We start from the raw sequence: 243793 nt of genomic DNA, 5'->3' as shown, positions 1-243793 counted from the left end.
AGGCAACTCAAAACCCATATCTATAGAAAAAATATATATATTCAACTTTTTTCCCCCATGATTCCACAATTGTTTGATTAGCATAATTGAAACAGACAGCCTTAGCCATTTAGGATCTACTGTATCACACGGATACCCTGATTGCACACGTCTCGGAGACGTCATTTGATGTGCGTGTTTACGTCTGGAAGACGTATTATTTAGGGTGTTTGCTCATCTGGAATACATCTATAGGACGTATCCTGTCAGATGTCAAATAGACGTTTAGAAGACGTTTTTAAGATGTTTATGATTTAGAATGTATGTAAAACTGACATCTTAAAGACGTCTATTAGATGTTTGTAAACAGCAGATGCTTTCCAGATGAAGTGATCTTTAACAGACGTCTTGCAGACGTACGTGTGCTATCTGGGTATAATATAATGTTACACATCAGATTTTTTTCATCCCAACAGTTAACCAAACGTTCCTGTCACGTTCCCTGTGTTGTCTTGTGTTTTGTAGGACTTTTATGTTGAAGTGTAATCTTAGTTTTCTTTGTTTCAATCTTTATTTCCTGTGTTTTGGTTCCTGTTTTGCCTTGTACCTTGTATGTCATTATAGTTACCCTCATTAGTTACCATGACATCATACCAACAACACCTGTCCCTTATCAGCCCATTGTTAACGTGTCTATTTAAATGTTGTTGTTTGTTGGTCGTTGCTCTCTGCTGTGTATGGATTACTCCTGGTTATGGATTACCCCTTATGTTATTAAACGTTGGTGCTTTCATTTGGATTCTCACTCTGTTTCATGCCTGCGTAGTCGTAACAGTTCCCTTAACTTAAGACATAACAGATAATGTTTGCTTGAATAATTGCCAAGACAGATTTTTGAAATCCTGTATTCCTGTGTGTTATGTATCGTGCTCGCACGCTTTCTGAGGCGTCTTTGTGTTCAAACTTCTCAGTCAGTCAGCGCGATTTAAAATCGTTTTGTTTACATCAGCATGAATTTGAATGAGTTTTCATTGGTTCATACTCATGCCATCGAGCATTCGCTATGAATATTCATAAAGTTGGAATGCTGTGCTTTACAACGACAGCAAACTTGTGCTGAGAGGAAAGCGCCATTCGCCCAGAAGCGAGCAGAGAAAGACGCCATTTTTCATGGTCAAAGGAAAGGTACTCCTCTCAGTAACGTACACATAAAGATCATTTTTAGATGTTTAATTACTATTTCCGCATTGGGATCGCTAGACGAGGGCTTAATGAACTCAAATGAATTCAGAAAAACCTCAATTTTGACAAAAGTTGACATTTTCCCTTCTTTTGCCTGTAGCTCAAAATTAGCCTGTGCACATTCCGACTCAGCACAGGTCACATAAATAGTTTACTCTTTATTATATACAGAAATTGACCATGGTGAACATATTTAGACAGTTTGCGAACTATTGTTTTGTTTTCGGACAGTTTAATATAACTTTCAAAAAAAGTCAAGTACTGTTACTGCCACTCGTCAACGGCAGCATACAGTTGCTAGGCAACAAGAACAATCCTCCGTAGGCTAGACTGTCGCATTTAACAACACTCATTCCAATCTTCGCGGCTTTCGAAGGATGCAGCCTCTGAATTGACCCTTTGCTAAGACGGACACTGTCAACAGACAAGACAGCAGGTTATTTATGATATATACAAACAAAGTCCCAGCTTTCAAATTGTGTAATTAAGAAATTCGAACAATAAAAAACGTTTTTTGGCTCTTTATTGTATCGTGACAGATCGCTGTAGCGTCTCAGCTCAAGCGGCTTGTGAACCGATCATCTCGCCCTACTAGTTCATTTATATTTAGACGTCACACCATTTTTCAAGTGCTTCATGGTTGCAATTCCACCGAGGTTAATCTTCTAACTCCTGACTGAAATGGCGGATTTGGCGTTATGATTGGTTAGATTGCCTGTCAATCAAACTCCCTGCGAAGGGTCAGGACGCAGCTTTTGAAAGTCAAAAAAAGGAAAATCTGACAGCAAGGAAAACTTACAAAATATTTTATTTTTTGACTTAAACATAAAAAAAAGATTTGAAACAAGCACAATTTATTATTAGATCATGATCATCATCATTTAAATATTATTATCATTATTGTTTTTTTGAATACAACTTTAAAATTCCAATTTTAAAAAAGCACCACAAGTTATCAATAATTGTAAACACAAGCAGTGAAAATGTCCTTTTCATATTTTAAAATTTATTTCATTTCAAAAAATACAAACCCACCCATTCACTTTTCCCCCAAATTAAGGCCACTTCATAAGACATACATTATTGCCTGTCCAGCAGGACATTTTTAATGACAATTGTTAAAATCAAAAAAACACATTCTTGACATGGAGAACAATAACAATAGTAATAATCATAATGATAACGACATCATCATTATCAATAATGGTAATTATTTAAAATACAGTACAATAAAAAGCCATACTACTGAAGGACACAGACAGACAGCACAGCTTTGCAGGCATTGTTAGTGGGATAAGTATCAATTATCTTTGGAATGGCACATGACTTTGGATTCTTAACCTGAGTTGGGAGTTACATGGGGTGGGAAACAGACCCTGTGTTGGTTTAGTTAAAAGAATGACCTTTCATGAGCCAATGCAGATAATGTTTCATGATATCTGGTGCCTATGGAAGCACTATGGTGGTCCCATGGTTCATGCACTATGGTGTTTATATGGTACTACAGCACTTTTTTGACTGACTTTTCTAGTTCATGCATCCTGGAAGAAATTTACAAACAGAAATTACATCAATTTCTGACTATATTTTATAATATTTTTAAAACTAGATTTACATTTTTCCTAGTGATATTTTACAATTAATAATTTTAAAAAATGTTATTTTTTCCAGGTTTCCCATCACTGTGAGGACCCTTTACCATGGTACCACATCCAAAAACCACGGTTGTACCTGGCAGCGGTACTTTTCTGTTATTATGGTTGCATGGAATGCAAAATGTAATAAGCATCGGCTGCAACCTGAGATAAGTACAAAGTCTTCTGATTGGGGCAAACGCTGTTTTCGACAGTGGGTAAGAATTCACAATGAGTCAGACATACAACAACAATCACAACTTTTAAAAAATGACATTTACAAACGGCTAAACAAACAGCGATGAGCTGGCGTCATGTTCTACACCAGAAGGGAAAGAAGAGAAAGACATTGAGAGAAGAGGCGAGAGATGAAGTGAAAGTGACACGGGGGGAAAAACAAGTACCGTATGCCTTTGTACGGCGCGCAGGAAGAGCTCGGCACAGGTGTGAAAGCAAAACGTTCAAGTCCACTAATTACAAAATATAAAAATGCAGAGATTTGTCTGAGTGGCATCATTTCTAAAGTAAACAACAAAGGGTCCCTTTTTGACCAAAACCATTTTTTTAGACTTCTCATTTTGGTTTTGCTTTGCTAGTAAGTCCCCTTCTTCCATATTCTCAATTCTCTCCTCTCCTCCCCTTCCCTTTCTTCCATTATCCCTTCTTAAACGTTTAAACCTTGTCCAGTAGGGAGCGCTGGCAGTAGAGCAAGCGTCTCGGTGTGCCGTACCTGCGGAAGAAGAGAAGTGCTCCGAGCGTAAGGATCACGCAGAACAGCAACATTAGCGGCACCACGACGGCAGCTGCTCCTGCCCCACTGCTGGGTGCGTCTTCAACCTCGATTATGATCACCTCTGTCTCCTCCTTTTTGCCCTCTTCCTCAGTCTTGTCTTCCTCGTGTGTGCGGTCACGCTCCCGTTCACGCTCCCGTTCACGCTCCCTTTCACGCTCCCTTTCACGCTCTCTTTCACGTTCGCGTTCCCTTTCACGCTCACGATCACGGTCACTTCCTCCTCCTCCTCCACCGCCACCTGTATTGGAGTCCTCGTTAGGGCAGCCCATCCAGTCTTTAAGTGCAGACTTGGGGTATCCGGGCTCCACTCTTAATAACTGGTTGTTAAACTTCCAGTACTTATTGGCTTTGTAGAAGTAGGTGTAACCTGTGAATTTAAGAGAGAAAAGGTCAGGATAGTACAATAGTAGTAATCTTTGGCCCAAAGCCCTACATCCTAACTAATTCAATAAACTACAGTCATTATTTCTTCTCTTATATTAAACAGGATAGTGGATGCATGAAAATACTGGGAAAGAGGAAGGAATGGGAGTCAGGAAATGACATAGGCCACTTTGTCAGACCTGTGTCCTAACAAGGCACAATGAGATGAGAGATACATTTTTTAAAAACTTTTCCTGTTTTTAATTAATCTTTTATTTATCATCTTGCATTTATTTGATCAAAAATACAGAAAATGCAGCAATACTGTGAAATATACTGTGAAAAAAAAAGGCTTTCTATTTTAATATACTTTAAAATATAATTTATTTTTGTTATGAAAAGCTGAATTTTCAGCATCATTACTCCAGTCTTCAGTCACATGATCCTTCAGAAATCATTCTCATATGATGATTTATTATAAGTGTTGGAAACCGTTGTGTTGCTTAATATTATTTTATAACCTGCGATACTTTTTCAGGATTCACTGATTAATAAAAAGTTCAAAAGAACAGCATTTATTCAAAATGGAAATCTTTTCTAGGAATATAAGTCTTTGCTATCACTTTTTTATCAATTTAACACATTTTTTCTGAATAAAAGTATTATTTATTTATTTATTTATTTATTTTTAAATACTGACCCCAATCTTTCAATTTTAAATAAATGCTGTTATTATTTTTATTAAATATGAATGTGAAAAAAATATCACAGGTTATAAAAAAACTTAACTGTTTTTATATATATATTTTTTTTTTATAATAAATCATCAAATTAAAATGATTTCTGAGGGATCATGTGACACTGCAGACGAGTAATGATGCTAAAAATTCAGCTTTGATCACAGAAATAAATTATATTTTAATGTATATTAAAATAGAAAACCATTATTTTAAATTGTAATAATATTTCACAATATTACTGTTATCTATATCTTAGATCAAATAATTGCAGGCTTGATGAGCATAAAAGGCTTATTTCAAAAACATAGTAATGTGTTCAAAAAGTATATACTGTATCTTTTTGTAAATCTATTATAAAATCGAATTTATTCCTTTGATAGCAAAGATGAATTTTCAGCAGTCACAACGTCAATATGCTGATTTGGTGCTCAAGAAATATTTCTTATTATTGTCAATACTGCCACAAAAATATTTAGCTGCACGACTGTTTTTAATGTTTCTTCTTAGGGTGCGTTCATGACAAGAAAAACCGACATGCGTGAGGATTCTGTCCTTTTTAGGGTCTTGTCTTCCTGTTTTTGGTTTGTTTACATGTCTTTGTTCCGTGTTGCGTTCATATATCATTCGAACCGCACCAGAGTTCGTTTGGAAATGGACCCATCTTTTCAGCGGTCTCGGTTCGCTTGTTTGGTGCGCACCAGGGTTAAACTCAAGTGAACCACACTAACCGAGCAATCGCACCAGGGTTCGTTTTAATCTAACCAAACATGACAAGTGTGAACGTACCCTTAGATTAATAGAAAGTTCAAAAGTACAACATTTATTTGAAATAGAAATCTCATTATTCAAATCTGTGATAACAGTTGACTGGCTATTTTATTATAATATGCAGTATTTTTGCTTTCTGTATGGATAGACAAATTGCATAAAGCCAATGGAAATGTGCTGTGTATGTTTAAGACACAGTAAGAGGTTACGAGCAGTGTTTTCTTGAGTTAGTGCCTGTGTCTGATTGACAGCATACTCATATAAAGAACAAACATGTCTGAGGCTTATAAATCAAATTACTTTGTGAAGTGGAAGCTAGAACAGTTCAAGCGCACAGACTAGAGGTTGATTAAAAAAAGCAGAAGGCGGCAAAGCACTTACTTTGATCTCGACTCATGAAGGCAGCCTTTATGTTGTCTGGGACGCCTTGCCATTTACTTATAGGCTTGGGGTAATCTGGATCCACTGACTGCGTGTCTTCATTGTAACGATAATATCTGATTGAAGATAAGAAATAGTTTCAGATCTAAGCTCCCTTTGTGCTCATGCTTTACATTATGGGATATCAAAGCTACTGACTTGTTTCCTCTAAAGAAGTAGGTGTAGCCAGTGGGCGTGTAGAGGAGGGCTGCGTCCAGTTTGTCCTTCGGAAGACCCGTACCCATTTCTCTCAGAGTCTTCGGGTAACCTGACTCCAAATTCGACTCGGTGAACACCCAATGCCTATCCCCTGCAACCCAGAGATGATGAAAAATATTACTTTGGCTTATTAAAGCCAAAGCCCTTTTTTCCCCCATGGAAATCATGTGATGGGAGACTACAAGTACCTTTAAAGAAAACAAATTTCCCATCTTCTCTTTCATAGGCAGCATTGATATCTGTAGGCAGACCTCTCCAGAAATGTCCAATTGGCATGGGGTAATTTTCCATAACCCGATTATTACGAACGCGCCAGAACCACTTATCCTAAAACACAGGGACAGGAATCGTGACAAAAACACATACTGCATGATCTCCAACCTGATATGTGCGCAAATATTCTTTTAGTACCTTGAACACAAACATTTCTCCTCTGAAAATGCCAATGGTGTCAAAATTGCCCTCGCAGATGTCAGGACCAAAGCTAGGTCCCCCGGGCCTGTATGGTGTGGGATACGGAGTGTGATGAGGGGTCTGAGGGGTGACGGGTGGTCGAGGGCGTCCTCCCGTGTTTGGTCCTGCAGAGAAAATTCAGCTTAGTGATTTAGGTCAATATTTATATGTTCATCACTATATTTAGATTTCATGGTAACACTTAAGTATAAGGAACACATATTCACATTTATCTACAACTTTTGCCTCAATTAACTCCTAATTTACTGCATATTAATAGTTAGTAAAGTAGTTTGTGTAGCGCTTAAATGTAGAATTAAGGGATGGAGAATAAGGTCATGCAGAATAAGGCATTACTTGCTTTATAAGTACTAAGCATCTCTCACAAATGTCTCCATGGTTGCAAGGCACGCTCTTTGATTATTACGCCGGAATGAGTATCGGCCTAGAAAAACGCAACTTTTCATTTTCTGTCGGTCTTAGTACACAATGTAACTACAGAAGAGTCAAGTTTTAAATATAGGAAACATATCAAAACTTTTTGGTCATTTTTGAGCGAGATGCTAACGGTCTAATCAGATTCAATGAACTATGCTAAGCTATGCTAAAAATGGGTATCGCCAGACCCGGAGATCGGCTGAATGGATTCGAAAACGAAACTGTTTAACTCTAGGGCAGTTAGAAAATTAGCCTATTTTCAAAAAAAGTGGAGTGTTCCTTTAAATGTAGGTATGGAGTACAATTAAGGGATGTAGAATAAGGTCATGCAAAATAAAGTAAGGCATTACTATGTGCTTTATAAGTACTAATAAACAACCAATATACTAGTAATATGCAAGCTAATAAGCAACTAGTTAAAAGTGAGAAGTAAACCATAAAATAAAGTGTTACCGATTTCATTATATATTGTATAATGTTCAATTTGATGATTAATCAGCTTACTTGCATTTGCATGTGTTATTTTAGCTTTTATCCAAAACGAATAAGCTTTGGAAAGCAAAGCAGCATAATTTGCTAATGCTGGTTTAGTTTTGTTTTTGTAAGTGATCTGATTGCAGAATTAAATGGTATGATAATGACAGTTGATTTATATAGATATTGTCCTCTTAAATAGCTATATACAGTTAGCTAATTTGTGTAATGTAGCCACCTATTTTTGTTTGTAAAACTTTAAATTATGATTATCAACATTTTCATAGTTTCTTTAACACTGAATTAAGTGAGAAAGAGTAACTATCTATACCATTAAACCCATGTTGTTGTTTTTTTAGTATTTTTTAATATTCTATCATAGTTTTTATTCACTTTGAATTAGCTTTTGTTTTTATATTTTCAGTTTTCATTTCAATTTGTTACAATTTTAATAATTTTATGTGCTATTGTCATTTTATTAGTGTATTATAATTTTATTTTTGTTTGTTTTAAATATTACAATTTAGGTTTGATTTATTTTTATTTCTGTTGTAGTTTTAGTTCATTTTTAGGTATTTCTTTATTTACAGTTATTAATTTCAGTGATTTAACTGAGGGGCTGTTTACACACACAAAAACAAACGTATGCGTTTTGGCTGTTTTTGGCTGTTCATTTACACAATAACGTGTTTTGGTGGCCTGAAAATGCGAACTTCTGAAAACTGGCTTCAAAGTGCTAGTTTTTTCTGAAAAAGATACCGTAAACTACAAAAAAGCAAATTTGTGAAAACGGTGACATCCTGCGCATGCATATTACGTGTTCAAAGTGACATCGCCAACTACTGGCCTGTCATGAATACAACAGTGTTTTTTGTCGTTTTTGCGGATCTGTGTGAATGGGAATCATTTTGACAATGTTGTCGTTTGTACGTGAAAAACACAAAGTAAAAACGTTTCCACATCATTGTCGTGTAAACAAACCCTGAATCTTATTTCAGTTAATTGCCATGGTAACATTTCTAATTTTCCATTGGCTTATGTTTTTCAATGAAAACTCATATTTTATATTATTTTAGCTTTATTTCATAGATATTTTTCTTACAAAAATGCATCACTTCATTTCAGGAGGCCTTTATTAACCCCCTGGAGTCGTGTGGATTACGTTTATGATCAATGGATGCACTTCAAAATCTCGAGCACCATTCACTACCATTACTTGGAAGATCATTTTTTTAAATATAACTCCAATTGTGTTTGACTGAAAGAAGAAAGTCATATACACTTAGGATGGCTTAAGGGTGAGTAAATTATGGGATAATTTTCATTTTTGGGTGAACTATCCCTTTAACATACATGTTTTTAACAATAGTTTTAGTTAATGATGATAACCCTGCCTTGAACAGAACTTTGGTGTGGTTTAACAATTACATTTGTGATGATATTAACTGTTTTACCATAAAGCTGCTGAATCCCTTTACGATCGTCTTCGGGAAGCTCGAAGTTCTCCGTGTCCATCCACTGGTAGAAGGGAGCCATGATGGCGGATGGGTCGTTTGAATGCTCCATTCCCAGGGCGTGACCCAGTTCATGCACAGCCACCAGGAACACATCATTACCTGAATGAAAGTAAGCGAGAACCATGTCAGCACAGGACAGATTTGGCTAACCTTTGTATAATTGAGCAGTGCACATTAATAACAACAATTCTGAGACGCTAAGAATAGATAGCACAGAATAACTGCTGAGAGTTATTATTCTTTTTCTCTCAGATCTTGTTTTGAGGCATTCGGTCCACAGCAGGGAAACATCAAAGAATGAATAAAGCTTTTCCGATACAGACATTCCAAACATTCTCATGAAAAGGTAAGGCTGATTCAACGCAATTCATTAAAAAAAACACTTGCTTGGACTTGCCTTCCTCTTTCTTATACTCAAATATTCAAACCAAGCAGATTTAAGATAATTAGAGCTAATTTATTCATGTCTAAACAAGAACCGCCATCCATACTGACACAAACAAGCGAGAACCCAGGGAGGCATTCCCTAACTTCTGGTGGTTGTGCTCCTTACCCAACAAGTCGCGGTTGCCGATGGTCCAAGGTTCTGCTGCATCGAAGTGCGTGTCTCCTCCTATGCCATTGCCTGGGAAGTAAGCATGGGCCAAGAAGCCTCCTTCACCGTCAAACGGACTGGCGTCTCCATGGAAGCCGTCGGCGAAGAAGAGCATGATGTCTGCAAAGTTTTCAACCTTATCTCTGATGTCACTGTAAGGGATCTCTCGGAATCTCAAAGGAGTGACGCTTTCCCACACTTTGAAGGCTTTTCTGATGGCCTCAAACGTCTCGTATTCCCCAACTTTAGGCGTGTAGTTCTGTATGCTGAGAAAGAGATAAGAAAGGGTGGATTGGAGAGGCAATCAGAGAAAAGTAGGCCATAGGAAAAAGAGGAATATAGAAAGGAGAGGGGGAGAGAAAGTGATTTACATTACAGACAAGTCACACAGGAATTTTGGCCCCGGCTGCAGTGGAGCAGAATCGTACAGTAAGGCCAAAGATGACTTTTCCATAAGTGTAGTGCGTATTTACTAAAGCATAGCCACAGCCATATCTAAACGTTTATGACAGCAAACCTCAATTAATTGGTAATGGTTTGGACGAGAGTTAAAATGCACTTCTCCTTTATTGATCCAGCAGAGTAGGGTTAAGCTTGTCTCTTACCAGAATGTGATCTCATTTTTATCCCATTTCAGTCCCTGGATTGCATAGCGCTTCTTTCTCAGGTTGCTTTTCAGTTCAGCTCCAAACTTGTCTGGGACGCCACAGCGGGGCCTCTTCATTGCCCTGGCAATCAAAGTCCAATACATTAGATCATTCACCGCACAACAGATTTAATTTCAGTGATTTTGGACAGGATGGCCGTTAATTTCTGTCCTCATATATTCTACATCTTCCGTGCCTCATTGCACACCAGTGGAGGACTGCTGACACAATGCTCTAGTTTTCCATTCTCTCCTTCCATGACTAACAACCGCATAACTGATGGGCCAAAATAATTCCACAGAGATATCTATAAGCTCTTGAATCTCCTGAACTAGCCACAGGTGTTCAGAAAATGCGGGATGGATCACATGGAGGAAATAACGTATCATCTAGACTTATTTTTTGTCATTAACATACATATTTATTTGAATGAAATGCAATCCTCCACATGGCAGCACTAATTACACTACACGGTAATATACTGTTGCTGTCTCTTCAAGCATGTGGGTAGTTGACTTACTCTAGAGTAGCGGGATCCATGTTGCCAGTGACTGTCAGGCCATAGAAGCTCTGCATGGCAGCGATGGCAGAGGAGACGGAGTGAGGAGAGCGGGCCGTATGTGTGCGGAGATCACCAGGTGGCAAATAACCGTATTGCTGTAGCCATGCCTAGAACGGGACGGAAAGAGAGACAAAAAAAATTCATTACTGAACTTAATTTTACAACTATATGAATAGATATTAAAGTGATGTTTTCCTTTTTTTATGTTGAGGTGCATGAGGACATACTGCCATGCATATCTGTTGTATGGCTGCAATATTAAAATCAGTTGCTAAAGTGTCCCCTTTTACCTAATTCGTTTTTTTAGAGGTATCTGCAAAAAATATTTTCTTAATCCTTAATTTGTCTTTTTTTTTTTCAGTAAATTGTAAACCAAATTGTTAAATTTGAGAAGTAAAAAAGAATTGACTTGTTTTTAATGAACACACTAGCTTTCAAAAGTAAGGGTTTGGGGCCAGAAAGTTGGTCAATCGCTATAAAAAATGCTGGGTTAAAAACAACCCAATTTGGGTTGAAAATGGACAGATCCAGCAACTGGGTTGTTTTTACCCAGCGGTTGGGATAAATTTTTTCCCAACCTGTTGGGTAGTTTTATTTAACTCAACAATTGTTTAAAAATTATTGCATTGCTTGCTTAAAATGAACCTAAAGTATGTTGGAAATTAACATTTAGTAATATGTTTAATAAATTAGCATTTATGAATAAGTTTAATGAATAATAATTAAACAAACATTAAATTGCTTATTAATAAATAAGCAGCCTTTTCATTATTATTTTTGTCTCTACTAGTAACTATGTGTCTGATTTTAGTTTCCAACCTATTTTGGGTTCATTTTAAGCTAGATATATAGTAATTTTTAAACAATAGTTAAATGAAACTGCCCAGCACGTCGGCAAACATTTAACCCAACATCTGGGTTAAAACAACCCAATCACTGGGTTATTTTTAACCCAACATTTTTTAAAGTGAGAGTGATGGTAAAGACTGTTACAAAAATTGCTGTTTCAAATATTCAACATTGATAATAATCAGAAATGTTTCTTGAGCAGCAAATCATATCAGAATGATTTCTGGAGGATCATGTGACACTGAGAGACTGGAGTAATGATGCTGAAAATTCAGCTTTGCCATCATATACTTTAAAATATGTTGAAATAGAAAACCATTCTTTTTAGTTTTAATAACATTTTTTGATCAAATAAATGCCGTCTTGTTGAGCATTTTAAAAAAAAAGTCTTACCGACCCCAAACTTTTATTTAATTTCTCTTACCCCATTTCAACAATGTATTCATTATGAAACAAGAAAAACGCAATTTGCCAATAAGTAAAAATAAACTTAATTTGCAATATATTCTATTTTTTATTATTTTATGCAATTTTAATTCTTAAAGGATTACTTCACCCAAAAATGAAATTTTTGTCATTAATTAAGACCTTTGTTCATCTTTGATATTTGGTTACACTTTATTTTACAGTGCAGTAGTTACATTGTAATTACTCAAATAAGTACTGAGTACTACATGTAACTACTACATAAACTACATGTACTTACTATAGAGTTACAGTTAGGGTTAGTTACTTGTAATTATGCATAATTTACTGTTATTACTATAGTAAGAGCATGTAGTAACGTGTAACTATGACACTATAAAATAAAATGTTACCAGATATTTTGATGAAATCCGAGAGATTTTTTTATCCTCCATTGAAAGCAACGAAATTACCACATTCATTGTTAAAGTCCATGTGACTACAGTGGTTCGACCTTAATGTTACGAAGCGACGAGAATAATTTTTGTGCGCAAAAATAACGACTTTATTCAACATTCATCTCTCAGTATCAGCTAGTATAGGACAAAAAACCTCTCGGATTTCATCAAAATATCTTAATTTGTGTTCCAAAGATGAACAAAGATCTTACAGGTGTGGAACGACATGAGGGTGAGTAATTCAATTTCATTTTTGGGTGAACTAAGCCTTTAATCAAATGTTAACTTCTTTTAAGGACGTTTAGCTTTTCTTTTACTGAACAACCAGACAAAATACTGATTAAGAAAATGATTTTTCGTATAAAGATATGGTATATACAGCACATAGCTTAGCAGTTGCACTGAATCAATAGCTTTGTAACGAGGGCGAGGTTCTTTACCACAGTTCAAGAAACACAAGCGCACTGTAACAGTGCCTCTATTCAAAATTCACTTAAAAGAAATGCATATAAACAAATCTATATATCAAGTATGTGTCCAGACTGATTTATGACCCTGCTTTCCTTTGAGGCTCAAGAAAGAAGCTACATTATCTCTGTCTTGAAACTGCACCAGTGACGACACAAATGCATTTCTTCTGTTTGAAGCAATATAGGATGATAGATGAGATAATGAAAGGTGAAATGTTATCTGTCTGTGACTCCCTCAGGGAGACGAGATACTGTCTCCAGTTAAACCAAACTGTCAGTCAGTAATTTCCCAGGGAATTTCTGGTTAATACCATTGAAACCTCAGAGACAGAGCCTTTATCCCGTAATCCCCCGTTCCCTACCTCCTCCACCACTGTGTCTCACATGCAACTTCAGGAATGAAGGGCAACAATGCAGACACACCCTGTGGGGCCTCAGTACACCCTCGTTCAGCTGAGAAAAACATGTGGATCATATGATTTGGCTGTCGTAGCTTGTGTGGTCTTTGTGAGTAAAGTGTCAACAGAAAGACTCCTCAGCATGATCAGCATGTTTTATGTCTATAATGGTGCTCTCTGGCTGAATGTGTTTTTGAGAGTGTGTTTTGGCCGCTGATGTGATTACGTCCACAGTCAGATGCTTCAGAGCATGTATTCCAAGTTGATGTAATCCTGGAAATTTATTTTTTTGTAAGAAGTTCCTGTTTTTCTCGTACTCTTTATTCCTCTTTATTCATCTATTTATTTAGTTCCTGCAGCCTATTTTTTCAGCAGCCTGTATTTCCCTAACGTCCTCACAATGCTTCTCCATTCCTTACTATCATCAGACAGTGAATAGTGCAGTTTCTCTGGCTGCCTGTGACTCACTCGCAATCCTCCACAGCACAAACAAAGCTTCAGTGTGTTATATCCATATGAGGGAAAGAAGGCTGTTCATGGGATATGGATTGGTGGGGGGATGGTGGAGATTGTAATGGATGAAATTAACTGGAACAGGACAAACATCATGCATGATTTCTTTGCTGTTGCACAACTTTTCTCGCATCTCTCAAAAACAAGTTCGAAATTGGAACTCAACCCCATCCTGGCAGAGTCTCCATCTGTTTGCAAGTACTTGCTGTCTTCCTCATAGAGGAAGTCATTTCTGTGAAAAGTAATCTTTAACTTTTCACAGAAAAGTTAACTCATTCTTCCGCTGAGTTATAAATACAATTTGGAGACATGAGATTTGCATGAATTACTGGCTGTGCCATCCTTGACTTCTGTGGTATGCTAAAGTGGTGGTGCCAGTTTTACAAGATGACTGGTTTATGATTATGTCATTATGCTAAGAATCAAGACAAAGTACTCGGGAATACTTACACTGGCAAATATCTATGTTGGGTTTGTACCTGTAAGTACCCAAAAATAGCAAATGTTTTATCATTTGAAATAACTGTGATGTCCCTTGTATTTGTAATTCTATGAGGTGATCCACACTTATTTCAATGACCAATTTCTATATTTTTTGTAGATTTTTCTAGTCACTTCATTTAAGCCTTTAGTTGACTAATTGCACATTTATATTAATTTGATTACTTAAATATATACTGAGGATAATACTAAACCATAACTGACCCTTCGCCGGGAGTTTGATTGACAGGTGATCTAACCAATCATAACACCGAATCCGTCATTTTGTCTGACAAAGCAGTCAGGAGTTAGATTAACCTCGTGGACTTGAATTTGAAAAATGGTGTGACGTCTTTCTGCGTTTGAAACAACATACCTTCTGATGTTCATTCATGTATATTTGATGCTATAAATGAACTAGTAGGGCGAGATGATCTGTTCACGAGCCGCTTGAGCTGAGGCGCTACAGCGATCTGTCACGACACATTAAAGAGCCACAAAACGGTTTTTATTTTTCGAATTTCTCAATTTGAAAGCTGGGACTTTGTTTAATATCATAAGTAACCTGCTCTGTCTTGTCTGTCGGCGTGTTGTCAGTTTCTTCTATGCTCTGCGATGTATTTTTCACTCTGTGTGGCGTGACAGCGCCACGGCTTATCGGACAAAGCAACAGTAACTAAGGGGGGCAGGTCTTTGAGAAGGGTCAATTGATTGATTAAAATGTATGTAGGCGTAATATAGCAAAGCACCAGCAAAAGTAATGATTGAGTGTTGGGGGGGGATAGCAAGGAGACATTTTAATTATTTATTAATAAACTAGTGTTTTCTGAGTCAGCTTCGGCTGCGAAGATGAAGTTGACGATGCTGACTCGCCATCTCCGCAGTATGGTGGGCGCGCCTATAGAGAGAAATGCACCCTTCATGCTGATTACATAAGAGTATTTCTTTTCAGTTTGAATTGGTTCATTTAAAAGTAGACATTTCAAGCTTTCTATTGATATATTTCTCATGGCTGTGAGGCATGTAGCCTATATGTTCATTTTTGTGACACGCTTCAATTCAGGGAGGCCGAGACGGCAGAAAGCGCATCCTGTTTGCTTTCTTCATTTTACAAAGACACATTTTCTTGTTATTGTGAGTTTACACAAATAAAAAAAGTACAGTTTTGAATTATGTATTACTCTTATCTGTATGACCAAAAATTGAGTATTTTAAGTTGTTTCCGCTATTGTCAGAAAAAAAGTATATGTGCCTAATAATAGCGCACATTTATCTAGGTTAACGTTAGAGCAAGCAGCCATGTTTCAAATGACAAGCCATATATGAGGTCAATGGATGATAGGCGAATGTTTGGATTTCCTACCCGACATACTGTAATTACCACAAAGACCCGCCTGTCCCTCATGGACTGCGTGACTTTGCCACAAGGTTTTTTTTCTCTGCGACTAACAGACTAATAAAATATTGGTCGACTAATGCAGAGTTCACACTGCACGATTTTAGCCCCGATTTTCACTCGCGAAACCGCTGACAAATGCCCGAAATCTGAGGCAAATCGGTGCTTGTCAATCACGCAGTGTGAATTATCAAAGATGCATTCTGAGAGAATCGGCGATGCATCGCCGACGCCTGTGAGATATTTGGCATGCTAAATAGCAAAAGCAGCTTCTTGTGGGCTACCATTTTTAATAACAATTCCAGTCTCGCGCGGTCTCACTTGTGACCTTGCGTTATTTCCTTATCACTTCTCGCATGTGTTTGGTTGTGAAACGTAGTTTGCGTAGTGTCGCGATTCTCATGTCGCCGATCCATCATGCAATGTGCACACAGCAGCGACTGAATGCTACCCCAGATAGTCGTGCAGTATGAAAAGAACAGTGATCTGACCACTTTGAAAATCATGCAATGTGAATTCATTGACCCATTTCTATATTTTTATTATAAAGAAAAAAATCACCTCCCCTTACACACCAGGGTGGTTTCAGGTGGGTGTAATAAATCACTTCCAATGCAATGGAAACAAACAAACAGCTTGCTTGACACATGCCTGAAAAGGTACGACAGCATGCAATACCTTTTCTGATGTAAGAAAAGGAGCAATAGGCACCATTTTGTGTTTGTGCGCATATGCACGGTAAAATCAGAGAGACTTGAGAGAAAGACATGCAATTTTAAGGGAAAATGAGTCACAACTTCCATTTACCCTGGGCCAATGGAATAACACAGAATCTGGGTGAGCATGTGGTGAATCCAAATCCAGTGAAGCCAAATCATAAAAATGCAGTTCAGCTGCTCAGGTTACGTTAATGAACCTCAACAGCTGGCTAAATGTATCAAGAGAGAGATGGTCAAAGAAAAATGCTTAATGTCACTGGACTGGAGTTTGTTTCACGAGAAAAAAAAAAATGTACTATGCAGATTCATGCACCTAAATTCCTTGCATATCATTTCAATGGAAATAAATGATTTTCTTCTGTGGTTCTGTGGTCTTTATGGTTTTATTTTCAATGATTATTTTTTATGAATACTGTTGAATGGAAAAATCTGAAGATATAACAGTTATAATCATCTTTCCAGCCAATGTATTTTATGGATCAACTGGTCAAATTTTTACACCTGGAGCACTTGGCTGTTTGATGATGGGAAAAATAATATTTTTAAATGGAAAGTGCATAATAGGAACATTAGGGGATCTTGGATATATAGGAAAGGCAGTTGGAAACTATCTTTTTCTTACTGCAATAGTCTGTGGGTTGTTTGGCCTGAAGCGACACAGGAACTGGACAATTTGTAGTCCAATTCAGCCTTTCATTTCTCTGTTATTCTATCGTTTCTGAAATGACATCATTTTTCAGCCTACAGTAACTTCTATTCTTTATGCAGACTTGCATCATTCACACCCCACCACATTTCCTGCCAGAAAAGATCAATCCCATTTTTTTCCCATCTCTTTGTGTCTCTTTTCTGTAACATGCCACCCCCTTCAACATCCCACTTCCTTCCTTACACTTTGACACTACATCACTAACTGTTGGCATCATCTCACGTCTGTTCTAAAGCCGTGTGGTCAAGGCCGTACGGAAAATCCCTTGGCCATTTCCTCTGCTTCTGTCCTAAAAAAGAATGTGACTAGCTATATTTGTGGCCAAATACACATCCCAATAAAGTACTCTGATGCAAAACTCCCTGGAAGTTCTTAATAAATGTAGTAGCACTCATCTGGTGACTTATCCATGACCGCTGTCTGCTGCTGTCAATGACGAGAAGTGCATTAAGAGGTTCGTGTGGGAGTATTTAACCATAGTCTGGCTTTCACAACACAAAGAGGTGTGGATATAAACACTAATATTGTTCAAAACCACAGATGTGGATGAGTCTATAGCGCAAGGATATCCTTAAGAAATCAGGAAAACTTCCTGCAGGATTGTGATGACTTCCTGTTAGCCAAAGAGAGGAACAAAAGAGTCCATATGGAGTTTTCTACCTCCTCATTTTTGACCATAACTAAGGACAGATGTCATCCATTACATCCCGCAGCTTATAGGAGCAGAAAAAAACCTCCCCCCAAACTCATCCTCAGCATAACCATCCACCCTCTGACCACCACATTACAGTCATGACTTTCCTTCCTGTTTTCTTGTGGTAATTGGTCGTTCTTTTTTGCATCCTCAGCATCTTTCAATCTCTGCGGTGTCTCACTTGACCTTAATTCAGAATCCTCCACTCCTCTCCTATTTTCTGAGTGTTTACTTTGATCACTGAGCAGAGAGATCAGAGGTACTAAAAGCTAAACATCTGTGAATGCTGCTGACTGTCAGCTGATAAAGGCTTTCCCATATAAAGAGTTGATTTCAGAACCTCGCCATGTTAATAACATCCACACTGTAATATAATCCTTTCTGGTTTTCACTCTTCTTTTCAGAGTTAAAAAGGGAATGATGAGTTATAAAGAGATCTAGAAATTAAACCTTTTCCATTTCAAATGTTCAACTGGGTAAATCTCTTGAAAACATTTCACATTATATTTTATGAAGCACTATTGAGTTGTTTTGCATCATGACATTATTTTGTTTCTCACAAGATTCTCAAAATGACTGATTATTGATTTAATCAGCAGCATAAATTAAAGATGAAGGGTGAAATAAGATCTAGACATAAAATGTATTTATTTATTAGAGATGCGCAGATTAATATCTGCCGATACCGATAATTTGGTGGTTCTGCCTTTAATACCTTCTTTTAAATGAATGATTGTTTCATTAAAATTATTAATTAACCATTATATTTTTAATTCTTATATTTTGAAAGAAATGCAAACAAAAACTTTATTCTCTCCATTTCATCAACTTGTTTCAGAGTAACTGGTATCAGTAATAAACATAAACATTACTCAAATTAATATTAACACATATTAACTATGTTATTAATTCATATAATTACTATTAATATTGAATATCATACTAATTTCTTAGTGTTTTCTTTACACAAAGCACAAATTCAGTGCATATTCCTTCCCTCTTTTGATTAACATGATATATCGGCCCTGAATATCGGCTGTTTTTAAACTATCGACCGATGGAGTAAAAACTTGCTTTTATTGGCCGATATATTGGTGCATCTCTAATATATATATATATATATATATTAGAGATGCACAAATATATCGGCCAATAAAAGCAAATTTTAACATTTATTTAAACACACAAATATATACAAATCTTTAATGTGAATGAGATTTTATTGTGCTTCTAAATGAAAATTGGAGATGCTTAATGCCACAATGCGAAAAAAAAGTTTCTCTTTCTTCATGCCAAATATAATTTTGTGTTTCCTGATTTCCTTATTTCTTAATCTCCCTACATCTTTGAGCATGAATCTTATCTCATACAATCTTTTTTTATATCAAGCACTGACCTACTTCAATGCAGGTCAAGCGTATCCATGCATGTATTATACTAGTGATGAATAGTAACTATTGCCAAAGAAAGTTTTATCTACTTTGAGGTATGTTTGCTTTTGACATTTGTTAGACTATGTTATTTATATGGATTTCTGTACAGCTTCTAATATGCATTGTGATCTCCAAACACAAGATAAAACATCTGTTATCAGTGATAAACATCGTCTCGACAATAATGCATGATACTCACCTCAGGTTTCGTGTCTTGTTTTGAGGACGATCTGTGCGCGCACACAAATAATAGGAGCAACAGCTCCGTCAACCCGCTCCAACTCATTCTTCAGTCCTTTGTTGAAAACACGATAATTACTCTTTATAAAGTTTGGCTGCTCTTTGTAACTGTCAAAACATAACCACGCTTTTTAAAAGACTAGCGACTACCACTTTTGTGGTACGAAATCGACGCGAACTTTGATTTCTCCAGGAGAAAGGGAGAATACTGAAGTTTTTCAAAATGTAAACAATTCTACTGCTATAGATTGAATCGCATTGACTGGAACTCTATAGTCATAAACTCATATTGTTTTATGCATTACGCGCTGAAATGTTGCATGAAGAGAACGCGGTGTAAATATAAACAGTTGTCCTTGGAAAATATCTCTTGTCTTAATTCTCTTTCATTGCGATAGTTGATTCAAATCTTCTGTTTCATATGCACAGCAGCCCCTTTCTCCGGGCTGTAGACGTGGTCGCTCGATAGGTGTTGCCAAAAACTGATCCTGAAAAGCCAAAGCCCTCCCTCGTCAACATTAGCCCATCCCGCTGCCGTCCACTGCTCGAACCTGATGGCCTTGCTGCTGACTATCTTCAACCGCTTTGGTTGGCTCGACCTTGTGGACAGAGAAAATACTGCCACAGCTTTTTCCCCCACCCTGACTATCCTATTGTTTAGCTTTTGCAATTTTAATTCATGGTTTTGCTTGACATTCGTTTGGTGTTTTGTGGTACTTGCATGACAGGTCAAAACACTGTTAAAGAAAACAAGCATGACAAAATGATAAATTTTATCTGACTGAATGGAAAAATATGTGCATAATGCCAGGGCTTTGTTATTGTGACAGTCTTAGAATTAAGTATGAGTGTGTATGGAAGTCATTTGAAAGTCCCTACCATTATAGAAAAACATGTCTTCATTTCTTTTGACTCAGGCTTACAGGAAGCAAATTTTTAGATTGGGAGCATTTTAATTAGGATATCGTAGTTCACCCAAAAATGAAAATTGTCATCATCGTCACCCTTATGTTGTTCCAAACCTGTATGAATTTCTTTCTTCTGTTGAACACAAAGGAAGAATGTTGGTAACCAAACGGTTGTGGGGCACCATTGACTTCCATATGGGAAAAAATACTATGGAAGTCAATGGTGCCCATTAAAGGGTTAATTCACCCATGTCATTAATTACTCACCCTCATGTCGTTCCACACCCGTAAGACTTTCGTTCATCTTCAGAACACAAATTAAGATATTTTTGATGAAATCCAAGAGTTGTTTTTTTTAATCCTTCACTGAAAGCAACATAATTACCACATTCAATGTCTAGAAAAGTAGTAAAAACATTTTTAAAATAGTCACCGTGACTACAGTGGTTCAACCTTAAAGGGTTAGTTCACCCAAAAATGAAAATTTCTGTAATTTATTACTCGCCCTCATGTCGTTCCACACCCGTAAGACCTTCGTTAATCTTCAGAACACAAATTAAGATATTTTAGTTGAAATCCGATGGCTCAGTGAGGCCTGCATTCACAGCAATGACATTTCCTCTTTCAAGATCCATTAATGTACTAAAACATATTTAAATCAGTTCATGTGAGTACAGTGGTTCAGTATTAATATTATAAAGCGACGAGAATATTTTTGGTGTGCCAAAAAAAACAAAATAACGACTTATTTAGTGATGACTGATTTCAAAACACTCCTTCAGGAAGCATCGGAGCGTTATGAATCTTTTGTGTCGAAACATGATTCAGATCGCGTGTCAAACCGCCAAACTGCTGAAATCACGTGACTTTGGCACTCTGAACAGATGATTCGACACGCTGATTCATTATGCTCCGAAGCTTCCTGAAGCAGTGTTTTGAAATCGGCCATCACTAAATAAGTCGTTACTTTGTATTTTTGGCGCACCAAAAATATTCTCGTCACTTTATAATATTAATATTGAGCTACTGTACTCACATGAACTGATTTAAATATGTTTTTAGTACATTAATGGATCTTGTGAGAGGAAATGTCATTGCTGGCTATGAAGGCCTCACTGAACCATCGGATTTCATCAAAAATATCTCAATTTGTAATCTGAAGATTAACGAAGGTCTTACGGGTGTGGAACGACATGAGGGTGAGTAATTAATGGGTGAACTAACCCTTTAATGTTATGAAGCGACGAGAATACTTTTTGTGCACAAAAACAAAACAAAAATAATGATTTTATTCAACCATTTTTCCTCTTCTCTGTCAGTCTCCTATGCAGCTGATGCAGTGAACGCAGTTCAGTGCTTCCATGTTTACGTCTGAACGCTGGCTTCCTGCATCAGCATCACACACATGCTGCTCACATGACCAGGCGTCGACCAATACTGAGCCGCCGTTCGTACGTAGAACCTGGAAGCGAATGACACGGAAGAGACAAATTTGTTGTTTTGTTTTTGCGCACAAAAAGTATTCTCGTCACTTCATAACATTAAGGTTGAACCACTGCAGTCACGTCGACTATTTTAACAATGTCTTTGCAACTTTTCTGGACCTTGAATGTGGAAATTTCGTTGCTAAAAATATAATTATCTTAATTTTTGTGAAGATGAACGGGTGTGGAATGACATGAGGGTGAGTAATTAATGACAGAAATTTAATTTTTGGGTGAACTAACCCTTTAACTGTTTGGTTACCCATATTCTTCAAAATATCTTCCTTCGTGTTCAACAGAAGAAAGACATTCATACAGGTTTGGAACAACTTGAGGGTGAGTAAATGATGACAGAATTTTTATTTTTGTCTTTTAGTTGCCATCTGACACACAGTTATACCGATTTTATGCCTTCAGTCTTGAGCTAAGGTTCAACACTGCCATCCACTGGTGGGATTCTGACATTGCATGTTGTATATATTGATAAAGAGAAAAACATAAATATATTTAATATCAAGCGAGGAGCCTATCTTTTACTTTTAGAAGAGCTTCATTCTTTATTGCTGGGCTGCCCTGAACGATTTGTGAAAACGTACTTCTATCAAAAGGCTAAATTCTCAAGGTATGTTGACTGCAGATGACATTTTGAAACCATCCTGGTGTTTCTGAAACGTTATGTATATCATTATCACTTATCTTGTGTTGCACACATCGATAAAAATTGACTTTCTCTAATAGTAAATCCATTCAGTAGGTAACAAAGTGAAAGATGATTTATTAAGCCATATAAGTTTTTCCATTGCTCAAGTCCAAGATTTTGCGACTTGGTGCATTGGCCTTGGATACAAGCAGTTTTCAAATGTCACTACGGCCATAAAGCCCAGCTTTGTGAAGTTTACGAATAGTGATCTTACTGACTCACTTTGCATTTAACTGTAATTCTGTAGCTTTTTTTTATACAGAACAATTTATACAGTTTTAGTACCCATACATACTAAATGTTAACATCCCAATATACACATACCCCTGCACACAAACACGTAGACTAAACACTTTTTCCCCCCTCTGTCCTCTTTATGTGCCTCTGCATGGTTGTCATGGTGCAAGAGATTAGAGGCCAGTGCTCAGACAGATTGTCAACGCTTCCTCCAGTTTCTCCCTCACTGCGCTTGATGTGGCACACACAGAAGCAGTGCAGAGGAGTTTGATTGTGTTAGGGAGTGAGCGGATTAGGGATGCCTGTATGTGAAGAAAACTGTTTCCCTCAGACCACCAAGGAAGAGTAACATCACTGTAAACGAGATTTATAAAAGAAAGCAACAACAACAGAGTGTGTGCAATTAAAAGAATGGCAAATTCTGGATCTTGTCATGTATACACGTTTTTTTATTTCCATTTTTATCTTTTAGCTGTACCATGAAATTACAACTCACAGTCAAACTCATACACCCAATTCATTTCTATGGAAGATACATGTAAAAGTATCCAGACAAAGAACAAACATCACCATAGAAACAAACATTTCCACCAAGAAATATAGAAAGGGTTATCTTTTAAGCTAGATAGTGGTTCATCTCAGAATCAGTCAAATTCTACCTTTTTCAATAGCTACACTGACAATATTAAAGTAACAAGAGCTTACACTGACTAACATACAGGCATGTTAAACAATCTTACCCCACTCTTTAAACTAGTTGGTGTTAAGAGCAGTATATTGTCTAGTACTGTACAGCTGGACAGGACAAACATGGACACAATGGACATAGGTTGACAGGCCATATTTACAGTCTGGTGTTTTGGTGCTTTTCAGCTGTTAAAAGTAAAGAATATATCATGTGAATTTATCTAATGTAAAGTGTTTTAAATATCAGCTTGTCAAAAGCACTGGTTCACACTTGGTTGGATCTAGGAAAACAATTGTATATGTATTTCATCTGGGCTCCAGCTGTACTATCTGTGCTAAGCTTTTTAAAACATTTGAGCTTATTAAGAAAACTGATAAGAGCTTGAATTTTTGGCCAAAGGTTAATAACATTGTCCACTTTGTGCATGACCGCCCTTCAAAACATAATGGGACAAGGTAGTCTAACAAGATCTTTTACCAAATAAAAACTTTCTTAGAATCTGTTTTTAGTACATTTGAAATGATTAATCAGTATTCTTCTTAATATGAAACGCACTCCCTACACATTTTACCATCATTAATAAAGAAATAGTACACCAATACAATAACTTTTAGCGAGGATCAGTCAATTGTCTTCATTGGCTTTTGAAATTTTGCTCTGTTTCTCACCCAAAGCTATTGTTCACATCCTTAGCTACCTTCAGATCTTAACTTTGGAAGAGTAAATAAAAACCATCATGACAACCTTGCACAGACAAAATAATTTACATTCATCAAAAAGAACATCACATAATATTCAAGGAAGTACTATAAGATATATTTAGACATTATTACATATATTAAAATACACAATGCAGGTATTTTAATATAAAAGATCAGGAACATTTTTTTTAAACCAAGTTAAGACCCTTTATGATGTGATTACTTTCTGTACAAACAGTATTGTGTGTGGTGTTGTTTGTTTGTTTTTTGGTGAACAGTTTAGAATTATGGTCCATAATTATCCTTCATAAGTTCCTTCTTCTTGTCAGCTATTAGATTGATCTCAACACTGTCTCTGATTTCTTTAACAGATCCTTGTGGAGAGCTCTCTGATGCTTGCTGAAGTTTTTGGAGGGCTTGGTTTAAAAAACTCATTGATGCCCCGGTGGCAGGAAGTTTGCAAGGTGGTGAGTTTGTGAGCGCTCATGATGCGACACTCTCTCTGGGCCCTTGGTCCTTGCAGGAGCTCGAGGTGCCTTGACAACTCCTCCATGGTGCTTCATATGTCCCTAGAAGTGATTAGATGTTATTTTATTTTCATGCATCTCTCAAATTGCATCAAGACATTGTACCATCTTAAACTGTATATTCACATTGAATGGACAAAATTGTTTAAGGCCACTCACCTTGAGTCCACTGCGACTTGCATACTCTTTTCCACATTCAGAACAGTGGTAGATTTTTTTCTCTGGCATGGGAGGTGGAAGACTGGGAGTCAGGGATATGCATACAGTTGAGTCTGTTTTGTCCGTTTCAGTTCCTGTTGTATCTTTAAGGTCCACTTTATCCTTTGCGTTTGAACTAGAGTGAGTTTCCTTTATGATCTTCTGCACATGTAAGTCAGGCTCCTCAGTCTCAGCTGCATCCTCATTTGTCTTGTCTACAGTATCTGACACCATATCCGCATTAATACTCAAATCTGGAGTTGCCCTTTGACCATTCTTTGGTGTTTTATGTATTTTATCATCTGTCTTTTCTTCCTCTTGGGGGATTGATTTGGATGTTTGGACAAGGCTTTGGTCAGGCTCCTCTAGGCGTACTGTATGAGAAGACACACTCTCAGATCTCAGCGCAAGAAGAGAAGGTGGTGTTGATGTTTGATGTGTCCGAGGAACCCTGGATGCATTTTGAGCTTGTATACCAAGAAGATCCTCCAGATTTGATCTGGATCCAGAGCAAGAAATAGGTGAGAGAGATGTATTTTCACTGAGTTCACAGTCATCTCTTTGTGGACTGGCTTTCATTAGAGCAGAAATCTTTTTATCTTCCAAGGAGGCAGTGTTACTGGAAAGTTCAAAAGATAGTTCATTATTTGCAGAAGGACCAGTTGTTGCTGATGCTGACTGGGTGGCAGGAGGGACAAGGGATGCAGCAGATTCTACTGGAGAAGATACACTGAGAGAGAGCTCAGGGGGATCAGGTCTGAATGTTGGAGGTGAATGGGGGGTTGGATTCAAAGAGGGGTCAGGGCTTAGGTCGAAAGATGGTATACGACCTGAGCTAAATGAAGCCGGTAGGCTGGAGGTTACGGGACATACCGTGGGAGCAGTGCTCACAGTGAGGGATTCGGTATATCTAGAATCTGAAACTGATTGTAGATCATCATGTAGTAACTGAACATCCGTGCTAGGGCTTATCTCTGAAGCAGAGAGCTCAATAGACTGGGAATGGGTCAAAGTATCACATTCTGTTGAAGTATCCGGCATGTCCTCTGGTGGTAGCTGTCCTCCTAAATGCATGCGGATATGATGTTGCAGCACAAGGGCATTGGTAAACTTCCGTTGGCATAAGGGGCAAGAATTCTGGGCACGAATGTTTGGTGGGCGGGCTCGATGGGTGGCAAGGTGTGCTCGAAGGCTTCCTTTAGTTGAGAAGGAACGACCACATAGCTTGCAGGGGAATGGTCGCTCACCTAAATGAGTAGCCTGGTGCAAACGCAACGCCCTTGGGCAGCTTAACACCCGCAGGCACACACTACACTGATTTGGGGCAAGTGTCCCAGCAGAGTTCATAAGTCCCAGGTAAGGTGACTCCTTGCTGAAGAGGGATGATGGTATTTGGATTGTAGATGATGGAAGTGAGGTGACCACATTTGTACTGAATGTGCTTGTGCTCATTAAACCACTGCTGCTATAGCTTAATGCACCTGTTACACTGTGGCTGCTGGTAGAAGTCTCCCCAGTGGATGAAACCCAGTGTGAATGACTATGTGGTTCTTTCTCTAACTTTTCCACCAGTCTCTGCAGCTTTGATGTGTCCGAGGTTGGGGTCGAGATGGAGGGGGCAGTGGATGACGCTGTGAATGGGAACGGGATATGTTGTTGAGGGGATGGCAGGAATGACCCGGTTGGAGTTGTCTGCCTGAGAAACCCATGGCCTGGAAGATGGTGAGTGGAAGATGCTGGGAAGAAGATTTTGGGTAAGTTGGCAAGCTGTGAGTAAGCAGAATGGGGGAGCAGAGTAGGTATAGGTGGGGTGTTCTCATCAAAGCACTGTTGTTTCACTCCTTTATATACCCCAGCAATGGAGGAGGTGGATGAGGAAGGAGATGAAAGAAGGGTGGAGGCCAGAGAGGATGATGATGAAGATGTTATTGAGGAGGTAGTGGATGTGGACGCTGCAGCAGCCGCAGCAGCAGCAGCACGGTTGAGTTGAAGGAGAGAGTGTGCAGTGGTCAGCAGAGCCAAATCAATACTAGGAGGCAGAGATGAGGTTGTGGCACGTGTTGAGGCAGTAGTGCCCTCAAGACTGTCACCACACAGATCATCCTCTTGCTGTTTCTGATGCTTCTGAATAGCATTTGTATTTGTGGAGGTGATCGTTTGTTTTTGTGCTGATCCTCCCATTGATCCCCCAGTTACAGATGCAAAAAGCGAGCAGGGAAACAACGAAAACGAGAGTTCAGGGTTTTGCTCACGATGGCGCAAGAAGTGGACCTTGAGGTTCCCTCTTGTGGTGAATCGACTGAAACATACAGGGCACTGGTAAGGACGCTCCCCTGTGTGTGAACGCAAGTGTATTTGCAGGGATGAATCACTGCTGAAGAGTTTCCGGCAAAATCGGCATGCGTGCTGCATGCGTCCCGACGATAAGACAGATGTACTTCCTTGAGCAGAGAGTTTTGGATCCTGTGAGGGGGCAGAAGAGACAGCAGCTGCTGGGAGAGATTGGTTTGGGAAGGTAAGACTACTGTTTCCACTGGCTCCTGTGGTGTTAGAGGATTTTTGAGATGATAGGCCAAGGGAAAGAGTGAGTGGATAGTTTGAGGCAGCAGGTGTGGACATTGATGAGGATGTGGCAGCACTTGTATGATTGGTGAAGTTTGCTGGAGTTACTATCCCACTGTCATACTGTGCCTTATGGGGGCGTAAGACATTCAAGAGAGGGTGGGCATGTTTAGAGGATTTAGAAGTGGTCTGAGGGGGTAGCAGGGATGAGAAACAGGCCAAAAGAGGAGCCACAGAGGTAGGGGGAGGTGATGACTTTGGTCGGGAGGGTCTGGGGTTGTTATCAGAACTTTTTAAACAGAGCTGTGGCAGCGATGGTAGTATGAAAGGCTTTGAATCCACTTCACAAGATCCTCCTCCCAGTCTCAATACTTGCCTACAGATTTCCTCCGTCATCTGCATCTGATGGATTTGCCTCTGCTGCAGCACACGTAGCTCCTCCAAGATAAAAGCAATACTGACGGGTGCACATGCCGGGGCTGAAGGGACTGTGCTTGGGCTGGAAGAGGGTGTAACTGGACTTGGGGGACCCTGAGGCACAGAATTGGGGCTTCCAGGATATGGAGGCACACAGAGAGAGGCAGCAGTGGAGGAGGATGAAGAAGAGGTTGTGGTTGCTGACACGCCTAACTTTGGAGAAGCCATGGGTGAGTGAGTGTGGTTTTGGGTAGAGAGCACAGTTGGTGCAATGCTAGTGATAGGCTGATTAGTAGAATGGGATGGGATGTCAGGGATATGGGAAAGTTGAGACTCTGTTAGGTTTAAGGGAAATTGTATGGGATGGCAGGGGATGTGAAAGATAGGATGGTTTGGTCTGGTCAGAGAAGGAGTTGTGAGCCTCTCAATTGGTGGATTTGGGATTAAGGTTGATTGGCAGCTTTGAGTTGTTGAGTATGAGGAAGAGCAGGAAGAGTTCTTTGCAAGAGTAGAGTTGAGGGTCTTCACTGCCAACTGCTCCTCTAAGAAATCAGAGAGAAACTATTTATGCAACAATTTATGCCATACAGATACTAGTCTAGTCTAATGTTATAATACAAGTTCAATAGGTGCAAGAATAAAAAACTGTCAGGAAACTGATACTAAACAGATTTTATTTATTTATATATAGATTTATATTGTTAAAAATTTTAATTCCAAATCATGAAACTGATAAAGGTAGCCACTACATATACTATACTATACATACTATACTAATAAGTATAGTTCAGAACACAGAACTCATGTTTAATGTGACAGTTTCATCCTTACATCTACTATAAAACATTATGTTGTTAGTCCCGAGATTCTTCACATTAGTGAATAAATACATAGATCCACTTTTAATACTCATGAGTTCTAATGGTCTGGTGGTAGAACTTTTCTTAAGCGTGTCAGAGGTTCTTGCTTCTAATCTGCCCTCGTAGTTTTTTTCTCATTAAAGCAAAAGATGTTCATCAGTGATCAGGGACACGTTTCTGTGCATTTTGTTTTGTGATTTCAACAAAACGAGCAGAGAGATTGAAGCGCTCAGCATGATTTCAAAAACACACACATTCCAGAACCGGATCGCCTCTTAATCTCCAAGTCAACTAGAGATGTTTAATTTGTATTAGATACATGTGTACCGTGAGATCTTTCAAGAATTGTGGGGACAATATCGACCCTGGAAAAAAGTCCTACCTGTCCCACCAGCAAATTATGCCTATGGTTGTCAGTACAGTTTGATTAATTATTCTAATTGTATTATTTTAATTAATTTAATAAAATAATTTTATATTTTAATCAATCATTAGGCAATTGAGTAAAGAGAAAATAGATTATATAGTTTAGAGTTAGTCTTGTAATTTAATTCATTTTATCCTCTCTAGGTTCTTACATGTTCATTGTTTGTTGTGTGCTACATTTTTGTTCTTATTGCACATGTGAACCGACAAACCCAAATGCTTTTAGCCTTATAAACTTCTTAATCCGATTTCTAACCTTTAGTACTTTTATTTAGGTTGTTGTCGTCTTGATTGCTTTCCAATTGTTTTTACTCGCTTCTTACACAAGCATCACCAAGGAAACATAGCATATGAGGCTCACACATGTAGAGGATACCTCTGGCTGACCTGTAACACTCTTTTTCATTTAAATGCCAACCAAAGTGTAGTATTGCTGTTCTAACCAAGACTCCCCACCTTCTGTGCCATATGAACATGTCCCTCCCATTATCATAAATCTTTTTTTTTAACATTTAACTTTTAATATTAAAAATGTATCTGTTATCATATATCACAAAGCATGAAGAACATAATTTGTACTTTTCATTTTACCTCTTTTTAAAGTCAGTGTTGTACATGGCTGTCTTCTCCGCTCTCTTCCTATCCCCTCACTACCTCTGATCTGAAATCCCATCCCTTGACCAGCTTACAATGCTTTTAGCACTGCTAACAGCCAACTTTGTTTCCACAGCAACAATGAACATGGACAATGAACCTCGCCACAAAGTTCCCAAACCCCTTCACCAGCCCACCTACCCACCCTCTAGACTGAGTAAGTGAATATATGCTATTACATCCCATGTATATTTAAACAAACCTTCTGTCCTAACCTAGCAAAGCCTGAAAGGTCAGTGAGCCTAAGTGCAGTAGTCAACCACTAAAAACAGCCAAATTGCTTAAAATAAGTGACCTTTAGCATTAGAGCCATATCCAGAAACCAATATGAGGACATAACAGCATGAATATGAAATTAATTAGCGACCCATACACACTCATATACTAGCGAGAGATGCATAAAGAGTTTCCTGTACTTAAAGAACTCTAGAATTTAAGTCACAGATCAACACACTGTTATGCACGTACTTCCTGGCAGTTAATGCCTGACTGCACGACCACAAAGCCTCACAGAGACAATTAAGTCTCATGCCATTCCCGCTCAAGTGGCTCCTTCTTTCTCAATGTTGTCCACCTTTTTCCACAACCTTTTTCTAATCCCCTTTTCAAAATCCAGTTCAGCATATTACACATCTCTGTTCCCTTTAGGTTCGCTTTGCTATTTGGTCTTCTCTTTCTTTAAATCATTCTCACTAGCCGTTCATACAATATCGTGGGTGGTCTAAATTCTTAGCTTGGGTCAGAAAATGATGAAAAGTACTAATTGGACATTCAACGGAAGCTGCTGGGATGTATTTATATGTAAACAATATTACTGAATTTCCTTTTATTTGTTTTACTTTGCTTCATTTTTACTTTTCTTAAAACTAGAATCAGAGATATTGTAGACGTTTGAATCTGTTAATGTCACAGCAAACATCTCGAATGGCATTTGCAAGATGGCTCGCTGGCAGAAACAATGGAGATCTCTTACTAAACAGTAAAACATTTCTCACCATGTTGAAGTAGCCACGAAGTGTTGAGGATGGGGCTGAAAAAGTGCTGAGGTCTTTTTTGTTTCCGGCGTGACATGATGCAGGGGAAAGTCAATGGCTAAATGGCCCATGAGTGAAAATCTTTCTCTTTAAACTAAATTACAGCAAATCTCACGGCATCAGTTCTGAGAAACAATCAAAAATCCATGTTTCATTTATATAGAGAGCTACAAGGCCAAATGCCAAGTGCATACATGAGCAAGCAATGTCTCAAAAGTGAACTAAGCACTTGGCAAACTAAATCTATGTCTATTCAGTGTCTAACTAAAATCCAAAGACAACTCTCCACCTCTTTTTCCCCGTTTCTCTCTCAAACACAGCCTCGGCTTGTTCTCTCTGCATTTGCATTCAAATAACGCAGAACACCACCTACTCATGCATATACCCCTCCTTTCCCTTACACCCCCAAGTTTTAAGGCGTTCCCCTAAACCTTTTTTCTCAGTCTCAGTATTGAGTATTTAATAATTAGACACCAGGTAAGAGCATGCAAGACTGAGATACAGTATACAGTAAGCAGTGAATGACATTTTTGACATATTTCTTGGCGCCTGTTGCCAAAAATCTGGCAGAGGACCAAATGTTAGTTATCATATAGTGTTATATTGCTTTATAATATCATATTCTCAGTTATGTGATTGCCTTTTTAAGTTAATCTCAAACATGACTGCAAAATTTAGTGCATTCAACAGGCCTGCATTAAGTTTAATATGTCATTTTCATTTCAACGGCATCACTGTATTATTAAAATTTAGGCCAGAAAATAGAATCTTAATGAATATCTACAACATTTTGATTGTCTATAATACAGATGTGCCTCCTCAGTATGATGTATTTCATGATGTGCATGCTTTGTTCTTTTCTTTCTTTATGTTTTTAGCTTTCACAGCATTTGGTTAAGCATTATATTTTTTATAATATCATATTCTCAGTTATGTGACTGCCTTTTTAAGTTAATTTCAAACATGACTGCAAACTTTAGCTCCATAAAGTAATGCATTCAACAGGCCTACATTAAGTTTATTATGTCTTTCTCATGTCAATGGCATAACTGTATTATTAAAATGTAGGCCAGAAAATAGAATCTGAATGACTACCTACAACGTTTTGATTGTCTATAATACAGATGTGTCATGTTTTCAAGTGAGTGCATTTCAGTAGCATAATTTGTCATGGTATTTATTTTAGAAAACCATCCTTGTCCTCTTCAGTATGATGTATTTCATGATGTGCATGCTTTTTTTTCTTTTCGTTCTCTCTTTTTTGGCTTTCACAGCACAAATTCCTTACATATGTCATTTATATAATTATATTATTTGTATCAAAACTCTAGACTTTATTATTAAAAATGTTATAAATGCCAAAACACAATAAAGTGTTTAGCTAGCATTTGGATTCATGCTATAATACATCTCGTAAAATTCTTGCACAAATGTCATAATTACGTCAGCCAAATGCACGCGGAAACTACAGCTCTACTGTACGCGCGACCTGTTGCGTCCTCCGAGCGCGCGCTCTATGATCATAACCAATTATGATTCATATTTCTTATGACTACATGAAATACTTTGACGTTAACTGACATTTGGAGTGTGCGGATCGTAAATGGCATAAACACTTACCAGCAGACGACAATATTTCACGGCTGTTTGCAAGATTAGGATAGATTACGTCGTACAGTGTCTGGCTCGTCATATCATCATTGCTGTTCCGGCATTTTGCCACCGTGATGCGCAGTCGTCTTTGACAGCAGGCAGTTCGACATCTAAATTATTTATTTGCTGTACTGTCGTTAGAACACTGTATATTCTGTTGTAGTCGTGACTGGTCACTTCTCACCCATTGTTTAGTGTTTGGTTTAATGGCACATTGCGATTTCGTAAAGTGATATTTCGCTATTCCTGTCATTCCCATAGTCCTCCCCTCCCTCGTTGCTCTGCTTCCTTTGTATTTGGTAAAAATGGCCCTCTCCCCGGCCTGAGCCTTTGTTGAGCACACAGGCGCTGCAGCATCGACGGATGTCTGTCTGAGAGTCTGTCGGTCCAATCCGGACACTGTCTCTGCAGAGTAATTAACGAGCCATTACGAATCATGTTTGCTCTCATTTTAACTGCGTAAAGTGCGAAGCTTTTACTTTTGCTTTAGCTTTGTGACTAATTTTCTTTTAAGAGCATGTCATTTAAATTTTTATAGAAGATCATTTTATAGGTTATCATTCTTGGGCTGCTAGAAAAAATTGCATTTCTATGAGAATGGTGTAAATGTATCCCCTTGTTTTTTTTGCTTTGATTTCACATGCCATAATATTGGAGCTGTTACCATAGAGTTCAGTTGTTCAGTAACACTGAGTAGCTATGTTGCTAACAAGTTGCTAAAAAGGACTACAACTACCACAAGGATGTGAGTTTATGTACTTGATGAGTTGGATAATGGTTGTAGTCCATGAATAACATGTTAGAAACCTTTATGGCAGAGAGGGGCACAACCTAACACTTTTTGTCTTTGTTAATTTGTGTAAATCCACTTGGAGTATTTTCCCCCCACATTATTTTTGCACGTCTCTATAGTACAATTATTTGGTCTTAGTTCATTAATACAGTGTGTAGGCTATGCCTACTTTTATTTATTTACCCCAATAAAAATGGAAGGGAAATTAGACAACATTGTGTGAGCTATGACAGCTTCAGATGTTCTCTGATCTCATATATATATATATATATATATATATATATATATATATATATATATATATATATATATATATATATATATAGGACAATCTAAAATATAAAATATTTTGTCAATAAAATACAATTATTGAGTTTTTATATATATAAAATATATATATTTTCAAATAATTAAAAATAAAGTCATATTGGAATTTGGCAGTGGACACCATAAAACAGCTATATAGCATAATTCCTAACAATAATAATTAATTTCTGAACATTGACTCTGAGACTGTACTACTGTTCAAAAGGTTTGGGATTGGTAAGATTTTTTAAAAATGTTTTTAAACAAAAAAAGTCTCTTCTGCTCACCAAGGATGTGTTTATTTGATTAAAAAATACATCAAAAACAGTAATATTTTTAAATATTGTTACAATTTAAAAAGACTGTTTTCTATTTGAATATATTTTAAAATGTGATTTATTCCTGTGAATTTTCAGCATCATTACTCCAGTCTTCAGTGTCACATGATCCTTCAGAAATCATTCTAATATGCTGATTTGATGCTCAAGAAACATTTATTATTATTATCAATGTTGTAAACAATTGTGTACTTTTTTTCAGGATTATTTGATGAATAGAAAGTTCAAAATAACAGCATTTATCTGAATTAGAAAGCTTTTGTAACATTATACACTATACTGTTCAAAAGTTTGGGGTCAGTATGTTTTTTTAAAGACGTTTTACAATTCACAACAAATAGACAATTCAAATTCGAATACACAATTTATCATTATGTTTTCATTTCTTAGAGTTTCTTAGCCTACATGTGTGTGTGACAAAACAGTTCAAATTTTGCAGTGCATACTTTTTTCTATACAGTTTTATTAAAGCCTATATGATAGGGTGGAAGTATAACAGACTTCCAAGTCCAATGTCTATACACTGCTCTTTTGGGTTAATATTGTACACTGTTACAGTTTACTTTGTTTTTACATATGTCTGGCAGCCACTGGTGTCTTTGACTTTTGCCTTTGCTCCTCTTCAATTTGCTCAATCTCGGACAACTCCGTCATGGTCCCATAGTCTGATACAATATGCAAATCTTTCTGCCACTTTTCAATGAAGCTTTCGTCCACTATGAGGAGAAATGATACAATTAGGTTAAGTTGTTGTGTAAAAATATGTTTAGCTGACAAAAATACTACTTACATTTAGGCCGATCCTGCAAGAAGCTTCTGCACTCAACATGTTCTGTCTCCCATTTACAAGCTCGCTCATCATCACTGTCTTCCATCTTCTCCAGTGCTTCACCCACAGCTTTCGGGAGCACTGTGTTCATTCTGGCCATCATCTCCACTTTCTCCATCAACTCTCTGACCTGTTTCTCATCATCCTGCACCATGTTGTTTAATACATGATACCTGTTTCCACATTTATTAATCAGCCACTGCAGATCTTCTCCTTCACTCTCAATGTGCTCTTCAATCGTAGGCGTCCCCATCCAGTCGCCCCTGCTGAACACCACTATACAATATTTCCAGACATCTCGACCCAGGAGCTCCATGTGCTCCTTTACAGACCTTCTTTGTGCCTCAATGAAGGCGACGCCAGACTGAAGAACCAGCAGAACTGCATGAGGTCCTGGTGGACACATCGTAACACTTGACATGATCTCCTGCTTGACTGGCTCTGAAGTCTCCTTTACGGACGCGTACGGCCACCATCCAGGAGTGTCGATCAAAATCAATTTTCTCTCATCAACCTTTCCTTCACTCATCACACACTCTTTAGTCCTCCTGGCATATTGTGTATTTTTCAGGATGGTGTTCATCACTGAGGTCTTTCCAGAATTTTTTCCACCCATCAAGACAATCCTTAACTCTCTGCAGAAAAAAAGAGAGTTCATGAACAGTGCTAAGCATTCAGTTGGTTATATTGCCTACATAATTCTGTATCTTCTATTAATTGTAAAATTCTTTTGAGCATTTTTCTTCTGGAAATATTCACTATACCTGGTAAATGTTCTGTCAAGGTTTGCATCTTTGTTTTTGCTTCAATCTCTCTCTCCTCTGCTCGTTTCTTCACAGTTCTTCTCTTTTCCTCCATATCCTCAAGCAATTTGCTGTCCATTTTGAAGCCCTGTCCTTCATGCTCAGCTACCAAGCTCTCGATCTCATGAAACAGTTTTTCCACATGTTTCCCTCTTCTGACAGTATAATTGAAGACATGAACTCTGTTCCCACACTTCTTTATTACAATATCAAGCTCTTGTCCTGCTCTCTCAATGAGCTTCTTGTTATCTGCATGTCTCTGTGTTTTATCATTATACATGAGCAGAACGATGGTGTGATTCCAGATCTGCTCACCCAGAATCTCCATGTGTTCAACCACACTGTTCAGGTGCATTTCTGTGAATGTTTTGTGTAGATTGATGACTAGAAGGAAGGCATGTGGATCAGGACAGTTTTAAACTGTGCACAATCTCCATCTGTATGTATTTTGCACTCTCTGCCAGTGTGAAGCTCCTCCACCATCCTGGTGTCATTACCAACGTAACTGACCTGTTCTGATTCGTTCTTTGTTTTATCTCACTCTCGACTATCTCTTTTCCCACTATACATTCATTCTGACCAAGGATGGTATTTGCTGCATTGTATTTGTATTCACATTTACTACCTATTACAATGACCTTTATCCCTGGAAGAGCTGCAAAAGAAAATTAAGGAATCTTTAATTATAACAGCAAACATGAATTAACATTGATCGTCATATTTCAAATGTTTAGTTAAGTTTATAGATTGTGTATTTTCGTGTACATGTGGTTTGTAAGAAAGATCTTACCTCCCATTGAAAATAAATTTTTGGGGAATAAAATCTGATATGCCATCCATAAGGGGATGTTTGTAAAAAATAAAAATTCAGCCTTTGAACAGCAATGCACGTAGTGACGTTATATGTACATTTCTGTTCAAAGATATAATTATATTTTGAAGACTTTTGTGTCAACTACTTTCTAAAAGTATGTTAATTATATAAGAATTATATAAGGTTTGTTTCAAACTTTTAAATATTAAATGTACAACATTAAGAAAACTCACTTTCATTATGATCGGAGTCCTCTCCTGTCTCCATTGTGCACCACAAACTATCAGTTTGTAGTTCTTGAAGTTTGCTTCAAAGTCTTCTTTCTGCCACTCCTCTTTTCTTACTCTCAATGTCCTATTTTCTTAGTTTTCAGTCTTTCTCGGTTCTCTCGTTTCTATTCAAATAAAGAATCTTTAAGCATTTTCTGTCGGTTCTTCGCATTTACTCAATGTGTCTCTGTACTAAATAACTTGATGAACTGGTTTACCAACTAATAGCCTCACCCTCATGATTGTACAAGGATCATAGAGTCACATGCATTACTTCCCCTTTATTTTTTTCTAAATGCTAGTGACTTTATTTTGTACACTGTTACAAAAACCACAGACTGACATAAAAGCATGAGTGAAACTAGGGCTGGACGATTAATCCAAAAATAATCGAAACCGAAATTCAGAACCTCTAACCGACATAATTTTCCCATGTCGGTTATTTCGTTTTTTTAATCCTGTTAATACTTCCCCCTTAAAAACATACTACTGTGTATGAAGCCATGTGACTCCGCCCCATCCAGTCAGTGGCATAAAAGCAACACGGAGGTGAACGCCAAGTCAACACACACAGACAGTGCATGAGCAGTGAGCCTTGTGTCTTTTGTCAACCTTTGTCAGTTCTATGTGTTTTAAGATTTGCCTGTTTGGACATTCAAGTGATTAGACGACAAAACGTGAAGATCGCGCGCACAGAGAGGAACGCATAAACTAGTTGTCAGCGCTGTCCTGTGATTTATCACTAAAGTAGCTTAGAAACTCAAAACTTATTATAGCATATATTTTTCTACTTTTGAAGGAACTATTTACAACCCAGAGACGGTATGACTAATTCATACACGCAATCGCTCTCATTACTGTGCTAATTTATCTTTATCTGATTTACAACGAGCAGAAATCTGTAAGAAATGTTACAAACATAGATAAAATAACTGCTGTTGGTGAGCTATGAGGTCAGAGCACTCTTTCAATAGGAAAAAATATCCCACCTTTAATAGTCAATCATATTTACAGTACAAATCTTGTCAGTGAACTATGAGGGCAAAAAACAAACAAACAAAATAATTGTTCATTAATAGTAATCAAGGTAAAATATTCAATTAATCAAGGAATTTGATTTTAGGCCATAATCGTCCAACGCTAAGTGAAACTGCCCAACTACACGAAACACTAATCACCATAGTGGCAACCAAAATTTTCAATAAAACATCAACATCTAAACCTCTGTTATAATTCTCAGAAAGAACTCTTGAAGAATGACAGAATAAAATCAGTCTGGTTAGTAATGAGATAGATTTAATGTCTTTTCAGTTGATTTCATCTAAGGTGGTTATTGAAGTCAGTTGTAGTTCTTGTGTTTCTCTTTCCTTCAGTGATTCTGCTTGTTATCATCATGTGTCTTAAATGAGGTAAAAGAGTTCTTAATTCATCTTTGACGTCTATCTGTTATTCAGATATTTCTGTTTAAATTTTATGTAAATTTTACTCTTTTAAAATGGTTGGCTTTTAAGGAATTAATTTGATTAATTCTAACTCTAATTAATTAATTCTAATTAATTCTAACATGTATACAGGCGCCAATAGCCTTGTAGGCAGCGCCTCAACACATAGTGCGGTCGCGCCTCAGGGGACCTGGGTTTGAGTCCTAGCTCATGGACCTTTTTTAATCCCTTCCCCCTCTCTCTCTTTAAATTTGCTTCCTGGCAACTAACTGTCCTATCTCAATATAAAGGCAAAAACACCAAGTTGTTTACGTTCATTTTTATTGTAATCTTATGCTTTGAGACACAAGGTAGTTTAACGCCACTTTGTGGTGGCTAGATGAGTATGAGTATACATGAGTGTGTGTATATATATATATATATATATATATATATATATATATATATATATATATATATATATATATATATACAGAGTGCTATTTGCAATCCCTGCCCCTGCTAAATTATTTTTATCCTTGCATTCTTATTTATAAAATTTACCCCCATCCCACCCTCAACAGTGATAGATGCTACTTCACCAACGGTCCATATAAAATAAACATTTAAAAAAAAACAAAACAAAAAAAAAAGTATAACTAATTAAAACAATTCAACACGCATGTTTAAACAACATTAAAATCAGAAATGCACTTTCACTGTGAACACTCCCGCTCATTTGACGAGAGATGACACTGCATGTTTAAGTTACAATCCTCTATTTCAACATGAAAACTACAGCTAGCCAAATTAAAGAAAAGTGAAAAATGATTCAGAGCAGCATATATTCGTATTTTACAGGACCCTCACAAAAAAACCCTAGAAATATTACAACTGAGAATGGGACTGCATGCTAACTCAAGCGAAGTGAGGCATATTTGTCATTATGACTTGAAAAAAAGGGTCTCAATCAACCTGAATTCACCCTAGTCTATTTTTTTATGTTGACAGCATGTTGTGCTATAGCATTTTGTGATTATTTTGTGTGAAATATTGAAGTTTATAAGCATTTTGCCTCACCTGGCTGAGTGACGCTATGCTATGAAAAGCATTACACAATGTCAAAATGCTCATTTATATTTAATACAGTTAATAAAATCATCTTGTCATGTTAAAGACAACCTCCATTGTGTGTGTATGAAATGCTATATTAGAAAACACTCGAGAGTCATTTTCATTTGTTCTTGTGTATGTCATGAGGATGGTATAAATAGTAAAGCTGATTACAAAAGTCATATTTACATATTTACAATTTAAAACAAAACCTGCAAGTAAACAATTGCTGTAGTTGTACATGAGTATTAAAATTTATCGCATGCAGGGCTTGACATTAACTTTTTTGCTCACCAGCCACTGTGGCTAGTGGTTTTTCCAAAGTTACTATCCACTCAACCTTTTCACTGGCCACAATTTTAATGTTGGTAAATTACATTTTATATGATTAAAGTTGACTTTGTTATGCTTAAATTACTTTATTTTGAGTCATTTTACGTGATTTAGAAGATTTAAAACCCTTTCAAACTTTTAAATGCAGATTGACCACCCAAAAAATCAAGACTACATTGTATATCAGCTGGTATGTAGCCTACATGTGGGCAAGAGGTGGACAATATGAGCATGGGCTAATATGAGAAATTTGATAAGTTATTTGTGTTAGGCTATATAAAAGAACAAAGAAGCAAATTACAAAAACAATAGTAAATTAAAAATAATCTTTTTTCAGATACAGTAGGTTTATTTAACATATAGCTTAGCCTACATTCATTTAACATCTTTTGTTGTTTGATTAACATTAATGACATAAAGGTAGGCCTATTTAATTGGGCTGCTGAATGCATGGACGTAACTGACGCATATTCAGTTATTATCCAATTGTTTACGTCCACTTAAGCCATAACCCACTGTATTCACGTGAGATACTCCACACACGATGGACATTTAGACATCTGTGTGCACGTGTATTTGACTATTCAGGCGCGAGGAGAACTGATCGCGCGCGCAACAGAGAGAGAGAGCGCTTCTGTTGTGTGTCATTCAGCGCAATGGACCCTTCGCTAAGCCCCGCCCTCCTAGTTACTGTTGCTACGCCTGTCAAGCTTTCGCGTCTGGCAAGTCATTTACAGTATGTATGCACCGGTGTCAGACATTTTCAAGGAGATCATTTTTGGCGAACAGGTGAAATATCTGAGAGAGCAAGACAAAAGGGACTGCAGTATGCATTCGAGGGATATATCCACAATAATATGCAACTGATTAGAAAATAATTTGATCAAAATTGAAGCTAAAGCTCCCAGCGCGAGCAGCAGCCGCCTCATACGCTGACAATTCAAATGGGAAACACACAATTTATTGAGGAAAAGCTTTGTTCATCCACAGCAGGTTAAGTGAAATTTGTGAAAATAACCTAATAATAACCATAAGTCATGTGGAATAAACACAAGACGTTAGCCTGGCCACTTTGCAATGATAACATTCTCCCACTTATATTTTTAGCAGGCCAGGCTAACGTAACTCCGTCTTGCCTTTAATCATTTTATTTCACGTCCAAATATATGCATTATGAACAAAGAACCGTCATTCTTTCCAAGCAATGATGTGCTGAGTTAGCTAGCTAGCTAACCTACCCGTCAGATTGTCCTACCCGGACTTACTGCATAGGCTATGCATACATCAATATTACATCATTGTTGTCATGATAAATAACACAAAATTACTGTATTTGCATTATTGTAACGGGTAGGTTTAATGTTGGGGTAGGTGTATATGTTAATAAAGCCATAAACCATCACGCTGGAAGCACAATCTGATAGGTAACGTTAGCATTTTTCAGATTTTGCTAACGTTACCCACTGTTTCAATGGGAGGTAGCAAAATCTGACAGAGTAGCACAAATTGTCAGAACACCGGCATTTCTCCCCTTGGGTTTTAGGTTTCGGGAAGGGAAAAAATTCAACCACCCCGTCTAAACTGTTAGGATACCGGGTATCAGGTTAACAATCCATAAGCACAACGCTTCGGCATGTTCTCTCGCTCGAAAGCTTGACAGACCTCCCGCGCCTAGTAACGGTTGCTAAACCACGACTGACCTGTGGCGGTTTTCGGGCGTGGCTTAGCGAAGGGTCAATTCCGCCTGTTCCTCCTTCAATAACTGCACGTAAATAACGAATTGTGTGATTGGATTGTAATTTTGTGCTACGACGATCTTCGACGATCATTTGGCTGTAAACTGAAATTATATTTAACCCGCCAAAGTGGCTAGTGGGAGTGGCTGTCTTACCCGCCACAGCTGAAATCTTGGCGGGTGTTAATGTCAAGCCCTGAATTCGCATGCAATGCTAGTTTTCTTTATTTTTCTATTCCTGTTTTCTGTATTTTCATCTACAAGCCATCAGTGATTTTGATTATGTGTGACATCCTCTGAAATGTCTTCTGAAAACTTTGACGAGTCCCTGTAGTGTGACTCAATTTCCATGTTTTCAAGCCATTTTTTAACATGGTCTTCATGCACTAGAGGAAGAAATATAAAGATTAATACAACTTCGTATAAACATGTAGCCTACTGACTGACACTAATCAAATTATTGTTTTTTCAGGCGGTACTTACTCTCAGGTGGATACAGATTTAAGCTTCCTCTCTCAAACTTGTCTTGGTCTGACATAACAGATCCCCATCCACTGTCACTGTCCTCTTTTGCACCTTCCTTAGGCTTCAGGAGATCATTGTTCATTCTGGCCATCATCTCCACTTTCTCCATCAACTCTCTGACCTGTTTCCCATCATCCTGCTCCATGTAGTTAATTACATGATACCAGTTTCCACATTTGTTGATCAGCCACTGCAGATCTTCTCCTTCACTCTCAATGTGCTCTTCAATCGTAGGCGTCACTATCCAGTCACCCCTGCTGAACACCACTATACAATATTTCCAGACATTTCGACCCAGGAGCTCCATGTGCTCCTTTACAGACCTTCTTTGTGCCTCGGTGAAGGCGACGCCAGACTGAAGAACCAGCAAAACTGCATGAGGTCCTGGTGGACACATCGTAACACTTGACATGATCTCCTGCTTGACTGGCTCTGAAGTCTCCTTTACGGATGCGTACGGCCACCATCCAGGAGTGTCGATCAAAATGACTGTTTGTTTGTCAACCTCTCCTTCGCTCATCACACACTTTTTTGACATGTTCTTCTCTTGTTTAATTTTCAGGATGGTGTTCACCACGGAGGACTTTCCAACAATATTGCCACCCATCAAGACGATCCTTAACTCTGGGAAAGATTTCTCTGCCAGAAATAACATGAAAGTTCATGAACAGTGCTAACAATTCAGCTGGATTCATGTTGCACATAATACCACATTTTCTATTAATTCTACAATGTTTTTAAGCATTTTTAAACCAAAGATGCACTATACCTGTGAGACGTTCTTTCAAGGTTTGCATCTTTGTTTTTGCTTCGATCTCTCTCTCTTCAGCTCGTTTCTTCACAGTTCTTCTCTTTTCCTCCATATCCTCAAGCAATTTTCTGTCCATTTTGAAGCCCTGTCCTTCATGCTTAGCTACCAAGCTCTCGATCTCATGAAACAGTTTTTCCACATTTATCCCCTTGCTGACAGTATAATTGAAGACATGAACTCTGTTCCCACACTTCTTTATTAAAATATCAAGCTCTTGTCCTGCTCTCTCAATGAGCTTCTTGTTATCTGCATGTCTCTGTGTTTTATCATTATACATGAGCAGAACGATGGTGTGATTCCAGATCTGCTCACCCAGAATCTCCATGTGTTCAACCACACTGTTCAGGTGCATTTCTGTGAATGGTTTGTGTAGATTGATGACTAGAAGGAAGGCATGTGGATCAGGACACAGTTTTAAACTCGTCACGATCTCCATCTTTAAAGACTTTGCACTCTCTGCCAGTGTGAAGCTCCTCCACCATCCTGGTGTCATTACCAAAGTAACAGACCTGTCCTGAACCATCCTCTCTGTTTTCTCACTCTTTACTATCTCTTCTCTCATTTTACAGTCTTCCTGACCAAGAATGGTATTAGCTGCACTGCGTTTGTATTCTGCTTTACTACCTATTATAATGACCTTTATCCCTGGAAGAGCTGGACAATCTGCAAAAGAAAATGAAGGAATCTTTAAAGGGTAGGTAACACACACAGCATTAACCACCAATAATTGCAATAAGCTCTGTGTTTTGTTATTTTTGATAAGAACAAAGTGCCATCTTTCAAATTCTGTCCATTTTATCACAAAATTCAAACAATAAATGCCGTTTTGACGCTTTTTGATGTTGCATGACAGTCTGACAGAACATCCCTTCTTCTTCACTACTACAGAATGAACATGAATGAACATAAAGGTATGTTGAAAGATACAGTACAACTTACTGAAATGTATCATATCTCGTGTAATCGCTCAATCAGTGTTTCAACGGCGGAAAGATGTCAGTAAAACAGTTTGTAAACAATGTCAAGTCACCTTTATTTATATAGTGCTTTTTACAATGCAGATTGTGTCAAAGCAGCTTTACAGTGATAACTGGTACATTATTTTGGCTGCACAGCAGCTCTTAAAGAAAATGGTGTCAATGCAGGCAGATCAAAGCACTGTTGATTATCAAATGTTAAGTCAAATATCAAGTGTCCCCAACTAAGCAAGCCAAAAAGGTGACAGCGGCATGTCACATAGTATTACATTTACCTCAGAAAAGCCATTCAGTGTCAACAGCTTGTTAGTTCACTAGAGAAATGAACTGTTTCGTGCACTATATTAGCCTATATATTAATTATATTTTTCTTAACCTGTTAGTTAATGTAAGGCCTAAATAAATCCGTCATAAAAACAAGTTATGACAGCCACTGTGTAAATGATTATATTTCAACAACGAATTGGAGAAACAGAAGTTAATGCAAAAACTGCCTTATCGTGTAATTTACATGTTTACAATACATACAATTTTTAATATTATGTGAGTGTTGATGATTATATCTAAAAATAAATAGCAACTGAACTTAATAATTTGGGCTCTGTTGTTAATTGTAACCTTTTTTATAGTAATGTTCAAGTAAGGGCTCCCTAATAGTTTACAGCATTAGCAGAGAGAGATTTTTTTTATCCTTAAGAAAATTTTTATTATAATTGAATAAATTTAAAGACAGAGATGCAGGTTGTTCAGTAAAAGTTTAATAAAAAAAAGAGTTTTCTCACCCTGCTGTCCCGAACCCGTACCGAACAGTGACTTCAAAACCGAGATATGTACCAAGCTGTCATTTTTGTGTACCATTACACCCCTAGTGCCCATACAAGGAATTCTGCCCTTTATGATGTCATACAGGGCCATGCTTGAAAAAAACTTTCAGAATCTGGAAGGAGTGTATTTGGCACAGAAATACGTCCAACTCTTGTTTTGAAACTTTGAATCCAACATGAGAATCCAACTCTTTAACAGTGTAAATAAGTCAGAATGCATGAAATAGCATTAGACCCCTCCTCCCCTTTAATGATCACCTGTAGTATACAGTAAACATTAAGATTGATCATCATATTTCAAATGTTTAGTTGATTTGTGTATTAGTATTGTATTAGATATAGTTCATGCTGTAGTTTGCCTTGCATTGTTTTGAGTTTTCTATGACAAGGTTACAAATTTTCCCAGCTTAGAAGAGTGAAAATGGAAACTTGCACATAAAAATCTTAAACTCTGATATCTAAGGACACTAAAACTTGATGAAACCTTCTAGGTTTTACCTTCACTGTAACTACGAGTTATCTCGCATGTGTAGGAAGTAAAACATTTTGGCCTTACAATATTGTTTTGTACTTCTTAGGAATAAAATCTGTGATGTACCATCCTTAACACCATGATTATACATTTTTTTAGCCTTTGTACAACAGTTTCAAAGATATTTTGAAGACTTTTGTGTCAGATCATCAACTCACTAAAAATACATTATATAAGGTTCAAACTTTTTAACATTCATGTACAGCATGAGGAAAACTCACTGTAATGGTGATCCTCTCTTTCCTCCATTGTGCGTCATAGACTGTCCGTTTAAAGTTATTGAAGTTTGCTTCAGTATCTTCTTTCTGTCTTTCCTTTTTTCTCTTTCAAATACTTTGTCTTAGTTCAGATTTTCCTTTTTATACATTAAAAATAACAAATCTTCAAGCATTTTCTGTCTCTTCTTGTGAATATACTAAATGCGTTTCTGAACTTGATAAACTAGTTTATTAGCTTCCTGATGAGAAGTATAGCTCCACCCCCATGAGTGCTTTGCAAAAGGCAAGGATCTTGCCACAAGCATTCATTATCATGTAAATGTGTCTAAACTGAACTGCAAAAACTAAACAAAGTGGTTTTTTTTTAGGTCCATATATGTCTGTTTTTGTCTGTTGGCTTTGTTGGTATATTTGTGTGGGCCAAAAAATATTTAAGGCTTGTTACAAAAATGTATGTTAATATTATGTGACAAATGTAACAGAATAATTTAGCTGTGAAGAACAATTAAAAGGTCGAGCACAACAATAGCATGGATTTGTTTGGTCAGAGCACTCTGCTGAACTTAAGAGTAGTAGTTTAAATGTGGACATTTACCATTGTTTACATAATAACTTGATGAGTAGGGAGGTCACCAAATTCACATGCTGTTCACAGATCAATGTGGTACGTAAAAGTGAAAATAGAGAATATTTGATCAAAAAATACGTCCTGACACGCCTGTAACATGCAGTGCTTTTAATTTACAGTTTCCATGGTTTAAGTTCACTGTTAGTACTTTAATGTATTGCTTGTTTTGTGTCTTCAGTAGCTTATCCCTCATATTGCTTCTGTAAAGAACAGGTCATGTGATGGCTTAGCAGTTCTCTGTGTTGATTGGTCAGTCAGTCTGGTCTGCAGGATAAGCCAGCTGCCCCACACGCACATGTACATTTGGGCTGTGATTCTGTATGAAAACATCCTGCTTTCACAAAAGGCTGCAGAACATAGAAGGTAAGTCTAATTTACCCCCGTTATATAGTTATGTAATTGTAAGCAACTACATGAAATCAGGTCAGGAGGCCACTGAGAAGTTGATCTCTTGATTGGGGTCAGTGCTAAAATGTTAGGGTCAATTAGGGCAGATTTGTTAGAAATCAAAGGTGAAGTGTAATTACTGCATTTCTCTGCCCTCAGAGAAAGAAAAGAGAATTGAGAAAACGAATCACTGATTTCAAACAGTCTTCCATTGCTCATCAAACAGATCTCATCCCAATAGATGGGATACTCAAACAAACTGCAGTGCTCTGATAGTGCCAGTGTTTAAACTTTTTGAAGGAATAAACCTAAAGAGTGACTTAAAGTTGTCTCAGCCTATTAACATACATAGATATAATAGACAAAAAATAAAATATCACCTTTTTATATAATATCTTAATGACTTTAATAGAAATTCATGGGAGATTACCTCATTTATCTGGTAGTCAAATAGAACAGCTTTCTAAAAATAGTTGATTAGGAGACAGATTAACTAAATAGTAAGCTAATTAGTTTGTGCCAAATGGGTCTGTATTAATCCGTGTGCCATGATTTGACTTCTTATAAGTCACCAATCATTTCCTTGATTCTGCTTAAAGGGATAGTTCACCTAAAAATCAAACTTCTGTCATCATTTGCTGGCCCTCAAGTCGTTCCAAACCTGTATGAATTTCTTTCTTCTGTCAATGGCTACCGTCACCTGTTTGGTTATTAACATTCTTTGAAATATCTTTTTTTGTGTTCACCAGAAGAAAGAAATTCATACAGGTTTGGAACAACTTGAGGTGAGTAAATGATGACAGAATTTTCATTTTTTGGTGAACTATCCCTAGTGGACACTATTGAAATTAGATTATAATTCAGTTGTTATTAAAATTAATTGTTCACAATTTTACAGCTACTATGGGCTCCATGGAGGAAGAGCACACATGCCCCATGTGTCGTGACGTGTTTGGTCGAGCTCAACCCTTTCCCTGCGGCCACAGCTTCTGCCTGTCCTGTGCGCAAGAGGCCTGGAGCTCGAGTTCTGGCTGTGGTAAGCGAAGATTTGTATGCCCACAATGCCTGGAGGAGCAGGGGCTGGTTGTATGTGACTGTTGTCCGGAAGACAAGGTCCAAGCAGCAGTGAAGACCTGCCTGCGATGTGAGATCTCTCTGTGCGAGCAGCATCTGCAGCCACATCTGCAGCGCCCGGCTTACAGCACTCACCTGCTGGTGGAGCCGTTGATGGACGTATCCCGCCGCAGGTGCCCCACCCACCAGGAGGTATTCCGACATTACTGCATGGATGATAGAGTGTATGTGTGCCCAGACTGTATCCTGGAGGGACGGCATGCTCAACACCAGGTCAAAGGGGTGAGAAAGGTGGAGGAGGAATACAAAGTAAGTTATTAGATCTATTATATTGCTGTTTAAGATGATTTAAGTCCTGTTGTAGGATTTTTAATAAAGTCCTAGGACTGATTACACTGGGTTTATTGTCTTTGTAAAATCAGATATCCCACCCTGCAAAAACAGCGTGCACGCCAACAATAAAAAGAATAATGTAGGTCTAATACATTATATTATACAAACCCGATTCCAAAAAAGTTGGGACACTGTTCAAATTGTGAATAAAAAAGGAATGCAATAATTTACAAATCTCATAAACTTATATTTTATTCACAATAGAATATAGATAACATATCAAATGTTGAAAGTGAGACATTTTGAAATGTCATGCCAAATATTGTCTCATTTTGGATTTCATGAGAGCTACACATTTCAAAAAAGTTGGGACAGGTAGCAATAAGAGGCCGGAAAAGTTAAATGTACATATAAGGAGCTGGAGGACCAATTTGCAACTTATTCGGTCAATTGGCAACATGATTGGGTATAAATAGAGCCTCTCAGAGTGGCAGTGTCTCTCAGAATTTAAGATGGGCAGAGGATCACCAATTCCCCCAATGCTGCGGCGAAACATAGTGGAGCAATATCAGAAAGAGTTTCTCAGAGAAAAATTGCAAAGAGTTTGAAGTTATCATCATCTACAGTGCATAATATCATCCAAAGATTCAGAGAATCTGGAACAATCTCTGTGCGTAAGGATCAAAGCCGGAAAACCATACTGGATGCCCGTGATCTTCGGGCCCTTAGACGGCACTGCATCACATACAGGAATGCTACTGTAATGGAAATCACAACATGGGCTCAGGAATACTTCCAGAAAACATTGTCTGTGAACACAATCCACCGTGCCATTCGCCGTTGCCGGCTAAAACTCTATAGGTGAAAAAAGAAGCCATATCTAAACATGATCCAGAAGCGCAGGCGTTTTCTCTGGGCCGAGGCTCATTTAAAATGAACTGTGGCAAAGTGGAAAACTGTTCTGTGGTCAGACGAATCAAAATTTGAAGTTCTTTTTGGAAAAGTCAAGTCAAGTCAAGTCAAATTTATTTATATAGCGCTTTTACAATTGGTAATTGTTTCAAAGCAGCTTTACATATTAGAAGCACAGAAAAAAAAAAAAAAAAAAAAAAAAAAAAAGGGAAGTGGTTAAAACTGTACAAACAAGCGTGGTAATATGTAACATATACAAGATGGTGCTACATTAAGCCAATGTCGGCTGACTTCCAGGGGTGGAAAAAACCCCCTAGGAGAAAAACCCAGCGTGCTAGCACTGGGAAAAAAGTCCTAGGAGGGAAAAAACCCCTTGGAAGATATATATATATGTAAATGTATATGGAGATCAAAATCTGAATTGTACATTTTTATTATAGAGTTTAAAAATCGATTATATATAAATATATGTAAGCGGATACGGGGATCCTGGGCTACGTTGTAGTCAGGTCCAGACGCAGGTTCTCCATCTGACCTGGATACGGCCTGGATCCAGCACCCGGCAAACCTCAGGATAAGCAGAGAGACAGATATTAGCGTAGATGCCATTCTTGTTCTGATGTACAGGTATATCTAGTGTTATAGGAAATGTTCTCGGTTCCGGCCGACCTAATTATTGCAGCGTAACAATCCTTTAACGGATTTGAAAAATGTTAATGTATTGATAATGTGTTATGTGTATGCAAGAGCAAAGAGATGTGTTTTTAGTCTAGATTTAAACTGACAGAGTGTGTCTGCTTCCCGAACAATGCTAGGAAGATTGTTCCAGAGTTTAGGTGCTAAATAGGAAAATGATCTGCCGCCTTCAGTTGATTTTGATATTCTGGGTATTATCAACTGGCCTAAATTCTGAGATCGCAATAAACGTGAAGGACTATAATGCATTAAGAGCTCACTTAGGTACTGGGGAGCTAAACCATTTAGAGCTTTATAAGTAAGTAGCAAGATTTTAAAATCTATACGATGTTTAATAGGGAGCCAATGTAATGTTGACAGAACTGGGCTAATATGGTCATACTTTCTGGTTCTAGTAAGAACTCTAGCTGCCGCATTTTGAACCAACTGTAGTTTGTTTAAAAGCCGAGCAGAACAACCACCCAGTAGAGCGTTACAATAATCTAGTCTTGAGGTCATGAATGCATGAACCAACTGTTCCGCATTTGTCATTGAGAGCATATGTCGTAATTTAGATATATTTTTTAGATGGAAGAAGGCGGTTTTACATATACTAGAAACATGACTTTCAAATGAAAGATTGGTATCAAAGAGCACACCCAGGTTCCTAACTGAGGACGAAGGTTTAATGGAGCACCCGTCAAGTGTTAGAGAGTATTCAAGGTTTTTTCGTGAGGAAGTTTTTGGTCCAAAGATTAGGAAATCAGTTTTTTCTGAATTTAATAATAAGAAATTTCTTGTCATCCAGTTTTTAATGTCAGCTATGCATTCTGTTAGTTTTGTGAATTTGTAGGTTTCGTCAGGGCGCGAGGAAATATAGAGCTGAGTATCGTCAGCGTAGCAGTGAAAACTAACACCATGCTTCCTAATTATCTCTCCTAAGGGCAGCATGTACAGAGTGAAAAGCAACGGTCCTAATACTGAGCCTTGTGGTACCCCATATTTAACCTGTGATCGATACGACATCTCTTCATTAACTACCACAGACTGATAACGGTCAGATAAGTATGATTTGAACCATGCCAAAGCAATTCCACTAATGCCAATATAGTTTTCAAGTCTTTTTAAAAGAATGTTATGATCGATAGTGTCAAAAGCAGCACTGAGATCTAATAACACTAATAGAGAAATACAGCCACGATCGGATGATAGGAGTAGATCGTTTGTAACTCTAACGAGAGCAGTCTCAGTACTATGGTATGGTCTAAATCCTGACTGGAAATCCTCACAGATTCCATTTCTTTCTAAAAAGGAACACAGTTGTGTTGAAACTGTCTTTTCTAGTATCTTTGACAGAAAAGGTAGATTCGAGATTGGCCTGTAATTTACTAAATCTCTCGGATCTAGTTGAGGTTTTTTAATAAGAGGTTTGATAATAGCCTGCTTAAAGGTTTTTGGCACGTGTCCTAGTGTTAAAGATGAATTAATTATATCAAGAAGTGGACCTACGACCTCTGGAAGCATTTCTTTCAGTAGTTTAGTCGGCATTGGGTCTAACATACATGTCGTTGATTTTGATGATTTGATAAGTTTAGATAATTCTTCCTCTCCTATAGCGGCGAATGATTCTAGTTTTTTTACCTCAGGGACACTACAGTGCACTGTCTGAAGAGAAACTGTAGACGGATGCATGTTTATAATTTTCTCTCTAATATTATCAATCTTGCAAGTAAAGAAGTTCATAAAGTCATTACTGCTGTGCTCTATGGAAACGTCAGCAGTTGAATCTCTGTTTCTAGTTAATTTAGCCACTGTGTCAAATAAATACCTAGGATTATGTTTGTTTTCTATTAAGAGATTTGAAAAATAAGTAGATCTAGCATTTCTTATGGCTGTTCTGTACTCAATCATTTTTTTCTTTCCACGAAAGGCGAAAAACTTCTAGTTTTGTTTTCTTCCAACTACGTTCAGCTTTTCTAACAGTTCGTTTTAGAGCCCGAGTGTGCTCATCATACCACGGCGTTGGATTAGTTTCCTTAATCTTCTTTAGACGTAAAGGAGCGACCGCATCTAATGTGCTGGAAAAGAGAGAGCCAATAGTTTCTGTTGCAGCATCGAGTTCTTCTAAGTTGTCAGGTATACTAAGGCGATGAAACTGCTCGGGGAGATTATTTATAAAGCAATCTTTAGTGGCAGACGTGATTGTTCTACAATATTTATGGCTGGGTGGTGGTTTTGTAGCCTTGGCTAATTGTATTATACACGAGACTAAATAATGATCTGATATATCATCGCTCTGCTGTAGAATTTCAACAGCATCAATATCTATTCCATGCGACAGTATTAGATCTAGGGTATGATTACGACAATGAGTGGGTCCTGACACGTGTTGTTTAACTCCAATAGAGTTTAAAATATCTGCAAATGCCAATCCAAATGCGTCTTTATTATTATCTACATGGATATTAAAATCACCAACAACAAGGACTTTATCCGCAGCCAGTACTAACTCTGATAGAAACTCAGCAAATTCTTTGATAAAGTCAGTATGGTGCCCTGGTGGCCTGTATACAGTAGCCAGCACAAATGTCAACTTACATAATGTTACATAAAGCACCATCACTTCAAAGGAATTATATTTGAAATTCTTTTAAATGATTCTGAATATATTACTATAAATTACAGCAACACCTCCCCCTTTGCCTTTCTGTCGAGGATTGTGTCGATAATCATAACCTTGAGGACTAGATTCATTTAAAGTAATGTAATCGTCTGGTTTTAGCCAGGTTTCTGTCAAACACAGCAAGTCTAGTTTATTGTCTGTGATAATTTCATTTACAATAAGTGCTTTTGAAGAAATAGATCTAATATTCAGTAACCCAAGCTTTATCATTTGTTTATCTGATTTATCTGTGATTTTCATTTTTTGAACATCAATTAAATTTTTACCCTTAAAAGGTTTTGGAAGTTTTTTGTATTTATTAGTTCGAGGTACAGACACAGTCTCTATGTGATAATATCTAGGTGAAAGTGTTTCTATGTGCTGTGAATTATCTGAGTTCTGTGACGTGAGGCGGCTAGCAGACGGTCGGTTTAGCCAGTTTGTCTGCGTCCTGATCTGGGCCCTGGAAAACTGGGACGCCATGTCATCCGGACTAAAGAGGACAAGGACAACCCAAGTTGTTATCAGCGCTCAGTTCAGAAGCTGCATCTCTGATGGTATGGGGTTGCAAGAGTGCGTGTGGCATGGGCAGCTTACACATCTGGAAAGGCACCATCAATGCTGAAAGGTATATCCAAGTTCTAGAACAACATATGCTCCCATCCAGATGTCATCTCTTTCAGGGAAGACCTTGCATTTTCCAACATGACAATGCCAGACCACATACTGCATCAATTACAACATCATGGCTGTGTAGAAGAAGGATCCGGGTACTGAAATGGCCAGCCTGCAGTCCAGATCTTTCACCCATAGAAAACATTTGGCGCATCATAAAGAGGAAGATGCGACAAAGAAGACCTAAGACAGTTGAGCAACTAGAAGCCTGTATTAGACAAGAATGGGACAACATTCCTATTCCTAAACTTGAGCAACTTGTCTCCTCAGTCCCCAGACGTTTGCAGACTGTTATAAAAAGAAGAGGGGATGCCACACAGTGGTAAACATGGACTTGTCCCAACTTTTTTGAGATGTGCTGATGCCATTAAATTTGAAATCAACTTATTTTTCCCTTAAAATGATACATTTTCTCAGTTTAAACATTTGATATGTCATTCATGTTGTATTCTGAATAAAATATTGAAATTTGAAACTTCCACATCATTACATTCTGTTTTTATTCACAATTTGTACAGTGTCCCAACTTTTTTGGAATCGGGTTTGTATTATATTAGTAATTCATTTGCGTAAGCTGCATAACAGAAGTTCATTTGTGTGCCGAAAGTGATTTAGGCTAGTGTCACGAAGTAAGGCCCAGTTTCCACCTGGCATTAAAGGGTTAGTTCACCCAAAAATGAAAATTCTATCATTAATTACTCACTCTCATGTCGTTCCACACCCGTAAGACCTTCATTCATCTTCAGAACACAAATTAAGATATTTTTGATGAAATCTGATGGCTCAGTGAGGTCTGCATTGACAGCAATATAATTAACACTTTCAATGCCCAGAAAGCTACTAAAAACATATTTAAAACATGTGACTACAGTGGTTCAACCTTAATGTTATGAAGAGACGAGAATACTTTTTGTGTGCAAAAAAAACTAAACTTTATTCAACAATTTCTAGTGATGGACAATTTCAAATGTAATCAATGTATAAAATCAAATGTATCAAACTGCCAAAGTCGTAAATGAAATTTCAGTGGTCTGCAAGCAGGACAGGTGGGATGTCTATAAAATTGTGTTTTTAACCCCAGGGGAAGGGCCAGTCACACAAAATGTGATTTTGCTTTGAAATAGGAATAAACGCAGCATTGTTTTTAACTTATTTAAAAACATGTTTTTAAGAACAGCATGTCATGCATGAGAGGCTACAAAAGAAGTGAGGCAGCAGTCAAATGCGTCCGTCTAGCAAAACAATGTAAAAGCAGTGAGTGGATTGCAAAAAAACATGTGTTCTTTGTGAACGGCCCTTCATTTTTGTCATTTAGCACTTCTTTTAACCCTGTGTTATGAAACCAGGCCCCTCACAGAGTTTAGAATGTAAGAAACAGTTGTTTAGCTACAAACCAATCACAAACAGGGGTGCCATAATGGCACACTTCATATGCACTTACAGTCTTATTAACCAACAGTGGCCGTTGCATGATTGTGAAGTCCACGAGACAGTAGTGTGTCCCATTGTCATTTTAGGTTTCAGAAGGGTGCTCAAGAGCGCCCCCTATGCTGTTGATATGTGCCTTCGATGCACACTTTTGCCAAGCCGGTGCAGTGACAAATTGGGTCACCCCCTGAAATCGAGTCTCCATTAGGGCCTCACACGATCCGACTGGTTCAAATTGCTTTTAACACTCTACTTAGTGCCTGATTACAATTCCTACAAAATCATATTATAATAAATGCTGTTTCAACTACATTATAATGACCATTTATATCTGTTTTAGTTTGCATATATGTACTAACATAGCATACAGATACCAATTAGCCTGATAGGTTATTTTATACATGCATTTGCACTTACCCTACATGTATTTACAATCATCTTTAATATGATTGTGTTAAATTAAGTATTAAATGTCCGAATATTTCAGTTATGAATAAAACAAATGAATGATGTTCAATTATTCACTTAATAGGCTATTATATTATTTATTAAGTTAATCAGGTGTAAGAAATTAGATTAATTTGGTTTTATTATGCACTAATTTGTTTTCTTACGCATTACATATTAAGCTATGTGTATTTTAAATTAATATAATTCGTATATACGAGCTCCACTGGTGAAACAACCTGAATACCTAGGATTAGTTCTTATAACCCAAGGTATAACTGAAATATTGAACATTGTGAAACATATTAAAAGACCTGTTAACCCAGGGTTCAAATTTAAAAAGCCCTTCTTTAATATTTTACAGGTCAAATTACAGAGCCTGTTCGAGAAAGCAGAAGAGAAAGTAAAGCAAGGTGAAATTATGGTTCAGGAACATCAGAACGCTTGTCGCACCATCATAGTAAGTTCAAGCATATTTGGTGTCTCATTTCAAATAAACAAATTATTCCTAACCTGCAATATATTGATATTGACATAACTGAATACATGCATTGTGTGTGTTTCTTTTAGGAGGACTCCTCTGTGAGTGATGTTTCTCAGGTGTTACAGATGGGCTCAGCCCTGCAGACTCAGGTGGGCCGTCTAGTGTCGGCTGTAATAAACATCACTGAGCAGGAGAGACAGCAGGCCATGGAGAGGGTGCAGGAAGACTACAGCAGGGTGAGAGAAGATCTGAACCAATCTGAGAGCATCCACCGCTTCCTCAGCTCCCTGCTGGACGAGAGAGACCCCTTCCTGTTAATCTGGGTATGAGGACATACTTCATAATAAAGGTGATGCAGTGATGTGTAGAGAACTACTAAAACGAGGAGCCAAAGTGCTTTTTTTTATTCTATTTATTAAAATAAAGACGCATCAAAGTCTAATCAACTGTATGCATTTTTAATGCACTTTATTTTAAAAAATTTCTTTTATGTTAAAATAATGAATTGCATCCACAAGACTTAGTTATGACATTTTACTATACATTACAAAGGGTGGAACCCTTTATTTAGGGTCTTAATTCAAAATAAGAGACAAAAATGACAAACACGCATTCATAGTAGTGCTACTTTTTCACAGGCATACCAGACAGAGGATTCACAGTGAGTCTATTGATAAACCGTGATTGTTTCAGTGTGTCGTAGAAATATCTTGTGATTTGTGAGTGCAGTTATATGTTAGTATAGTGTGTATAGAATATGTTTTACAGTATTAGTCGCTCTCTTCTTCCGTGCAGGATGATGGCAGATCTCAACTCCCCTCTGTTCACACCACCACAGCCCAGCATGGATAAGAAACGTATCTTAGAGAATGTGGAAAATAAATACAGAGAGTTCATATCCGAGACCCTGCGCTGCCTAATTGAGCTCAAGAGAGACCTCTGTGCGTATTATCATCCATACAAGTCAATGAAGGGTGCTGATGCTATGAACATTTTGATGTTTTTTTTTTTTTAAGTTTTTAAATCTTACTATTGATTTCCAGCTAACATAAGCATGATCCTAATCAATATTTTCAGCATGTTGTAAAGTTTACTGTATACAGTTTTTGAGCGTTATTGCCTTGTGCAATAGTGCCATCTAGTGGCTACATTTCTAATGCCTGTTTCTCTTTGTTATTTAGTAAGCAGCCCGTTAACCTTGGACAAAAACTCAGCCCACCCACTCCTAAATATCTCTGAAGACCTACGGTCAGTGATGAGGGTAAAAAAACGTTTGTCTGTGCCTGAGCATCCTGACCGCTTCGACCACTGGTCTCAGGTGGTCTCCTGTCAGATATTTTCTTCAGGAACCCATTATTGGGAGCTGGAGGTGGAGGGTTTCTGGGATATAGCAGTGACTTACCACAGCATTGGGAGAAAAGCAAAAGAGGGCACGGCCTTTGGCTGCAATAAGGTAGATTGTGTATTAAAACACTATTACAGGGGTTTTCTAACTTTTTGATGCCACAGATTGCCAAATATGATGATCTCCTTCTTAAAATATTAAAGGATTAGTTCACTTTCAAATTAAAATTTCATGATAAATTACTCATGTCATCCAAGATGTTCATGTCTTTCTTTCTTCAGTCGAAAAGAAATGAAGGTTTTTGATGAAAACATTACAGGATTATTCTCCTTATAGTGGACTTCAATGGCCTCCAAACGGTTGAAGGTCAAAATTAGTTTCAGTGCAGCTTCAAAGAGCTTTAAACAATCCCAGACGAGAATAAGGGTCTTATCTAGTGAAACGATCACTCATTTTCTAAACATTTTTTTATATATATATATACGTTTTAACCATAAATGCTCATCTTGAACTAGAACATCTCTTCTTCTTCTTCTTCTTCTCTATTTGAATTCCAGCAGTGTAGACACTGCTAAGTGTATTACTGCCCTTCTCAGGTCAAAGTTTGAACTAAATTGTTATATACTTGCACTAGCATATTGTATATGACAATTTATTTTAAACTTTGACCTGTGGAGGGCAGTAATACACTTAGCAGCGTGTACACTCAAATAGAGAAGTAGAAGAAGAGAGCTAGTTCCAGATGAGCATTTATGGTTAACATGTATACAATTTTTAGAAAATGGCCGATTGTTTCATTAGATAAGACTCTTATTCCTCGTCTGGTATCGTTTAAAGCTCTTTGAAGCTGCACTGAAACTGTAATTTTGACCTTCAACCGCTCCATTGAAGTCCACTATATGGAGAATAATCCTGGAATGTTTTCATCAAAAACTTTAATTTCTTTTCGACTGAAGAAAGAAAGACATGAACATCTTGGATGACATGGGGGTGAGTAAAATATCAGGAAAATTTCATTTGAAAGTGCACTAATCCTTTAATATTTTTTTTTATTCATAATAATTGTGTGCAATTTTGTAATATCATTATTTATGACCAGTGTAACATGTAATGTCAGAAACCTAGCCCATTTAATATATTTAATCAATTATATCTTGTGCATTTCTGTAGTTGATTTTCTGCTATCTTGCTCAGATATCCTGGAGCCTGACACAGCAGCATGACAAGAAACTTGCTGCCTGGCATAACCGAAAGAAAACCCACCTCTCTGTGAAAATGTCAGGCAACCATTTGGCAATCGCTCTGGACTATGATTCTGGCTCCATCACCTTTTCAGAAGTAGGATCGTCCTCCACCCTGCTCCCGCTGCACAATTTCAGCACCAGCTTCACCCAGCCCATCTGCCTGGGCTTTGGCCTCTACAAACCAGAGCTGAACAGCAGGGTCACCATCCTCAAGAAAATATGACTGCATTTACCTTTCAGATTTAGGTAGAGATGGGAACTGTCATTGCAGTTAAAACTTTTAATTCATAAAGAGTTATATGTTTCATGATGGATTAATGATGTTCTGGCTGAAAAGCTAGACTTCATCGTTTCCAAATTTGTGACCCTGGGCCACAAAACCAGTCATTAGTCACACGGGTACATTTGTAGCAATAGCCAACAATACATTGTATGGGTCAAAATTATCGATTTTTCTTTTATGCCAAAAATCATTAGGATATTAAGTAAAGATCATCTTCCATGAAGACATTTTGAATCAAAATATCAATAATAAATCAAAAATTTATTTTTGTGAGTGGAAATGCATTGCTAAGGACTTCATTTGGACAACTTTAAAGGCAATTTTCTCAAAATTTAGATTTTTTTGCACCCTCAGATTCCAGATTTTCATATGTATTCAGCTTTCATATGATCTATAAATCTCACTTTCAAAAAACTGACCCTTATGACTGTGGTCCAGGGTCACATTTTAGTTTATTTTCTATTATAATTAAAGTCTTAACCCAGTCTAATCTTTCTAGGGGGTTTTCCACCATCATGTTTTCACTCAAATTTTAAGGGGAAGATCCAATGCATCTTTTACATTTGACGGCTATTAAAATGAGCAAAATATAACTCTCTAATATTTGCTTTTAGTTTAGTAGATATTTTGCCAGTAGCCAATTTATCTTTTAAAGACAGGGGGCAATTTCGAGCTATGCTGCTTGAAGACTTACTTGATCTTTGTGAAGAGGATGATGCAGCACATTCTGACCTAACCTCTAGGCCTTCTGGATCGATGCTTATAGAATTATCATTTGACATTTTTTGAGAGAAGCAATTGCTCGCATATCTCTACTTCACTTAGGATCTTGAAGTTTGATTTCTTACTTTACTGCCCTCCCTATGTGTAGGTATACATAGCTCCTCCAAAAAAGACTTGAGACAGAACTAAATCCAAGTGCAATTTAATGGAAGCGGTGTAAAACTGCAAAAGGCAACAACAGAAGCATAGATGAGCATAAGCAACTTCTAATACATCAATTTTCAATGATAAATAGCACAGCATACATAGCAATAGCACAAAGAACATTACAGGGCACACAACTTACATTTCCCTTAGTATGCAAATGTTCACACAAGCTTTAAAATACATAATTGAAAGACTCTTTACAATAAATACCAAGATAACAACATGAATCCAACAAGCTGAAGAGTACTTGATAGTCTATACACATGTACACTCATCTAACATATCCAAATACAACACCATGATCTATAACAAAACACCAAAAAACACTTACAGACAATGCCTTTTCCAAGTGTGGATGGAGATTGTGGCTGCGTCCGAAAACTGGAAAATGCTGCCTTCTAAGGATACATTTCAAGGTAGGAAGGCATCAAGGCACGTCCGAATCCAATGTTAGCTTCACTTCCTGTTTCATGAGATTCCTTCATCTGATCGATTTTTGAAGGAAGCATAGATGTATCCTTAGCTGCCTTTGATATCCCACAATCCTGTGCTTTCCATTATGTGACAGTTGAGCTAAAAAAATAAAGATGGCGTCCGAAAGTTGTGTTTGCTGCTCAGTTTGTGTGTAAATGTACGATTTTGACCAACATATTTAACATACAAGACAGCGAGGCAGCAGACAGCTACCTAGGTTTTCGGACGCAGCCTGTGTCTGTGTGCACTCTCAAACACCTCACACAAAATGGCTGAACAGGAAATGGTCTGATTAAATATAGGCGTGTCACCACTAGGGGTCGTAAAATTGCGAAACTGGAGCTGAGAACAGCATAGTGTGTTTATTAGTCATGTTTAATCAATCAAAGCGTTTCAATCTTCTGTTTATTCAGCTACCGCGATATGATGTGTGTTATCTTCTTCTGCGGCAGGGCATATTCTGAGTTTCTGCGCAAGAGCGCCCTCTGGCTTTCAGATGAAGAGGCATTTGCTACTGATCACAGAGCTGTACAGCTCTGACAAGCTGTGCATGAAATAATCGCAGCATTTGCAAAAACGTGAAAAATTGTGCAGCCCTATTTTTTACCATTCTAACAAATTGTTTTTATTTAAAAAAATGCCTACCCTACTTTTTTTGTGTAATACTATTTTTATTGCATTTTCTTGAACACTTGCACAACAATGTACATCACATATCTGTAACAACACATAATGTGCAAAAACAAAACAAACAAACACCGGGGCTCATTTTACATAAATAGTATAATAGCACAAACCATCATTGGGTAATACAATATATACTTTGGTCAGAGTTAACAATAGATTGCATATAATAACCAAAAATATAAGCAATAAAGTAGGGTTAGTATAGTCCATTAAAGTATATTTTCATATGAATAATAATACCTAATTATCAAGTGATTTGTTCCTCCTCCATTATATTGTTAATATCTCTGTGTTCAATAAATAGTAAAAACGGACTCCAGACACTCTTAAATTTGTCTTCTTTACCCTTAATAATATAGGTTATTTTTTCCATTGCAATGCATGAAGACATTTCTCTAACCCTACTTTTAAATGCATAACATTGACTAATATCTTTTATCCCAGTTTCTGCACCCTCTGGCTTTCAGATGAAGAAGCATTTGCTACTGATCACAGAGCTGTACAGCTCTGACAAGCTGTGCATGAAATAATCGCAGCATTTGCAAAATCGGGTGCGATTTAATCGCAATAAATTGTGCAGCCCTATTTTTTACCATTCTAACAAAATGTTTTTATTAAAAAAAATGCCTACCCTACTTTTAAATGCATAATATTGACTTATATCTTCTCTGTAGGAAGCCTTTCACTTCACAGTCACTTGTGAAGGGTTTTGTTTTGAAATTGTGTTCAGTGCCATCAGCCAATCAGCACTGTCAGATTTCATTTACGATTGGCTCAAAAAGTTCTCCCATCAGCAAAGATGACAGATGTTAAAACCTGAACTTCCAAGTTGTCCTGCGCCAGCTGATTAACTGCCATTGACATGAAAGGGAATGCTAACCTCTTAGCTTTCTCCCGATATTATAGACTTAACTAACTAAATTCAGAAATTCAACAGTGCATTTTTAAAATGCATGCACAATTTTACAAAATGTACGCATAATAGTCTTATTTTATTCATTGGTTTCATTTGTTGTGATGCATTTTCAAAAAATAAAAAAATAATTTATATAATTATGAAATCTGAAAGTTATGTTTTTTTTTTCCCCCAAAGATTTTATTTTATGATATTATCCTTTGTGCCCTTTGATGTTTGTGATCCATATGGATCAATCATGTTTTGCGGGACACTTGTTTTATGTTCTATATGCTGACTGTTGGCTATCACTGACAGCTACAAATGCCAGCTTGGCCATGCTGTTTACATCAAAAGAATAATTACATGGCTAGGATTATTGGAGAAAGTGAGAGAGGGAGGAAGAGAGGTGGAGTGGGTGGGAAGGGGAGGGTCTTGAAAGACAGGATGAGTAGGAAGATCTGTCAGATTCACTGTTTCTTTACAGAAGCTTTGACACCTCGCATCATTACACCTGGGAAACCGAGGAACAGCCCACTAAATCAGGTGATTTTGCTATTTTTTCCTATTACAAAAACGTATGAACTTAATTTAATCTTACTGTTACTTCCTAGGAAAGATGATTTAGTAAAATATTGTGTAGCGCGCACAAAAAAAAATAATTTTCTTGTGTATTTTGATTTGTTTTCCTGTTAAATAACCTGTTAGATTTATGCTTTAATAAATACAAATTATTTGACAAGAAGGGAAGAATTATATATATTTTTTAAAGTTTTATAATCTTTACACATTATAATTCTTACTTCTCAAGTAAACTTCTTTTTTTAAGGATATTTTTACATGAAAATAAGGCAAAAATGTTTTTTTTTTTAGTGTAAGGTGATTCAGAGTTTTAGATTAGTGTCCTAAAGGGAATACTAAAAAAAAAATATATATATTATAGATAATTTTGTTTAGAAAATAAAGCTGTGCAGAGCTGCACTGAGCAGAATTAGTTCTTACTGAAAGTGCACAAACACTGAGGTTTCACTCAAGACCAGACGCAAAGAAGGCTGACCTTTGTAAATGTCACTGCTTTATAAAGACTATAAACATGACTTGAATAGTAAATTAACGAGGTGAGCGCTGCCAATTAAGACCTGATATAGATGTACTATACCTTAAATATATTCCGAGATGTACATTCTTTAGTTTCGAGACTTGCATATTGTTGCCGCTGTTGCGTGCCAAAGCACCAAGGAGAGAGAGAGAGGGTTCGGCCAATACGCATGAGCAAAGGAGAGAGGGACAGAGGATCTGTGTAGGAGAGAGAGGTCCTGCATGTTGTGGAACGTCAGGAGGGAAGTGAGAGCGTGTTAAAGACAGATGGTCTCTCAGTGGAGTTGTTCTTTTTTCTCTCTCTTGTTCTCACTCTCTCCTGGATGCTGCTCCCCTCAGCTGAACGGGATCCAAAGTGTTACCTCATGATCTTCATCCTTCACTGCTCCTCTTCCTCCTCCCCCATACACACAACAAGAATACCTGTTGGCTTGCAGAGCTCCTCTGACTCCCTCTCTCTCTCTCTGTCTTCTCACAGGTTGGCTATGATGATGGATTTTTTTCGGGATGATGAGAAACCTCTAAGTGTCCTTGCCTTTGGTCCCCTGCAGGCAATTTAACAAGATAGCACAGAAGTAGATCTTCGTCAGGAAACTGTGACAGACAGGAGGGTGACAGCAAAATAGAGTGAGAGAGCGAGGGTGAAAGACAGCCAAGGATTTAAAGATCTATATCTTTTACAGTAGCTCATAACATCTCAGTTTTTCAGGATTGGTCACTCTCATTGGTCACCTGAGAGCATTTGCACCTAATTTCATCTGAGATATTGCAAGAGATAATAATAAGACAATGCTACCCAACTCTGGGCTGCCAATACTAGCTGTACTAATAATCGTCCCTCTAGTGGTCAGAGGGCAAAATGACACGGAGCCCATAGTACTGGAGGGAAAATGCCTGGTGGTCTGTGACTCAACACCATCGTCAGAGCCAGCAGGTAATGCGCTGGGGATGTCTGTGCGTTCAGGTACCGGCCGAGTGGCCTTTTCTGCCACACGCCAAACCAATCATGAGCCCACAGATATGAGCAACCGCACCATGATCATCTATTTTGACCAGGTAAGCAATCTTTCCACATTAAAAAATACATTTATGCAATTTTGCTCTGTTTAATCAGTCGGTCTTTGTCAGATCTTGGTGAACGTTGGCGGTCATTTTGACCAAGAAAGCAGTATTTTCCTTGCTCCGAGACGAGGGGTGTACAGCTTCAATTTCCACGTGGTGAAGGCGTACAACAGACAAACCATACAGGTACATACTTTCAATCTTAAAAATAAAGTTTCTTTATAGGCATATCATGAAGAACCTTTAAAATCCATGGAATTATTTAAAGGGTTAGTTCACCCAAAAAATGAAATTTCTGTCATTAATCACTCACCTTCATGTCGTTATACACCTGTAATACCTTCATTCATCTTCAGAACACAAATTAAGATATTTTTGATAAAATCCGATCGCTTTTAATTAATGCTTTCAATGCCCGGAAAGCTGCTAAAGACATATTTAAAACAGTTCATGTGACTACAGTGGTTCAACCTTAATGTTATGAAATGACGAGAATACTTTTTGTGCAGCAAAAAAACAAAATAATGACTTTATTCAACAATATCTAGTGATGGGCGATTTCAAAACACTGCTTCATGAAGCTTTACGAATCTTTTGTTTTGAATCAGTGGTTTGGAGCGTGAATCAAACTGCCAAAGTCACGCCCCCCAGTGGTGAACCATTAAAATTTACGTAATGAAGCCTCGTTTACTGAAATCATGTGACTTTGGCAGTTTGATACAAGCTCCGAACCACTGATTCGAAACAAAAGATTTGTAAAGCTTCGAAGCTTCATGAAGCAGTGTTTTGAAATCGCTAAATATTGTTGAATAAAGTCATTATTTTGTTTTTTTGGTGCACAAAAAGTATTCTCATCGCTTCATAACATTAAGGTTGAACCAATGTAGTCACATGAACTGTTTTAAATATGTCTTTAGTAGCTTTGAAAGTGTTCATTATCTTGCTGGCAATGCAGGCCTCACATCAGATTTCATCAAAAATATCTTAATTTGTGTTCTGAAGATGAATGAAGGTCTTACGGGTGTGGAACGACATGAGGGTGAGTAATTAATGACAGAAATTTCATTTTTGGGTGAACTAACCCTTTAAACTGTTTTTCACACTGAGAAAGAATGTTTTGTTTAAAAAGAAATACTCACTGAAAGGTTCTTTGGGGAGACAAAATGGTTCTTATGGCACCACTTTGGAAACTCCCTTTATTTTTCAGAGTGTATAGGCAGAGAGACACACATAACAACTGTAAATAATGAGTAATTAATGCAAAGCAGTGACAGTGTTTCCCATTCACAGGTGAGTTTGATGTTGAATGGATGGCCGATGATCTCAGCTTTTGCTGGAGACCAGGATGTGACACGGGAGGCGGCCACGAATGCAGGGCTTGTGATCATGGAGCGAGGCGACAAGGCTTACCTCAAGCTAGAAAGGGGCAACTTAATGGGAGGCTGGAAGTACTCTACTTTTTCAGGCTTCCTGGTCTTCCCCTTATAAAGACGGTGATGTGGGGAAGAGAAGAGCTGTGAGACGGGAAAGAGCGAGGATAAGGATTTATGTTAGGAAAATGAATGCCATAGAAAAGTTCATGTTTGTTCTTCCTCTCTTTTTAATGGGTGTCAGAACAGAGAAAATGCAGAAAATGGGAATATTATTTATATTTTATCATTTACATTATTTAGAAATACTGTCAAATATTATTATAATACAAATAATATTATAATTAAATTTTATGGTGAACAATATTTGAAGAAAAAAGTTTCTAAAATTAGTTTTAGTGTTTTTTTTTTTAGCAATGTATTTCAGATAATATGATCATAAAAAGTGCTGGGTTAAAAACAACCGAAGTTGGATTGAAAATGGACAAAGCCAGTGATTGGGTTGTTTTAACCCAGCAGATGGGTTAAATGTTTGACCAAACCTGCTGGGTAGTTTTATTTAACTCAACTATTGTTTAAAAATTTCTGTATTTCTTGCTTATAATGTTCCTACGGAAGACGATTAGGGCCAATCAATAATAAAAAAATAAAACCATCTCGAGATTAAAGTTGTTAAATTTCGAGAAAAAAATGGTTACATTTTTAGAAAAAGTCAAAATAAAATGTTGAGAATAAACTCGTTAAATTACGAGAAAAAACTTGTTAAATTTCGAGAAAAAAGTCAAAATAAAATGTTGAGAATAAATTCATTAAATTTTGAGAAAAAACTTGTTACATTTCAAGAAAAAGGTCGAGATAAAATGTTGAGAATAAAATCATTAAATTACGAGAAAAAACTTGTTACATTTCAAGAAAAAGGTCGAGATAAAATGTTGAGAATAAAGTCATTAAATTTCGAGAAAAACTCGTTAAATTTTGAGAAAAAAGTGTAAATAAAATGTTGAGAATAAAGTCAATAAATTTCGAGAATAAACTCGTTAAATTTCGAGAAAAAAGTCGAGATAAAATGTTGAGAATAAAGTCATTAAATTTCGAGAAAAAACTCGTTAAATTTCAAGAAAAAAGTCTAAATAAAATGTTGAGAATAAACTCATTAAATTACGAGAAAAAAATTGTAAAATTTTGAGAAAAAAGTCAAAATAAAATGTTGAGAATAAACTTGTTAAATTACGAGAAAAAACTTGTTAAATTTCGAGAAAAAAGTTGAGATAAAATGTTGAGAATAAACTCATTAAATTACGAGAAAAAAAGTTGTTACATTTCAAGAAAAAGGTCAAGATAAAATGTTGAGAATAAAGTCATTAAATTTCGAGAAAAACTCGTTAAATTTTGAGAAAAAAGTGTAAATAAAATGTTGAGAATAAAGTCAATAAATTTAGAGAATAAACTCGTTACATTTCGAGAAAAAAGTCGAGATAAAATGTTGAGAATAAAGTCATTGAATTTCGAGAAAAAACTTTTTAAATTTTGAGAAAAAAGTCTAAATAAAATGTTGAGAATAAACTCATTAAATTACGAGAAAAAAATCGTTAAATTACGAGAACAAATTCATTAAATTATGAGAAAAATGTCATTACATTTGAACGAATTTGTTCTCATAAACGAATTTGTTCTCATAATTTAACAACTTTTTTCTCGAGATGGTTTTATTTTTTATTATTGCTTGGCCCTAATCCTCTTCCGTATGTTCCTGAAGTATGTTGGAAATGAAAATTTATTAATATGTTTAATAAATGAACATTTAGTTAAGTTTAATGAATAATAATTTTGAACATTTTTAAATTGCTTATTAATAAATGTTCACCTTTTGATTATTATTGTTGCCTCTAGTAATTATGTGTCTGATTTTTAATTTCCAACCAATTTTGGGGTCATTTTAAGCCAGCCACATAGTAATTTTTAAACAATAGTTGAGTTAAATAAAACTACCCAGCATGTTGGGTCACATTTAACCCATCTGCTCAGTTTGTCCATTTTTAACCCAGCCTTTTTTAGAGTGTATGGTTAAACTTAAAAACTGACATTGATGGGACTGTAATAATATCTTTAAAAAATTATGTATTTAAATTTTTTGGCCAAAATTCAATTTCTGAAATCGCTTTTAATGAAACAAAAAATTAAAATATAGCTTATCTTTGTGAGTTTTCTGTTTCTCATGTCTACGTTTGCCTGCTTATGGAGCTGTGTGTGTATATTTCAAAGCTTTGTAAAGATAAATCTCATTAAATTGAGTCCCTTAACTAAAAACCCTCATTCTTCCTTCTTCTGTGTGAAATATGTAATATGACTTGTCCTCGACCTGTGTTCCCTCTCTGAATGAGGTGTTTTACCTGTAACAACAGCTGTTTGTAAATATAGCTCTCAGCATCAGAGCTGGCTTGGGTTACCAGGAATCATCACGGATAGCAGCATAGGCATAATGGATAACGGATACGAACTGCAGTGGCACTGGTCGAGCAAGGCAGATGGAGTTTTTGGCAAGCAGAAGTGCAAGTGCACGCTGGACTCCTATGGACTATGCGGGGTGGGCTGTCACAGTCGATAAGTTACGCTGCATTGGTTTAAAGACACACTTATTCACACATGCGAAACAAGGAGAGATAGAGAGCAGGCAAATGACGAGATGGAGAAAAGAAAGAATCACTGATGTTAAAGGTGCAATATGTAAGAATTTTGCAGTAAAATATCCAAAAACCACTAGGCTAGTGTTATATATTTTGTTCACTTGAGTACTTACAATATCCAAAATGTTTCCAACTATTTGTAAATCGTGAGAAAATTGCAATTTTAACCAAGGCTCCGGGACGTGTGAGGAGTCGTCTATCAATCGCGTCATACCTGCGTTACCCTCGGTTTCCGCTTTTATTTTGTAGAAACCATAGAAACACCAAAGACGCTTTAATATTTACATGCTTTAATAGACAAGGGAACAACTGTTTAGATATATTTATAGACAGAAAACTAATTGTTGTTATATAGCTCAACACGTTTATTCTTATTGTTTAAATCTAATTTTCTTGATTTTTTGCGAGTCTCATGCTTTACCATGCCTCAGAGAAAAACACTATTTTGTGAAGTAGCTAACATAGCATAATCAGATGCAGCTTTATTTTTAGTAACAGTAATACAGCATTTTCTCCATCATACAATACGTTTTAAAATGAATTGCATGCCATTTATCAACACAAGCCATCCAGCATTTAATATGATATACTAAAATCGATCTATCTTACTGCAGTGTGTAACAGTGTCTCACAGCAGCTGCCGAGCGAAAGCACAGAGTCAAGTCACCTTTATTTATATAGCGCTTTTTACAATGTAGATTGTGTCAAAGCAGTTTTACATTGATAACTGGTACATTATTTTGGCTGCACAGCAGCTCTTCAAGAATAATGTCAATGCAGGCAGATCAAAGCACTGTTGATTATCAAATATCAAATCAAATGTCAAGTGTCCCCAACTAAGCAAGCCAAAGGCGGCAGCGTCAAGGAACCCAAACTCCAACAGGTGAATTAGAGTAACGTTATAACACCATTTCCAACACACTCAAATGTATCTAATATGATAAACAGAGCTGCGTTACCTCATACTCATGACTGGAAAAGCGTAATCAGCGCCGGCGACTGTGTCATAATAAAAGTCCCGCAGCTCGTGAGGCGTGTGTTGATCAATCGCTCCAGCTCCTCGTTCAGCTCCACAACACTCGCTCCTGCTCTGCTTCATACTGCAGTAACGTTAATAATCGCATCCATGAACATGATTTCTTCCCGAGTCCAATCCCTATTCTTTTGCACCAGCCGTTGAGGTGAAGACCACATGTCCCAAGATTCCACGCTCAAACTTGCTGTCATCAAGCTACAACATCTAGCGACCTCTAGCGGACAGACATCTTACATACTGCACGTTTAATTCAATAGTAATTTATTTTTCTAACCTGTCTTTGAGCATTTATTATTGAATGGAAGGCCACATCATGACAAGAAATTAATTTATGTGAAAGTTTTTAATGATTAATTTGTCCTAACATGTGGAATATATATTTATTTTTCATATTAATTTTAGTTATAATCACTAGAATGAATAATTATTGAAAATGTTTTTAACATCATCCATGAAGTTTGCTGTTTGTAATTTAATCATTAATTTGTCCAAACACATGTAATTTAGTGCAGTTATGAAAAAATAATGCTTTATATATGTATTGTTTTTAATATACATTTTTGTTTACGAATAATGCAAGTATTATTGAAAGCGTTTTAATGTGTTTTGTGGTGCCATTTTAATTATATCTTTATTTTCACTATGTTTTTTAATATTAAAATCGATAGATATATCTTATAAAAACAGCACTAAATTTATGAATACCTTTGTATCCATCTATGACAAATTAATTAAATACTGTAGTACTATAAAATGCGATTCATTTAGCTTTAATATTTAGATACATTTGTAGAAATTACACGCTAATGTTTTCCCCTAAATAATATTAATAAAGAATTAAATCCACTGCCGTTTAAATTATACCAAGCGAGCATCTCAAACCCGGTGATAACAAGTAGGCCGCATTTACTGCAGCCTCAACCAAACTACCCGTACGACCGATACCCATTAATGTCTCCCGCCCTGTAATTCCGCACACCGGATTGACAGACAACCCATTCCACCAATGGAATGTTTACCTTTTGACAGCCACTCTGAGGACGGGCCAATCAGCGAACAGCAAATGAGAACGGGGGCTGCGCGTTCGACCTAGCTCTGGCAAGAAGTTAGTTCCTGCTCTACGCTGGCCGTTTCCTGTAATCGTACAGTGTTGTGAGACGGAGAAAGCCATGTGTGTCGATGCAAAGGTAAATTTAGCACCCCGAAATTATTGCGGGGAAAGTTGGGGCAGTGGATGGCAGCGTTATTAGGGTATATTTTAGTAGAAAATACGCCCTAGCTAAGTCGAAACAGCTTTGCGGCCTTGTCCATGTCTGTTCGTAGTCGGGCTATGGTTTTTGTAGCACGTTGCCTTTGGTTTGGTCCGGTTTGTTGATGAGAGAGATTGAAAGAGAGTCCGAACGAGAGCCTGTGAGATGTATTATGAATGATGGAGACTCACTGATACAGCTTAAATCGGCCGTCAGAGACAAACCAAATGGTCGAGCACATATTTAGCATTTATAGCAATAGGAATCGCCATTGTGAACATTGATGGGGTTTGTCGAGTGTCTGGTTTAGGACTGTTCCACATTGATGGCAAGGCAAGGAAGACCGTATTGATTTCGCTTATCTAAACATCCATTATATGATTTGGGGTTGACTTTAAAGAACAAGACATTAGAGATAATACAAACTTGCACTCTTTGACTTTTAAAAACTGCGTTGTGATACCTGTTAAGTGACATGCAGATCAATGCTATGTGAAGTGATCTGCCATTCAGTAAGATGTGGCAACTATTGAGTATTAACTACTTAATTAATGTGTTTTCCTATCCTATGCTTTTCTTGTTTTCTCCAGGGCATCAGTACACACATTTATTGATGGATCTCTTAGTGTTCAATCCAACCAGAGAAGCAAAAAGTAACTCCAGAGAGTAGGGGAGGAAGAGAGAGAGTGAAGGAGGGTGAACCGGTGGACTCTCTCTTTTCCTGTTCCTCACTCCCATTTCAGGTAAGCTTACCTGTTATGCAGTTGAATTCAATGCATATTAGGTATGATGTTTGCATTACTGATAGATTTGACAAGCTAGAAGTGTTGTGATCTATAAATATGAACTTGATAGTGATGTAGAGTATCTTGGACTTGATTAAGAAGCTTGCAAAAGGTACGTTTGCACAGATTTTAAAAAGTTTTCAGTCTTTTATATATAAAATAAAGGAAAAAAATATGTTTATATATTTGAAGAGTTTGATTCCAAAACGCTATAAATCCAATTTGACTAATTTGAGTAAGAATGTGTTTTCTTTACCAAGATTCAAACTTTCACATTGCATCTTTAGGTTATAAAAACATTAAAAATTCAAATCTAGATTTTGATTTTCAAAAGTTTATTATAAAAATGTATTATTCCCCCCACCCCAAAATGCATATTTTTTTTCAAAATGCAATTAATCCATCAATATAAAAGTTATTTTTCATATTGAAAATACACAACAAAGTAAGTTGATTCACATATATGACCATTTTTGTCAATACTAGTCTTATATACAGGCATTTGACTAAAAATACATTGTCGTCGCTCCCAAAATGAATTCAAGGGGTCATCTTGTTAATGTTATAAATTACTCGAGTGCCTCATCTTCTTAATCTCCTCACGTAAACCATTACATTTCGATGACTTGCGTTTCTTGCCCACCACAGAAACCACCACAGGTTCATCGATGACATCAAAATTATTAATTTTTCTGTTTTTGTTGATCACAAAGTATAAAGCAGATAAGGAAAACTAGGATGCCGGGTGTATTCAGAGCGCCACATCAAAGGGAGACTGTCTGGCATTTGTCGTGGTTTGGAAAGAAAGGGAGAAAACATGACAGAATAACACGACGGATATCGCATTTTGCGCAAAATTAATAAATGACTTGTTAGATACAATACTGATTTTGGCGGAAACTCAATTTGCGTTTTGGAACCAAACTCCTCTATAATTAATAAAAAAAAAAAATTAAAAAAAAAAAAAATATATATATATATATATATATATATATATATATATATATATATATATATATATATATATATATATATATGAAGAGTATACTATATATATGAAGAGTATACAATATGAAAAGTATTGTATACTTTTGATAATTAAGGTCAGTTATTCTTTGCAGCATAAATGTAAACTAGTAACTAATTAATTAAAACATATATTTAAAAAATCTTGATGAAGGTGCTTACATTTTTATCTCTGTCTCTCTTCCTTTCTTCAACAGCGTACCTACAGAATCTCTTCAGACTTGTTGGATGTTTTTGTACAGACACTGGATATCACACATTCTTTGCTTTTTTTCACAAACTCTTTAACAATATGGCAGACCCAATTATGGACCTGTTTGATGACACACCACTGTTCAATTTGGACTCCCTGCCGGAGGATGCGTTCTCCCAGGGCTCCTCAGACCCAGTCGAGGAGGCGCTGAAGTTGGCACTGGGCCAAGTGGACCCACCTACGGACGCCACGCCGGATCCTGGTGTCCCTGTGCTCAGTGACGTTGTCACAGATCCAGCTCTAATGCCAACACCTGTCGCAGCTCCTGTCTCCGTCCCACTGCAGACTCTTCCAGCACAGCAGGCCACCCAGATGTCGCATGAAGTCTCCGTTAACCCGGCTCAGATTTCCGTTCAGCCCTCTCTCTCGGTGGCCAGTAACAGCAGCGGGGCGGCAACGGTCCTTCTGAGCTCCCCTCTTGGAGTACCTGTGTCAGCGGCTCAAGTCGCCACCCAGCAGCTGCAGACTCAGCAAATCGCTGCTGTTACGCAACAGGCGGCAGGGCAGTCGGCTCCAAAAATTGTAATTTTGAAAGGCCCTCAGGGTCAGACTCAAGTGCTGCAGGGTGTCACAGGAGCCACAGGCTCTCCAGGCAAAGTCACCCTCGCTAGAGTTCTGACAGGGACCCCTCTTAGGCCAGGGATGGCGGTTGTTTCCGGGGGGACGGTATTAAATGCGACATCACCTGGGCAGGGGCAGGTCAAAGTGGGCACTGGAGTCCAAAGGCTAGTTCAAACTTCAAATGGCCCGATGAAGCAGGTGTTACTGACCTCGATGCCCCAGACCCAATCTCAAGTGCAGATACCTGCGCAGACGCAGCTGCAGTCACCATCACAGCCGGCACAGGTTCAAGCGCAGGTGCAGCCTCAGACGCAGATGGCATTACAAACCCCAGTACAAACACAGGCCCAAGCGCAGACTGTTACATCCTCTGGAACGACAGCAGCGGCCGTCCGACCTCAAGGTGTAACCCTTTCAGCAGTGCCACAGCAGGTCAGTCTCACGCCAGGGTTATCATAAAACTAAAACCAGAAAAATAACAGTTTGGTTGCTTGAAATAAAATATTTAATGTTTGTTTAGTTTAATTTGAAGTACTTAAAATAACTAAAACTAAAATAAACATTAAAGGCACAATATGTAAGATTTTTGGATTAAAATATCCAAAAATCACTAGAACAGTGTTACATCTTGTGTTCCCAAATGTTTCGTGAATGTTTAAATCCAGAGAAATTTGTGCACTGTGTCCGTGCGTCGCCTATCAGTGACATCGTACCTGCGTTATCCTCGATTTCCGATTCCCTCGGTTTTATTTTGTAGAAACCATGGAAACGCCAAAGACGCTTTAATAAGTTTTGTTTTATTAGACAGGTGAGCAGCTGTTTGGTTACATTTATAGACAGAAAACGAATCATTGTTATATAGCTCACCACAGTAAGTCTTATTGTTTGAATCTTGTTTTCTTGATTTTTTTTTTTTTTGCAAGTCTCATGCTTTACCATGCCTCGGAGAAAAACACTATTTTGTGAAGTAGATATCATAGCATAATCAGATGCAGCTTTATTTTTAGTAACAGTAATACAGCATTTTCTCCATCATACAATATGTTTTAAAATGAATTGCATGCCATTTATCAACACAAGCCATCCAGCATTTATTAATATGATATTGTAAAATGGATCTATCTTACTGCAGTGTGTAACAGTGTCTCACAGCAGCTGCCGAGCGAACGCACAGAGTAACGTTATAACATCATTTTCATCATACTCAAATGTATCTAATATGATAAACAGTGATGCGTTACCTCATACTCATGACACGAAAAGCAGAAGTGGCGACTGAGGCGTAATAAAAGCTCCACTGCTGTCAAGCCGTGTGTCGCGCTCGTCTCTCATTAGCAATCGCTCCAGCTCCTCGTTCATCTCCCACATCACTCACCCTGCTCTGCTTCATACTACAGTAATGTTAATAACCATATTATTTCTGCTAGAGTCCTGTCCGATTGTTGTCCACCGGCTGCGAGGCGAAGACCACATCTTCCATGTTTCCGTGCTCAATTTTGGCATCATTAAGCTACGCGTTTGTTTTGAATAGGCAACCTCTAGTGGCGATAATTACATATTGTGCCTTTAATAAAACTGAATACTGAAACTTATTAAATTTAAATGAAAATATAAAAAATAAAATGTTTCAAAGTATTAATAAAAAGGTTTTCATTTGTACTTCTGCGTCGTTGTCTGTGTCGACATGCAATTACACATGCAGGGAGAGGTTCCAGAAGACCAATCACAGCGCTTGTGGTCCACATAGAATTGACACGTTGTTACATTTTTGGAGAGGTGCACGTCAGGCTGCGCTTGCTACACACAGCCTGTGATGTAGTTTTGACGCAGAAGTATAAATCAGCCTTAATAGTTTATCAGTAAAACTATATTAACACTGTTCTCTGCGCTCTTTGTAGCTGTCTTTTTTTTGCTTTCAGAATCCTAATAGCCCCTCTTTCTCTATTCAGGGGGGGGAAGCAAAGAGGATCACTCTGGTGCTACAGCAGCCCTCGCAAGGTGGAGCTGGCCAGGCTGGGACGGTGACGATAGGGGGAACCTCAGCTGCAGGGGCGGGTCAGCAAGGCCAGCAGCACAGGCTGGTGTTGGGCTCTCTGCCAGGGAAGTTGGTCCTGCAGGGTGGCCAGCTGGCAGCTCTCGCCCAAGCTAAGGCGGGTCAAACGGGTGCACAGCCGAAAGTGCTCACCATTCAGCTGCAAGTTCAACAACAACCCAACCAACAGGGAGCCAAGGTGAGTGAAAGGACAAGTCGTGTGCGTTGGAAGATGTGCTTTTCCTTGTAACTTGGTGGTGACGGGAAGCTTTTTCTGTGTTTGCAACAGTTTCAGTTGGTTTCTGGGGCAGCTAATGTTGGTGGCAGCCCTCAGGTGGTGCAGATTTCTCAAGGCCAAGGAGGACAAAGACTAGCAGTGCCTCTTAAACTACTGCTGCAGCCACAGGTAGGACATTTCCTCACGTCTGTTTTATGGCTCTTTGGTGTGTTATAATCCTGAAAAAAAATAATAGAATTCATGCTATCATTTGTGTACCACTTGGAATACGAAGCATTGTTGTAAAGTTTCTAAAACGTTTGATATTATGTATAATTTAAGTACGCTTTGTCATATGGACAACCAGGCAGTAACTAGACAGATTTAAGTCTTACACTTAAAGGGATAGTTCACCCAAAAATGAAAATTATCCCATAATTTACTCACCCTCAAGCCATCCTAGGTGTATATGTCTTTCTTCTTACAGCCAAACACAATCAGAGTTATATTAAAAAATATCCTGGCTTTTCAAAGCTTTATAATGGAAGTGAAGAGTAACCAATATTTTGAAGCCCAAAAAAGCACATCCATCCATCATAAAAGTAATCCAGTGGGTTAATAAAGGTCTTCCAAATCGAAGCAATGCATCTACTCTCACCTAAGCTTATGCTTCTCCTATATCCTACGTCATACGCGAGAAGTCAGCTCTATCGTGAGCGCACTGAAGTTACCGGAGGCGAGTGATTATAGTCTATAAAGTTATAAATATGGATATTTTTCTTTCAAAAATGCATCGCTTTTCTTCAGAAGGCCTTTATTAACCCCCTGGAGTCGTATGGATTACTCTTATGATGGATGGATGTTTTTTTTTTGGGCTTCAAAATCTTTGTTACTATTCACTCCCATTATAAATCTTGAAAGAGCCAGGATATTTTTTAATACAACTCTGATTGTGTTTGACTGAAAGAAGAAAGTCATATACACCTAGAATGGCTCGAGGGTGAGGAAATTATAGGATAATTTTAATTTTTTGGTGAGCTATCCCTTTAAACTGTATGTTACTCATGGTCATTGTCTTATTAGAGTCATTTTAAAGAAAAAGGAACCAGTTCTGAATAAGAACTGGTTCTCTGTTTCCAACCATTTTGTTGACATGCTGACAAAGTATAGTGCTTGAAAATAAAATTTCACTTCTTCCCTGCAGTCAAACACGGTATCCAGTGCTGGTGGAGCCGTTTCTGTGGTTAAAGTTATCAATACCTCGGCTGCTGGCTCTGCGTCCAGCACCACCACTACAGCTGCGTCTTCCGGTGTGCGTTTGGCAAAGGCCCAGGAGCCCGTGCGGAGAGTAGAAACCCTGTGCAAGCAGGAGAAAGCAAATCGCATTGTTGCTGAGGCCATCGCACGAGCCAAAGCCAGGGGCGAAAGGAACATCCCCCGTGTGCTCAACCAGGACGAGCTGCCTGCCGGACAGACCTCAGCAGACCTAGAGGGCATTGCAGGGGCTGCTGGAGCAAAAAAGAAAGGAGGGGGTGGTGGTGGTGGTAGTGGAGGGAGCAAGAAGAAAAGCCCAAGTTTGGGAGGAGGGAAATTGGTGGTGGGAGGAGACAAGAAATCCAAGGCGAAGACTCCAGGACTGGTTGCTGGAGGTGGAGGCAGTAAAAGTAAATCCAAGATTAAGCTCAAGTAAGTTCTGATTTCTTATCCTTCCTAGAGGAGTTTGACTCATTGATGTATTTGCCTCTGCCTGTTTTTGTTCTTACTCTTTATACCCTCTCTCTATAGCACCATCACTCCAGTGGGTGGTAAGAAAAGGAAACGAAATCCATCCTCTGACCACTCAGATGTAGATCTAAGCCCTCCTGTTTCGCCCCGCACACTGGAGGAGGAAATGTCACAGGTATTACTTACACATTTACCTATTACTGACTCATAGGAGCCATATTAAGCCATTGAAACGTTGTGCATGTGGGCAGGCATGGAAAGAGCATTATGTGACGTAGAATTGAGTATATAGCATCAGAACAATGCCATAAACCGGATTAATTTCCGTTCTTCCAACAGAAGCGACGTTCTAACCGTCAGGTGAAGCGGAAGAAGTACACAGAGGATTTGGACATTAAAATCACGGATGATGAAGATGAAATGGACGCGGACGTTGATGTGACCACAACTCCTGTGTCCGCTGCAGGGCATGTCCAGTCCATGGGAGCAGAACTCCAGCAGGAGCTGGATGGGGATGGTCTTCCAAGCATGCAGTTTTTTGTGGTGCGTCAGCACACTAGTCATAGCGGGTTGAGCGTTTGTGGTTGTTACTGCCATTTGTTTCCTTTTTTATAACTGGTTTTGTCAGAATTTTTCAGCTGTTTACACTTGACACAATGCCACCAGTCATAAAAAAGAATGCGTATATGCTTGTAGCTTTGATAGGACTATTCTCTTTATCTTTATGTGTGTGTGATTCTGATTTGTGTTTCAGGAGAACCCAAGTGAGGAGGATGCTGCTATTGTCGATAAAATATTGTCTATGCGGGTGACCAAAAAGGAGGCAAGTATCTGCTTATGCTTCTCACTGTCAGTCACAAAAATCTTGTGACATCTCTGTTCTGACTGAGCCTTCATTTTCTCGTCCTGATGCAGGTGTCTCCAGGGCAGTATACTAATGTGGAGGAATTCTTTGTCAAATACAAAAATTAGTAAGTCATCAGATGTTTTCTCAACCCTCATTTGTGGAAATTAGGGCTGTCAATCGATTTAAAAATTTTAGTCTAATTAATTACATACTCTGTGATTAATTAATCTAAATTAATCACATACATAATTTTTGCTGTGAAAGTATTAAATATTTCAATTCAAATGAATCAATGCAGGGTTTTTCCTGGGTCAAAAATTGTCTTCGGTGGTGACAGACATGGTCATCCACACAAACAGTAAAAAGTGCCCTACCCACGTGATCTGCGAGCCCGATACTGACAATAAAGTACCCGTCACTCTCACTGTAATTGTCTTAACCCTATTTGCAAAAAAAAAAAAAAAAAGTGATTTTATAGCTTTGTAATTGAAGATGCTTTTTTTGCTAAACCTCAAAAGTATTAAAAAGTAGCTTTTAGAAGTTATATTAACTAATAATATAATTTTCTACCATATACAATTGATTACACCAGCTAACAACAACTTGCTTTGTTCTGGTTTCACCTCACTCCAGTCTAAACTAACTGATTTTATAGGTAGGCCTAATTTACTACACATTTGTTATTTAAATAACCTGAAAATATTGTGGATTATTAAGGCTAATTTTACTAACCACTCTTGCTAAATGGGGTAAGCACACTTATGTTCTCATTTCAGAGTTGTTCGAGTAAATGATTCATTATAGACCGTGTGGACAGATCAGTTGTTGTCATGATTCATTAAAATGAATCTGTTCAAATGAGTCATTAGGTTGAGAATCGGACATTAGCGGACGTTGATGCGTTGCGTATTTTTTTAGTTATTTTGACAGCCCTAGTGGAAATATAATTTTTATCTCCTTAAAATATTGCAATGTGTTTGTAGCTCGTACATGCACTGTGAATGGGCCAGTCTTGAGCAGCTGGAGAGGGACAAGAGGATCCATCAGAAGCTGAAAAGATTCAAGACAAAACAGGCACAAATGAGGAACATATTCCAAGAGGTGAGGCCCTATAAAGTTGAAATTGGGCAAATATTCCTTTGATAGGATGGTAGTTTAAATCATATGGCTTTGGAAAATCTTGCTAATTTTGAGGATGATTTATAAGTATATCTGGAACTCTTTCCTGTTTTTTAGGACGAGGAACCTTTCAATCCAGACTATGTGGAGGTTGATCGAATTTTGGATGAGTCACATAGTGTTGATAAAGACAATGGGGAGGTGAGGATTTATCAACCAATTTTCAAATGTCAAATGAGAAACTTGCTTATTCAAACCGATAATGTGCATGTGTGTGAGTCTGTTTGATTCATTTAGAAGAGTCATTTGTTCTTGAATCAGACTACACTGGTCTACTGTGTGTAGCTAGCAAGGACAGTGTGATTTAAAAAGATATTTTGTTTGTTTACTGTATTATTTTATTTATTTATTTTTTTTTTTTTTTTGGTACCTCATCATTTAATTCAATCTGCACACATACAACTGCCAAAAACACTGTTTTCTCTTTTTCCCAGCCGGTTGTGTACTACCTGGTGAAGTGGTGCTCCCTGCCCTATGAAGATGCTACTTGGGAGCTGAAGGAGGATGTTGATGAAGGCAAAGTGGAAGAATTCAGGAAGATTGAAAGTCGCCAGCCCAGACTCAAGAGAACTGTGAGAAACTGTCACGCTCTCAGTCATTGCATACCATTTTATGTGCCTCTTCCTCTCTCCTCTCGGTGCCTGGTCACCAGAGCATTTTCACCCTGTCGGTGTTCTTAGTTTTCATTAAGAAACAGACGAGACAGTGGTGAATTATTAACCAGACTTCCTCTTCCATCAGCCTCGACCTGCTGCAAGTGCCTGGAAGAAGCTTGATGAGTCCAGAGAGTATAAGAATGGAAACCAGCTCCGAGAGTACCAGCTGGAGGGAGTTAACTGGCTGCTCTTTAACTGGTACAACAGGTAAATACCCTGCTGATACACTAAGATGTGATGAAATTTGAAGCTTATCAATAAAACATTCAGATCTTTTAAAGGGGACCAATCATGCAAAATTCACATTTGTAAGGTGTTTGAACACAGATGTGTTTGTAAACAACCAGCTTATATTGGTAAAAATCCACCCACTCCTTTTTTATTTTTATTTTTATAATCCCCATAAATCATAAACAGTCTTTCCAAATGAGATTTCTCATGACTGGAAATGATCTGCTCTATCAGCATAGATACTGTCCTGAGTGAGCCGCAGCAGTCCGCCATTTCTGTTTCCTCGCAGTAGCAGCTGGAGGTATACAATGTCTGCTCCAAAAAAACTTATGTTCGTTGGATGCACCAACGAACATAAGTGTCAGACTGAGCCACAGCAACTACATAAATTTATCCACTAACCATTCAGAAACATCCTAAAAGTTGTAACTTCTTCCTGAGTCTCTCCATCAGTGTCGACTCTGGTTTGAACAATGTAAGGCTGAACACCGTTACTGACAATCCTCATTTTGGCTGCGTGAGATTCTCCTGCTTTGTTGTTGTTGAGCTGTTAAAGCTCCGCCCTCTTCTGGAAAGGGGGCCGGGAGCAGCAGCTCATTTGCATTTAAAAATGGTGTGTTTTTGCTCACACCTAAATAGGGACAAATTTGACAAGCCATAATAGATGATCTGTGGGGTATTTTGAGCTAAAACTTCAGACACATTCTGGGGACACCAGAGGTTTATTATATCTTGTAAAAAGGGGATAGTAGGTCCCCTTTAAAATGTTAAAGCATTTTAAAGAATCTTCCACACTGGTGAATGTTTAAAGATCACTTCAATTTTTAGTTTTGCTCTGAGGAATCTTTAGGCTTATGTACTCGTAGTGGACAAACACGTATTGCAAGGTTCTCTTCCAAGAAATTGAACCAAAAATATTGATGATTCATTCTCTGGTCAGGGCAGGGTGCATAAAAATGCTTTAGAGAATGAGATGGTTCCCTCCCCCTCAATTATAAAAACCACCTGCTACTGATCCAGTGCTACAGCAGTGAGCAGACAGTAGTTCGGAGATACAGAACCATAATTTGACAGCATACAATTTGGACACATCAACAGCCTCCCCATGATGATGATCTTTGGCATCCATATCAGAACACTCACCCTGGGATCCTTATTTGAATTATGGCCTTGCTCAAATTGCACATTTCTTTTTTTTATTACCATCTGATTCTGACAGGACTGCAGGCGTAGGTGAAGATGGTGCTGAGAAATGCATTACAATTGATTATGAGGTCTCTTAATTGATTTTGTGCATGGTACAATCTCTTGTCACCAAAATTGTATTCATCAAACAATTTCAAGGTCAATAATAGTTATTTCAGTGCTGAGATAGAATGGATTGGCAAAACGGTAGGCTACAACTGTTTTTATTATTTAATTTTTTTCTGAAGATAATATTGTTCCTCTTCTTTGTTCAATTCTTACACCCTCTGTTCTGTTTTCATTACTTCCCACACAGGCAAAACTGCATCCTGGCAGATGAGATGGGTCTGGGGAAGACCATTCAGTCCATAGCCCTGCTGTCAGAGGTGTTTGCTACGGGGGTCCAGGGGCCGTTCCTCATCATTGCCCCTCTGTCCACTATCACAAACTGGGAAAGAGAGTTTTCCACTTGGACTGATATGAATGCTATAGTTTATCACGGCAGTCTGGCCAGTAGACAGATGATCCAGCAGTATGAAATGTATTGCAAAGATGACAAGGTTGGTATAGATGCATTCTGTGTTTCTTTCTCATCAGTTTGATCATTACTGAGAAGGAGTGTTGTTAATATTGACTAAAATTAGTTTAAGTACTTAAATTGCTCGAATTGAAATAAAATAACAAAAACTAAACGATGAAATCACTCAATCCTAATAATATGAAAGCTAATTCAAAGCATTAAAGGGATAGTTCACCCAAAAATGAAAATTTGATGTTTATCTCCTTACCCCCAGTGCATCCAAGATGTAGGTGACTTTTTTTTTTCTTCAGTCGAACGCAAATTATGATTTCGTGTCTTAGGACATCAATGTGTCATCACGAGCCGCAGGGTTTAATTTGGATTTGTCTATGGAAGTTTTTTCGACTCTTATTGTTCAAGTTCCCAATCACTGCTATTATTTGACTGACAGACGGCAGCGGTTGCAGTTAAAAATCATAATTTGCGTTCGACTGAAGAAAAAAAGTCCCCTACATCTTGGATGCCCTGGGGGTAAGCAGACATCAAATTTTCATTTTTGGGTGAACTATCCCTTTAATAAATACAATAGTAATATATAAATTGTACTAAAACTGTTGAGCAGGAAGCTGGATTTTTTGGATGTTGAAAGTTAGGTTGTTTTATTAGGGGTGTAACGGCACACAGAAGTCATGGTTCGGTACGTACCTCGGTTTTGGGGTCACGGTTCGGTAAGATTTCAGTACAATAGGAAACATGGTCACACTTGAGTTCAGGGTTCCGCTCCGTTTCGCACACAGTTGAGTGCACGAGTCTTTCAAAGTATTGTCCTTGCATTCAGCATGTGCACACTATCTATTGGACTTTGTTTTCAAGTGCTCAAGTAGGGCTGCAGCTATCGATTCTTTTTGTAATCGATTAATCTAGCACTTAATCGGTCGATTAATCTGATAATTTTTTTGTGTGTGTTTTTAAACAACCAAAACAAATAATGCATAGCGAAAATGATGTGGCTGTAAAATGATCAAGCATTTGGCTTTTATTTCTAAAAAAAAAAAAACAGAGGAATTGATTCCAACTCCAACTGTGTGTGCACGCGTGCCGTGCGTGAGGAAGAGTGACGCCCCAGTCAGAGTTGCTTCATTGCAGTTTGGTACGGCAGAAATGCATACATTCATTTTCAATAGAACGCTGCATTTGGCTTGCATCACTTGCATTGCGGTGCATTTTAGGTGAAGCATCCGTTCGAAAACTCGCATCACAACATCACGTCGCGGTATATACAGTGAATGCATGCTGAAATTATTGTTGCGTAGCTACATAAGTTTAAGCATATGTGATGCATTGCCGCGATTGGTCTTGGGTGCGTGTGTGTGTGTGTGAAGGGATTCTTTTTTTTAGGCTATACTCTCTTGCCATTGAACGTGAATACGTTTACTACTTAAAAACATCAAAGCTAAACATCATATCTAGTCTAACCGCATCACAACATTGCTACAAATACAGTATGGGATTAAAATCAGCGAACATCAAACATTCTCTGCCGTTTATGGACATCTTTACTCTCCGCCATCGCGCCAACTAAATTCAAAATGTATCACATGCTATGGTGTGCTTCCTGAACACTGAACAACGGTCCGTGTAAATCAGATCCCTGTGCGTATAGTTCGCGTCATAGGAATTTAACGAGCCTTTGAGGCAGAGTTTTTGCCACGAGGAATTTTTGTAATCGAGCTAATCGAGTAACTCTGAATCGTTTCAACCCTATGCTCAAGTCATTCGCGTATGTGCTGTTCTTCTGCTCTTTTTCCTGTTTCGGTTAGTGAACAGTGTTGTAATACCATTATAATATCTGGATTGGAGTGTGGATTATCGCCCATGACTGACTGTATTCGTCCGAACCGAACTGTGACGTCCGTACCGTACAGTTCGGATAAATGCATGTACCGTTACACCCCTATTGATATTTTGTTAGCTCGATTCTAACTTCCTCTCTCCTTTGTGCACTTTTTTTGTAAACTTTAGGGACACTTGATACCAGGGGCCTATAAGTTTGAAGCTCTGATCACAACCTTTGAGATGATCTTATCAGACTGCCCAGAGCTGAGAGAGATTTCTTGGCGCTGTGTAGTAATTGATGAAGCTCACCGTTTGAAGAACAGAAACTGCAAACTCCTCGACAGCCTCAAGATGCTCGACCTTGTAAGAGATTAACGCCTTTTATTTTTTGCTTTCCTTAGAAACTGAATGTATTAATGTGTTAGTTACAAAAAAAAGAGATTAATTGTGGTTAATTAATTGACAGCTCTCTTTTTTCCCTTTTCAGGAGCATAAAGTGTTGTTGACAGGCACTCCACTTCAAAACACAGTAGAGGAGCTGTTCAGTCTGCTGCACTTTCTGGAACCAGCCCAGTTCCCCTCGGAGATAGAGTTTTTGCGGGAGTTTGGAGATCTTAAAACAGAGGAGCAGGTAGAGAAATGCAGCGATTTATTATTTTTTTTGGCAGGTAACATTTCCTCTGAAGAGCATCAGCAGTTCTCACCATTCTGTCACTGTCTGTGATTATCAGGTCCAGAAACTACAGTCAATTCTGAAGCCCATGATGCTGCGTAGACTGAAGGAAGATGTAGAAAAGAACCTCGCCCCAAAACAAGAAACCATTATTGAGGTATGATTGAGCAACAGGACTGTTTCTAGGTGATTCATTGTCTGTTTTTGTAAGTTCTGAATGCATAAATTTTTTTTTGGTCTCCAGGTGGAGTTGACTGATGTACAGAAGAAGTATTACCGTGCTATTTTAGAGCGCAACTTTAGCTTCCTTAGCATGGGAGCCACACACAACAGCAATGTACCCAATCTCCTCAATACAATGATGGAACTTCGAAAGTGCTGCAACCACCCTTACCTCATTACAGGTACAGAGTACTCTTCACTTGTAGTCCCTCCTGTTTGTTGAGGGCAATGCGTTTTACTTCACCTATGTGACAACTTTGGTCATGTAGCACATGAATAAAAACTCCTGCATATTGGTTAACCATACTGACTCGATCAGTTTATTTATTATCGCTTGTTCACTTTCCGCTTTTTGTCTCCCCTCTGTGCAGGTGCTGAGGAGAAGATAGTGTCTGAGCTGCGGGAGGTGTACGATCCTCTGGCTCCAGACTTTCATCTCCAAGCTCTGGTGCGCTCTGCAGGGAAACTGGTCTTGCTGGATAAGCTGCTTCCTCGCCTCAAGGCTGGCGGACACAAAGTACTCATCTTCTCCCAGATGGTGCGGTGCCTCGACATCCTTGAGGACTACCTCATACACAAGAGGTACTGCTTTAGAAATGTAAAATGTGTGATTTGAGAACAGAGTTGGGTATCGAGAAGCAGTTCCATTTTAGAACCGGTTCCAAATTTCCAAGAACCATGGATTCCATAAGACATGTTCATTTTGATTCCGCTTTGCGATTCCTATATTCGCATTTTAATGTGATTTTCAACTATTTAAGTGCAAGAAGATGTGAAGGAGAACTTGCGTGCCGCCCACAGTCGCACACATCTGAAGCGCGGCCACAGAGAGCCACTGTTCCAGAGCGTGTTCTCAGCCTGTGTCCGTTCTCGAACTGTTCCACACTAGGGCTTTTTAACAATTCCGATTTAATCGCATCCAAAATAAAAGTTCGCGTTTACATAATATGTGTGTACTGTGAATGTTTATTTTGTATTTATAAACACATGCATGTATATATTTTAAGATATATATTTACATGTATATATTTATATTTATATATAATTTAAATTATATAAATATTTATTGATTTTAATATTTTTGTTTTATTATTTTCTTAAATATATACATGTATATGTATTAGGGGTCTTGAAATTAATCGTTGCATTAATAGTAATAGACCTTTGCAGTAATAGACCGTAATCGATTATAGCCTATGACGTCATTCGCATATACGCGTGTCAGTCATGCGAGTTTAAAATGGCGGAAGGAAGCGAAACACAGACGCGAAGATTAAAAAATGCACCTACAAATTTTAAATCCGAGATCTGTGCACACTTACTACTAGTATTCATTTACTAGCGTATTTACTCTGTTCAGACTTACGTTTTATTTGAAGCAGATAAAATAAAAAGGGAGTTCATTTATCTGACAGCTTGTAGACTATTTACTGACGAAAATGTAGCCATGTGCAGGATTGAAAACCAGGGTTGCAAAGAATGCATCGTGAAATTGAATTGAATCGAATCGTTCACATGATAATCGTAATCGAATTGAATCGTGAAACCAGTGCCAATTCACACCCCTAATATGTATGTGCTTATAAATACAAAATAAATATACATAGAGTACACACATATAATATGTAAACACAAACTTTTATTCTGGATGCTATTAATCACGATTAATCGTTAATTAGCCCTATTTCGCACATTTCTACTGCAGAAAAGGTAGTTCAGGGCCAGGATTGATTTCCCTTTTGCATTCCCTTGTGCTTAAATGGACCAATATGCACACAATTACATCAAAATCCTCATAAACAGTGGGATTTGTCTTAAGTGAACCTAAACAGATGAGAAAGTAAACGCGTGTATCTGTGCTGAAATGTGTACAATAACATTATTTTGGATCCATGCGTTCAGTCTTAGGCCCAATCCCAATTCTATTTTATACCCCTTCCCCTCACCCCTACGCCTACCCCTTCCCCTTGCCCCTTGAAACAGAGTGTCAAGGGGTAGGGCTGAAAATATTCCCCTAAGAAATGGGACACCACTACTAGACCGTTACACGTCATCATAAGTCTTCGCTAGCTCCTACGTCATAGATGCGCCGATGTTTATCACACACTTCTAAAGGCCAATTCACACCGCACCGACAACACTAGTCTGTTGGAGTTTGTTGGATCGGTGTGATACCCCTGTTGGCATCTGTTGGAGTCGGTTTTCACCCGACTGAACATGTTTAATCGCGTTTGTCGGGTCGTGGAATGTCTGCGCGGTGTGAACAGTTTTCCAACAGACGGCAACAAACTCTGACGTAATCTGACCTGGCCACGAACCGTTGCCATGACGATGAGGCAAGTCCCCTGCAAAGACAGCTGTTTGATCGCACCCGTGCCTCACACACAACACAACAAAGCAGTGGAAATGTGACATCGCAGCTTGTTCATTATAAAAAATAAAATACTGTTAAAAAAAAATAAAATATACAAAAGGTACAATAGTCCATAGTGCAATCCGTGCCATTGAGCAAGAGCAGCTGCTCCACTTCACCAAAAGAGAGAGGTAACGTTAACCACTATGAGAGCAACGCAGTTTTACCTTCAGTTTCGTTTTTAATAATTCGTTTTGTCTTGTTTAGCTGCATGGTTGTATATGCTTATGGGTCTCGTTAATAAAAAGGGTCAGCTAAAAAAATGTTTGTTGGTGCGGTGTGAATTGGCCTTTTTAAGATGCCATCGATAGCTGTAGTGATCTCTGTTGCTTGGGTGACAGCTATTTTTTTTTGCATTTGTCTTCAGTTCTTCGCATAAGACAAAGGAGACGAACCTGCGTGTTTCCTCAGGAGTCCCTGGTTGATACAGAACATACAATACTGATGAATAAGCACGCAAACTGAATGCACTTTTTGTTTATGTAACGTACACGTATTTATGGACGTAACCACAACAAAACAATACATTAATCAGGCATGCGGCAAAAAGACAAGTTAGCTGCCACCGGATTTGAATTTATGTTGTCAAATCAACGCGGGTTTCAATAAAATATAAAAATATATGTTGTGGAACTATCATAAACTAAAAAACATTAGCGAACTGTTTTCATAGCGATTTTTACAAATCTTTTTTTCGGAGAACATAACCGTATACATGAACACAAGATTAAAGGCAACATAAAACAAGTGATTATTTATTACTAAAATACTGTTTACCGTAAGAAAATACTTATATTTATGGGTCTCTCTGCTCGCTCGGTCGGCCATGTTGGAAATTTATCATACCCCTTCGTCTGAAGTGTGGTCCCGAAAAATCTTCGTTTGAAGGGCTACCTGGCCTTTCCCCCTACCCCTTCCCCTCCAACCAAATGAGAATTGGGACACCCCTACCCCTTCACATGAACGCGCGAAACAAAGGAGAAGGGGGAAGGGGTAGAATTGGGATTGGGCCTTAAAGTGACGGCAGCCTAATAAACGTGTGCTGCCTGTAGGGCTGCCCCCCTAATAGTCGACTAACCGTTAGTCAACTTGAAGAGGCTTGGTCGACCAAGATTTTATTAATCGGTTAGTCGCAGAAAAAATCTCCACAGGAAGTGGCGAGGTCACGCAGTCCTAGAGGCACAGATCATTAACTGCAGGAAATCCAAACATTCACCTATCATTTATCGACCTCAAATAATATGGCTTATCACTTGAAACATGTAAGTCTCAACTTTTGTCCATTCTCTTTAATGTTTGCCTATAGATAAATGTGCGCAATTATTTGGCGCATATCCGAGTGTTTGTGTGGAGAGCGTGTTTACTGCATGACATGGAGGCGCCGGTGTGATCTCTGCACTTAAGGGTCTACTTTTATTTCTGTTAACTCACAATAACAGCAAAACGTTGTGCTTTTGTAAAACAATGAAAGCAATCAGGATGCGTTTTCTGATCTCTGTCTCGGTGAACTTGAGCTCGTAACAAGCATGAACCGAAACTCATCGTATAGGCTGCTTTCCTCACAGACACAAGAAATATATCTATAGCTTGGAATGTCTACTTTTAAACGAGCCAATTCAAATGGAAAATAAATATTCTCAGATTATGTAATCCATATGAAACTTGCATATAGGCGCGTCCACTGCTGCGGAGATGAGAGATGAGTCAGCATTGTTGTCTTAATCTCTGCAGCCGAAAACACAGAAAACATTATCAATAAATTATTAAAATGTTTAGACAGTCTCCTTGCTGGTTTTTCACGACACATTCATAATCGTTACGTTTGCCGGTGCACTGTGGCAAGCTTTATGCATGTGTTTAAGCACTGATTAGACTATGTATACATAAGATTAAAGGCTCATTATTATGATTTATGGCTTATTAATATAAATGCGCGATTAGTCGACTAATGGCTTAAATGAACGATTACTGGTTTGAATATCTTTTGTGACTTTTTAAGAATTCATTTATATTTTATTTTTGAAAAGAAAACTGTGGTGGTGTTTTACATTTGATTTGAATTTCTATACCTGAAATTTGTTCAGTTGTATTTATTTATGCTATTGCTAATTTATTTGTTGTCTTTAACCGTTTAATGTTTAAAATGTATATTAGCCTAGTTATTTTTGCTGTGGTATTTTTGTTAAAACCATAGGCAAAATTTCCTCTTATAGGCCTAAGTGTTTTGTAGGCTGCTAATTTTTTTTTGTTCGTGTTATTCAGCTGCAACAGAATGTTTTAGAATAAATGTTTGATATCTAAACGTTTGACATTCTACCATCTGGTTTGTAAGATAGGTCTAAAATGAGATGTTCTGTCTGATCAGATACCTGTATGAGCGCATTGACGGGCGGGTCAGAGGAAACCTGCGACAGGCAGCCATCGATCGGTTCAGTAAACCTGATTCAGACCGGTTTGTCTTCCTGCTTTGTACGCGGGCTGGAGGATTGGGCATTAATTTGACTGCTGCTGACACCTGTGTCATTTTCGACTCTGACTGGAACCCACAGAATGATCTTCAAGTGAGGATCTCATACCATCTTTTTCTTAGTGATTTTAATGCATTAAATTGTTTTTGTTTTCTGTCCCTGGTGTTCAGCTTCATAACTTGTCTTCTCTTCCATTCAGGCTCAGGCACGTTGTCACCGCATTGGTCAGTCTAAAGCGGTAAAGGTGTATCGTCTCATTACCAGAAACTCCTATGAGAGGGAGATGTTGGACAAAGCAAGTCTCAAACTGGGGCTTGATCGAGCCGTTTTGCAAAGCATGAGTGGAAACAAGGACAGCAGCGTTAATGGGGTAAGAATGACAGAAATCTCAGATTAAATTTCTGTATTAGAGGGTAGTTTGCCCAAAAATGAAAATCGTTCATAAAACTTATATATTTAGGTGAAGTGCTTCCCACAGGTTTGAAATATACTTGCGGTGGTAGCCGGACGAAAAATCCTCCTATTACCCACGGCACAAAATGGTCTACTAACAATGTGTGATTTTTAACAGTATTTTTATTTACTAAAAAATTATTTTAATTAAATAACAGATTACATTTAATTACATACTAATATTATGCATTATAAATTATGCTAAATTACAACATTTAAATGGTTCTCCTTTTCCTATGTTCTCCTTGCTGTCATATAGTGTCTCTCTCAGTGAATGAGACACAGATTTTACTAGTAAAATTTATAAAATGAATAATATGTGTCAAATAATGTTCTTAGTCTTTTCTTCCTGTGGGGGAGACTGTAAATTTAATTTGATTTCCATTTAATTCATAAATTAATTACAATTTATAGTGTTACCAAAATACCAATAATGCCCAAAAGAAAAAACTTAGCGTGTGACTTTTAATTATAAACAAGCCCGAAATACACAAGTACTCTTATTTTGAAATATCTGTACTATTGCAGGCTGATCCTTCAAGTTCTTACAATCGTCTATAAAACATTTTATATAAAGGCCATAAAGTAGACATTGTAATAATTCATCAACTTGAGTTCATTAGCAGTCGCTTGGCATAATTATGCGCTTTTCATTGATTGAGAATAACTTTGAAGCAGTCTGAAGCGCTGTTGCGCGAGCTTCTAGACAGTGCAACAGTGCCACCTTGTGACTTTTCAAAATGCAGCGCCCGTTTGAATGTCAGCGGAAGTACATAACGCACACATAACGAGCAGGTATGAAACGACTAGTTTATCGATCGCGGATGGTTTCATTATCTTGCGTGGATCTAAAAGTATAAGAGGATAAAAATAATAAAAGCAAAAATGTGTCTCCAAATATACTTGGGCGGCTGTTATTATACATGGGCGGCCCGCCCAAGTAAAGTCTATGTGTGGGAAGCACTGAGGTGAGTTATTACTTTAAATAAAACATGCAAGTTGAAGGCAGAAAGTTCATTTGTGGTGGATCGTTACTTAATGGTGTGCTTTAAACTTTCCTCAGATCCAGCAGTTCTCCAAGAAGGAGATAGAGGATTTGCTTCGTAAAGGTGCTTATGCCGCCATAATGGATGAGAATGACGAGGGCAGCCGTTTCTGTGAGGAGGACATCGATCAGATTCTTCAGAGAAGAGCAACTACCATCACTATAGAGAGTGAAGGCAAAGGATCCACCTTCTCCAAGGCCAGCTTCGTGGCGTCTGAGAATCGCACAGATATTGCTCTGGACGATCCCGAGTTCTGGCAGAAGTGGGCCAAGAAAGCAGACATAGACATGGATACTCTCAACAGGAAGGTACAGTGTAGTATCTTTAAAATTTGGTTGCTATATCTTTTATTCTCCGCCAGTTTTTCCTTTAATTTCTCTTTTTTTGTGAACTCTGCGCAGAACACTCTCGTGATCGACACACCGAGAGTGAGAAAGCAAACGCGTCAGTATTCCAGCCTGCGTGGAGAGGGTGGTGATCTGTCTGACTTGGACAGCGATGACGACTACCCACCCCATAATTCCCGTCAATCTCGGGCCTCTCGACGCTCAGACCGGCATTCTGGTGGAGGTTACGGGCGCACAGACTGCTTCAGAGTCGAGAAACACCTACTTGTTTATGGGTTTGTGAACTTGTTCTTCATGATCATATGTAGTTGTTCTTAAAGGGGCAGTAAGTGATTTTTGAGAAACGCTGTTGAAAGTGGATCAGCCCGAGCATCGAAACACACTTGTAGCCAATCAGCAGTAAGGGGCGTGTCCAAGCATGAAGGGGGAGGTGCCTGTGTTGCACAGCATGTTCATTAATTTGGGGGTGGGGCTAACATGATAGGGGTGTGATTCTTTTGGGTAGGGGTGTGTTTAAATATCAACAGCGTTTCTCAGAAATGGCTTACTACACCTTTTTAAGAAACTGATTTGAAACTTCATGGAATTATGATTTCATACATTTTAACATGACTTTCTCTCTACAGATGGGGCCGCTGGCGGGATATCCTGTCTCATGCTCGCTGTAAACGCCGTCTCAGTGAACGTGATGTGGAAACCATTTGCCGTGTCATCCTGGTTTTCTGTCTGATACATTACCGTGGAGATGAGAACATCAAGAGCTTCATCTGGGAACTAATCACCCCTCCAGAGAATGGACGAGAACCGCAGGCTCTGCTTAATCATTCTGGTATGACTTTCTCTCATTATAATCTTTAATTAACGCTCTTTGATATTACCAGCAAGGACCCTCACATAGTGGTAGAGGTCTTCAGATTTTCATGAGTCAGCATTTTCCCTTTAGCCGCCTTTCCACTGTCCCCGACATCTGCCTTTGATTGTTGCATTTCTCACTTTCAGATTGGTCACTAAGCAGCCATTACCTTCCAATTATTTGCCATGCTATAATGAATGAACAATGAATGTGTGAAAATATCCACACAAAATAATTGACCGCTAATATGTCTGAAAGAAAAGCATAGTTGGTTTTATAGGGCTAGTCATTGCTAATAATATGTAATAATTATAAAATAGTTAGTTCAGTTTATTCCTAACAGCTCATTTTACAGAAATAGTGTTTAAAAATTAGGGCTGTATAAAAAATAAAAATTTCTCGATTTCAATCTATTCTTATTTTTATAAACTGATATCAATTCTTAAATCCCAAGAAACAATTAGTCTAGTCTCTTTTCAGTTGATGAATGAACGGAACATCTTACTGTGCCTCCCATCCAATAAATCGCAATAATCTTTGTGCTTTTTTAGTTTTGATATGAAACAAAGTCTCAAATGTTTTCAAATGTTGTCCATTTAATTATGAAATTTAAAAAATGAATACCATTTTGTTGTTGTTCAATGTGTCGTGACAAATCGCTGTAGCGCGGCTCAGTCCAAGAGAAGCAGCAGCGCGACACACACTTGAACCGATTATCTCCTCCGCTTTAATACCAGTTACAGTGCAAAATAAACATGAATGAACATCTGACGGTATGTTAAAAAATGCAGTACAACTTACCGAAATCCATATCATGTCTTGTGTAATCGCTCAATCAGTGTTTCAGCCTCGGAAAGATGTTAATAAAACTTGTAAGCAAAATCACATAACGTCACATTTACCTCAGAAAAACCATATTCAGTGACTATAACCAAAGTCCCTTTAAGACAAGTCATTTCACTTGGCGGCCATCTTTGAAACGCATCTCAGGCATCGTGGGTTATCCATGCAGCTCCTATCTCTTTGAATGGGGAAACATCAAATTCTCCAAAGCTGTTTGCTAAGCTTCCGATTAAATTTCATATTTGAAATCACCAATGAAATCTGACAACAACTGTCTCATAATTTTTTTTTTTCCAAATGCTCGAATCATGACAAAAAAACTATTTTTTTAGGCTGGATCAAGCTCATGCGCAGACCTAAATGCGCGTCTCTTGTGCCTCATTTCGGAGGCGCGCGTCTGACTGTTTCTATAGAAACCAGTGCTTCTAACGACCGCTGCAGTGACGCGATGACTTTACCTGTCTGCGATTGGCTCTTATTTTGAAGGTGGGACTTATTCCGCCATATTGCGCGTTACACTTTCTCCCATTCAAAACAATACGAGTGACACGTCTTGTGTTATTCTATAGTCTTTGCTATAACTCGTTAGTCAGCTAGAAAAATTAACTCGAGTAGCATTCTGATAAATATATGCACCATATTACATACATAATATTTGTTTGAATAAATGGAGTAGAAATATGATTTCTAAAGATGAATTCTAAAGTTAGTAACTTTAACTTTATTTTATCATTATCCAAAATAATAATTTAATAAAAAAATAATTGAATCAGAATCCAATCAAAAGCTTGTGAATAGAAATTGAATCAAATTGTGAATTTTCAATACCCAGCCCTATTAAAAATGATCTTAGTGCAAAAATATTGGTAATTTTCACCTCACGCTTATGGTTTTGATTAAAATACATCATGTTCAGTCAGACACAATCTAGCCACAAAAATTTAAATATTTCAAAGCTTTCAAAGCTCAAACTGGGTCTGAAAATTCTGCATATGCATAATGCAGATGATCTGAACTCCATGCAGCTACTGTACTACTCTCCATTGGAAATGAATGACTTCCGCTCTGTCTTTTGTTGGAGATGATGCAAAAGAGCTTTAGAATTCAACAGCTTATGTAGGTTTTGAAACCCAGCATTAGTTTCATGCTAAGCAGTCTATACTCTTTTTATTAATGTCTATAATGCTTTTTCCTTTCCTTTAGGTCTGTCCATCCCTGTCCCTCGTGGCAGGAAGGGGAAACGAGTGAAGGCTCAGAGCTCTTTTGATGTGCAGAAAGTTGAGTGGATCCGCAAGTACAATCCTGATAGTCTACTGCTTGATGACAGTTACCGAAAACACCTCAAACACCAGTGCAACAAGTAAGTTAGACCCATCAGGGACACTCTTTGATTATGCTGAACTAAATATTAGCTTGAGTGTCTTAATTTTACTCTTTTTCAGAGTGTTGCTGAGAGTACGTATGCTGTATTACCTGAAGCAGGAGGTCATTGGAGAACATGCTGATTCTGTATTAAGAGGAGCTGATGCAAGGTATAGTCATCATCTGACTTCATTGCTTTGGATAAAAGTATTATAACTTTGTATTAGTGTTGTCAAAAATACATATATATTTCGATATGTATCAATACGATACGATTCCAATATTCATTTTCTGCAGTATCAATACACCAGCTGCCCAAAGTGACTTCTTTTTCATGGCTTATTGCACTTAAATGGTCAAATACATACAAAATTATGCCAAAAAAGCCCATCTTGCCGAGTATATGAATAGTTGAGAAATAAAACGCAAGTGTAACAGTATATTGGATCAGTGCATAAGCTCTTAAAGTGACAGCAGCCTAATAAACCTGCTGCTGTTAATCAAAAAACAAAAGACAGAAAATCACTCGCTGCTCTTGACTAAATAGCTTTTGTAACTTTAATTGTAAGCATTAATCTGTTTAATTTTTGCAATGAAAACAATCCAGTGTTATGTTACATTTGATTACTTTCCTTTCTATAGTATTTCTTACCTGAATACTACGGTTAGACCCACCTGAACAACTTAAAGCCATGTTTATTTAATTTGTCTTTTTGTTCTATTGTATTTATTTGTGCTATCGTTTGCAGTTTGTTCATTTGTTCTTATTTTATTACTGGCTGTTTACTTGTCTTTTTTTGTGAATCTAGTTCAATTATTCAAATAAAGTGAGTGCATTGTTCTGTATGTAAGCTATTGCATCCAAATTACCCAAATTATCAAACAGAGATAATAAGGAATTATCTGTAAGGCAGTATATATGGCAGCTTTCCCCGTGGTATTGATATTTTTCAAGGTATCGTATTGAAGTTGGAAATTCCAGTATCGCGACAACACCACTAATGTTCATCTGAATGCAGAAATTATCATTGCTTTCGATAGAAGCATCTGCTAAATGCATAAATGTAAATTTTCTTGAACAGCTGGTCATGTCACCAACAATACTGTAACAGTTTAGCTGTCACTAAATCTTACATTCTTTGATCTTTATGCCTACCAAGCTTAAATATTATGTTTTCTTTAATGCATTGATCGCAATTTTTCAACTTTAAATTAGAAAGTGTGTTTCCTTGCAGGGACATTGATATCTGGTTGCCTGAAATGGAGCAGCAAGATGTTCCGTCTGGCTGGTGGGACGCAGAAGCTGACAGATGTTTGCTTATTGGAGTCTATAAGCATGGTATGTGTAGGCTTTACTTACCTCGTCATTTAAGTCCAGTTATTTAAGAACTTCTTTATAGTTTTTCCCCCATGTTGCTTTTTTAAAACCAATGTTTTTAGTCATCTAACAACTAACAAATCATTTGGTCTTTAGTGAGGTGTATTGGAGATTTTATCTAGATTTAAGGCTGACAAGTCATTCTGAGACCCGCCAAAGACTTAAATACAGTGGCATGAAAAAGTATGTGAACCACTTGCAGAATCTGTGAAAATGTGAATAATTTTAATAAAATAAAATATTTTTTATTTAATACTGTCCTGAGTAAGATATTTTACATAAAAGATGTTTGCGTTCAAGCATTTTTGCATATTTGAACCCTTTCCAGCAGTGACTGTATGATTTTGAGATTCATCTTTTCACACTGAGGACATTTGAGGGACTCAAACTCAACTATTAAAAAAGGTTCAAACATTCACTGATGCTCCAGAAGGAAACACGATGCATTAAGAGCCGAGGGGTGAAAACTTTTGAATTCAAATATCAAGGTAAATTGTACTTAATTTTTCTGCCAGGAAACATGCAAGTATCTTCTGTTGCTTCAGAAGGGCAGTACTAAATGAAAAACAATGATATATAAATATAATAAGAAAAATTGTGACATCTTCATCCTGTTCAAAAGTTTTCACCCCCGACTCTTAATGCATCGTGTTTCCTTCTGGAGCATCAGTGAATGTTTGAACCTTTTTTAATAGTTGAGTTTGAGTCTCTCAGTTGTCCTCAGTGTGAAAAGACTGATCTCAAAATCACTGCTGGAAAGGGTTAAAATAGGCAAAAATGCTTGAAAACTGAAATTTCTGCAAGACCTGGAGGATTTTTCTGAAGAACAGAGCTCAGTTTAACTGCTCAGGACAAACAAGAGACTCATGAACAACCATCACAAAACACAAAATTAGTCATGAATCATCAGGTAACCACACACAGTATTAAGAATCAATGCTTCACATACTTATGAATGGGGTTATTTTAATAAGTTCAGCTATTGTTTTGTCTGAATGCAAACATCTTTTATGTAAAATACCTTACTCAGGACAGTACTAAACAAAAAATAACATGCATTTTGTATGATCTCACTTATTTTATTTAAATTATTCCCATTTTCACAGATTCTGCAAGTGGTTCACACACTTTTTCATGCCACTGTATGTAGTTTTGCAGATCCCTGATGTGTTTTTCACCTCTGTATCTTACCATTTCAGGATATGAAATGTACACCACCATGCGTGCTGACCCCTGCTTGTGTTTTGTTGAGCGATGTGGCCGTCCAAATGAGCAGGACATTAATGCGGAGCAGCAAGCGGCAGACCCGGAGCTCGGCGAGGGGTCGGTTTCAAATAGAGCTGATCTCTACACATTACAGCTTATATGATTGATTGGTATATTTAAGCTTCTTGATGAGTATCGTTGATTTTCTTGTAATTTTTGATTTTCTTTTTGTGTCTTTAGAGGAGACTATGACAAGTACTCTGAAGATCCAGAATTTAAACCTGCAACAAGACACACTAAGGAGGTATATGAGGAGGTAATTTTTGTTCCTGTGTATGTGTATTTCTGGCACATTTATCTTGTGGTGTTATTAGGAATTTAAATGTAATAATAAATGTGGCTCCTCAGGCTGATTCGGTGAATGCAGATGGTGAGATTTGTGTGGAGGATCGCTCTGCTCCTGTGCAGGTCGAGGGGCCATCTTCTGGATCATCAGATTTGTGTTATTGGCCGACGAGCTCATCGCTTACAGCCAGACTAAGGCGTCTTATCACAGCCTACCAACGCAGTTACAGGCGAGAGCAGCTTAAGATGGAGGCGGCAGAGAAGGGCGACCGTAGACGAAGACGCTGTGAACAAGCCACTAAACTCAAAGAGATAGCCCGACAAGAACGACAACAAAGGTACAATCCTCAAGAAACCTGTTACTGAAGCTTCCTTGCTATCCAGCATTCTCATAAGCGTCTCTGTTTCAGGTGGACTCGTAGGGAGGAGTGTGATTTTTACAGGGTGGTATCAACCTTTGGTGTCGAAAGGATAAAGAAAGAGGTAGAGGCTCAAGAAGGGGATGAGCATCATATGGACTGGAATCGTTTTCGCTCGTTTGCTCGACTTGATAAGAAAACGGATGAAAGCTTGACGCGTTACTTCAAGTGCTTCATGTCCATGTGTCGGAGAGTGTGTCACCTTCGGCCTGCACGTGGAGAAGGTATTGAATGAGAAACCTGTTTGGTGTTTAAGTTGGTTTAATTCAGTGGAAATTGGTTTGGATTAAGGATGCGGAATATATCTGTACCATAACATTAAAGTAATTATGAGGCTCCCAAAACAATTGTTTATGTGTTTTACACATAATTCTCTACTGTTCTCTCTTCTCCTCTATTAGAATCTCAAGATATGTCCCAATCCCTGGCCCCCATCACAGAAGAACGAGCCTCGCGCACACTCTACAGGGTCAGCTTGCTGTGTCGGCTACGTGAGCGTGTTCTTCCCCACCCGTCGTTAGAGGAGCGCCTCAGTCTGGCGCCACCCAGCTCCGACCTGCCCAACTGGTGGAGCATCCCACAGCACGACCACGAGCTGCTCTTAGCTGCCGCTAGACATGGCGTCAGCCGCACTGAACTCTCGATCTTCGCTGACCCACAGTACTCATTCAGTCAGGCCCGTCTCGACTACCTCCAGAATCAGCAAGCTCAGGCAGCTTCACAGATTCACGCGTTAAGTCAGTCACAGGATTCGACCGGTATCAAAGAGGAGAGCCTAGATGACGAGTCTCGGCTGTTGGGGGTGGAGACCCTCTGTCCGTCAGACTCCCCAGCCATGCTCCTCTCCCATTCTGAGGGGAAAGTTGGAGTTCAGGTTGGATGGGGCTGGAAGAAGAGCAAAAACAATGGGCCGGGTGAGAGAAAAGGAGGAGGAGAGAGAGGTGAAGGGCCTTCGGACTCAGATTCCGATTCAGACTCGGGCTCGTCTTCCTCCTCCCGTCATTCGGGCAGCTCGGATGATAGCGGAGACAGTGATGCAGAGAGAGAACAAGGTGAGGGGTTTTTGGTAACCTTGGTTATTTTAGTGTTTTAGCCTTTTGATGACAAAAAATAATGTCCTTTTTAGGAGGTTATTCCTCAAAAAAAAAAAAAAAAATGAAAAGATTGTCATTTTCCACAGAAATATTTAGCATTCAGGATTTTCAGTTCACATTTATTTGTATAGCACTTTTCGCAATACATATCATTTCAAAGCAGCCTGTTTCTACATTACAATTATGCAATTATATATATGCATTATATCAGAGGTGACTGTGTCAAAGTAATGTCCATATGTCAAATGTATTCAATTCAATTCACATTTATTTGTATAGCGCTTTTCACAATACATATCGTTTCAAAGCAGCTTTACAGAGAATGCATGTAAAAATGACAATATTAGAAGAATGCAGTTAGCAAATAATGTAATAATTTGTGCAATTCATTTACAAACAATGTTGGCATTTAATTTTAAGGTAGAAGCAATGAGCTCCTGGAAAAATGAAATACATCAACAATAATTAGGATATATAGAAATTTGGGAATGTGCATGTTCTAATGTACTGTTGTACTGTTCTAAGATCATTCAAATCATGCATTCACCTTCACAGGAATAAATTACATTTTCATATATATTAAAATAGAAAACTGTTATTTACATAACAAAATTGTTTTACTGTTTTTTTTTTTTTTTTGGTTTTTTTTTGATCAAACAAATGCCTTTGTAAGTATAAAAGATTGCTTTTAAAAACATTTTTTTAAAATCTTTTGAACTATACCATTTAAATCATTTGAATACATGAAAAATGCCAAGCAGGAGCTTTCTTAAATTGAGTGACTCAAATTGATTAATCATTTTTGAAACCATTTCAAGATTCATAGAAATAAATCAAAATAAAACTTGCCAGCTCAAAGATGGTTTGTTACTTAAGCTTAAACTTAGTTCACCCAAAAACATCTACATTTTCAAAAATAAAACACTCAAACTTGTATTACTTGTTGTCTGCCACTGAACATAAAAAGTAGGGCTGGGCGATATATCGCATGAGATTGTCACGCGCATTTCGTCAGTAAAGCCGGTTCCCTGATTACCGCTAAATCGCCATCACCTGCTTTCAAACGGAGCGGCATTTAATAGACAGAGCCGTAGATCACTGACAAGCCACGCAATATCGACGGCGACGGCTTTACTGACGAAATGCGCGTGACAAAAGCATTCAATATATCGCCCAGCCCTAATAAAAAGGAGAAAATTTGAAATTTAGAACGTTTAATTTCCCAATCATTCTAATCGACACTGTGTAAAATATTTACTTTTTCTTTGCCTAGCTGTAATGGTTAAAGGATTAGTTTACTTCAGAATTAAAATTTCCGGTCCCACTTTATATTAAGTGGCATTAACTACTATATACTTACATTTAAATTAATAATTTGCATGTAATTACATCTGTAATTAATTTCCTGTCATACATTTATAATTACACTGTTGACCCATCCCTTACACCTTACCCCTACCCTTAAACCTACCCATACCACCAAAGCTTTCCCTAACCTTACCCATATCCACCTCAATAGCTGCAAAAGTGTTTTGCAATTCAATATGAACACAATAAGTACACTGTACTTATTTTTTGATGCAAGTACATGGCAGTTAAGGCCACTTAATATAAAGTGGGACCAAATTTCCTAATAATTTACTCACCTCCACGTCATCCAAGATGCTTGCCTTTTTTTCTTCAGTCAAAAAGAAATTAAGGTTAATTAGGAAAAAATTCCAGGATTTTTTGTCCATGCAGTGGACTTCACTGGGGTTCAATGGGTTGAAGGTAAAAAACTGCAATTCAAGATCCCAGACGAGGAATAAGTGTCTTATCAAGCGAAACGATCAGTCATTTTAACCACAAATGCTCTGCTATGCGCTATGCATTATGTAATCATGTTGGAAACATGCGTGATGATGTAGGCGGAAGTACGATTCAGTGTTTACAAAGCGAACAAGCGATAAGACCCTTATTCCTCGTCTGGGATCATGTAGAGCTCTTTGAAGCTGCACTGAAACTGACATTTGGACCTTCAACCCGTTGAACCCCAGTGAAGTCCACTATATGGAGAAAAATCCTGGAATGATTTCATCAAAAAACATAATTTCTTTTCGACTGAAGAAAGACATAAACATCTCATAATATGAGGGTGAGTAAATTATCAGGAAATTTTAATTTAGAAGGGAACTAATCCTTTAATGAGTTAGTTTGGGTTGATTTGTCGGAGATTTGTGACTAAAATGACTCTGATCTCTCAGCAGCAGCTCTTAAGATGTGTGATGGGGATGAAGATAACAGCATCCTGTCATTCACACCATCTCAAGAAGGCACCCAACCTGAGTCCCTCACTGACCCTCTAAGAGTTGACTGGCCCAAAGACCGTGTGTTGATAAACCGAATAGACAACCTCTGTTCGCTGGTTATTATGGGGCACTGGCCGTCAGGTCGCCGCTACGTCTCTGATATTCAGTTCAGTGCTTTGTCTGAAGAGCGTGACCTCAGCGATGACCTGGGTTACCCCAGAGTGGCACGCAAAAGCAACAGTGCCCTATCTGCAGACGTTCTTGAAGGCCAAGAATCAGAGTTCACTGTAAAACTCCTGAAGGTGAGGTGGTGTTCAGACATTTAGGAACCGTTATGAACCTCAATGGTGTCTTTTTCTTCTGCTTTAACATTTGTTTCATTTTCTTTAGGAGGAGGGGCTGAAGCTAACGTTCTCTAAACAGGCTCTGATGCCAAACGGTGAAGGGAGTGCACGCAAAAAGCGAAGGGACCATGATGAGGTACAGAAATTTAGCCTCATGAAACTTGTCTAACGAAGTAACTATGGTTGGGTATCGAATTGATTCAAATTCTGGAATCGGATACTTGTTATAAAATTAAAATTTTATCGATTCCTTTTGTGTGCATTTTAATATGATTTTAAACCATTCAAGTGCAAGTAGACCTGCACATCCAAAACGTGCATGCAGAAAGCCGCCTCTCATACTGAAGTGTGCGATAGTGAACACTATCGATAGTGATAGCGATACTACAGGGAGTGCAGAATTATTAGGCAAGTTGATTTTCTGATCATATTTTTTTTCCAAGCACATTTTACCAATTCCAATCCACATCAATCTTAATAACTACTATTAATATTGTTTATAATCATTTATAAGTGATATATAATTGTTCATGAAGGCTGGAAATGAAAAATGCCCTATATTCAGGTGTGCAGAATTATTAGGCAGGTTTTCTTTTACAGATAAAATGAGCCAAAAGATTTAACTCAGACTGAAAAGTCAAAAATTATTAAATACTCAAATACGCAATACTAATGTAATACTAGAAATTGCAAAGTTAAAGCATGACCACTGGAAAGTGAAATGCTCATTGGGTCAGCGGGGTCATACAAAAACAGCTGGAGAAGAAAAGACACATGTTAACTGCAAAAGAATTAAGAATTAAGGTGAAGAATTAAGTGTGAAACCATCAGGAACCCTTTAGTCTCCAGCGCCACCATTTCCCAGTACTGAAACCTACCTGGAGTCTTCAGAAGTGTGAGGTGTCAGGATCTCAGAGACTTAGGTTAGGTGAAGAATCCTAAAAAGAGACCCGCTCTTAATAAGAATCACAAGCTGAAGTGTTATAAAGTACATGAAGACTGGGTTTTTATAGGCCTTATCGACAGACAGCTTGAGAGTGACTCCTGAAGGACCAGCACCACATCCTCTTGTACCACTGTTTGAAGAATTTATTTTCCAGAATCTGGCAGTAAGGTGTGGGAGTTCACTTTTAGTCCATCTCTTATCCTGAAATGTCCATCTTGCAGAGATGGACTAAATGATCTTCCAAAACTTACTGCCAGATTCTGGAAGATAAATTCTTCAAACAGTGGTACAAGAGGATGTGGTGCTGGTCCTTCGGGAGTCACTCTCAAGCTGTCTGTCGATAAGGCCTATAAAAACCCAGTCTTCATGTACTTTATAACACTTCAGCTTGTGATTCTTATTAAGAGCGGGTCTCTTTTTAGGATTCTTCACCTAACCTAAGTCTCTGAGATCCTGACACCTCACACTTCTGAAGACTCCAGGTAGGTTTCAGTACTGGGAAATGGTGGCGCTGGAGACTAAAGGGTTCCTGATGGTTTCACACTTAATTCTTCACCTTAATTCTTAATTATTTTGCAGTTAACGTGTCTTTTCTTCTCCAGCTGTTTTTGTATGACCCCGCTGACCCAATGAGCATTTCACTGTCCAATGGTCATGCTTTAACTTTGCAAATTCTAGTATTACATTAGTATTGCGTCCTTCTCATGAGTATTTAATAATTTTTGACTTTTCAGTCTGAGTTAAATCTCTTTTTTGGCTCATTTTATCTGTATAAGAAAACCTGCCTAATAATTCTGCACACCTGAATATAGGGCATTTTTCATTTCCAGCCTTCATGAACAATTATATATCACTTATAAATGATTAAAAACAATATTAATAGTAGTTATTAAGATTGATGTGGATTGGAATTGGTAAAATGTGCTTGGAAAAAAAATATGATCAGAAAATCAACTTGCCTAATAATTCTGCACTCCCTGTATTGATAGTGATTTTGTACTTAAATTGACACATACACAGAAAAAAGTCAAAATATCCTTGTGTAAACAGTCATTTATGTCTTAAGTGAACATAAACAGTTGAGAAATAAACGCATGTGTAACAGTATATTGAATCAGTGCAGCTCTTAAAGTGACAGCAGACTAATATTCCTGCTGCCGTCTCTAAAATAACGTTAAAACAACAGAAGACAGAGAATTTTTGTAACTATATTGGTAATGTATATTTTATTTATAAAGTGCAGTGTTATTTTACTTTGGATTACAGTTTCTGTACCTGAATACCTGAAAATCTTAAAACAGTGTATTAGCGATTGCTAATTTGTTTTTCTTTTTTAATTACTGTTTACTTGTCTAATGTTTATTAGTTAGGCTAATTGTTTTGCTATGGTGTTTTTAAACATTTTTTTTTTAACCTTATTGGAATCGAAATTAGGAAGTTAAACGATACCCAACCCTAGAAGTAACCTTTAAATGTACAATGTGTATAATGTGTTTTTTTTTTTTGTTTTTTTTGTTTTTTTTGTTTTTTGTTTTTTCCTTTAGCTGGTAGATGCCGAAGGGGTTCTTCATGCTCCCCGCAGGAGGGACCTTCCCAACTGGCTCAAAGAAAACCCAGATTATGAAGTAGAGGGAGACATGCTAGAGGTAAGTGCATAACTCAGATTGAGCTCTTGTTTTTGGACTGACACATCTGATAATGTTCCTCTCATTGATGCAGTTACTGGTGAACCGGACCAAAAGGAAGAGGAGGAGGAAGAGGGTTGAGAAAGGAGCAGCACTTACGGGCAGTGAGAGAATAAAGGTCATAGACATGAGGACGGGCAAGAAGGTAAGGGAGGACATTTGGGAGTTATCCCATAATTGAGACCAGATTTGAGGGGGATTTACACAGAAAATGTATACATATAATCAAATGTGGTTGTAAAATTCCTGTTTAATGTGCACTACCATTCAAAAGTCTTGGGAAGAAATTAATACTTTCACCAAGGATGCATTAAATTCATCAAACGTGACAAATCTTTTGTCACAGTATTAGGGCTGCCCCCTAATATTCAACTGTTAGTCGACGGGAAGAGGCTTAGTTGACCAAAATTGGTCAGTTAGTCACAGGAACAAAAAAACCTCTACAAGAAGTGGCGAAATCATGGTTTGCTTCTATTTATGTAAACTCACAATAACAAGAAAACAAACAGGATGCCCTTCCTGCCGTCTGTCTCAAGTGAATTTGAGGCATCACAAAAATTTACCGAAACTCTGCACATACTTGCCTCACAGACATGAGAAATATATCTATGGAAAGCTTGAAATATCTACTTTTAAATTAAAGGTGCAATATGTAAGATTTTTGCAGTAAAATATCCAAAGACCACTAGGCCAGTGTTATATATTTTGTTCACTTGAGTAGTTACAATATCCCAAATGTTTCCGACTATTTGTAAATCGTTAGAAAATCGTGATTTTTAACCAAGGCTCCGGGACGTGTGAGGAGTCGCCTGTCCTGCATTTTCTCCATCATACAATACGTTTTAAAATTAATTGCATGCCATTTATCAACACTCGTTCAGCTCCACAACACTCACTCCTGCTCTGCTTCATACTACAGTAATGTTAATAATCTCATCCATGAACATGATTTCTTCTCGAGTCCTATCCCGATTGTTTCCACTGGCTGTGATGTAAAGACCACATGTCCCAAGATTCTGTGCTCAAACTTGCCGTCATCAAGCTATGCCTTTTTGAATAGGCCTCTAGCGACCTCTAGCGGACATAAATTCTACATACTGCACCTTTTAACCAAATTTAAATCTAAAACAAATAACATAATCCATATGAAACGTGCATAAAGTCCCCTCCACCACTGCGGAGATGAAGGGAGTGCAGCCGAAAACACAAAACACTGTAAATCAATAAATTATTAAAATGTTCAGACAGTCTTCTGTTTGCCGGTACGCTGATGCAAGCTTTATTTGTACGCTTGAGCGCGGATTAGGCTATGTATTATATATAGGCGATTAAAAGCTCATTATTATTATTATTTATATGGTTTATTAACATAAACACATGAGTAGTCAACTAATTGTTTAAATGAACGACTATTAGTCAACTAGAATCTTTAGACGAGGGCAGCCCTTCACAGCATAAATGTCTTAACGACACTTAACGAAGTGCTGTTCTTTTTTAAATTTTATTTAAAGAAAAAATTCAAACATTAAAGGGATGGTTCACCCAAAAATGGAAATCCTGTCATCATTTACTCACCCTCAAGTTGTTCCAAACCTATATGAGTTTCTTTGTTGAACACAAAGATATTTTGAAGAATTGTCTGTAACCAAACAGTTGATGGACCCCATTGACTTCCATAGTATTTTTTTTTCCATACTATGAAAGTCAATACGGACCCATATTCTTCAAAATATATTCTTTTGTGTTCAACAGAACTATTCCTTTAAGCAACAACTATTTTCAACACTGATAATAACCTTTTGAACTGTAGTGTACATAGTTTGGGTATTCATGAAAAGTGCAAAAAATCTATGAAGCACTTAAGTACACCAGCCTAAAATGTGGTTTGTCTGGGACAATTATTGTTCTTGATGGATTTGTTGCGGTTCAGTCGGTCTCAATGATTTATACTCCCCTGCTTTTCAGTTTGGTGGAATATACGGGCCTGCACTACAGGACCTGAGAGAGCACCTGGAGGAGAATCCAGACCACGCTGTAGCACCGGAGTGGTCCGAGACTGTTCGCAATTCGGTTAGTGTCTATGATTATCACCCTCATTGTATAGGGTATTTTAGGCCAATCACACTCAGTGGTCAATTTTATAGAAATTAACGTGATCCTTCTCCACAATCTCAGGGCTTCCTGCCTGAGAGTTTATTCCACAGACTGTTGAGTCCCCACGCTTCAATCCCCAAAAAGAATCGACATTACCTCTCCACACCTTCGATCCCGATGGATGACCCTCTCCTCGGAGGCGGCGAAGGCGAGACGTTAGTTTCCGATGGCGCGTACATGATGGACGACGAGGAGCTGGAAGACGGCGGTCACCTCACGTCATCTCACCACTTCCTTACTCCAGCCTACGATGTGAAGATGGAGCCAAGCGCTCTCGATATGGACGGAGGTGACAGTTTGTCACAAGGTGGATATGATAGCTCAGACAGAGAGGCCATTTTGGATGATGTCATAATGGCACCGAAAAATTCAGACTCTTCCTCGAGCTCCGAGGATTGACCAAATCTCACGTTAGATGTAGTAGACCGAGATCATGACAGTCTTTTATTTTATTATATTCTGCCTTCATTATTTTTATAATTATTGTTGATGTTATTGCTTAAAATATGGAGTAACAGGTTTTTTTTTTTTTTCCTTGGGTTGGATTTGTACTTGACTGTTTTGCGTAGATTGAGGAAACATACAGGTTTTTGTTTTTTTGTTTTCACCTCATTCAGCACATTGTGCTTAATTCCAGATGAAATATGAATTTGTCTCACATACCCACAGTAAGCCCCTTTTGTCCTTTATTGGCTGGGAAAGGAGCCGTTCGTCTCGCCCTCAGGCTGAACTGTTCAACAGTGTGCTGGAGGATCCATTGTCATGCACTGAGCTGAGCCATCGTGGTGCCTCGGTCTGGTGAAGAACATGGAGTTTCTGTTGGATGTATATCATTTTTTGTGCGTGTGTGTCGGGGGGGTGGGGACGGGGTAGGATTTGGGGTATAGGTTTAGTTACTGAAACAATGTTAGACAGATGATGGCTGTATTGTACAAAGTAGAGTTGGTCCTATGCCTGCAATGATGCAAAAATTATGCGTTTATTCCCGTTTCAATAACTGACTCCAACTGTCTCTGTGATATAAATATGAATAGCAGTCTACAGTGGAAACTGATGTCTGTTGAATTCATTTCATCAAGTGTTTATTTATTTGAATGATGACCACTCAAGGCTCTTTTTATTGACTGCCTGGAATACATGCTGAGTAGAAAAACAAGTTTATTCTCGCTCTCTCATACTTTATGATATTTCTCCACATTGAAGTATAATCATTAACGATTGTTTTAATGAATTTCAAGCAATTTTGCTGTCTTGTAGCTTTAGTTGACATCATTTGATATTTAAATCACAAATTTAGAATAGCAATTCAAGTAAAATTGAAAGTAACACATTGAAAGAGACAAAAAAAAAATCACAGAAATTAACATTTCTTGACACCTGCTGGAGGTAAGTAAGGTTTGACAATTTAGCAGGGTTATTTGCCAGCAGTATATTAATTTTTGTCTTGGTAAAGCTCACACATCCTAAAAATTGCATATATAATGTGGCTTTTTACGTTTTAGAACAACTGAGCGATCAGTATTACTGTATTATGAGACGAATAGATTGCTATTATGTAGTGCCTTTTGAGCTCTCTAACTTAAAAAGGTAATATGCCTAATTATAAGTATTAAGTTGAGGATTAAATTAATCATATCCTATTTGGTCATTTTTGTGCATTGTTAAAAATGTCACTTTTGGCAGGATATTAAAAAAAGACTAGAATAACAAGTGTTAGGACACAGGAGAGAGCTGAAATTACCAATTAAAACATTTACAAAAATTTTTTTTTTGTTTGATATGTTTTCTAAGAGAAAATGGAAACCGCTCAAACCAGAATAGTAAAATGGTGCAGAAATCCGTCCATATATTCACTTTAAAAAGTAAAAAGAAACTAATTATTTAAAAAGTACGAGTTTAATTTCTGTTTAACCAATGCGAAGCATATTATGAAAGAGTTAAAGCTGCTCATTTTTGGCGCTCTAGCTGTAAAAGGGTTAGTTCACCCAAAAATGAAAATAATGTAATTTATTACTCACCCTCATGTCGTTCCACACCCGCAAGACCTTCGTTAATCTTCAAAACACAAATTAAGATATTTTAGTTGAAATCCGATGGCTCCGTGAGGCCTTCATAGCCAGCAATGATATTTCCTCTCTCAAGATCCATTAATGTACTAAAAACATATTTAAATCAGTTCATGTGAGTACAGTGGTTAATATAAAGCGACAAGAATATTTTTGGTGTGCCAAAAACACACAAAAAAAAATAGTTATATCGTGATGGACAATTTCAAAACACTGCTTCAGGAAGCTTCGGAGCGTTATGAATCAGCGTGTCTAATCAGCGGTTCGGAGCGCCAAAGTCACGTGATTTCAGTAGTTTGGCGGTTTGACACGCGATCCGAATCATGATTCGATACAAAAGATTCATAATGCTCTGAAGCTTCCTGAAGCAGTGTTTTGAAATTGGCCATCACTATATAAGTCGTTATTTTATTTTTTTGCTGCACCAAAAATATTCTCATCGCTTTATAATTTTAATATTGAACCATTGTACTCACATGAACTGATTTAAATATGGTTTTAGTACATTTATGGATCTTGAGAGAGGAAATGTCATTGCTCCATATGCAGGCCTCACTGAGACCCCGGGTTTTAACAAAACGATCTTAATTTGTGTTCAGAAGATTAAAGAAGGTCTTACGGGTGTGGAGTAATTACATTATTTAATTTTTGGGTGAACTAACCGTTTAATAAACGGAACTGCATGTGTCTTGTGGAAGAACATTGTACCGGACCTAGATACTGTGCTACTCCGCAGCGGTACGACCCGAACCAGTCGAAAATAGTCCAAATATAAACACTTATTATGGAGCTTTAAGTAAAAAATGAAGTGATTTTCCTCTAGGGGGCACATGTGACCTTATATTCTCTTTTGAGATGCATTCAACCTTATAACAAGACAATTTTTTGTCTTCTTGAAGACATTAGTACACTTGTGAGAATGGGCTCATGATGTAAAAAAGATTAAATAAGATTTTTCCCTTGCAATCATAAATGCCTGTGATTGGTCCAGCTTGACCTTCGCTGAATAAAGTAAAGACCGCCGTGTGACAATCAGCGGCGCTCTGGAAAGATCATTTGTGGTGGTTATCGCATTAGTAATAGGGAGTGAAGGGTCAAAACAGAGTTATTTAAACGTAAAGTGTATTACCAACTAGAGACAACGAGAATCGCGTTAAGTATTTCAAGGTTTCAAATGATTTGCTACGAATAAATCTACGATCGGAGAGCGATTAATGTGACTTGTGGATGCAAACAGACAAACGTAACAGAGCACCGACTGAATCGGTCCATTTTTAGCACTGGCAGCAACTGTCTTTCCTAGTGCAACTCTAATACAAATTTTGATCATTCCATTTGAATATATATATTAAGAATATACAGTTTACAGTGTTATTTAATGAGACGTTGCATATTACATACAACAAACAGCAGAAGTCTCTCTCCGCGAGGCCTGTGATATGAATGAAACCTCACGTTAGCATTAGCTGCTGCTAGCTGGCTCAGTTGGTAAGCCTCTTAATAATAAACGTTTTTTAACAAATCAGGTAATACTTGCACCGCGATCGTGTAATGAAGTTTTCTGGCATTATTCAGCCGAGCGACACATACCATATGCTGGACAAAACCGAGAACAAGATGTCGTGTTTCTTGCTTCTCTTCTTTTAGTGAATAGCATTTATTTTTGTTGTCTTAGATGACTTTGCTCTTTGACTTTTTTATTTGTTGCTCTTGGCTTGTTACAAGGTCAACCGCCTCTCTCATATCAAGAATCCCAAAAGACTTATCTATTTATTCAGTGTTAATATTATCCTCATGGATCTGAATTTTTACTCGGATCTCTCTGACGGGACTGGTCAACATGTTGATTCTGAGTTTATGGAAAACTCGTCTTATAATGGATATGATTCCGTGAACAAGGTAAATATTACTGCTTTGTGTAGTAAACATCTTTAGTTTGATATAAACCGGGTATTTTTATTTAAAATGGCAGCATGTCATGCAGTGTACCTTTGATCAAGATGTCTGCAGGTGAAGAATACACCTTTTAATCTCTGTTTATTAGTTTGCAGGTGCCAGTGAGTCATACCTGACCATCAGTGGACCTGCTCATCATTTTCTTGAGGTGGTGCTGCTACTTTTGGTCACAATTAGCTTAACTCTTGTGCACTCAGGGTCTTTGGGGTCTCCACACACCCCAGGCAACAAAATGTAACTTTGTAACAAAATACTTGTTTTTTTTTTAAAACAAGTGTAATTTTACTCTGTTTATTAATGTTTTTACTCCACATTTGGGCAGTTTTTGTATGATGTATCATATTTTTTAAATTTATATAAATAAATTATTTTTGTTTTTATACAAAAACAGCTTTTTATGTAAAATTCACTTTATAAAAGACCCACATTTCTAACTTTCATTCATGGGAATAACATTGATAATCTGACATGGTTTAGGTAAGATTTTTGCCCATATTTTGGAAAATGCAACTTTAAAAGTAAAAACATTATCACTTTTACCAGTAGATGGCTGCAGAGCTCCACTATTTGATATTTGACTGACTGAAAGACATCTTTTCACAAGTATTTTTCAATTTGATTCATATCTAAATATTATGAAATCACAATTATGACAATAAAATTTACTTTTTGTCAAAGTTTAATGTTTTTTGTACTGAAAAAAGTTTTTCAATATTGTTACATTATGAGACCCCACTTTGAAAATGGACAGAATTCATCCTCAAAATCAACATTTTTGAAAAACTTAATTTTTCAGTACAAAAAAATGTTAAACTTTGACAAAAAGTCAATTTTATTGTCATAATTGTGATTTCATAATATTTAGATTTAAATCCAAAAAAAAGAAAAATACTTGTGAAAAGATGTCTTTCAGTCAGTCAAATAGCAAATAGTGGAGCTCTGCAGCCATCTACTGGTTAAAGTGATAATTTTTTTACTTTTATTTTTTTACTTTGCATTTTTCAAAAGATGGGCAAAAATCTTACACTAAACCATGTCAAATTATCCGTGTTATCCCCATGAATGAAAGTTAGAAATGTGGGTCTTTTATAAAGTGAATTTTACATAAAAAGCTGTTTTTGTATAAAAACCTACTCAACAAAATATTTATTTATTTATTTATATTCAAAAGATATGATAAATCCTCCAAAAACTGCACATATGTGAAGTAAAAAACATTAACAAACAGAGTAAAATTACATTTATTTATTTTTTAAAACAATTATTTTGTTACAAAATTACATTTTGTTGCTCGGGGTCTCTGGAGACCCCAAAGACCCTGAGTGTGACTTTTTTTTTTTTAAGTTTCATGTCATTTTGTTTATTTATGCATTTATTTTTGATTGTAGAAAACATTCCATACACCCTGTTTGGGTGATGAAGAGTTTGAAATCCCAATCTCCTTGGATCCAGATTCCGCGCTCACCATAGAGGATGTGGAGGCCCATTTCGGAGAGCTGGCTGAACAGGCTGAGAGCTCAAGGGGTTCTGGAGTTGGAAATAGTCTTGCCAGTAATACTGTAGTAGGGGGGAATGATCCCTCTTTTGCCTCTGCTTTCATGAATCCATCTTCTCAGGGCATAGAGCACCTGAGTTTGGGTGTGATTAGCCAGCCGGGGGGAAGTGCACTACTGAGCTCAACTCTGGGTGTGGTAAGCTTTTGTCAGTGATTATTTATTTTCATGCTTTCAGCTTGTGAGAATTGCTGTTATGTAATAAGATCTTGAGTAAAGTGTAGATTGGCACATCGGATAATGAGTTTTTTAATTTTTTTATAGGATCTTGGACATTCTGTTGGCTCCCATTTTAATAGCTCCCCATCCATGACTATCGATGTTCCAATAAACGACATGAACCACAGTCTATTAGGACACAATCAGCTCACCACCATAGACCATTCAGATCTAAGTGCTCAGTTAGGGCTCAGCCTTGGTGGTGGAGCCAAGTCACCTGACCAACAGCTGTCAACCACACCATCTCCTGCTGGATCATTGCAGGATGAAGACATGGAGGACTTCAGACAAGTGAGTTTTTCAGTTATGAGCTTGATTTGTGGCACATTATCTTTCTTTTTCCATCTTGCAACCTATTCCCATTTCCTTTGCAGAAAACCATGCTGGTAGACTCCTTCTCGGCCTCTGCCACGATCATACCGCACATCCCCAACTTGACGGGCTCCACACAGCACTCTTCTGCTCCTCCAGCTGTGGTGAGGAGGGTGGGCGGTAAGCCGGCCATGGTGCCCGTGAACACAGTGGACACGGGAGCAACACTCGGAGGCAAAAAGGGAAAGAAGAAAAAAGATCCCAATGAACCACAGAAGCCAGTGTCAGCCTATGCTCTGTTCTTCAGAGACACCCAGGCAGCCATTAAAGGCCAGAACCCCAATGCCACATTCGGAGAGGTGTCCAAGATAGTGGCGTCCATGTGGGACAGCCTCGGAGAAGAGCAAAAACAGGTGGAGTATAGTTCTTTAAAGGCTGACAGTGTTTGCAAAAAGTGCAATGCAATTCAAATATGCACTACTAATCAAAGATTTAGTAAAGTTTTTTTATTTTTTTTATTAAAGAAATTTATACTTTTATTCAACAAAGATGCATTACAATCATCAAACTTGACAGTAAAGATATGTTTAAAGGGTTGTTTCACCCAAAAATTAAATTTGTCATTAATTACTCACCTTCATGTCGTTCCAAACCGGTAAGACCTTCGTTCCTCTTCGCAACACAAATTACGTTTTTTTTTTTTTTATGAAATCCGAGAGTTTCTGAAACACACATAGGCAGCAACATCAATGCAACTTTTGAGGTCCAGAAAGATAATAAGGTCAACATGACTACAGTGATTCAACCTCATGAAGCGATGAGAATACTATTTGTGCGCAAAAACAAAACAAAAAAAACTTTATTTGAACGATTTGAACAGTTGTCATACGGTGTTGATGTAGTAAACCGCGTGAACGGCGTCAACCAATACTGAGCCGGTGTTCGGATGTAAACATGGAAGCATTGAACTGCGTTCACTACGTCACCTGTGTATAACGAGTTCAAATTGTTCAATAAAGTTATTTTTGTTTTGTTTTTGCACACAAAAAGTATTCTTGTCGCTTCATAACATTAAGGTTGAACCACTGCAGTCACATGGACTATTTTAACGATGTTTTTAAAGGTGCCGTAGAATGGAAAATTGAATTTATCTTGGCATAGTTGAATAACAAAAGTTCAGTATGGAAATGACATACAGTGAGTCTCAAACGCCATTGTTTCCTCCTTCTTATATAAATCTCATTTGTTTAAAAGACCTCCGAAGAACAGGCGAATCTCAACATAACACCGACTGTTACGTAACAGTCGGGATCATTAATATGTACGCCCCAATATTTGCATATGCCAGCCCATGTTCCCAACATTATGAAAGGCATTAAACAAGGGCAGCCAATATTAACGTCTGGATGTGCACAGCTGAATCATCAGACTAGGTAAGCAAGCAAGGACAACAGCGAAAAATGGTAGATGGAGCAATAATAACTGACATGATCCATGATATCATGATATTTTTAGTGATATTTGTAAATTGTCTTTCTAAATGTTTCGTTAGCATGTTGCTAATGTACTGTTAAATGTGGTTAAAGTTACCATCGTTTATTACTGTATTCACGGAGACAAGAGCCGTCATTATTTTCATTATTAAACACTTGCAGTCTGTATAATTCATAAACACAACTTCATTCTTTATAAATCTCTCCAACAGTGTAGCATTAGCTGTTAGCCACAGATCACAGCCTCAAAATCATTCAGAATCAAATGTAAACATCCAAATAAATACTATATTTACACGATTAGACATGCTGCATGACGAACACTTTGTAAAGATCCATTTTGAGGGTTATATTAGCTGTGTGAACTTTATGCTGTTTAAGACAAGTGCGAGCCCGGGGCAGGGAGCACGAGAATTTAAAGGGGCCGCAGCCTGAATCACCGCATTTCTAATTATGCCCCAAAATAGGCAGTTAAAAAAATGAATTTAAAAAAAATCTATGGGGTATTTTGAGCTGAAACTTCACAGACACATTCAGGGGACACCTTAGACTTATATTACATCTTTTGAAAACGTGTTCTATGGCACCTTTAATACTTTTCTGAACTTCAAAAGGTGCAATGATATTGCTGTCTAAGTGTGCTTCAGAAACTCTTGGATTTCATCAAGATATCTTAATTTGTGTTCTGAAGATGAATGAAGGTCTTACGGGTTTGGGATGACATGAGGGTGACAGAAATTTCATTTTTAGGTGGATTAACCCTTAAATGTAACACAAGTTTTCTATTTATATACACAGCGTGTACATTCTGTTCTTTTGAAGTTTCTATTCATTAAACAATGAAAAAAGTATTGCGGTTTCTACATGTTCAGAATATTAAAAAAATATTAAGTAGCACAACTGTTTTCAGATTACCCCACCCCAAATTCACACCACAGGCTTATATATACTTAAGGCCAATTATTGAATTTGCAGTTTAAACGGACTGAAAAGTCATTAAAAAGTTTTGAATTCATAACATTTCATAATTTGACACTGGAATTGCATTTCATTTTTACAAATATTCTTTAGAAATATTAAAATAATTACTCAAACTGTTAAGGAACTAGATCCATAAATGATAAATTTAGCATTTCCGCCCTTATTACACATGCATTTTGCGTAATTTTGAATTTTTATGACCTTTTGCAGGTTTACAAGAGGAAAACAGAGGCAGCTAAGAAAGAGTATCTGAAAGCTTTAGCAGCTTACCGAGCAAATCAACTCTCAAAAGTGAGTAATTTTCTAGTTTCTCCTTTGAGAATATTTTTTTTTAATTATTACATGCTTTCTCAACTTTCTTCCTTTTTTTTTTTTTTTTTTCTTTTTTTTTTTTTTTTTCCTCATCCAGCCATCTACTGAGGTGGAGGATAGTGCTCCTCCCACCCCTCCCTTCGTTCCCTGTCCTGCACCCGTCGCCACCGCTCCTGCTGCCCCTGCCCGTCCACGCCTGACCCCCATCCCTGAGCAGAACACCATCACCAACATCTGCGCATCCAACATTATCCTCGACCTGCCTCAAGTCACCACACGTTCCCGCACGGGTTCTCTACCCCTGGCCATCGGCCAGCCCCCGACCCCTAACCCCACCCCGACACCCACCGTCACGAAAATCATCATCTCAAAGCAGATGCTGCAGGGAGGAGCTCAGCTCCACCAGATCCCCACATCCATGGTGACGGTGATTCCGGCCGGACTACGAGCCGTGCAGCCGGCTTCTGCGGGGCGACAGCCTCCACCACTGCAGCAGATGCAGGGCACCCCACCTCCGCCACGTCTGCAGCAGATGGTACAAACCCAAGCCCCGCCTCCGCTTCAGGCCAAGCCCCGTGGAGGGGCAGGAAGTGCCGTGGCTGTCACGGCTACGCCTCCACCGCCTCTTCAGATAAAGATTGTGCCCGCTTCTATACACTCTGACCTGTCCACACCAATTATTGTTACTACAGCAACAAGTGCCAATCCTGTTATTTCCTCATCCTCCATCTCAGCCTCAGCACATCCCGCCCCTGTTGAGGTGAAAGTTGAGGAGCCCAAAGAGGAGTTGGTCACTGGGACGGATGAGGCTTTGACGGAGGAACCCGAAGAGGTTTGTTTTTTCCATAATTAACATAAACGGCTGCTGTGGTTACAATTTATTTTAAGGTGTCTTTGTTACAGTGTAATTATACAATTAAGTACCAAGTAATATTATAAACTTGTATTTAACTAGTTAGGAACAGGATTAGGGTTTAGTATAGGGTTAGTTGCTAGGGTTATGCAAAAGTTATTACAACATTGACAAGGACAATGTAAACATATAGGATATAGTCAGATATATAAAGAGGCAGTTCTCCCAGAAAATGGGAGAATTATCCCATAATTTACTCACCCGCAAGCCATCCTAGGTGTATATGACTTTCTTCTTTCAGTCAAGCACAATCAGAGTTAAATTAAAAAATATTCTGGGTCTTCCAAGCTTTATAATGGGAGTGAATTTTTAACCGAGATTTTGAAGCTCAAAAAAGCACATCCATCCATCTTAAAATAATTCAGGGGGTTAATAAAGGTCTTCTGATGTGAAGAGATGCATTTTTCTAAATAAAAAAAAAAAATCCATATTTATAACTTTTTAGACTATAATCACTAGCTTCCGGTAACGTCCGTCCATGCATTCAAGAGAGAGTCGAGTTCCTGCATATGACGCAGGAGTAGCGCAAGCTCAGGTGGGAGTAGACGCCTCTCGCGGTTCAAACAAAAAGGGCTGAGCATCAAACTCAAGCTGCTACGGATCTGATCTGATGCTGATCTGCACCAAGAATACCAGCACACACACAGTTTCTTCAAGGTTGAAGTTGGCTGAGCTCTAACTCTAAACAGGATACTGAAAAGTTGTACTTTTCACACAGTAAGTTAGACAATATTCATCATTATTCTATAGTGTTGGAAGATGAGAAGTACAGAAAATGCTTTAAAGGCACAATATGTAAGATCTTTACATTAAAATATCCAAAAACCACTAGAAAAGCATTATATTTCTTATTAACTTGTGTACTCCCAAATGTTTCCAAGAATGTTTAAATCCAGAGAAATACGCAATTTTAAAAAGGACCATGTCCATGCGTCGCCAATCAACGACATCATACCCGTGTTACCCTCGATTTCTCATTTTATTATGTAGAAACTATGGCAACAGTAAAGACGCTTTAATATATTATGTGTTTTATTAGACAGGTGAGCGACTGTTTGGATACATTAATCCCCCAGTGACCTCGGTTGTCTTGAACAGCTAGAAGAGTAAATATATGTTGGGTGCCTCTCTCAACAACATACTCTGTTTACTGGAATGTGCTCTCTCTCTAAGTAAATCTCATAAGCTGAAGAAGTCATTAAAATCATTTAATATTTTGAAAAATAAATATGAACTCATTACATATACATTGAAGCAGCAGTTAGGGTTGCAAAATTCCATTAATTTTCAAAGCTGGAAATTTTCCATGGGAATTAACGGGAATATATGGGAATTAATGGGAATAAATAGGGAATTTGCAAGTTATTGCAGGTTAGCCTATAACAGGGTACATAAATGTAGTTGAAAAAAACATCTTGCAGCATAATTTTGGTTAAAACAACCAGATTTAATGCAATTCCAGTTGAATTTTTTACCTGACATTCACACAGCACTTTACTTAGTGAAGGGCTATTGAGGCCACACCCCCTGCATGCACTGTGCATTCCCCCAGCCCATAACATCCACATTTGATCAAAAATACAGAAAAAAACTGTAAAATTGTGAAATATAACTACAATTTAAAATAATGGTTTTCTATTTTAATATACATAAAATTATAATAATCTGTGATGCAAAGCTGAATTTTCAGCATCATTCCTCCAGTCTTCAGTGTCACATGATCCTTCAGAAATCATTCTGATATGATGATTTGATACTCAATTATCAATAGCATTTATTTCAAATAGAAATATTTTGTAACAATATACATTACCAGTCAGTATATGTTTTTTTTTTTTTTTTTTAAGAATGTAATACTTTTATTCAGCAAGGATGTGTGAAATTGATTAAAAAAAGTGATATTGTTAGAAAAGATTTCTATTTTGAATAAATGCTGTTCTTTTTAACGTTTTATTCATCAATGAATCCTGAAAAAAGTATCGCAGGTTCCAAAAAAATATTAACCAACACAACTTTTCCAACATTGATAATAACTGAGTATCAAATCAGCATATTAGAATGATTTCTGAAGGATCATGTGACTCTGAAATAAAGACATAACAATTGCTGCAATAAAAATATTTATTTTACATATTTACTAAATTAGAATTGAATGTAAAAAAATAAATAAATAAAAAATCATGTTAAGACCAAACAAAATCTTTATATTTATGTTTGTATATGATACATTTTATATAAATATTATACATTTATATAAATTTCCCAAAATTTCTAATTCCCGGAAATTCCTGTTAAGTTTCCAAATTGGAATATTTCCAAAATTCCCTAGGTTAAGTTCCCGTGGAAAGTTTCCGGAAACTTTCCACCCCTTTGCAACCCAAGCAGCAGTGGATTCCAGAATCCAACCCCTTCAGCTCGAGCAAATATCCACATCGCTACGATTAGATGCTTTCTTAACTGCTGTTTTCTCTCCGCTGTCATTTTTGTTGTATATTTTGTTGTTGAGAGGAAGTTTTACATATTCATCTACATTCACTGCCATTATACTGGTATTTTTAAAACTTCTTTTTACCACTAAGCAAAGAACAAAAAGAAATGCGCTGTGATTTATATCTGGGCCTTAAGAGATCAAACACTAGTCAAGCACACAGCAAAGTTATTCAGAGATGTTTTATCCTGCTTTTTCAGATGGAGATGGAGGTAAGTGTTGCTCCTGCTGTCTCCTCTTCTGCTTCTTCTGCGAATCTCTGTGTCCGTGCTGGATGTACAAACCCGGCTGTGGAGAGTCGAGACTGGGATAAGGAGTATTGCAGCAATGAATGTGTGGCCACACACTGCAGGTTTGTTTTTTTCTGTGAATGTGCATGTGTAAACTTTTTGTTTTGTTAGGTGTTTTACATACAGTCCGATTCCATTTACTAACTGTCCCTATTTTTTACTTTCTTAACAGGGATATTTTCATGGCCTGGTGTTCAATCAAGAGCCAGAACTCAGCCGCTGTCAAATAAACGAAATCCCCCTGTTTCTGGGTCTTTGCATGCCTGGACATGTATTTTATAATAACACAACAGAATTTTACTGGAACTACTAGTGAAGGTACAGTGTTTTTGGTGTAAATATCGAAGGCATGAAAAAAGCGGTAGAAAAAACACTCTGAGGACAAATTATGTCTGTTACAACTATTGATGAATATACTACAAACATCACATTTTGACTTTTATTTTCCCCATTGAAACACAGTGAATATTGTGGGGTTTTGTTTTTTGATCTTGTATTGTTTCCACTCAGTTTCGGTCCAGTGTTTGTTTGTTTTTGTATGTTACTAGCTAATGTGTCCAAGTGAGACAAATCTGATCCATTGTATTATTTTCAAATGCAGTAATTTTGATTGATGACAAATTTAAGCGTATTAGTGGACCTCAAACAGTAATGCAATCTGTCTGAAATTCTATTCTATTTTGTTTTCTCATGTGCTGACAGTGTCTTAGATCAGTGTTCACAAGTGCTCTCGTGTAAAATCTTTTTGCCTTAGTTATGGGGTTTTGCCAACTTTTTTTTTTAGATTGTGTTACAGAAATTACTCAAGTATTAATAAAAGGCAACCTAAATGGACTAAGTTTCTGAATTCATTGCAAACAACCATTTTTTTATTTTTAATGTGACATTAAGATGGTCAGTGCATTACAAAAACTGCTTTGCTCTGTAACTGCAACTAGAAAATGCAAGTATGGAGCCAATTTAGTTCAGTATTTTCAATCTAAAAAATATATGTAAAAGTGCTCTTTTCAGTTGCAAGTCTCTCAAGCTTTAAAGGGTTCAGCCAAAAATTAGAATTGTCATTACTCACCCTCATGTCATTCCACAGACCTTCGTTCATCTTCAGAACACAAATTAAGATATTTTTGATAAAATCCAATGGCTCAGTGAGGCCTCTATTGCCAGCAAGATAATTAACACTTGCCCAGAAAGCTACTAAAGACATATTTAAAACAGTTCATGTGACTACAGTGGGTCAACCTTAATGTTATGAAGTGACGAGAATACTTTTTGTGTGGCAAAAAAACAAAATAATGACTTTATTCAACAATATCTAGTGATAAACGATAGGGATGTGCATGATTAATCGACGATTGATCATTAAGAATTTCGTCAATCACATTAATTTGTTATCGATTAAACTAATGCATTTTTTTTTTTTATCTAATACAGGTTGCGTTGCGTAGTGTGAGTCTTGAAGCAATTATAAAATAAAAGTTAAAGAATTATAAAAGTTAAATAATTGACTTTATTATAAAAATGTTAATTGATAGTTGATAGTTGATTTTAACAAAGAAAATTTACTCAAATGCCCATCCCTAATAGACGATTTTAAATCACTGCTTCATGAAGCTTTACGAATCTTTTGTTTCGAATCAGTGGTTCGGATCGCGTATCAAACTGCCAAAGTCACGTGAATTTTTGAAATTTCAAAACGCTGATGACGCAATGAAGCCTCGTTTACTGAAATCATGTGACTTTGGCGCTCCAAACCACTGATTCAAAACAAAAGATTCGTAAAGCTTCATGAAGCAGTGTTTTGAAACCGCCCATCACTTCTTTCTGGGCATCTGAAAGTGTTAATTATCTTGCTGTCAATGCACGCCTCACTGAACCATCGGATTTAAACAAAAATATCTTAATTTGTGTTCTGAAGATGAATGACGGTCTAATGGAATAATGAATGACAGAAATAAAATGATGGGCGATGGCATAAACAGAGCGGCGTTTTTGAAAGCGTTACCTGATTTGCCCACATCAGAGTGTTTAGGGGTGGGGTCGGGTGAAAGGGATCATTTTCATTGCATGATATATAAACACCCACAAATACAAAAGCGCCCACTTTTGTAACGCAGAGACCTCATACTCCTAGTGAGACACCCCAGGTTGGCAGAAAACACTGTATTGCAGCAAACAAACTGGGTCAGAGATCACAGATGGCATCCATCTAAAATCTCTATGATTGAGAGCACATTAAAACTCAATTAAATAACTCTCCAATATTTTGAATTTGGACTGCAGTATCCATTTCAACCACTATGTCAATATTACACCTTTAACATGTCAATCATTTAACATGGTTCTCTGATGTTGGTTAATGCTAACATGATATGCAAGTAAACAAATATTTAATTTTTTTTAAGTAAGTTTCATTTTAATGCTTTTATTTTAAATATTGTAATGATTTAGTATTAGCTTTTCAACAACTCCCAAACCCCATACAGTCCTCCCAGAAACCTCAGTTTAGGAAACCCCAATATAGATCAGTTGTAGTGCAAGGTTATTTTGAATGAAGGCTGAAATGCATTTGCCACAAAGTGTGTAAAGAGGTCCTACAAAAGTATTTGTCGCTGACATGTTTGTACATTGAATTGCTCAAACCTGTTACTGGAATGTGGAATAGTTTGCCTTCAGTAAAGTTTCTCAATTGACTGCAGCTCTTGGAGATCAGTTCATACTAATCTTCCCATTGAGATATATTCTCCAACAGCAAGAAAATTATATATGCATGACCCTTTAAAAAACAGCACAGTAAACAAATATATGAGGTTATCGTTTATTCAAAAAGAAACTTTATAGCTTTGTCATAATGGCTGAGAAATGGTTAAAAAACTATGTATAGCAAAAGCTCAGTTTGAAAACATTTCTTTTGTTTGCTATAAACTCAAATTTTACTACAAATGTTACTACGTTTTTTTTTATTTCAAACTAAAATAATGTGATTGACAGCACAGATGTTTGTTTTTTAAAAGAAAGATAAAACAAAAAAGCATTTTTACAAAAAGCAACCATCTGAAAAATTAAAAATATTTAAAGAAAAATGCTTGGTCCGTACAAAGAGATCACATTAAATGTAAGAAGGTACATGTAAAAGACAATGAGAGCAATAGTGTTACTAACGGCATTTCTTTTTAGCTTTTTAAAATTAAGCTTAAAGTGAGCAAAGCGTGCTAAACAAGTAGTGAACAGGACTCTAAAGTATGTCGCTTTAAAAATGATTAAAAAGGACATATAAAGCCCTGCAGCATCCAAATATCTCCAGTGTTCAACCACACAAAAATCCTCTAGAATGAGTCCAGACAGGCATGTTAAAACAAATAAAAGAGTTTAAAAGCATCCTATAAGTATGACACTAGTATTTACAGCAAGCAATTAGTAGTCAAGTCTGTGTTGGACTGCATGACTGAACCCTCTAATGCCCTGGACGTTTTACATTTATTGGCATGAAACGGCAACAAAAAACCTTGTTTTTCAAAGCATATATATGATTAGTACAGAAGCACTCAAGGGAAAGACTACAAAAACAAACAAAAAACCAAGAAAACGGTCCACAAACGATCCTAATCAGCATGAGAAAAACAGTTACAACATGATATCAAGGCGAAACACATAAAACGAGTCACCTCAATGTTCTCATAACCTGCTTTATTTACCGGCTGGATCCAGTGGTTCTGATGCGAGGTAGAAATTTGGCGTTTGGTTTAGGTCACGCAAAACGTTTGTTCCGCTACTGAAGAGTTCGAAAGCTAACCGGCGCCGAGTGAGCGAGTCTGTGTTTCTCGAGGTTCTTGAGGATCCTAAAACCCTTCGAGCACAGGTTGCAAACGAAGGGCTTTTCCCCGGTGTGAAAGCGCAGGTGAGCCTTGAGATTGTTTTTGAGACGGAAGCCTTTCCTGCAGTGCGGGCAGACGTGAGGTCTCTCTCCCGTGTGGAAGCGCTCGTGCCTTCGCAAGCTTTTCCGCAGAGCGAATGTCTTTTTACACTTTCTGCACGAATACGGCTTCTCGCCCGTATGAAAGCGCTCGTGACGCTTTAGGATCTTCTTGCGCTTGAACTTCTTGCCGCAGATCTTGCAGACATGAGCATGCCCGTGCGAGAGGACGCCCTGCAGGCGCCAAATGCCGTTCCCGCACTCTTTAAAGCAGCACAGCCGACGTCCCGTATGGACGCGCTGATGTGCTCGCAGATCTTTGGGTGTAGAGAAGCATTTTTTGCTGGATCCATTCGCCCTTTGCTCACTTGACAGCATCAGGAGGTTCACGAGTTGCACAGAACACGGCCGTAACAGTTTGCAATCGAAAGGCGTTTGGCTCAGCTGGAAACGCACCTTTTTTGCATTCGCAGCACTGTTACCTGATGCCTGGCTGAGTTCAGTGGCCTCCGCTGGGGTTTTGCTGGATTGAGGAGACTCTGTGTGAGGTGACTTTTCAACGGACAGCGAAGAACTTACTTCCATAAGGCCGAGGTCCCATTGGTTTATACTGTCAGTGGAAAGGTCAACGCTGGGAATGTTATCTAGAACAGAGCTGAACGGGAGAGACTCTGGATCTACTATAGAGTGTGAAGAAGGTTCCTCAAGAGCGTCAAGTCCTTGAAGACCTAAAAGACATCAAAAAAAAAAAGAGAGAAATTTGTTTTCATCCTCTAGTAATCTCACATTAACTGTTTAAGTTTGTTTCATATTTTTGTAAATAAAACATTTACTTTTTTTAAGAATCAAGAGTTTATTTCTGGATAGATTAGAAAGAAAAAAATGCATTTTATATATTCAGCTTATGCATTTCAGGATAGTTGGTATGGTTTGTACAGTAAAATATAAAGGATTATGAATCTAGTTTCTTTATACCATTTTCCTGAATTGTCTCTGGTTTCTGTAAGTCTTCTGTCCATGGGGTTTCATGAATTATGCCGTCTCCTCTCCCCACACCAATCCCCTGAAAAACAGTAAACAATATATTACATACATATATATATATATATATTAGGGCTGTCAATCGATTAAAAATTTTAATCTAATTAATTACATACTCTGTGACTAATTAATCTAAATTAATCACATACATAATTTTTGCTGTGAAAGTATTAAATATTTCAATTCAAATGAATCAATGCAGGGTTATTCCTGGGTCAAAAATGGTCTTCGGACATGATCATCCACACAAACAGTAAAAAGTGCCCTACCCACGTGATCTGCGAGCCCGATACTGACAATAAAGTACCCGTCACTCTCACTGTAATTCTTTCTTGCCCTCTTTGCAAAAAAAAAGAAAAAAAAAAAGTGATTTTATAGCTTTGTAAGAGAAGATGCTTTTTTGCTAAACCTGAAAAGTATTAAAAAGTAGCTTTTAGAAGTTATATTAACTAATAATATAATTTTCTACCATATACAATTGATTACACCAGCTAACAACAACTTGCTTTGTTCTGGTTTCACCTCACTCCAGTCTAAACTAACTGATTTTATAGGTAGGCCTAATTTACTACACATTTGTTATTTAAATAACCTGAAAATATTGTGGATTATTAAGGCTAATTTTACTAACCACTCTTGCTAAATGGGGTAAGCACACTTATGTTCTCATTTCAGAGTTGTTCGAGTAAATGATTCATTATAGACCGTGTGGACAGATCAGTTGTTGTCATGATTCATTAAAATGAATCTGTTCAAATGAGTCATTAGGTCGCGAATCAGACATTAGCGGACGTTGATGCGTTGCGTGCGAATCACGACTGTTATTAGGATATCGTAAAAGATTTGTCAACACAGAAAACACTTCACCACTGGATAGGATTGTCTTTTTGTTTACTGAAAGTGTGGTTTATGTCAGCTGCACGTGCAGGGCGCCTGTCAGAGAAGATGAGGTGACGTTCTTTTGAGCACTATTCACACCCAACGGTTATTCAGGAAAAACATTCTCCGAATGCGCCTCGTGAAACATGGATTCGGTCTTACGAACGTTTAGCATTGTGTCAGTTGATTTAGATTATTATATGTGAGGTAGAGAGCGTGTGAAGACGATGCTTACTTTGAAAGAGCTTGCACGCACGAGAAGAGCTCCAGGTTCAAAGGTCAATACGGAATGGATTAATCTGCATTATTTTTTTAACACGTTATTTTTTCTCAGATTAATTAATTGAAATTAACGCGTTATTTTGACAGCCCTAATTATTATTATTATATATATATAAATATATGAATATATGACTTGGTCAATAAGGGAAAGAAATAGAATTGTTACAGAAAAAGAAATTGTTAGAATTGTTTTTCTTGGTGCAGCATATTTCTTCTTCTGCATTTAAATTCATATTAACAGGGTTCCTACACCGTTTTGCAAAAGTATGGAATTTGTTTTGAGTAAAGCAGAGTATGGAAAAATATTTGCATTTCCAGACTATTGTCTTTTTTTAGTTTTCTATAATAGAAAATTAAGAATTTGTGTTAAGAATTTGATGTTAAGTGATTGTCAAACACGACTGAATGAATTCAAGTTGCACTTTTTCATTATGCAAAAATGCAGGTTATAAGCATTTTGGGTTTCTTCTCACAATATTAGCACCATATTACAGAGCTTCTAGAAGGACGAGAACCCATTAAACACATATGTGGCCCTGAACCAAAAAACCATAAGGGCCAATTTTTGAAATTGAGATTATGCATCATCTTAAAGCTGAATAAATATGTTTTCCATTGATGTATGGTTTGTTTGGAAAGGACAATATTTGGTCGAGATGCAAAAAATTTAAATATTGAGAAAATCGCCTTTAAGTTGTCCAAATTAAGTCCTTAGCAATGCATATCCACTCACAAAAATACATTTTTGATATATTTACAGTAGGAAATTTACAAAATATCTTCATGTAACATGATCTTTACTTAATAGACTTAATGTGATTTACTTAATATTTACTTGATTTTGGTCATAAAAGAAAAATCGATCACTTTGACCCATTCAATGTATTGTTGGCTGTTGCTACAAATATACCCATGTGACTTATGACTGGTTTTGTGGTCCAGGGTCACACATAGGATATCAGCTATTGTGCCCATTTCCCATTTTGCGGTATGATTTTTTGGTACATGCATTAAAGCAAGCCTAAGGCCTAGAAATATGACTGCCCTGACTAAAGACAAATTTTGAACACTTTTTTTACAGTACCAGTCTTTTTTATAGACCCTTGAACTAAGCAAATAGTACAATGCACACAGCCGTATTGTGCCATCAGCCCATTTCGTGTCATGGTTTCTCCGCTGCCACAGAGGATGCATTAAATTGGACATTAGGCCTTGATATTAGAGGTACTACTCCTGAGGAAAGCCAAATTTTGAGCAAAAAGATCTCTATAAATTCATGTGCATCCATGCTCTCGTTTTCTTCATAGTAAGATGGCAGTGACGCACAAAGGAAACAGGTTATAGTATATATAAAATTAGAAATTGTAAAGCGTAAGCACACAAATTCCTTTGTACTTGTGCATATATTTATTTTTATCTGTTGTCACGTTGAGAAAATCAATGAATAAACCCCTCAGAAAATAATATTTACAGATGACTATTATATACCAAATATAAAGCTGAAAATAATGCTGTATGAAGCATTTGTGTTGAATATGGTCTGAAAAATCTACAGAGAGGTTTGGAAATTTGAGTCTGGAAAAGTATGGAATTTTGAAATGGAAAATGTGTGGGAACCCTGTATTAATATCCATTTGTTCTCTAGGGTTTCCCAAATGAGGGTTAGTCAGGGAACTGCAGGGGTAAAAAGCTAATAATTAATTATACAGTACCTGATATAAAATGAAAATAAATAAATGAGGTTGCAAGATAATTGCAACATAGGATTTGAATTGTTAAATAGCTTGAACTTTGAAAGTGACTACATATATATAACTTTATTTATAATTTTTATAACACATTAATAGGTAACACTTTATTTTACGTGACGTAGTTACACTTTACTACATTTACTTAGTATAGTCATAACAGTAAATTATGCATATTAGTTACTAACCCTAAACCAAACCATACACCTAACTGTAACTCTTTAGTAAGTACATGTAGTTAATTAATAATACTCAGTACTTATTTGATGTAACTACATCACCTTAAAATAAAGTCTAACCCATACATATTACTAGAGTAACTTGGTGTAAAAAAAAAAAAAATCCATTTACTTCACGGTACAATTGCAATTTACAACAGTACTATACTTCTGACTTCATTTTTAAAATGAAGTTAAAAATAACAATAATATTAAATTTAATTGTGTTCCCAAAACACTAGTGTGAATGTGGACTGAGACTGAAACAAATAACAAAGAGGTTTGTATCTACTTTAATGTAAAAAAAAAACACTTATTAAAAAAAGATCTTTAAAATGCCTAATGAACATTATTTCATTAAAATATCTAGTTGATAGAACTCTAAGTAGAGAAAGTTAAAATACAGCGCCACCTACAGTTTCTTTGAAGATTGTGCATGGAAGGTCAACCATGCATTGTAAATCCACTGCTTCTGGAGACTCCTTGCAGAGACTTTCAGAGGGAGAAAGCCCCTCCTCTCCTTGGGATTCCTGCAGATAAATCCCGTCTCTCTCAGTGGACGCACACAGATCTGAATGGGGTTTAGGGTGGGAGAGAATACAATATCACAGTTTAGAAACATGAGAAACCCAGTCTGTGTCAATTACAGTGCTGCTGGTTTTCTTAAAGCACATTATTTGGGATTTTATGAGCACATTGTCCTTTTGAAACTCATTTAAACTTTTAAGTTTGAAAGAACCAGCATTCATAAAATATTTTGATCAAACATGTCACATTCTGATTATTTGTTCTTATTTTATGACAAGTCAAATGCAAAACAAACTGCACTGCTTGCATGAAAACCAACCAATGTTCTGCAAAACTCAAACAACTGCAAAGGCGGACTTCAACCCTGAAATAGTCAACACTACTGCTGCAACAACTCTTCAAAGTATGGCAAACCATTTTAACATTTAATCTTTAAAACCAACTAGTATTTATTTGTTTTTTACTTGTAATTTTTTAACCAATTCAATAATAAATATTACCTTTTCAGTACTATTCATTAGATAGTAGTACTTATTTATTGATTTCACCATTTCCAGGGCTACATAGGAAAACTGCAAGAGAGATATGTTTGGCTTGAATTAACACTATGACAAATCAAAATGCATTTACTCTCTCTTTATAGCCATATGTTGCTAATATTAAGCATATCACTAGAAATATTACTGAAAATGTATCATGTACAGTTCAAGTACAGTTGGTTAAGTTGTGGTGTAAACCACTATTAGTAATTAGGTTCTAGTACAAGCCTAGTAAAATTTAAAGGGATGTATATGAATATCTTCTTTCAGATGATCACAATCAGAGATATATTTAAAGAATATCCTTAGACATCCAAGGTTTATAATGGTTGTGAACGGCTGCCAAAATTTTGAAGACAAAAAAAAAAAAAAAAATCATCCATCCATGAAAAAAAAAAAAAAAATGTATATGACTCCAGGAGGTTAACAAAGGCCTTCTGAAACAAATCGATGCATTTGTGTTAGACAAATATCCTTATTTAAAACTTTATGAAGTAAAATAACAAGCTTCCGGCATGACAGCCATACGCATTCGACGTAGGTCCAAAAAGCTCAATGACACACAATGACATGACGTACTAAGCGTTATAGCGTACGACATAGTGTACAGCGTCATGACATTGTGTAACTGCATTACTGAACTTAATGCTTTTTGGACGTACGTTAAAAGCGTATGGCTGCCGGAAGCTCGTTATTTTACTATATTAAGAGTATAAATAGCAAACACATCGATTCACTTCAGAAGACCTTTATTAAAGATGCAATATGTGATATTTTCTGTCCGCTAGAGGTCGCTAGAGGCCTATTCAAAACAAGGGCATAGCTTAATGCCAAGTTTGAGCGTGGAATCTTGGGACATGTGGTCTTCACATCACAGCCAGTGGAAATAATCGGGATTGGACTCGGGAAGAAATCATGTTCATGGATGTGATTATTAACGTTACTGTAGTATGAAGCAGAGCAGGAGCGAGTGTTGTGGAGCTGAATGAGGAGCTGGAACGATTGGTCAACACACGCCTCACGAGCAGCGGGACTTTTATTATGACACAGTCGCCGGCGCTGCTTCCGCTTTTCCGGTCATGAGTATGAGGTAACGCAGCGCTGTTTATCATATTAGATACATTTGAGTGTGTTGAAAATGATGTTATAACGTTACTCTGAGCGTTCACTCGCCGGCTGCTGTGAGACACTGTTACAGACTGCAGTAAGATAGATCCATTTTACAATATCAGATTAAATGCTGGATGGCTTGTGCTGATAAATGGCATGCAATTAATTTTAAAACGTATTGTATGATGGAGAAAATGCTGTATTACTGTTAGTAACAATAAAGCTGCATCTGATTATGCTATGATATCTACTTGACAAAATAGTGTTTTTCTCTGAGGCATGGTAAAGCATGAGACTCGCAAAAAAATCAAGAAAATTAGATTTAAACAATAAGACTAAATGTGTTGAGCTATATAACAATTAGTTTTCTGTCTATAAATATATCGAAACAGTTGTTCGCTTGTCTATTAAAACATGTAAATATATTAAAGCGTCTTTGGTGTTTCATGGTTTCTACAAAATAAAACCGGAAACCGAGGGTAACACGGGTATGACGCGATTGATAGACGATGGCTCACACTATTTACAAATAGTCAGAAACATTCGGGATATTTTAAGTACTCAAGTGAACAAAATATATAACACTGGCCTAGTGGTTTTAGGATATTTTACTGCATAAATTCTGACATATTGCACCTTTAACACCCTGGAGTAGTATGGGTTTTGTTTTTTTTTTGTTTTTTTATGGATGTATGCATTTTTTTTTTTTTTTTTTTGGTCTTCAAAATCTTGGCAGCCATTCACAACCATCATAAACCTTGGAGGACTAAGGATATTTTTAAATATATCTCCGATTGTGTTCGTCTGAAAGAAGATAAGCATATTCACCTAGGATGGCTTAAGGGTGAATAAATCATGGGATAATTTTTGGATGAACTATCCCTTTAACTAAATACTAAACACTGGAATAGAGACTAATAGCAAAGGAAGATGAACAGTACATGACTTTAATTAACATTAAATAGAAAAAGAGCCACAATATACTAGTAACTTTAAGCATAAAACGCTAGTTATTTTAAGCAATGTATATTAAAATGGCTTGCCATATACAATAGAGCCTTCTTCCGGTTTACTCCTGTTGAATTCAACAAATGTGGAAGTAAAGCTACATGCACAGCTAGAGAAGTGGCTGTTGTTTACACAAACACATACCCTGATGGTTGGACAGCAGTGTCTCTCCCACTTGCACACCGACGCTACAAACCATCTTGTTCGAGAGATTAGTCAATGCACTTTCCATATGAGCCCTGATGTCAGGGAGATCTTCTGTGATCCGAGCTTCTCTGTCGACCGTGCAGCCATGGGATTCCAGTGCGCGTCCTTCGAAAACTTTCGTAATCTCCACGACGGCCACCTTCAGTAACACCTCCATGACGGCCGCCACCTCTGCTTGAAACCTGGACACGGACTGCGACATTTTGCTCTCGGTCTGAGCATGCACAATATTGTTATGATACATAAACAAGCGGATCGGTCGTGCAGTCGTTTGTGGTCATAGCCACATGGCTAAGATGGAAGTGATGGGCGTGTCTGCTGACATTCCACGATGACGTATGCACGTACTAAACACTGGTGGCGGCAAATCCAGACGTCGCTTTTATGTGGGAATATTGCAAACGAAAATGTTTTGTTGAAATGCATGTTGAAACTACATTTTGGTCCACTGGATACTATGATGTGCTGGGAAAATTACCTGTAGAAAATTACCTGACGAATTACCTGTAGAAAATAGCCTGTAGCCTCTATGAAAAACACTGGAAAGCACCGGGTTTTCTGCTCAGAAAGTACCAAACAGAAATTTATTCAGTGTAAAGAACAACAACAAGCTGTGGAAGCACCAAAAGGACTATTAAAAATGTTTTTTTTTTTTTTTTAATAGAATGGTTGGGGATCCGCCACCATTATAAATAAAAATAAGGAGGATTCATGAACAAAGGTGGAGCTAAAAGAAAAAGATAGCTAGAGGAATCCCTATCATTGGATCTGTAATGATAAGAAACACATATAGGCCTAAAACATGCTGTTTCGCGCTGTATAGATCAGATGTGGAGCTGGTATCTCACTTTGTTGCCTGGCAATAAAGATTATCTTCTGAAGACTGCCGGAACTTCTGAGAGCTTTCTTTAAAGGATTAGTTCACTTTCAAATTAAAATTTCCTGATAATTTACTCACCCCCATGTCATCCAAGATGTTCATGTCTTTCTTTCTTCAGTCGAAAAGAACGAAGGTTTTGAGGAAAACATTCCAGGATTATTCTCCTTAAAGTGGACTTCACTGGAGCCCAAACGGATGAAGGTCAAAATTACACAGGTCAAAGTTTGAACTAAATTGTCATATACAATATGCTAGTGCAAGTATATAACATTTAGTTCAAACTTTGACCTGAGGAGGGCAGTAATACACTTAGCAGCGTCTACACTGCTGGAATTCTAATAGAGAAGAAGAAGAAGAGAGCTAGTTCAAGATGAGCATTTATTGTTAAAACATATATATTATTATTTTTTTAGAAAATGACCAATCGTTTTGCTAGATAAGACCCTTATTCCTCGTCTGGTATTGTTTAAAGCCCTGCACTGAAACTGTAATTTTGACCTTCAACCGTTTGGGCTCCATTGAAGTCCACTATAAGGAGAATAATCCTGGAATGTTTTCATTAAAAACCTTCATTTCTTTTCGACTGAAGAAAGAAAGACATGAACATCTTGGATGACATGGGGGTGAGTAAATTATCAGGAAATTTTAATTTGAAAGTGAACTAATCCTTTAAGAAGACATCAGAAACAATTTAGGACACTGCAGACTGGCCACCACAGTTGCCAGAATGATAATAAACAAGCCAATTAATTAAGCCTCTATCATTTGAGTTTAGTTTAGTTTAAATAAATGGCACATTTCATGGACCTTTTGATGTCATGTTAATAATTAAAAACCATTAGAGCCACATTTCTCATGTTTTTGTTGTAAGACCTATTATAAAGTTTTGATAAACAGGTATATTTCATTATATATAGATAAAACTAAACACATTAAATGTGTGTACACCATATCAGAGGTGTTGATCTTCCAGACTATCCACCAATTAAAGTCATACAGCGACATCATTATTTTATATGCAAAGCAGATACATAAAATTTATACAAAACAATATGTTGATTTGATATTCAGTGAAACTAAATTAACTTATTTAATTACAAAATTAATATTTTAATTGCATATTTTGTCTTTTTTTTAATGTTTATATAAAAATGGCAAAATTGCATGAATCAGGGATTTAATATTGCGATGAAACAGAATCAGCAACATGTTTTCTTTGTGATGTATATATAAATGTGTAATGGACTATTTAAAAAGGAAAAATTAAGGGATGCTATTGGATTTTAAAGGGAATTGCACCTATGGAGGCAGATAAACGCAAGCTTGCAGAGGTGGGGTTTAAGCGGACTAAATGATTGGAGAAGTCCTGCATATGTCAAGTTTTCACCTGAAGATCCAGTTATGACATTTAGTTTAAACATTACAAGGGCAGAAAAAAAAACACACTGATCAGGCATAACATTATGATCACTGAGAGGTGAAGTAAATAACACTGATTATCTCTTCATCACGGCACCTGTTAGTGGGTGGGATATATATGGATTGGTAAGGATTTGAGTGAGACAAGGGCCAGATTGTGATGACTAGACGACTGGGTCAGAGCATCTCCAAAACTGCAGCTCTTGTGGGGTGTTCCTGGTCTACAGTGGTCAGTATCTATCAAAAGTGCTCCAAGGAAGGAACAGTAGTGAACCGGCGACAGGGTCATGAGTGGCCGAGGCTCATTGATGCATGTGGGGAGCGAAGGCTGGCCCGTGTGGTCTGATCCAACAGAGGAGCTACTGTAGCTCAAACTGCTCAAGAAGTTAATGCTGGTTCTGATAGAAAGGTGTCAGAATACACAGTGCATCAGTTTGTTGTGTATGGAGCTGCATAGCTGCAGACCAGTCAGGGTGCCCATGCTGACCCCTGTCCACCTCCGAAAGAGCCAACAGTGAGCATCAGAACTGGACCACGGAGCAATGGAAGAAGGTGGCCTGGTCTGATGAATCACGTTTTCTTTCACATCACGTGGATGGCCGGGTGCATGTGCCTCATTTACCTGGGGAACACATGGCACCAGGATGCACTATGGGAAGTAGGCAAGCCAGGGAGTTGGTGGATGTTCTGCTGGGAAACCTTGGGTCCTGCCATCCATGTGGATGTTACTTTGACACGTACCACCTACCTAAGCATTGTTGCAGATCATGTACACTCTTTAATGGAAAGGGTATTCCCTGGTGGATGTGACCTCTTTCAGCAGGATAATGCTCCTGACACAAAGCAAAAATGGTTCAGGAATGGTTTGAGGAGCACAACAACGAGTTTGAGGTGTTGACTTGGCCTCCAAATCCCCCAGATCTCAATCCAATCGAGCATCTGTGGGATTTGCTGAACAAACAAGTCCGATCCATGGAGGCTCAACCGCGCAACTTACAGGACTTGAAGGATCTGCTGCTAACATCTTGGTGCAGATACCGCAGCACACCTTCAGGGGGACCAACACAATATTAGGAAGCTGGTCATAATGCTATGCCTGATCGGTGTATATTGTACCCTATTTGTGGAAAGTGCCACATTTGAACCAGGAAAGCAATAAAAGAGGTAAAAAATCAGAAAGCACATCACAATTGCGATTTCTATGCGAGATAGTAAACCCTTGTGACCGCAACCTTGCACTATCATTTGATATATGAACATCTGTCTCCTCACATGACACTACATGGTACAGAGAAGACAATTACAGTGCCCTGTGCTGAATTTATAAAGAAAACATCAGATGAAAAATCATATAAAAATGTACATCACTTTATTCCAATCTGTTTTTTATTTTAAGACTTAAGAGTAAAACCAAGTTGTCTTCGTTAAAAAAAAATAAAATATCAATGTTTCTTTTTCAGTAGAAAACGTTTGTGATTTACTGCACTTTTTAGACACAGAAGGAAGGCTGGACAATCCCTTCTCCGGCTAACGTCACATAAGGTCACATCCTGTCTTAACAAAGAAAGAAGGTATGACTAATGACCTTGAGGAAAAGCCTGCTTAGCACCTTTAGGTCCTATCACAGTGGGACAAACAATCCATCCACATATTAGTACAAATAAACATTGAGACAATAACAACAAATTCAACAGATGGATGTACACTTAAAATAATGTTGCTGCTCCCTCTGACGATCTTACATATTTTTGGTTACATTTTTTATGCTTGAAAGTCAGGTCCTTTCCCAAATGTATTATTTTACCGGCCAATTACAGTATGTCCTTATGATTGAAAGAAATGGAGGGCAATGAACTGAAGCAATATTGCTAATTGTTTTGGTTTTATAAGTGATGTCAACATTTGGAAGTGAATATCTGAAGGTCTAAGAGAGAGCATGGTCTTTGAATTAAACATCGGGTCAATGGGAGATAGAATGATGAGTGCATTCCTAGAAGATATGGTGGAACAAGGTGACAAAGTGTTAAATGATGACATTTTTAACCTCGTGATTTCCGACAAAAAATATTAAAGGAATTTTTATAACGTTGATGATTCAGACAGTCGCAATTAGACAGACTTTAGTTTGGACAATACATAGCATATAAGATGTTAAAAGTTTAATCATCATCGTCGTCGTCGTCGTCATCATCGTCATCGTCGTCGTCATCATCGTCATCATCGTCATCGTCGTCGTCGTCATCGTCGTCATCATCGTCGTCGTCATCATCGTCATCATCGTCGTCATCATCATCGTCATCATCGTCGTCATCATCGTCGTCATCATCGTCGTCGTCGTCATCGTCGTCGTCATCATCGTCGTCATCGTCGTCATCATCGTCATCATCATCGTCGTCATCATCATCGTCGTCATCATCGTCATCATCGTCATCATCATCGTCGTCATCATCGTCGTCATCATCGTCGTCATCGTCGTCATCATCATCATCGTCATCATCATCATCATCGTCATCATCATCATCATCGTCATCATCATCAGGATCGATTTTGTTCGATAGCACATCCTCCAGCCAATCCTCCAGCTCATCAGCTGTTGGCATGTCATCATCATCATCCATATCAAACCAGATACTTTCAGCCTGCAGAAGATACGACAGCTCAGTTTGGGTCTCGATGGACACAACATACAACAAATGAAATCCTACAGTGAGAAACTTACATCATCAACCTCCACTACACCAATCTGAGGTGAGGACAGGTCAATGTCGAAGGTCTTCTCCCAATAGGGGACAAGCTGCAAGCCACAGAGACATCCTTAAACTTTGGTGTCCACTTTCACAACAAGGATTATATTTGGAATATCCAATGACTATGCATTTCTAAGTGCAATAAAAGCCATAGGGTTACCAGAGGGAAGTCATCGGGGTCGATCCAGACGATGCTCAGGTCGGGATTTTCGGTGTTATCCTCTGCCACTTCCTTCACAATTTCAAGGAATTCAAAGCCATCTGAAAGAAGCCCAAGAAAATGTCAGAAAACATTCAAGTGAGGAATGACGTTTTAAAATGACAATATAAGCGGCATAATAAAAAGATCTCATACCTGGGTCACCCTCCTCAGCAAAAGCAATGATATGCTCACCATCAAGAGCATCCGCCTGTCAGAACATGATGGTTACAGTACATGAAGGGAAAGATCTAGTGCTTTTCTAATAGTATCAAAATAGTGTACGAACTACTACAAATCATGAGATCACATCTTGGAATACCTTATTAATATCCTTGCTTTGATTTATAATGTGATTTACCGTACATTAGTTTCATCATGTCTAGGTTTCTGATTACATGTGTAAATAGCAGTGCTTGCAAGGCAGCAGTTTTAGGCTTTGCTGAATGATATGGACCCTTTTCACAGACTGCGATGATGCATTTCTGCATTAATTAACTTCATAAATCTAGCTTTTTTATTTTTTTAAAGCTACACCATGTAACTTGGTCCTCTAGCAGTTAAAAATTAAACTGTATATGTCATGCGGAAGATTTTATTTTGTTGCTGTTCAAAGCAACCAGTGGATACGGAGCAGATGGACAAAAATAATTTTTTTTTTGTTGTTGTTTTAACGACTGGTGATTTTTATGAGGTGTGCCGTTTTGAATGCTCAATTTTTCTAATTCATTGTAACAACCAACCTTCAGCTTCACGATTCACATGATACACATTGGCGAATGATGTACGTATGCAATTTGCCTTGAAATCTGTCCTAACTGCTCTTAAATATAAATCATTATCATCATTATCAAAGTGTATTTGGTTAAAGATATGGTTAGTTAGTTAATTTTTTGCATTTACATTAATACATTTCTTACATTAATACAATTTTGTATTTTTTTAATCAAAAAAGGTACATAGTATAGCTATTATTTACATTTATTTACATTTGTATCACTATACTTTTCATTACATACTTTGAATCAGGGCCTAAATCTAACTTTTTGCCACACCTGCCAATGACCAGTGACTAGATTATATATATATATATATATATATATAATTTTTTTTTTTTTTTTTTTTTTACCAGCCATGAAACATAGATTAATCCTTATTAAAGTTATAAAAGTTATGTAGTGCAGTGGGTGATTTTTCTTTGTCTTTTGCTGTTCCATTAACATTAAAAACAAAGACAGCAGCAGGAATATTAGGCTGCTGTCACTTTAAGAGCAAATGCACTGATCCAATATACTGATAAACGAGTTTCTTTCTCAACTGTTTATGTTTACTTAAGACATAACTGACTGTATATGAGTATACTTGCCAAGACAGACATTTTGACATAATTTAGTTTGAATATGTCTATTCAAGCACAAGAAGACGTGAAAGAGAGCACAATTCAGTATCATGTGCCGTCTAAGATGCAGATTTCTGGGCATGCTTCGGATGTTTTTGTGGGTAACGAATTGAGTTTTCTTTCACGTCTTGCGCTTGAATATTTAAATTTGCGAGGCTTAAACTTTTGTGATGATGCAGCACTGGCCCGTCAAATGTCCTGAGCATCGTTCACATTCATATTCACAAAAATATTACCGGCCGACTGGCGATTGACACTGTTTCATATACTCGCCAAAACTGATTTTTACCCGCATTTGGCGCTTGGCGAGTGTTAATTTTAGGCCCTGCTTTGAATTATAGATGTCTAAATCAAGGAGGTCTGTAATACCTGGAGAGAGCTATCCATTAGCATTCCCATTCATCTCAATGGCAGAGTGAAATTATCTACAAGATGAACTTTGAAAAGAGTCTGTTCGAGCTGAATTTATTGTAGCAAACTGTCAAAAAAGAAGAAAAATAGAATGTTTCAGCAATATCAAGCGTTGCCTTGCAAGCACCGTAAAAACGATTGTTTCACTGACACAGCTTCAGCTTACCCAGATCTCATACATGTTGTGCGGCTGCATTTTCCTCAGTGTTGGCCTGCGGAGACATTTTCATTAACGTTCACTGTTGATTTCATTTCTCAATTTAAAGCACTTTTCACATCAGTCAACACACCTGTCATTGTCCTCGATGAATTCAACAAGTTCTTTCTCGCTGTAGGGTTTACCAGGGATGACGACGGGTTCGTCCATGAAGGGCTCATAGAAGTCCACCTCATTCAACTTCAAGCCTAGTTTTGTAGCAACCTGCAAACGGGCATTGCAATGGCTTTGATCGGCTGTCGATTTCAGAGTTTTTTTACTTCAGGGTGAATTGACATGTATAGAAATAAAGGAGCTGCTTTTGAAAATGAATCATGCTGATTTACTTTTAATTTCAATGCAAATATTGTTATACACTACAGCTTCAATCATCTTTAAAGACTGTGGACGCCCATAAAATATTAAAAAAGTTGTCGGAATACATTACCTAAAATGAGTAATCTAGATTACATTACTAACAACAATTTTTGTTATGTAATTTGGAACCAGTAACTGACTACAGTTAATCTACCCAGCACTGATTGTAGATAAAACTAAAAATCACAGAGAAAGTCCAGTCTAATTGGTCAAACTAGGGATGTATAAATTATGATTAGTTACCTTTGGACTAAAGGTGGCAAAGAACTTGATGTGTGGATGAAACTCCTCTGCTGCGTCCTCATATTCTTGGTAGTCTAAAATCACAAGACCACATGTGAACTTCTCAAAATAGTTGACTTATTTCAATTTCGTGGAAAAAATGGCAAAACAATGTATTTCCATTTGGATACGTACGGTCAGATTTCTCGCTCTTGAAGAAGCCCACCAGCTTGATATCCTCCTCAATATTATTGAAACCTTTCAACTCACGCACATTGCTAATGATCTCAACTGGATCCTCAATGACCTGGGAAAAGAGTCAATCAGAAAAGACAGTAAGACATGGGCAAGAAGGAGAACAATGGGGGGGGGAAGGAAAGAGCAGGAAGTAAACTGAAAACATGAGAGATTATTTTTCACGCACATCATAGAGGAACTCCACCAGTGTGTCCGCAGCAAGCTCTCCATCGTACTCAATGACCTCATCCTCAAAGAAGATATAGATACTGTCAGCCTCTTCTAGACCTGAGGAGAACAGAGATGGAAATGAACCTGGGTTTGAGAAATGTCCACCAGAGGTCATAGTTGTTCTTCTGCTGACATGCTAAAGTTTGACAAAAAAGGCATCAAAATAAAGCCTGAAAGAGCAAAAACCAATTTTGTGGATTTCCACAAGAAAACACACAGATCAGATCCAATTACACTTTCATGTCTAGTGCTGTCAAATGATTAATCACATGATTTTTATTGAAAAATGTACAAATATTATACGCTGATGAGGCATAACATTATGACCACCTTCCTAATATTGTGTTGCAGCCAAACCAGCCCTGAACTGTCGAGGCATGGACTCCTCTAGACCCCTGAAGGTGTGCTGTGGTATCTGCACCAAGATGTTAGCAGCAGATCCTTCAAGTCCTGTAAGTTGCGCGGTTGAGCCTCCATGGATCGGATTTGTTTGTTCAGCACATCCCACAGATGCTCGATTGGATTGAGATTTGGAGGCCAAGTCAACAACTTGTTGTTGTGCTCCTCAAACCATTCCTGAACCATTTTTGCTTTGTGGCAAGAGCATTATCCTGCTGAAAGAGGCCACAGCCACCAGGGAATACTGTTTCCATGAAAGGGTGTACATGATCTGCAACAATGCTTAGGTAGGTGGTACGTGTCAAAGTAACATCCACATGGATGGCAGGACCCAATGTTTCCCAGCAGAACATTGGGAAGAAGGCAAGTGTGATGCTTTGGGCATAGTGCAACCTGGTGCCATGTGTTCCCCAGGTAAGCGAAGCACATGCACCCGGCCATCCACGTGATGTAAAAGAAGACCAGGCCACCTTCTTCCATTGCTCCATGGTCCAGTTCTGATGCTCACTGTTGGCTCTTTCGGAGGTGGACAGGGGTCAGCATGGGCACCCTGACTGGTCTGCGGCTATGCAGCTCCATACGCAACAAACTGATGCACTGTGTATTCTGACACCTTTCTATCAGAACCAGCATTAACTTCTTGAGCAGTTTGAGCTACAGTAGCTCGTCTGTTGGATCGGACCACACGGGCCAGCCTTCGCTCCCCACGTGCATCAATGAGCCTCGGCCACTCATGACCCTGTCGCCGGTTCACCACGGTTCCTTCACTAGAGAACTTTTTATAGATACTGACCACTGTAGACCGGGAACACCCCACAAGAGCTGCAGTTTTGGAGATGCTCTGACCCAGTCGTCTAGCCATCACAATTTGGCCCTTGTCAAACTCACCCAAATCCTTACGATTGCCCATTTTTCAAATCAACTTTGAGGACAAAATGTTCACTTGCTGCCTATATTCACCCACTAACAGGTGTCGTGATGAAGAGATAATCAGTGTTATTCACTTCACCTGTCAGTGCTCATAATGTTATGCCTGATCGGTGTGTTATGTACAGCATGTCACATGACAAGAGTGTTTTTTGAAGATACTTACCTAGTTTCTTGGCAACAGCTTTGTCTGTCTTCTCATCAAGTAGGCCAATTCCGATGTCCTCGTCATCAAGATCCTCCAGGACTTGTGCAGCAAGCTGTGTAACAAAAAAAAATATTTAATGTCCTTCAGCTTCTTCAAACAGCATGTGTGATTTGGTTGAGATGTTTAAAAGCATGTTAGTGGTCCCCCTAATAACTGTGTTGAGAGTTCCTGTGGAAACACTAAGGTAAGGTGGCTTCTTGTTTTAATCTTAGTTGGGGATGGCATTTTGTCAGCCCAAACATTATGTATTTATTATCAAACTGAGAGCTGGTTTTGGTAGCTAAGTACAAACACACTGTGTTGGACAAGGACAGCACATTTGTTTTTGGACTGCACAGATATTTCAGGCTCTGCTGTAAGAACTGTAGTTAGTTTCTTCCACAGTCTTACATCCATAAAAGCCATCATCAGGAGCGCTGCCCCTGCACTTTCTAAATCGGTGTGAAACTTGACCCCATATGATGGACAGCTGTCTCCACCAATCGCAGAGCTACATGTGCCTGCTGAGCCGGAGTAACAGGGTGCTGGGGTGGTGACAGGTGCACAAAATCATTTCTCCAAACATCTGAAACAAATGAAATAAATGCCCTTGCATTCCTATATGTAGAATATGTAATGTATATGTAGAATAGGACATATATGTAACTTCCAAACTTGATTTTTTTTCTTCCATGCAACACAAAAGGAGAAACAATGCAATCTCCATGCAATTACTATACACTGGGACCGCTTTTAAACTTCAAAAATGATGCAAAAGTGGCATAAGCATGTTTCATGTGACATGCACACTGTATTTGAGGTCTTTTAATGTCATTCTGATGTCATCATAGCTTTTCACGAAAAACAGACTGAACTTTAATTGGTTTTTCACTGATAATTTTCCCCTCCAGTGAGCTGTTGATGCATACCCAGCTAATGAATATATATTCTAAGAACACATGTTCCCATTACATTATGAAATTATAATTTCTAAAAGTTCTCTGCACATTCGAAATGTCCAGTTTTTCAAATGTTTTAAAACTTTCTTTTTTTTATGCAAGTGTTAAGGGAAAAAAAAATATGAGAACATTACTCAGAAAATTCAGAAACATTTAAAAAACATTACATGACATCCAAATAAAAGTAAAAAAAAAAAAACAAAAAAAAACTTTATGAACAATGTATAAATAACATTTTTGTGGTAAGATTTTGAGAACATTTTTAAAGACCCAAAGTTCTAGTATTAATGTTACTGGGAGAATGTTCATAACTTTGAGAGAACTTTGCCAGAATATTAGCCAAAGTTCTGGAAACGTTACGAACGTGGATATCTAAGCATACATATCTCATTCAACTACTTCAGATGTCAATACATCCACCATTTTTGCTGAACAGTCAATATTTCAGATGCCGCTCATCACTCACACTAACAACATAAGCAATTTTCTTTTTTATTTACCACATGCAAAATTATCAAACATTAATGAACTAAATCCTGTGAAAATAGATCTTCTAAAGACTATTATTGTAGATATTAATATTCTTAGGTATAAATAACCAGGGTGAAGATGCAAAGTCAACTTGCTCTTGAGTGTTCACAGACTGGTTTTGACCGTTCCAATATGGAGGACAGCAATGCACCTTATGCAATATCTATGCGTTAACTACTGTGACCAAATAGAGTGAATAAATGAATCAGAACGTATCCTTCAGATCAACTGAATCATTGAAGAGATCTGTCTCATAATTCATGAATTACAAATGGCTAAATGAGATCGTTTTTGAATAATGAATTACATTTTCAGTCTGAGACTTGAAATTTAGTGCATGGGTTTTATGGACTGCATTTATATTATTTTTAGGACTTTTTATCATTTTTGAAGCTTGAAAGCTTCAGTTCTCATTCTTTGTAATTGCACAGAAAACAAGATCACAGTAAATGGATTTTTATCCTTTCGAGTTCCAAAGAAGAAGAAAAAAAGAACCATGCAGATTTGGAGCAACTTGTGGGTACGTAAACAAAATTTTAATTTTGGGGTGATGTTGCAGGTCCATAAATCCAATTTTTAAAAATGTTTCTGTCTAAATTCTGAAATATTTTTTTGAGAAAGAATCAGATTTTTTTTTTTTTTATTTAAGTGTTCTTTTAATTTGTTTAAATTATTTGTCTGAGAATTTCATACAAGTTCTTCCAGCTTGTCTCTGTAATATTATCAGCAATATTTGAGTGATAACTCTTCTCTTTGTTAATGTGCTCGATAATAGAATAATGTCCTTAGAACAATCTCAAGGTTTAGTCCAATGCATCAGTGCAACATATTAGCATTAAAGGGGGTAAATAGGTCTGTTAAATGAACCTTAGGCTAAACTCAGCTAAAGGCCGAATAGACCACGGCTATATAAGGTGACCCACAAAAAGCCATGAGTCAACAAGAGAAGATTTTTGCAATGAAGCAGAGATACAGTTTGCTCATCACAAATCAGACATTTAATCATAAACACAGCCATGGGGTAACGTCAAGTCAAGAAGTCAGATGAAGTCAACGTGCCTTTCTTTTTCCTCTTTATATCTCTTCCAATCATATCTTTCCAATCCAGTATATAATTATCAATTAAAAAATAACCACTAAATCTAAACATGGCCTCCTAAGAACAGAACTGAGAACAAACTCTATAACTGAGTCCTCTCAGAGTATTTATTAGCCAACATAAATATTTGCTGTTTTATTAAGGAAATATAACCAGAAACACCCAAGGCTGGGTTGATGTAAATGAGAGCATACAAGTGTTTCTATAAGGGCAGAAAGCAGATCTTCAGTTATGAAGCATCACAGCGGCCTGTGCCACACAAACAGCTATGACAGCAGAGCCGTCTATAATTAGAGCTGCTGAAGAGACCAACCGGGACTATTTTGGCGAGGTGGTGGTGACGTTCAGGTTCCTGGGATCCGCTGACAGGTACAGTACTGCGCCCAACACTCAGTACTCTCAGCCGACACTGCAGATTTCATGCTAGGACCTCCTGAGCTCACGCAGCACTCAAGCTGTTAGTGTAACTCACGTAACAGTACAACAGCGCTGGACTACTGTGTATTCAGGAGCAAAGCCACATACAAAAAGTGCACAGGGTGCGTCTCAATTAGCTCAGTAGTCAGGGCACTGATTAGGGAGTCGGCCATTTTAAGGGCTGTCTCAACTGCAAAATCCACCCAGTGCACTGAAACTCTCACCGCCACAATCCACTGTGAAAACCACTTCTTAAAGGGATAGTTCACCCAAAAATGAAAATTCTGTCATCATTTACTCATCCTCAAGTTGTTCCAAACTCGTATGAATTTCTTTCTTTCTTCTTTCATTTAAAAAATGTAGGTAGCCAAACATTTCCGTATATACTTACATAGTATAGAAAAAAGTTGATGGACGTCAATGGGGTCAATTGACTGTTAGGTTACCGACATTCTTCAAAATATCTTCTTTTGTGTTCAGCAGAAGAAAGACAGATTTGGAACAAGTTGAGGGTGAGTAAATCATTTTCATTTTTGGGTGAACTATGCCTTTAACTAAAGTTCTGAAGCGTGAAACATAAATCGCGTGAGCCAACTCAACTCAAAAAACAACCGTAATTTAATTATATTTCATCATAAACATACGCTGTTAAACAGGTACATATTCTAGCTAACATTTATAATTAATTTACGACTAAAATGTTTTACATGCAACAATCAAAGTATTTATTATAATGTGCTTTATATAACATAACACCCATGCATTGTGGTGATCTAGCGAATGAGCTTTGGAGATTAATATTTTGTATATAAAGTGGTAAATTATTTTGCTTGCATCGCTTCATAAGATTGAGGTTAAACCACTGGAGTCACTTGGATTAATGATTTCTTTACTACCTTTCTGGGGCTTGAAAGTGGTAGTTGCGTAGACTTTCAATGGAGGAACAGAAATCTCAGATTTCATCAAAAAAATCTTTATTTGTGTTCTGAACATGAACAAAGGTCTTACATATGGAAGAGGATTAGGGCCAAGCAATAATAAAAAAATAAAACCATCTCGAGATTAAAGCTTTTAAATTTTGAGAAAAAACTCGTTAAATTTCAAGAAAAAAGTCGAAATAAAATGTTGAGAATAAACTCGTTAAATTACGAGAAAAAAACTCGTTAAATTTCGTGAAAAAAGTCAAGATTAAATGTTGAGAATAAACTTGTTAAATTACGAGAAAAAAGTCATTAAATTACGAGAACAAATTCATTAAATTATGAGAAAAATGTCATTAAATATCAAGAAAAAAGTCGAGATAAAATGTTGAGAATAAACTCATTAAATTATGAGAACAAATTTGTTAAAATATGAGAAAAAAGTCGTTAAATTACCAGAACAAATTCGTTAAATTATGAGAACAAATTCTTAAATTACGAGAATTTGTTTTCGTAATTTAATGAGTTTATTCTCAACATTTTATCTCAACTTTTTTCTTGTAATTTAACGACATTTCTCTCATAATTTAACAAATTTGTTCTCGTAATTTAACAACTTTTTTCTCGTATTTTAACGAGTTTTTTTCTCGTAATTTAACGAGTTTATTCTCAACATTTTATCTTGACTTTTTTCTTGAAATTTAACAATTTTTTTTTCGTAATTTAATGAATTTATTCTCAAAATTTTATCTCAACCTTTTTCTCATAATTTAACGACTTTTTTCTCATAATTTAATGAATTTGTTTTCATAATTTAAAAACTTTTTTCTCATAATTTAACGTTTTTTTCTCATAATTTAACGACTTTTTTCTCATAATTTAATGAGTTTATTCTCAACATTTTATCTCAACTTTTTTCTCGAAATTTAACGACATTTCTCTCATAATTTAACAAATTTGTTCTCGTAATTTAACAACTTTTTTCTCGTATTTTAATGAGTTTTGTTCTCGTAATTTAAGTAGTTTAAGTAGTTTATTCTCAACCTTTTTCTCAAAATTTAACAAGTTTTTTCTCGAAATTTAACAACTTTATTCTCGAGATGGATTTATTTTTTTTATTATTGCTTGGCCCTAATCCTCTTCCATACTTACAGGTGTGGAACGACATGAAGAATTTTCATTTTTGGGTGATTTATTCCTTTAAAGTAATTGCTAAAATTACAAGAAAGAATGCGAATGCGCAGGCGCGTAATCCTTTGTTAGTAATTTTCGTAGATCAGTGTGAACGGGATAGTTTTGATAACGTTGTCATATGTACAAAGACAAAACTTTTCCATTTTTAGTACATCGTGTAAATGTACCCTAAACTGAAAAATAAAAATAACGCTAATTCATTTTAAATATTAATATAATATAATAGCATCAGACTGTCCTCCCAAAAAACAACCTTATAGGTTTCAAGCACCTTATTATGACCTATATTTACGTTTTAAAGTCATATGCCCTTTAGCTGGCGTAAAAATAATGACAGTGTCATGTTACGTCTGTCGTCATGAAATGACGTATGAGTGTCGTTTACAATCAAAATGCGTGTTAATTTAAATGCAACTTGTGGACCTTTTACACATTACTCCTATTTCAATTTAGCAAAACTCTTTTTTTTTTACATTTTTTTTTTTATTAACGGCTACACCCACCCCCACCCCTAAACCTACCCTTAGTGATTTATAATGCATATACACTTTATGAGCACATGCGTTCCCTGGGATTGAACCCATGATCACATGATCACACGATTGCATATTGTTATATATTGTAATGCTCTGTCAATCGAGCTACGCGAAACCCGAAATATGACGCAGATAAAAGGGAACAATGCATTAAAATGAAAGTGTCCTGTTGTCGATAGGGGTGCAACTTTAGCAAACGCTCCTATGGGTTGTATTTCAGGGAATTGACAAACAACCTATATGGGCGTATTGGTTGGAGAACATGTTGCACCTTTCAGATAAACATACTACTTGTGATGTGGACAGTGCCACAGGCAATCCCAATCAAGCACACTAGAAAACTTCAGCATCTTCTCAGCAGGCAGAACCACCCCGTGTGGTCAAAAGGTTACACCATCGTTTAGCCATGCTGTCACCTCCTGGATTCAACAGTGCTCAGATGTTATTAAGAACTTTCTGTGCAGGTCTCAGTGCAATGTATTGTGTTTATTGAGTGGGATTAGTAGTTTAAATGAGCGAATGTAAGTACTTCTAAGGCTAAATCTCAGTCTAAATGCTGACAGATTTCTGTTGGACTTTGTGTTTTGGGAGTAGGGCAAGAACAGACTATCCCCTGACCTTTTAACTTTCACCATAAAGTGGTGTTTATAATGATAATAATTATTTATTTGATACAATTTATGTATAAAAGTAGTCTTGGTTCCTGAGTTTAACATTGTTTTGTTAACATTGTTTATTATAATATATCATCAGTGCATTATACACAACCTTTATTCTTAACAGGCCTATGATGTAAGGGTAATGTGTGCCTATTTTAAAGATTGTATTGCCTATTTAGAGGCCTGATGGCTGTGGGTGCGTCTCAATCAACTCCCTACAGCTCCCTAGGTCGTGAAACAGTATATTTTGTACGTGAATTCGGGCACTGGTAAAGACAGTAATACTCAATACACATTGTGATGGTGACATGACAACATCCTCATTGTACAACGAAACTACTGGTATTTCAACAGCAGAACTGATATTGTTCATTTAATTGTTGACGCGAGACCAGACGTTGCGTGAAGTACGCACATTGGAGATTAAAGGGTTAGTTCACCCAAAAATGCAAATTCTGTCATTAATTACTCACCCTTATGTCGTTCCACACCTGTAAGTCCTTCGTTCATCTTCAGAACACAAATTAAGATATTTTTGATGAAATCCGATGGCTCAGTGAGGCCTCACTGAGAAAGATAATTAACACTTTCAATGCCCAGAAAAGTACTAAAGACATATTTAAAACAGTTCATGTGACTGCAGTGGTTCAACCTTAATTTTATAAAGTGACAAGAATACTTTTTGTGCGCTAAAAAAAACAAAATTTCAAAACATTCGATTTCAAAACACTGCTTCATGAAGCTTTGAAGCTTTACGAATCTTTTGTTTCGAATCAGTGGTTCAGAGCGTGTATCAAACTGCCAAAGTCACGCCCCCCAGTGGTGAACCATTGAAATTTCGAAACACTTGAGGCAGGAACACACCAAGCCGACGGTCGGTCGTCGGGCAGTTTTTGCTCGTCGGCTGACTAAGTTTTCTCAATGTGTTCCGACTCCGTCGGCTGAAGTTGGTCCTAGTTGTCCTAATTGCCATCGGAACTTGTCGGTTCGTTGGCCATCTGATCATTCTGATTGGCTGTTCAACTACTGCCACCTGCTGGTACGGAAAGGTATTTCATCTTACGCAAGCGCAGAACTGACGTGCTACTTGGCCGTTTGCTGTCAAGCGTCGGTTTGGTGTGTCAGGACAACTTTGGACACAGACGCTGCCAACGTGAGCCAACCCCGCAGTCTGCTTTCATCGCCACTAGTTCGTCAGAGTCGGCTTGGTGTGTTCTGGGCTTTATGACGTAACGAAGCCTCGTTTACTGAAATCACATGATACACGATCTGAACCACTGATTTTTGAGCTTCGAACTTTCATGAAGCAGTGTTTTGAAATCACCCATCTCTAGATATTGTTGAATAAAGTCATTATTTAGTTTTTTTTTGGCACACAAAAAGTATTCTCATTGCTTCATAACATTAAGGTTGAACCACTGTAGTCACATGAACTGTTTTAAATAAGTCTTTAGTAGCTTTCTGGGCATCTGAAAGTGTTAATTATCTTGCTGGCAATGCAGGCCTCACTGAGCCATTGGATTTCATCAAAAATATCTTAATTTTTTGTTCCTAAGATGTACGAAGATCTTACAGGTGTGGAACGGTATTCAGTAATAAATGACAGAATTTTCATTTTTGGGTGAACTAACCCTTTAAAATTTTGTAAATAAAGTGGTCAATTATGTTTTTTTTGTGCAAACAAAGTACTTGCGTCATTTCATAAAATTGAGGTTAAACCACTGTAGTCACGTCAATTAGTTTTATGATCTTTTTGTGAACTTTTTGAAGCGTCAAAGTGGTATTTGCGTAGCTGTCAATGAAGGGACAGAAATCTCTCAGATTTCATTAAAAATATCTTAATTGTGTTCTGAAGATGAACGAAGGTCTTGCAGGTTTGGAAAGACATGAGAGTAAGTAATTAATGACAGAAATTTAATTTCATTTAAACTATCCTTTTAATAGTTTAGTAATAGTTATAGTTAACAATAACAACACTGTTGTCAATCTTCTTATGCAATCTAATACAGTGTTACCCCTGATCTGTCATTCAGGCCCTATGCATACTGTACTATTATTAATCAGCAAAAGCCAGCAGCTGACAATTTGGTGATGTATACCATGTGCTACGTATAGCATAAACACACAGCTGCTGTGACACTGTAAGAACTTGAGACCCGTTGCATGTTTTCAATCTTTGAACCAATGAGACAGCATGAAAATATCAGAACTGATGCTTCAAAAAGCTATCTTACATTACATATCCTTTTTTAGCATTAGTTTCGGTGTCCGCATATGGGCCTGTCGACAAACCCAAAGTGAAAATGTACTGAGATGAAACCAGAAAAGCAAATTCCTTTGAAAAACGACCCATCCGAGCTCATGCCCAGGGTGCAAATTTACTGTGTGGTGCATCAGCACATTTCTCATGATAGATGCCATAGTCCAGATTGTTCCCAAGGCCACACATTCCCCAGGCTCTGGTGGAGAGCTTTTCCTTCTGATCCAGAGCAAAGCCACAGAAAGTCTATATGATTTTTTATTGAGTTTCTAATTGTCCTCTATCAAGGCTGAGCAATCAAAAACTATGGCAACTAATAAAGGCTATAGAAGAATTACTGTTTCAGCCATCGGAAGAAAATCAACACATCAGTGCAAACAACAAATTTAAAGTGCCATGCAACTCTGTTTACTGTTAATGTAACTTTCCGTGAACTACGAGAGCAGAACTATGAAGTGCCGGAAGCAAAAGACTACATGCTATAAAAAGCTGCACAGTAATTCCTGCTGCACTGCTCAGCAGTTTACTGGTTTGAGTCTTTGACTGACACTGTTCAAGGAGCATCTCATTTGACTACTAGATAAATATGTAGTTTTGCATTATGGTTAAATTTAACATGTATATTTAGAACCTGCTATCAATCTATCATCTATCTGTCCGTCCGTCGGTCCGTCGGTTGGATACATTTTTAGGATGTACTTGACAAGAGTTAAATTAAGACTTTATACAACAACCTGTGTTATTTTAGTATACTATACTATTAATATTTTATTATTTTTATATATTTTTTAGTTTTACATTTTAAACTTTTTATTAGAAAAACCTTTATTAGATTTTTACAAATATTTATTTTTATTTCACTTTTAGTAAATTAGGTACTTAAATGTACGTTTACGTTTTTTAAATTGCACAAATATTCATATTTTACAGCAGTGAAATTAACTAAAATCAGTTTTAGGTAAAAAAAAAAAAAAAAAAAAAAAAAAAAGGTTATGACATTGATTCACAAGCATTTATGTGCAAATATTTTCTGTTCTTATTAAAACATTGCAAATAATATGTCCGCTAGAGTGAAGACTTTAAAAGTTAGTGTGCATTTAAATTCCTATTTCGGTAAGCAACAACAAATCTGACAATCCGTCTCTAACGGACAAATCCTATGATTTTTGTCATCTAAACTGGTCCTTTCACAGATGACTTGAGTAAAGGATCTTCATTAGCATCTATGCTTCACAACTGCCCAAAGTTACACTGGTTCCAGCTGCCCCTCCCTCCCTTCTGTCCGATTTCTGAGTCAAACCCACCTCAAGGGCCAGCTCCTCAATCTGAAACTGTTTCTGGGCGACTCTGCTGGATCCTACGTACTCATGGTAGTACACCACCATCACGTCATATTTCTTCATCACAGACTTGTAATTCTTGGCATTAAGATCGTGAACGCGGTCCTTTCCATCGTACTCAGGGATGTCCATACCTTTCTGGCCCCATGACAGCTGCCCGAAGGTCAGAAGGAGCCCAAGGAACACTAGGTTCCACTTCATGATTCAATATACTTAAGTAGGGAAAACTGTAGTTCCAATGAATTTAAAACAAATCAACTAAATACTTCATAAAATTAAATTAGAAAGGACCTGTGATCCCCGCCACCCAGAACAGACAAGACCAAGTCCTGAGGCCCCCTGTATGAAACCCCTACACACGGGTAAAAGAGACGAGCAACAGGGTCGAGAGCGTTTTAGGGGGTGGGATCAGGTGGGTGCATTAGAGAGAGAGAGAGATTGATATGAGAGAGAGGGGGCTGCTAAAAAAGACATTTTCTTCATGCAGTGAGCCAGACTGGAGATCACAGCAAGGCAAAGTATAGAATTAGTTCAACTTTTAAGGAAACAAAGTTTGCGCACAACATTGGGCAACAAAATCTGAAGCGTGAATGAAAGATCATAAAGAATTAGATGGTATGAGATGGAGAAGGAAGGGATCATAAGGAAGGAAGGCTTTCCCTGCCATATTGAAGGGGTTAGTTCACTCAAAAATGAAAATTACCCCATGATTTGCTCACCTCAAGCCATCCTAGGTGACTTCTTTCAGACAAATACAATCAGAGTATTAAAGGGTTAGTTCACCCCAAAATGAAAATTCTGTCATTAATTACTCACACCCGTAAGACCTTCGTTCATCTTCAGAACACAAATTAAGATATTTTTGATAAATTCCGATGGCTCAGTGAGGCCTCAAGATAATTAACACTTTCAGACGCCCAGAAAGCTACTAAAAACATATTTAAAACAGTTCATGTGACCACAGTGGTTCAGCCCCTAATGTTATGAAGCGACGAGAATACTTTTTGTGCGCCAAAAAACAACTTTATTCAACAATATCTAGTGATGGGCGATTTCAAAACACTGCTTCATGAAGCTCCGAAGCTTTATGAATCTTACGGGTGTGGAACGACATGAGGGTGAGTTTCATTAATGACAGAATTATCATATTAGGTTGAACTAACCCTTTAAATAATATCCTGGCTCTTCCAAGCTTTATAGGATGAGATTTTGAAGTTCAAAAAAAGATATCCACACATCTCCGGGGGGTTAATAAAGACCTTCTGAAGCGAAGCGATGCGTTTGCGTAAGAGAAATATCCATATTTAAAACTTTAAAGACTAAAATAACTAGCTTCCGGCAGACGGCCGTACGCACGTCGACTTGTGCCAAAAGAGTAACCCCTGACACAATGTCGAAATCCTCCGACATTTCTCTTTAAAAGTTCATGTTTTACTTCTAAAACATGACTTCTAATTCGTGACCGGTGTTTTGTTTTGCTCTCTCCTCTGCACTTCTGTGTTCATTTGTCAGAGTTCACTCTTTCGCCGTAAATCGATGCATACAGCCATCTGCTGCGGGAAGCTAGTTATTCTCTTTTTAACGATTTAAATATGGATATTTTTCTTACACAAATGCATCGCTTCACTTCAGAAGGTCTTTATAAACCCTCTGCAGCCATATGGATATCTTTTATGATGCGCTTTTTTTTGGGCTTCAAAATCTCATCTTCTATTCACTGCCATTATAAAGCATTATAAAGCCAGGACATTATTTAATATAACTCAGATTGTATTCGTCTGAAAGAAGAAAGTCATGGCTTGAGGATGAGTAAATCCAACATCACAACCAATTCGTACGTATTTTACGAGGTGGCTACTTCATACGACCTCACTCATACGATTTGTGATGGGTAGGTTTAGGGTTGGAGTTAGGGTCAGGTCATTCATACGAATTCATATGAATTTGGCAACTCAGAAAATATGTACGATTTAGTAAAAAACATATGAATTTGTACGAATTAGCCGCCTCGTAAAATACGTACGAATCGCCATGAGATCGGGTTGGCAAATCATGGGGTCATTTTCAATTTTGGGTGAACTAACCCTTTAAGCTATATAGAGCTTGGATCTTGGCTAAAAATACAAGATGTAGCACGGAGATGGTAGGGGGTGGGGGGTGTCTTGTTTGCTGCACTTGGCTCATCCGTGGTGCTAGAATGTGGCACTAGGTCACTTCAGGACATGATGGAGAGACAAGACTGGTGCACCTCCTTAGGTTTCACAGATGTCAGTTTGCTTTTTGGGCTATCAATTCTTGCTTGCACTTTTCTCTGTCCCATAATGGTGCATTTGATATGCAGCCCGACCGCATTCATGTTCAGTGTGTTTATCAGCGCTGACAATTTTTTTTTGATGGCCTACATGCCTAAACTCTGTGAGGGACACTACAGTAAAAGTATGCCCAAGATTATTTGTGTGCGCGTGGTAGCTAAATAGCTGAAGATTACTTTACAAATTGAAAGACGAGAGGCGAGTTATTAATAAAAATCAGGTAATATGATCTTACGTGTTCTCTTCCCTTCAGCCTCTTTATTTAGTGGCCTGTGGAGTTAATGCCTATTTAGTCGTCAGCTGGTGGTTAATGATGAAGCAAAGTAGTGTGTTTGAGAGAGAGATGATGTGATGAAAAGGGGGGCGTAAGAAAAAGGAGAGTGCTTGGATATCACGGCATATCCGGTGTTGACTGTGTCAAAAGCATCAGCACATTTAGCATAGTATGGTAACACCGTTTGTTTGATGTGACATCACTTAGAGTCAGTATGAAATCCTGTTCACCACCTATCTGATGTCTTTGATGTGATGTATTTCCAAATGATATTCATTGAGAAAAAATGTAGGATGGGAATTTTATCCATCATAAATTGAATGTACTATGAACTATATATATACAGGTGCCGGTCATATAATTACAATATCGTGAAAAAGTTCATTTTTTTATTGTAAATTATTTTTTAAAAAATGAAACTTTCATTTATACTAGATTCCCTACATGTAAAGTAAAACATTTCAAATTTTTTTTTTTTTTTTTAATTTGTTGATTAGAGTGTACAGCTAATGAAAGTCCAAAATCCAGTATCTGAAAATATTAGAATATTTACATTTGAGTTTCATTAAATGACCATCCCTACAGTATAAATTCCGGGTATCTCTTGTTCTTTGAAACCACACTAATGGGGAAGACTGCTGACTTGGCAATGGTCCAGGAGACAATCACTGACACCCTCCACAAAGAGAGTAAGTCACAGATGGTCATTACTGAATGGGGTGGCTGTTTACAGAGTGATGTAACAAAGCATATTAAATGCAAAGTTGACTAGAAGGAAGAAATTAGGTAGGCAAAGGTGCACAAGCAACAGGGATGACCACAAGCTTGAGAATACTGTCAAGTAAAGCCGATTCAGACACTTGGGAGAGCTTCACAATGAGTCGAATGAAGCCGGAGTCAGCGCATCAAGAGCCACCACACTCAGACATCTTCAGGAAAAGGACTACCAAGCCACTTCTGAAACAGAAACAACATCAGAAGCATCTTACCTGGGCTAAGGAGATAAAAGTAAATTTTGCATTTCATGTTGAAATCATGGTCCCAGAGTCTGAAGGAAGACTGGAGAGGCACAAAATCCAAGCTGCTTGAAGTCTAGTGGGAAGTTTCTGAAGTTATTTGGGGGGCCGTGACATCTGCTGGTGTTGGTCCATTGTGTTTTATCAAGTGCAAAGTCAATGCAGCCATCTTCCAGGAGATTTGTGGAACACTTTATGCTTCCATCTGCTGACAAGCTTTATGGAGATGCTGATTTCCTTTTCCAGCAGGACTTTAGCACCTGCCCACAGTGCAAAAACCACTTCCAAGTGGTTTGCTGACCATGATATTACTGTGCTTTATTGGCCAGCCAACATGCCTGACCCCTGAATCTATGGGATATTTTCAAGAGAAAGATGAGAAACAGTCGATCCAACAATATACAGATGATCTGAAGGCTCAATAGTGCCTCAGCAGTGCCACGGGCTGATCACTTCCATGCAACACTTCACTGATGCTGTAATTTGTGCTAGGAGCAAGTCATTTGCTGTAATATGTGCTGCTGACCAAGTATTGAGTCTACAAATGAACATACTTTAAAGAACTTGAACTTTTCTGTTTTGCAAATCCATTTTTTGATTGATCTTAGGAAATATTCTAATATTTTGAGATACTGGATTTTGGACTTTCATGAGCTGTACGCTCTAATCATCAAAATTTAAAAAAAAAACTTTTGAAATGTTTTACTTTACATATAGGGAATCTAGAATATATAAAAGTTTCATTTTTAAAAATAATTTACAATAAAAAATGAACTTTTTCACGATATTCTAATTATATGACCAGCACCTGTATATATATATATGCCTAACCTAAAACCACCAATTATATAAAGTACGCAACATTTTACATGTTGAATCACTTTGGATGGTAAATATACAAATGATAAATAAGTAAACCATGTGAAAATAGTAAACTGGAGAGATGTTATTATATCACAGTGATAACATTTAGATCTTGTTTTTGATCACCTGGCTTAAAATGGATACTAAACTAATCAATATTTTTCATTATGGCACTATCTAGAGGTAAAAATAATACGATAAAGTTTAAAGACAAGAATGTTGATATGCATAGAGCTCTTATTCAAAATGTCATTGATATTCTTGAGTATTTCACATATTTATGGATATGATGGCTCTCTGTCATTATGACTGGAAAAAGTAGACCATCCAGGTATCTTTGAAATACTAATTTCAACACACTCTACTTTCGAACAGCCTACTATTTAGGGCGGATCGTATGCAAATTGAGATGCAGCAACACTCACACATTTGTTTCACTATTAGTGAGGACCTTACATAGACTTCCACTGATTTTATATCAGGTTAATATTTTCTAACATTCACAGAAAGATTTAAATAAAAACATGTTTTGTTTGATTTATAAACCTTTTTAAAGGTCTAACTTTTGGTCCTCTAATGGTTAAAAAAAATGCATGCATTTTTTTGTGGAAGAACATTGTGAATTTTGGTTGTGCTTTGGCTCTGCTGATAAATATGGTTAACCTACTGCTAATAAAACATTCACTACTAGGCTTAGATAACCAGTTTAGATGGAAAGGATCAGAATCAGACTAGTTGAAGACTGTAGCTTTACCCATTATGAGTCCTTGAAAAATAATTCCAGCTCAGCACTACAACAACATGAAATTAATGACCCCTCACAATAGCTAATTGTTGTGTAGTTATATAAATCAAGAAAGATCACTTTCGGGTAATTCACATGGTTTCTTTACTAGCACTGCACCTCTAAAAACAACTTTTCTTCTTCCCTTTACATGCATACCAGTTCCCACATAATACAACAACTCCCTCTAGTGGCATTTACCAATCAACATTTTCAACTGAACACAACATCTCCCCCAGACTTAAAGGATTGGCTAGAAGCTAGCTATTTTACTTCATAACTTGTTAAATTGTTTTATTTTTATATATTTTTTTTATTTACCACAAACACATTGCTTCACTTCAGAAGGCCTTTATTAACCCCCAGAGCTGTGTGGAGTACGTTTTTGATGGATAGATGTGAATGGAGACACTTTCTTCAGCTCATACTCATTTGGTAACGCATACTGCCATTATAAAGCTCGGATGCCTCATGATATTAGTTAATATTTATGAAAGAAGCAAGTCATATACACCTAGGATGTCTTGAGGGTGAGTAAAGCTTGGGCTAATTTTCATTTGAAAGTGAACTAATCCTTTAATTGATTACATCTTCACTGGATTTTCACTGAACATTATCGACACAAGCAGTATTCTCAGTTAATTCAACAGTAATTTTGATAAGATTTTTTTAAATCAGCCCATATCGATATTGTTGAAAAGTGATTATTTTGTTTTTTTGGTGCACAAAAAGTATTCTTGTTGGCGTGAAGCTCCGATCTGCGAATGCAGAAATTACAGATCTGTGGCCGTATTCACAAAACATTTTATCTTACCACTAAGAGTTCTCCTAAATAGCAGTAAAAGTTCTTAGCTAAGAGTTTTCTCTTAAAACCTATTCACAAAGCTGCTGAGACAAACTTTTACTAAGGAATAGACTGAAGTCTTAAGCTAAAAGTAAGGGCGGGGTTGACCTCGTTGCTATGGAGTAAACACACAGTGAATGGCTGATGGGGGAGGAGTCAGCGATTTAATCATAGAAATACTGTAGAATGAGGTGTCGTGTTTCTATATTAAAATACAAATGTTGCCGTATTCAAATAAATGTTTTTTAATAAAAATGTTGCCATAGTCAAAATAAAATGTTGTCATATTGTTGCCATAAAGATTTTAAAATGTAGGCTAAGTGTCACTAATTAAACTAGTATATACAGTTAATTGTCCACCTCTTACATGTCTTCATCTCAAGAGAATGCACAATTCAAGCGACAAGTTATGTTTTATAAACATAGTTTATAAAATTTTATATATTTATTATTTTTTTATATTTAATTTAATATATATAAAATTATTATTATTTTTTTTTACTCTATTGAATCATTTGTAAATGTGAACTCATGAAAACCCCTGCCACAGGTAATCAGACAATATTTATTTATTTGTTAAAGATTTTTTTGGTGTCTCATCATAGATTCAAATCTATAAATCAAAATGTATTGCATTTATGAAGAAAAGGTTCAGCACCCAAGGCTGTATCCTCTATTGCCTCATGGTGTACAGTGTCTTTAGGTGGATTAGGACTGTTTGTGATTTGGTCTTAGTGATTTAGGAGTCCTCTGGACTACTCCTAACGTTTCACAGATTTAGGAGCTAGTTTTAGCGCTAAAATGCTTTGTGAAATACTCTTAGAGCCAAAATTTAGGAGTCCTAAAATTAGGACTGACACGCCCATTATTTTTAAGAGTTTCTCCTAAATTGGCAAGTTAGGAGCTACTTTTAGCCTTAAGATGTTTTGTGAATACGGCCCCTGATTTGAGCTTCGGATGCATTGAAATATTTGCAGCTAGACCGTATGCGATATGGTCCTGCTGCTCTGTGCTGGAAGCTCAATTGCTCAAGATTTGTTGTCACCAACTGTGAACATCATTGCTGAGCCCCAGAAGCAACAATGCATGGATGAAAGGATAGAAAAACTAGAAGAAACACTGACCAAAGTATTGAGTGATAATGAAGGTAAGGTGGATTTGTATTGATCATGTCATTGTGGGAAAACTTTACAATTTATGAACACTTTTAAAGAAATTACAACTTATACTTATTTTGAAGTTGATTGTTTATCAGCATTCTAACATTATCATATTAATGTGTTTTCTGAACAGCTTTGAAAACCTTAGTACAAGATTCAAAAAACAAGATTGAATCTCTCCAACAAAATTATGGCAAGTATAAAAGCACATGTAACCGGGTGGAAGAAAAGAGACACACACCGGAAGCAGAACTATGCTTTTCAAAACTTGGGGTTTGTTTAATCTGACTGCTGTTCAAATAATGACAGTGGTCGATGGGAGCAAGACTTGAATAGGCAAGCTTACAAAAGGAGATTTAGAATAATTAAAAATTTCACTTATCATACAAAAGGAAAAAAACTCTTATCCACAATTTAAGCAATCAAATTCTGAGAAATGACGATCAATTGTTGAAAGATAAGTTTACGACAATAATAAGTGTCACATCAAATCGACTAGATGTAGTTCAGAGGAGGACATGCAACCACTGAGATACAGTAAGATGCAAGGTGAAAGACTAACAAAAAAACACACCAGAGTCCACCGGAAATAACCAAATTACTTGAAACAAACTAAAATGGTAATATAGACTGGAATACGGCAGTGGCTGAGGTACAGAAGAAAAATAAGAGCACATTAGTAAAGCTACATTCCCTTTGTTTCACATATTAACCATGAACCATAAGAAAAATAAATCAGAATCAATCATAAAATAGCTCTTAACACATCTATAACATATACATATATATATATACACATGCATAATCAAATAAACATTGCTTTGAAATACTTATCAAATTGTGAAATTTACATACCCAATAATCCTTTACTATTTGCCACGAGGTTCACTCGTCAGACACGCGATCCAAAAGCATTGACTGAAATATAAACATCAAATACTCTTTCGAACTCCATTTCAACGCATATTTGTACATATTAAACATATTGGAGTAATATTTACCCGAAAAGATGATGAAACTACATTAGATTAGATGAAATGCATGCACTACCACATGGAGCTCTCATGTACAGTGAGAATGGCTTCTCTGGTCGCGCGCACGCATCCAAATCGCGCAAACAGTATCGCGAGAAGAGAGAGAGAGAGAGAGAAGATCTCTTAAAGGGGCCATTACATTTTTTAACAAAATAGAAACATTGTATATTTAGACCACTTGGCCACACTCTCCCCTGCTAAGAAGTCATTGTCCTCGATTACATCAATACATATTCTTAACTTCTTTCACAGCCTCTCTGAAGAATACACTACCAAGACTTGTCAAAACCTGGGAGAAAACTTCAGGACTGAGAGAGACAGAATTACAGGCCGATCTTGGCTCGTTAAATGGGTTTGAATGCATACCAGCATTGGGCCGACTGGTCCTTCTGGGTGCAGGAACAGGCCTCCTTGGGTCAGGTTTGGTTACTGAAGGAACAGGGTCAGGTTCATGTTCCACTGATGGTTCTGATTCCACTGGCGGTTCCACATTATCTAGTACGGAAACAGGTCCAACATCTAAAGCTTCGTCAGCTGAACCAGAGACTCCAACATGAACATTCCTTGTCTCTTCAAGATGAGGTAATGTAACCTCTTCCAACACCACAAACTCTATGTCAGTATTTCCAACTTCCACAGGCTCAACCAGATCTGTAGATGGTGATGATGACAAACTACTCCCTGTTACCACTGGTTCCACAACAGGATTCACACAAGGGCGTAAGTCAACTCTGTGGACTCTCTTACTGGGACCACCCTCCACAGGTTCAACCGTATACGTGGTGCCCTGTACCTGTATGACCCGATACACAGTAGGAGCCCAAGCATCCTGTATCTTGTTTCTACCAGCAGGTCGGTGACGTAAATACACCGTCTGACCAACACCAACAGTAGGACAGTAGACTTTGTCATTTAATGGAGCAAGTCTCTCAGCAGCCTTGCGCTCTGCATATTCTCTCGTTTTTTCGTGAGCTTCTCTGAGGCGATTCTGGTGAATTACTAACCAATCCTGTTTTCTATCCACAGCTTGTTCCTGGCCTAGAAGAGCATCGACAGGAAGACGTGGTTCTACGCCGAACAGCAAGAAATAGGGTGAGTAGCCTGTTGTTGCATGTGGTGTTACATTGTATGCATAGATTAACTCAGGAAGGTGTTCTGGCCATCGCCTTTTCTTCTCAGGAGGTAGTGTTCTTAACAACTCGTGGAGCGTCCTGTTAAATCGCTCACACTGAGCATTACCTTGCGGACGGTAGGGAGTTGTGCGTGTTTTCCTTACTCCATACAGTCGACACAACTCAGCGATCACCTCGCTTTCGAAGTTTCTCCCCTGATCCGAATGTAACCTCTCTGGCACTCCATACTTCATGAACCACTCTTTCAGTAAAATCTTGGCTGTGGTTTCAGCTCGCTGGTCTCTGGTTGGGAATGCCTGTGTAAATTTAGTAAACACATCGGTTACGACCAACACATTCTCACGACCATCTGAGGCAGGTTCGAGCACTGTATAATCCACTGCCACTACTTCCAAAGGCCTTGAAGCTAAGAACGGCTTCATAGGAGGACGGATTCTCGGCTGCGGCATTTTGGTTAGAATACACCGTTGACACTTTTTGACCCACCTTTCCACATCTTCATACATGCCAACCCAGAAGCACCTTTGCCTTAACAGGTTGAGGGTACGTTCAATTCCCTGATGTCCCATCTTATCATGAACACTTTCAAGGACTTGATCTTTTAAACAGGCTGGCAAGAGCAACTGCTGACACTCACCAAGATGAAGATCATCCACCACACGATAGAGCAATCCATCTGATTCTCTAATATATTTCCACTGCTTTAACAGTGACAATACAGGTTTAGGTAGGCTGTGTCGTTCCTGACTGGTGGGCTTTCGCTTCTGATCCCAAAACTCTCTAAAAGAGCAGAGAATCAAATCCTTCAGCTGGAAATCCTTTAACTGAGATTTGGTATAGCCTGGAAGAGTACCTGTACCTCCCTGAGTGTCCGTCCCTTCCACCCTGGCTCCACACCCCAAAACACGGATCTGGCTCACTTTACAGCACTGATCACCCGCTGTCAGCAATTCCACATCTAAGGGTGTACCCTTGTTGATCACATTACAAATGGCAACACAATCACCATATTCCATGTCCTCAGAACTAGCAGGCTCCCCTGCTAACGGCTGCCTAGAGAGGGCGTCAGCAGCAGCATTGTGCCGTCCGGGTCGGTACTTAACCTCAAACTCGAAAACTGCTAATTGGGCCATCCATCTTTGCTCGATAGCACCCAATTTCGCTGTTTGCAGGTGACATAAAGGATTGTTGTCTGTGACGACCACAAATTTTGAGCCTAACAAATACCCCCGGAATTTTTCGGAAACAGCCCACTTGAGAGCTAGTAATTCGAGTTTCATACTACTATAGTTCCGATCATTCTTCTCTGCATTACGTAGTCTTCTACTAGCGTAGGCGATCACTCTCTTACAGTCACCTTGTTGTTGGTAGAGGACTGCACCTAGACCTTCATTACTAGCATCAGTCTCCACTATAAATGGAAGAGAAAAGTCTGCGTACCCTAATATGGGAGCAGATGTAAGCTTATCCTTTAACAACTCAAAGGCTGCTTGACACTCGGCTGACCACAGTGAACAAAACTCAGACTTCCTCACAATTCCGTGTTGTTTCAGACACAAGTTCACCAAATCATGAAGAGGGCCAGCGATTTTGGAAAAACCTTCTATAAATTTTCTGTAATAACTACAAAAACCTAGGAATGATCTTAAGTCCTTTACTGTGCCAGGTGTTTTCCAATTTCTCACCGCCTCAACTTTCCCAGGGTCAGTACCAATGCCTTGAGCTGAAATTTGATGACCCAAGAACTTTACCTCTTCCTGGAGAAAATGGCATTTTTCAAGCTTCACCTTGAGCCCCATTTCCTTCAATCTACTGAAAACGACCTCTAGTCTCTGGAGATGTTCATGGAAAGTAGATGAATATACAAGAATATCATCCAGATAAACCAGCATAATCTGGAAGATCAAATCTCCCATAGTAGATTGCATAAGACGCTGGAATGTAGAAGGCCCATTACAAACTCCGAAAGGCATACGAGAGTATTCAAATATTCCAAACGGGGTAGTAAATGCGGTCTTCGGCTGGTCTTGCTCACGCACAGCCACCTGATGATACCCGCTAGCCAAATCAATAGTTGAGAAGAACTTTGCACCTTGTAATGCATCAAAACTCTCATCAATGCGGGGCAAAGGGAAGGCATCTCGTTTTGTCTTGGAGTTCAATTTTCTGTAGTCGACACATAGTCTAAGACTACCATCCGCCTTCCGTACAAGTACTATGGGCGATGCATAAGCACTATTACTAGGTTTGATAATCCCCTTCTTAAGAAGCTTGGTGATATGTTCCCTGGCTTCACCATACTGGGTTGGTGGAATGCGCCGATAGGGCTGAGAAACTGGAACGTCATCTACCAGATTGATCTCGTGCTGTACTTTATCAGAAAACCCCAGTTCTTCATCGTCCAGCGCAAATGCATCCACATACCTCAATAGCAAAGCTTTAAGCTCAGCCTGTTGCTCAGCGGTACCACCTAACCGTAGCTTGTTAAGAAAGTCGGTTAGGGTATTCGCCAATACCAGTCTCTCTTCTGTGTTTACAGTTATCTCTTCCACTCCAGCTGCGATTCTTTGGAACTTAACTTCACAACCCTCCGTTGGACTTAAGGATTCAACAGGACAGAGAGTACCCAGCCGGGTGCGGGGCTGCAACCATACATCCTCTGTGGAGAGATTCACAACTTGCACTGGAAACAAGGGTTTTACAGTGGACACAAGGGATGGTACCACGATCAAGCCGCCAGGTAAAGGTAAATTTCCAGGCTCCAACAACAGTTTTGAACCCTCAGGTAATGAACTTTTTATCCCCCGGACCATTAAAGTTGCAATAGATGAAGCAGGTATGTACACCGTCTCTTTTCCAGCTACTCGTGCAACAAAACGTTTCTCACGTGGACTGACACTTTGCATTTGCTGGAAAACCTCTCTCCAGTCAGACTGTAGCTCCCCTCCTAAGGTGGTATCAAACTCAGCATGAACTAACTCTCTGCATCTGCCTATAATATTCATGCCGATGAGAGCTGGAACGGCTGAAGAGCTTTGTGCATCTCGGACTACTAGAAAACCACACTCTGGCAGAGTGATACCCATGGTTTCAACTGTAAGCTCAAGATAACCAAGATACGGGATGTCTAATCCATTAGCAGCGGTAATTTTGAGCCAACCGGATGTGGAAAGCATGTCGTCTACTTCACCCGCTAAGTGCTCTTTAAAGAAATGTTCTGTAATTGTACTCACTTGACTTCCTGTGTCAAGTAAACACGAAACACTCACTCCCCCGATTTTCAAGTCAACTACAGGACATCTCCCCACAGCATGTTGGAGTAGTCGATCATGATCTGAGTCCTTGGGAGTCGAGCCAACAGATTGCCCTCGCATCGCTTGGCTCACAGCGACCGAGGGTGTGCATTTCCCTGTGGCATGGCTGATGATGCATCCTCATTTACTGCTTGTTTGTTTCTTCTCACACAGTTTTTGGCTATGTGCCCCACCCCATTACACTTAAAACAGATAGGCTGGCCGTCATCAGTAAACCTAGGCTGCACCTTAGATTTACTACGATTCACAGATTCAGGCTTAGTGCAATGTAAAGTCAATTTCTGAACAGCTTGAGTCAACTCCCCTATGGCTTTGCCTTGTTCCGCCACTAATTTTAGAACTTCATCAAGCGTAACAGAGCTCTTCGCTGGCATCACCACAGACGCGCACTGGACTTCTGTAGCTTCGGAGCTTACTTTACGGTTAAGGGCTACTTTACCAGCACGCAGCTTGGGATCTTCAAGAGACCACATTAAAGCTTCATCTCTTACTTCAATCAAAGTCGACTGTGGCTTGTCCCTCACCAATTTACGAAGTTCCCTTCGAAGCGCTGCATCTCTTGTTCCCTCAATGAACTGGTCTCGTAAAGCGACATTCGCATTTGCAACAGCATCGGGTGACTGCTTCAAGAGAGAGTTCAATATTTGTGACAAGGCATGAGAGTATGCACGCAGGTCTTCACCTTCTAACTGTTTGCGAGTATAGAAAGTCTGCAGTAACTGGGCAAGACTACGCTTTTCCCTAAAGGCCTCCCTAAGGTAGAAAAATATGTCTTCCGCACACTGGGGTTGATCCCCCCGCCTTAATCTAACCTCTTCCAAAGCGGCACCTTTCAATAGGGAAAGAACAAAGTCAGTTTGGTCTTCGGAAGTCTGGTTTCTTACAAGCAATACCCTTTCCACTTCTTCAATGAATTCATCCACATTTCTACCATCTTTGCTAAAATCACCACTGAAAGACTGAATGTGGCGTTCCCTTGGTACATATATGTAAGACCTAGTTGGCTCTCCACTTAGGTTGGCAATAGCTGCCATAGCTTCAGCATGTTTTCTGCTAAGCTCTTGGATTTGTCTCTGCACATCGTCCATATCATGACTTAAACCCTGTTCACTAGCAGCACCCTGTACTGGATCTTCATCATCAGACTGTGACATGTTGAATTAAATTTCAATGTCCCTTTGGCAGCACAAAGTCTGTTTAATGTCTCTTTTCTTTAGTTCAAAGGATATGTGATAAAGAATGTCTGTGTAACACTGCTTCCTCTTCTTGCAGAACACCCAAAACAGTCATAGAAGATTACAGCACACTCCTGAGCTTCAGCCACAGATGGCGATGTCCCCTCCTCATCCAGCGATCCAGTCCCTTGGCCACAAACCCTCAGCCGACGTCGTCACACTGGACACTTAAAGCACGGTTGACCGCCTCCACTCCGGGTCCCTGCAGCTCACGTACCCACCACTACCGTATTCCAGAAAAAAACGCACTAAACGCCTAAGAGCTCCCAACTGTCAGATACCCCACTCCTGGTACCAAAAATGTAACCGGGTGGAAGAAAAGAGACACACACCGGAAGCAGAACTATGCTTTTCAAAACTTGGGGTTTGTTTAATCTGACTGCTGTTCAAATAATGACAGTGGTCGATGGGAGCAAGACTTGAATAGGCAAGCTTACAAAAGGAGATTTAGAATAATTAAAAATTTCACTTATCATACAAAAGGAAAAAAACTCTTATCCACAATTTAAGCAATCAAATTCTGAGAAATGACGATCAATTGTTGAAAGATAAGTTTACGACAATAATAAGTGTCACATCAAATCGACTAGATGTAGTTCAGAGGAGGACATGCAACCACTGAGATACAGTAAGATGCAAGGTGAAAGACTAACAAAAAAACACACCAGAGTCCACCGGAAATAACCAAATTACTTGAAACAAACTAAAATGGTAATATAGACTGGAATACGGCAGTGGCTGAGGTACAGAAGAAAAATAAGAGCACATTAGTAAAGCTACATTCCCTTTGTTTCACATATTAACCATGAACCATAAGAAAAATAAATCAGAATCAATCATAAAATAGCTCTTAACACATCTATAACATATACATATATATATACACATGCATAATCAAATAAACATTGCTTTGAAATACTTATCAAATTGTGAAATTTACATACCCAATAATCCTTTACTATTTGCCACGAGGTTCACTCGTCAGACACGCGATCCAAAAGCATTGACTGAAATATAAACATCAAATACTCTTTCGAACTCCATTTCAACGCATATTTGTACATATTAAACATATTGGAGTAATATTTACCCGAAAAGATGATGAAACTACATTAGATTAGATGAAATGCATGCACTACCACATGGAGCTCTCATGTACAGTGAGAATGGCTTCTCTGGTCGCGCGCACGCATCCAAATCGCGCAAACAGTATCGCGAGAAGAGAGAGAGAGAGAGAGAAGATCTCTTAAAGGGGCCATTACATTTTTTAACAAAATAGAAACATTGTATATTTAGACCACTTGGCCACACACATTTTGTTCCCATAGACATTTACATGTTTTAAATTACACATTTTATTTGACTACACATTTTACATCAGTCTATTCACTTATTTCCAGGCAAAAAGGTTGCTTTCTCAGCTGGACTTCTGGTGTCGTTCTCACACTGGAGATCGGTGATCAGATTTATACACATCTTTGGAAGGACACCTGGGTTTATGATGATCCTGCAAGTTACACTAGTTTCAGTGGCTTTCTGATTTTCCCCTTGTGAACATCTTAATCTTTTGTAACTCGTATCCAGTGCTGAATGTAATGCAAAACACAATTTTATGGAGCTTAATTGTTCCGGTGTAAGTGAACTGTATCTGAGTAAATAAGAGCAAATAGGGACAAGGAAAGGGAGATAATTGTTTATGCTTCTTAGTTATGATACGTTTAAGACTTCTTCATACTTCTTTCTTAAAGTCTGAAAATAAACCAAACATGTCACCAAATTATGATTCACTTGCATTCTTACCTCCAGGTGGTCAGACACCAGCAAAGAATCAAAAAGTCAATGATAAACAGTCAAAATGAGATGTTTAAAGCTCATAGTGTGCAGTTAAATGATCAAATATTAATCATGCTTCACATCAAATTCATTTTATTGTTAATATGAACTTAAAAGACAATTCTCACTACTTATCCTAAAAAAAAAAAAAAAAAAAAAAACACTCACTGACAGCATTTTTCACTTGATTAAATATTTGCCAAGGTTAACACTGTTTTCATGAGTTCACACTTACAAATAAGTCAGGTAAATTAATTGGTAAACGTATTTGGCGTGCTGTCCGGGGAGAGGGCTCCGAGTGATGGAATTAGTTGAGTTTGATATGGCTTGTGGGTATGTGTGAGAATATGAGCTGGAGCTGAAAACCTAGCTGATTAGCGTTTGTTAGGCTTCTTTAATGTGGAAACGGTTTGATGTAGTTCTTAAAAGCTTCTGACCAGTGACCAAATGTTTGAATCTGATGCTGGGAAAGGCCTTATTGAGCAGCTGTGGTTGTTGCTCCTATGGGGAAAGAATTACTGGAAAAGTGGTCTGCTGGGAGCTTGGAGGTTCTTAATGCGGTTTACATGATATACATAAAGTAATGTTGAGAAGAGAAAATCAGGAAAGGCAGGCTGGAGGAATGGCTGGGACCAAGGCCGCTTGCAGAGGCAGCCTCATGCTCGGGCTGGCCCCTGGAACCTAGGGAGGAACAAGAAGTGTAGAAAAGAGGGAAGCTGGGAGTCCAACAATGCCTCTGGGCCTGTTCCGCTAGCGGAGGCAACCTCACGCTTGGGTCAGTCCCTGGAGCCTGGGGAGGAACAAGAAGTGTAGAAAAGAGGGAAGCTGGGGAGTAAAATATGGCATCTGGGCCTGCGCCGCTAGCGGAGGCAGCCTCACGTTAAGGTCCGTGGTTGAGCTGTAGACCAAAGACAAGAAGAGCGTTTGAGACTGATGACCGGGCCTGCGCTATTAGCGGAGGCATCCTCACGCTAACATCTACAGGCCACAGACAATGGATAGGGTAAGAGACGGTGGGATGAAATGGCTGAAACAGCGGAGCTTGCTCTGCTAGCAGAGGCATCCTCACGCTAGGAGAGGCCTAGAAATTAACTGTATTTAAGTTAAAGCCCATAAATTCAGTTTGATTTCAGCAAAACTGTGCAAGACTGAGAAATCGATTATTAATTTTTATTAATAAGCCTAAAATGCTTTATAACCAGCATATATTCACCTCTGGCACGATTGTTTGATACCATACTGTCGTTTACAGTTTGTACTGTAATTGATTGATGTTGAACAATCAAACAGCAAAGTAGGCTACAGACTGATTTAGATGATAGTTTGTTTTTTACTGTTGCTGGTTTGAGTCACGTGCACCTTCATTTAGTAAAGGTCAAAAGAGACTAGCTTGTAAAAAGAGTTTTGCATAATAAAAATGTGCAACTTGGATTTATTCAATGGTGTTCAACAAGCACTAAATTTACCATGAACATGCTGCTTGAATGATTTTATTACATTTATTTGTTTACTTTTTAGTTCTATTTCCCAATACTTATCCAGACCTGGTAACGTTACTCAAATTACTTAAAGCATGGAATTTGAGTATGATTTATCAAACTGCGTAGGAACATACAACATAACAGTTTATTCACTGGTTATTTGTCTATGGTTCGTTACGTTACTTATTTCAGCTAGTTCCAAATATAGATGAACATACTAAGAACGGTAAAATTTATTTAAATGCATCAGCAAAAGAACGATTTTAAGAATTTATCCTACCAGTCTGTGCCTCGTCTCAATAGTGAAGCTGTGGGTTGAAGTTACAGAAATGCATACTATTACTTTAAGTTTCCAAGCGATTTGTTGATAAATCGCAGAACAGCGATGACAAGAAGTTCCGAGTTTCATAGCAATTCAGCGTGCGAACTGAACGTGATATATGAGCCACTGTTGGCGTGTTTAACCACAAGGAAGCGGCAAAGTAATTTATAACGGCAAGTCACAGAAACAATCCCCCGATCAACATTGATCCAGATGGAATGACTGAAAATTCAGGAAAGACGACAAGAAGGATTTAAACTGTGCTTCTTGCGGGGTTGGGCCGATGGAGTGGAGAGTGTGAGCCGGCTGGGAACTGGATCTGCGCCGCGGCGCGGCTCCGGGTTTACTGAAGGCCTGCTGCGGCGGCCTGGCGCTGGAAGTAGGCCCGTTCCGTCGCGGGAAGAGGCGGCATTGCCCGAGACTCGAGCTTGGTGCTCGGCTGCCTTATTGTCATTTTTCTATGACTAATGATTTAATGGGCCAGAGTAGGGAAATACACAGAAGGATATCGCGGATGATTCGGACTTGGTGACAGGCCTCGGCGTTTTGGCATGCAGGGACCCGTTTGTTTGGGCTGACGCCCCTCCGAAATAATGCCGTTGGATTGGAGAAAAATTGTTCTTAATGCCAGAGGATGTGTGTCAAAGATTCCTCGAGGATGAAAGATTCTTCATCGGACGCGACTTCGGACATGATAGCAACTTAAGGCGGCACCAAATGCTGTAAACTGTTGAGGATCCTTGGGTGAGTTTGACTGTGATTATACAGGCCTGAACTCATGCCGATTGGGTAGATACGTTGATTAGAGATTGTTGACAGTTGGTTGAGATGATGTAATGATTAAGATGATGTAATGATTGGGTATCTTATTTGACTTGTTCCTCCTGAACTACGTTTATAAAACATCATTTAAAAAGCCTGCATGAGAGTCAAAAAACAAGCAATTTGTTTGAATATTTTTATTTTCCTGTAGAATTATTCTGAAATGTTGGGTTTTCATCTTTTATGGGGAAATTCAACAGACTTAATGATTTTCATACTGTACAAACTAAATTCTATCCTTTAAACCCAACACAGAAAACTTTGTTCATTTTTTCCATTTTCAAAAATAAAAACATCACTTAGTATTTTCTCATGGGGACCAAAGATGTCCCTACATGGTCAAGGATTTCATATAACCATCTTTAAGTATACCTGAACCACACAACACACACACACACACACATAATGCTAAAATTTACTTTCCGTGTACTCAATTCTATCTTATCTGGCCTGGACTTATTTGCTCCTCAAAAGTCACGCTCTGTTTCATTTGCAGTCCTGCTCCTTGGTATAATGAGGATTTGCATATGATGAAGACGATTTATCTTGCCGTAAAATGGAGCGTAGGCGTCTCTCAGGTCTGACTGTTCATCATGAAACATGGAAAGACTGCTTACAAGAATATAAGGCTGGTATTGTTTTCTGCCAGATCTGAAATGATTAATGACAATCAAGGAAATTCAAGACAACTTTTTAATTCTATTAACAAATTGCTGAATCGTAAAACTGTCTCTCATGTTACTGCTTCTGATCATCTCTGTAATAAGTTCCTGGATTTCTTTGGCACTAAGGTTGAAAATGTTCATAGAGGTTTATGTGCTTCTACTTCATTGTCTTCTTCAACTGTTTTTATTCCTTGTTATTCTGGTTCCATGTTTTCAAAATTTTGTACACTTGACACATATTCTCTTTTAGCAGAGGTCTCTAAAATGAAAGCAACCACTTCTTTACTAGATCCCATACCGACTAGTTTGTTGTTGTCATGTTTTGCTTCTCTGTGTCCTGTTGTTCTGAGTATTATAAATGACCCAACAACTTTTAAAACGGTAGCGATTACCCTGGTACTTAAAAAGACATATTGACTATGAGAACCTTGCTAATTTCCATCCCATATCTAATCTCTCTTTTCTTGCTAAACATCTGGAGCGAGCTGTTGTCACTCAGTTAATTTCTCATTTAACTGAGAACAATCTCTTTGAGCCTTTGCAATCTGGCTTTTGTAAATTCGATAGTACAGAAACAGCTCTGGTTAGGTTTACCAATGACTTGTTAATTGCTTCAAATTCAGGCTGTCTTTCAGTTTTGATCCTTCTTGATCTCAGTGCCGCTTTTGACACTGTTGATCATTTAGTTTTGATTTCTTCTTGAAATTGTTTTTGGTGTCTCTGATACTGTTATAAATTGGTTTAAGTCCTACCTCAATGATCGGAAGCAGTTTGTTTCCATGGGTGGATTTAGATCTGAAGTTAATGTTGTTCAATATGGAGTGCCTCAGGGATCAATTTTGGGCCCTCTGCTTTTTAATATTTATGTTTTCCCTCTTGGCCAGCTTTTGAGATCACTTGGTCTAAAATTTAATTTTTATGCAGATGATACTATATGAGATGATACTATATAATATCTATATTAATTTTAAACCTAATGAAACTGTGCATGTTGATTTTCTTTCTGAATGTATCTCTAAGATGTAAGAATGGATTACAGAAAATTTTCTTTGTCTTGACAGTGAAAATTATGCTCGCAGGTTCACCCCACCAACTACACAAAGCTGGGTCAGTCAAGCTATCTCTTGATGGTTCAAATGTGGAGTTTCAAACAAAATTGAGGAATCTAGGGGTAATTTTTGATGCCAATTTAACGTTTGCGCCACATATCCAAAATACTGTTAAAAGTTTTTCCTTCCATCTCAGAAATATTGCCAGATTGTGTCCTACGCTGAGAGACTGATCAATACTTTTGTGTTTTCCCGTATTGATTACTGTAATGTAGGGCTGTAACGATTCACTCGTTTTCTCAATGCATCGATTATAATTCCTGACGATGCATATGCATCGATCTTGAAACATGTTTTTTGAATCGTGAATCGTTTATTTCGGTCGATAATCGATGTAAAATGTAAAGAACCGGATTAATCGCGATTCTATAGTGATTCAGTGCTTTAAAATATATAAACATTAAATTACTAGAAAGACAATTCCAATAAGAGACACAGGGCAGACTCTCCTCTGTTCAGCGTTTTTTTTTTCCAAATGGGTGATCCACTCCCACAGTGAGGACATTTGGCCCTCACAAGTATATCCAAATGTGTACACAGCCAAATCTCCAGAGTTAAATCAACTCTGCTCAGAGAACATATGGTCCCTCTCTACATAGAGTTAAAATAACACTTAAGCAGAGTTAAAGTCATTGTAATGTGCTGTTTGTGGAGTTGTTTAATCAGATCTTGAGAGATTTTATGTCTTTTATCTTCAGTTGATTTCATCTAAGGCTGTGGCTGAAGTCAGTTGTAGTTCTTGTGTTTCTCTTCTGTGATTCTGCTTGTTAACAGCAGGTGTTCATCACAAATGCTCAATCATAACTTAAATAATCACTTTATTATCTCATTAACTTTAACTCTGCTTCAGTGTTACTTTAACACTAAGTAGAGAGGGACCATATGTAATCTGAGCAGAGTTGATTTAACTCTGGGGATTTTGCTGTGCACACACACACACACACACACACACACACACACACACACACACGTTGGGTTTTCATGTTTTATGGGGACATTTCTATAGACTTAATGATTTTAATACTGTACAAACTGTAAATTCAATCCTCTAAACCCATCACAGAAAACATTGTTCATTTTTTCCATTTTCAAAAATAAAAACATCACTTAATATCAAGTCAAGTCAAGAAGTCAAGAAGCTTTTATTGTCATTTCAACCATATATAGCTGACGAAGTACACAGTGAAATGAAACAACGTTCCTCCAGAACCCCGATGCTACTTAAAACAACAAAAAGTGCATGCGTGCATAAAGTGCATGTGTGCATAAAGTGCATGTGTGCAACCTGGTGGCAAAGACAACACACATCAGTGCAAGACAACATAGGGCAGTGCAGGACAATACACAAAACACATAATATTTTCTCATGGGGACCAAAAGATGTCCCCACAAGGCCAAAGATTTCAGATAATCATCTTTAAGTATTCCTGAACTACACAACACACACACATAATGCTAAAATGTACTTTCCATGTATTCAATTCTCGCCCTAGTGGACTATAAAATAAACAAAACCCTTCCAACAACAGTCTAAAGTACAAACATTTACAAACTTTCGCAACCTTAAAGTATTAAAGAACAGCTTTTGTCATTTAAAGGTGAATTGTGGAATAATCACACGAGAGTAATTTGAGTGTCTGAAAATAAATGAAAATCAAGACAATGGCTGTTCTGCTGCTGGTTCTGCTGCTCTGTGCTGGAAGCTCAATTACTGAAGATTTATTGTCACCAAGTGTGAACATCATTGCTGAGCTGGAGAAGCTAAAACTCATGGATGGAAGGATACAAAAACTAGAAGAAACACTGACCAAAGTATTGAGTGAGAATGAAGGTAAGGTGGATTTGTATTGAACATGTCATTGTGGAAAATTTATGAACTCTTTTAAAGAAATTACAAATTACACATTTTTAAATTCATTGTTTATCAACATTGTAACATTATCATATTAATGTGTATTCTGTACAGCTTTGAAAACCGAAGTACGAGATTCACAAAACAAGCTTGAAACTGTCCAAAAAGAGAGTGAAGGCAAGTATAAGGCACATTTAGTTCCCATGGACATTTCAGAGATTTAAAATACACATTTTATTTTATTACACAAACTTACGCAACATTAAAATAATAAAAAAAAAAAAACTTTACCATTCAAAACTGAATTATGGAATAATAACAGTCAACTGAGTGTCTGAAAAACATCTGAGAAGTGAGACAATGGCAGTTACTTCCACAAGATTTATTGTCACCTAATGTGGAAATTATTGCAGCTTATTTTGAACATGACATTATGGGGAAACTTTACAGTTTATAAAGTATTTTAAAGAAATTACAACGTATACTTCTTTTGAAGCTCATTGTTTAGCAACATTCTAACTTTATTATATTAATGTGTATTCTGTACAGCTTTGAAAACCGAAGTACGAGATTCACAAAACAAGCTTGAAACTGTCCAAAAAGAGAGTCAAGGCAAGTATAAGGCACATTTTGTTTCCATAGACATTTCAGAGATTTAAAATACACATTTTATTACACAAACATTAAAATAACTGAAGAACAGCTTTTGCCATTCATAACTGAATAATGGAATAAGTCAATTGAATGTCACCATGTGGAAATTGTTGCAGCTTGTATTGAACATGACATTATGGGGAAACTTTACAATTCATCTATTCTAACATTATCATATTAATGTGTTTTCTGAACAGCTTTGAAAACTTTAGTTCAAGATTCACAATCTAAGATTGAATCTCTCCAAAAAGAGAATGAAGGCAAGTAAAAAGCACATTTTGTTCCCATAGATGTTTAAATGTTTTAAGTGACACATTTTACATCAATCGATTTGCTTATTTCCAGGCAAAAAGGTTGCTTTCTCAGCTGGACTTCTGGCTTCTGGAACAGGTCAAACTGGACCCTTTAGTTATGACAAAACTCTGGAATACAAAAAAGTATTTAGTAATGTTGGAAATGCCTACGACTCAAATACCGGTAAGTACTGTAAAGAGAATACTATTACAGGAATACAGTAACGGCATGCAGTTCTTAAACCTGTTCCCACATTATGACATTTTCTGTGGTTTCCTTGTACATTTGCATTACAGGTATTTTCACAGCACCAGTAAAAGGAGTCTATTACTTCAGATTTTACGGTATTTGTCAGGGTGGAACCACAATGGCGATCAGTCTCCTGAAGAATGGTCAAACCCAGTGCTCTCTGCATGACTGGAAGCCTTCTAGCAATGGTAACGCCAGCAATGGTGTCGTTCTCACACTGGAGATCAGTGATCAGATTTATACACGACTTTGGAGGAACACCTGGGTTTATGATGATCCTGCAAGTTACACTAGTTTCAGTGGCTTTCTGATTTTCCCCTTGTGAACATCTTAATCTTTTGTAACTCGTATCCAGTACTGGATGTGATGCAAAACACAAATATGTGAACTGTATCTGAGCAGTGGCGTAACTTTGTTTTAAAAAGTGGGTGGGACAGGAAAGTGTATGGGGGGGGGGGGGGGTGGTATTGTAATTTTATTATTACAATAATAATAATACTAATATGATAATATAGCTGCAAGCAGCAATTCGGGGCCAAGCCCCAGTAGGGGCAGTAGCGCAATACGGAGCAGGAAGAGCAAAAACAGCAGAAATTGAATGTACATGCAAAACATCTGGTTCAGAAGGACAGGTGGAAATGAAATGAAAATCAATAGAAGTTCAGAGAACGAACACGGAATGAACTAAAATACTTGTATCTCATTGAAGAGGAATAAAGATTAGCACAATCCTTATTTGGATAAAAAAGGTATCAAAATGACTCATTACACACAATTGTATAAAGGAACCCCACACAAGATTCGAATCCACGACCTCCGGGTCCAAGGTCCATTTCTCATCTCATTGCACCACTGTGCAAGTGAATGTTTCCACACCTGCCGAAGTTTATTAGTTCATGTGAAAATGAACTCAAAATGAAGAATTCTTATAAAACTGCACTTTAGATCATTCTGCAGCTCATCATGCTGTAGTGCAATACAGAGCAGGAAGAGGAAAAACAGCAGAAAATGAACAAACATGAAACAGCTGGTTCAGAATTACGGGCAAGAATGAACTCAGAATGTACATAAGCTTAGATGAAAATGAACACAGCATGAAACAAAAAGCATTTATTTCTAATCCAAGAGGCAGTAAAGGAATCAAAACACACTATTTTATAAAACCGCTCCACCTGGGATTCGAACCCACTAACTTCGGATACAGGGCTCTTCAGATAACTGGCTTTACACATTGAGCTACTTGAGGATGCACATTCAACAGACTGTGGAAGAAACCTTTTAGTCTAACAAAGAATTCACAAAAAAGCATTACTTAGCATGCTATCCATATTAGCATGCTAAGCTAACTTAATGCTAATGAGGCTCATGGTTAACTTGATAACTGAAGAGCCACATTAAAGAGAATGACAACTGGTTAGCATGCTAAGCAATTAGCATGCTAAGCTAACTAGCATAAGACAACAAACACAAGCAAGGTCACATTCAGAGATGAATATCTTGGGAATGGTAGCGAATATCAAAAATCCATTCAGTCATTTCTGTGCGGCTCGGTCCAAAGATCACCTGAGCTGATTTTGGACAAAATTGGACAAAAATTGTAGGAGGAGTAGCGAAAAAACTGTTTTCCATTTATTTCAATATGGCGGACAGGTACATTTAAGGAAAATGACAAATGACACATCGTCGGAATCGGCATAAGCCAGGGAATAAAATGACATAAAGCATACACATTTTGGAAAGTGTTTTCAAAAGTTATAAGTGGTTTTGCAATAATCATTACATCTGTGGAACAGTAGGTGGCGCTGTGTTGAAACTTCTCAGGTACCTTCAGGACCTTCTAAAGGTCATACATACCAATTTGTGTGAAGATATGTCAAATTGTTTAAAAGTTATTGCAATTTATGACAAAATTCAAAATGGCGGACACGTGGTTCATCCGATGTTGACGAATTCGATATCCTCGGATTCGGCATGGCACAGGGAATCCATAGACACCAAGATCTTGATTTTCTAATAAAGTGTTCAAAAGTTATTGGCCAAAATAGCCATTTTTCAGATCTCATGACCTGTAGGTGGCGCTGTTCCCAAATTTGGCATGGAACCTCAGATCATGGTCTTGATCAAGTGTACCAATTTTAGTTTTGATTGCTCAAAGTTTGGCCGAGATACAGCCTCTATAGCAATTTTGGGTCAACCTCGTTAACTTTGTGACATCATAACTTTTGAACAAAGATGAATAAAAATCTGTTCAGTCATTTCTGTGCGGCTCAGACCAAAGATCACCTGATCAAAGTTTGGACAAAATTGGACAAATTTTGAAGGAGGAGTAGCGAAAAAACGGAATACTGTACTTTTCAAAATGGCCGCTACTGTAATGGGCGGAGACTTAATGTAAGAATTTTAATAGAATCAGCATGAAGAGACGAATCAGATGTACTAAATTGTATTTTTCTAGAGCAAATGGTTCAAAAGTTATAAACTTTAGAATGTTGCATTTTTGAACTGGTGGTGGCGCTATAGAGTTGGTCCTAGAGACTCCAAAATTGGTCAGATTTCTAGACATGACCATCACTACAAGTGTGCCAAATTTCATAATTTTCTCATGTTCCGTTGATAGGGCTGCCATAGACTCCCATTCGGGAGGAAGAATAATAATAATAAAAGGGAAAACGTACAATTACAATAGGGGCTACAGCCCCTTCGGGGCTTGGCCCCTAATTAAACTTAATATGATGTTTCTTCCTTACATCTGCTATAATACTATGTCTCGAGAGGATGTATATTAGCTAATAAATATGTGGATCAGCTGTTAAAAATAGATCGTCCTGATGGACTGGAGGTAATATTTTCGTTTAGCATGCAAGAGATTCTGGGTTCGAATCCAACCATGTACGATTTTTTTTTTCTCTCATTAAAACCAAAGACGTTCGTCAGTGATTGTATATCAAGAGCAGGGACACGTTTATTTGTATTTTGTTTTGTGATTCGACGTAACGAATAGAGAGTCTCTGCAACAGTTAAGCGATAGATTGAAGCGCTCATCCGTGTGAACACTGCGCAGTGTGCACGAGCGCCAAGAGAACACTGTTGCGCCTCTGATAACAGCGACAACGAGCACTCAACATGATTTCAAAAACAACACATCCCAGCGCCAGATCGCCTATTATTAACACAAATTGATAATAAACTAGAGGTGTTTCTTTTGTATTATATATCCGCGAGATGCCGCGAGAGGTTTCAAAAAGTGGTGGGGACAATATCGACCCTTTCAAAAAGTGGTGGGGACATGTCCACCCGTCCCACCCGCAAATTACGCCTATGTATCTATGAAGCGCCGTACTGGACAAAAGCGAGGCGAACGCCGCGAGCGAGCGAACTTGCGCGAGAGAGACCGAGTGTGCGCGCGAGGGAGCGAACTTGCGCGAGAGAGACCGAGTGTGCGCGCGAGCGAGCGAACTTGCGCGAGAGGGACCGAGTGTGCGCGCGAGCGAGCGAACTTGCGCGAGAGAGACCGAGTGTGCGCGCGAGAGAGACCGAGCACACACATTTAATGTGTACAATAATTGTACAAAATATTTGTGTACAATATATATATATATATTTTTCAGGATTCTTTGATAAATAGAGCGTTCAAAGTTGAAATATTATTTTTTGTAACATTAGAAATGTCTATGCTGTGACTTTTGATCGTTTTAATGCATCCTTGCTGAATAAAAGTATTATTTTCTTTAATGTCTTAAAAAAATCTTGAACTTTTTATTAATCAAGGAATCCTGAAAGAAAGCTACACAACTGTTCTCAACATTGATAATAATCATAAATGTTTCTTGAGCAGCAAATCAGCATATTAGAATGATTTCTGAAGGATCATGTGACACTGAAGACTGGAGTAATGATGCTGAAAATTCAGCTTTGATCACAGGAATACATTACTTTGTAAAAATATACAAAAAATAGAAAACAGTTATTTTAATTTATTTATTGTAATAATATTTCACAATATTATTGTTTTTACTGTATTTTTAATTAATGTAGCCTAGGTGAGCAGACGAAACTTATTTTAAAAATTAAAAATCTTGCTGATCCTGAACTTTTGAATGGTAGTTTATATTGGGATCAGTAAATATATATAAAAATGTACATGTATCAGTATATATACCTGCAAATGTACATGACTCTGATCTTACTAAATATAAAGCTTTAACAAAAAAGCTCTTCCTGTCTGCACTCAATTCATTACATAGCTGGCATGTTCATGTGCGAAGTAGAAAGTGTATCAAACAATATCAGAGCCCTGGTTAGAAGGACTAGTTTACAGGTAAGAATGTTACTTATTGTTTTGTTTTTGTATATTAATCACAAGTGGGACCCATTTTCTTGCATTGTATGCAAGAAAATGCAATTTCCTCCAGATTTAAAATATATATATATATATGCATTTGATAAGAGAAGTCATGTACATGAATGGGATCAGGGTAAGTAAATAATGAGTCTTTATTTTTAAAACTATACTGCTTTATATGTTAATCAGTATGATAACAGTTTTAAAAGGAAAATAAAAAACAATGTTAAAGAAAAAAAAAAGTAAATTGCACAGTCCAATGAGAAGAACTAGTGTGTCAATAAACCTAATTAAAAAAAAAAAAAAAAAAAGGCCAAGACCTTACAGCAACTTTGAATAGATCTGATCACGCTGAGGAGGTCTGAGAAGAAAACATTAAGAAAATGTTAGTGAATAAAGCACATGCACATAAAGCAAAAATGTTTTAAATGAAAATGAACTGTTTAGTAGATTGAGACTAATAAAGTAAATACATGAGGTTGTATGTTTGTTACAGTATTGAAAACAAGACAAAATATAATCTTAACAGAATCTTTTCTTTATCTGCATGTAAACAGAAGTTGAGAGGAGTGAATAATTAAGTAATTGAGCGTGTGTCTGGAAGCTATGCTGTATGCTACACACAGCAAAACCTCCAGTGTTAAATGAACACTGTTAGTGTTTAATTAACATTGCCAGTGGATCCAACCGGATTATATAAACACTGGCAGTGTTAATTTAACACTGGATGTTTTGCTGTGCAGGTAACATGCATATGTAAATTTGCACATCTCACAAAGTCTACAAATGTACATGACTCTGATTTTACTAAATCAGAAACAGCCTACAATGTAAATGTAAATCATCTCTCTCTCTCTCGCAGGTTCGCTCGCTCTCGGACACGCTCGGTCTCTCTCGCGCGCTCACTCGGTTTCTCTCGCGCAAGTTCGCTCGCTCTCGGACACACTCGGTCTCTCTCGCGCAAGTTCGCTCGCTCGCGCGCACACTCGGTCTCTCTCGCGCGCACACTCGGTCTCTCTCGCGCAAGTTCGCTCGCTCGCGGCGTTCGCCTCGCTTTTGTCCAGTATGGCGCCTCATATGTATCTGCAGTGGCGGAGCCAGGATTTTTTCACAGGGGTGGCCAGGCAGGGGCCAGCAATGAGTCCGGGGTGGCACAGAAATCTTCATTATTTCAACATAAAAATGAGTCTGAATATAATGTACTGGGCTGCGTTTCCCAAAAGCATCGTAAGCCTAAGTTGATCGTAAAAACGATCGTACGAGTGATCTTAATATTAAGGTCTGTTTCCCAAAAGCATCGTAACTTAAGTTGCACTTGAAAATGATCGTAGATCTACGAGTGCTCAGGAGTAATCGTTAAGCCCTAAGTGCATCGTAAGAAGACAGAGTTATGAGGTCACCTACAGGACAACCGGCAGATTACACCTTTATTCAAGTGCAATGTGTATAACATAACTAAGGTTTTGACTGTATTCCTCTTAAATCCTCTTTGTTGTTTAATATGAAAAGAAAACGGAAGAAAATAAAAAAATAAAAATACACATGATGTCATAAATAGTGCTGATAAAACATGTCTGCAATAAAAAAAATTGTCTGTACACCTGTAGAAATTGGCTAGATGAAGTACATAATTTGTACTACTGTCACCCTATACCCTTTATATAGGCTTTATATAGGCCTACCACCTATGGCCTAAAGCTCTATGAAATACTATAGGAGTTCTTCCAAGTGTTTCTGAAGTGACTGACTTTACTATAACTATAACTATAAACTAAATTTTAAAACATAAACAAGTTTAGATATTAACTTCAAAAACACTGAATCACAGTTTGATTGATTTCACACACAAACACACACACATACACACACATACACACACACATATATATATATATATATATATATATATATATATATATATATATATATATATATATATATATATATATATAAACTATAATTAATTTAAGTTAAATATAGATACTATGGTTAATTTATGTAAGTGAGAATGACAAAATAAAGTAAACTGTGACATATTATGCCCAAAAATTCTTCATACAGTGGACTACCAGTAAAATTGATACAAATTTGGAACCAAAATTATTCAGACACTTTGACCTGACCATGTTTTGCTAAAGTGTTATTTGAGATCTTGTCATATTTTACTACCATTAAAAAAAAAAAAACTATAGTGAATAATTTGTAATAATGAATGAAATGTTCAAGGTGTCTGAATAAATTGTGGTTTGACTGTGTGTGTATATATATGAAGACTTCAGATGCAAAAGCCTCTAAGTGCCATCTGAAATTTTCTTATAAAATGAACAGTTTTATCAAGCTTGTAGGCCTATGTTTATGTTCAGTTATTTCACATTAATGGAAAAGAAAATGACCTATTAATTGCCATTAAAGTGAAATTACTGAACCTAAACATACAAGCTTGATAAAAATGCTCATTTTAGAAGAACATTTCAGACGGCACTTATAGGCTTTTGCATCTGAAGTCTTCATATATATATATATATATATATATATATATATATATATATATATATATATATATATATATATATATAGCTTAAAGAAATCGTCTGACAATTACATCTTTGTTTAGCTCTACCTCCTCCAGAAGAACATTAATTTAATCTTTTTGAAAGGTACCTTTATTTATTTATTTTAAACCACATCAGGTGACGATTATTAGGTTAAACGTTAAAGGATACGATTTTATAAGGTAATATTCAGCACTTGAGAAACGGACAGCGACTCTTAAGTAGCACGTAGAGCGCGTTCTCGCGCGTTCATGTTAAGGGCATTTTTGGGAAACGCACGTGGAATTGCAGCGAGCGTTCGTAACCTCGCACTTAGAAAGCGCTCTTAAGAGCTAAGATACATCGTTATTGGGAAACCCAGCCCTGGACTGTGCCTATACAACACAACTGAATACAGTTAATTTGAACTTAATTGTAATTGAGATAGTGAATTAGATCATGGAATGCTGAGTGAATTTGACCATTTTTTTTTTTTTTAATCATTCCTCACCTGCAGGCATATTAATAAAGGTGCTCACACTCTAGCTAAATTTGACCTTGTTCTGTCAGTTCAGGTTCTCAAAACCCCCAATAGCTTGTTCTCCATTGCTGCATCTTCATGGATGAGACAGATAACTACATACTGTAGTTCAAAGATTATTCAACCTTCATTGAATTTTATGAATAATCAATGAACTTCAACAATTCTGAGTTTGTCTGTTTCAAAAACTAACCAAAAAAGTAAACACTAAATGTTTAACTTTCTATATTGTCAAAATTGGAACAGTTCTGTCATACCTAAACTCAGTACAAAGAGGGAAAAAGTATTCTCTTTTGAATTCCCATATTGCTGATGCAGAAGTCAACAGCACATAAATGCCAGAATGTAAAATTAATTATTTTATGCATTTAAATGTGATACATTTTTGTTTGTTTGCAAAATTAGGACCTTCTAGTACAAATGCACAGTTCTCACATTTATTTATGCATTAAAAAATTACATATTTTGTGCCATACTGTGATCTCACATAGCAGAATATTAGAATATTTCATGTGACGCAAAGGCCTATATACTGTATATCTCAAATAGGCCTACATGCATGCAGTTTTAACGCAGCTTTAATCGCCTTTTTGGTTATTTCATGACTTAATAGACGACAGAACTATGACGTTGCATGCTCATAGTTTCTTTTGTGCTTTATTTATAGTGAGTAATAGGCCTATACAGCGCACCGTGTTTGCGCGTGATTGAAAAGTGCGCGGTCTTGCAACCCACCAGTTGAGAAACATTTACGTAACCGATATATATTGTTCGCCGTTCACTTGTTCTGCTGAAGCTCATTCGCACCTGTATCATTTCCAATTTTTTTCCATTTCAAATTTTACCTTTGTTCACAGAAAGACAATTCCAATAAGAGACACAGGGCAGACTCTCCTCTGTTCAGCGTTTTTTTTTTCCAAATGGGTGATCCACTCCCACAGTGAGGACATTTGGCCCTCACAAGTATATCCAAATGTGTACACAGCCAAATCTCCGGAGTTAAATCAACTCTGCTCAGAGAACATATGGTCCCTCTCTACATAGAGTTAAAATAACACTTAAGCAGAGTTAAAGTCATTGTAATGTGCTGTTTGTGGAGTTGTTTAATCAGATCTTGAGAGATTTTATGTCTTTTATCTTCAGTTGATTTCATCTAAGGCTGTGGCTGAAGTCAGTTGTAGTTCTTGTGTTTCTCTTCTGTGATTCTGCTTGTTAACAGCAGGTGTTCATCACTAATGCTCAATCATAACTTAAATAATCACTTTAACTTTAACTCTGCTTCAGTGTTACTTTAACACTAAGTAGAGAGGGACCATATGTAATCTGAGCAGAGTTGATTTAACTCTGGGGATTTTGCTGTGCACACACACACACACACACACACACACACACACACACACACACACACACACACACACACACACACGTTGGGTTTTCATGTTTTATGGGGACATTTCTATAGACTTAATGATTTTCATACTGTACAAACTGTAAATTCAATCCTCTAAACCCATCACAGAAAACATTGTTCATTTTTTCCATTTTCAAAAATAAAAACATCACTTAATATCAAGTCAAGTCAAGAAGTCAAGAAGCTTTTATTGTCATTTCAACCATATATAGCTGACGCAGTACACAGTGAAATGAAACAACGTTCCTCCAGAACCCCGATGCTACTTAAAACAACAAAAAGTGCATGCGTGCATAAAGTGCATGTGTGCATAAAGTGCATGTGTGCAACCTGGTGGCAAAGACAACACACATCAGTGCAAGACAACATAGGGCAGTGCAGGACAATACACAAAACACATAATATTTTCTCATGGGGACCAAAAGATGTCCCCACAAGGCCAAAGATTTCAGATAATCATCTTTAAGTATACCTGAACTACACAACACACACACATAATGCTAAAATGTACTTTCCATGTATTCAATTCTCGCCCTAGTGGACTATAAAATAAACAAAAACCTTCCAACAACAGTCTAAAGTACAAACATTTACAAACTTTCGCAACCTTAAAGTATTAAAGAACAGCTTTTGTCATTTAAAGGTGAATTGTGGAATAATCACACGAGAGTAATTTGAGTGTCTGAAAATAAATGAAAATCAAGACAATGGCTGTTCTGCTGCTGGTTCTGCTGCTCTGTGCTGGAAGCTCAATTACTGAAGATTTATTGTCACCAAGTGTGAACATCATTGTTGAGCTGGAGAAGCTAAAACACATGGATGAAAGGATACAAAAACTAGAAGAAACACTGACCAAAGTATTGAGTGAGAATGAAGGTAAGGTGGATTTGTATTGAACATGTCATTGTGGAAAATTTATGAACTCTTTTAAAGAAATTACAAATTACACATTTTTAAATTCATTGTTTATCAACATTGTAACATTATCATATTAATGTGTATTCTGTACAGCTTTGAAAACCGAAGTACGAGATTCACAAAACAAGCTTGAAACTGTCCAAAAAGAGAGTGAAGGCAAGTATAAGGCACATTTAGTTCCCATGGACATTTCAGAGATTTAAAATACACATTTTATTTTATTACACAAACTTACGCAACATTAAAATAATAATAAAAAAAAAACTTTACCATTCAAAACTGAATTATGGAATAATAACAGTCAACTGAGTGTCTGAAAAACAACTGAGAAGTGAGACAATGGCAGTTACTTCCACAAGATTTATTGTCACCTAATGTGGAAATTATTGCAGCTTATTTTGAACATGACATTATGGGGAAACTTTACAGTTTATAAAGTATTTTAAAGAAATTACAACGTATAGTTCTTTTGAAGCTCATTGTTTAGCAACATTCTAACTTTATCATATTAATGTGTATTCTGTACAGCTTTGAAAACCGAAGTACGAGATTCACAAAACAAGCTTGAAACTGTCCAAAAAGAGAGTGAAGGCAAGTATAAGGCACATTTTGTTTCCATAGACATTTCAGAGATTTAAAATACACATTTTATACTACATAATAACTGAAGAACAGCTTTTGCCATTCATAACTGAATAATGGAATAAGTCAATTGAATGTCACCATGTGGAAATTACTGCAGCTTGTATTGAACATGACATCATGAGGAAACTTTACAATTCATACATTCTAACATTATCATATTAATGTGTTTTCTGAACAGCTTTGAAAACCCTAGTACAAGATTCACAATCTAAGATTGAATCTCTCCAAAAAGAGAATGAAGGCAAGTAAAAGGCACATTTTGTTCCCATAGATGTTTAAATGTTTTAAGTGACACATTTTACATCAATCGATTTGCTTATTTCCAGGCAAAAAGGTTGCTTTCTCAGCTGGACTTCTGGCTTCTGGAACAGGTCAAACTGGACCCTTTAGTTATGACAAAACTCTGGAATACAAAAAAGTATTTAGTAATGTTGGAAATGCCTACGACTCAAATACCGGTAAGTACTGTAAAGAGAATACTATTACAGGAATACAGTAACGGCATGCCGTTCTTAAACCTGTTCCCACATTATGACATTTTCTGTGGCTTCCTTGTACATGTGCCTACAGGTATTTTCACAGCACCAGTAAAAGGAGTCTATTACTTCAGATTTTACGGTCATTGTCATGGTGGAACCACAATGGCGATCAGTCTCCTGAAGAATGGTCAAACCCAGTGCTCTGTTCATTCTGCGCGCCCAGTTAGCAATAGTAACGGCAGCAATGGTGTCATTCTCATACTGGAGATCGGTGACAAGATTTATACACATCTTTGGAAGGACACCTGGGTTTATGATGATCCTGCAAGTTACACTAGTTTCAGTGGCTTTCTGATTTTCCCCTTGTGAACCTCTTAATCTTTTGTTACTCGTATCCAGTACTGGATGTTGTAAGGCCCGCCCAATCGGCCCAATGGCGGTTTCCCACCGGGCGGGGAAGGTTTCTTGCGCGTTCTGTCTTTACAGCGTGGCAAAGAAGTTTAATTCCAAATATTCTTTTATCTGACTCCATGTTATTATGACCTCGAATTTAGTTTAGAATGTCAATTGATTATTGGTCATTTGTATAATAATTTAGCTTTACATTTGAATATTCTATTTAACTCTTTACTCTTATTATACTCGTTCATTCAGTTCTCAGTGTCGCACAGGGTCCTCGCACTGGTCATTCATTAATATGCGGGCCCACGATCACAAACTCGTCAGTCTTGGTCACTAGACAGAGGTAATTGACTATACTAATAGAGTGCCGCTCTCATGCTTGCTTTCTCTAAAAGTATTTGTGTAGTCCCCTTAGATCTGTATACACTTGAATTAAAGTAACACTAACTCTAGTCAGAGGACATAACCACTACTACAGGTAAGCTGACCAATATTACTTCTCTTATAGTAGCTTTGGTTTGGTTATGCCATGATTTCTCATGTACACTTAGCTAGAGTAACGTTACAATAAACAGAGGTAAGGCTCACCCTATTTAGGTTGGTCGATTAGTTGTCCTAAACGGAATTCCCTTTTTAGCCTTTACAGTCTAAGTACACTTGAACTAATGCCAAGTGTTAGTCGGAGCTCTAAAATCACAGTTGGTGTGCCCTATGCTCCACTCAAAACTGGACTTTAGTCCGTTACTAACCTGACGCAGATTTGCGGTAACAATGGATACATCGTAATCTACTGAAGTCAATAATTTCAGAGTAAGTCAGAATAAATCAAATGTGGCAGTTTATTAGTCAGGTAAATGTATCATGCCAATTACATAATCAATTCAAAGATGATCAGTACAAAACATCAAATGCTCAGAAATAGAGTAAGATGCATACCTGACATTAGGAAAATACACACTGCTGAGTGTCCTAGACACCCAGCAATGAGGGCACGTCTGAATACAGAAGCGCCTTGAGCCTTTTGCAACATTTCTTTAAATACTCAGACCAAGACAAAACATCCCCCAATGTGGGGCATGAACTTACAATCAGAATTTGCATTGACTAGGGTCACAGACCTCAGGGGTTCGCACCTTGCTGTGGAACATGAGGTAATTTCGATGAAAGACCCTGGGAAAGAGGCACACCCATGGTTGCAACCAAAGTATCTCTAAAACTTTAAAACCTTTAATACCTTTGGTTTACGAGACCATTGTACCAGTTGCATTGAGACATTTCAAATGATACCAAACATAATCTTTTTAAGTGAACTGAGTGATGAGAAGAATGTGTAAAGGGAAGGAAGTGGGGGAGAAGGAGCAAATGCGAAGAAAGGACAGGATGGAAAGAAGCCTTCCCGCAACTTCGCGCTGTGGGGTGTGGAGACAAATGGCTGTATACGTTTGTGCTGTCCAAATCTCAGGAGATCAAAGTATCTGAGGATCTGTTGATCTTACAATGCGATGCAAAACACAATTTTATGGAACTTAATTGTTCCGGTGTAAGTGAACTGTATCTGAGTAAATAAGAGCAAATAGGGACAATGAAAGGGAGATAATTGTTTATGCTTCTTAGTTAAGTCTGGAATTCTTCATACTTCTTTCTTAAAGTCTGAAAATAAACCAAACATGTCACCAAATTATGATTCACTTGCATTCTTACCTCCAGGTGGTCAGACACCAGCAAAGAATCAGAAAGTCAATGATAAACAGTTAAAATTAGACCTTTAAAGCTCATAGTGTGCAGTTAAATGATCAAATATTAATCATACTTAACATCAAATTCATTTTATTGTTAATATGAATGAAAAAAAAACTAACTTAAAAGACAATTCTCACTGCTTATCCTAAAAATCACTGACAGCGTTTTCACTTGATCAAATATTTGCCAAGGTTAACTTTGTTTTAAAAAGCCTGCATGAGTGTCATGAGTGTAAAACTTAAAAACAAAAACAAAAAAAAAACAAGTCATTTAATTTAATACTTTATCGAAATTTTCCTGTAGAATTATTCTGAAACAGGGTAATATAAAAAAGACAGGTAAATACAAACTTATATGTTTCATGGAAGCTTGTTGTCTCTCTGTAGAGGAGCCGTTCAAATTTTAACTTTGTTCACAGAAAGACAATTCCAATAAGAGACACAGGGCAGACTCTCCTCTGTTCAGCGTTTTTTTTTCCAAATGGGTGATCCACTCCCACAGTGAGGACATTTGGCCCCCACAAGTATATCCAAATGTGTACAAAGCCAAATCTCCGGAGTTAAATCAACTCTGCTCAGAGAACATATGGTCCCTCTCTACATAGAGTTAAAATAACACTGAAGCAGAGTTAAAGTCATTGTAATGTGCTGTTTGTGGAGTTGTTTAATCAGATCTTGAGAGATTTTATGTCTTTTATCTTCAGTTGATTTCATCTAAGGCTGTGGCTGAAGTCAGTTGTAGTTCTTGTGTTTCTCTTCTGTGATTCTGCTTGTTAACAGCAGGTGTTCATCACTAATGCTCAATCATAACTTAATTAATCACTTTATTATCTTATTAACAGTGTTGGGCAGTAACGCATTACTTAGTAACGCGTTACTGTAATTTGATTTCTTTTTTAGCAATGGAGTAATTTAACACGTTATAATTGTGAAAATAGTAATTAGAGTATAGTTACAGGCCCAGGTCAATTTGCGTTACAGCTGCGTTATATCCTTGCCGACCAGTGTTGGGCACGTTACTTTAAAAAAGTAATTAGTTATAGTTACTTGTTACTTCTCACAAATAGTAATGGAGTTAGTAACTTAGTTACATAATTATAAAAGTAACTAATTACCAGGGAAAGTAACTATTGCGTTACTTTAACAAATAAATAAATAAATAAATAAAAATATGCCAAATAAATTGAATGCCCCCAATATTACATATAAGTCTAAGAATAAATTATTCTTGATGCGACTCCTGACTCATGATCCGCTCTTGCTCACGACATGAAATTTCTCTGTTGGTAGCCATTAAAGAAAACGTAGTTTCATATTTATGTTTAAATAGTCCTATGTTATGTTTTAAATCCATTTATTCGATTATGAAAAGTGAACAGCATGAGTAAGATGCATCATAAGATGCGCAAATATATCGGGAGACAGTGGGTCAGATATGATTTTGACCACTTCATTAAGTTTTGCTTTGTAGAAAGCCTTTCTTTAAAGTGAATTTCGTTTTGTAAAAATTGTATCTTAATTTTAATCAATGTTTCATCAACCAGTTGCTTGGATTTAATATATAACAAGCAAATATAGCAGACAATAAAATCATGACATGGAGGCGCGGGCGCGATCACTGGCGCGTGAACTGGAGCGTGACTTAGGCTATAGGCTAAATGAACCGAAACGCAGAGGCTGCTTGCCTCGCAGACATGAGAAATATATCTATAGAATGCTTGAAATATCTACTTTAACGAAAATGAAGTAATTAAAAATGAAAAGAAAGAGGCTACTCTGATTATGTAGCCTAATCCGAATGAAATGTGCATTATCTCTCTAGGCGCGTCCATATGAGCAGATGATCAGCAATGAGAATCAGCAATGTCAACTTCATCTTTGCAGCCGACACTGATTCAGAAAAAATTACTTTATTAATAAACAATTAAAATGTCTCCTTGCTGTTTTTGTCACACTCATAATCATTACTTTTGCCGGTTCTTTATGGCAATTATGCGTGCCCTTGAGTGCAATATAGCCTATATTATGTAAACGCTCCTTATTATGGTTTATTCTCTTCAGTATATAAGATATTAAATTAATTTAGAAGTGATTAGTCAACTAATAGTTTAAATGAACAACTACTAGTCGACTAGAAAAAAAAAAACTAATTTCACATATTTTCGATCAAGCATCAAAAAGGGTATTCTGGTTTGAGCTCGCGCTCCGCGCGCATGCTCTGACAGACACACACACAGCGCATCATACATTATTATCAGTTTAAAATTATATTTGTGTATAACTAACCGCAGCACACACCAGAGAAAAAAAACTTTACAGGTCCTGTGGCTGAGAGAGAGCTTACTCAGATGAAAACCGCTTCAGTGAGCTCAATTATAGTAACGCGTCATTTTTTGTCAGTAACGGTAACGGCGTTGTAACTCGTTACTGAAAAAAGTAACGGCGTCATTCCCATCACTGTTGCCGACAGAATGCAGCGTTCTAACATCAAGATTGCAAAAATAAAAAAGTAAGCATCAGGCGTCATCCCTGCCTGTCACTCACGCGACGTCATTTACCTGAGACCTACTGACTGGTAAGCGCCTGAGTGGTGATTACTATCAAAACAATCTAAGCATGGAGAGCGAAAAGTTTGCATTCTGTAGCTGGAAATACAGTCATTATTTTGAGTTTATTTTGGTCAAAGGCAAGAACATTATTGTGCGTTGTGAATTATGCGGGGGGGGGCGAAAACATTTTCAACCGCGAAAAACACCGTAAAGGGCAGCACAGCATGGTAAAACTTGTCAAGAAAGCACCGAGTGATGACGAGACCAATGCATCATCTTCCACTGTCGAGTCCAGTGCCAGTGGATGTCCTTCTCCAGCTAAACAACAGAAGTTGGATTTCTCCTGTCCAACACCAAGCGTAAGTGGAGAAGAACTGAACAAACTCGTCGCTGGGTTTATCGTGGATGATATGCTACCTATTTCCACTGTGGACTCACCTTCCTGAGAAAATACCCACACACAACAATGTAAGGCTACCACACAGAAAGACATTTGCTTCCGACCTGGAGAGAGAATATGCAACGATGGAAGCTAATTTAAAGGCTGAATTGGAAGAGGTTGGAAGAGGTAAAGGCTGAATTGGAAGAAAATTTCGTTTCCACTACTGCTGACATCTGGACAGCAAACAACAGAAGCTACATGGGTGTAATAATGCTTCTACATATTCCTCCATATGTATATCTATAAAAAAAAAATAGAAGCAATGCTCCCTTCTGAATTTAACAGCACTAGAGCAGCAAAGACTAGTTTTATAAAACAAAAATGTTGCTAATACCACATGAAGGCTTATTGTATAAAACTTTTTTTTTTTTTTTTTAATATGCCTGCCTCTGGGTCCTAATGTTCGGAGTGAAACAATGAAGTGGAGCCAGTGAAACAATTGTTGTATCACATTAACAGAAGCTTTTCAAATCTCTTGTCAGACAGTCTGTTTCTTCTAGGAGTGAGAAACAAACCACCTAAACTAAAAAGCCGCTCTACAGGTGCGCTAGATGGAGTCCGAGTGTTGTACTTCAAGAAAATGTTCTTGATGTTTGAGAACTGGTTCCGATTCTGAAGCTCAAATAGTCCTGAACTCAAGTAGTCCATGACTTCTTTTTCTGCAGAGTAGCTCTCCTCTGGCTCCATCTCAAATCCAAAAAAGTCCATCCCATCACCAGGTATGGTTGACTTTGTGGGTACACTGGCAGTTTTTTCTGCTACAGGAGCATTTGTTCCACACTCTGCTTCTGCTATCAGAAGCTCCTTCACTTGCTGTCTCCTACCCTCATCTCTCAACCATCGGAGTTTGAATTTTGGACAACTGACAGCTGCAAGAAGTGCATCTTTGTTGTCCAGCACATCAGAAAAACAAGTCTGGATGGCCTGAAAAATACAATTTAATTTGTTTATTATAGCTGTATGATAAGTACTATTTATTTTGTCATTTTGCAATGTGGGCTATTCACTGTAGACCTACACCTTGCCTCATGTGGGATTAAGAACTTATTTAATGTTGTTTTGTTAGGTTATTTACTCACCCTTTAATTAATTTTAATCTACTTTTGCTGTGGTAATGTGTTGAAAATTTTGACTTAAAACATACTATAGTATGTTCTGTTCCCTGTCCATGATGGTGCAATGCAACAAATCAAAAATAAATTAGCTAAAAGATCAGATGTATAGGTTCGTACCTTTACAATGACATCTGGAAGGTCAGCTGTCATCCTGGAGAGGGTGTCTTTTAAGGTAAGGGTCTTTGCCATCAGGACTTCGAGCGTGGGTAACAAAGCACCATAAGAGCAGTTATCCCCTTGTAAAAGGTCCAATGCAGCTGTAAGGGGCTTCATTGCAATGCAGTACTCATGCAAGAACTGGTACTCCTTGTCATTGAAGCACTTGACTCCCATCTTGGTGCACAAGCTATTCAGCTCATTCATGGGAATTTTTGTGATTCTGGAAACAGCCTCATGAAAGGAATTCCACCTTGTGGACGAGGGTACCAGGAGCTTTCTCTGGGTGACTTCTTGCACTTGTTCTGATGCAATCGTTGATCGTCTTGCCTTAGTCCAAAGAGCTGTGCATTTTGCTATACTAATCCTATACACAGCTTTGGTGCTTGTACTGGAAGTTAAGTATTTCTCAATATCACCTGTGGAAATTAGGTTGATTGTATGCAATGCACACCTGTAATGTGGGGGAAGAGTCAGCTGACCATCATCATTCTCAGCAGAGAGGGCTTCTGTGATATCTGTAAAAGTGGCACCATCTTCTTTCTCCTCCTCCTCATCCTCATCAGACTCAGAAGTGACAGCCTGATATATTTTAAATGCCTTGATGAAATTAGATGCATTGTCTGTCACTGTCGCAACAACTTTAAGCAGTTCATATGATGAGTGAATTTGTTCCAACTCTGCAGCAATAACATCAAAAGTGTGCCTGCTTCTCAGTCTTTTACATGCTAAAGCAGCTTTGTGATGATTTAAAGTGTCTCTGTTGATCCAGTGAACTGTTAGTTAAATCATTTACAAATTTACTTTATTTTATTTTTTTGTTCATTGAGTGTGCAGATTCAGAAATACTAGTTAACAACATTAAAATGTTTTAAGTTAGGTTTATTTATATTATGGAATATGCAGAAAGAATTTGTTAGCCCAATATTTGAGTTACAGGGTTAAAAGGTCAGGAGAGACTGGCTTTGATTATTTTCTAATTGGAATATTCAGAAAAGCAAGTAAGAATATTTGACAGTTGGAGTTAAAAGTCAAGAGACTGGCTTAGTTTTGTTTGTTGCAAGTTCCGAATAAAGTTTATTCATGAGCGGGCCAAACAAGTTATTCTGTTGTTGTTTTGTGGGGGGGCAAGTAACGTAACTAGTAATGTAACTAATTACTTTTGAGAAAAAAAAAACCTAATCAGAAAAGTAACTTGATTACTTTCAAAAGGAGTAATCAGTAATCTAATTACATTTCCAGGGTAACTTGCACAACACTGCTCATTAACTTTAACTCTGCTTCAGTGTTACTTTAACACTAAGTAGAGAGGGACCATATGTTCTCTGAGCAGAGTTGATTTAACTCTGGGGATTTTGCTGTGTACACATTCTTGTAACATACATCGACTTGATGCTTAACCTGGACACATCATCAGTGATGTTACCTGGGGTCATGGAGTGTTTCGGGTCTTTCAAACTTCATACACTCTCACCCAGGCGACCCAGCTGGGGTTGATCAGGCCCCAGCTTGTGTCCAGGTAGCCCTACCCCACCCATGGTTCTCCTCTCCTAATCCACAGCCACCTTGAGGCAACTTCTGCTGCCTCTGTGACCTCCTTGATGGCCCTTCACTTACTGGCTCCTATAATGCCCAAGATGTTATAGGCCCTGCACAGAGACTGGCCAGCAAACCCTCTGCATCCCACCTCGATAGGCTCACACCGCGCTCGCCACCCATTATTCCGGCACTGCTCCACTAGTTCAGCATATTTTGCCCTCTTCCTCTCATTGGCCTCCCCGATACGGTCCTCCCAGGGTACGGTGAGTTCCAGAAGAACGATCTGCTTGGAGGTCTCTGAGATGAGTAGCATATCAGGCCGCAGTGTTGAGATGGCAACAGTTTCTGGGAATTTCAGTTGCTTCCCCAGGTCAACTTTCAACTCCCAGTCTTGTGCTGTTGCTAGCAGGCCAGATGAGGTGGCCCTGGCAGCTAATGGTGGCTTCTCCCCAGCCCGGACAAATGCAATGATGTTCTTCACCGGGCGGAGGCGCTTACAGTGGCCAATTCCACAGCTGGTGGTATTCGCTATGGCCTTCAGAACTTGGTCATGGCGCCAACGGTAGCGCCCCTCACCCAGGGCCTTCGGACAGCAGCTGAGGATGTGCTCCAGGGTCCCCCTCTTTGAGCAGAGGCTGCAGGCTGGTGACTCCACCAATCCCCAGCTATATAGGTTGGATGGGCTCGGTAGTACATCGTAGACAACCTGGATCAGGAACCGTATGCGGTGGGGGGTCTGTTTTCCACAGCTCTGCCCATGAGACTCTACGGTCCACTGCATGCTCCCATCTTGTCCAGGCTCCCTGCTGCCGCATTCCAACCATCCTGCTGGCCCGCTCCTCCTCTATTGCTACCCGCACCTCTTGCTGCACTAGTGATCTCCTATCCTTCCCCTGTGCCTTGTTGTAGTGAGATGTTGTGCCGTTACCCAGGCCAGCTCTTCCATGAGTCACTGCTCCTATCAGTGCCCTGTACCGCAGCCATGACTCAGCCCCATCCACCGCCTCTGTTGCCCTCCACTTCCGCCCTGTCCTCACCTCGATCCCAGCCTGGGAGACCTTCAGGTCTTGTGACTCTCTGTATTGCAGCACCTCCCTAGCACGGCCTACCTTGAACTCCTCATTCAAGCTGCTGATGGGGAGCTTCAGTTTGTTGTTCTGGCCATACAGAGCGATACTGCTCAGGCTTCGAGGTAGGCCAAGCCACTTTCGTAGAAACCTACTGACTCTCCTCTCAAAGCCCTCGATGGTGGAGATTGGCACCTCATAAATCAGGAGGGGCCAGAGAATCCGTGGGAGGATGCCGTGTTGGTAAATCCAGGCCTTAAACTTGCCAGGTAGGCCTGACTTGTCCACTACAGATAGCCAGCCTTCCAGTTCAAGGTTGGTTGCATGGATGGCTGCTGTATCTTTCAGGCTGCAGTCGAACACCTTTCCCAAGCTCTTCACTGGTTTCTCAGTGATTGATGGTATCTGGGTCGTGCCAAGTGTGAAGCGGAACTTGTTGGTGACCTTTCCTTTCTTCAACACCAGAGATCTAGACTTTGCTGGCTTGAAGCACATGCGAGCCCAGGTGGTCATCTCTTCTAAGCCTTTCAGGATCCACCTGCCCCCTGGGACGTGTGGTGTTGTCACCGTCAGGTCATCCATGAAAGCCCTAATGGGCGGCTGGCGAATACCAGACTTTGTGAGGGGACCTCTGCACTGGACCTCTACAGACTTTACCAGCATGTTCATGGCGAGTGCGAATAATATCACTGAAATTGTGCATCCAGTGATGATACCCTTCTCAAGCCTGTGCCAGTCTGATGTTATAGACCCCGCAGAGACTCTCAGACTGAAACTGTCGTAGTAGTCCAGAATGAGGTCTCTAAACTTGTCCGGGATGTGGTGCCGATGCAGGGCCTCCTCAACCAGTTTGTGGGGTATGGATCCATAGGCATTTGTGAGGTCCAACCACAGCACCACCAGGTCCCCCTTGTTCTCCCGGGCTTCCCTGATCAGCTGTGTGACCACGCCTGTGTGCTCCAAACACCCCGGCACCTTCGGGATCCCTCCTTTCTGCACAGAGGTGTCAATATACGAATTCTTTAGGAGGTAGTAAGTCAGCCGCCTAGCAACAATGCTGAAGAATATCTTCCCCTCAACACTGAGCAGCGAGATGTTTCTAAACTGGTCGATGGTCTTTGACTCTTCCTCCTTTGGAATCCACACCCCTTCTGCAAACCGCCACTGCTGAGCAACCTTTCCCCTCCTCCATATGACCTTCAGGATCTTCCAGAGCCTGTGTAGTAGCTTCGGGCAGTTCTTATAAACCTTGTAAGGTACCCCACTAGGTCCTGGGGCTGAGCTTGCTCTGGCTGTTTTGATCACCTCCTGGATCTCCTTCCAGCTAGGCTCCTTCCCATCAAAGTCCAGAGTTGGTACAGGTGGATCAATCAGGTGCTGGCAGTGTCCCAGATCTTGCTCCCTAGATCTGTCACAGAAGGTATCTCTGAGGTGACGGTCAATCTCATCTTTGGAGCACGTGAGCTGGCCACTCCGCTTCTTCCCAAGCAGCTGCTTTGTGAACCCAAAAGGATTCGCTATGAAAGCAGCCCGCTTCCTGGCCCTCTCTTTCCTCCTCCTCCTGTGCCACTCCGCTCTCCTCAGAGTCATAAGCTTCTTACGGAGGATGACACGCAACTCTACTAGAGGGCCCCTCTCCTCCTCCCTCGCCTCTTTGAACCTCCTCCTCAGACTCTTCAGCTCTTGCCTAAGCTGGTGGATCTTGTTTGCCCTGTTGTTCATAGTGTAGGGTAGGTTCACTACTTTCTTCTCCTCCAACCCAAATCTCTCAGCTGCTAGGCTGACAATGATGGTAGTCATTGATTGGAGGCGTCGGTCAGCATCACCCTTGACAACAGCTTCCAAGATGGTATCGACGTCTTCGTCAAACTTGCCTTCTCCTTGTTAGCTTGGGGCCATTTTACCCGACGCTGTTCTGATGTTCTGCATGGGTCCGGGGCTTGTGTCACTCGGAGGTTCTGGGCGCTGTGGTTTGACTCCGGGCCTAGCTCCTCCTGCGTCTCACCAGGGATGTTCCCTGAGCGCTGTGATACAGGAACCTTCCGCACGCATCTCATCTTGGCCTGGTGGATTCTCAGGCCATGTGGGTTTTTGCACACTTTGCCACAAAAGCATTGTGCGCTCATCGTCATATTTCCTTCGCTGTGTGTCTGTGTTCTTTGGTCTGTCCGAGTGGGATCCTCATCCTCCCCCCCTCTCGGGGATCCCTGGGGGTATAACTCCATAGGTCGAGCTTGTGTACATGGGTTCTTCCTCTCAGAAGATGCAGGTTGGGCTGCTAACCCTCCCTACCCTGTTGCCGTCTCTCCGAGCTGTCCGCTGTCTCTCCAGCTGCCACCACTCTGTTCTCGGTTGTCAACCAGTCTATTCCTGATCGTCACTGGTTGTTCCAGACAGATTCTTGTAACATACATCGACTCGATGCTTAACCTGGACACATCATCAGTGATGTTACCTGGGGTCATGGAGTGTTTCGGGTCTTTCAAACTTCATACACTCTCACCCAGGCGACCCAGCTGGGGTTGATCAGGCCCCAGCTTGTGTCCAGGTAGCCCTACCCCACCCATGGTTCTCCTCTCCTAATCCACAGCCACCTTGAGGCAACTTCTGCTGCCTCCGTGACCTCCTTGATGGCCCTTCGCTTACTGGTTCCTATAATGCCCAAGATGTTATAGGCTCTGCAGAGAGACTGGCCAGCAAACCCTCTGCATCCCACCTCGATAGGCTCACACCGCGCTCGCCACCCATTATTCCGGCACTGCTCCACTAGTTCAGCATATTTTGCCCTCTTCCTCTCATTGGCCTCCCCGATACGGTCCTCCCAGGGTACGGTGAGTTCCAGAAGAACGATCTGCTTGGAGGTCTCTGAGATGAGTAGCATATCAGGCCGCAGTGTTGAGATGGCAACAGTTTCTGGGAATTTCAGTTGCTTCCCCAGGTCAACTTTCAACTCCCAGTCTTGTGCTGTTGCTAGCAGGCCAGATGAGGTGGCCCTGGCAGCTAATGGTGGCTTCTCCCCAGCCCGGACGAATGCAATGATGTTCTTCACCGGGCGGAGGCGCTTACAGTGGCCAATTCCACAGCTGATGGTATTCGCTATGGCCTTCAGAACTTGGTCATGGCGCCAACGGTAGCGCCCCTCACCCAGGGCCTTCGGACAGCCCTGGTACACACACACATACACACACACATACATTGGGTTTTCACAGAAAACTTTGTTCATTTTTTCCATTTTCAAAAATAAAAACATCACTTATTAGTATTTTCTCATGGGGACCAAAACATGTCCCCACAAGGCCATCTTTAAGGCCATCTAAAATCATCTTTAAGTATACCTGAACCACACAACACACACATAATGCTAAAATGTACTTTCCACGTACTCAATTCTATATTGACTCGCCCTAGTGGACTATAAAATAAACAAAACCCTTCCGACAACAGTCTAAAGTACAAATGTTAACAAACTTTCGCAAGTATTAAAGAACCGCTTTTGCCATTCAAATGTGAACTGTGGAATAATCACAGGAATAATTTGAGTGTCTGAAAATAAATGAAAATCAAGACAATGGCCGTTCTGCTGCTGGTTCTGCTGCTCTGTGCTGGGAGCTCCATTGCTCAAGATGTATTGTCAACAACTGTGAACATCATTGCTGAGCTGGAGAAGCTAAAACTCATGGATGGAAGGATACAAAAACTAGAAGAAACACTGACCAAAGTATTGAGTGAGAATGAAGGTAAGGTGAATTTGTATTGTACATGTCATTGTGGAAAATTGATGAACTCTTTTAAAGAAATTACAAATTACATATTTTTAAATTCATTGTTTAGCAACATTGTAACATTATCATATTAATGTGTATTCTGTACAGCTTTGAAAACCGAAGTACGAGATTCACAAAACAAGCTTGAAACTGTCCAAAAAGAGAGTCAAGGCAAGTATAAGGCACATTTAGTTCCCATAGACATTTCACAGATTTAAAATACACATTTTATTACACAAACATTAAAATAACTGAAGAACAGCTTTTGCCATTCATAACTGAATAATGGAATAAGTCAATTGAATGTCACCATGTGGAAATTACTGCAGCTTATATTGAACATGACATCATGAGGAAACTTTACAATTCATACATTCTAACATTATCATATTAATGTGTTTTCTGAACAGCTTTGAAAACCCTAGTACAAGATTCACAATCTAAGATTGAATCTCTCCAAAAAGAGAATGAAGGCAAGTAAAAGGCACATTTTGTTCCCATAGACATTCAATGTTTTAAATGACACATTTTACAATCGATTTACTTATTTCCAGGCAAAAAGGTTGCTTTCTCAGCTGGACTTCTGGATTCTGGAACAGGAAACAGTGGGCCCTTTAGTTATTACAAAACTCTGGAATACAAAAAAGTCTTTAGTAATATTGGAAATGCCTACGACTCAAATACTGGTAAGTACTGTAAAGAGAATAACATTACAGGAATACAGTAACGGCATGTCGTTCTTAAACCTGTTCATATATGATGACATTTTCTGTGCATTACAGGTATTTTCACAGCACCAGTAAGAGGAGTCTATTACTTCAGATTTTACGGTCATTGTCATGGTGGAACCACAATGGCGATCACTCTCATGAAGAATGGTCAAAGCCAGTGCTCTGTTCATTCTGCGCGCCCAGTTAGCAATAGTAACGGCAGCAATGGTGTCATTCTCATACTGGAGATCGGTGACAAGATTTATACACATCTTTGGAAGGACACCTGGGTTTATGATGATCCTGCAAGTTACACTAGTTTCAGTGGCTTTCTGATTTTCCCCTTGTGAACATCTTAATCTTTTGTAACTCGTATCCAGTGCCGGATGTGATGCAAAACAATTTTATGGAACTTAATTGTTCCGGTGTAAGTGAACTGTATCTGAGTAAATAAGAGCAAATAGGGACAACAAAAGGGAGATAATTGTTTATGCTTCTTAGTTACGATATGTTTAAGTCTGGACTTCTTCATACTTCTTAAGTCTGAAAATAAACCAAACATGTCACCAAATTATGATTCATTTGCATGCTTACCTCCAGGTGGTCAGACACCAGCAAAGAATCAGAAAGTCAATGATAAACAGTCAAAATTAGACCTTTAAAGCTCATAGTGTGCAGTTAAATGATCAAATATTAATCATACTTCACATCAAATTCATTTTATTGTTAATATGAATGAATAATAATAATAAAACTAAATTCTCACTACTTATCCTGAAAATCACTGACAGCGTTTTCACTTGATCAAATATCTGCCAAGGTTAACTTTGTTTTAAAAAGCCTGCATGAGTGCCATGAGTGTGAAACTGAAAAACAAAACATTTCATTTAATATTTTATTGAAATTATTTTTTTCCATAGATTTATTCCGAAACAGGGTATAGCTGCATGGGTCCGACGAAAAAATGGCCACGCTTCATACAGATGTCTTTTGTTATTTTACTTGCTCTCTCTCTCTCTCTCTCTCTCTGCAGACACCCTGAAAACTACAAGAAATAAAAAAACATGATTTTCAAATATGCATTTCTTAAGTTTCTCGTGATAATGCCCACTGGTATGCAATTGAATGACGCAACAGAAATACAACAATCCAATGACCAATAATAACACATTACATTACATCAACACAATACACAATATGCAATAAACACAAACCATGTGCGCCTCCCAGACCACATGCAGTTTAAACTATCTTGAGGTTCTGTGGGTGCTTCTCAATATCCCTCCTTGTTTCCTCGCTACTCCGTCCTCCATCCTATGACCCGGAAACCAAGCTCAGCCATCTTGAACATCTCATGCATCGATGTCACTTTCCCGCCGGAACGCGCTCTCTCAGCTGGACTGAGTGGCAAAAGAACCTGCTGCATGACTGGATTTAATAGGGGAAACTGCGAAAACGCGAGTAAAACAAACGATTACACTAAAGGTTGGAATTAAATGTGTTCCTTACAACTTGTCAAATAAACCTAAACCATGGATATTGACATGCAGCCAGGAATCATGTTTCCTGACATTTATATGTGCCTGATTTCCAGGGTAACTTGCACAACACTGCTCATTAACTTTAACTCTGCTTCAGTATTACTTTAACACTAAGTAGAGAGGGACCATATGTAATCTGAGCAGAGATGATTTAACTCTGGGGATTTTGCTGTGTACACACACACACACACACGTTGGGTTTTCACAGAAAACTTTGTTCATTTTTTCCATTTTCAAAAATAAAAACATCACTTATTAGTATTTTCTCATGGGGACCAAAACATGTCCCCACAAGGCCATCTTTAAGGCCATCTAAAATCATCTTTAAATATACCTGAACCACACAACACACACACATAATGCTAAAATGTACTTTCCACGTACTCAATTCTATATTGACTCGCCCTAGTGGACTATAAAATAAACAAAACCCTTCCGACAACAGTCTAAAGTACAAATGTTAACAAACTTTCGCAAGTATTGAAGAACAGCTTTTGCCATTCAAAGGTGAACTGTGGAATAATAATTTGAGTGTCTGAAAATAATTGAAAATCAAGACAATGTCCGTTCTGCTGCTGGTTCTGCTGCTCTGTGCTGGGAGCTCCATTGCTCAAGATGTATTGTCATCAACTGCGAACATCATTGCTGAGCTGGAGAAGCTAATACAAGCCAATTTTTTATGGAAGATTAATTTTTTTATTAAAAATAACATAAATGTTATGTTAAAATAACAACTTGTTATTTAATATGTAAAACTGCTCAATTTAATTTCCAGTGTTTCTCGTCATACACACAGACACTAAAGCGCCCTCTATGCCTCTTCCTCTGGCGTCAATGACTCGCTTCAAGAGCCTGCCTGAATGACACTGATTCATTTTCATTCATTAAATTACTATTATTATTATTATTATTATTATTATTACATTTATATTGAGCCCGATCACACGAAAATGCGTATAATAGTACGAGTGTGTAATCTCGTAGAATATACGCCAAAATGAATTTTGGCGTGCTTATGGTACGCAGTTTTTCGCGTGCATATGATACACACTTTATGGCGTATTATATGTACGAAACCCCCGTCCCCCCCAGTGGCGATTCTAGACTTTTTTAACAGGGGTGGCCTTAGTGGAGCACTGATTAATTCAAGGGTGGCATCATAAAATCATGCATCGAACACCTACTCATAAATTGAAGGACAAAGGCCGTACTCTTACATCAAATTTCTTTTTATTTGAATAAAATCAAATATAAATAAACAAACATCTCAAACATAAAAATACACCTTCAAGACTTTTTGTTTTTCACAATAACAACTCAAACATAATATCTTTGGCCATCTATTTCTATAGCTGTTAATATCCAAAATCCAAGTTCTCAGCTAAATACTATTTATTCATGGAACAATGAATTACAATTTGTTTGCCCATCTGTATATTGGTGTTAAAACAACTGAATGTGCCGATTTTTGTGTGAGCTGGTGAAAACCTTGATAAAGTCATCCATATTTAAAGCACAATGCACAACAAAGAACGTATTATTTACAATTAATTACACAAAATTAAAGCTTAATCAAAGGCCACATCTGACCTTTGAGCTAAACTATTACTATTTATAAAGTTTAAACGGTAAAGACTACTCTGTCATGTCATTACTGCATTGGTGATGTGCAAGTCGAATTCAGTGCCTGTCACTTTAAGGCCCTGACGGCCGTGAGGTTTGCTTGATTCTCACGGTTTAAGCTAAATTGTTGTTGTGCATTGTGCATAAGGATATGTGGATGAAATGAATTATGTTTTCCATGTCATTTGTTAAAATAAATGCTCTAAAGCCTAACAACTCGAAAATCTGTCTTGGATTACAGGAGATACTGTAAGTGTCTTGTAATGATAATTTTTATGATTTTGGCGAGCACAAATAACTATCTCCAGATGTAAATGGTTGCATATCCTATTACTCAAATTCAACTAAACCCACCAGTACACTTTAAAAAATGTACCCGTAAATTTACGGTAAAATACTGGCAGCTGTGGTTCCAGCACTTTACCGTAATTTTACGGTTTCAACGCCGTTTTTCCATTTTACGGTTTCAACACCGTTTTTCCATTTTACGGTTCAACACTGTTTTTCCGTTTTACGGTTTTAATACTGTTTTTCCATTTTACGGTTATAATACCGTTTTTCCATTTTACGGTTTCAACACCGTTTTTCCATTTTACAGCCGTGCTGTAATTTCACAGTAAAATACTGGCAGCTGTGGTTCCAGCCATTTACCGTAATTTTACGGTTTCAACACTGTTTTACATTGTACTTGCAGCAATGGTTACAGCTATAATTCTACGATACAGAAAAATTAAAACAATACATAATACATAATTAACACATCTCTAGTATATCTAGTATATAATGCAATGTCAAACTACTATTTTCACTAGATGAAGAGAAAATAAATAAAGAAGAAATAGATTATGGTGCATCATTTGCTATTTATTAAAACATGCAAAAAATAGGCATTGACAAATTGACTGAAACTGACCCAAACTGATTATCAACATAAATACAAACAATAAGTTAAAGGGTTAGTTCACCCCAAAATTAAAATTCTGTCATTAAGTACTCACCCTCATGTTGTTCATCTTCCGAACACAAATTAAGATCTTTTTGATTACAGAAGCTGTCAGATTTCCATCCATTGACTGCCTTTTTATCTACCACTTTGATGCTTCAAAACCTTCATAAAGACATAGGACAACTACACCATATGAATCGAGCAGTTTAGACCAAATTTTCTGAAGAGACTTGATTGCTTGTTATGATGAAAATATTTAATTTAGGCTTTTACTCGCATGTAAACATTGATCAGCAAACATAAGCAGAAGCAAAACATAACTTGTATAATGCACAAGAACAAACCTCTTCCGGAAGCTCAAACGTGCTGAGTAACCAATGAGGTTTATTCTCAAAGCAGGTTAGGTTGAGCTTCTGCTTATATGTTCTCTGATCAATGTTTACGTGCAAGTAAAAGCCTAAATTAATTCTTTTCATCATAACAAGTGATTAGTATGCTCACAAGGATTAGTTTTCCAATCTCTTTATAAAGTTTTTGACGCGTCAAAGTGGTAGTTACAAAGGCAGTCAATGGATGGAAATCTGACAGCATTATATCATTAAAAAGATTATAATTTGTGTTCAACAAAGGTCTTACGGGTGTGGAACGACATGAGGGTGTGTAATTAATGACAGAAATTTTATTTTGGGGGGAACTAACCCTTTAAGAAAAGGGAAAATAGCACTTGCTTTAACCAACACAAATATTTTTGAATTTGTTAAAGAAAATGTAATCATCATTTTATCCCACAATTGCCTTTCTTCAGCAGAACACAAACATTCTTAGAATCAATATCAGAGCCCTGGTGAGAAGCACTAGTTTAAAGTTGAGAATGTTTTAGTTATTGATTTGTTTCCTTAATCACAATGGTGGAAGCCATTTTCTTGCATTGTATGCATCCTACAAAGCTTGAATTTCCTCCAGATTAAAAATATGCTTTTGTGTTCTTATAAAGAAAGTCATATACACCATTGGATGGCATCAGGGTAAGTAAATAATGAAAATATTTATTTTTGAAAGCAAACTGCAATAAAACAATGAAAAACAATGTCAAAGAGAAAAGTGTAAATTGTACAGTCTGATTAGAGAAACTGTAAGTTAAAGGATTAGTTCACTTTCAAGTAAAATTTTCCTGATAATTTACTCGCCCCCATGTCATCAAAGATGTCCATGTCCTTCTTTCTTCAGTCAAAAAGAAATTAAGGTTTTTGATGAAAACATTCCAGGATTGTTCTCCTTATAGTGGACTTCAATGGCCTCCAAATGGTTGAAGGTCAAAATTACAGTTTCAGTGCAGCTTCAAAGAGTTTTAAATAATACCAGATGAGGAATAATGGTCTTATCTAGCATAACGATATGTCTTTTTCGAAAAATGCAAATGTATGTGCTTTATAAACACAAATGATCGCCTTCCAAGTGGTTCCACCCAAAGTGCACTTTTGTATTCTTCAAGCTTATGCTGTATGTCCTACGCCTTCCTTATTTAACTTACGGAACGAACGCGGCCATAAGTAGAATAGGGAACTCGTAGGACATACAGCGTAAGCTTTTAGAAGAATACGAAAGTGCGGTTTTGGCGGAACAACTTGGAAGGCGATCATTTGTGTTTATAAAGCATATACAGTTGTATTTTTTAGAAAATGACCAATTGTTTCTCTAGATAAGACCCTTATTCCTCGTCTGGGATCATTTAAAGCCCTTTGAAGCTGCACTGAAACTGTAATTTTGACCTTCAACCGTTTGGAGACCAGTGAAGTGCACTATAAGGAGAATAATCCTGGAATGTTTTCATCAAAAACCTTAATTTCTTTTTGACTGAAGAAAGACAGACATGAACATCTTGGATGACATGGGGGTGAGTCAATTATTAGGAAAAATTTATTTGAAAGTGAACTAATCCTTTAACCTTTAGAAAAGATTACATTACACCAACTTTGGATAGATCTGGAAAGAGGTCTGATGAAACTGGTCAACACGCCCAGGTCTGAGAAGAAAACATATTAAGAAAATGTTAGTGACTATATATATTGCACATGGAAAAGTTATTATTAACACTACACACAGTTTTAAATTGAACAAAAACTGAACTGTTTAGTTGAATGTTTTTTTTTTTTTTTTACATAATTAGAAACTTGTAAACTACATAAAAGAGGGTGTTTTTTACATTAGAAAAAGAAGAAAAAAAAACAAGACGACAAAATATCATCTTAACAAAAGCAGGGGTGTGCAAAAGATTGTGTGAATGTCTGTTTTCCAGGTAGCCACAGAAGAGTGAATAATTATTGATTGATTGAGTGAGTGAGTGTGTGTCTGAAAGCTATGGGTGTATTCTGCATATGCTACTGGAAACATGCATGTGAATTTGCATGTGCCTCATAAATGCACAGATAGCACTGCATGTGTTACATTGTGTGCATAAAGTTTGCAAAAGTACATAACTCTGATTTTACTAGGAATACATGTAAATCAATTTAAAGGCTCCTATAAAAGAAAATCAAACCACTTTTGCAATATTACCTGTTTATACTACAGCTGTTCAAGGCAGTAGTTCCAGGAATCTTGAGGAATTTATTTGACCGCATTACAGTTCCATATCACTTCGCCAAACGATTTCAGTCATCTCAAAGGTCCTTAGAGCCTAAAAACCGCAAAAGAACCAAACCCCACAAAGAAATTGATCAAGCAAATAAATATAACAAACAAGAGGATAAAAATGAAAAACCTTTTCCATGTTTTATTGTCTAACCCATACTCTCATTCTCCCGCTCTTTATCACATACAAACGCACACACATATAGTGCAGACGCACATTAACTTAAACATACACTGAAACTTTATCAATAAAATAATTATGCAATTAAAAAGCACTGTGACATTTCTCAGTTGTGATGTAATAACGGAAGTTCTAAAATGACGATCTGAATTAGCAACGGAGGACTGGGATGAGATGTGTAATAAATACATTTACATACAATATCGTTTTAAGAACAAAAACCTGAAAAAATGTCTTGAAATACAACATCTGAACAATATCTTGTGGTGTGATGACCGAGGAGGAATAAGTTACCTGACGACGGGCTGCTTCGGGTCGTGGCTGCATTACAATCTCGGATAGGCCTATGCATTGTTTTTCTAATAATTCAGCGGCACGTCGTCAGTTATTCCAAAACCTAACGTTAAAATCGGAGTTTGGAGAACACTAACTAACGTTACTGAAATGCCTCACCGATTGTCCACCCACCACAGTCTCACAAAATCCTGGCGGAAACACTGCAATCCGTTCCCAAAAGTCATTAGAAATTAGCATTTAAGTGCTTATATAATATGCATTATTTATATATATTATATATATATATATATATATATATAAACCCCCCTCCCCCCTCCCCCTCCCCCCGGCATTTACTGTCCCCCCCAGTTTCAAAATCGCTCCTACGCCCCTGACATAAATGCTATACAAATGTTAGTGTATGTATATGCATGTATAGAAAACGGACTTCTAAGGCCCTCCCCCCTCAACCCCAATTCTTGTGATCGCAAATAAATGGAAGCAGGCGCAACTGGATAGGTCTGTGTTTTCTTTTTATGTCAATATAAATATCAGTTAGATTTAGCATTATTGACGTGCACTCATGACATAAATTAATACATTACAATTACTGTAACATTTTTTTTTATTGTAATACAGTGTTCAATTGATGCCGGAATCTTAAATCTTTAAGTAAATAACAAACGTTCGCAAGTTTGGATCGTTAAATCTTGAATGACTGTCAACTGTTGAATGAATGAGTGTCACGTCCAGCTTGTTTACATTAAACCGGAAGACGCTCCCACGTTTGACGCAAGGCCTCATGGGGCGTAGGAAACTTGTGGATAGAGGGTATGCATCGACGTCACTTTCCCGCCGAAAACGCGCTCCCTCAGCTAGACTGAGTGGCAAAAGAACAGGCTGCGTAACTGGATTAATAGGAGAAACGGCGAAAACGCGAGCAAAACTAACGATTTACCCTAAAGGTTGGACTCGAAAGTGTTTCTTACAACTTGTCAAATAAACCTAATCCATGGATATTGACATGCAGCCAGGAGTCGTGTTTTCTGACATTTATGTGCCTGATTTGACGCCTGGGAAATAACTTACATAAAGCAAATCTGCCTGTGAATATTTTATATAACTACCGGTAGGTTTAAATATGCTTAATCACTTGTATCAATGTTATATCATCATATTGTCCAGCCCTAAAACTTTTAGTATAGTTTTTGACAGTGTTGTTTATTTAAAAACACCCAATGCATAATATAAGATGGAAAATATTTAATTGATGAGTCGTCAACATAATATATAACAATACAATACGGCATTTTACCTCAAAATCTAACAATTCAACACAAAATGATAACTGCAAATCCGTGTTTCTCTGCTGGAGTCCAGCTGTTTCTGTGAATTGCAGTGATCCATTTGCTTCTTTTTCTGTTGCTTTTTTTGGTTTTTAAATATATACCAGGGTTTGTGTCAAATCTATTTGCACAGTCAGCCGCAAAGCTCTTTCCCGTTTTGAATGTGTTTTGTGTGTTTTTCACGACATTCAGGCTGAAAACCAATGCTGCCGCTCAGTCTTTTGCCACTCAGCGTGCGTGACCGCAGTCCTAACGGTCGATGGTGACGTCACGTGCATACCCTCTATTTACCTTATGTAGCCCTGCCACTTTTCAGCGCTGCGCTCGTTTTCTTTTGACTTCCGGTTTGTATTTCCACAGCAATTATGTATTTATGAATGAACTGCTCGTTTCTACTGACATTTGTTAAGACATCTGCTTTAATCATAACAATGCTCATGATAACTTTCATTAACTCTACAACAAGTAAATCCACTTCACCAGCTAATTATTCTTTGACAGTGATGCCATAGAAATATAGGAGCACCTGCAAAAAAGAAAGTTTAAAGACAATATTATAAAGATGGTGGCGCGCTTGTTTCTCTGCCGCATAAGTTCATAAGCCACCTTTCCACTGCACACGACAAACGACAGCCGTTGGACTGCAAGTAATTCATTTCCAATGGAGAGTAGTACGGGGGCATGCGTGGAGCTCCGATCTGCGAATGCGGAAATTTCGGATCTGATTTGAGCTTCGGATGCGTTAAAATATTTGCGGATAGACCGTATGCGACCAGCCGACCGGATATGATGTATTCTAATCAAAACTATAAGTGTGAAGTTAGAATTACCAATATTTTAACACTTTAACGTTATTCTGTAAACATTATTTCTCTAAAATGGTTGTTATTAATGATTATGTAAAAAAAAAGAAAGATATTTTATGATTATTAAATCAATTTTACATATAAGCTCTATAAAATCTACTAGTATGTTTTTATTTTAGATGTTTTGAGGGTAATTTGCTTTGTATGGATATATTCATACATGCCTTACATTTATTAAAATCGTTCAGTTTACCTGGGTTGGAATAAGCCGAGGGTAATGGTTGCTTCACTACCAATTTCAAAGTTCCGTGCGACTGCAGCTATGCGACAGTCGGATGCGAATGTCACGTGCAGTGGAAAGGCGGCTTTATAGTCTTTGATATTAGTCGCAGCGACATCCCAAATAATGTTCTGGCGACGTAACTTTGTGATTCTCATATTCAACGTGGCGACGTTATAGTGGTACATCTCTGGAATGTGATAATTACATGATCAAACCGGCACGTTGTAAAAACGTAACCCACTCGGCTCATATCGGATTTTGGATTTTCCCCACCTCCTTCTAGGAAATAATGTCTGAAATGCCACTCAAAGTCGGATATTCGTTGTGTGAACTCGGGGTACATCGATCAACCCTGACCTCAACGAGACGCGTCATTTGACGTCACTTCCAAGATGTCGGCGCATCCTGCTTCCAATGAATATGAATGTAAAAACAAACCTTAACATTAGATATTAAGTTAATGTAATATTACGTTCGTTTTTTTTTTTTTTTTTGCTTTTCATCAGCTTTTGCCATAATTGACACAAAAACACGATATACTCTCATGGGGTCATGGCGACATCATGTGGTCAACATGTGAATGTGATGTATTGTGACTGGAACGCACTGAGGTCTGAAGTGCGAGATTTAATTTGGGATATTCCCACATCCATCCTCATCTGGAACTCAGCATTAGTCGCAACAACGTCCCAAATAAGGTTCCATTGATGTAACTTTGTGATTCCCATATTCGTCGTGACAATGTTTTAGTACATTGCTGGAACGTGGCAGGTATGTCCTAATCACCAAAATACCATGTTTAATTTTTAAATCTACTTCTCACCTTTACTCCGGGGCATGGAGATGTGCTCGGTCCATAACCTTGAAATCCATGAACTTATAAACATTTCATTCTCTGCTATAAAACTTTATAAATTCTAATTGTTATAGCGAACTGCTTTAGTTAATACATTTACAGATCAATGTTGCCAAGCAGGAAGTTGTATATTTGGCACAGAAATACTCCGTCATACGTTCAACTTTGGCCATGTTTAGCATGAGAATGCTACTAACAGGGAACTGCTTTAGTTAATACATTTAGGGAACTGGGTTAGTTAATACATTTACAGATCAATGTTGCCAAGCAGCCTATGTGATGTGATTGTGTATGATTTGGTAATAGAAGAAAGACTATACATTTACATGAACCCTAATAATTCATTTGTAATCGGACTAGTTGCACAGTCAAATTAAGTCACATGCGCAACCATGTCATTCAAAATGAATTGGCCAACTCAGATTGAAATTTCACTCTGATTGTAAGGGGTGGTTTAAACCTTTTCTAATCTGCTCAATAGGACATGTAAACACTTAATCGGATTAAAAACCAAAACTTGAAAGTGTAAAGCAAGTGCAATGATATAGAAATGATGCATGACGCATGAAATGAACCATTGTTGTTGAATGAATGCAGTGTAATAAATGACTGTAAAATTTAAAGAATAATACAAGAAATTCTGCCCTTTATGATGTGATTCAGGCCATACTTGGAAAAAAATTCAAGAAAATATATATATTATATATTATAAATATATAATAATATATATATTTGGCACAGAAATACTCTGTCATACGTCCAACTCGTGTTTTGAAACTTTGGCCATGTTTAGCTTGAGAATGCTACGAACAGTGCAAATAAGTCAGAATGCATGAAATAGCATTATACACCCCCTTTAAGCAAAAATTAGAGTGATCTGATTGTATTGTGAATATCAAGTTTTTTAAAAATGTCTTCCATTTGTTAAACAGCTATTCAAACAAGAAAATAAAAATAATAGAATGTGGATCATTCTTAGACTGTGGCAATGGCATTTTCTCTCAGTTTTACAGTAATGTTAAACAGCCATTAGTCAAACAAGAAAATAACAAGGATCAGGATCATAGTTAACACATACAGTGGTGGTCAGAATTATTGGCACCCTTGGTAAATATGAACAAAGATGACTATAAAAATAGAAATGAATCTGCATTGTTTAGATTTTGATCTTTAATTATATTTTTTATTTTTGCACTACTTTATTTTATTTTGCAATTTATTATTTTTGTTTGCAAAACTTATTTTTTTCCGCTCAATACTTTAATTTTCCTTTGCAATTCTTTACTTATGTTTGCAAAACATTTTTTTTATTGCTCAATTCTTTTTTGTGTTTTGCAAAACTTTATTTTTGTGCAAAACTTTAAGGCATTAATTTGACTCCATAGGTATCCTTCACACATCCCACCATTGCCATGTCATCTGCATATTTTATAAGCATCAAATTTTCATCGTTACAGGTTTTCACAGTTGGCGATATGCTTGCTCCAGTCGGCGTTGACCACATAGCCATTATTGGTTGAGAAATGAACACCAAAAGGCCCAGAATTGCCCACAGATTAGCCATCTCACATAATAAATTAACGAAACAAAACAGAACAAAAAATCTACAAACACTTTCTGCTAATCAAACAAAACAAACATTAGACAGGAGTCCGTGTCACGAGACGCATGAGTAGCGCCCCTCACCCAGGGCCTTCGGACAGCCCTGGTACACACACACATACACACACACATACATTGGGTTTTCACAGAAAACTTTGTTCATTTTTTCCATTTTCAAAAATAAAAACATCACTTATTAGTATTTTCTCATGGGGACCAAAACATGTCCCCACAAGGCCATCTTTAAGGCCATCTAAAATCATCTTTAAGTATACCTGAACCACACAACACACACACATAATGCTAAAATGTACTTTCCACGTACTCAATTCTATATTGACTCGCCCTAGTGGACTATAAAATAAACAAAACCCTTCCGACAACAGTCTAAAGTACAAATGTTAACAAACTTTCGCAAGTATTAAAGAACCGCTTTTGCCATTCATATGTGAACTGTGGAATAATCACAGGAATAATTTGAGTGTCTGAAAATAAATGAAAATCAAGACAATGGCCGTTCTGCTGCTGGTTCTGCTGCTCTGTGCTGGGAGCTCCATTGCTCAAGATGTATTGTCAACAACTGTGAACATCATTGCTGAGCTGGAGAAGCTAAAACTCATGGATGGAAGGATACAAAAACTAGAAGAAACACTGACCAAAGTATTGAGTGAGAATGAAGGTAAGGTGAATTTGTATTGTACATGTCATTGTGGAAAATTGATGAACTCTTTTAAAGAAATTACAAATTACACATTTTTAAATTCATTGTTTAGCAACATTGTAACATTATCATATTAATGTGTATTCTGTACAGCTTTGAAAACCGAAGTACGAGATTCACAAAACAAGCTTGAAACTGTCCAAAAAGAGAGTCAAGGCAAGTATAAGGCACATTTAGTTCCCATAGACATTTCACAGATTTAAAATACACATTTTATTACACAAACATTAAAATAACTGAAGAACAGCTTTTGCCATTCATAACTGAATAATGGAATAAGTCAATTGAATGTCACCATGTGGAAATTACTGCAGCTTATATTGAACATGACATCATGAGGAAACTTTACAATTCATACATTCTAACATTATCATATTAATGTGTTTTCTGAACAGCTTTGAAAACCCTAGTACAAGATTCACAATCTAAGATTGAATCTCTCCAAAAAGAGAATGAAGGCAAGTAAAAGGCACATTTTGTTCCCATAGACATTCAATGTTTTAAATGACACATTTTACAATCGATTTACTTATTTCCAGGCAAAAAGGTTGCTTTCTCAGCTGGACTTCTGGATTCTGGAACAGGAAACAGTGGGCCCTTTAGTTATTACAAAACTCTGGAATACAAAAAAGTCTTTAGTAATATTGGAAATGCCTACGACTCAAATACTGGTAAGTACTGTAAAGAGAATAACATTACAGGAATACAGTAACGGCATGTCGTTCTTAAACCTGTTCATATATGATGACATTTTCTGTGCATTACAGGTATTTTCACAGCACCAGTAAGAGGAGTCTATTACTTCAGATTTTACGGTCATTGTCATGGTGGAACCACAATGGCGATCACTCTCATGAAGAATGGTCAAAGCCAGTGCTCTGTTCATTCTGCGCGCCCAGTTAGCAATAGTAACGGCAGCAATGGTGTCATTCTCATACTGGAGATCGGTGACAAGATTTATACACATCTTTGGAAGGACACCTGGGTTTATGATGATCCTGCAAGTTACACTAGTTTCAGTGGCTTTCTGATTTTCCCCTTGTGAACATCTTAATCTTTTGTAACTCGTATCCAGTGCCGGATGTGATGCAAAACAATTTTATGGAACTTAATTGTTCCGGTGTAAGTGAACTGTATCTGAGTAAATAAGAGCAAATAGGGACAACAAAAGGGAGATAATTGTTTATGCTTCTTAGTTACGATATGTTTAAGTCTGGACTTCTTCATACTTCTTAAGTCTGAAAATAAACCAAACATGTCACCAAATTATGATTCATTTGCATGCTTACCTCCAGGTGGTCAGACACCAGCAAAGAATCAGAAAGTCAATGATAAACAGTCAAAATTAGACCTTTAAAGCTCATAGTGTGCAGTTAAATGATCAAATATTAATCATACTTCACATCAAATTCATTTTATTGTTAATATGAATGAATAATAATAATAAAAAAAAACTAAATTCTCACTACTTATCCTGAAAATCACTGACAGCGTTTTCACTTGATCAAATATCTGCCAAGGTTAACTTTGTTTTAAAAAGCCTGCATGAGTGCCATGAGTGTGAAACTGAAAAACAAAACATTTCATTTAATATTTTATTGAAATTATTTTTTTCCATAGATTTATTCCGAAACAGGGTATAGCTGCATGGGTCCGACGAAAAAATGGCCACGCTTCATACAGATGTCTTTTGTTATTTTACTTGCTCTCTCTCTCTCTCTCTCTCTCTCTCTCTGCAGACACCCTGAAAACTACAAGAAATAAAAAAACATGATTTTCAAATATGCATTTCTTAAGTTTCTCGTGATAATGCCCACTGGTATGCAATTGAATGACGCAACAGAAATACAACAATCCAATGACCAATAATAACACATTACATTACATCAACACAATACACAATATGCAATAAACACAAACCATGTGCGCCTCCCAGACCACATGCAGTTTAAACTATCTTGAGGTTCTGTGGGTGCTTCTCAATATCCCTCCTCGTTTCCTCGCTACTCCGTCCTCCATCCTATGACCCGGAAACCAAGCTCAGCCATCTTGAACATCTCATGCATCGATGTCACTTTCCCGCCGGAACGCGCTCTCTCAGCTGGACTGAGTGGCAAAAGAACCTGCTGCATGACTGGATTTAATAGGGGAAACTGCGAAAACGCGAGTAAAACAAACGATTACACTAAAGGTTGGAATTGAATGTGTTCCTTACAACTTGTCAAATAAACCTAAACCATGGATATTGACATGCAGCCAGGAATCATGTTTCCTGACATTTATATGTGCCTGATTTCCAGGGTAACTTGCACAACACTGCTCATTAACTTTAACTCTGCTTCAGTATTACTTTAACACTAAGTAGAGAGGGACCATATGTAATCTGAGCAGAGATGATTTAACTCTGGGGATTTTGCTGTGTACACACACACACACACACGTTGGGTTTTCACAGAAAACTTTGTTCATTTTTTCCATTTTCAAAAATAAAAACATCACTTATTAGTATTTTCTCATGGGGACCAAAACATGTCCCCACAAGGCCATCTTTAAGGCCATCTAAAATCATCTTTAAATATACCTGAACCACACAACACACACACATAATGCTAAAATGTACTTTCCACGTACTCAATTCTATATTGACTCGCCCTAGTGGACTATAAAATAAACAAAACCCTTCCGACAACAGTCTAAAGTACAAATGTTAACAAACTTTCGCAAGTATTGAAGAACAGCTTTTGCCATTCAAAGGTGAACTGTGGAATAATAATTTGAGTGTCTGAAAATAATTGAAAATCAAGACAATGTCCGTTCTGCTGCTGGTTCTGCTGCTCTGTGCTGGGAGCTCCATTGCTCAAGATGTATTGTCATCAACTGCGAACATCATTGCTGAGCTGGAGAAGCTAATACAAGCCAATTTTTTATGGAAGATTAATTTTTTTATTAAAAATAACATAAATGTTATGTTAAAATAACAACTTGTTATTTAATATGTAAAACTGCTAAATTTAATTTCCAGTGTTTCTCGTCATACACACAGACACTAAAGCGCCCTCTATGCCTCTTCCTCTGGCGTCAATGACTCGCTTCAAGAGCCTGCCTGAATGACACTGATTCATTTTCATTCATTAAATTACTATTATTATTATTATTATTATTATTATTACATTTATATTGAGCCCGATCACACGAAAATGCGTATAATAGTACGAGTGTGTAATCTCGTAGAATATACGCCAAAATGAATTTTGGCGTGCTTATGGTACGCAGTTTTTCGCGTGCATATGATACACACTTTATGGCGTATTATATGTACGAAACCCCCGTCCCCCAGTGGCGATTCTAGACTTTTTTAACAGGGGTGGCCTTAGTGGAGCACTGATTAATTCAAGGGTGGCATCATAAAATCATGCATCGAACACCTACTCATAAATTGAAGGACAAAGGCCGTACTCTTACATCAAATTTCTTTTTATTTGAATAAAATCAAATATAAATAAACAAACATCTCAAACATAAAAATACACCTTCAAGACTTTTTGTTTTTCACAATAACAACTCAAACATAATATCTTTGGCCATCTATTTCTATAGCTGTTAATATCCAAAATCCAAGTTCTCAGCTAAATACTATTTATTCATGGAACAATGAATTACAATTTGTTTGCCCATCTGTATATTGGTGTTAAAACAACTGAATGTGCCGATTTTTGTGTGAGCTGGTGAAAACCTTGATAAAGTCATCCATATTTAAAGCACAATGCACAACAAAGAACGTATTATTTACAATTAATTACACAAAATTAAAGCTTAATCAAAGGCCACATCTGACCTTTGAGCTAAACTATTACTATTTATAAAGTTTAAACGGTAAAGACTACTCTGTCATGTCATTACTGCATTGGTGATGTGCAAGTCGAATTCAGTGCCTGTCACTTTAAGGCCCTGACGGCCGTGAGGTTTGCTTGATTCTCACGGTTTAAGCTAAATTGTTGTTGTGCATTGTGCATAAGGATATGTGGATGAAATGAATTATGTTTTCCATGTCATTTGTTAAAATAAATGCTCTAAAGCCTAACAACTCGAAAATCTGTCTTGGATTACAGGAGATACTGTAAGTGTCTTGTAATGATAATTTTTATGATTTTGGCGAGCACAAATAACTATCTCCAGATGTAAATGGTTGCATATCCTATTACTCAAATTCAACTAAACCCACCAGTACACTTTAAAAAATGTACCCGTAAATTTACGGTAAAATACTGGCAGCTGTGGTTCCAGCACTTTACCGTAATTTTACGGTTTCAACGCCGTTTTCCATTTTACGGTTTCAACACCGTTTTTCCATTTTACGGTTCAACACTGTTTTTCCGTTTTACGGTTTTAATACTGTTTTTCCATTTTACGGTTATAATACCGTTTTTCCATTTTACGGTTTCAACACCGTTTTTCCATTTTACAGCCGTGCTGTAATTTCACAGTAAAATACTGGCAGCTGTGGTTCCAGCCATTTACCGTAATTTTACGGTTTCAACACTGTTTTACATTGTACTTGCAGCAATGGTTACAGCTATAATTCTACGATACAGAAAAATTAAAACAATACATAATACATAATTAACACATCTCTAGTATATCTAGTATATAATGCAATGTCAAACTATTTTTCACTAGATGAAGAGAAAATAAATAAAGAAGAAATAGATTATGGTGCATCATTTGCTATTTATTAAAACATGCAAAAAATAGGCATTGACAAATTGACTGAAACTGACCCAAACTGATTATCAACATAAATACAAACAATAAGTTAAAGGGTTAGTTCACCCCAAAATTAAAATTCTGTCATTAAGTACTCACCCTCATGTTGTTCATCTTCCGAACACAAATTAAGATCTTTTTGATTACAGAAGCTGTCAGATTTCCATCCATTGACTGCCTTTTTATCTACCACTTTGATGCTTCAAAACCTTCATAAAGACATAGGACAACTACACCATATGAATCGAGCAGTTTAGACCAAATTTTCTGAAGAGACTTGATTGCTTGTTATGATGAAAATATTTAATTTAGGCTTTTACTCGCATGTAAACATTGATCAGCAAACATAAGCAGAAGCAAAACATAACTTGTATAATGCACAAGAACAAACCTCTTCCGGAAGCTCAAACGTGCTGAGTAACCAATGAGGTTTATTCTCAAAGCAGGTTAGGTTGAGCTTCTGCTTATATGTTCTCTGATCAATGTTTACGTGCAAGTAAAAGCCTAAATTAATTCTTTTCATCATAACAAGTGATTAGTATGCTCACAAGGATTAGTTTTCCAATCTCTTTATAAAGTTTTTGACGCGTCAAAGTGGTAGTTACAAAGGCAGTCAATGGATGGAAATCTGACAGCATTATATCATTAAAAAGATTATAATTTGTGTTCAACAAAGGTCTTACGGGTGTGGAACGACATGAGGGTGTGTAATTAATGACAGAAATTTTATTTTGGGGGGAACTAACCCTTTAAGAAAAGGGAAAATAGCACTTGCTTTAACCAACACAAATATTTTTGAATTTGTTAAAGAAAATGTAATCATCATTTTATCCCACAATTGCCTTTCTTCAGCAGAACACAAACATTCTTAGAATCAATATCAGAGCCCTGGTGAGAAGCACTAGTTTAAAGTTGAGAATGTTTTAGTTATTGATTTGTTTCCTTAATCACAATGGTGGAAGCCATTTTCTTGCATTGTATGCATCCTACAAAGCTTGAATTTCCTCCAGATTAAAAATATGCTTTTGTGTTCTTATAAAGAAAGTCATATACACCATTGGATGGCATCAGGGTAAGTAAATAATGAAAATATTTATTTTTGAAAGCAAACTGCAATAAAACAATGAAAAACAATGTCAAAGAGAAAAGTGTAAATTGTACAGTCTGATTAGAGAAACTGTAAGTTAAAGGATTAGTTCACTTTCAAGTAAAATTTTCCTGATAATTTACTCGCCCCCATGTCATCAAAGATGTCCATGTCCTTCTTTCTTCAGTCAAAAAGAAATTAAGGTTTTTGATGAAAACATTCCAGGATTGTTCTCCTTATAGTGGACTTCAATGGCCTCCAAATGGTTGAAGGTCAAAATTACAGTTTCAGTGCAGCTTCAAAGAGTTTTAAATAATACCAGATGAGGAATAATGGTCTTATCTAGCATAACGATATGTCTTTTTCGAAAAATGCAAATGTATGTGCTTTATAAACACAAATGATCGCCTTCCAAGTGGTTCCACCCAAAGCGCACTTTTGTATTCTTCAAGCTTATGCTGTATGTCCTACGCCTTCCTTATTTAACTTACGGAACGAACGCGGCCATAAGTAGAATAGGGAACGCGTAGGACATACAGCGTAAGCTTTTAGAAGAATACGAAAGTGCGGTTTTGGCGGAACAACTTGGAAGGCGATCATTTGTGTTTATAAAGCATATACAGTTGTATTTTTTTTAGAAAATGACCAATTGTTTCTCTAGATAAGACCCTTATTCCTCGTCTGGGATCATTTAAAGCCCTTTGAAGCTGCACTGAAACTGTAATTTTGACCTTCAACCGTTTGGAGACCAGTGAAGTGCACTATAAGGAGAATAATCCTGGAATGTTTTCATCAAAAACCTTAATTTCTTTTTGACTGAAGAAAGACAGACATGAACATCTTGGATGACATGGGGGTGAGTCAATTATTAGGAAAAATTTATTTGAAAGTGAACTAATCCTTTAACCTTTAGAAAAGATTACATTACACCAACTTTGGATAGATCTGGAAAGAGGTCTGATGAAACTGGTCAACACGCCCAGGTCTGAGAAGAAAACATATTAAGAAAATGTTAGTGACTATATATATTGCACATGGAAAAGTTATTATTAACACTACACACAGTTTTAAATTGAACAAAAACTGAACTGTTTAGTTGAATGTTTTTTTTTTTTTTTACATAATTAGAAACTTGTAAACTACATAAAAGAGGGTGTTTTTTACATTAGAAAAAGAAAAAAAAAAAACAAGACGACAAAATATCATCTTAACAAAAGCAGGGGTGTGCAAAAGATTGTGTGAATGTCTGTTTTCCAGGTAGCCACAGAAGAGTGAATAATTATTGATTGATTGAGTGAGTGAGTGAGTGTGTGTCTGAAAGCTATGGGTGTATTCTGCATATGCTACTGGAAACATGCATGTGAATTTGCATGTGCCTCATAAATGCACAGATAGCACTGCATGTGTTACATTGTGTGCATAAAGTTTGCAAAAGTACATAACTCTGATTTTACTAGGAATACATGTAAATCAATTTAAAGGCTCCTATAAAAGAAAATCAAACCACTTTTGCAATATTACCTGTTTATACTACAGCTGTTCAAGGCAGTAGTTCCAGGAATCTTGAGGAATTTATTTGACCGCATTACAGTTCCATATCACTTCGCCAAACGATTTCAGTCATCTCAAAGGTCCTTAGAGCCTAAAAACCGCAAAAGAACCAAACCCCACAAAGAAATTGATCAAGCAAATAAATATAACAAACAAGAGGATAAAAATGAAAAACCTTTTCCATGTTTTATTGTCTAACCCATACTCTCATTCTCCCGCTCTTTATCACATACAAACGCACACACATATAGTGCAGACGCACATTAACTTAAACATACACTGAAACTTTATCAATAAAATAATTATGCAATTAAAAAGCACTGTGACATTTCTCAGTTGTGATGTAATAACGGAAGTTCTAAAATGACGATCTGAATTAGCAACGGAGGACTGGGATGAGATGTGTAATAAATACATTTACATACAATATCGTTTTAAGAACAAAAACCTGAAAAAATGTCTTGAAATACAACATCTGAACAATATCTTGTGGTGTGATGACCGAGGAGGAATAAGTTACCTGACGACGGGCCGCTTCGGGTCGTGGCTGCATTACAATCTCGGATAGGCCTATGCATTGTTTTTCTAATAATTCAGCGGCACGTCGTCAGTTATTCCAAAACCTAACGTTAAAATCGGAGTTTGGAGAACACTAACTAACGTTACTGAAATGCCTCACCGATTGTCCACCCACCACAGTCTCACAAAATCCTGGCGGAAACACTGCAATCCGTTCCCAAAAGTCATTAGAAATTAGCATTTAAGTGCTTATATAATATGCATTATTTATATATATTATATATATATATATATATAAACCCCCCTCCCCCTCCCCCTCCCCCCGGCATTTACTGTCCCCCCCAGTTTCAAAATCGCTCCTACGCCCCTGACATAAATGCTATACAAATGTTAGTGTATGTATATGCATGTATAGAAAACGGACTTCTAAGGCCCTCCCCCCTCAACCCCAATTCTTGTGATCGCAAATAAATGGAAGCAGGCGCAACTGGATAGGTCTGTGTTTTCTTTTTATGTCAATATAAATATCAGTTAGATTTAGCATTATTGACGTGCACTCATGACATAAATTAATACATTACAATTACTGTAACATTTTTTTTTATTGTAATACAGTGTTCAATTGATGCCGGAATCTTAAATCTTTAAGTAAATAACAAACGTTCGCAAGTTTGGATCGTTAAATCTTGAATGACTGTCAACTGTTGAATGAATGAGTGTCACGTCCAGCTTGTTTACATTAAACCGGAAGACGCTCCCACGTTTGACGCAAGGCCTCATGGGGCGTAGGAAACTTGTGGATAGAGGGTATGCATCGACGTCACTTTCCCGCCGAAAACGCGCTCCCTCAGCTAGACTGAGTGGCAAAAGAACAGGCTGCGTAACTGGATTAATAGGAGAAACGGCGAAAACGCGAGCAAAACTAACGATTTACCCTAAAGGTTGGACTCGAAAGTGTTTCTTACAACTTGTCAAATAAACCTAATCCATGGATATTGACATGCAGCCAGGAGTCGTGTTTCCTGACATTTATGTGCCTGATTTGACGCCTGGGAAATAACTTACATAAAGCAAATCTGCCTGTGAATATTTTATATAACTACCGGTAGGTTTAAATATGCTTAATCACTTGTATCAATGTTATATCATCATATTGTCCAGCCCTAAAACTTTTAGTATAGTTTTTGACAGTGTTGTTTATTTAAAAACACCCAATGCATAATATAAGATGGAAAATATTTAATTGATGAGTCGTCAACATAATATATAACAATACAATACGGCATTTTACCTCAAAATCTAACAATTCAACACAAAATGATAACTGCAAATCCGTGTTTCTCTGCTGGAGTCCAGCTGTTTCTGTGAATTGCAGTGATCCATTTGCTTCTTTTTCTGTTGCTTTTTTTGGTTTTTAAATATATACCAGGGTTTGTGTCAAATCTATTTGCACAGTCAGCCGCAAAGCTCTTTCCCGTTTTGAATGTGTTTTGTGTGTTTTTCACGACATTCACGCTGAAAACCAATGCTGCCGCTCAGTCTTTTGCCACTCAGCGTGCGTGACCGCAGTCCTAACGGTCGATGGTGACGTCACGTGCATACCCTCTATTTACTTTATGTAGCCCTGCCACTTTTCAGCGCTGCGCTCGTTTTCTTTTGACTTCCGGTTTGTATTTCCACAGCAATTATGTATTTATGAATGAACTGCTCGTTTCTACTGACATTTGTTAAGACATCTGCTTTAATCATAACAATGCTCATGATAACTTTCATTAACTCTACAACAAGTAAATCCACTTCACCAGCTAATTATTCTTTGACAGTGATGCCATAGAAATATAGGAGCACCTGCAAAAAAGAAAGTTTAAAGACAATATTATAAAGATGGTGGCGCGTTTGTTTCTCTGCCGCATAAGTTCATAAGCCACCTTTCCACTGCACACGACAAACGACAGCCGTTGGACTGCAAGTAATTCATTTCCAATGGAGAGTAGTACGGGGGCATGCGTGGAGCTCCGATCTGCGAATGCGGAAATTTCGGATCTGATTTGAGCTTCGGATGCGTTAAAATATTTGCGGATAGACCGTATGCGACCAGCCGACCGGATATGATGTATTCTAATCAAAACTATAAGTGTGAAGTTAGAATTACCAATATTTTAACACTTTAACGTTATTCTGTAAACATTATTTCTCTAAAATGGTTGTTATTAATGATTATGTAAAAAAAAGAAAGATATTTTATGATTATTAAATCAATTTTACATATAAGCTCTATAAAATCTACTAGTATGTTTTTATTTTAGATGTTTTGAGGGTAATTTGCTTTGTATGGATATATTCATACATGCCTTACATTTATTAAAATCGTTCAGTTTACCTGGGTTGGAATAAGCCGAGGGTAATGGTTGCTTCACTACCAATTTCAAAGTTCCGTGCGACTGCAGCTATGCGACAGTCGGATGCGAATGTCACGTGCAGTGGAAAGGCGGCTTTATAGTCTTTGATATTAGTCGCAGCGACATCCCAAATAATGTTCTGGCGACGTAACTTTGTGATTCTCATATTCAACGTGGCGACGTTATAGTGGTACATCTCTGGAATGTGATAATTACATGATCAAACCGGCACGTTGTAAAAACGTAACCCACTCGGCTCATATCGGATTTTGGATTTTCCCCACCTCCTTCTAGGAAATAACGTCTGAAATGCCACTCAAAGTCGGATATTCGTTGTGTGAACTCGGGGTACATCGATCAACCCTGACCTCAACGAGACGCGTCATTTGACGTCACTTCCAAGATGTCGGCGCATCCTGCTTCCAATGAATATGAATGTAAAAACAAACCTTAACATTAGATATTAAGTTAATGTAATCTTACGTTCGTTTTTTTTTTTTTTTTGCTTTTCATCAGCTTTTGCCATAATTGACACAAAAACACGATATACTCTCATGGGGTCATGGCGACATCATGTGGTCAACATGTGAATGTGATGTATTGTGACTGGAACGCACTGAGGTCTGAAGTGCGAGATTTAATTTGGGATATTCCCACATCCATCCTCGTCTGGAACTCAGCATTAGTCGCAACAACGTCCCAAATAAGGTTCCATTGACGTAACTTTGTGATTCCCATATTCGTCGTGACAATGTTTTAGTACATTGCTGGAACGTGGCAGGTATGTCCTAATCACCAAAATACCATGTTTAATTTTTAAATCTACTTCTCACCTTTACTCCGGGGCATGGAGATGTGCTCGGTCCATAACCTTGAAATCCATGAACTTATAAACATTTCATTCTCTGCTATAAAACTTTATAAATTCTAATTGTTATAGTGAACTGCTTTAGTTAATACATTTACAGATCAATATTGCCAAGCAGGAAGTTGTATATTTGGCACAGAAATACTCCGTCATACGTTCAACTTTGGCCATGTTTAGCATGAGAATGCTACTAACAGGGAACTGCTTTAGTTAATACATTTAGGGAACTGGGTTAGTTAATACATTTACAGATCAATGTTGCCAAGCAGCCTATGTGATGTGATTGTGTATGATTTGGTAATAGAAGAAAGACTATACATTTACATGAACCCTAATAATTCATTTGTAATCGGACTAGTTGCACAGTCAAATTAAGTCACATGCGCAACCATATCATTCAAAATGAATTGGCCAACTCAGATTGAAATTTCACTCTGATTGTAAGTGCAATGATATAGAAATGATGCATGACGCATGAAATGAACCATTGTTGTTGAATGAATGCAGTGTAATAAATGACTGTAAAATTTAAAGAATAATACAAGAAATTCTGCCCTTTATGATGTGATTCAGGCCATACTTGGAAAAAAATTCAAGAAAATATATATATTATATATTATAAATATATAATAATATATATATTTGGCACAGAAATACTCTGTCATACGTCCAACTCGTGTTTTGAAACTTTGGCCATGTTTAGCTTGAGAATGCTACGAACAGTGCAAATAAGTCAGAATGCATGAAATAGCATTATACACCCCCTTTAAGCAAAAATTAGAGTGATCTGATTGTATTGTGAATATCAAGTTTTTTAAAAATGTCTTCCATTTGTTAAACAGCTATTCAAACAAGAAAATAAAAATAATAGAATGTGGATCATTCTTAGACTGTGGCAATGGCATTTTCTCTCAGTTTTACAGTAATGTTAAACAGCCGTTAGTCAAACAAGAAAATAACAAGGATCAGGATCATAGTTAACACATACAGTGGTGGTCAGAATTATTGGCACCCTTGGTAAATATGAACAAAGATGACTATAAAAATGAATCTGCATTGTTTAGATTTTGATCTTTAATTATATTTTTTATTTTTGCACTACTTTATTTTATTTTGCAATTTATTATTTTTGTTTGCAAAACTTATTTTTTTCCGCTCAATACTTTAATTTTCCTTTGCAATTCTTTACTTATGTTTGCAAAACATTTATTTATTGCTCAATTCTTTTTTGTGTTTTGCAAAACTTTATTTTTGTGCAAAACTTTAAGGCATTAATTTGACTCCATAGGTATCCTTCACACATCCCACCATTGCCATGTCATCTGCATATTTTATAAGCATCAAATTTTCATCGTTACAGGTTTTCACAGTTGGCGATATGCTTGCTCCAGTCGGCGTTGACCACATAGCCATTATTGGTTGAGAAATGAACACCAAAAGGCCCAGAATTGCCCACAGATTAGCCATCTCACATAATAAATTAACGAAACAAAACAGAACAAAAAATCTACAAACACTTTCTGCTAATCAAACAAAACAAACATTAGACAGGAGTCCGTGTCACGAGACGCATGAGTAGCGCCCCTCACCCAGGGCCTTCGGACAGCCCTGGTACACACACACATACACACACACATACATTGGGTTTTCACAGAAAACTTTGTTCATTTTTTCCATTTTCAAAAATAAAAACATCACTTATTAGTATTTTCTCATGGGGACCAAAACATGTCCCCACAAGGCCATCTTTAAGGCCATCTAAAATCATCTTTAAGTATACCTGAACCACACAACACACACACATAATGCTAAAATGTACTTTCCACGTACTCAATTCTATATTGACTCGCCCTAGTGGACTATAAAATAAACAAAACCCTTCCGACAACAGTCTAAAGTACAAATGTTAACAAACTTTCGCAAGTATTAAAGAACCGCTTTTGCCATTCATATGTGAACTGTGGAATAATCACAGGAATAATTTGAGTGTCTGAAAATAAATGAAAATCAAGACAATGGCTGTTCTGCTGCTGGTTCTGCTGCTCTGTGCTGGGAGCTCCATTGCTCAAGATGTATTGTCAACAACTGTGAACATCATTGCTGAGCTGGAGAAGCTAAAACTCATGGATGGAAGGATACAAAAACTAGAAGAAACACTGACCAAAGTATTGAGTGAGAATGAAGGTAAGGTGAATTTGTATTGTACATGTCATTGTGGAAAATTGATGAACTCTTTTAAAGAAATTACAAATTACACATTTTTAAATTCATTGTTTAGCAACATTGTAACATTATCATATTAATGTGTATTCTGTACAGCTTTGAAAACCGAAGTACGAGATTCACAAAACAAGCTTGAAACTGTCCAAAAAGAGAGTCAAGGCAAGTATAAGGCACATTTAGTTCCCATAGACATTTCACAGATTTAAAATACACATTTTATTACACAAACATTAAAATAACTGAAGAACAGCTTTTGCCATTCATAACTGAATAATGGAATAAGTCAATTGAATGTCACCATGTGGAAATTACTGCAGCTTATATTGAACATGACATCATGAGGAAACTTTACAATTCATACATTCTAACATTATCATATTAATGTGTTTTCTGAACAGCTTTGAAAACCCTAGTACAAGATTCACAATCTAAGATTGAATCTCTCCAAAAAGAGAATGAAGGCAAGTAAAAGGCACATTTTGTTCCCATAGACATTCAATGTTTTAAATGACACATTTTACAATCGATTTACTTATTTCCAGGCAAAAAGGTTGCTTTCTCAGCTGGACTTCTGGATTCTGGAACAGGAAACAGTGGGCCCTTTAGTTATTACAAAACTCTGGAATACAAAAAAGTCTTTAGTAATATTGGAAATGCCTACGACTCAAATACTGGTAAGTACTGTAAAGAGAATAACATTACAGGAATACAGTAACGGCATGTCGTTCTTAAACCTGTTCATATATGATGACATTTTCTGTGCATTACAGGTATTTTCACAGCACCAGTAAGAGGAGTCTATTACTTCAGATTTTACGGTCATTGTCATGGTGGAACCACAATGGCGATCACTCTCATGAAGAATGGTCAAAGCCAGTGCTCTGTTCATTCTGCGCGCCCAGTTAGCAATAGTAACGGCAGCAATGGTGTCATTCTCATACTGGAGATCGGTGACAAGATTTATACACATCTTTGGAAGGACACCTGGGTTTATGATGATCCTGCAAGTTACACTAGTTTCAGTGGCTTTCTGATTTTCCCCTTGTGAACATCTTAATCTTTTGTAACTCGTATCCAGTGCCGGATGTGATGCAAAACAATTTTATGGAACTTAATTGTTCCGGTGTAAGTGAACTGTATCTGAGTAAATAAGAGCAAATAGGGACAACAAAAGGGAGATAATTGTTTATGCTTCTTAGTTACGATATGTTTAAGTCTGGACTTCTTCATACTTCTTAAGTCTGAAAATAAACCAAACATGTCACCAAATTATGATTCATTTGCATGCTTACCTCCAGGTGGTCAGACACCAGCAAAGAATCAGAAAGTCAATGATAAACAGTCAAAATTAGACCTTTAAAGCTCATAGTGTGCAGTTAAATGATCAAATATTAATCATACTTCACATCAAATTAATTTTATTGTTAATATGAATGAATAATAATAATAAAAAAAAACTAAATTCTCACTACTTATCCTGAAAATCACTGACAGCGTTTTCACTTGATCAAATATCTGCCAAGGTTAACTTTGTTTTAAAAAGCCTGCATGAGTGCCATGAGTGTGAAACTGAAAAACAAAACATTTCATTTAATATTTTATTGAAATTATTTTTTTCCATAGATTTATTCCGAAACAGGGTATAGCTGCATGGGTCCGACGAAAAAATGGCCACGCTTCATACAGATGTCTTTTGTTATTTTACTTGCTCTCTCTCTCTCTCTCTCTCTCTCTCTCTGCAGACACCCTGAAAACTACAAGAAATAAAAAAACATGATTTTCAAATATGCATTTCTTAAGTTTCTCGTGATAATGCCCACTGGTATGCAATTGAATGACGCAACAGAAATACAACAATCCAATGACCAATAATAACACATTACATTACATCAACACAATACACAATATGCAATAAACACAAACCATGTGCGCCTCCCAGACCACATGCAGTTTAAACTATCTTGAGGTTCTGTGGGTGCTTCTCAATATCCCTCCTCGTTTCCTCGCTACTCCGTCCTCCATCCTATGACCCGGAAACCAAGCTCAGCCATCTTGAACATCTCATGCATCGATGTCACTTTCCCGCCGGAACGCGCTCTCTCAGCTGGACTGAGTGGCAAAAGAACCTGCTGCATGACTGGATTTAATAGGGGAAACTGCGAAAACGCGAGTAAAACAAACGATTACACTAAAGGTTGGAATTAAATGTGTTCCTTACAACTTGTCAAATAAACCTAAACCATGGATATTGACATGCAGCCAGGAATCATGTTTCCTGACATTTATATGTGCCTGATTTCCAGGGTAACTTGCACAACACTGCTCATTAACTTTAACTCTGCTTCAGTATTACTTTAACACTAAGTAGAGAGGGACCATATGTAATCTGAGCAGAGATGATTTAACTCTGGGGATTTTGCTGTGTACAAACACACACACACACGTTGGGTTTTCACAGAAAACTTTGTTCATTTTTTCCATTTTCAAAAATAAAAACATCACTTATTAGTATTTTCTCATGGGGACCAAAACATGTCCCCACAAGGCCATCTTTAAGGCCATCTAAAATCATCTTTAAATATACCTGAACCACACAACACACACACATAATGCTAAAATGTACTTTCCACGTACTCAATTCTATATTGACTCGCCCTAGTGGACTATAAAATAAACAAAACCCTTCCGACAACAGTCTAAAGTACAAATGTTAACAAACTTTCGCAAGTATTGAAGAACAGCTTTTGCCATTCAAAGGTGAACTGTGGAATAATAATTTGAGTGTCTGAAAATAATTGAAAATCAAGACAATGTCCGTTCTGCTGCTGGTTCTGCTGCTCTGTGCTGGGAGCTCCATTGCTCAAGATGTATTGTCATCAACTGCGAACATCATTGCTGAGCTGGAGAAGCTAATACAAGCCAATTTTTTATGGAAGATTAATTTTTTTATTAAAAATAACATAAATGTTATGTTAAAATAACAACTTGTTATTTAATATGTAAAACTGCTAAATTTAATTTCCAGTGTTTCTCGTCATACACACAGACACTAAAGCGCCCTCTATGCCTCTTCCTCTGGCGTCAATGACTCGCTTCAAGAGCCTGCCTGAATGACACTGATTCATTTTCATTCATTAAATTACTATTATTATTATTATTATTACATTTATATTGAGCCCGATCACACGAAAATGCGTATAATAGTACGAGTGTGTAATCTCGTAGAATATACGCCAAAATGAATTTTGGCGTGCTTATGGTACGCAGTTTTTCGCGTGCATATGATACACACTTTATGGCGTATTATATGTACGAAACCCCCGTCCCCCCCAGTGGCGATTCTAGACTTTTTTAACAGGGGTGGCCTTAGTGGAGCACTGATTAATTCAAGGGTGGCATCATAAAATCATGCATCGAACACCTACTCATAAATTGAAGGACAAAGGCCGTACTCTTACATCAAATTTCTTTTTATTTGAATAAAATCAAATATAAATAAACAAACATCTCAAACATAAAAATACACCTTCAAGACTTTTTGTTTTTCACAATAACAACTCAAACATAATATCTTTGGCCATCTATTTCTATAGCTGTTAATATCCAAAATCCAAGTTCTCAGCTAAATACTATTTATTCATGGAACAATGAATTACAATTTGTTTGCCCATCTGTATATTGGTGTTAAAACAACTGAATGTGCCGATTTTTGTGTGAGCTGGTGAAAACCTTGATAAAGTCATCCATATTTAAAGCACAATGCACAACAAAGAACGTATTATTTACAATTAATTACACAAAATTAAAGCTTAATCAAAGGCCACATCTGACCTTTGAGCTAAACTATTACTATTTATAAAGTTTAAACGGTAAAGACTACTCTGTCATGTCATTACTGCATTGGTGATGTGCAAGTCGAATTCAGTGCCTGTCACTTTAAGGCCCTGACGGCCGTGAGGTTTGCTTGATTCTCACGGTTTAAGCTAAATTGTTGTTGTGCATTGTGCATAAGGATATGTGGATGAAATGAATTATGTTTTCCATGTCATTTGTTAAAATAAATGCTCTAAAGCCTAACAACTCGAAAATCTGTCTTGGATTACAGGAGATACTGTAAGTGTCTTGTAATGATAATTTTTATGATTTTGGCGAGCACAAATAACTATCTCCAGATGTAAATGGTTGCATATCCTATTACTCAAATTCAACTAAACCCACCAGTACACTGTAAAAAATGTACCCGTAAATTTACGGTAAAATACTGGCAGCTGTGGTTCCAGCACTTTACCGTAATTTTACGGTTTCAACGCCGTTTTTCCATTTTACGGTTTCAACACCGTTTTTCCATTTTACGGTTCAACACTGTTTTTCCGTTTTACGGTTTTAATACTGTTTTTCCATTTTACGGTTATAATACCGTTTTTCCATTTTACGGTTTCAACACCGTTTTTCCATTTTACGGTTCAACACTGTTTTTCCGTTTTACGGTTTTAATACTGTTTTTCCATTTTACGGTTATAATACCGTTTTTCCATTTTACGGTTTCAACACCGTTTTTCCATTTTACAGCCGTGCTGTAATTTCACAGTAAAATACTGGCAGCTGTGGTTCCAGCCATTTACCGTAATTTTACGGTTTCAACACTGTTTTACATTGTACTTGCAGCAATGGTTACAGCTATAATTCTACGATACAGAAAAATTAAAACAATACATAATACATAATTAACACATCTCTAGTATATCTAGTATATAATGCAATGTCAAACTACTATTTTCACTAGATGAAGAGAAAATAAATAAAGAAGAAATAGATTATGGTGCATCATTTGCTATTTATTAAAACATGCAAAAAATAGGCATTGACAAATTGACTGAAACTGACCCAAACTGATTATAAACATAAATACAAACAATAAGTTAAAGGGTTAGTTCACCCCAAAATTAAAATTCTGTCATTAAGTACTCACCCTCATCACCCTCAAAGATCTTTTTGATTACAGAAGCTGTCAGATTTCCATCCATTGACTGCCTTTTTATCTACCACTTTGATGCTTCAAAACCTTCATAAAGAGATAGGACAACTACACCATATGAATCGAGCAGTTTAGACCAAATTTTCTGAAGAGACTTGATTGCTTGTTATGATGAAAATATTTAATTTAGGCTTTTACTCGCATGTAAACATTGATCAGCAAACATAAGCAGAAGCAAAACATAACTTGTATAATGCACAAGAACAAACCTCTTCCGGAAGCTCAAACGTGCTAAGTAACCAATGAGGTTTATTCTCAAAGCAGGTTAGGTTGAGCTTCTGCTTATATGTTCTCTGATCAATGTTTACGTGCAAGTAAAAGCCTAAATTAATTCTTTTCATCATAACAAGTGATTAGTATGCTCACAAGGATTAGTTTTCCAATCTCTTTATAAAGTTTTTGACGCGTCAAAGTGGTAGTTACAAAGGCAGTCAATGGATGGAAATCTGACAGCATTATATCATTAAAAAGATTATAATTTGTGTTCAACAAAGGTCTTACGGGTGTGGAACGACATGAGGGTGTGTAATTAATGACAGAAATTTTATTTTGGGGGGAACTAACCCTTTAAGAAAAGGGAAAATAGCACTTGCTTTAACCAACACAAATATTTTTGAATTTGTTAAAGAAAATGTAATCATCATTTTATCCCACAATTGCCTTTCTTCAGCAGAACACAAACATTCTTAGAATCAATATCAGAGCCCTGGTGAGAAGCACTAGTTTAAAGTTGAGAATGTTTTAGTTATTGATTTGTTTCCTTAATCACAATGGTGGAAGCCATTTTCTTGCATTGTATGCATCCTACAAAGCTTGAATTTCCTCCAGATTAAAAATATGCTTTTGTGTTCTTATAAAGAAAGTCATATACACCATTGGATGGCATCAGGGTAAGTAAATAATGAAAATATTTATTTTTGAAAGCAAACTGCAATAAAACAATGAAAAACAATGTCAAAGAGAAAAGTGTAAATTGTACAGTCTGATTAGAGAAACTGTAAGTTAAAGGATTAGTTCACTTTCAAGTAAAATTTTCCTGATAATTTACTCGCCCCCATGTCATCAAAGATGTCCATGTCCTTCTTTCTTCAGTCAAAAAGAAATTAAGGTTTTTGATGAAAACATTCCAGGATTATTCTCCTTATAGTGGACTTCAATGGCCTCCAAATGGTTGAAGGTCAAAATTACAGTTTCAGTGCAGCTTCAAAGAGCTTTAAATAATACCAGATGAGGAATAATGGTCTTATCTAGCATAACGATATGTCTTTTTCGAAAAATGCAAATGTATGTGCTTTATAAACACAAATGATCGCCTTCCAAGTGGTTCCACCCAAAGCTTACTTTTGTATTCTTCAAGCTTATGCTGTATGTCCTACGCCTTCCTTATTTAACTTACGGAACGAACGCGGCCATAAGTAGAATAGGGAACGCGTAGGACATACAGCGTAAGCTTTTTGAAGAATACGAAAGTGCGGTTTTGGCGAAACAACTTGGAAGGCGATCATTTGTGTTTATAAAGCATATACAGTTGTATTTTTTTTAGAAAATGACCAATTGTTTCTCTAGATAAGACCCTTATTCCTCGTCTGGGATCATTTAAAGCCCTTTGAAGCTGCACTGAAACTGTAATTTTGACCTTCAACCGTTTGGAGACCAGTGAAGTGCACTATAAAGGAGAATAATCCTGGAATGTTTTCATCAAAAACCTTAATTTCTTTTTGACTGAAGAAAGACAGACATGAACATCTTGGATGACATGGGGGTGAGTAAATTATTAGGAAAAATTTATTTGAAAGTGAACTAATCCTTTAACCTTTAGAAAAGATTACATTACACCAACTTTGGATAGATCTGGAAAGAGGTCTGATGAAACTGGTCAACACGCCCAGGTCTGAGAAGAAAACATATTAAGAAAATGTTAGTGACTATATATATTGCACATGGAAAAGTTATTATTAACACTACACACAGTTTTAAATTGAACAAAAACTGAACTGTTTAGTTAAATGTTTTTTTTTTTTTTTTTTTTTTTTTACATAATTAGAAACTTGTAAACTACATAAAAGAGGGTGTTTTTTACATTAGAAAAAGAAGAAAAAAAAACAAGACGACAAAATATCATCTTAACAAAAGCAGGGGTGTGCAAAAGATTGTGTGAATGTCTGTTTTCCAGGTAGCCACAGAAGAGTGAATAATTATTGATTGATTGAGTGAGTGAGTGTGTGTCTGAAAGCTATGGGTGTATTCTGCATATGCTACTGGAAACATGCATGTGAATTTGCATGTGCCTCATAAATGCACAGATAGCACTGCATGTGTTACATTGTGTGCATAAAGTTTGCAAAAGTACATAACTCTGATTTTACTAGGAATACATGTAAATCAATTTAAAGGCTCCTATAAAAGAAAATCAAACCACTTTTGCAATATTACCTGTTTATACTACAGCTGTTCAAGGCAGTAGTTCCAGGAATCTTGAGGAATTTATTTGACCGCATTACAGTTCCATATCACTTCGCCAAACGATTTCAGTCATCTCAAAGGTCCTTAGAGCCTAAAAACCGCAAAAGAACCAAACCCCACAAAGAAATTGATCAAGCAAATAAATATAACAAACAAGAGGATAAAAATGAAAAACCTTTTCCATGTTTTATTGTCTAACCCATACTCTCATTCTCCCGCTCTTTATCACATACAAACGCACACACATATAGTGCAGACGCACATTAACTTAAACATACACTGAAACTTTATCAATAAAATAATTATGCAATTAAAAAGCACTGTGACATTTCTCAGTTGTGATGTAATAACGGAAGTTCTAAAATGACGATCTGAATTAGCAACGGAGGACTGGGATGAGATGTGTAATAAATACATTTACATACAATATCGTTTTAAGAACAAAAACCTGAAAAAATGTCTTGAAATACAACATCTGAACAATATCTTGTGGTGTGATGACCGAGGAGGAATAAGTTACCTGACGACGGGCCGCTTCGGGTCGTGGCTGCATTACAATCTCGGATAGGCCTATGCATTGTTTTTCTAATAATTCAGCGGCACGTCGTCAGTTATTCCAAAACCTAACGTTAAAATCGGAGTTTGGAGAACACTAACTAACGTTACTGAAATGCCTCACCGATTGTCCACCCACCACAGTCTCACAAAATCCTGGCGGAAACACTGCAATCCGTTCCCAAAAGTCATTAGAAATTAGCATTTAAGTGCTTATATAATATGCATTATTTATATATATTATATATATATATATATATAAACCCCCCTCCCCCCTCCCCCTCCCCCCGGCATTTACTGTCCCCCCCAGTTTCAAAATCGCTCCTACGCCCCTGACATAAATGCTATACAAATGTTAGTGTATGTATATGCATGTATAGAAAACGGACTTCTAAGGCCCTCCCCCCTCAACCCCAATTCTTGTGATCGCAAATAAATGGAAGCAGGCGCAACTGGATAGGTCTGTGTTTTCTTTTTATGTCAATATAAATATCAGTTAGATTTAGCATTATTGACGTGCACTCATGACATAAATTAATACATTACAATTACTGTAACATTTTTTTTTATTGTAATACAGTGTTCAATTGATGCCGGAATCTTAAATCTTTAAGTAAATAACAAACGTTCGCAAGTTTGGATCGTTAAATCTTGAATGACTGTCAACTGTTGAATGAATGAGTGTCACGTCCAGCTTGTTTACATTAAACCGGAAGACGCTCCCACGTTTGACGCAAGGCCTCATGGGGCGTAGGAAACTTGTGGATAGAGGGTATGCATCGACGTCACTTTCCCGCCGAAAACGCGCTCCCTCAGCTAGACTGAGTGGCAAAAGAACAGGCTGCGTAACTGGATTAATAGGAGAAACGGCGAAAACGCGAGCAAAACTAACGATTTACCCTAAAGGTTGGACTCGAAAGTGTTTCTTACAACTTGTCAAATAAACCTAATCCATGGATATTGACATGCAGCCAGGAGTCGTGTTTTCTGACATTTATGTGCCTGATTTGACGCCTGGGAAATAACTTACATAAAGCAAATCTGCCTGTGAATATTTTATATAACTACCGGTAGGTTTAAATATGCTTAATCACTTGTATCAATGTTATATCATCATATTGTCCAGCCCTAAAACTTTTAGTATAGTTTTTGACAGTGTTGTTTATTTAAAAACACCCAATGCATAATATAAGATGGAAAATATTTAATTGATGAGTCGTCAACATAATATATAACAATACAATACGGCATTTTACCTCAAAATCTAACAATTCAACACAAAATGATAACTGCAAATCCGTGTTTCTCTGCTGGAGTCCAGCTGTTTCTGTGAATTGCAGTGATCCATTTGCTTCTTTTTCTGTTGCTTTTTTTGGTTTTTAAATATATACCAGGGTTTGTGTCAAATCTATTTGCACAGTCAGCCGCAAAGCTCTTTCCCGTTTTGAATGTGTTTTGTGTGTTTTTCACGACATTCACGCTGAAAACCAATGCTGCCGCTCAGTCTTTTGCCACTCAGCGTGCGTGACCGCAGTCCTAACGGTCGATGGTGACGTCACGTGCATACCCTCTATTTACTTTATGTAGCCCTGCCACTTTTCAGCGCTGCGCTCGTTTTCTTTTGACTTCCGGTTTGTATTTCCACAGCAATTATGTATTTATGAATGAACTGCTCGTTTCTACTGACATTTGTTAAGACATCTGCTTTAATCATAACAATGCTCATGATAACTTTCATTAACTCTACAACAAGTAAATCCACTTCACCAGCTAATTATTCTTTGACAGTGATGCCATAGAAATATAGGAGCACCTGCAAAAAAGAAAGTTTAAAGACAATATTATAAAGATGGTGGCGCGCTTGTTTCTCTGCCGCATAAGTTCATAAGCCACCTTTCCACTGCACACGACAAACGACAGCCGTTGGACTGCAAGTAATTCATTTCCAATGGAGAGTAGTACGGGGGCATGCGTGGAGCTCCGATCTGCGAATGCGGAAATTTCGGATCTGATTTGAGCTTCGGATGCGTTAAAATATTTGCGGATAGACCGTATGCGACCAGCCGACCGGATATGATGTATTCTAATCAAAACTATAAGTGTGAAGTTAGAATTACCAATATTTTAACACTTTAACGTTATTCTGTAAACATTATTTCTCTAAAATGGTTGTTATTAATGATTATGTAAAAAAAAAGAAAGATATTTTATGATTATTAAATCAATTTTACATATAAGCTCTATAAAATCTACTAGTATGTTTTTATTTTAGATGTTTTGAGGGTAATTTGCTTTGTATGGATATATTCATACATGCCTTACATTTATTAAAATCGTTCAGTTTACCTGGGTTGGAATAAGCCGAGGGTAATGGTTGCTTCACTACCAATTTCAAAGTTCCGTGCGACTGCAGCTATGCGACAGTCGGATGCGAATGTCACGTGCAGTGGAAAGGCGGCTTTATAGTCTTTGATATTAGTCGCAGCGACATCCCAAATAATGTTCTGGCGACGTAACTTTGTGATTCTCATATTCAACGTGGCGACGTTATAGTGGTACATCTCTGGAATGTGATAATTACATGATCAAACCGGCACGTTGTAAAAACGTAACCCACTCGGCTCATATCGGATTTTGGATTTTCCCCACCTCCTTCTAGGAAATAATGTCTGAAATGCCACTCAAAGTCGGATATTCGTTGTGTGAACTCGGGGTACATCGATCAACCCTGACCTCAACGAGACGCGTCATTTGACGTCACTTCCAAGATGTCGGCGCATCCTGCTTCCAATGAATATGAATGTAAAAACAAACCTTAACATTAGATATTAAGTTAATGTAATATTACGTTCGTTTTTTTTTTTTTTGCTTTTCATCAGCTTTTGCCATAATTGACACAAAAACACGATATACTCTCATGGGGTCATGGCGACATCATGTGGTCAACATGTGAATGTGATGTATTGTGACTGGAACGCACTGAGGTCTGAAGTGCGAGATTTAATTTGGGATATTCCCACATCCATCCTCATCTGGAACTCAGCATTAGTCGCAACAACGTCCCAAATAAGGTTCCATTGATGTAACTTTGTGATTCCCATATTCGTCGTGACAATGTTTTAGTACATTGCTGGAACGTGGCAGGTATGTCCTAATCACCAAAATACCATGTTTAATTTTTAAATCTACTTCTCACCTTTACTCCGGGGCATGGAGATGTGCTCGGTCCATAACCTTGAAATCCATGAACTTATAAACATTTCATTCTCTGCTATAAAACTTTATAAATTCTAATTGTTATAGCGAACTGCTTTAGTTAATACATTTACAGATCAATGTTGCCAAGCAGGAAGTTGTATATTTGGCACAGAAATACTCCGTCATACGTTCAACTTTGGCCATGTTTAGCATGAGAATGCTACTAACAGGGAACTGCTTTAGTTAATACATTTAGGGAACTGGGTTAGTTAATACATTTACAGATCAATGTTGCCAAGCAGCCTATGTGATGTGATTGTGTATGATTTGGTAATAGAAGAAAGACTATACATTTACATGAACCCTAATAATTCATTTGTAATCGGACTAGTTGCACAGTCAAATTAAGTCACATGCGCAACCATGTCATTCAAAATGAATTGGCCAACTCAGATTGAAATTTCACTCTGATTGTAAGGGGTGGTTTAAACCTTTTCTAATCTGCTCAATAGGACATGTAAACACTTAATCGGATTAAAAACCAAAACTTGAAAGTGTAAAGCAAGTGCAATGATATAGAAATGATGCATGACGCATGAAATGAACCATTGTTGTTGAATGAATGCAGTGTAATAAATGACTGTAAAATTTAAAGAATAATACAAGAAATTCTGCCCTTTATGATGTGATTCAGGCCATACTTGGAAAAAAATTCAAGAAAATGTCCACAACCAGAAGTTGTATATTTGGCACAGAAATACTCTGTCATACGTCCAACTCGTGTTTTGAAACTTTGGCCATGTTTAGCTTGAGAATGCTACGAACAGTGCAAATAAGTCAGAATGCATGAAATAGCATTATACACCCCCTTTAAGCAAAAATTAGAGTGATCTGATTGTATTGTGAATATCAAGTTTTTTAAAAATGTCTTCCATTTGTTAAACAGCTATTCAAACAAGAAAATAAAAATAATAGAATGTGGATCATTCTTAGACTGTGGCAATGGCATTTTCTCTCAGTTTTACAGTAATGTTAAACAGCCATTAGTCAAACAAGAAAATAACAAGGATCAGGATCATAGTTAACACATACAGTGGTGGTCAGAATTATTGGCACCCTTGGTAAATATGAACAAAGATGACTATAAAAATAGAAATGAATCTGCATTGTTTAGATTTTGATCTTTAATTATATTTTTTATTTTTGCACTACTTTATTTTATTTTGCAATTTATTATTTTTGTTTGCAAAACTTATTTTTTTCCGCTCAATACTTTAATTTTCCTTTGCAATTCTTTACTTATGTTTGCAAAACATTTTTTTTATTGCTCAATTCTTTTTTGTGTTTTGCAAAACTTTATTTTTGTGCAAAACTTTAAGGCATTAATTTGACTCCATAGGTATCCTTCACACATCCCACCATTGCCATGTCATCTGCATATTTTATAAGCATCAAATTTTCATCGTTACAGGTTTTCACAGTTGGCGATATGCTTGCTCCAGTCGGCGTTGACCACATAGCCATTATTGGTTGAGAAATGAACACCAAAAGGCCCAGAATTGCCCACAGATTAGCCATCTCACATAATAAATTAACGAAACAAAACAGAACAAAAAATCTACAAACACTTTCTGCTAATCAAACAAAACAAACATTAGACAGGAGTCCGTGTCACGAGACGCATGAGTAGCGCCCCTCACCCAGGGCCTTCGGACAGCCCTGGTACACACACACATACACACACACATACATTGGGTTTTCACAGAAAACTTTGTTCATTTTTTCCATTTTCAAAAATAAAAACATCACTTATTAGTATTTTCTCATGGGGACCAAAACATGTCCCCACAAGGCCATCTTTAAGGCCATCTAAAATCATCTTTAAGTATACCTGAACCACACAACACACACATAATGCTAAAATGTACTTTCCACGTACTCAATTCTATATTGACTCGCCCTAGTGGACTATAAAATAAACAAAACCCTTCCGACAACAGTCTAAAGTACAAATGTTAACAAACTTTCGCAAGTATTAAAGAACCGCTTTTGCCATTCATATGTGAACTGTGGAATAATCACAGGAATAATTTGAGTGTCTGAAAATAAATGAAAATCAAGACAATGGCCGTTCTGCTGCTGGTTCTGCTGCTCTGTGCTGGGAGCTCCATTGCTCAAGATGTATTGTCAACAACTGCGAACATCATTGCTGAGCTGGAGAAGCTAAAACTCATGGATGGAAGGATACAAAAACTAGAAGAAACACTGACCAAAGTATTGAGTGAGAATGAAGGTAAGGTGAATTTGTATTGTACATGTCATTGTGGAAAATTGATGAACTCTTTTAAAGAAATTACAAATTACACATTTTTAAATTCATTGTTTAGCAACATTGTAACATTATCATATTAATGTGTATTCTGTACAGCTTTGAAAACCGAAGTACGAGATTCACAAAACAAGCTTGAAACTGTCCAAAAAGAGAGTCAAGGCAAGTATAAGGCACATTTAGTTCCCATAGACATTTCACAGATTTAAAATACACATTTTATTACACAAACATTAAAATAACTGAAGAACAGCTTTTGCCATTCATAACTGAATAATGGAATAAGTCAATTGAATGTCACCATGTGGAAATTACTGCAGCTTATATTGAACATGACATCATGAGGAAACTTTACAATTCATACATTCTAACATTATCATATTAATGTGTTTTCTGAACAGCTTTGAAAACCCTAGTACAAGATTCACAATCTAAGATTGAATCTCTCCAAAAAGAGAATGAAGGCAAGTAAAAGGCACATTTTGTTCCCATAGACATTCAATGTTTTAAATGACACATTTTACAATCGATTTACTTATTTCCAGGCAAAAAGGTTGCTTTCTCAGCTGGACTTCTGGATTCTGGAACAGGAAACAGTGGGCCCTTTAGTTATTACAAAACTCTGGAATACAAAAAAGTCTTTAGTAATATTGGAAATGCCTACGACTCAAATACTGGTAAGTACTGTAAAGAGAATAACATTACAGGAATACAGTAACGGCATGTCGTTCTTAAACCTGTTCATATATGATGACATTTTCTGTGCATTACAGGTATTTTCACAGCACCAGTAAGAGGAGTCTATTACTTCAGATTTTACGGTCATTGTCATGGTGGAACCACAATGGCGATCACTCTCATGAAGAATGGTCAAAGCCAGTGCTCTGTTCATTCTGCGCGCCCAGTTAGCAATAGTAACGGCAGCAATGGTGTCATTCTCATACTGGAGATCGGTGACAAGATTTATACACATCTTTGGAAGGACACCTGGGTTTATGATGATCCTGCAAGTTACACTAGTTTCAGTGGCTTTCTGATTTTCCCCTTGTGAACATCTTAATCTTTTGTAACTCGTATCCAGTGCCGGATGTGATGCAAAACAATTTTATGGAACTTAATTGTTCCGGTGTAAGTGAACTGTATCTGAGTAAATAAGAGCAAATAGGGACAACAAAAGGGAGATAATTGTTTATGCTTCTTAGTTACGATATGTTTAAGTCTGGACTTCTTCATACTTCTTAAGTCTGAAAATAAACCAAACATGTCACCAAATTATGATTCATTTGCATGCTTACCTCCAGGTGGTCAGACACCAGCAAAGAATCAGAAAGTCAATGATAAACAGTCAAAATTAGACCTTTAAAGCTCATAGTGTGCAGTTAAATGATCAAATATTAATCATACTTCACATCAAATTAATTTTATTGTTAATATGAATGAATAATAATAATAAAACTAAATTCTCACTACTTATCCTGAAAATCACTGACAGCGTTTTCACTTGATCAAATATCTGCCAAGGTTAACTTTGTTTTAAAAAGCCTGCATGAGTGCCATGAGTGTGAAACTGAAAAACAAAACATTTCATTTAATATTTTATTGAAATTATTTTTTTCCATAGATTTATTCCGAAACAGGGTATAGCTGCATGGGTCCGACGAAAAAATGGCCACGCTTCATACAGATGTCTTTTGTTATTTTACTTGCTCTCTCTCTCTCTCTCTCTCTCTGCAGACACCCTGAAAACTACAAGAAATAAAAAAACATGATTTTCAAATATGCATTTCTTAAGTTTCTCGTGATAATGCCCACTGGTATGCAATTGAATGACGCAACAGAAATACAACAATCCAATGACCAATAATAACACATTACATTACATCAACACAATACACAATATGCAATAAACACAAACCATGTGCGCCTCCCAGACCACATGCAGTTTAAACTATCTTGAGGTTCTGTGGGTGCTTCTCAATATCCCTCCTCGTTTCCTCGCTACTCCGTCCTCCATCCTATGACCCGGAAACCAAGCTCAGCCATCTTGAACATCTCATGCATCGATGTCACTTTCCCGCCGGAACGCGCTCTCTCAGCTGGACTGAGTGGCAAAAGAACCTGCTGCATGACTGGATTTAATAGGGGAAACTGCGAAAACGCGAGTAAAACAAACGATTACACTAAAGGTTGGAATTAAATGTGTTCCTTACAACTTGTCAAATAAACCTAAACCATGGATATTGACATGCAGCCAGGAATCATGTTTCCTGACATTTATATGTGCCTGATTTCCAGGGTAACTTGCACAACACTGCTCATTAACTTTAACTCTGCTTCAGTATTACTTTAACACTAAGTAGAGAGGGACCATATGTAATCTGAGCAGAGATGATTTAACTCTGGGGATTTTGCTGTGTACACACACACACACACACGTTGGGTTTTCACAGAAAACTTTGTTCATTTTTTCCATTTTCAAAAATAAAAACATCACTTATTAGTATTTTCTCATGGGGACCAAAACATGTCCCCACAAGGCCATCTTTAAGGCCATCTAAAATCATCTTTAAATATACCTGAACCACACAACACACACACATAATGCTAAAATGTACTTTCCACGTACTCAATTCTATATTGACTCGCCCTAGTGGACTATAAAATAAACAAAACCCTTCCGACAACAGTCTAAAGTACAAATGTTAACAAACTTTCGCAAGTATTGAAGAACAGCTTTTGCCATTCAAAGGTGAACTGTGGAATAATAATTTGAGTGTCTGAAAATAATTGAAAATCAAGACAATGTCCGTTCTGCTGCTGGTTCTGCTGCTCTGTGCTGGGAGCTCCATTGCTCAAGATGTATTGTCATCAACTGCGAACATCATTGCTGAGCTGGAGAAGCTAATACAAGCCAATTTTTTATGGAAGATTAATTTTTTTATTAAAAATAACATAAATGTTATGTTAAAATAACAACTTGTTATTTAATATGTAAAACTGCTCAATTTAATTTCCAGTGTTTCTCGTCATACACACAGACACTAAAGCGCCCTCTATGCCTCTTCCTCTGGCGTCAATGACTCGCTTCAAGAGCCTGCCTGAATGACACTGATTCATTTTCATTCATTAAATTACTATTATTATTATTATTATTATTATTATTACATTTATATTGAGCCCGATCACACGAAAATGCGTACAATAGTACGAGTGTGTAATCTCGTAGAATATACGCCAAAATGAATTTTGGCGTGCTTATGGTACGCAGTTTTTCGCGTGCATATGATACACACTTTATGGCGTATTATATGTACGAAACCCCCGTCCCCCCAGTGGCGATTCTAGACTTTTTTAACAGGGGTGGCCTTAGTGGAGCACTGATTAATTCAAGGGTGGCATCATAAAATCATGCATCGAACACCTACTCATAAATTGAAGGACAAAGGCCGTACTCTTACATCAAATTTCTTTTTATTTGAATAAAATCAAATATAAATAAACAAACATCTCAAACATAAAAATACACCTTCAAGACTTTTTGTTTTTCACAATAACAACTCAAACATAATATCTTTGGCCATCTATTTCTATAGCTGTTAATATCCAAAATCCAAGTTCTCAGCTAAATACTATTTATTCATGGAACAATGAATTACAATTTGTTTGCCCATCTGTATATTGGTGTTAAAACAACTGAATGTGCCGATTTTTGTGTGAGCTGGTGAAAACCTTGATAAAGTCATCCATATTTAAAGCACAATGCACAACAAAGAACGTATTATTTACAATTAATTACACAAAATTAAAGCTTAATCAAAGGCCACATCTGACCTTTGAGCTAAACTATTACTATTTATAAAGTTTAAACGGTAAAGACTACTCTGTCATGTCATTACTGCATTGGTGATGTGCAAGTCGAATTCAGTGCCTGTCACTTTAAGGCCCTGACGGCCGTGAGGTTTGCTTGATTCTCACGGTTTAAGCTAAATTGTTGTTGTGCATTGTGCATAAGGATATGTGGATGAAATGAATTATGTTTTCCATGTCATTTGTTAAAATAAATGCTCTAAAGCCTAACAACTCGAAAATCTGTCTTGGATTACAGGAGATACTGTAAGTGTCTTGTAATGATAATTTTTATGATTTTGGCGAGCACAAATAACTATCTCCAGATGTAAATGGTTGCATATCCTATTACTCAAATTCAACTAAACCCACCAGTACACTGTAAAAAATGTACCCGTAAATTTACGGTAAAATACTGGCAGCTGTGGTTCCAGCACTTTACCGTAATTTTACGGTTTCAACGCCGTTTTCCATTTTACGGTTTCAACACCGTTTTTCCATTTTACGGTTCAACACTGTTTTTCCGTTTTACGGTTTTAATACTGTTTTTCCATTTTACGGTTATAATACCGTTTTTCCATTTTACGGTTTCAACACCGTTTTTCCATTTTACAGCCGTGCTGTAATTTCACAGTAAAATACTGGCAGCTGTGGTTCCAGCCATTTACCGTAATTTTACGGTTTCAACACTGTTTTACATTGTACTTGCAGCAATGGTTACAGCTATAATTCTACGATACAGAAAAATTAAAACAATACATAATACATAATTAACACATCTCTAGTATATCTAGTATATAATGCAATGTCAAACTATTTTTCACTAGATGAAGAGAAAATAAATAAAGAAGAAATAGATTATGGTGCATCATTTGCTATTTATTAAAACATGCAAAAAATAGGCATTGACAAATTGACTGAAACTGACCCAAACTGATTATCAACATAAATACAAACAATAAGTTAAAGGGTTAGTTCACCCCAAAATTAAAATTCTGTCATTAAGTACTCACCCTCATGTTGTTCATCTTCCGAACACAAATTAAGATCTTTTTGATTACAGAAGCTGTCAGATTTCCATCCATTGACTGCCTTTTTATCTACCACTTTGATGCTTCAAAACCTTCATAAAGACATAGGACAACTACACCATATGAATCGAGCAGTTTAGACCAAATTTTCTGAAGAGACTTGATTGCTTGTTATGATGAAAATATTTAATTTAGGCTTTTACTCGCATGTAAACATTGATCAGCAAACATAAGCAGAAGCAAAACATAACTTGTATAATGCACAAGAACAAACCTCTTCCGGAAGCTCAAACGTGCTGAGTAACCAATGAGGTTTATTCTCAAAGCAGGTTAGGTTGAGCTTCTGCTTATATGTTCTCTGATCAATGTTTACGTGCAAGTAAAAGCCTAAATTAATTCTTTTCATCATAACAAGTGATTAGTATGCTCACAAGGATTAGTTTTCCAATCTCTTTATAAAGTTTTTGACGCGTCAAAGTGGTAGTTACAAAGGCAGTCAATGGATGGAAATCTGACAGCATTATATCATTAAAAAGATTATAATTTGTGTTCAACAAAGGTCTTACGGGTGTGGAACGACATGAGGGTGTGTAATTAATGACAGAAATTTTATTTTGGGGGGAACTAACCCTTTAAGAAAAGGGAAAATAGCACTTGCTTTAACCAACACAAATATTTTTGAATTTGTTAAAGAAAATGTAATCATCATTTTATCCCACAATTGCCTTTCTTCAGCAGAACACAAACATTCTTAGAATCAATATCAGAGCCCTGGTGAGAAGCACTAGTTTAAAGTTGAGAATGTTTTAGTTATTGATTTGTTTCCTTAATCACAATGGTGGAAGCCATTTTCTTGCATTGTATGCATCCTACAAAGCTTGAATTTCCTCCAGATTAAAAATATGCTTTTGTGTTCTTATAAAGAAAGTCATATACACCATTGGATGGCATCAGGGTAAGTAAATAATGAAAATATTTATTTTTGAAAGCAAACTGCAATAAAACAATGAAAAACAATGTCAAAGAGAAAAGTGTAAATTGTACAGTCTGATTAGAGAAACTGTAAGTTAAAGGATTAGTTCACTTTCAAGTAAAATTTTCCTGATAATTTACTCGCCCCCATGTCATCAAAGATGTCCATGTCCTTCTTTCTTCAGTCAAAAAGAAATTAAGGTTTTTGATGAAAACATTCCAGGATTGTTCTCCTTATAGTGGACTTCAATGGCCTCCAAATGGTTGAAGGTCAAAATTACAGTTTCAGTGCAGCTTCAAAGAGTTTTAAATAATACCAGATGAGGAATAATGGTCTTATCTAGCATAACGATATGTCTTTTTCGAAAAATGCAAATGTATGTGCTTTATAAACACAAATGATCGCCTTCCAAGTGGTTCCACCCAAAGCGCACTTTTGTATTCTTCAAGCTTATGCTGTATGTCCTACGCCTTCCTTATTTAACTTACGGAACGAACGCGGCCATAAGTAGAATAGGGAACGCGTAGGACATACAGCGTAAGCTTTTAGAAGAATACGAAAGTGCGGTTTTGGCGGAACAACTTGGAAGGCGATCATTTGTGTTTATAAAGCATATACAGTTGTATTTTTTTTAGAAAATGACCAATTGTTTCTCTAGATAAGACCCTTATTCCTCGTCTGGGATCATTTAAAGCCCTTTGAAGCTGCACTGAAACTGTAATTTTGACCTTCAACCGTTTGGAGACCAGTGAAGTGCACTATAAGGAGAATAATCCTGGAATGTTTTCATCAAAAACCTTAATTTCTTTTTGACTGAAGAAAGACAGACATGAACATCTTGGATGACATGGGGGTGAGTCAATTATTAGGAAAAATTTATTTGAAAGTGAACTAATCCTTTAACCTTTAGAAAAGATTACATTACACCAACTTTGGATAGATCTGGAAAGAGGTCTGATGAAACTGGTCAACACGCCCAGGTCTGAGAAGAAAACATATTAAGAAAATGTTAGTGACTATATATATTGCACATGGAAAAGTTATTATTAACACTACACACAGTTTTAAATTGAACAAAAACTGAACTGTTTAGTTGAATGTTTTTTTTTTTTTTTTTTTTTTTTTTTTTAAATAATTAGAAACTTGTAAACTACATAAAAGAGGGTGTTTTTTACATTAGAAAAAAAAAAAAAAAAAACAAGAAGACAAAATATCATCTTAACAAAAGCAGGGGTGTGCAAAAGATTGTGTGAATGTCTGTTTTCCAGGTAGCCACAGAAGAGTGAATAATTATTGATTGATTGAGTGAGTGAGTGAGTGTGTGTCTGAAAGCTATGGGTGTATTCTGCATATGCTACTGGAAACATGCATGTGAATTTGCATGTGCCTCATAAATGCACAGATAGCACTGCATGTGTTACATTGTGTGCATAAAGTTTGCAAAAGTACATAACTCTGATTTTACTAGGAATACATGTAAATCAATTTAAAGGCTCCTATAAAAGAAAATCAAACCACTTTTGCAATATTACCTGTTTATAGTACAGCTGTTCAAGGCAGTAGTTCCAGGAATCTTGAGGAATTTATTTGACCGCATTACAGTTCCATATCACTTCGCCAAACGATTTCAGTCATCTCAAAGGTCCTTAGAGCCTAAAAACCGCAAAAGAACCAAACCCCACAAAGAAATTGATCAAGCAAATAAATATAACAAACAAGAGGATAAAAATGAAAAACCTTTTCCATGTTTTATTGTCTAACCCATACTCTCATTCTCCCGCTCTTT

General features: G+C 37.5%; 16 protein-coding genes, 1 long non-coding RNA gene and 1 pseudogene across 25 annotated transcripts; 11 read left to right on the top strand and 7 right to left on the bottom strand.

The window, feature by feature from the left end:
* Positions 1-2053: 2053 nt before the first annotated feature.
* Positions 2054-20087, bottom strand: mmp14b (matrix metallopeptidase 14b (membrane-inserted)). Its single transcript, XM_067362985.1, has 10 exons — positions 19568-20087; positions 10803-10951; positions 10241-10363; positions 9594-9901; positions 8978-9139; positions 6570-6736; positions 6347-6485; positions 6099-6249; positions 5901-6016; positions 2054-4015 (listed from the first exon to the last, which is right to left on the bottom strand). The coding sequence occupies exons 1-10, from the start codon at positions 19652-19654 to the stop codon at positions 3528-3530; spliced, it is 1890 nt and encodes a 629-aa protein (XP_067219086.1). The 5' UTR covers positions 19655-20087; the 3' UTR covers positions 2054-3527.
* A 2468-nt stretch (positions 20088-22555) lies between these two features.
* On the top strand, positions 22556-26690 carry LOC137003544 (uncharacterized). Its single transcript, XR_010891990.1, has 3 exons — positions 22556-22622; positions 24698-24793; positions 26624-26690. It is a non-coding gene; the product is annotated as an uncharacterized lncRNA (long non-coding RNA).
* sall2 (spalt-like transcription factor 2) lies at positions 23376-33546 on the bottom strand. Of its 3 annotated transcripts, XM_067363738.1 has the most exons (4): positions 32625-32690; positions 30966-31129; positions 25013-28572; positions 23376-24895 (listed from the first exon to the last, which is right to left on the bottom strand). In XM_067363738.1, exons 2-4 carry the CDS (start codon positions 31039-31041, stop codon positions 24758-24760), a joined length of 3774 nt encoding a protein of 1257 aa, XP_067219839.1. In that variant the 5' UTR covers positions 31042-31129; positions 32625-32690; the 3' UTR covers positions 23376-24757. The 3 variants fall into 3 exon arrangements, with proteins under 3 accessions (XP_067219839.1, XP_067219840.1, XP_067219841.1); XM_067363739.1 differs by lacking the exon at positions 30966-31129 and having other exon boundaries at positions 32625-33546; XM_067363740.1 differs by lacking the exons at positions 30966-31129; positions 32625-32690 and adding an exon at positions 32842-33546.
* Positions 33547-34178: 632 nt separating this feature from the next.
* LOC137003396 (GTPase IMAP family member 9-like) lies at positions 34179-36995 on the bottom strand. Of its 2 annotated transcripts, XM_067363537.1 has the most exons (4): positions 36774-36995; positions 35688-36381; positions 34885-35558; positions 34179-34810 (listed from the first exon to the last, which is right to left on the bottom strand). In XM_067363537.1, exons 3-4 carry the CDS (start codon positions 35537-35539, stop codon positions 34665-34667), a joined length of 801 nt encoding a protein of 266 aa, XP_067219638.1. In that variant the 5' UTR covers positions 35540-35558; positions 35688-36381; positions 36774-36995; the 3' UTR covers positions 34179-34664. The 2 variants fall into 2 exon arrangements, with proteins under 2 accessions (XP_067219638.1, XP_067219637.1); XM_067363536.1 differs by having other exon boundaries at positions 34885-36381.
* Positions 36996-38795: 1800 nt separating this feature from the next.
* Positions 38796-45329, bottom strand: LOC137003826 (GTPase IMAP family member 7-like). The gene is made up of 4 exons (XM_067364085.1): positions 45302-45329; positions 42706-43410; positions 41895-42575; positions 38796-41797 (listed from the first exon to the last, which is right to left on the bottom strand). Exons 1-4 carry the CDS (start codon positions 45327-45329, stop codon positions 41679-41681), a joined length of 1533 nt encoding a protein of 510 aa, XP_067220186.1. The 3' UTR covers positions 38796-41678.
* On the top strand, positions 43600-57956 carry trim110 (tripartite motif containing 110). Its single transcript, XM_067362803.1, has 9 exons — positions 43600-43658; positions 46135-46289; positions 47212-47696; positions 54884-54979; positions 55090-55326; positions 55642-55664; positions 55799-55944; positions 56185-56456; positions 57543-57956. The coding sequence occupies exons 2-9, from the start codon at positions 46247-46249 to the stop codon at positions 57813-57815; spliced, it is 1575 nt and encodes a 524-aa protein (XP_067218904.1). The 5' UTR covers positions 43600-43658; positions 46135-46246; the 3' UTR covers positions 57816-57956.
* A 4792-nt stretch (positions 57957-62748) lies between these two features.
* On the top strand, positions 62749-64509 carry cbln12 (cerebellin 12). Its single transcript, XM_067364084.1, has 3 exons — positions 62749-63015; positions 63088-63207; positions 64312-64509. Exons 1-3 carry the CDS (start codon positions 62749-62751, stop codon positions 64507-64509), a joined length of 585 nt encoding a protein of 194 aa, XP_067220185.1.
* Positions 64510-69210: 4701 nt separating this feature from the next.
* On the top strand, positions 69211-106505 carry chd8 (chromodomain helicase DNA binding protein 8). Of its 4 annotated transcripts, none has more exons than XM_067361946.1 (39): positions 69211-69298; positions 69952-70104; positions 71370-72418; positions 73885-74217; positions 74308-74424; positions 75440-75921; positions 76021-76135; positions 76300-76503; positions 76715-76783; positions 76876-76931; positions 77791-77908; positions 78044-78127; positions 78421-78558; positions 78728-78849; positions 80375-80618; positions 82601-82777; positions 82902-83045; positions 83146-83244; positions 83332-83491; positions 83681-83891; positions 88088-88283; positions 88390-88560; positions 89707-89997; positions 90091-90311; positions 90663-90865; positions 92936-93092; positions 93175-93264; positions 94330-94433; positions 95672-95795; positions 95919-95994; positions 96087-96361; positions 96434-96666; positions 96844-97494; positions 99783-100126; positions 100215-100304; positions 102659-102760; positions 102834-102944; positions 104765-104869; positions 104975-106505. In XM_067361946.1, the coding sequence occupies exons 3-39, from the start codon at positions 71465-71467 to the stop codon at positions 105350-105352; spliced, it is 7749 nt and encodes a 2582-aa protein (XP_067218047.1). In that variant the 5' UTR covers positions 69211-69298; positions 69952-70104; positions 71370-71464; the 3' UTR covers positions 105353-106505. The 4 variants fall into 4 exon arrangements, with proteins under 4 accessions (XP_067218047.1, XP_067218046.1, XP_067218049.1 ...); XM_067361945.1 differs by having other exon boundaries at positions 99780-100126; XM_067361948.1 differs by having other exon boundaries at positions 73936-74217; positions 104975-106504.
* Positions 106506-108060: 1555 nt separating this feature from the next.
* Positions 108061-118364, top strand: tox4a (TOX high mobility group box family member 4 a). The gene is made up of 9 exons (XM_067362476.1): positions 108061-108918; positions 109064-109123; positions 110364-110666; positions 110793-111038; positions 111122-111472; positions 113744-113824; positions 113943-114677; positions 117447-117598; positions 117709-118364. Exons 1-9 carry the CDS (start codon positions 108814-108816, stop codon positions 117764-117766), a joined length of 2091 nt encoding a protein of 696 aa, XP_067218577.1. The 5' UTR covers positions 108061-108813; the 3' UTR covers positions 117767-118364.
* A 1981-nt stretch (positions 118365-120345) lies between these two features.
* si:rp71-1g18.1 (uncharacterized protein LOC559922 homolog) lies at positions 120346-129417 on the bottom strand. Its single transcript, XM_067363529.1, has 4 exons — positions 128944-129417; positions 126031-126185; positions 122422-122509; positions 120346-122174 (listed from the first exon to the last, which is right to left on the bottom strand). Exons 1-4 carry the CDS (start codon positions 129248-129250, stop codon positions 121303-121305), a joined length of 1422 nt encoding a protein of 473 aa, XP_067219630.1. The 5' UTR covers positions 129251-129417; the 3' UTR covers positions 120346-121302.
* Positions 129418-132616: 3199 nt separating this feature from the next.
* Positions 132617-149120, bottom strand: casq1a (calsequestrin 1a). Its single transcript, XM_067363771.1, has 11 exons — positions 148718-149120; positions 138818-138911; positions 137282-137382; positions 137053-137164; positions 136879-136952; positions 136352-136482; positions 136228-136273; positions 134408-134462; positions 134213-134313; positions 134025-134099; positions 132617-133944 (listed from the first exon to the last, which is right to left on the bottom strand). The coding sequence occupies exons 1-11, from the start codon at positions 148952-148954 to the stop codon at positions 133465-133467; spliced, it is 1506 nt and encodes a 501-aa protein (XP_067219872.1). The 5' UTR covers positions 148955-149120; the 3' UTR covers positions 132617-133464.
* Positions 149121-170568: 21448 nt separating this feature from the next.
* On the top strand, positions 170569-172469 carry LOC137003228 (complement C1q-like protein 4). Of its 2 annotated transcripts, XM_067363297.1 has the most exons (6): positions 170569-170786; positions 170922-170984; positions 171357-171419; positions 171659-171721; positions 171807-171938; positions 172052-172468. In XM_067363297.1, the coding sequence occupies exons 1-6, from the start codon at positions 170603-170605 to the stop codon at positions 172327-172329; spliced, it is 783 nt and encodes a 260-aa protein (XP_067219398.1). In that variant the 5' UTR covers positions 170569-170602; the 3' UTR covers positions 172330-172468. The 2 variants fall into 2 exon arrangements, with proteins under 2 accessions (XP_067219398.1, XP_067219399.1); XM_067363298.1 differs by lacking the exon at positions 170922-170984 and having other exon boundaries at positions 172052-172469.
* Positions 172470-181463: 8994 nt separating this feature from the next.
* On the top strand, positions 181464-183242 carry LOC137002434 (cerebellin-1-like). 2 transcript variants are annotated; one of them, XM_067362057.1, is made up of 6 exons: positions 181464-181705; positions 181841-181903; positions 182276-182338; positions 182571-182633; positions 182719-182850; positions 182963-183242. In XM_067362057.1, the coding sequence occupies exons 1-6, from the start codon at positions 181522-181524 to the stop codon at positions 183238-183240; spliced, it is 783 nt and encodes a 260-aa protein (XP_067218158.1). In that variant the 5' UTR covers positions 181464-181521; the 3' UTR covers positions 183241-183242. The 2 variants fall into 2 exon arrangements, with proteins under 2 accessions (XP_067218158.1, XP_067218159.1); XM_067362058.1 differs by lacking the exon at positions 181841-181903.
* Positions 183243-190771: 7529 nt separating this feature from the next.
* Positions 190772-195240, bottom strand: LOC137002432 (uncharacterized; annotated as a pseudogene).
* A 134-nt stretch (positions 195241-195374) lies between these two features.
* Positions 195375-197305, top strand: LOC137002435 (complement C1q-like protein 2). Its single transcript, XM_067362059.1, has 5 exons — positions 195375-195617; positions 195753-195815; positions 196055-196117; positions 196199-196330; positions 196427-197305. Exons 1-5 carry the CDS (start codon positions 195434-195436, stop codon positions 196702-196704), a joined length of 720 nt encoding a protein of 239 aa, XP_067218160.1. The 5' UTR covers positions 195375-195433; the 3' UTR covers positions 196705-197305.
* An 11578-nt stretch (positions 197306-208883) lies between these two features.
* On the top strand, positions 208884-210948 carry LOC137003639 (complement C1q-like protein 2). The gene is made up of 5 exons (XM_067363855.1): positions 208884-209124; positions 209260-209322; positions 209562-209624; positions 209706-209837; positions 209934-210948. Exons 1-5 carry the CDS (start codon positions 208941-208943, stop codon positions 210209-210211), a joined length of 720 nt encoding a protein of 239 aa, XP_067219956.1. The 5' UTR covers positions 208884-208940; the 3' UTR covers positions 210212-210948.
* Positions 210949-222297: 11349 nt separating this feature from the next.
* Positions 222298-224362, top strand: LOC137003677 (complement C1q-like protein 2). The gene is made up of 5 exons (XM_067363914.1): positions 222298-222538; positions 222674-222736; positions 222976-223038; positions 223120-223251; positions 223348-224362. The coding sequence occupies exons 1-5, from the start codon at positions 222355-222357 to the stop codon at positions 223623-223625; spliced, it is 720 nt and encodes a 239-aa protein (XP_067220015.1). The 5' UTR covers positions 222298-222354; the 3' UTR covers positions 223626-224362.
* Positions 224363-235882: 11520 nt separating this feature from the next.
* Positions 235883-237809, top strand: LOC137003641 (complement C1q-like protein 2). The gene is made up of 5 exons (XM_067363856.1): positions 235883-236121; positions 236257-236319; positions 236559-236621; positions 236703-236834; positions 236931-237809. The coding sequence occupies exons 1-5, from the start codon at positions 235938-235940 to the stop codon at positions 237206-237208; spliced, it is 720 nt and encodes a 239-aa protein (XP_067219957.1). The 5' UTR covers positions 235883-235937; the 3' UTR covers positions 237209-237809.
* The last annotated feature ends 5984 nt before the right edge of the window (positions 237810-243793 follow it).

The sequence above is a fragment of the Chanodichthys erythropterus genome, chromosome 16 (assembly GCF_024489055.1).
Source record: "Chanodichthys erythropterus isolate Z2021 chromosome 16, ASM2448905v1, whole genome shotgun sequence".
Lineage (NCBI taxonomy): Eukaryota > Metazoa > Chordata > Actinopteri > Cypriniformes > Xenocyprididae > Chanodichthys > Chanodichthys erythropterus.
The sequence above is the reverse complement of the archived record's forward strand: the minus strand, read 5'-3'. Positions and strand labels throughout refer to the sequence as shown.

What these genes read in the sequence shown, in the direction of transcription:
- LOC137003641 (XM_067363856.1), top strand. Translation starts at nt 235,938, where the DNA reads ATGAAAATCAAGACAATGGCCGTTCTGCTGCTGGTTCTGCTGCTCTGT. An exon ending in AGTATTGAGTGAGAATGAAG is followed by an intron (nt 236,122 to 236,256) that starts GTAAGGTGAATT and finishes TATTCTGTACAG; the next exon opens with CTTTGAAAACCGAAGTACGA. An exon ending in TGTCCAAAAAGAGAGTCAAG is followed by an intron (nt 236,320 to 236,558) that starts GCAAGTATAAGG and finishes TTTTCTGAACAG; the next exon opens with CTTTGAAAACCCTAGTACAA.
- LOC137003228 (XM_067363297.1), top strand. Translation starts at nt 170,603, where the DNA reads ATGAAAATCAAGACAATGGCTGTTCTGCTGCTGGTTCTGCTGCTCTGT. An exon ending in TGTCCAAAAAGAGAGTCAAG is followed by an intron (nt 171,420 to 171,658) that starts GCAAGTATAAGG and finishes TTTTCTGAACAG; the next exon opens with CTTTGAAAACTTTAGTTCAA. An exon ending in TCTCCAAAAAGAGAATGAAG is followed by an intron (nt 171,722 to 171,806) that starts GCAAGTAAAAAG and finishes GCTTATTTCCAG; the next exon opens with GCAAAAAGGTTGCTTTCTCA.
- LOC137002435 (XM_067362059.1), top strand. Translation starts at nt 195,434, where the DNA reads ATGAAAATCAAGACAATGGCCGTTCTGCTGCTGGTTCTGCTGCTCTGT. An exon ending in TGTCCAAAAAGAGAGTCAAG is followed by an intron (nt 195,816 to 196,054) that starts GCAAGTATAAGG and finishes TTTTCTGAACAG; the next exon opens with CTTTGAAAACCCTAGTACAA. An exon ending in TCTCCAAAAAGAGAATGAAG is followed by an intron (nt 196,118 to 196,198) that starts GCAAGTAAAAGG and finishes ACTTATTTCCAG; the next exon opens with GCAAAAAGGTTGCTTTCTCA.
- LOC137003826 (XM_067364085.1), bottom strand. Translation starts at nt 45,329, where the DNA reads ATGGAGGAAAGAGAGGATCACCATTACA. An exon ending in AAGAGAGGATCACCATTACA is followed by an intron (nt 43,411 to 45,301) that starts GTGAGTTTTCCT and finishes TTTCTTTTGCAG; the next exon opens with ATTGTCCAGCTCTTCCAGGG. An exon ending in AAATCTGTATCCACCTGAGA is followed by an intron (nt 41,798 to 41,894) that starts GTAAGTACCGCC and finishes TTCTTCCTCTAG; the next exon opens with TGCATGAAGACCATGTTAAA.
- LOC137003677 (XM_067363914.1), top strand. Translation starts at nt 222,355, where the DNA reads ATGAAAATCAAGACAATGGCTGTTCTGCTGCTGGTTCTGCTGCTCTGT. An exon ending in AGTATTGAGTGAGAATGAAG is followed by an intron (nt 222,539 to 222,673) that starts GTAAGGTGAATT and finishes TATTCTGTACAG; the next exon opens with CTTTGAAAACCGAAGTACGA. An exon ending in TGTCCAAAAAGAGAGTCAAG is followed by an intron (nt 222,737 to 222,975) that starts GCAAGTATAAGG and finishes TTTTCTGAACAG; the next exon opens with CTTTGAAAACCCTAGTACAA.
- LOC137002434 (XM_067362057.1), top strand. Translation starts at nt 181,522, where the DNA reads ATGAAAATCAAGACAATGGCTGTTCTGCTGCTGGTTCTGCTGCTCTGT. An exon ending in TCTCCAAAAAGAGAATGAAG is followed by an intron (nt 182,634 to 182,718) that starts GCAAGTAAAAGG and finishes GCTTATTTCCAG; the next exon opens with GCAAAAAGGTTGCTTTCTCA. An exon ending in TGCCTACGACTCAAATACCG is followed by an intron (nt 182,851 to 182,962) that starts GTAAGTACTGTA and finishes ATGTGCCTACAG; the next exon opens with GTATTTTCACAGCACCAGTA.
- si:rp71-1g18.1 (XM_067363529.1), bottom strand. Translation starts at nt 129,250, where the DNA reads ATGTATCATAACAATATTGTGCATGCTCAGACCGAGAGCAAAATGTCG. An exon ending in GCACAATCTTCAAAGAAACT is followed by an intron (nt 122,510 to 126,030) that starts GTAGGTGGCGCT and finishes ACTGTTTTTCAG; the next exon opens with GGGATTGGTGTGGGGAGAGG. An exon ending in AGAGACAATTCAGGAAAATG is followed by an intron (nt 122,175 to 122,421) that starts GTATAAAGAAAC and finishes GATGTCTTTTAG; the next exon opens with GTCTTCAAGGACTTGACGCT.
- trim110 (XM_067362803.1), top strand. Translation starts at nt 46,247, where the DNA reads ATGAAAACATCCTGCTTTCACAAAAGGCTGCAGAACATAGAAG. An exon ending in AGGTGGAGGAGGAATACAAA is followed by an intron (nt 47,697 to 54,883) that starts GTAAGTTATTAG and finishes AATATTTTACAG; the next exon opens with GTCAAATTACAGAGCCTGTT. An exon ending in TGAGCTCAAGAGAGACCTCT is followed by an intron (nt 55,945 to 56,184) that starts GTGCGTATTATC and finishes TTTGTTATTTAG; the next exon opens with TAAGCAGCCCGTTAACCTTG.
- sall2 (XM_067363738.1), bottom strand. Translation starts at nt 31,041, where the DNA reads ATGTCACGCCGGAAACAAAAAAGACCTCAGCACTTTTTCAGCCCCATC. An exon ending in TTCGTGGCTACTTCAACATG is followed by an intron (nt 28,573 to 30,965) that starts GTGAGAAATGTT and finishes CTGATTTCTTAG; the next exon opens with AGGAGCAGTTGGCAGTGAAG. An exon ending in CAAGTCGCAGTGGACTCAAG is followed by an intron (nt 24,896 to 25,012) that starts GTGAGTGGCCTT and finishes AATCACTTCTAG; the next exon opens with GGACATATGAAGCACCATGG.
- LOC137003396 (XM_067363536.1), bottom strand. Translation starts at nt 35,581, where the DNA reads ATGAACTCTCTTTTTTTCTGCAGAGAGTTAAGGATTGTCTTGATGGGT. An exon ending in CTTGCAGGATCGGCCTAAAT is followed by an intron (nt 34,811 to 34,884) that starts GTAAGTAGTATT and finishes TTCTCCTCATAG; the next exon opens with TGGACGAAAGCTTCATTGAA.
- mmp14b (XM_067362985.1), bottom strand. Translation starts at nt 19,654, where the DNA reads ATGAGTTGGAGCGGGTTGACGGAGCTGTTGCTCCTATTATTTGTGTGC. An exon ending in ATGGATCCCGCTACTCTAGA is followed by an intron (nt 10,364 to 10,802) that starts GTAAGTCAACTA and finishes TTTGATTGCCAG; the next exon opens with GGCAATGAAGAGGCCCCGCT. An exon ending in TACTTCTTTAGAGGAAACAA is followed by an intron (nt 6,017 to 6,098) that starts GTCAGTAGCTTT and finishes ATCTTCAATCAG; the next exon opens with ATATTATCGTTACAATGAAG.
- cbln12 (XM_067364084.1), top strand. Translation starts at nt 62,749, where the DNA reads ATGCTACCCAACTCTGGGCTGCCAATACTAGCTGTACTAATAATCGTC. An exon ending in TGATCATCTATTTTGACCAG is followed by an intron (nt 63,016 to 63,087) that starts GTAAGCAATCTT and finishes GGTCTTTGTCAG; the next exon opens with ATCTTGGTGAACGTTGGCGG. An exon ending in ACAACAGACAAACCATACAG is followed by an intron (nt 63,208 to 64,311) that starts GTACATACTTTC and finishes TCCCATTCACAG; the next exon opens with GTGAGTTTGATGTTGAATGG.
- chd8 (XM_067361945.1), top strand. Translation starts at nt 71,465, where the DNA reads ATGGCAGACCCAATTATGGACCTGTTTGATGACACACCACTGTTCAAT. An exon ending in TTTGTCAAATACAAAAATTA is followed by an intron (nt 76,932 to 77,790) that starts GTAAGTCATCAG and finishes ATGTGTTTGTAG; the next exon opens with CTCGTACATGCACTGTGAAT. An exon ending in ACATGAGGACGGGCAAGAAG is followed by an intron (nt 102,945 to 104,764) that starts GTAAGGGAGGAC and finishes CCTGCTTTTCAG; the next exon opens with TTTGGTGGAATATACGGGCC.
- LOC137003639 (XM_067363855.1), top strand. Translation starts at nt 208,941, where the DNA reads ATGAAAATCAAGACAATGGCCGTTCTGCTGCTGGTTCTGCTGCTCTGT. An exon ending in AGTATTGAGTGAGAATGAAG is followed by an intron (nt 209,125 to 209,259) that starts GTAAGGTGAATT and finishes TATTCTGTACAG; the next exon opens with CTTTGAAAACCGAAGTACGA. An exon ending in TGTCCAAAAAGAGAGTCAAG is followed by an intron (nt 209,323 to 209,561) that starts GCAAGTATAAGG and finishes TTTTCTGAACAG; the next exon opens with CTTTGAAAACCCTAGTACAA.
- tox4a (XM_067362476.1), top strand. Translation starts at nt 108,814, where the DNA reads ATGGATCTGAATTTTTACTCGGATCTCTCTGACGGGACTGGTCAACAT. An exon ending in ACATGGAGGACTTCAGACAA is followed by an intron (nt 111,039 to 111,121) that starts GTGAGTTTTTCA and finishes TTTCCTTTGCAG; the next exon opens with AAAACCATGCTGGTAGACTC. An exon ending in TGTGTGGCCACACACTGCAG is followed by an intron (nt 117,599 to 117,708) that starts GTTTGTTTTTTT and finishes CTTTCTTAACAG; the next exon opens with GGATATTTTCATGGCCTGGT.
- casq1a (XM_067363771.1), bottom strand. Translation starts at nt 148,954, where the DNA reads ATGAAGTGGAACCTAGTGTTCCTTGGGCTCCTTCTGACCTTCGGGCAG. An exon ending in AGCTGTTGCCAAGAAACTAG is followed by an intron (nt 137,383 to 138,817) that starts GTAAGTATCTTC and finishes TGTTCTCCTCAG; the next exon opens with GTCTAGAAGAGGCTGACAGT. An exon ending in ACAACATGTATGAGATCTGG is followed by an intron (nt 134,463 to 136,227) that starts GTAAGCTGAAGC and finishes ATGTTCTGACAG; the next exon opens with GCGGATGCTCTTGATGGTGA.